The sequence below is a fragment of the Artemia franciscana genome, chromosome 15 (genome assembly GCF_032884065.1).
Source record: "Artemia franciscana chromosome 15, ASM3288406v1, whole genome shotgun sequence".
NCBI lineage: Eukaryota > Metazoa > Arthropoda > Branchiopoda > Anostraca > Artemiidae > Artemia > Artemia franciscana.
The window spans coordinates 24,703,242-24,989,748 of record NC_088877.1 but is presented as its reverse complement, the minus strand read 5'-3'; the positions used below and the strand labels follow the sequence as shown (position 1 = coordinate 24,989,748).

The following is a 286,507-nucleotide window of genomic DNA, read 5'->3' as shown; positions in this document are numbered from 1 at the left end:
TGAAAACATTTCAAATATATTTTGTTTTGAATAAAGTGCAAATTGTGTTCTGGTCTTGAGAAGGCATAGGGGTTATCAGCCCTACTCATGTTAACTTTGTCTCGTTTTGAGTTTGACTCGGCTATTTATTGTAATTTCTGTTCGTTTTGAATCTCATTTATTTTTTGATGCTGATTTGCAGTAGTTTTAAGATTGGAAGATTATTTGACTCTTTTTGATCATTCTTGGCTTAATGGAGCTCTTTACTTTTCTTTGAAAACTCATCTTTTGGATTTTTTTTTAAAATTAATTTCTGTTCGTTTTTAATTGACATAGTCTTTTTCATTCAAAAAATAATATTGTATATCTTTTTAGTTTTCTTCTATAACAATCCAAAGTCAATAACAATCTCAACAATTTTTAATCCTGACGCAAATAATATTCTTTAATTTTATAGCTTCTGAAGTTGACCTGAAAAATATTACCCTCCAATCGCTTTTGACTAATCAAAAGGGCACAAGTCCTTTCATTTTCCAATCGAATGAGCATTTTCCAAAGTATCTGTAACAAAAAACGGCCATCTCAAAATTTCTATCAGATACATTTCAGGAAAATACGAGGTTTGGGGGGGGGGTATCCGCCTTTTGTCATCCTCAGACATAATTTCCGGACCTTTCAATTACGTTGAACAAAATGGCTATTTCAAATTTTTTATTGGATGTATTTAGGGAAATGGTGACGAGGGAGGGGGATTAGTTGCCCTCCAATCCTTTCGACTATTAAAAAGGGCACTGGCCCTTTCATTTTCCAATTGAATGAGCCGTTTTCGAAGCTTCTTCGACAACAAATGGCCATCTCAAAATTTCTAACAGATACATTGTGGGAAAATCTTTAGTCTGAGAGGGCGAGGGTTCGAATCCTAGTGTACCCAATTATTTAGTTTGGGACGGGGGTCAGTGGCGTGACTACAGGATGGCTGGCCCCCAGCCCCCCATTGCCCTTCCTGGCTGAAGGGCCAAGAAACGAGATCAGCACCACCGGTAGGTGGTCTAATTCCATATTCTTTACTTTTTTCTTTTTTTTTTAGAACTTCTGATTACCAATCCATTGTGCCCCCTCAAAAGTTTATACAATCACCCTTTCTATATGTACCTTATATGCCCCGGGGGCATAACTTACAATCCTAGCCCTGAGGGCTGTGGGGGTTGTCATTTTCAAAGACATAATTTACGGGCCTTTCAATTACGTTGAGTAAAATGGCTATCACAAAATTTTGATTGGATGTGTCTGGGAAAATGGTGGTTGTGGGAGTTGGGTTAGTTGCCCTTGAATAACTTTCGCCTATTAAAGAGCACTAGCCCTTTCAATTTCTAATCAAATTAGCTCTTTTACCAGTATCTACGACAATATATAGCCATCTCAAAATTTCTATCAGATGCATTTCGGCAAAATACGAGGTGTAGGAGGGGAGGGGGTATTCAACCTCTGAATCTTAAAAAGGCACTAAAACATCTTATTTCCAATCAAATGAGCCCATTCCGGGGGCTCATTATATATATATATATATATATATATATATATATATATATATATATATATATATATATATATATATATATATATATATATAATATATATTTTATATTATATTTTTTATATTATATATTTATATTATATTCATATATATTTTTTTTGTTTCAGACTTTATTCAATATGGGCGAGAAATTAAAATTTCAAGAAAGAGTTAAATTGATAGATGGGACTACATACCGCTCGGTAGCTGAAGAATTCAACCGCACTCATCCCGAGCGAGAAAAACAATTGAAACATACCACTGTCTGCTGTTTGATCAAACGTTTCCAAGAAACAGGTTCAGTTGCTGACCGTGAGAGATGTGGTCGACGAAAGAGTGCAACTGATGAGGAAACATCAACTATGGTTTTGGCGAATATTGCTAGAAGCCTCGTGAAATCAGTAAGGAAAATAAGCCAGGAGCTTACGATTAGCAAATCATCAGTACATCGTATTCTTAAAACACAGAAATTTCACCCGTACAAAGTGCATCTTGTACAAGCTCTACATGGTGATGACACAGATAGACGATTAGAGTTTTGGGAATGGGTGCGTGATCACCTAGATTCTTCAATATTATTTAATGATGAAGCAATTTTTCATTTAAATGGGCAAGTAAACCGTCACAATATGCGCTATTGGCCAGAAGTAAATCCTAACTGGCATGAGGAGGGTCATCATCAGACCAAACCTAAGATAATGATCTGGACTGGAATATGCGAGGAGGAAATCGTTGGTCCTTATTTTTTCAATACTAGCAATGTCACAGGAGAAACTTATTTAGAGCTTTTACAGACCTTCCTGTTTGAATACCTAGAAAATATTCCTGTAATTAGACGACAAAACCTCTTATTTCAGCAAGATGGAGCTTCACCACACTTTGCTATTTGTGTGCGTGACTACCTGAATAAAAATTTTCCAGAAAGATGGATTAGGCGAAGAGGTCCCGTGGAATGGCCACCCCAATCACCAGATCTATCGCCTCTTGACTATTTCCTTTGGGGACATCTTAAATCTGTAGTTTCCCAGAATCGTCCACGCACTCTTGATGATTTGAAAGATGCGATAATAACTGAATGCCAAAAAATCACCATTGAAACCCTCATTAGAGTAAAAGATAGTTTTATAAAGAGAATCGATGCATATATTCAAGCTGAAGGTGAACAGTTTGAGCATCTATTGTGATTTTGATTAATAAAATTGATATTCATTTATATTCATATTTGTTTTTATATAGATCTACATGGTACGCGACTTCTGGGACACCCTGTTTATACCTTGTATGCCTCCAGGGCATAAGTTATAACCTTTGCCCTGACAGCAGTGGTGGGGTTGTCATCCTTAAAGACATAATTTCCGAACGTTCAATTATATTGAACAAAATGGCTATCTAAAAATTTTGATTGGATGTGTTTGGGGAAATGGTGGGCTCGGAAGGGGGATTAGTTGCCCTCCAATCCTTTTGACTATTACAAAGAGCGCTAGCACTTTCCATTTTCAATCGAATGAGCTCTTTTCGAAGTTTCTACGACAGCAAATGGCCATCTCAAAATTTCTATCACATGCATTTCGAGAAAACACGAGGTGTGTGTGTGTGCGGGGGGGGGGGGAGTTCCACCCTCCGATCACTCTGAATCTCAAAAAGGGCACTGAAACTTCTGATTACGAATCCAACGAGCCCCCTCCGAAGTTTATACGATCAGCCTTTCTACATAAACCTTAAATACCCCCAGGGCATAACTTACAACCCTTGACCTGAGGGCTATTGGAAGTTGTCATCCTCAAAGTCATAATCCCCGTATTTTTCAACTACGTTGAAGAAAATGGCTACCTTAGAATTTTGATTGAATGTGTTGGGGAAATGGTGGGCGTGGGAGAGGCGTTAGTTGCCCTCCAATCACTTTCAAATATTAAAAAGAGCACTAGCTCTTTCAATTTCCGATCGAATGAGCCCTTTTCGAAGTTTCTACGTCAACTCCTTCGATACAGAGAGCCCTGGTTCAAACGAAAAATAAATATATAATACATTGTGCCCACATCACTCTTTAGCATATAATCATGGGACAAAGCACTTTTATTACTGAGATCACAAAACTGACTTAAAAATTTTAGCAAACTTAAAAAATAGGTAAAAACTGAAAAATAGAACCAAAACCAAACACAAAAGGACAAAACTACATGAAATACTACTCAATGGCGGTGAACTGAAAAAAAAAACAACAACAAACAATTTACACTTTTTTTTAAGGCTTTAAAACAAGGAAAATGTAAACGCAATGAGGTTTTTTTTTTACCGTTTAAGGCATTAAAAATGAAGATAAAAATTGAACTTGAAATCCCGAATTTCTTCGATAGTTTTTAGTAAGGAAATAAATAATTCTTCGGCGATTCCAGAATTCTCAGAAAAGTTAACATCATAGAATATTTAAAGTGGGTTCGTCCTCCAACCAAACATTTCCTCCTAATCAATTACACAAGATCGCAAAAAGAGCAAACAAATCCAAGACCGTTTTAGGAGAGGGGGATAATCAGTATATTAAGATTTAAATTGGCTCGAGGCTTAAAGGGAAGAAATTATGGCTCTTTAAGGACAAAGTCATTTTAATAACCTTTATTTTTAGTTTTTAAGTTTACAAAGGATGGGGTGATTTTTAAGTTTTTTTTTGCAGGATTTTAATTCTGAAAGTGCAAAAGTTTCCGTTGGGTGACTCCGGAAAATTTGAGTTCTCTCATTTTGAGTAACTACAGTCTAATTATTCATTATCAATTGCGAAGGACGAAAATTGACTACAAGATTCAGTTATGGCCAAAAAAATCGAACATTTTGAAAATAGGACTTCTGCTTTACATATACAAAATGAAAAACTATCAAATCCCAAAGATTTTAGTCAAACCCGGTAATACCCCCCCCCTCTTCTTGATACGGCATTAATAGGAAGTATCAAAAAATACAATTTCCACTTTGAGTTGCTCTTTTTTTTGGGGGGGGGGCTAGGTCTGCAACATGATATTTCCTCTTATTCAGCTACCCAAAATCATAGAAAAAATTCAAACGTCTTCCAGGAGTAAGAATAAAATTAGCTGCTGTCTTAAAGAAACACGAGTTCATTAAAAGAAATTTTTTTTTCTGAATTTAAAGATGTTGTTTTATATGTCGTAGATTTAAATTGCTGATGCTCCTCTATTTGATTTCTGATTTTTTTTTTTAGATGGTCTCGTTTTTGGCTTAGAGTGCCTTTCCTTCTCAGGCTGCATCCTCAAAAAGAGAAAACAAAGTAAACTGAAAGCTGGCAAGATAAGGTAAGTAAAATGACAATTATGGTGAGCTGGTAAGCAAAATGAAGTCATGAATTAGATTTAATGTCGTTTGGTTCAACTGTCCTAGTGGTAACATTTTCTTTCAAAAGGGAAAAAAGGGTCTAGAAACAAGCACATTTGGCCAGGCTATATAGATAAATGACAGATTTAAGTGAAAGAATGAGCAAATAATTAATAGATATCAAAAGTATAGAGGAAAAGCTGTTTGTTCAATACAGCAGAAAAAAGTAAAATATAAAAATAAATGCTTAAATAATATAATAAGAACCACTTGCGCCAAAATGTATGAAAATTAATTTTAGAATAGTTAAATTAGCAACCAGAATTATAAACAAGATTAAAAAAAAAGAAAAAAATGAAAACATTCATTGAATCTCCACAGTGGCTATTGAAACACAAATTTTTTGAAAAAAACAAAAAAACAAGTAAAACTGGATTTAAAAAAAATTAAGGCCTCATTAAGATCCCTAGAATTTTTCACAACAGACGAAGGCTTTAAAATAAAAATTAAATGAAAATTAATAGCACCCAAGAAAAAAATCACAAAAAAGGAAAAAACTTATTCTTCGATTTTTTACTAATTTTAATTGAGATGACTTGAAAAAAGAATAGTTGACAATTTAAATTTTCTACAGATTAAAAATGTTTTCTAGATCGGGATCAGTTCAAATTGAAAAGTTAAAACCAAGGATTCAATTTTTATGCGACTTGACGAACAACATTAAGGATATAAAAGAAAAATCTTAAAAGAAGAATAAAACTTGATGTCTCATTTACATCTAATTTTCAAAACAGCGTTTCACTCTGCCCGAAAGTTTCCGCTTTGCGCTCTGCCACTTCAAAAAAAAAAAAAAACTAAATGATAAATTAAATACTTAGCATTGCACTTATATGTGAAATAAATATGCCGCTTAGAATTTCCAAGAATGAATAGCCGAGCACAAAATAACTTCGAATGTTCTGAAATTTCTGAGTCACTGAAGCTAAAAACCATTTTTCAGATCATATACACACCGCCATGGCACTTTTTACTGCTTTATTCCGACTTCGCATGACCTCTGTTTTCAACTTCTTTTGGCTTCTTCAGACTTTTCTTGCAAGTTGAATAAATATTGTTCAGGTCAAATGCTACTTTCACATTGTCCTGAAAATGTTAACATGCAATTAATATACACATGCAATATTAATATATATATTTTTATAATAGAATAATATTCAAGCAGTAAATGTTAATACACATTTATACTCAATTCCTTTAAAAGAAACAACTGTTCATATCCTACATTTCTTTATAGTCTTCAAAAAGCAAAATATTCCGAACCGAAGCGGAAATTTTGATCAAAATGGACAAACCCCTAGCCCCCAGCCACGGCGCCCAAGGGTAGCTGTCCCGTTTCCTCCTCCTCCTCGTTGAACGGCTCTGCCCTTATGGTAAAATATGGCTCATTTTCAATTTTTCGCTTGGTCACTATCACTTAGTCAGGTCAAAGAACTATACGGCTCATTTTTCATTTGGTCATTCTCACTTGACTTGGAAAAATCGCCTCCAACTTTGCCCTCCCCAGGATTTTGACAAAATTATGCCCCTGACACCATCTTCAAAATTGTTAAAAATTTAAAATGTGTTTAAGAATTTGACCTGCCAACCCTACAAAGAAGTCTTACGAGAGCAGTTGGATATTTTTTGTGTTACACACACACACACACACACACACACACACACACACACACACATATATATATATATATATATATATATATATATATATATATATATATATATATATATATATATATATATATATATATATATATATATATATATATATATATATATATATATATATATATATATATATATATATTGTCGTAATAAACAATGAATAATAGTAGCGTACATTGATTTTAATTTTTATAAAAGACCACCTAGCATTTATTTACTGATTAAAATTAGATTAAAACATATTTATTTAAAAACAAATATATACACCACATAAACCCATGCATAGTTCAGCGCTGCCAATTAAACAAAGCTAAAACTAAAACCGCCTTAAACTAATTTATTAAACGACATCAGCACCTTGATGAATGGAAAATCAAAGTTAATTTCTTGTCATAATGCTATAAAAAGACGAATAAATAATCATAAACGACGTTCTTTTAGATTGAGCTATTTTTTTTATCATGTCAATAGGAGGGAGGGGTACTGCAGTTCAGTTAATTATACATTTAATAAAACTGAATCTATTCAGTTAACTGACTAAAAGCACAGCGCAGATAAACAAACTTAGTGATTAACAACAAATAAAATTCTACAAGTAAGAATTCTCAAATCCGAGGAGTTGCCAACCCTTAAATCCCTATTTGACCAAAAAATCACAAAATTTCCAATAAAAAACACGTTTTTTAAAAATTATATTAAAGCCATAAAAAAAGACACTCCAGAATAATGTTTAACTGCAAACAAATCTCAGAAACTTTGGTAAAAAAAAAAAAAATACATTATAGAGGCGACTCTACGAGTTGTCAGATATTAATACCCGCTGAAATCCTGTTCAAATATGGAACGACAGCTTTAATTCTTTTTGAGTTGTTCAAGCAGGTAGGTTGACCCTGTACCACGGTTAAATGAATGAAAAAAAAGAGCTAAGAGCTCATATGGCACTTATGACGAGGCCGGAAGAGCCAAGAGCTCATATTCTAGGAGCTCTAGCAAAATTCTAAGAATCAATAGATTGATTTAAAAGGAATATAAGAGGCTTAATGCAGGTTGGGATTTAAAATAAGAGCTCTGAGTCACGAGGTCCTTCTAAACATCAAAATTCATTAAGATCCGATCAGCCAATCGCAAGTTATAAATACCTCATTTTTTCTCTCCCTTCAGCCCCCCAGATGGTCGAATCGGGAAAAGCGACTTTATCAAGTCAATTTGTGCAGCTCCCTGAAACGCCTACCAATTTTCATCGTCCTAGCACGTCCAGAGGCACCAAACTCGCCAAAGCACTCAACACCACCCCCTAACTCCCCCTAAGAGAGTGGATCCAGTACGGTTACATCAATCATGTATCTAAAACATTTGCTTATTCTACCCACCAAGTTTCACCCCGATTTCTCCACTCTAAGTGTTTTCCAAGATTTCCGGTTCACCCCTCCAACTCCCTCCAATGCCCAACAGATCTGGTCGGGATTTGAAATAAGAGCTCTGAGACGTGAGTTCCTTATAAATATCAAAGTTCATTAAGATCCGGGCACCCGTTCTTAAGTTAAAATGCCTCAATTTTTCTCATTTTTCCAAATTAACACCCCCCAGCTGCTCCAAACAGAACAGATCCGTTCCAATTATGTCAACCACGAATCTATAACTTGTGCTTATTCTTCCCATCAAGTTGCATCCCGACCGCTCCACTCTAAGCGTTTTCTAAGATTTCTGTTTCCCCCCTCCAACCCCCTATGTCCCCTGGTCCGATTCAAATTGAAAATAGAGCATCTGAGACATAAGATCCTTCTATATATCAAGTTTCATTCAGATCCGATTACCCATTCGTAAGATAAAGATAACTCAATTTTCACGTTTTCCAAGAATTCCTGTTTCCGCCTCCAACTTCCCCCAATGTCACTGGGTCTGGTCGAGATTTAAACAAAAGCTCTAAAGCACAAGATCCTTCTAAATATCAAATTTCATTCAGATCTGATCACCTGCTCGTAGGTTACAAATATTTCATTTTTTCTAATTTTTCCGAATTAATCCCACCCCCCGAACTCCACCAAAGAGAGCGGATCCGGTCCGGTTACGTCAGTCACGTATCTTGGACTTGTTTTTATTCTTCCCACCAAGTTTCATTCTGATCTGTCCACTTTAAGTGTTTTCCAAAATTTCCGGTCCCCCCTCCCCCCAATGACGCTGGATCCGGTGGGAATTTCAAACAAGAGGCCTGAGTTACGATGTCTTTCTAAATATGAAATTTCATTAAGATCCGATCACTCCTTCGTAAGTTAAAAATAACTCATTTTTTCTTATTTTTCAGAATTAATCCCCCCCCCCCCAACTCCCCTAAATAGAGCGGATCCGTTCCAGTTATGTCAATCATGTATCTAAGACTTCTGCTTATTTTTCCCACCAAGTTTCATCCTGATCCCTCCACTCTAGGCGTTTTCCAAGAATTTAGGTTCCCCCCAACTCCCCCCAATGTCACCGGATCCGTTCGGGATTTAAAATAAGAGCTCTGAGACGTAAGTTAAAAATACCTCTTTTTTCTAATTTTTCCGATTTAACCGCCCCCCCCCCCCCCCAGATGGTTGAATTGGGGAAACGACAATTTCTAATTTAATCTGGTCTGGTTCCTGATACGCCTGCCAAATATCATCGTCCTAGCTTACCTGGAAGTGCCTAAACTAGCAAAACCAGGACAGACAGACAGACCGACAGAATTTGCGATCGCTATATGTCACTTGGTAGGTATCAAGTACCATAAAAAGGAATGTTGGGACCAAGGGCGCATCTAGGATTTTTCTGTTATTTGGGGGAAGTTTTTTTCGAAGGCGGGGGGTTATACAAAAAACTTAAAAAAAAACGAATTAAAAAATTGTTTATATGCATTTTCGTTGTGTTTTTATGAGTTGGAAAAACATTCGGTGAGGGGTGGGGGGGGGCAAACCCCTAGCCCCCTCCCTGGATACAGCCTTGGCTGGAACTGAGGTGGTTGGATCCTGGGGTTTTCCTTGGTCTATTACCCTTGTTCCCTTTGGGCCTTGTTATTCCAATTATTTGCTGTTTTTTTTCCTAAGTACAAGACTGGGCAAAGGCGATCTGATGGAGGAACTTTCCATGCCTACTTAAAAAATTATATATTATATTATTAAACATTATCTTATAATGTAGAATAATTCATATTAGAATTCAAAATATTAAAATAAAAATAAAAATAATATAAAATGTATCATTCAATTACACCTTGCATAATTTATTATTATTGCTTATAATTAAATTATATATATTATTTAAAATATATAAATAATATATTTGACAGTTATGTTTAAGGAAGTTTTTTTTTTCTACTATAACCTTCTTAGATTTGTTTTTATTCCAGGTTCTTCGAGTTTTTGTTCTATTGTTTTTGAATAACCAAAACCTAAGTCATCCTAATTTAGATTAAAATAAATTAATTGTTTAATTCCTGATAGTGAAAAACTGTTTTATATTTGACGTTGGCCAAACATAGCCGAAATTACTGTCTATACCTAAGCTTGTGGGTAATGTACAACAGTGGAAACTGATGCTAGTGACCAAAAAATCACAAGCGCCATCCAGCGTCTGAAATTCTTGGCATTTTTCCAGTGTAATAATAAGGAAAAATCAGTGTAACAAGCATAATCGGCAAAGCTATCGTAGTAAGAAGTGTCTAATCTCAGTTTCTGAAAAAAGCAATGAACTAGCTCGAAAAAACGGTAATATTTTGGCACGAGTGCGAGTTGTCTTGGCAACACACTCTTGACCCATCCTCTTTAGCCTGGATTTTATTTTGAATTACAAAAAAAGGCGAAATACTAAACCAAGAGTCGTGGAAAAAGTAAATATTTTGAAAGTTATCCTCAACAAGAATATTAAGCATTCATTTCACGATTAATTAATATCTTAATAATTAATTGAATTTATTTAAACTAAAAATCGAATTTTTCCTATGACACTTACCTCAGTGAGAACAAATTTTACCAGCTTTCCTTTAGCATCCCATTTTGGAGCTCGTCCAATTTCTTTTCCGTCTTTGAACATAACCAACGTTGGCAACTGTTTACTAAATGAAGAAGTATCTATGCCATACTGTTGTGCGACTCCAGGGTATCTACCCACATCAATTTTTCCAAATTTGAGATTATCTAAGGCATATCTGAAACCAAAAAAGAAAAATAAGCAAGAATATTAATAATAATTTATTAATAAATTAAAAAAAAACAATTACTAACAATTTTTTTAATTTGAGACCGCGTGATTGGAATATGTTTTGGATGAGTACTAAGGCACCTAAATATCTATAGCAATTTAAGAATTGATTGAAGAAGCATTTTTTGGGAAAGGAGGATGAGGAATCAAAGCTAGTGTTGTCTTTTCTATGAACGAGAGAGGTCGGTCTTTGATTCCAGATTTTCATTTTTTACAGTTTTTGTTTCTTTTTTTAGGATTTTTAGGTGAATTTATGGATATTGATTATTGTAGTCCGTCTTCAGAGCTTTGTTTCTTCTTGGGTGATTAAATCATACATTTTTTTTTAATAGTTTATGTCAAATATTTCAATAATTAATCATCCAGTAATTCCATCTTGCTACCGCCTGATCTTACGTGGAAAATTATTTGTAGTAATAAAATTGGGAATTTATTTGTAGGAAGTATGAAGGGAGGCAAATTTTATAGAGAAAAAAAGTAAAAACTAAGTTTTTGAAAAGGCGGTTATGGAGAGGGTTACTATCAAAACACTAGCATTCCTTTCGTTAAGGGTGGCGATGTTGCCTCTCCGCAAGGAGGATGCCCTACTTACATACAGAATAATATCTGTTCGTTATAGTTTTTGTCATATTATCTTTTTGCACACATCTAGGCATGCATGATATGCATGTTAGGAGTAGTGAGAATGAGCGGCCTGGTCAGTTGTAAAAAAAAAAACTTCCATGTCTGGAAGTGCATATCTCGATGACCCAGGAGATCATCATAAAGTTTAGATTTACAAGGATGTATAATCAGGCGACATCCGACGGAGGCTTATATACAGCTTACAGATGAAATAACCGTCAAGGTGCAACTGCACCTCGCAAAGGGTGCAACTATTGATAATATACAAAATTGCGGTTTTAGACTGGTGGTGAATATTTGAATATTAATTCAATTATTTAATAGATACTTAATTAATTGAATATAATTGAAAATTAAATTAATTAAATAACTATTAAAACATTTCAATGCTATTAGTTAATTTGACGTTATAATCAACGATGTTTTAGATCTTTTTGGTACGGTGATATTGGTTCCGATTCAAATACGAACTGTCGGATAAGGCAACGTAATAAACATAAAACAATAGTACTTTTCGACAATAAACTCATTCAAAATTTAAGAAGGAACTCGACATTGAAGATCTTACATATTAAGAGGGAAAAATGGGGAGGGACTTCTATAATATGGATTCTATAATGGGGAATCACTATATACAGATTGCTTTATATGAAGGATTGAGGATTTTTCAGTTTTGCTATACATATATATATATATATATATATATATATATATATATATATATATATATATATATATATATATATATATATATATATATATATATATATATATAAGTTATACTCCACAGAGAAATAAATATTCCCCAATAGAGGTTGAGGGACTGGGAAATACCGAGCGACAAAATAAATACTGAACATAAATAACTCTCAACGATGAAACACAATAGAAAGTAAAGATAATGGAAAATAAGGAGGATAAATAAAGCAAAATAAGTAAAACAAACTACGAGTAAATGAAAAAAAAAGAATAACAAAACAAATGATAATAAAAGCATCAGGATGCAGGTAGATTGGATAAAATCTAGAAGACTAAAACACAGCTTTTTTCCTGTTGCAATTTCTTATGCATTCCAAATATCTTATCAGAATTTTTTATTGAATGATAACTAAGATACCTACAAGCTCAACCAATAGGTTTTTTTTTGTTTTTTTTTGCGTGTATGGAAGTTTTGCTGCATTTTGAAAAGCTATATAATGTTTGTCAAGTAAAACATTTCATTAATTTCTTAGTGCTAATGGTTATTCTCAACTGAAAAGATCAGTCAGTGATTTTTTTTTATCATCAGAGGTTGCCAAACCAAGCAGGTATAAAAAACTAATAGCTTTAGAATACTAGCGACGTCAACTGCAGCATCCTCAATGTACATTACTGTACACTTACAAGGGTTCCCTACATACAAAAGATATTTAACACACGTTCCCAACTTTTTGATATCTAATATATTTGGTGCTTGTTCTTGTCTATCTCGAGTTTCTTCAAAAAATATTTCCATGATTGTTGCCTGTTAAAATCAAGTTTATTTAGAAAATTTGACAAAATAGTTCTGACAACAAACTGTAAGTAAGGAGCGATTCGGTCCAATAGTAACCAAAAATCTAAAATAAGCAATTTTGATAACAACTGATACATCAAAAGAATTTTTTATGCTGATTCTAAATATATAAAACTCTTTAAGTTTAACGTTACCCATCAAAAGCTCCCAGCCTGAGAAAATCTGACTGATTTTCAAAAAAGGGTGAAACACCCCCACCTACACACATACATAATTCAAGTGATCTGAATGAAAATCACACCACCATATTGTAGAGGTTTCAAGCTCCTTTTCTTTTTCAATTTTTTTTTCTCCAATCAATCATCGTAGAAGAGGGCTCATCCAAAGAGAAATCAAAAGTTCCAGTGCCCTTTTGAGTGACCAAACATATTAGAGGGCAACTAGCCGCCCTCACACGCATTTATCTCCCCAAAGACATCCCATCAAAACTTTATGATAGCTATGTAATTCAGCATACTTTAAAGGTCCAAAAACTATGCCTCTGGTGATAACACGATCCCCCCCCCCACGGCCGCTGGCAAAATGGCTGCAAAAAATGCAATGTATAGTGTTTATTACTGGTAAATATGTTGAATTTTTTTTGCGGCGATGGGGGGGGGGGATTTTCTGCAGTGGGAATTTTCCATGACGACGACAGTTTCCGGGATAACTTTCCAGAAAAATTTTTACACTAAGGGGAGGGGGATTTCCTCCGACGATTCAAAAAACGTTCAAAAGTTAAATTAAAGGAAAATATAAATTGAAAGAAAGGATCAACATAAGAAATGAACAGAAATCATTCCGTATATAAATGGGGGCTGGCCCTTTCTCAAGCCTTGCTCTTTAAGCTACAATTTGAATTTTCTTATATTTTTTTTTCTTTTTTTAGAAAGACTGCTCAGTCACAAGGGCCGTTAGATCTGAACGAGAAATATTTTTAAAGAACCTTAAGACTTTAGCGTAAAGAGCAAGCTTTGAGGAAGGGACAGCCCCCCTTATATACGGAATAATTTTTGTCCGTTTTTAGTTTTAGTATTGCTCATTACTTTCAACTGAAAAAACTTATTTTCTCTATTCAACCTATAAAAAACATTTCAAGAGAACTAAACAAAACATAATAAATAAACATAAATTTTTTTGTGATTACAAATCGATTATAAACCGAAGATTGTTGATAAATATTGCTGAATAAACATGAACTGATCATTCAAATAAACTTAGTGTTCAATACACCAGGCATCAATGTCTTCAAAAATGCATCACCGCCATTATATTCTTTTTTAACGTTTCAAAATCGCGATTTTGAACATCAATCTTGTATACCTTTTGTCTCTGAGGTCACATACTAATTTCTATCATTGAAACTTTAAACATTATGCATTATATTATTGTGTTTTAGCAGTACAAAGCAAAAACCAACAGGTAGAGGGAAGGAGTACCTTTTGGAGGAGGGGGTATATTTCTCCTAGATTTTCAAATTACCTGTTTCTATTGTCATTGAAAAATAAAAGAAAGGTTGAACACCCACCCACATCTTCGGATTTTAAAAAAACATTTTGTATTTGCATTAAGAAAAGTGATCCCTCCTGCATTTTCATGAATTAGCAGCCCTGTCAACAGGGCTAACTAAACTATGAAACAATGGAGGAGAAACGTTTACTAGAGTGCCAGCCTCATGCTGATCTCTGGGAGGAGCTTATAAGAGTGGAAGGAGGTTCATAGCCTCATAACCTTTTTGACTGGATTCTTTCTTCTCTCCTAGATGATATCAGAGGTAGTTTTAGGAGTAGCAACAAAGGGGACAGTTGCCCTGGGCACAGAAATTTTAGGGGCGCAAAATTTTAGATTTGAACATAAATTTTGAGTTTTCCTTAATACAAAAGAGTTATTCAAGATAATATGAATGTTGATGATATGAAAGCAATCCCCCCAAAGTTGGTGAAAAATATTGCAATGACTTTCAGTTGTTCTCATTCAGATCTCATTCGGTTGTTCCACAAACTCCAAGATATGAAAAAAATAATTCAACACAGACACATTTCCTTAAAGAAACCGATACAGATGGGTTGGAATCAATTATGCAATACAGAGCTGAAGGTATCTTCACAAATATAAGAGTAACATATCAAATATTATTAGCGATTGCAGTGTTGGTGGCCAGTAATGCGTGGCCAGTGAGTGTTCCTTTAGTAAAATTAATATTAACGAAAATCAGATCAACTAAATGAACATACGACGCGAAGAATTAGAAGCAATCAATTGGGCTGAGGAAATTAATGATTTTACAGAGGCTAAAGTAAGAACAATCAGATTTAAATTAATTGAAAATGCTATAATAAAGGAAAATTTGGCCTAAAATTTTGTTGGAGACAGAGGGGAGGGGGCTAATCAAGATTTTTCCCCGGGCACAAGAGAGGCCAGAACCGCCACTGCATGATATAAAATGAAAATACTAAAAACCATATAAATTCAATTATCAATGGTCTTACTCTGCAGACAGTTTTGAGAAAACGGTTGAAAAATTGACACAACTTGGACTCCAAACGGTGTAGAAACAAACAAACCACATAATCTTCTTATCCTTTTCCAATTCTTCATTTAACATATTATCTCGGAAATATAAAACATCGCTTGGGCCGCTATACATTGGCTCTGGGACGAGCAAGGCTTGCACTAGAAAAAAATTGTATTAATTAATTTTTTAGAGAACTAGCCTATCATTAGTTTAATGAATATACTAATTAATATACTAATTAGTTAATCATAATTTATGAGTGTTTCATTATTAAGTATATTTAATTAATTACAAGCACACTATTTAACTTAATAATTATAATAATAACTAGCAATTGATTATTCATTAAATAGCTTTCAGTATTTTATGATTATTTGGTTCTGTTTACTAATTATCTGAAATTAACAAACTGTTATTAATAATTTATTTAGTTAGTACGAGTTGTTAACTAATTACGAGCAATTTATTTAACTTACTAACTATAACAATAATTAGCAATTAATTGCTAAATAAAAAAGTTTATAAAGCATTCTAAAATTAGTTCATCCTGTTTTTTCCTATTTGTCATAAGCTTTGGGAGTTTTTAACCAGAGATAATATTATATAACTGCAGTAGATGGCCTATGGCTACGACTTATGCATAATCAAAATTACTAGTGGGATCCATTAGAAGCAGTTGAATTCCACCAGTGCACACCATCTGACCATCAGAACAAGATATGATATGTTTAGATAAGATATAGATATGTTTGCCAATGGATGGGGACTGGGTAGGAGGGGTCATACCTTTCAACCCAATATTAGAGTAAATCTCCATGACCGATTTCTTCAGAGATGTCTTCAAATGAAGTGAGAACTTCTTTCTACTCCTTTCCTCTGTATTGACAAGGTACAGGAGCTCAGGTATTCATTTTGGCAAAAAAGTATGAGGTTGTTTGGAGGAAGTATCTGTCAGATTGATCTTGTGGGAAGGAAAATATACGGTTCACAGTTCAGTTTTTTACTAAAGCGCAGTACAGTTAAGTCTATTTTACATTTTTCATGGTTGCATGTGCAACCTAGTTTTACATGGTTGCATTATGTATCAAAAGAATCTGATTTTTTTCTGATTGTAAGGTTGCAACAATAGTTATTTGTACCCATCAGCAGTTATCAGCACCAGAAAATTAACATACTTTTAGAGAGGTTATACACGCCCCTTTGAGAACTAGGACAATTTTATACAAGCATACCATCAGATTCAACATGTCTGAGAGCTCCAAAACAGAAATTGTCAAATTAATATCTGTAAATTATAAAATTTTGTTTTTTTCAATGGATGGTTTCTGAAGGTCAGGTAAACGTTGATATTCACTGATTTGCTTTTCTCCTCAGGAGTGTTTGCATTGAAACAGTAGTCACAAATTATCAGAAAAGGGCTCATTTGAGCAAAAACAGTTATATCTCTAAACGTTAAGGAGTTTTCAAGATATATGTTAAGATGGATATATTAGTGGGCAGATTCAGACAGCAATCCAAATTATTCCTTATTTTCTGTTGGGTTGTATTTAACCGTTTGTGAGCCATTGTTTGGACATTTTTAGTGATTGTAATGATAAGTATTTTTTATTATGTATGTTTCTTTCTCATTTTATCATACTTTCATTTTACTGTTCTCTACTGGTACTGCACCATACACTACTACTACAAAAAAATCAACAACAAAAAACAACTACAAAAAAAAACTGTCTCAAAGACAGTTAAAATGAATCTGATTATTAGAATTGGCTAATGAGAGCCTGCACCACCATATATGTCTTTAAAAAAATAGCAGCAACTGGTAACTCAATTTCTAACAAAAAAGACCTCAATATTCAGTAATGCAGCTTATATTAGTAGTGAGCACTAAGTTACAGAAATATGGGCAAAAGATAAGCCAAAGACACAGCACCATGCAACTTAATAAGTTATAGATTTCTTTTGAAGATATAGATGTCCTTGGGAATCCATAAATTGCTAATGTTTCAATTTATTATGGACAAAAAATTTCATCAAACTTAATTAAATAATTGATTTGCTCTCATGGTTCAACAGGGGAACACTGTCAAAAATGTGGCACTTCCCTATGGATTTCATAATTTTGAAATAACCAGAAAAAATTTCAAGAAGTAGCAATTTTTCAGTTATGAATTGACCTGAGATGGGCCCATGGAAAAAAAAGTTTTCAATTTCCCTAGTACTTTAAAGGGAGATATTGATCTAAACAGGACACACATTAATTTAAAAGAAAAATTAAATTAGGAATGTTTCTTCTTCAAATAAGATTCAATTTTAAACACAACCAGAAAAAATTAGCAAGCACACAGAAGTACTATACTGGATAACTAAAGGCCACATGTACAACAAGAAAAAGAAGAATTTCATAGCCAACAAATACATGCCAGAACTAGTACATCCATCCCATGGGTGGTAACCTATAACTGCATATATTAAAAATTTATTATATTTTGTATGTGTGGTGATTTGGAAGATAAATGATGATTTAAATAATTAAAATTTAATTGAAAAAGAAATTGAGAGCCAAATCCTATGGCTTCAATTCCAATCATATACTTTATAGAATTAGGGTTGGGGGCCTTTGAGCAAAAAAGCCTGGAGCATTCCTGATAAGAAGTTGCCTCTTTTAAATGCTACAAAGTAACTATGCATCCAAAAAGTTTTTCACATTTTTCTTCCTCATTTTGCACTCATTATTGTAGCATTAAAAAAGAAGGAGCAGTTTTCTTTTTTGAACTCTCCTGTTGTAAAAAAAAAAAAAAAAAAATTGGGGGCTATTTTATATAGATTATCTTTTTTTTACTTTATATTTAATGTCAGTTAAATCTGCATTATAATGTGGTGCATGTTCTTTGTGTAATAAAGCACACAAAAATATGGCTTAGATTTCAGATAGCCTTTGCATGATACTACTAGAACAAAAGAGCATCAACACCTGTTAACTTAATTGCCCCAAATCAATACATAAGACGGGTGCAAAAGGGTAGAAATTTGTGACTAAACTTTTAGTCCTATAGCTATGGTCCTACTTTTAAGGCATAAGACCCTTGCCTCTTGAAATAGCTGAGATGTAGTTGGGTGCATACTTCTTTATGTTCATGTCAAAATACTCCAATTGCATCAAATGACCTTCTACCCCATTCAGTTGCAAGTAATACAGGTTTGTGTCTCCAAGACCAGACCTGTGCACACTTTATATTATATTTATTAGTTCTTATCTGCTTTTCCTGTAGATATTTTATCTTTGTCTTCACAAAGTTTTTGGCAATAAGCCATGTTTCCAGAGAAATTTACCTGGTAATGAGTACCAAAGATAACTCTTTACATCATAGCAGCACCTTTAGTTGGACTTACATTTCAGGGGAAAAGGACCGAAAGCCTCATTTGTTGAAATCTAATACTATGCACAATTGCCAAAATATTTCTCTATACTTTACTTATATTTTTGCTGTTCTGATAAGCTTTAGCATACCTTAAAAATATATTATTGCATATAGGTCAATCTATGCTACACTAATTTATAACCTACAAACACTGTTTTTAATAAGTGGAGAAGTCTGTTCTTACAGGTTGGAACTGCATATAATATAATAGTGCAGGTTGGAAATATAATTGAAAATGTTCTAGAGTAGGCCTAATCTATTTCTCATTTGCAACTATTTTGTTCAATTGGGTTTTATTTTGAAGCTTATTTTTGTTTTCATTAAAAGATTCCTTAATGAACAGCATTTGATTTGTTTATTGTTGGTGTATTAATTGTCATTGGAATGTTGCCTTACTTCCAATAACAAGAGCCAAGCCTGTTTTCCAGCTTTTCACTTGTTCTTTCTGCAGATACCTAGAATTCTATAGTAGGTAAAAGAGGTTCCACCAGAAAGAGTTAGTTAAGGCAAGCTATGATAAAACAAAAAGAAAAATGGGTTATATTGCATAGTGTTTTTTGGGAAAGACAAGTTCTGCAAGGATAAAAAGGTTGAAAACCCTTCTTCACCTAAAAAAGGAAAATCAAACAAACAGAACTCACATATGAATAACACCAAATAAAATAATCCCATCCTTGGATCTGTGTAGAACCAAAGTGCAAAATTGGCACATTTGCAGTATGAAAAGCTGTTTGATAAATATGATGTAAGACCCATTGCACCTGTCTTCCTTGCTCTCATCATGACAACAAAAAGAAGGAAGAATAAGATTTCAGACTCCCTCTGGAAAAGAAATATATATAATATAAATAAAAAAAAAAAAAAATATTATTGACCTTTGGTCAGCTTTGTTGATAAATTGGTGCAGTAGGAATAATTAGATTTTGATTTTTACTGTCAACTGAATATCAGAGTTGTCAACCCCACAAAATTTCAAAAATGGTACATCTAAAGAAGAATTTGTTCTAAAAAAAAGAAGAAAAACTCTAAGCTTAAAACCTGACACAGTCCATGTTGTTATTTATAAAATTACAGCATGTGCAAGCAGAGGCTCTATAGCTTTGCCCCAAAATACAATACCTATCAAATGTTTCATATCCAAATTTCCTATCATTTCTAAACTCCTTCATTGTATTGCCTTATCATTTATAATTGCACAAAGACATATTTTTCTATCACAAACTGCATCAAAAACAAATAAAAAGGTAGACTTAGATGAATTGGGATACATGAGTAACCTTCATCCCTTAAGAGGAACAAATTTCACAATTTCTGCTCATTTATCCCTTTTTGTGATAGAGGAAAAAACCCAAAACAATGAAAATTTAGCCTGAAAAACAAGCCTTCTAGTCCAAGGGCTGCAAAGTTCAATGGTCTGAAATTGTTTGATTAACCTCTCCTAAGAAAATCTATATATCACTCCAAGCTGCAATTTAAGGTAGGCTCTAAGTACCCTCCTATCAAAATTCAATGAATGCAGACACTACTGTGGAGCAGGAGAGATGGGGTTCAGAAGTGGTGGACAACTCTGAAAACTCACTTACTCTATCCCTTTGCTCCATAAGTTTAAGGCAGATTAGAGATGTAGATGTAAATAAACCTTTGAAAACTACCCTTCCCATGTTCCACTGGTCAGGGAACTTTCCCCATGAATTTATAGGGTATCATTAAAAAACAAATATCAGTTGGTCTTGCAGTGTCCAAAGGATCAGTAGACATGTAGCTTAACTCTGTTTAGATCAATTCCTATTCAACTTAATCTTCAGTCAAACTCAGTACCCACAAATATCAACTCTTGTTCACTTAAACTACTTTTCAATTCAATCCTATGCATATCCAAAAATAAACCCTATTTAGCTCAGCCTAATTCAACTAAGCCCTATATAACTAATGATTGGTAAAATGCACTTGTTTGCAGATATCTGTGGCTGGTGTTTTCATCAGTTTTAAACAGTACAGTTAGAAACTAAGATCTGCTTCTTACTTTTCTGCCTGATATTGCAATGCCTTAAACTAAGGTAAAACCTAACAGTTTAATAATTTTACAGGGCTTAAGCTTAAACAAAATTATAATTTTTAAGAGACAAAATTTCTAAAATTTATAATCAGAAAATATTAAATTGATAGGCTAGGCTAATTTAAATTATAAGAATACAATAAGCTTATAGCCTACTTATTTCCCAAATTTAGCATCATCAGATATATAAAAGGAAATACTTTACATATGGACACTACAAAAACATTTTACATAATTGCAATATATTTTCTTTCTTTTACTACTGTGATTTTTGATACACTCTTTTCTCTACATATCTTATAGCATAGATTTTCTATTTAGGAATACAGGGAGCAGACACAAAATTTCCTTTACACTTAGTAGTGCCAATTCACAAAAATAGAGGAAGGGATGAGGAATGATTAATAAATGGTATTTAGACCTTTAAATAATTTTGGACAAAATAGATTTATCCAGCAAAGTAGCCCAGTCGAAAATTATGGGGTGATGAGATTACTTTATAGCTCATATTAAATTAATTAAACAAAACATGAACCAAAAAATGTGTTAAATCCATAGGCTATAGTGTACTTACAGTTGATATCTGGCACTGATAATCTCCCTCTGGAAAAATGTAGGTGCAAACTGGCTGAACTGATTTACAGAATACGAAAGAGATGCTAAGAATTATATTGATAACATAGTAAGGTTTTAACACTTGTTTTAATTCAGACTTCCAATTCCAAGCCATTTTTGATGAACCTGAATTTCCAAGTTTGAAAAACTGCGTGTTTTCACGATAGTTGCCAAAGGAAGCGAAAGTTAATCACCTTTTCTTTTCAAAGACAAAGTGCCAATACTTTTTCTTAGGTGATAAAGCAAAGTTGGTTCTAAAGGAGTTCTTGGATATGCTCATCAATGATAATATTTACTAAAATCTTTTGCCAGATCTCTATCGCAACTGAACCACCATGTAATTGAAAGCCAAGCAACTGAATCCCTATAACTGAACCCCCCCATGCAAATCAACACCTGTGCAGCTGCACCTCCTTTTAATTGAACCCCTGTGCAACTGAGCCCCGTGAAAATAAACCCCCTGTGTAACTGAACCCTCGCGTAACTGAATCCTCATGCATCTGAACCTATTTTAATTGAAACCTCGTGCAGATCAACCCCGTTTAACTGAACTTCTTTGTAACTGAAACCCCATGCAACTGAAACCACGTGCAACTGAACCTCATTGCAGCTGAACCCCAGTGCAACTGAGCTCCTGTGCAACTGAACCCTTGTGTAACTGAACTCTCGTGCAACTGAACAAATGTAGTCAGCTGAGGCAATATTATTGGGAAAAACACAAGTTAGAATATTCACATATTCAACCCTGTTGGAATTGTTTGCTTTTTAAAGTCATGATGTATATGTGTGTTAAGATGACTCATAATAAAGCTGTGTTTTGTTGTCACAAAAACCGAAGACAGGATGTTACAAACCGTTAAAGCCAGGTTTATTTTTCCTTTGTTTTATGTCTGTTAATTGGGGTTTTCTTTGCACTGTTACTGTCTATGGGTCTAAGCGTTTACCCTTATTTACTTGTGCTTGTAGTTGGACTCAAGCATCTCAGCTCTCCCTTGCATCAAGTAGCTTCGTCATTGTGGTAAGCCAAGAGTCTCTGTCATTCGTGAGTGGTTCAATCAATTTGAGCCAGGACTTTTCCCATCTTCGTCCATACTTTTGAAGCCAACAATTAGATCTAGGTCAAACTTGATGTAGGCGAGCCCCGTTTTCTTCTGTTCCCTGTGTCACTTTTTCCATCCCAGAAGAGGTGTACATTTGAGGGCTTTATTGACGAAGGTGTGGTGTGGGTGGCGAAGTGTATGGCCGAACCATCGGAGTCTTCTTTGTTAAATTATAGTGGTCGAATCAAACTGCTGATAGCAGATTTTGCGGAGTTCGTCATTGCTAACTCGATCACAAAGTTTAATGCCAATGATTCTCCATATATATGGATGGTCAAACACATTGCGGGCTTGAATGTCGGATGCTTTGAGAGCATACGTCTCACAGCCGCATAGTATAACAAACCAAACAAGGGACTGATATGTCCTTATTCTTGTCTTCAAACGAACATTTTTCTGGTTCAATAGAGAATGATCTAGCTGGGTGAAGACTCCAGTTGCTGAAGCAATTATTGACTGACTTTCTGATGTGCATCCTCCTATTGAGTTTACCAGAGAGCCAAAGTACTTGGATTTAGGAATCTCGTTTATGGGCGACTGTTCTAGTAAAATCGGGGAGTCTTGATCTAATATCACAGATACCATGACTTTTGTGTTCGAGGAGCTTATCTTTAGGTCTACCAGAGAGGACTCTTAAGCTATCTTCGATAGCATGGAATGGCCTTCTGACCGAGACTCAGCTAACAGACAAATTTCGTCGGTGTATTCCAAATCGGCGATCACAAAGTTCGGACTTACTTCAACCCCTGTAAAGGTCACGATTGCTCTGGTAATAATCCAGTTGATTAAGAAATTAAATAGGACCGGAGACAATATACATCCCAGTCGGACACCAAGCTCAATTTCAAATATCGAGGAGAGCTCCCCATCGATGTTAATTGGGGCTTGCGTATGCAGGCGGTATTCTTGGATAGGTCTGACTTTCTTGCCTGGTGGTCCATCCTCTGTCATGGCTTTCCAGATTGCATCCCTTAGAACAGAACCAAAATCTACAATAAAATCTAAGAATAGAGACATTGTCGGTTTCTGGTGTTTTGTCCTGTGTTCAAAGGTTTGTCTTAAGACAAATAGTTGGCCGATTGTTCTTATGCCTGGGCGGAATCCCGCTTGATTGGGCCTTGGTTTTCACGTTGCGCTGGACACAAAAACAATTGTGTAGCACTGTGGCAAATATTTTGGCAGCACCGCATACGAGAGATATCTTGCGATGATTGCTACATTTCGTCTTTAGCCTTTTTTTGAAAACCTAAAGGATGACAGAGTCTCCACAATCCTGTGGAACCCTCTCGTCTTCCCATATACGGCAGGTTTATTTATACAGCCTGCTAAGAAGCTGCACAATGTGTGAATACTTGTAAAGTTCAGCCGGAATAGTATCAGGACTAAGAACTTTATTATTTTTCAGGTAATTGATTGTTTATCGGACTTATTTTACTGTGGGGGGGGGGGCCACGTTCACGTCCTTGTAAATAATGCTGAGTGAATTTGGCTCCTGAGGGTCATCAGGGCTGCAACTTGGATTATGTCAACATTGATTATGATCAATTACTGTGGAGTATTGGTGCTGGTTATTTAGTTCGCCAAAGAGCTACTTCGGTGATTTATTATTTCGGTATTATTTGAGAGTAGCTTACCGTTTTCAACTTTGACGGACGTACTAGTAGGCTTATGTGATTTACCCCTAATTGTTTTTAGGAGCTGGTACATCTTTCTGGAGTTGGATCTGAAGGCAGTGGCTCCCATGGCTTCAGTGATTTTCTCCCATTACTGGTTATTATCATTCTTAGCCGACTGGTGGCATTCTCTTCTCAAGGTGATTTAATAGCTCTGATTTTCTGTCTTATATCGGTTTTTTTTTTTTGCGGTCAGCCAGTTATGCTATGCATGTTGACATCCGTTTTTTGGATAATCTTTTGCCGTATCCTATTGTAGCTTCTGCAGCCTCATGAACTGTATTGTGTATGGTCAGCCATTCATTATCCAAACTTTGGGTTTGCTTGTCGGTCGTTTGCACTTTGATAGCTTCAAAGCAATTAAACATCTCTAAGTGGAATGCCTGTCGTATATCAGAATCACTGAAGTGATTGATGTCAAATCTTTGTGAAGGTTTTCTCTTGGGGTGTGCTGCTAGTCGCAACTTTAGATCTAAGTTGACTAGAAGAGGATCAGACCCATGATTCGAGCCAGTATCTGTTCCGATTTACGATCTACTGTTCGTAGCCATTGATTTCAAATAGCGGACTTTAAGGATGTAATCAATCTGGCTTTTCGCTCTACTATCTCTTGAATGTCATGTGGCTCTATGGGTGGGCTTGTGTTTGAAAAAGGTATTGGTAATGACCAAATCATTTGCCTTAGTAAAGTGAAGAAGTCTTAGCCCCCTGCTACATCTAGCTCCAAGACCAAAGTGGCCAATGGCAGACTCAGCATTGAATACTTTTCCCCCGATTCTGGCGTTAAAGTCGCCTCCAATAAAAAGGAGGCCTCGTTTCAGTACTTTCTTAAGTGTACAAGTTAGAAGTTTGTCAAAATGATCTGCTTCGCTCTCCGGTGCGTCTCTGGCTGGAGCATAAACTACAATAGCTGATATGTTGAATAGGTGGCCTTTGAATCGCACTCTTGCTCCACTATGTGAGATAGGTTCCCACTCTAGAAGTTACGTCGATGAGAGGGGGCTTAAAATAATGCCCATTCCACTATATGCAGATCCATCAAGGGATCCAGGAGAAATAAGACTCGTCTTCAGGAGTTCTAATCTCTGAGCCTTCCAAAATGCCATTAATTCGAGTTTCTGAAGGGCACATGATGTCTATGTTGTAACACAATAAATCCCCAGCGATAAACGACTGGGTCGCCAGTCAATTCATCGAACGGATGTTCCAGAACCCTACACTGAGGGATTGTCTATGTTTCCAAAGGAGTATCTCAGCTTGCCAATTTTTCGGAGAAGGTGTTGATGAAACCTTCAACGCATCATTTGTCGGGGATGCCGTAGCGTGAGCTTGCCAATTTTTCGGAGAAGGCGCCACTGAAACCTTCAAAGCATCGCATGCTGGGAATGCTGTAGTATGGGTTGGACTCTTTACATTTAATTGCATTTGAACGTGTCGTGGAAATACATTTAACCATACAGGTATCCAATTCCTGATGGTACCCCCTGCGGTTTGGCCTAGCAAGAATTGGGATAGGTAATTCTGGCTGTTTCCACCTGATTACCACGAAAAGGAGACCGCAGTAGGATTTCTCCTATGCTTAACTAGGGATGGAAGACTAGACTAACCCAATTGGGGGACCCGAGCTCCCCCTCCCTCCCAGGGAAAACATCCCCTCTCCCCCCAAAATATACTACCCCGCTGCTAGTTGGTTTCCAATCATTTTTGAATTATAAAAAAAGAGCTCGAAGTCTCAGTTTCTGATCTAATGAGCATCTTCTGAAGTTTCTATGACCATGGGATGGATGTGGGGATGAGGAAAGTGTAGTCCCCCGTCTATACGGAATCAACTCTGCTCATTTTTGAGTTTAATACTGATGTTTACTTTCATAAAGGATTTCGGAAAGGCGTGTGGTCTGCTTAAGAATCTTGTGAATCAGGTACTGTTAGACTCTCTACAGTATATAATAATTGGGGACCTAAATACTGATATTAATCGATCTTCTTTGAGAAGCGAATCGCTTTTTGAGTGTCTTCCTTCGTACCACGTTGTGCCCAAATCCCACAACTTTTCATATGTTCATCATTCTGGAAGCACAAGTGATATTGACCATATTATTTGCTCGCCTGGTATTATCTCTTCTATCGGAAACCAATTGCTCGCGAGAAAAATCGAAGTGGTTTGAAAAAAGTAATTGGAGCAAAGCCAATATACCGCACTACATCTCTACCTTGACAACCTTTCTTTCTACCATATGTGTTCCATATAATCTTCTTCAGCGCCAGGTACCTACGAATGGTAAAGCCGATATTGACTGTTATTATAACCAACTTGTGATGTGTATGAAAAGGGCAGAAGAAGCTGCCGTACCTCGACAACATATTCGTAAAAGAACACAAAAACCTATCTGGTCAATGGACCCTTGTTTAAAGTCGATAAAAAATAAAGCAAAATTATGGCTCCAGATATGGAATGAATGTGGTCGGCCAAGTCCTGGGTGTGTCGCTGATATCAAACATACAACTAAAACCAATTATAAACGTTATCTGAGGTCGGCACGTTACCGCGGTATGGATTTCCCTGTAAGTAGGGAGGATTGGCGAAAAGTGATCAATTCTGACAAGATAATGATGAAACTATGACAAGTAATTGCCTTCCACCTTCAGCTTGGTATAAACATTATTCTTCAATTTTTTCAGTGATTAATTATTCAGTGCATTCTGTATATACTCGCCTTCTTACCCCCCTCTTTAGTACAACGTTTTCGCAACGCCATATAGTTCCCATATCTTTTTCTTCCGTAATTAATGCTGTTAAAAGTTTAAAATCTGATTCAATAGATAAGGATGGTATTTCTAAGATGCATATGTCGATTGAACACCCCCCCCTTATATCTCACTTTCAGCTTCTTTTTCAAATGTGTCTATATATTTCATACGTACCTGAGAGTTTTCTGTTTGGCACTGTTTCGTCAATTTTAAAAAGGGGAAAGTCACCGACTGATTGTTCTTGCTATCGACCTATTACTGTATCTTGTAATATTAGTAAGGTTTTTGAGTATATCCTTCTACCATTTTTGACTAGTAATATCATTGAGGATGAGAACCAATTTTATTTTCGGAGTAGGGTGGGTTGTCAGCATGCGCATAAAATTCTGTCTTCTCTATTGGCTGATAATTCTTCCAAGGGAATGGTCTTTATATTTGTGCTTTGGATCTTACGAAAGCGTTTGATAGTGTGGTCCATAGTCAGCTGATTTTTTCCTTGTATAATTCTGGGGCCAATCTCTCTGTTATAATGCTTCTTAGGTTTTGGTATTCAAATTCGTTTCTTCAATTAAGATCTGCACCAGACACTATTATAAGAATGCGAAGAGGAGTTAGGTTGGGTGGTGTTCTGTCCCCTACGCTTTTTAAGATTTGTATTTCTAGTGTGCTGGCTAAGATTTCAGGTACATACCTTTCTGGTCTTGCGGATGTTTCTTATCTTGCGTATGCTGACGACTTGCTTCTGATTAGCCATTCCAAAAAGGGTCTTTCCAAAATGGTCTCTATAGTTTCTGATGCTTTCTCTGATATTGGCCTTTCAATTAATATAGATACATGTGAGTTTCTTCCCTATAACTGTACTACTGCTACTCCCCTTCACTGTAATAACTTCACTATCCCTCTTGTTGATTGTATTCGTTGGCTTGGTATCTCTATTACTAATAATCTTTCAAGCTTACGTCAGCGTACTGTTTGTGATATAAGTAAAAAGATTCAGATTGGTTATGCAAAAATTGTTGCAAATAGAGGGAAGTATAAAAGACGTGCGCTGGCTAAACTTTATTCTACTTTCTGTGATCATTCTTTCCTTTATGCTTCAGGTCTTTTCCCCCTTCTTAATAATGGTAATTTAAAAAGAATTCGGATAAATTATTTCAAATTTTGCAAATTTCTTCTGTATCTTCCACCTTGGACAAAAAACCGGACTCTTGTTAAAACATTTTCAGTTCCTGATATAACTTTAAAGTTGGAGATTCTTCACAGACAACTCTCCAGTACAGCTTCTGCGCGCCTATTCCCTCACCACCGTCTTATCCGGTTTTTTTCGTTGACTTTGTGTGTGTATTTGTTTTTCTCTTTGTGTTTTTTGAATTTCATTTTTTGTGTGTATTATTTAATTTTTTGTATTAACGTAAAAAATTTCTATTGTCATTACTTTTCATATTTTGTATGTTTTGCTTTTTTGTGTGTATTTAATTGTTTGTACTCCACATTTTAATGCTTTTATAGTGTTGTGGGTAAGAAATAAATTATTATTATTATTATAATAACAGCGTAGACCAGAAATGTTCCCAGAAATCAAAAGGAATTAAACATCAGTTTCACACTTTTGATGTGTTTTTAAAGCTTTTTTGTTCCTTCCCAGAAAAAAATAACTCTCTAAACAAGTGCCTTGAATGCAGCCCTGGAAATTGTATTTCAGTTTCTATCTCCTCTACTCTCCTCTTATCTCTTAAAGGTTCGACGAGGTTTGGGATGTTTCGGCATTAAAATGCACCCATTGAAGAATCTCCCTCCCTCCCTAACTAGGTAAAATATTTTTAGGGTCTATACAAATTTCAATGTCTTGGGTAAATTCCCTGTTGTTTTTCAATGCCAGATATTTGCATATAAGCGCTTAAACTTCTACAACGAGTTCTATGATTGTTTTGTAGTTAGGGTTCTGGTTACCAGTGTAGTTATACTACCATAGCCCATAGTGTCCAACTGTTAGAAACCACGTTTAGAAAAAGCTGACTAGTGAAAAAAATTGCCATCTGACACTGATTCAGGAATGGAAATTATTATTTCTGTTCATCTTAAAAGTGAAAGCTTATTGCGAAAACATATGATGATGATGATTTAAAAAAGCCTGAACCCCCTCAAAAATGGTGTTAGATCAAAATGAAAAGTGTACCATTGGAATCAGCACAGTTGAAAACCTCAGAGAAGGGAATTACAGTCCCCAACTTTGAACAACAAGGAAAATCACTTTTTTGCATGGGTAGCATTGACGTGTCTCCCTTTTTTTCAGAGCCAGCAGTTTATCAGGACCAGGACATCATAGAAAAATGGTTGACGATTCATTCAAGAGCTGTTTCTCCTATATACGTGCTCTTTATAAATTCTACCATCTGCAAGTGCCATTGGGCATTAACATTACACTTTTTGTGCAATTTATCGAGGGGTGGGGCTAGTGGTCTACCAGAACATCTTCGAAAGGTTTTAATAGCTCATATCAAAGATATAACTCATATCTACGTTCTTCCGATAAGTGGCAGCCATCTGCAAGTTCCAAAGGCACTAAAAACGGCACTTTTGGTGACATGTCTCAATCGAAAAATCTGGGGCTAGTGGGCTACCAAAACTTTTTTGAGTGATGTATAATGACTTATTTGAAATCTAATGCTCATATCTACGTGATTTTTATCAGCTCTACCATCCGTAAGCGTGATATAGCTCTTAAAACAGCACTTTTGGTGTCATTTCTTAAATGGAAAAAACTTGGAGGTACAAAACTACTACTACTACTACTACTAATAACTCACTGCAGCACCAAGCCGCCTGAGGCCAACACAGCTACGTACGCTCCTCCTCCAACCTAATCTATAATGAAAGAATAATGAAAGAAAGGTTGAGATGGCTAGGCCACGTTCTACGGATGAAGGATGACAGATTACCGAAGATTGTCCTTTTTGGCCAACCGTCTGGGGCTACACGGAAAGCAGAAAACGGTGTCAATGTAATAATTATGGTACAAAACCCTTAATTGGAGGCTTGTAAAAACACCTCCCATATGTTCCTCCTCCAAGCTTCTTTATTAAGCAATGCAGGTCATACAAACATCTATATATTAAATTAGAGTAATGGAGCCCGGATCGGTTAGTAGAGCGTTAGACTTCAAATCAGAGTGTCCAATGTTTGATTCCTGCTTGGATATTTTTTTCAATCATGGTTTTGTCCCTTCTATTTGATTATTTGTCAGATAATTCACTATTCTTTTGTAAATGTGATGCACTTATATATTAAACTTGGCAAGCATTTTGATTCAATAGGGAATAGAGGCCATCCAGTCCATGATTTGCAACTACATTCTTAGCGTAGTTAAAACTATGCAATTACGTGAAATTACGCCCAACTAGTGGCGTAATTTCTTTTTTTTTGGGGGGGGGGGTTGGGTTCGAAGACGATTTACCCAAAACGAGTGAAAATGACAGAGAAAACTGAACAATGAGGCATATTGTAATAAAACTAGGTAAAGATGTACTGAAAAAAACTGACCCGCTTCTGTGAATGCTTAAATTATACAGGCTTATCTTAGTTTTGAAAAGATTTTTTGGAGAAGCAAAATTTTAGATGGGGGGCGAAATTGGGGTGTGGAGAAGAAACTGAGGTATGGGTGGACAGTTGCTCCTTCTTCCTCATAGAAAATTACGTCCCTGATCCCAACACATTGCCAGTTAAGGGTTGGAGAAGTGTAGTAAATGTGGTTCTAAAACCACTCAAAGTTGTATATTAGAAAAAAGGTTACTTATTGTTGTATTCACTTATTAAAATTAACCACTTATTTTTACTATTTCATTGACAGGATAAAATTGTTTGGAATGTATAGCTTACAGAGAAATTTTTGCACTGAAAAGCCATTTGCATTTTTTCTGTGATATTTTTTAGTTGTCAGGTAACACTCCAATTTATTTTTGCTTATGGCTATTCCACACCTGTATGTCTAAAAGTTTCTGGTGCTTAGCAGGGAGGGGGGGTGTAGAGTGAAGCAAGTTAGAGATACGAAAATTTGGCTTCTGGTTTGAAATCCTCGAAAATATTCCTTAAAAAATATTTATTTCTTGACACGATAAAATCTTAGAGACTATTTCTTAGGATGCAGTTCACTTTTCAAACAGTTCGTGGTAACGAACTGTAGTAAGGAGCGACCCGGCTCAATAGTAACCAAAACTCTAAAAAATTGAATTTTGATATCAATAGCTACATCAAAAGAACCGCATTTTAATGCTGATTTTAAATATATAAGTTTCATCAAGTTTAGTCCTACCCATCAAAAGTTACGAGCCTGAGAAAATTTGCCTTATTTAAGAAAATAGGGGGAAACACCCCTATTTTGTATTTTTTGCCAGAAGACAAATCACGGGTGCGTGTTTATTTGTTTTTTTTTTTTTTTTTTCCCAGGGGTCATCGTATCGACCAAGTGGTCCTAGAATGACCGCAAGAGGGCTCATTCTAACGGAAATGAAAAGTTCTAGTGCCCTTTTTAAGTGACCAAAAAAATTGGAGGGCATCTAGACCCCCTCCCACGCTCATTTTTTCCCAAAGTCAACAAATCAAAATTTTGAGATATCCATTTTGTTCAGCATAGTCGAAAACCATAATGACTATGTCTTTGGGAATGACTTACTCCCCCACAATCCCTGGGGGAGGGGCTGCAAGTTGCAAACTTTGACCAATGTTTACATATAGTAATGGTATTGGGAAGTGAACAGACGTTTCAGGGGGATTTTATTTTGTTTGGGGATGGGACTGAGGGGAGGGGACTATGTTGGAGGATCTTTCCTTGGAGGAATCAGTCATTGGGGAAGAAAAGTTCAATGAAAAGGGCGCAAGATTTCTAGCATTACTATAAGAAAACAATGAAAAATAAACATGAAAACGTTTTTTCAAATGAAAGGACGGAGTAGCCTTGAAACTTAAAACCAACAAAAATTATTACGCATATGAGGGGTTCTAAAAATACTTTAGCATAAAGAGCGAGGTATTTAGGAGGAGATAAATACCTCGCTCTTTATGCTAAAGTATTCTTAGTAATTTCAACTATTTATTCTACGGCCTTTCTGATTCAGGGGTCATTCTTAAAGAATTGGAACAACACTTACGATTTAGTGTAAAGAGCGAGGTATTAACGAGGGTACAAACCCCCTCGTATACATAATAAAAATTTAAGATTATGAAAGTTTGTTACGTAAGTTAATTCTTAAGTTACGTATATTTTTTACTAATAAAAACATTCGTTAAAAATTAAATTTTTAGTTGCATTTTTAAGTAACCGAAAAATTGGAGGGCAACTAGACCCCCTTCTCCACCCCTTATTTCTCAAAATCGTCTGATCGAAACTAAGAGAAAGCCATTTAGCCAAAAAAAGAATGACTATACAAATTTCATTTTAATAATTTATGTGCGGAGAGCCAAAACCAAACATCCATTAATTCAAAAACGTTCAGAAATTAAATAAAAAAAAACTAATTTTTTTTAGCTGAAAGTAAGGAGCGACATTAAAACTTAAAACGAACAGAAATTACTCCGTATATGAAACGGGTTGTCCCCTCCGCAATCCCTCGCTCTTTACGCTAAAGTTTGACTCTTTACCACAATTCTATTTTTTAAAACAATTAAAAGCTATTAACCCCCCCCCCCATAGAGCGGATCCGTTCCAATAATGTTAATCACGTATCTAAGACTTCTGCTTATTTTTCCCACCAAGTTTCATCCCGATCCATCCAATCTAAGCGTTTTCCACGACCCCCCAAATACCCCCCCCCCACAATGTCACCAGATCCAGTCGGGATTGAGACCAGACCGACAGACGGACCGACAGACAGCCCGACAGAATTTGCGATTGCTGTATCCCACTTGGTTTAATACCAAGTGCCATAAAAACCACAAGTACAACTCTTTCACAGTCATGGAAAACGGTTTCCAATGACTTGCTGACAAAAATTTCAAATACTTCTTGAATGTCCCTCGTACTATTGTATTTTGTGGTACCGGGAAGGTAAATTCGAACCCAAGAGTCACAATTGAATGATGGAGACAATGAAGGTGCAAAGCTGTTTTGGTAGCCCATTAAAAATAAAAAAATTGAAACTTTTTTGTTTCGAAGTCAGGTTATATGACATAATCTACGAAATCTTATGATAGATATAGAAATTAGGCTTGGATTTTAAAAACTTTGAAAATATTCTTTAGAAAAATAAATACTTTTACAATACCAAGAGGAAATCAGTGCGTGATACCAATCTTAGAAACCAATTTTTTGGTTTGCAGTTCATTTTCATGTAGAAAGGCCTGAGTGCTAGATTGTCTCCGTAAGAGGGAAAGCAGGCACAACTTTTTCAGAGTTGTATAAAAATGATTGTATTCACTTCTTGATAAGAGTTTATCAAAGGTCAGTACTAAGCCAGATAGTCATACAATAAGGGTAGTCGAGATCTATCAGTTAGTCTGTCAGTTTTGAGTCGCTTGAAGGTAATTGGAGAGCGAAAATTTAAAGATTCAACGAATTATGACGGACCATATCAGCAGGATTTGCAAGCGAGTGGGCGGAATGAGATTTCTAATTAATGGCGTTTTTAATTAAAAGCGGACGAAGATTAATTAAGAAAAAACATACTTTTTGCGAGGGAGGTAAAGAGAGATGTTGGTATCGGGCGTATCGGTGTCAGGCGTATTGGTGTTGTTTTTTTTCAGTCATCGTTTTGTGCCTTCTATGTATTTTTTATTAAAAACGGGCAAAGATTAATTTAAAAAACAATCTTTTTCCAAGGGAAGTAAAGAGCGAAGTTGAAACTTAAAACGAACAAAAAGTATTTCTTCACAACATGTTTAGTATATATCGTAATTACTAGCGCAAGTAAACCACCTGGGGGTACTTCGCTAGGTTTGTAGGATTATAGAAAACAAACGCTTTACTGGAAACACAAAACAGTATAGGAGTTTGGGTACAGTTAAAGTAAACCATTTAAGGATACTTTAAAAGTATGAAAATAAAACATTTTAGAATTGTTGCTTTTTTTTCGTTCAATTTTGCATCACTAAGTGTTTAAGGTAGTTTTGATTGTATACTGAAATTTACAGATATTACAGCTCGCGTAAGACTATGAAAAGCGGTATGGATTGCTTTATTGCTGTGAGGCTTTTTACTTACTTTTGACTCCCAAATCAATATCCTTTTTTTTAAAGTTGGCTTTTGTATTTCCAATAAAGCGCTAGTTTTCTATAATCCTACAATACTAGGGCAATATTACCGGATGGTTTACTTGCACTAGTTTTATCCATTTATATTAGATATGCTGTTAAGTAATAATTTTGCTCTTTTTAAGTTTCAACTTCACTCTTTACTTCCCTTAGAAAGAACTTTATTTTTCAAATTAACCAGTGTCAGATATCAATTTTTTTGGCGCAGTGGGTTTGACCTTAGCTTGGTAATACGGGACCCAGAGATCGAATCATGCTGCAGTAATGCACCGCAGGGCCGACGCAGGGACCTGAGTAGTCAAGAATCGTCGTTAATCTGATACAATAAAATACAATTTTTTTCACTGTGCAGTTTTTTTTTTCAAAACGTGTTTTTTAACTTTTGGTTACTATGGGCTTTAGTTTGCTATTTACTAGGTTGCAGCTACTGCTGTAACCATGATTTTCTGATGAAAAGAATTCAGAGACCTCCCTTTAACCCCCCCCCACCCTCACAAAGATTGGATGAGATTTGGATTCCCAAATAGTAAAACCTGTACAAATACTCTTACTTTTCACCAAGTGTGGATGTGTTCAACCCATTAATCTCTAATCTAGGATTACAATCTACATAATCTTTTGTGTTTAATGTCCAAACAGAATGGGCATAGAACACCCCCTCTGTTTACTATAGATGCTGGGCCAGGCTTATAAATAGGCATAACTAATTTTTAATCCCCCCAATGTATAACTAGGCCTATTTAATGGAATGAATCTTACTACAAGCAAGTTTCGTTAAGATATGAAGAAACACGAGACGCGAAGCCCTTATGACAATTATCTATCAATTCCATTCCCATTAGAGATCAGATCTACTACTACTTTGCCCGTCTCTGTTAGCCTGTACCCGTTTCTATATTAGTCATGTCCGTTTTTAATTTAAATTTAATGTAGACGCAACGCTGCAATCATCATTCTTTCGGGGGGAGGAAGCAACCGTTTCAAAAAAAAATAATTTGGTAGCACTTAAGAAAGTAGCTCCAGGCGAGTAACTTCAACATAAAAGGTTAACTACGCGGACAGCATTGCACACCCAGACACGCTTGTGGCAGCTTTTGCTAGATCGACAGAAATGTACCTTTAGGCTTTGGGATTTATTTGACCTGTCCCTAAATAGAAAAGCTACACATTAATTAGATATGAATTGAAATTTCAAAAAACGACCACTTCTTGTGTAGGTAGGATACATAAAAGACCACAACTTTATCTACTTCTGAAGCATTAGCCACTTCAAATCTACTTTTTACAATATCAGTATGATGAACAGGAAAAACAGTATGATGAACAGGTTATCGAAAAAAGTTAACAAACAAGTATTAGTCCAATAAGAGAGGCACACTTACTCCCTTCGTTCACCCTTGCCATTGAACCAAACACTTGGAAAACTATAGGTTCTATGACTATCTTAGCTCTATGACTTTCTACCTTAGTTCTACTGCCCTAGGAATAACGCATGAACGGATAATAGATAGACATATCCATTAACAAATGAACTAGCATTATTTTTGTACAATCCTAATAAGGGGGTTTAATCCCAGAAGTGCCTCTCACTCAATTGGACTATCTGTCTAGGCTTTTTCTACAATTAGCCATGACTTTATGCCCACAACTATTCGATCTTACTCCAAATTAAATAAAAAAACAAGTTTTTTTAAATGAAAGTAAGGAGCAACATTAAAACTTAAAACGAACAGAAATTACTCCGTATATGAAAGGGGCTTTTACTCCTCAACGCCCCGCTCTTTACGCTAAAGTTTCTTAATGTTTTAAAAATAGAGTTAAGATAAAGAGTCAAACTTTAGCGTAAAGAGCGGGGCGTTGAAGTGGAAAAGCCCCTTTCATATACGGAGTAATTTCTGTTCGTTTTAAGCTTTAATGTTGCTCCTTACTTTCATTTAAAAAAACTTGTTTTTTTATTTAATTTCTGGGCGTTTTTGAATTAATGCATGTTTTGATCTTGGCTCTCCGCACATATATAATTAAAACGAAATTTTGAATATTAATGAAAAATTTTGCATAAAAATCCCCCTGAAAACGTCTGTACACTTCCCAGTAACCATTACTATATGTAAACACCGGTCAAAGTTTGTAACTCGCAGCCCCTCCCACTGGGACTGCGGGGGAGTAAGTTGTCCCTAAAGACATAGTTATTAGGTTTTTCGACTATGGTGAATAAAATAGCTATCTCAGAATTTTGATCCGGTGACTTTTGGGGAAAAATGAGCGTGGGAGGGGGCCTAGGTGCCGTCCAATTTTTTGGTCCCTTAAAAAGGGCACTAGAACTTTTAATTTCCATTAGAATGAGCCCTCCCGCAACATTCTAGGACGACTGGGTCGATACGATCACCCCTGGGGAAAAAAAAAACAAACAAAAACAAACAAATAAACATGCATCCGTGATCTGTCTTCTGGCAAAATATGCGGAATTCCACATTTTTATAGATAGGAGCTTGAAACTTCTACAGTAAGGTTCTCTGATACGCTGAATCTGATGGTATGATTTTCGTTAAGATTGTATGACTTTTATGTGGTGTTTTCTCCCTATTTTCTAAATATGAGGCAAATTTTCTCAGGCTCGTAACTTTTGATGGGTATAACTGATCTTGATGAAACTTATATATTTAAAATCAGCATTAAAATGCAATTCTTTTGATGTAACTAATAGTATCAAAATTCCATTTTGTAACTTTGTAACTATTGGTATTAAATTTCCGCTTTTTAGAGTTTCGGTTACTATTGAGCCGAGTCGCTCCTTACTACAGTTCGTTACCACGAACTGTTTGAAATTAACGGCTCTAATATAGCCGTATTCGTTTTTCACGTTTTTGCCCACAAAGAAAGGGACCTTGTTGCCATTATTTGCTAATCAAGACACTACACCACATCAAACAGTTCGTGGTAACGAACTGTAGTAAGGAGCGACCCGGCTCAATAGTAAACGAAACTCTAAAAAACGGAATTTCGATACTAAAAGATATATCAAAAGAATCGGATTTTTATGCTGATTTTAAATATATAAGTTTCATTAAATTTAGTCTTTGTCATCAAAAGTTACGAGCCTGAGAAAATTTGCCTTATTTTGGAAAATAGGGGGTAACACCCCCTAAAAGTCATAGGATCTTAACGAAAATTACACCATCGCATTCAGCGTATCAGAGAACCCTATAGAAAAAATTCCAAGGTCCAATCTACAAAAATGTGGAATTTCGTATTTTTTGCCAGAAGACAAATCACGGGTGCGTGTTTATTTGTTTTTTTGTTTTTTTTTTTTTTTTCCCCAGGGGTCATCGTATCGACCAAGTGGTCCTAGAGTTTAGCAAGAGGGCTCATTCTAACGGAAATGAACAGTTCTAGTGCCCTTTTTAAGTGACCAAAAAAATTGGAGGGCACCTAGGCCCCCTCCCACGCTCATTTTTTTCCCAAAGTCAACGGATCAAAATTTTGAGATAGCCATTTTGTTCCGCATAGTCGAAAACCATAATAACTATGTCTTTGGGGATGACTTACCCCCCACAGTCCCTGGGGGAGGGGCTGCAAGTTACAAACTTTGACCAATGTTTACATACAGTAATGGTTACTGGGAAGTGTACTGATGTTATCAGGGGGATTTTTTTGGTTTGGGTGTGGGGTTCAGGGGAGGGGGCTATATGGGAGGATCTTTCCTTGGAGGAGTATTTCATGGGGGAAGAGAAATTCAATGAAAAGGGCGCAGGACTTTCTAACATTACTATAAAAAAAAAACAATGAAAATATAAACATGAAAAAGTTTTTTCAATTGAAAGTAAGGAGAAGCATTAAAACTTATAAAACGAACAGAGATTATTACACATATGAAGGGTTCTAAAAATGTTTTAGCATAAAGAGCGAGGTATTTAGGAGGAGATAAATACTTCGCTCTTTATGCTAAAAAATTTTTAAATAATTTCAACTATTTATTCTACGGCTTTCTGATTCAGGGGTCATTCTTAAAGAATTGGGATAAAACGTAACGTAAGTTACGTAAGTTATGTAAGTTTGTTACGTAAGTTAATTCTTAAGTTACGTTTTTTTTTTACTAATAAAAACGTTCGTTAAAAATTAAAAGATCTAGTTGCCTTTTTGAGTAACCGAAAAATTGGAAGGCAACTAGACCTCCTTCCCCACCCCTTATTTCTCAAAATCGTCTGATCTAAACTAAGAGAAAGCCATTTAGCCAAAAAAAGAATTAATATGCAAATTTCATTTTAGTAATTTATGTACGGAGAGCCAAAATCAGACATGCATTAATTCAAAAACTTTCAGAAATTAAATAAAAAAAACAAGGTTTTTTAAATGAAAGTAAGGAGCGACATTAAAACTTAAAGCGAACAGAAATTACTCCGTATATGAAAGGGGCTTTTCCTCCTCGACACCCCGCTCCTTGCGCTAAAGTTTGATTCTTTCTCGCAACTCTACTTTTTAAAACAATAAAAAACTTTAGCGTAAGGAGCGGGGTGTCGAGGAGGAAAAGCCCCTTTCATATACGGAGTAATTTCTGTTCGTTTTAAGTTTTAATGTCGCTCCTTACTTTCATTTAAAAAAACTTGTTTTTTTTATTTAATCAAAACAAGGCTTAACGGAGCTATTGAATAAGTTTTAAAGGAAAAGAAAAATGAATTGCCTCAGCTGAGCTCACCAGTTAAATTACCAACAGTGAGTAATATACAGCTTTATATTGTATATTACAATTTAAAACTCTATACATTGTATATAAACACGCTTTAATATCGCTGGAAATGGGGAAAAAATAAACCATAATTTGAACTCTCACCAAGCTTGACAACGCTAATAAAAAGAAAAAAAAAACAGAAAAAAAATGAAACAAACCTCCTGTGATTTGGATTACCCTATAACAGAGCTGTCCTAGGGTTGGTGGTGCCTGGAGAAAAATGAATTACAACACCCCTTCCAACTCAAATATAAGCGTAAAAAGCAGAATCAAAGTGGAAAATTTGATCAAATTGAACAACCCCCCATCTGTGGTGCCTCCCAAGCCATGGTGCCCGGAAAATTTGCCCTGGTTTTCCTCACCCCCCCCCCTTTAACGGCTCTGATGTATAAAATATTTTCAGCAAACAAAGAAAATATGCGTGAATATAACTAAATAAGCGTTTTTAAGGTCCATCGTATTTTTTTTTCCTAAAAATACCAATGACATACCAATAATAAAAAAAATCATCCCCTGGGCCCAATTCTAATCTATATGAAATTTTGTTTTTTCTTGTGGTTGTTTCAAAATTACAAAATTGTTAGGGCAGCATCACAATTTGTCAGTGTTGCCAAATTGAACCGCTAATATAAATAAACAAAATCGATTTGTCAAATTTGACAGCACTTTTGGTCAATAAAAACTCTAACATTATTATTCTTTTGCTATCCCCAGACAACTAAACCTTTAAAGGAAAGCTACACCTTCTTAAGCTTTTTGGTGCCATATTTATTAATATGGCACCTGCTATTCCCAAAAACTACATAATTATATATGAAGGTCTTTTTCATAAGAAATTTAATTATAAATTTTTCCTAATTCCTTTCGCTTAACAAATCCAAACAATCTGCTTTCCCTTTTCACTGTCCTTGGTACTTTAAGACGTTTTCATTGGGAATTGAAATGCTAGTTTTAAGATGAAGGGGAAGGGTTTCCAAGACCAGAGTTAATTGTTGTGTATTTCTATTATTTGCTATGCTGGGGTAGCAACCATTCATTTTTTTTTTGTTCTGTTTTAACTATTTTGGCACTGTCATTATCATTTTTTCTGCCAGAAATCGGCAAGTGTCTAGGATATATATATTTTTTATTTATTTTTTTTTTACTGAAAGTGTGTTTTTTCGGGTGGATTGATCAATATGATAATACATTTTGAAAATTTGGGTTTGAATCTTGTCTTGGACCAAAAAGGCTAGCTTTCGCTTATCTGTAATCCAGAGCATAGAGTGTGCAAGGTGAAGCGGAGTTTTATAGCCTAAGGGTAGTGGGGTTTTATACTCCGGATAGAGGACTATCTAAAACTCCTCCACCAAGATTTTGTTTCTTCGAAACTACTCCAACTGTTTCTTCTGAAAGTACTCCAACTGGCTCTTTGGGTAGTACAATTTCAGAAGTTACCACATACACTTACATAATACGGTTAAAATATAATTCATGTAATTTTAGCCTATAAGAAGCTTAAGGTAAAGTAAGATAATATTAAAAACTTATTTAACAAATTGAAATTATTATGCAAGTTTTTTTTATAGACTTTTACTGCCCAATAATTCACTCCGATAACTCCAGCCCGTGTAAATACATACATCCAGTATGTAGCACATGATACTAATGTAGACGGTAATGAACCACCTGCGATCCCGCAGAAAATATTCCAGAGGGGATTTTAAGCAATCAACCGGTTCAAAGCTCAAACATATGTCAGAATACAACTTTCACTACTTTTAGTTTCCTATTGCATAGACCCAAAATCCTTTCAGTTGCCTTTTAAACTAAATCCTACCCGTTACGATCTATTTGCCAACTTCATAACTATAGTCCTCAAACAGTATCCTGGGTTCCCACTAAAGCAAATTCACGCAAAAACCGCCATTTTCCCGTCATCCATCAATTTCCCTTCGTTTTTGCTGCAAGTTCATACATCATAAGAGTTCACGGCTATGATGAAACATTTCTACCGAGCCGTTGAAAATCCCGTCCGCTATTCTGACTTAAAAGCTTCTAAGAAACATTATTTAAAAAGATAAAGTTTTTTTTTATTTCATTCCAATTCTTTTCATTTCAGATTTCAAAAGCTTCATATCTTTGACTCAAGTTTTTATATTCTCAATAAATTTTCAGCTGGCACCAATCAAAGAGACTCCAATTGTTTCGCGCCCCGTAGTAAGCCCAATAACTGAAGTACTTCAATCAGTAGCTCCTGCCATTTCAACACATGGAAATACAGCAGCCAGGGCTAGCAGTGAAGTTTCAGTTCAAGCCCAGGCTCAAGCGTCAGCCCAAGCAATAGGACAAGGTATTAGAAATTGGCAAACTCCTTCTCTCCAACAGGTATTAAAACTTCTAATAAAAGATTAGAGGGCAGTTCAATTGGCATGTTCATTTTTAGATTTTTTTTTGAATCTCTTTGGAAATCGTTTCAATCCAATTACGTACAGTTTTAATAAACCGAAAAGAACGTACTCGAATAGGGCAAAAAAGAAAAATAGAGGGTAAAAATCAAAGAAAGAAATATGGAGCTTATTATAAATACTGTTTCTGTATTTTTATTTAAATTCTTCTTTAATTTTTGTTCAGAATTTGTCATTTTAAATACCGTCATTTTAGTAAAATTGCATAATAAACTTCTTTCTACAACCTAATATTGCTTAATTCTTCCGAATCAATCAATCAATCAATCAATCAATTTATTGATACTAAAAGAAAAAACTATTACAAAAGTAAAGTGGTTACTAGGCCCAAGAAGCTTTGCTTGTAATGGACCACAGAGAACAAGAATAAAACACTATTATAAAATATATACAAAAAAAAAAAAAAAAAAAAAAAAAAAAAAAAAAAAAAAAAAAAAAAAAAAAACAAAAAAAAAAAAACACTGGAACAAGACAAGGACATTGAATAGATAGGATATTTAACAGATAGAAGATTTAGAAGGAGATTTAACATATAGCTGAAAATGATTTTAAAAGAAGAGAAGAGACATACAAATTAGGAAAGGATTAATAAAGAGAGAAAAATTATTGAATTGGAAATACCCGACGAAATAATGCCTTTGCAGAAAGAAAAAGAGGGACATCCGAAGGGATGGAGTTCCATAATAGAATTGATTGATATACTGGAGACCTCTGGCCTGCTGTAGAAGATCGTTTTGGTAAAATAAATCGTCGAGAAGAATTACGTAAAGAAGAAAAGTACCTACCTGAGCCTGTCCGTGAGAAAAACTGCTGTAGGGGCGGTGGGAGAGTACCTAGAAAAGCAGAATGCGCAAAATAAAGGGTACTTTTACCTATAATATGATCCAGCGGAGCTATTCCAGTATCATTATAAAGATCAGAGGAAGGGTAAAGCCGAGGGAGAAGAAAAGTAGCCTTCACTGCCCTATTTTGGGCTCTTTGAAGTGAGCAGAGAAGAGATTTATTAGTATTACCCCAGACAGAGCAGCAATAAGAAAGGTAAGGATAAATAAAAGCATAATAAAGAGAAACCATAATATCAAGAGGAAGAAATGAGTTAATCCGGTGCAACATTGAAGACTGGCGGAGGATTAAGGAACGGGTGTGAGTTATATGCGGTTTGAAAGAAAGAAAACAGTCAAGATACACACCAAGAAAGAATCATTTATTTATTTTTAATATTTCAAACAAACAGTCCTTGATCTTGGTTGAATAATAGTTTATAAAACTAGAAATAAAGATTTTAGGAAATTAAGAACTTAATGGGCGGGAGGAAAGAGTGAAGCTCTGAAGAGTGAAAGAACAGGGAGGAAGAACAAGAATGAACAAGAACAATTGGAGAGAAATATGCATGCCTTGTGGTGTGTTGGCCTCATTTCTCCTGATACTATGGTTAGTTTTGTATTTTTATCTTTTTTTATAGTATTTTCAAAGATAAAATAATTTGGAATTGGTATAACTGCGCATTAGATTACTCTTTAAACTATTCGCGTGACTGCTCAGACAGCAAGACTGCTAAACTTTGAAATATAATGAATTTAAAAAAAAAAAATTCGGACCTTTTCTGGGAGTTTCTTTGGTATATATAAAGAAGATATTATTAGGTTTTCCAAATGATCCATCTCTGTTTCAAGGCCTAATGAGGGTCTAAGGGCCCTGAGGGGCCCTAAGGGTCCAAGGCCCAATTACTCATCTCTCACTTTTAAGAAAAGACGAGTAAAAATGTAGTCCTTGGTGGGAAAAGAGTTTTCCCATCAAGATTTCTGGCTTAGGTTGTAAGATTGATAAGACTAGATTAATGCAAAGTATGACGAATATTATGATTATTAATGATCACATCATGATTTTGGGGTGAGTATCTCAACGTGTATGCTTTGCAATATTTACAAATTGTATAAATCTAAGACGATTGAAGATTTACCATTATCTAACAAATATTTAAAAACTTTGTAAAAAAATAGACAAAACATTGTTCTTTTACGAAAAGTAAGGTTGGTCAGTAGCAATAGATTAAAGTTGACCCGGTGCTATAAATTGTAAAACTAATAAATAAGATATAATAATAATTGTAAATTCATACTGAATAATATTATTCTGAACAAAAATAGTTAATTCTTTTTTCATTTCCTTTTAGCCAAGGCCTGCTATTCGTGTTCTTGTAACAACACCAACTCTGACTAGAAGACCTGCCACCACAATTGTTATTGGTAAGAAATTTAACTGCTACCCAATAACTTCATACCGCTGCGATGAAACAACAGAAAGAACAGTCGACACCTTTGGCAAGTTGCCATGGTATGAACGTCCTTGGTTCCATGATTGGGCCTTTTAAGATGGAAAAGATGAGACTGGCTTGGAGTGAGTATAAATTATTCTACACGTATGCGTTGCAAGGTGAATAAATTGGGTTGTTATTGCATACTACTACTACTAATAATAACTCACCCAGCCGCCTCAGGCCAACACGGATACGCACGCTCCTCTACCCCAATCTATTCCAAGCCTCCCTCTTTATGACCTCCCAGGAAGTTCCCATTTCCTTCAAATCTTTCTTTATGACATCTTCCGAACCCAACCGCGGACGATCTGCTTTCCGTTTAGCCCTAGACGGTTCGCCAAAAACGACAATCTTTGGCAATCTATCATCCTTCATCCGCAGTAGTTATTATTACATAGCGTAAGGGGATAATCGGTTACCACAATCTATTCACTAGATTGTAAAAATCTATAATGGGAATAGATGAGAAATTATCTATTCACTCTTCGCAAACATTCTATTCACTTCTTCTATATTTATACTTAATGTAATATATAATAATAATATATATACACAATGCATAAGTAATAGCGATATTATTAATATAATAACAAGTGATAAAGTGATAATTAAAAAAGATCGTCCGGTCTGGTGTCGAAATTTGAAAGTGATTTTCTTTTTGTCAAACAGTTCGTGGTAACGAACTACAGTAAGGAGTGACCCGGCTCAATAGTAACCAAAACTCTAAAATATGGCATTTTGATACGAATAGTTACACAGAAGGATTGCATTTTAACGCTGATTCCAAATATATAAGTTTCATCAAGTTTAGTTTTTCCCATCTAAAGTTACGAGCCTTTTTGTCAAATAGTTCGTGGTAACAAACTGCAGTAAGGAGCGACCCGGCTCAATAGTAACCAAAACTCTGAAAAATGGCATTTTGATACCAATAGTTACATCAGAAGGATCGCATTTTAACGCTGATTCCAAATATATAAGTTTCATCAAGTTTAGTTTTTCCCATCAAAAGTTACGAGCCTGAGAATATTTGCCTTATTATAGAAAATAGGGGAAAAAACCCCTCAAAGTCAAAGAATCTTAACGAAAATCACACGATCAGATTCAGCGTATCAGAGAATCCTGCTGTAGAAGTTTCAAGTTCCTATCTACAAAATGTAGAATTTTGTATTTTTTTCCCAGGAGAGGGATCACGGATGCGTGTTTATTTGTTTTTTATTTGTTTTTTTTTCTTTTCCCCAGGGCTGATCATATCGACCCAGTGGTCCTAGAACATCACGAGAGGGCTCATTCTAACGGAAATTAAAAGTTCTAGTTCCCTTTTTAAGTTACCAAAAAAATTGTAGGGTACCTAGACCCCCTCCCACGCTCATTTTTCCCAAAGTCACTGGATCAAAATTTTGAGATAGCCACTTTGTTCAGAATAGTCGAAAAATCTAATAATTATGTCTTTTGGGACGGCTTAATCCTCCACAGTCACCGGGGGAGGGGCTGCAAGTTACAAACTTTGACCATTGTTTACATATAGTAATGGTTATTGGGACGTGACGTTTTCAGGGGAAGCTTTTCACGTTAAAGGGGGGCCGGGGGAGGGGGTTACGTGGGAAGATCTTTTAATGGAGGAATTTATGATGACGAAAGAAAATTTCCATGAAGGGGCCGGAGGACTTTCTAGCATTATTTATAAAAATCAATGAGAAAATAAAAAAGAAATCAGGTGGAAGTAAGGAGCAGTATTAGAACCTAAAACGAACAGAATTTATTACGTATATGAGGGGATCTTCTTCTCCACAATACCTCACTCTTTACACTAAAGTGTTTTTGTAATTTCAACTATTTATTCTACGGCATTTTTGATTGAAGGGTCATTCTTAAAGAAGTGGGACCAAATTGAAGCTTTAGTGTAGAGAGCAAGGTATTGACAGGGGGGAAAACCCCCTCATATACGTAATAAAAATATACAAATATAGAATTTCGTTACGTGAGTCAATTCGTAAGTTACGTATATTTATTACTAACAAAACGTTCGTAAAAAAGAAAAAGTTCTAGTTGCCTTTTTAAGCAACCAAAAATTGGCGTTCAACTAGTCCTCCTCCCCCAGCCTTTTTTTTTATCAAAATCGTGCAATCAAAACTATGAGAAAGCCATTTAGCCAAAAAATTAATATGCCAATTTTTTTAATTATGCATATGCAGTGAGCCAAAATCAAAACATGCATTAATTCAAAAACATTCAGAAATTAAATAAAAAATAAAACGTTTTTTTAACTGCAACTCCTTACTTGCAGTTAAAAAACTTGTTTTTTATTTAATCTCTGCAGGGAAGGCAATTGATAGGTAATTGTCATAAGGGCTTCGCGTCTTGTGTTTCTTCAGATCTTGACAGAATTTGCTAGTAGTAAGATTTATTCCATTAAATAGGCCTAGTTATGCATTGGGGGGGGGATCAAAAACTAGTTGTGCCTATTTATAAGCCCGGTCCAGCATCTACAGTAAACGAGCGGGTGGGGGTATGCTACACCCATTCTGTTTGGACTATGTAGATTTTAATCTTAGTTTAGAGATTATTGAGGTGAACACATCCAATAATGGTGAAAACTAAGAGTATTTGTACAAATTTTACTTTTTGGGAGTCCATTTCTCATCCAATCTTTGTGAGGGTGGGGGTGGCTAAAGGGAGGTCTTAGAATTCTTTTCACCTGAAAATAATGGTTACAGCAGTAGCTGCAATCTGGTAAAGAGCAAACCAAAGCCCATAGTAACCAAAAGTTAAAAAACACGTTCTGAAAAAAAAATGTAGAGTGAGAAAAAATTGCCATCTGATACTGGTTAATTTAAAAAACAGTTTTTTCTAAGGGAAGTAAAGAGTGAAGTATAAATTTAAAACGAGCAAAAATTATTACTTAACAGCATATTTAATATATATGGATAAAACTAGTGCAAGTAAACCACCCGGTAATATTTTATTATTATTGTAGGATTAAATAAAAGAATATTAATTTGAGGGTCAAAAGTGAGCTCATAGCCTCACAACAATAAAGCAATCCATTACGCTTTTCATACTCTTACGCGAGCTAAAATATCTGCAAATTTCCGTATAAAATCAATGTCACCTTATACACTTAGTGATGCCAAACTAAACGAAAAAAAAAATAAGCAGCAATTCTTAAATGTTTTATTTTCATACTGTTAAAACATCCTTAAATGGTTTACTTTTAGTGTACCAAAACTTCTATATTATTTTGTGTTTTCAGTAAAGCGCTAGTTTTCTATAATCTCACAAACCTAGGGAGGTGTTTTCAGTTTGTTTACATGAACTAGTATTAACGATATATTTAAAACCAACTGTGAAGTAATAGTTTTTGTTCGTTTTAAGGTTCAACTTCGCTCTTTACTTCCCTTGGTAAAACATTGTTTTTTAAATTAATCTTTGCCCGTTTTTATTCTACCTACTTACTAATATGAACTACGTTGAAAATTCAGCCTTATATTGGATCTGGTTTCTACGGTTGGTTGCTAGGGCTCCATGGCTATATGAAAATGAGATTCTCATGTAAGTATGCAAAAAAAAACTACCCTCTGTAGCATAGACAATCTTGTTGCTAGGGAAGGTCCATGACCGGATTTGTTTGCTAAATAAACTGGCTGTGCAAATTCTGTGCTCATTCGATTATGCTAATGAGTTACGTCCGGGAGTTATAAGGACCCCACGGCTAACAAAAGTGTAGACAAAAAAAATTCTCATAAATCAAGAGGTATTGAATATCAATTTTTACCCCTCCCGCCACTTCCTTTGAACTAATTCTGTGTTTATCTCAAGGCTCAATGTGTAAGATCCAACTAAATAAGATAAGATAAGATTTTAATCATCATAAATTACATATATAGTATTACATTTTACTATTCACCGAAAGGCTCATTGGCCTGTAAAAAAGGGGGAAGCAAAACGATTCACTCGCTCATAGAATAAAAAATATAAAATAATCACTTACTCATAGAGAAGAGATAAAAAAGAAGAAAAAAAGAAAATATAAATAAAATGAAAATTATAGAAAATTAAACTAAATAGATTGAATGAACTAATTAATTAAATAGGTTAAATAGACACCAATAAAATAATAAAAAAAATGTAAGAAAAATAAATAAACAAATTGATAAGAATAACTTCTAAGAAGCCAAAGAATTTTTAGCAATTTTTTTTTAACAAACCGAATAAGTGACACCTTCTAGCTGATTCAGGCAACTTATTCCATACAAAATGACTCGCAATTGAAGGATTAAAATCTGACCCTTACATAAGGAGTAAACACAGCTTGAATATGATTTCTTGTGTTGCGAAGATTGTGATTATTTTCATCAGAAGTAAAAGATGGCAGAACACTTAGGGGCCGGAGCAGGTCACCATGAAGCTGAGAAAAAAGTAAAACTTGCACACGACAGGATATACAGTGACTTGAGATCAAGTAACGGGATAACTCCTGAATGACTAGTTTCCTGAAAGAGGTTTCTAGCTTTATTGTAAACCTTAGAAAGTGGTTATAACAGTGAAGGAAAGGTTAAAATCCTTCCCTTCAGGAAAGATTGTCATTGTTGTGTTGTTTTGATTAATCTCTAAAGTAGAAGGGTATTCACTAAGGTTGTTTAATGACTTATCCGAAAGAAAAATAAATTTTCTAGTGCCCTCTTTTAGTGACTAAAAGATTAGAGGGCTGCTAGCCTTTCTCTCCCAAAGTCGTCCAGTCAAAACTTTGAGATAGTCATTTTGTTCAGTATAGTTCAAAGGTCCAATAAGTATGGTTTTGGTGATGGGCCCTGGGGAAAATGCTATAGGTTGTATCGATATCGGAGGTATTTGTATCGTGCGTATTGGCATCGGTCCTATCAGTATCGTTTTTTTAATCATGATGTTGTACCTTCTATGAAGGTTGTAGCAGTAGCTGCAACCTATTAAAGAACAAACTACAGCCCATAGTAATCAAAAGCAGAAAAACGCGTTTTGATGGAAACTGATGAAAAATCTGACACTGATTCAGGAATGGTAACTATTATTTTGGTTAATCTTAAAAGTAAAATTTTTCCGAAAAAGCATTATGACGATTTTGAAAAAGAGCCTGAAATTCCTCGACAATAGTTTTTAATCAAAGTAAAAATTCCACTGTTGGAATCAGTATGGTCAAAAACCTCGTATCGGGTAATTAGAGTCCCCACATTGAACAATAAGGAAAATTTCTAGTTTGCATGGGTAGCACTGACGTATCTTTTTTTCCTTTCTTTTTTTCATCAGGGCTAGCTGGATTTGCGTCATAAAGAGGTGTCTAATGGCTCATTTGAACAGAAATTAAAATTGGTAGGGCCATTTTCAAATGGCCAAAAAGTTTAAAGGACAGCTAGCTCGCCTCCCTAAAAAGGCCTTTCCCCTAAAGTCTTGCGTTGAAAATTTTGAGATAAACATTTCTATAGCAAAGTTGAAAAATCCCAAAGCTATACTTTTGGTGATAAGATATTTATTTCAAAAAAATCTATATCACAAGGCCAAAAAGGGCCGAATGTCGACTTCGGAGTCGAAAAATCGCATGGCTGCACTAAACCTGGCAAAAATGCAAAAACAACAACGAAAAAGAAAAATCATACTGAACATTTATGAGTCAATAATTAAACTGTATCATGACCCTCCTATAAAATGTACCATTTATGAGTTGATAATTTAACTATATCATGATTGTTTGACCCTTCATAGTCCCTGGGAAAAGGGCTGCAAGTTGTTCAATTATGGTCCCAGAGAAATCAATAGATAAGATAGGATTACCAAAACTTGTGGTTCGGTCGGTAGAGCAGTGGATTTCAGGGTGTAAAGGGTTTAATTTCTCATCAGCCAATTTGTCAAACATGCCTTTGCTCCTTCTATATGATTATGCAGATAACCTGTATTTATTAAGGATGACTACGGTGATTCTTAACCAACACTGTTTTCCTACTGCGCAAAAAATATGACTAACTGCCAAAATTTCAGCGAATTTGAGATTAATTTCTTTTGATTGTTTCGGGATAAATAAAATGACTTCCCTTTTTTACATTTTCATTTACTATTTTAGGAAAAATAATTAGGTCAAGTTATTCTAGTTTGTCTATTCATTGTTTCTTTAGTATCCCTAAGTCTCTAAAGAAAGAGTTTCGCATATAGCCAAGTAAATGTTATTAGGAAATACTCGGCATATACCCGTAAGAGTACTACAACTCTGTAGTAGTGTGTTTCTTACTTAGTCGAGGCTAAATGAGAAAAAATTCCCACCCATCGAAGCGTTTTATGATTCACTTCACGATCTTCAACTCACCGCTGCCAACTATGATTTTGATAAATAAGTTTCGGGCCAAAAGAGGGTGTAAAAAGGGGAGAACTATTTTGAAATGTACTGGCAAGTGATGTGTTGACGTTGTTGGACATTGTATGTAAAAACACGGATAAAATCTATGTGGAATTTGAGTTGGATTTGGGTATTATATTTCGACTCTTCATCTGGTGGTGGATTTAATCCTTAAAATCAGCAGAGAGCAAACAGGTCTGATTACCGACATGGATCAGCACCTATCTGTAGAGAGATCCATGCAGGAAGGGTACGTTTTTCAGGAATATCATACCCGGACACCTGTTCGACTGGACAACGCACTGGCGAAAAGTCAGATCCGTTTTTTCTTGATATGAACTCCCTTCATCAAATGGCTGGATAATACTTGTGGTCTAAGTTTCCACGAAATGTCCACTGTTGAGAAGAATGGACCACAAGGATGGTTTCCGAAATTGTGGGCGAATTACTCTTGAAAGATTATGACTAGGTAAATAATTTGTTTTCCCGTGCATAAGCAAACGGTGACTAAGAATTCCCTGGGTCTCTATAATATTTCTTTGGTAGAAAATGAGGATATATACTGGACACCTTCAAAACAAAAGCTTATTGCCGACCTTCATTCGAAAAAAGATATTGTTGTACATCATATTTTTTTTTTCGGTAGATGCCAACCAACGGTTTTAAGGTCACAAAGATTCATAGATCCCTCCAGTTTGATTTAAAGCTGTATACGAAGACATTCATTGGCAACATTGTCAATGAACTTTCTGGAAGAAAGACGAAGGTTGAAAGGAGATCCATCAAACTAAAATTCATCCTTCGGTAATTCTGCACGAGCATGCGCCATAGGATCTGTTGTGACGTTGTAACCGACCCAAAAGAATGAGCAATTTGCTGATGTGGGGTTTATATCGTTCACCATCTTAGATTCAAATAAGGTCTTTTGCATGGGAAAAACGAGGCGTTAAATAAAAACATTGCCGCTGGCAGGGAAATTTTATAAATATAAAAGAAACTCAAGTTCGAATTTTATTACAATGTGTGTAAGTTCCAATGACTGGAGGATAGGCAAGTCCCATTGTATTGCGCAGACACTGATGTACTCCTGTTAAAAGTTAAGACAGACAATCTGTTGGACGATTTGGAAAATGATATGCTCATTAGCTCTAAAATAGACTACACCAATTCGAAAGGGTCACATTTATCCAGAGCTTGTGAAGCGCCAGACCTCAAACATGTTATTATTTCTAAAATCTGAGACGAGGAGCGACTTGATTTCCAATGGTGTGCTTGCAGGTCAGAAGGTATACTGTGTTCAAATGCACAATGAAGAAATCAAAACAGTCTGCAAGGGCGTACCTACACACTATGTGAAGGAAAATTTCAACATGAGTGTTTATAGAAACTCTAGAACACAATATAGTTCCAAGAGCTAAGGTCATGGTGATTCACTCTTTAAAATTGAAAAACTACGCAGTTATTATCACGAAGACCTAGTCCGATATCTCGGCCATATCGGTCAAGGTCTAAGTATGTGCGGACGGTGTAAAGGCACTATCACATTGATTTTACATCAATTCAGACCACCATGTATGTGTAAAACAAAGACACCATCTTGGTCGGGAAAAATTCGATAGTTGGAGGGAGGAGGGTCCCTTTTTTCCATCTCAGCAGTGTTTTTATGTAGTGTTTTCTATATGTTTTCGCAAGCCGGAATTGTTTTTGTTTCAAATTTTTTTTTAATATTATACTATTATTTTTTACCACCAAAGCCAGGTCCAGTCTTTTCTCCATCTCAGCAGGGTTTTATGCAGTGTTTTCTATTTGTTGGCGCAAGGCGGAATTGTTTTTGTTTCAGAAGTTTTTTAATATTATACTATTGTTTTTTACCATCACCGGCCAGGTCAAGCTCTCGGCTTTCGCTATGGCCACAACAACCTCCTAGGGGATCCGGCTGGACCCGACCAGCCATTGAACCCTCCGGGTGGGGGCAATTCCTAAGTGTGTTTAAGGTTTTAGCGCTTTTCAATCATGCTACTGTTTAAATCCATAGTGCTTTTAATGGTTAAGCGCTTTATCTTACAAATATGTTGTTTTTCCAGTGCTTATGTAAATACGTTGTATTTAAAAAATATTGTAGTGCATTTATTATCATTAAAAGAAACATGTATTTTGATTCTTGTGTCATTGAACATAGTGAATTAGTATTTATTTAAACAGATTCAGGCTAGGGTCGGTTATTTTGACAGCCATAAGAATAATGTGTTAATTTACAACTCCTTTCAGATCATTTCTTTGCAGACCATCACTGTCTGGCAAAACGGTATTTCTAACGAAGATAATTCAAAATCGTAATAAAATGTTTATAGAAAATCCGAAAAACATCTACTACTGCCGTAGCGTGGGGCGAGAGTCCTATGATAAAATAAAGACTATTGCACCGGAAACAAAATTAATTAGGAGACTTAATGTGTTTAATATGGTTGAACCAAACTCTTGGCTTATTATTGATGATTTAACTGATTCGATTGAAGAACGATCTCGGGAAATATTACAATTATTTACGGTCAGATCTATCAGATCGGTCAAATCTTTATTTTCAAATATTATACTGGCATGTTAATAAATTGAAAGGGAGTAGCCAATACAGGCTAGTCCCAGTTAAAGATAGAAATGGGGCCACAATCAGTGATAAGGAAAAAGTTAAAGAAAGATGGGTGGAACATTTTGAGAATGTGCAAAACCGAGATACAGTTGCAGGAAAAGATACAGATGAAAATGAAAAAGTTTGTGATACCTTTGATGTGAAGGAAGATTTGTTTAGTGAGGAAGAATTAGCGAGAGTACTAAAAGGATAAAAATAATAACGCCCCAGGTGCTGATAGTATAATTAATGAGATTCTTAAATATGGTGGCTCTGAGGTTAGGAGTAAGCTACTGAAGATTATGAACATGATTTTTGAAAAAGGGAAAGTACCCAATGATTTTAGGAAAACCTTAATTAAACCACTGTATAAGAAAGGTGACAAGAGTGAGTGTCGTAATTATCGAGGCATTTAGTCTGGTCTCTGTAGGTAGCAAATTACTGAGTAATATGATACTTTTTAAACTGAGAGATGCTGTAGACAAAGTTGTAAGGGAAGAACAATGCGGTTTTAGAAAAGGTAGAGGATGTGTCGACCAAGTTTTCACTCTTAGGTTAATAATTGACAAGTCCCTTCGTTGTCAAACACCTTTGGTCCTCAATTTTTTCGATTATGAGCAAGCTTTCGATTCTGTTGATAGAAGAGCGTTAACAAATGTCTTATCGTTATATGGTATACCAAAAAATTACATTAAAGTGATTTGTGCCATGTACGAGAATAATACTGCTGCGGATAAGGTAGGAAACGATGGTTAAACACTAGTTTTGCTTTAAATCAGGAGTTAAGCAGGGTTGTGTTCTATCCCCCATCGTATTGATGGACTTGATGGAAGGAACTTCATGGTTATATTCTATTGGTTCTCAATAAAGAAATACCCGAGGATTTACGCGTAGTCACTGATATTTTTGATGATGAAGTTACCGTATGTGTACCCTTGAACCCTTGGTATGCTTTGGTACCCTTGGTACCCTTGATATCACCCTTGAATGGTAAAAATGGTCATTAGTTGCCATCATGACACTGAAGAAACTACATGAAAACAGACATTTATTTTCCCTCCTAGGTAATTGAAAACCATTTCTTAGAAATGTTATACTAAAACATGATGTTGACAAAGGATCCATTAATCTCCTATTAGAGCTGTGTTTAAATTTAATTGAAGGCAAAGTTCAACATTCAGAAGCATTACGCAAAAGAGAAAGCAGCATCGTTCGCTTATGCGTGCACTAGCATGCAAAAATAAAGATACGGCGGTAAATGCAAAAAATATGGGCGGTAGCTTCTTTTCACTGTTACTGCCAATAATTGTAGGACTTGTAAACAGCATTCTCTAAAAAATGGCCAAACCCTACAAGCTGACACCAATAGAACTAGCCTTTTTGCCAAAAGAGCACTTTAAAGATAATCTTATTAAACTTATTGAGAATGAGACAATCGCTGACGAAGAAAAATTACCTTTGCTTCAAGGTACCCTTCAACGTGTGCAGAGGCACAAATCCTACCGCAAAAAAACCACTCAAAGTAAATGACGTTGATTGTATCCAACCTCAAGATTCACCATCACCACCAAATCCAAACCAGATTCGTCATTTTTTAAAGTTTAGCAAGTGTTGCAGAGTTATTACCTCAATCGTATCGTGAGCAATTTAAAAGACTCTTGACTTATCTTGCTGAAAGTGAACACGTACAAATTGATGGTAAGAAAGGAATGAAGTTATAATCCATGAAAATACCTGAAATCTAATTGATTTGATATCAGATTTGGCTGCAAATCATAAAAGGCTTGAATCATTTGACACTCATTTGTATAAATTTTTAACTCATCAAACGTCCCAAAAGGTATTATTGCTGGTGAACATATTTTAAATTAATTCAATGAATATAGTCTAATATCACAAGATGATTTCGATCATTTTCGGAAAATACTAGCACACCCAGGGGTGATGATGCTTTGTTATAAAACAGTGCCAAGCGAAGGCATCTTGATATTAGGCATCACCTATTAGAATCCAAAAGGGTAGTGGACACTTCACTACGTGTTAATGTTCAAAATGACTCAAGTTTTGAAATGTGATTAAGAGAATAATGATGAGCGAGTTGTTTCAGCTCCACCACCACACTTGCTCGAGTCACGGGACTTTAAGAGAAGTTAGCGACAGAGTATTTACAGAGTGAACCTTGTTACACTCTTTATTGAAATCATAGAGTTCACGGTACTCATTATCGAAGAATTAAAGCCTTTTTCCCATTGAAAATATTACAAGCACATCTTTTGACTCTAGACGAGGTTCAGAGGCGTCACAGTAATCCACAAAAGTATATTTTACTTGAAATCAGGGTTTTTAGCTGCTAGGCATGTGCCATTCCACTGTGGTGAGTGGCAATGAAGTTGCTAAAGCTAATGAAAGCGTCTTTGAACAAGATTGTTACAGGAAAATTCAAACAGATCGAGGTAGTGAATTTTTCAATCCACACGTAAAAAAAAGGTTTATTGAAATATAATACAATGCTCTATCACAGTATAGTACAATAAAGATGATATTTGCTGAACGATTGATAAGAACTATTTGAGATTTAATTCCTATATATAATACGTTAGAAAATACTACTGCTTTTATTCAAGATTTAGATATAATCATGTTGAATTATAATCAACATCCTCGTCGATCCCTCTCCAACATTATTCTTTGAAAGTTCGTTGGGGAGACCCAGATACACTTGAAATTTATCTTGAACAATATTCCAGTGAAAGGCAAATAAAAAAGAAGAAATTCAATGTTGGTAATACAGTTCGGGTCAGTCGAACTAGTAATATTTTTGAAAATTAGAACTATCTATGGCTGACTGAACTTGTTAAAGTGTCAAAAGTCTTAGGCACTATATTTGTAATCTATCGCCCACATGATATGAAAGATGAAGAAATTCTTGGCGGTTGTTATGACTATGAATTGCAAAAAGTTTAAAACAATGGAATGTATAAGATTCATAAGGTATTAAAGAGTCGAACTCACAACGGTAAGAGACAGTTGCTTGTTCGTTGGCTAGGACACAACTCTAATTTTTATTCTTACATTGCAGCCGAAAACGTTAACAATATCAAATCATGGTATGGTTATTTAGATAAAATAAGCGATTTTTGGACAAAACTTTACCCCGCCATCAGATTCAATAGAAAGTATTAAGTTGCTTTTGTTGATTGTATTCTCAAAAGTATGTATGATGTCCTGGTGAAAGATCCTATATATGACATAAAAGTTATACCAAATGATTAGCCAGTGTATGGTGAGAGAGAGGAATGAATAAAATCACTTAACTATGAGCTATACCCCCACCTCACCCTAAAATACAAAGAATTTGGTAGCATGAATGATTTGCGTCGTGCAATCAATAGAAGAATCTCTGCTCGTAAAAATGATGCATTCTCCTTTAACTATTCAATGGAACATGGTTGCATTTACATTAGTTTCCATATTAAGAATGAAATGATTAATCTCAACGATAATCTGAGAGATGTTCTTGGTTTTAAACGGAATATAATCAACGGTAAAAGTGCTGGGACTATCAGTAGAATAGAACTTGATGTTTTTGCAGACTATCCACCTGGCTTCTCACTGGAAAACTTAGTGTTTATTTATGGATCCTTTGTTGAGACAAAGAGAGTTGGTATTAACAATATCCTCCTCCTACGCGATCTTTAACGAAAAACCACTCAGGACCACATTCACAATAAAATAAAAAGTACCATCAATGTATTCCAGCAAACACTTAATATTTGGAACTCTGCCCTTTAACACTGAGAAGTGAATCAGGCGATCACTTATCAATAACAAAGATTTGTCTGTGATTAAATGTCATTTTCGCACCATTCAATAACGAGACGGCCAATAGATCACTTTTATAAAATCACTTTTATGTGTCCTGATATTGATTGCTATGTTGATACTCTTAAACCAAAGGGTCTAAGAGTAGCAGCATATTTGAGTAGCAAAAGTTAGGTTACGGTCTCGGCAATTGATTTGCTAAGTTGTTTTGCTCTCCACTCCCCCTGGCTCAAAAATACATTACTCCGGTTGCCAAGGATTTTCTGTCCTCTACACTACATGGTCAGGGGCTCTGAGAAGGATTTTAAAGAAAGCCTATCACAAAATCTTAGTTCTAAAGGGAAAAGTTTAAAAAGGTTGCGAAGCACCTAATCGCTCATCAGGCTCCAGTTAGGTCAGGAGCGAAAGACAACATTCTTGTAAAAGAATTAAAGAAACTAAGAGAAAAAATTGTTAGATAAAAAAGGATTTCATTTCCTAAGAAATGGCATATTTACGACACAAAGGGTGCAAACCCCTGGTCATCACATCATTGAATCCTTTCAATACAGAAAAGATTGATGTGTGTCTAAGATAGGATTACTATGAAGCATTCTATCCACAACAACCGCTATCTGAAAACATGAATTTTCAAATTTATTCCAGTGAAGATTCTTTCATAGATATGAATTCCAAATTTATAGATTTGCATTTGATAGTAAAAAATCTAACAATGAAAAACAAAGTACGGCCGAGGGGCTATCTTATGAAAACTAAGTACTTCACAATTTGTTTAGAAAAATAGGTGTCGACAAAAATGGAATGTATTGGATTATAAGTATAAAATAGACACTGACACTACCAATATACTTAGAGAGGTGACAACTTGTGCTGTACACTTAGTTGGGAGAATAAATCGTAAAATATTTAATATACCTCAATAGACAAATATCCAATGGATAAATACCAAAAAAAAAAAATTTCGATCTCGAAACATTTTTATTGTAAAAAAAACGGAATAGTAACAATTTCACTTCTTCTTTACATAATGAATCAAATTGGTGTCTTTCGTATATTTCAAAAATGCTTTTAATACATCTTGTAGTATTTGTATATGCATTATATTCACTTTCGCCTCAAAACATGACTGTTTTTCCAACTTGAATTTTCTCAATGATGTCACATATCTTGCAAGTATCTCATCCCATTGAAGAGTTATTCGACAGCCCCTTGTAGTTGTTACAGCTACATTGGGTACTCTCGGTTCATTTCACTGCTGCCAGTACATTCAACTTCCAACAGAGTTAAAGCATCCATTACTAAAAAAATATGCTACGAACGTAAATCAACATTCACAATGTTGACGCTCCGAACTCTTTTCCAATATTAAGGTAATTTGACAAAAACGAATCTTACGTAAGCTCTATAAAAATAAGTGTCGTTGGCACGCGAAATTATGTCATCCTCAGTAAACTTGCATAGGTAAACAATTAACCATTATGTAACAAACAGGTGTACATAATAAATCAATAATCAATAATATCTGTTGGGTGCTAGGGCCTCAAGGAAACTGGTTGCTAAGAAATGCAGTGGCCGGACCAATCTATGCCCCACTTCTACCCTCACAAGTTAAATAAGAAAATCACCAGGAAGTAAGGAGTAATATTAAAACTTAATACGAACAGAAATTATCCTGTTTATTGATGTGTTACTCTCCCCCCTCCATAAAACAATAAAATAGACCATGGCAGTGTTGCTTCTCCATTAAATTTAACTTAAAAAGTGGCATAGATTAATTAAAAAACAAAGTTTTTCAAAGGGAAGCAGAGAGCGAAGTTAAAACTTACAACGAACAAAAATTACTGTTTCACAGTCTATCTAACATTAATCGATAAAACTAGTGCAAATAAAGCAACTGGTAATATTTTTCTATCTTTGTATGATTAAAGAAAACTAGCACTTTGCTGAAAACACAAAACAATATAGAAGTTTTGGTAAAGTAAAAGCGCACCAATTAAGGGCACTTTTAGAATGTTTTTTAAGATTGTCGCTTTATTATTTTTATTTGTGTAATTTGGTATCACTTCTCAGAACGATCAATCCAATGATTGGATCTTATTTTGGTTCTTAAGAACATTTCATGATTAGTTTGTAGACAAGTCTGAAGTGAAGCCATCTTGATAGTATTAGGGCTATAGGCTAGGTTTAGAATTTGTATCATAACCTGAAATATTCTGTTCTGTAGAGAGGAATAAGCAGATATCCGGAGTTCGTATTATGGTTTATTTATTCTTTATTTCGATTAGTACAAAAGCGCGTTTCATATAATTTAAAATTGTATATCACTCACTATTGGTGTTATAGCTGGTTAGAGCTTGTGTGCTGTCCAATGACTTTGCGGCTATTAAAATAAAATTCATTTTTATACTTAAGCATTAAGATAATTTTAATTGTACACTGAAAATTACTGATGTCACAACTGGTGCAAGACTATGAAAAGCGTTATAGATTAGTGTGCTGTTGCCAAGCTACGTACTCACTTTATTCTCCTAAATAAATATTCATATTTTTATACTGGCCATTGGGTGTTATCACTGAAGTCCTAGTTTTCTATAATCATACAAACATAGGGAAATTTTTTAAGTTTGTTATTTTGCACTAGTTTTATCGATATATGTTAGACAGACTATCAAGCAATAGTTGCTGTTTCTTTAAAGTTTCAAATATGCTCTTTACTTTCCTTAGAAAAACTTTTTTCTTTAGATTAATTTAGTTTAAGACGCTTCTCAAAATTCTTCAAAGTTTCACCTTAATACCCTTGGCCTTTCCGAATACACCCAGAATTAAAACTTTTTCCTTTTCCTAATGACAAATTCTACATGTAAACAGTGAATAAATTGTACAAGTTCAAGTTCAAGTTCTATTTATTTCACTAAAATAACAATAAAAAAACAATATCCCAAAGGGCTACATCACCTGAAAATAAAACACAAATTAAAATTCTCTGCATCATCGAGGATCCAATGCCAACAAAACAACAACCCCCCTCCCCGAAAAAAATTTAACCGTAAGAAACTTTTTATACGAAACTTTTAATAAGAAACTTTTCTTCTGTCTCTTAAAGGAGCCAAGTGTTCGTGACTGCCGGATTTCAGCAGGAACCAAGTTCCAAGCACGCCCCACAGTCACGGCCGGACCGAAGTCTGAACAAACCGAGGTAGTAGCTGCATCATCACATCCTTCCAGTTTTGAACTATATACAAATTTACTTCCCCTACTAGTTTGAGTAGTCCCGAAATACAACATGGGAGATTTTCCTGGAAGTATTAACATGCCAACGAAGATAGAGATAAAACATAAATATCTTTTATCTTAAGGAGGTCAACAAGAGTATGTGTAGCCGACTGAAGAATTCTCGCCACTTTCTCATGAAGATAGTAAATGGGAGCAAGTACCGGGGGAAATATGAACATCCACACAGACGAACAGTAACATATATAAGGGTAAATAAGAGAGAAGTATATAAGACGGAAGATAGAAAAAGGAAATAAATGCTTTAATTTTCGAATGATTTTTAGTCCAAGGGAAATTTTCACTCTTATTATTTGAACATGCCACTTAAACGATAAATTTCTATCCAAAAGAACTCCCCGAAATTTCAGATATTGATTTGGGGGGCGTCTTATGGAGCCTCTTGGTATAGGAAGCTCAGTAATTGTTGTGCAAACAATTACTGGGCCAAACAAAACAAAAAAAACGGGAGAAAAATTAGTGTAACCCTGTCAAAAAAGTGATTTTCCTTGTTGTTCAAGTAGGGGGACTGTAATTTCCCATTACAGAGTTTTCGACCCTGTTTATTCCAATGGTGTATTTTTTATTTCGATCTGAGGCTATTTTCAAGGGGGGTTCAGGCTCTTTCTAGAAATCACCCTAAATTTGTTTTCGAAATAAACTTTTACTTTTATGATTAACCGAAACAATAGTTACAAAATGTGTTTTTCAACTTCTGTTCCTATGGGCTGTGGTTCGCACTTTACTAGATTGTAGCTACTGCTGGAACCATGATACCATTAGCTGTTGCTTAGATGTTGCCGATATTCTTTTTTTCATAAACAGCTATGAAAAATTGTGTTTTGATTGTTTATGGCAGCCCTTTCAACAGTTCCTTAAAGTTTCACCTCAATACGCTAAGTTTTTTTGGAAATCCAGGATCAAACATGCCAAATTTTCTTAATAGAAAACCTTATATGTTAACAATAAGCAACTTGCACAGCTTACAGCCCTTATACTGGGGGCTGCGGGAGGAGTCATAGTTATTTGACCTTAGGACTATTTTGAATAAAATGGCTATCTAAAAGTTTTAATCAGATATATTTTCATAAAAAAGGGTGGGTTATGTTACCCTCCGATCACTTCTAAATCTTAAAAAGGGCACTGGAAATTTCGATTTCCAATTGAATGAGCCTCTCCAAAGCTTATAAAACTACCCTTCCCATAAGAAACTTATATTTTAACAATGGGCAACTTACATAGCTTATGGCCCTTAGCCTGGAGGCTAGGAGAGTGTCAAGCCCAAAGGTAAGGTTATTTGAAATTCGGACTGTTTTGAACAAAAAGGCTATTTTAATATTATGATCGGATGTGTTTCGGAAAAAGCGGCGGGGGGGATTGCACTCTCACTACTTTTGACTCTTAAAAAAAACTCTAGAACGTTTAAGCACCACACCTTCCATATGAAGTTTCTCAGAGAAAAAAAAAATCAAACAGTTCGTGGTAGCGAACTGTAGCAAGGAGCGACCTTGCTCAATAGTAACCGAAACTCTAAAAAACGGGATTTCGATCCCAATAGTTACATCAAAAGAATTGCATTTTAATGCTGATTTTAACTATAAAAGTTTCATCAGTTTCATGGGTTACGTGGGAAGATGGAGAAATTTATCATGAGGGAAGAGAATTTCCTTGAAGGGGGCGCAGGATTTTCTAGCATTATTAAAAGAAAAAACAATGAGAAAATAAATAATTTTGTTTCAACTGGAAGTAATGGCCAGCGTTAAAACTTAAAACGAACAAAAAATATTATGTATATAAGGGAGTTCGTCTCCTCCACAATACCTTGCTCTTTACGCTAAAGTATTTTTGGTAATTTCAACTATTTATTCTACGACCTTTGTGATTCAGGAATCATTCTTAAAGAATTAGGACAAAATTCAAGCTCTAATGTAAAGAGTGAGGTATTGACGAGGGGGTGAACCCCATCACATACGTAATAAAATACACAAATATAGAAGTTCATTACGTAGATTAATTTGTAAGTTACGTATATTTATTACTAACAAAAAGGTTCGTAAAAAAAATTCTAGTTGCATTTTTAAGTAACCAAAAATTCGAGGGCAACTAGGCCTCTTCCTCCGCCCTTCGTTTTATCAAAATCGTCCGATCAAAACTATGAGAAAGCTATTTAGCGAAAAAAAAAACTAACGTGCAAATTTCATTTTAATTATTCATGTGTGGTGAGCCAAAATCAAAAAACGCATTGATTCAAAAACGCTCAGAAATTAAATAAAAAAAAAACGTTTTTTTTTTAACTGCAAGCAAGGAGCGACATTAAAACTAAAACGAGTAGAAATTATTCCGTATATGAAAGGGATTGTCCTTTCCTCAACGCCTCGGTCTTTACGCTCAAGTTTTCTATCGTTTTAATAAGTAGGGTTGTGAGAAACAGTCAAACTCTAGCGTAAAGAGCGAGGCGCTGAGGAGGGGATAACCCTTTTTACGGAACAACCTCTGTTCGTTTTAAGTTTTAATGTCGCTCCTTACTTGCAGTTATAAAAACTTTTTTTTTCTATTTAATACATTAAAGCCGAACACTATAGACAAAGCTATAGCATTGCCTCTGACTGTACAGGTGAGTAGAACTTTGAATTTCCCTTATAATGAACATCCAAAGGTATCAAAGAGGAATACATGTGTGGAAATTATTGTGGGGGGAATTTTATGCAGGGGGAATTTTCCGGGGAACGCCTAGTACCTTAGCTACTGAATTTCATTTATGAAGACCTGGGCTTTATTGAGCCCCAGACGACAATTTTACCTTTGCTGTCAATATAGCGTCAATGCATAACAGTAAGGCTTGTAGAAACGAAGGTTTGGCTTCTAGTATAGGGGCATTCATACATGTACATAGGCGATGAGGTAGGAAGTGTCGTCTCCCACTAAGATTAGTCCTAATGACCCTTGCTCCCTTCGGAGCATTGTAGTGTGTATAAACAAACAAAATATAGAGAGCGAAGTACGTGGAAAATTTGCCAGTCAGGATGCAAAATAAGCAAACTGCAGACATTTCAACAATTTCGGCAAAAGACATTCGAAAAGCCATGCAAGAAGGTTTTAAAATCGTATAAATAACAGGAAAAAACGGAACAACAGAAAACAGAAAACCCAAAGAGAAGAAGTAAATATAGAAATAAAACCATTGTGAATAAGAAAGAATCAAGGCAGCCGTAGCTCAAAAAGATTATTGATTAAAAAGAAAGAATAAAACAAGCTGTAGCTAGAAAAAATGCAACAAGTAAAAACTAAAATTAGAATAGCCACCCTCTCATACAAAAAGAACTTTACAAGAATATCTCCCTTAAAAGAAAAACCCCATTCCTCCCTGTCACTGACGCTCCTCAATAAGACGAATCCCCAATAAAAATGAAGTTTGATCATGCCCTTAAATGGCTTCCACCCCTGTAACTTAAAAAACGTTCCATTTATGTCTCTATCCCAATTTCGTCAATAATCATAGTTTGCAATGAAAACATTCTTGGTGTCGAAAAATTTTAGACTTGCAATATTAGACGAAAGTGAAAGGACCGCTGTTGAAACAGCCATTGTTCTACGAACTCGAACGACCTGGTGAACCAAGAGGAAGAGACTTGGTAACAAAGGCAGTGAAAGTTCAGAAAAACAATAAATACAAAACTTAGGTTAAGTTATAGTTAGTCTGAATTCGTTTCCAATTGGAAATGGGTGTTTTTAGGACTATTTTGGTTTTAATCCTCGTTACTGGCAGTTTAGCCACTTGGAAAGCAGGTGAGAAAACAGCTTCACTACAAGGGTCGGAAATTTCTATACTTTCAATTCTATAGTTTTAACTTATACTTCTAAATAGTTGGCATTACTTAAATAAAGGAACACACAAAGCACAACAATATATTTGTGTTTTATTGCCAGCCTGAGAAACCGTCCTAAAGATTTAATACTTGTAATTCATTCAACACTCATTACGCTCACCGGCCATCCCTCATCAAGCCTACGCTCTTCAGGCTCTTCATTTCTCAGCTATGAGCTTTGACCATTGTTTACATATTAAATAAAAAAGGCAAGTTTTTTAACTGCAAGTAAGGAGCGACATTAGAACTTAAAACGAACAGAACTAATTCCGTGTATGAAAGGAGTTGTCCCCTCCTCAACACCTCGCTCGTTACGCTAAAGTTTGATTCATTGTCACAACTCTACTTTTTAAAACAATTAAAAAACTTTTTTTAATTTAATTTTTTTTATTTAATATTTTTTTAAATTTAATTTCTGAACTTTTTTTAATTAATGCGTGTTTGGATTTTGGCTCACCGCACATGAATAAATAAAACGAAATTTCTATATTAATGTTTTTTTTGGCTAAATGGCTTTCTCATAGTTTCGATTGGACGATTTTGATAAGAAAAGGGTGAGGGAGGAGGCCTAGTTGCCCTCCCAATTTTTGGCTACTTAAAAATGCAACTATATATTTTTTAATTTTTTTACGAACGTTCTTGTTAGTAATAAACATACGCACCTTACGAATTAGCTTACGTAACGAACTTCTATATTTGTATTTTTATTACGTATATGAATGGGCTCACCCCCTCGTCAATACCTCTCTCTTTACACTAAAGCTTGAAATTTGTCCCAGATGTTTAAAAATGACCCCTGAATCAAAAGTCCGTAGAATAAATAGTTGAAATTACTAAAAATACTTTAGCGTAAAGAGCAATGTATTGTGGAGGAGACGAACCCCCTTGTATACATAATATTTTATGTTCGTTTTAAGTTTTAACGCTGCTCATTACCTCCAGTTGATTTTTTTTTCTCATTTTTTTTAAATAATGCTAAAAAATCCTGCACCCCTTTCATGGATATTCTCTTCCCTCGTGAAAAATTCCTCCATGGAAAGATCCTCCCACATAATCCCCTCCCCTGATCCATCCCCCCCAGGTGAAAAAGTACCGCTGAAAACGTCTGTACACTTCATAATAACCATTACTATTTGTAAACAATGGTCAAAGTTTGTAACTCGCAGCCCCTCTCCCGGGGACTGGGGTATTAAGTCGTTCCAAAGACAAGGTTTTTGGCCAAGCTGAACAGAATGGGTATCTCAAAATTTTGATCCAGTGACTTTGGGGAAAGAATGTGCGTTGGAGGGTTCCTAGGTGCCCTCCAATATTTTTTTTGTCACTTAAAAGGGCACTGGAAATTTTCATTTCCGTTAGAATGAGCCCTCTTGAGACATTATAGGGCCTTGGTCGACACGATCACCCCTGGGAAAAAATAAATCAAAAAACAAACAAACAAATAAACACGCATCCGTGATCTGTCTTCTGGAACAAAATACAAAATTACGCATTTTTGTAGATCGGAGCTTGAAACTTCTACAGTAGGTTTTTCTGATACGCTGAATCTGACGGTGTGATTTTCGTAAGGATTTTATGACTTAGGGGGTGTTTCCCCCTGTTTTTTAAAATAAGCCAAATTTTCTCAGGCTCGTAACTTTTTATGGGTAAGACTAAACTTGATGAAACCTATATATTTAACATCAGCATTAAAATGCAATTCTTTGTAACTATTGGTATTAAATTTCCGCTTTTTAGAGTTTCGGTTACTATTGAGCCGGGTAGCTCCTTACTGCAGTTCGTTACCACGAACTGTGTGATAATACTGGCTATTGGGAAGTATACAAGTATTTTTCAGAGGGATTTTTTGGGCGGGGGATTAGGTGTTTATATGGAAGCATCTTTCCATGGAAGAATGTTTTGCGGAGAAAGAAATTTTCCATGGAGGAGCTGGCTCTTGACATTATTTAAAAACGGTCAGAAATTAAAACAAAAAAAAATTTCGGTAAAATTCTATGACTTTTGGCTATCTTGGAAAGGGGTTAGGTTAGGAAAATGAAACTTTCAGGAATGAGTCTAAAGGCTAAAGTGTGTCCCCGGAAGGTATTTTAAAGTACCCACCTCCACTCGTTCTCCTTCTAGAGGGCCCTGACATTTGATGACCTTTGAAAATATGTGTGTTATAAAAGTGAAACCTTGTAAAATAGGTCTTCTGCTTGAAAAAAGTACAACAATATTGTTCTCAGCTTCACAACTTTGCTCAATCCCAATTTATGAGGTTTTAAAGATATGCAAATACATTTACTATAATTTTGAAGAAAACAACAACATTGATATGGCTCAGAATTCTACTCAAATAACAGGAATTGCATTTTCAGAACTAAAGGCAGAGAAAAGGCAACTGGTAACTGAAAATTAAGGTAAAATGTTGTTATGTCAAAATTTCAATAGGTAGTAGACCTGTCATGTAGGCAAATTTCAGGGCCCTCTAGAGGGAGAAGGAAAGGAGGCGGGTACTTCAAAATATTGTTTTGTCAAAATTTCAATAGGTATAGACCTGTGATTTAGGCCAATTTCAGGGCCCTCTAGAGGGAGAAGGATTTCAGGTGGGTACTTTCAAATACCTTCCCGGGACATACTTTAGCCTTTAGACCCATCCCTGAAAGTTTCATTTTCCTAACCTAACCCCTTTCCGAGAACTAGAATCTTAATTTTCAACTGAATATAAGAAGCAACGTTAAAACTGAAAGTGAAAAGATACTATTCAAATTTCACGGTGCCCCGGGGTCAAGAGTCATTCCTAACTAACTGGAAAAAAATGGATTTTAGCGTAAAGATCAGGGTATTGAGGAGGGAGAAACCACCTGATACGTATTAATTTCTGTTCGTGTTTGACTTTTTTATGTTGTTTCTTACTTTCAGCTGAAAAAAACTTGTTTTTACTATTTATTTACAAAAACAAATCGCAGCAAAAGTAGGAGTAATGGTATGGAGTATTAAGTTTGCTGACAGCTACCTGAAGACCTGGACATCTCCTGTATACACAAGTCAGAAATTCTGCCAAAAAGGAAAATTCTTCTAACAATAGGACAAAAATGCATATTTTTTACAGTCTTTTTAAAATACATATTTTTTTCTTAAATCAGAAAATATAAATGATCAGTCCTACGCCCAAGAGAAATTGCTTATATCCTCCCCTCCAATTAAAAATATTTTATTTTTACTTTTTCACAGATGAAATCTGGCGTGAGTCGCGGTTCTTAGAGCCTCGTCTTAAAATGTAATGCTGCTCAAAACTTCAGTAAATTCTTGCTATGTATGTAATATATAATTATATATATAACTACTCTATTTTTCACTCTATTCCTCTTCTGTTATTTGCTTTTTCTGTTTTACTTTATAGTATTTATTATTTCCAGATTACAAATGCAGAGGCATTGACGGTAACTTTCCGATTCGTGGCAAATGTCATATATATGCTAAATGCCTATTTGGGAAAGCCAAGCTCCATGCTTGTGCAAGGGATAGCATATTCCACAAAAAGCTTAGGATCTGTGTTCCTGCATTTTTTGTATCCAAGGTGTGTGGTTATTTTATATTTTTATTGTTATATATAATAACTTTGTACTTAATAAATATAACTTGTAATTAATTTAACAACTTAACAAATGTTAACAAATGTTAACAACTTAACAACTTAACAAACTTAACGTACAAATGTAGTTAACAAAAATGTTAACAAACAATTTATGTTTAAAAATATTATATTTTCCTTGTCTAATTTTATGTGAGATTAATTTGGATTTTAATTGTCTCGTCTATTTGTTGAACTTACATTCAACAAAATTTTGTGTCGGTGATGTTATTGCGGTAATAACATTTTCGGATTGCGATGCTTATGATAATAATATGAAAAAAACTTCGTTTTCTTAAAGAGTTAAAGAGGCTGCGTCCCAAAGTCGAACCTTAAAACGTACAGGAATTAGAAGAGGCAGTTGGGGGGCTGCCGCCCCCCAAACCCCCCGCTTTTAAATACCCTTTTGTACAGGTTTTTTGTTGTGGGGGGACTTCATTGTTACTAATTACTAGTTTCGGCGCAATGGTTCTCCTGTCCTTTTGTGTTTAACTTTTTTCGAAGTTATTCCATTATTCATTCATTTCAATTTTTTGTTAATTAAAAGAGGGCCTTTCCGAAGCCAAGAGCGGGGGGTTAGCAAAAAAACAAAAAACCTGTACAAAAGAGTCTTTAAAAGCGGGGGGTTTGGAAGGCGGCAGCCCCCCAACTGCCTCTTCCAATTCCTGTACGTTTTAAGGTTCGACTTTGGGACGCAGCCTCTTTAACTCTTTAAGAAAACGAAGTTTTTTTCATATTATTTCTGTACGTTTTTTTACAATCCATGGTGGATGTAATTTAATAATTCCTGTACTCCTCGTAGAGGAATTAGGAGAGGAAGTTGGGTGACTGCCGCCCCCCAGCCCCCCCGCTTTTAAATCATTGTATAAAATAGAAAAAAAATAGATTGAATGACCGAAATGTTTCTTTTGCTCATAAGAAGCTAATATTCTGTTATCTCTCAAATTATAAGCTGTCCAGGTGTTATCAAAATTTTTTTGATGTTGTGAAAAAAAACCGCCCGTAAGGGACTTGAACCCTTGACCAGAGGATTAAAAGTCCGCTCTACCGACTGAGCTAATCACTTGCATGTGTGTAAATATAACTTCTCAATAACTTTTAAAAATTTCAAATTAACATGGGCTCTTATGGAGAGAAATGCGTTAATTAAGTAGCTAATGCGTGGTTTCTGGAAAAGTTATCGGATCGAGCTGAAATTTCGCGGATAAGCTCCTGGGCCGTAGGGGACCTTAACTTGTGAATTTCAGCCCGATCGGACAACGTTAAAAGGGGGGGGGGTGGGGTTGGGGGTCGAAACTTTCGGGGGGTTAAGATTTTCCTACGAAACTTTCAAGGGCACTTACTCGGAGAATTCCGCATCGAATGAGTCTTCGTACACCCAGATCCGATGTCGGATGTGACCTGTAGGCGTCGAGAAAAAAAAGAAAATGAATTTTAAGTGGCTATGCGTGGTTTCTGGAAAACAGGGAAGGAGTTATCGGATCGAGCTGAAATTTCGCAGATAAGCTCCTGGGCCCTAGGGGACCTTAACTTGTGAATTTCACAAGTTAAAGGGGGGCTGGGGTTGACGGGTCGAAACTTTCGGCCAGATTTTCCCCATGAAGGAAAAGTTGGAGGGGGATGAAATTTTGCAGGTTTCTTAGTTGGAGCTCGGGCTACAAAATGCATCCCTCCCCATCCCTCTGCGACCACTGGAACCGAAGATCGCTTAACATTGTCGTGTGTCGCCTCTTTATAGAGGCACGAGTGTGCCTCCTTGATGTATTTAAGTTTTACGTGTATACTTGAGTGGGCCAAAGACATACGAAAAAAAATAATTTTCATTCAGTCTCTCGCGAGACTGAGACCACCATTTACTAGAGCTTTGAATTTTGAACAAAATTGGTTATTTCAAATTTTGATACATGGATACAGGGAAGGTAGCATCTAAAAAGGAAAGGAGGGGGGGCGAAATGCCCTCTAATAGCTTTTAATCCTCTCACAACCTCACCTGAAATTTTCCACCTAATAACCTCAGTTGTTCCTAAGATTTTGATGACAAGTCCTTTTGACAACCAGCACACACACAGTATTTTGTAGTTCTCGCTATTTCTTTCCAATGCTGTGGTGGTTATGTCATATTGATAGGCATAGTAATTTGATCGCTTACCTATTTTTAAGAAGGTGTCAATTTCAAAACTTTGATCAAATTTTTAAGGAAGGGGAACTAAAAAAGGCCAAGGGAGGGGGATGGTGGCTCTTTAACTGTTTTTCAACACCCGCTTCAACATTTCCTGAAAGTTTCAGCTTGATACCATCAGTTGTTATTAAAATATTGCAGACCCTCCTGTTTGATAAACAGAATGCGCTTAGTGCTTTTTTATTTAGTAAAAGGTACCCCTCAAAATTCCACCTTAATACACTTAGCCTATTCAGATACACCCAGATACCAAATATTTCCCCTTTTCCTAATCAAAAATTCTGCATGTAACCAATGGCTAAATTAGATAGTTTACAATCCTAGCCCCGGGATCATGGGGGGCATGGGATTCCTTGAAGTATAGCTAATAGACTTGTTGACTAGTATGAACGAATGAAAACTCAAATTTCGATTAGTTTTGACCAGAGGGGTCACCTAAAAAGGGTGAGGAGGGGGAGCAGGAGGCTGGTTTCATCCAATCTTTGTTTAACATACCTTGAAAATTTCAAATCAACATCCTCAGTTTCTTTAAATATTGTTTATATTCCCTTTTCACAATGAGCAAGCTCATGGTGTATTCTGGTTGTGTTCAGGTTTGTTTTGGTCATTCCTTCTCAATTTTAAATAAAAAAAAAGTTTTTTTAACTGAAAGTAAGGAGCGACATTAAAACTTAAAACGAACAGAAATTACTTCGTAAATGAAAGAGGCTGCTTCCTCATCAACGCCCCGCTCGATACGCTAAAGTTTGACTCTTTCTCTCAACTCTTCTTTTTAAACAGTAAAAATTTTTAGCCTAAAGAGCGGGGCATTGATGAGGAAGCAGCCCCTTAAATAAAAAACTTTTTTTTAAAAATAAAAAACTTATTTTTTTTTTATTTAATTTCTGAACGTTTTTGAATCAATGCATGTTTTGATTTTGGCTCTCCGCAGAGGAATAATTAAAACGAAATTTGCATATTTATTTTTTCGGCAAATGGCTTTTCTCATTTTTGATCGAATGATTTTGAGAAAAAAAGGAGCGGGAGAGGAAGCCTAATTGCCCTCCTATTTTTTGGTTACTTAAAAAGGCAACTAGAACTTTTAATTTTTTACGAATGTTTTATTAGTAAAAGATATACATAACTTATAAATTAGCTTACGCAACAAACTTTTGTATTCTCATGTTTTTATAACATATATGAGGGGTTTCAGCCCCTCGTCAGTACCTCGCTCTTTACACTAAAGCTTAAATCTTAACCCAATTCATTAAGAATGACCCCTGAATCACAAAAGCCGTAGAATAAATAGTTGAAATTACCAAAAAACACTTTAGCGTAAAGAGCGAAGTATTAGGAGGAGGTGACCCCTCATATGCGTAATAATTTCTGTTCGTTTTAAGTTTTAATGCTGCTCCTTACTTCAGTTGAAAAGACTTTTTCATATTTGTTTTTTCATTTTTTTCAATAATGCTAGAAAATCCTGCGCTCCCTTCATGGAAATTTTCTTCCCCCATGACATTCCTCGATGTAAAGTTTCCCCAACATATCCCCCTCTTCTCAACCCCCCACCCTCCCCCCAAGCAAAAAATCCCTCTAAAAACGTCTGTACACTTCGCAATATCCATTACTATATGTAAGCACTGGTCAAAGTTTGTAGCTTGTAGCCCCTCCCACGGGGACTGTGGGGGAGTAAGTCGTCCCCAAAGACATAGTTATAAGGTTTTTCGACTATGCTGAATAAAATGGCTATCTCACAATTTTGATCCGTTGACTTCGAGACTTCGAGAAAATAATTAGCGTGGGAGGGGGCCTAGGTGCCCTCCAATTTTTTGGGTCACTTAAAAAGGGCACGAGAACTTTTCATTTCCGTTAGAATGAGCCCTTTCGAAACATTCTAGGACCACTTGGTCGATACGATCACCCCTGGGAAAAACAAAAAAAAACAAAAAAACAAACAAATAAACACGCATCCGTGATCTGCCCTCTGGCAAAAAATACAAAATTCCACATTTTTGTAGATAGGAGCTTGAACCTTCTACAGTAGGGTTCTCTGATACGCTGAATTTGATGGTGTGATTTTCGTTAAGATTCTATGACTTTTAAGGGGTGTTTCCATCTATTTTCTAAAATAAGACAAATTTTCTCAGGTTCGTAACTTTTGATGGGTAAGACTAAACTTGATGGAACTTCTAAACTTGATGGAACTTCTGGAACTGATCTAAAATCAGCATTTAAATACGATTATTTTGATGTAGTTATTGGTATCAAACGATTCGTTACCACGAACTGTTTGATTTCCAAGTTTCACCTTAATAAGCCTTTATGGAAACCCAGAATCAATCATGCCTTCTTTCCCAGTAAAAATACTTAATACCAACAATGGGTAACTTGCATAGCTTATAGCTCTTGCCCTGAATTATAGGTAGGGGGTTTCAACCCCAAAGGCATAGTGAGTTGACCTTCGGAATATTTTGAATAAAATTTGAGGTTACCCTCCGATTAAAACTCTTAGAAGCAGTAGAACTTCTTCTGTTTTCCAATCAAATTTTCCAGACAAAATGGCTATCTAAGAATTTTGATCGGAAGCATTTTTTTTAAAAAAGGACGTCGGGTTGAGGTCACCCTCCAATAAATAAATTATTACGATGAAAAATTAAAGCTTTGTGGCTCTACTATAGGCAACGCTATAGCGCTGCCTCTGATGTATTTAATCGGAATTAAAACTGCTAACGCCACTGAAAGTAAACCTAACTTGTTTAGGAACACTCAAATTAAGCCTGATTTTGATTTAAAGCATTTAGGGGTTAGATCTGATCTTTTTGGAGTGCTCTACTTTTGGTTTTATCTAGAAATGTTTTTATGTAAACACTTTAGGAAAATTTATTTTGGAATTTTATAGACTGTTTTTACCAACCCAACTTCAAATTCAGCTTATCGTTGTACTTATGTTGCTTTTTACTTTGATATCACTAGCAGATATTAAACTACCGACACAAAATTCATAGTAAGTAAAAGGTGACCATGTCTTTATCTTTTATATTTACCTTTTAGGATGATGAATGCTCACCAGAACACGATTTTGGAGTATCGTGTCAAGATGGCGCTGCTGACTCAAGTAGATCAGCATTAGGGGATATGTGCGACAGAAGCTCAGGACTGTGTCTTCCGTCAACTTCCTTTACAGGCCCTGCTGTCTATGCAGGTAGGAACCATATCAGTATTGAAGAGATCAAACACTAAGTCTTTCGACCCAATACTATAAGTAATACCATTACTACTAGCGTTAAGCCACATGAGGCGAGGTCACTACAGAACCCCCTCCCCCTATCTTTCCACCCATTTATCGAGCCCCTACTTTGGCTCCACCGAAAGACTCGTTTTTTGATTATCCTTATTTCACCTTAACCAGGGGTGGTTTGGCTTTGTTCTTACCTCCTTGTAGCCTATTTAGTAAAATTATTTTATTGATATCGTTCCACCTTGATACGTTTGAGCAGTTTGTTCACCAAACTGTTCTTTGAGCCATGAACCTTCTGAGTAGGATCGAACTATTTCGTTGATGAGGAATAATATTCGACACTTCTGCATAAAACCTTACGCATTGTGTTGGTTCAGAACACACTGTCTAAAGAGGCAAAGTGCTGATGAGCACTCATCATATTTCCAACTCAGTTTCAGGCTTTAACTTCGGAGTCTCTGTTCGAAAGACTCATTTTATATTATTGTATTTCAGTCCAAGCTTAAGTGTCCTGCCTTTCTTTTACCTTCTTTTGTTCCATTTATTAAAAATATTCTGGTGATAGTGCACTTGTCCACCAGAGACATGTTCGCTAATATAACCTGACTACTACTACCATTGGCATTACTACCAACTTACTACAGCACCGAGCCGCCTGAGGCAAACAGAGCTGCGAACACTCCTGTTGAAATAGAATTAAAGCTCTTTACCCCTGATTTGAAGTTTCAATTTCCTTTAAATCCTTCCTTATGACCACTTCCCACCACACTAGGGGACGACAACTGCCCTTTTTCGGAACTTTTTCATTTATTATCTCATTCATTTCCATTAAAAATTTACGTGGCTAGGACAGTTGGTATCTACTAGAAGTTTCTTTTTTCTTCAATCAGTTTTAAAGTTTGTGGGCTTGCTTTATGGTTATACACCATTGCAAGGAAAATTTGAAGCAACTTTTAGATTATACTTTTTTATGCTAGCAAGGCTTTTCAGGTTAGGCTAGGCTGGCCTGGACTAGGTTAGCTTCTCAAAGACAAAATATTCGGCTGTGTTCAACTTCAAAATCAAGAAAAGAAAATGCCAATGGGTCACCAAACAAGTAAGGTTACAAAGTCAAATTTACCATTTTGAACGAAATTTCTCTCCTTGATCGGACCGGCCGTGGTCCTATAAAAGGACGTGATTTTGTGATTTTCTTGGTTTCACCATGATGTTGAACACGGTCGTGTCACTGAATGGTGTCTGTCACTGTAATCACTAGGCCCTCAAGTTATTCATTCACAATTCAGGATATGTTATATAATATTAAATACATTCACTATAAATCAATTTGCCTGAGTTAAATTGATTTTGTTTTCTTACAGCTCCTCAGTTCGTTGTTAGACCTGCTCCAGAATCAGTGGCGCCTCCTGTGGTTGGAATGGACATGGGAAGTGTACAGGCAATGGCACAAGCCCAAGCTCAGGCACATGCATCCTCCATGGGTATGCAGGACTGGAAGCCTTTAATGCAGCAGAATTTGAAATGGGCGCAACTACCACAAGGTAAACAAAAGTTTTTAAATTCCAACGCCATTGACCGCCACCATCTGCATAGCTGATATATTATGTCCCAAAAAATGTCTTTTAGTCTATTAAAGGCTATTTTTATCATACCCGGAAAAAAGTTGGTGGAGGCTATGGCTCGATATCTTTTACTGAGTTTCCATTATATTACATAGAAGCAGCATTTAAGAAGTAGTAAAACTTGTAAAAAACTTACCCTTGACTTAACCTTGGATTAAAGACTTACCCTTTGATTAGTTCTAGTGCCATGTACACCACTGATATATTTTGTTTAAGATAAAGTTTTGGAACTGATTCAAAAAGGGGAATCGTATGATACAATCGGAAAGAGTTGTGAAGGTATGGACGTTATTTTCTTGTGAAATCCAGAGATTGTCATGTCATCCATATAGTCTGCGAAATGCCTGGCCCGAAGTTTTTTCTAAAGTCTTTTCGAAAGTCTGGCCCGATGTCTTCTCGAAGTCTTGGCCCGATGGTTTTTCTAAGTTACCATTGTGTTGGTTAGACTAAATAACATTTAAGAAACAGTTAAAACATTTGTAAAACTTCTAAACTTGCTGATATACACCACTGATATACTCTTTAAAAAAAAGCTGGGGAGGTATGGACTTCGTATATTCCCTGCGTTATCATTATATTATTATTTAAATTAGACGGCTGGCACACGGTCCACATGGTTCGAGAAAAGTTGGGAAAGTCTAAAATTAGTAAAAGTGAGTGGCTAGCTTACAGCCTATGCCCCACACCAAGTAGTTAGGAAATGTACAAAATTTCAGGAGGGATCTTACGCTTAGAGTAACTTGTACTCCTTTCGTGGCTGTGATATTCAGCCTGTGCGAAAGGGATGATGTGAACTTGGTGTCTTTGCCGAGTTACCATTATATTGTACTCACTAAACAGTATTGTATTCACAAAACGTAAACTAGCCACAGCTGGCTGGCTTATGGTCTGTGCCATGATACTTGGAAACAAAATTTGCGGTATTCTAGTACCATAGACACCGCTGGTATATTCTGTTTGAGAATGATATTCGTATATGTGTGTGGAGTCACAAATTTTATAAGATTTTAAAAAGGGTTGGGAAATTATGGGCTCAGAAGATTACCTGAATTACCAGATATGGCATAACCAAGTGATGTTCTGGCTTGGCTTGTTATCTATGCCACACAAGAGAAAAAATGCAGATATTTTGGTAAAGTATTGTAATAAATATTCTTTTTATAAATAATTACTTTAAATAAATTTTAATCAACTAATTGCAATTTTATAATATTGCCTTTAGATAAAAATTAAGATACATTTTTATGTATATTAAAAATTATTTTATGTATGTTATAAATTTTTATGTATAAATTAATTAACGCTTATATATTGAATTACAATGTCAATCTGGGCAAATCCTAATAAAATAAATAAAAGAAAAGCTAAAATCAACAAACAAGATTTGAAAAATACTGGTTTTTGTTTAAAAGAAATTTCTTTTCAAAAACGGGAGCTCCTCACAATTAAATTCTCACCTACTCACAATTATTCTCGTAATTTCTTTACTCGTAATTCTCCTTACAAGCTATTTTTTACGCAATTCTCATATTTATTCATATTCTCTTGTTCTCTTATTTATTTATTATCTTGATTTATTCTGATGTTACCCGTTCAACCAATGCTCATTTAATTTTTTTTTTAATGTTCGTATTGAAGCAAATAAATGAAATGTCCATGAAAATAAGTAATTAAATTAATGTATATAATCTATGTAAGGAAATAAACGTTCATCACAGTAAATAATTTTGATTGTTAAAAAAAAGATATATTTGATTTATTTTCCAAAATTTAAAGAAATAAATTTTCATTTTCATTGTTTACCGTTTTAATTAAACTTCCACGACCACCTAGTGACGTATTGGGTAGCAATGGTTGGCCTCCGCGTTGGCGTTGACCAAAGGTTGATGACCCTAAGCTATAGATCCCAGCTCATTGAGAGATGATCGTAAAACTCTTGCTGCATCTTTAAGGGAACACCCAATAGTGATCCAGACTACCACTCCTCCGCAGGCCCGGAGGACTCCGTTACCAAAAGTCATAGGGAAATCGTCAGACTTCGTCGATTATTTGAGGTTGCTTGATGAGAAAACAGATTTGAGTTTTAGGTACTTTACCAGCTCAACAAATTCCAAGTATTGATCATAGGCAATTGTTCTCAGTACTTGGAATGTGCTGTATTTTACCCGGTTTAATTCATGTGAGATGCTTGAATTTCCCAGAAGACCTGCAGCTAGCGTTTTAATGCAGTGCTACTTAACATTACCTTGGTCTTGCTCAAATTGATATACAGTCCTTTTTGGGAGGCTTTTGAAGCTAGCTCCCGAATGTTACGTTGTATATCTTCTTTGACATGGGCAGCAAGGGTTATATCATTGGCAAAGTCGTCAGGAAGTTTGGTCGTACCCCGCCAAAGAATTCGCAAGATGTCAAAAAGAAGTTTGTGATAATGGCAAGTATTATCAGGAATAGAAGGTATCCATGTCTCACACCAGTTTTAAGAGCAAAACATTTGTCAAACCCTTTACAGTCAGTACTGCACACGACAGCCCTTCATACAGGGCTTTGATCCTTTGATCATACTCGAATAACTAATTAGTTTATTTTCTTTTACAGCGCCTCAGTCCACTCGGCCTGCCTCAGCAGCGCCTCCGTCCCCTGTGGTTGGAATGAATATGGGAACTGCGCAAGGAATGGTACAAGTGCAAGCTGAGGCACATGCATCCTCAATGGGTATGCAGGCCCTATTTCCAACAGCCCAAAGTAAGCGGAATTTTTAAATTTCAAATTATTTTTCAAGAAGTAGGGAAAGGGGGCGATCTTTTTAAAAAGTATGTGACGAAACACCATCGAAAATATTAATGACGTAAAGGATATTTTTCTACCGATTGAAAACCCGCCGAGAGTCAAATATGAATGTTCCGTCTCTACAATGTGAAGGATATTATTAAGTTTACAGTGTGTGGGGTATCTACTAGGGTATTCGCACTGGACGAGGGATGGGGGAATTATATTTGACTAGGAAGACCTATAGAGGGGCTATACACACCTACGGTATGTACGTAAGTATTATTTTAACAATTTTGTTTTGAGTTGGTATTGCTAAGGAATGAAGAGGCTTTGTCTTGATGAAGGGTTCGAGAAACATTGCCCTATAGTAGCTTAGAGATAGCAAGACTACCAAGAAATATATTGTTTTGAAACTTAGATATTTGAAGATTAAGATATTTATTTTATATGAATTATTTTAATGTTTATTTAGTAATAATGAAAATTGTTTTCAGGCTACACTTTAATGAATAACTGATATTAAGTACTTACCCGCTGTAGGCTGAGGAAGTATGTGTAGTTTGGAGGTTGGAAGAAGAGGGAGAGATCACGTTTGCCGTTTTATTGACCCAAATATCCTTCTTATCCTACTAACCATATCGTCCAATATCCCATGGTATATACCATATAATATCCTATTAATTATCTTACATCCTACTACATTATCTATTTATAATAAATTACATTATCCTAATATTTCTTCTAGGTTCCACTCCAACAGTTGGTGGAGGGCCTCTCTCAAGCCTAAATTGCGACGATGGAACACCAGTTACAGCAACGCCTACATTACAAGCCGCCTCATGCTTCACCAAACATAGACCGATACAAGTAATCTTAGCATAATTACTGTTTAGTATAAGGTGTACCACAGGGATGCAGTGAGCCATGTTTTTTTTTCATTATTTAATATCGCTTTTGATTGTTTTTTTTTTATCATGGGAATTTTTTCACGGGCTATGAAGTTGCGTTCCATGTGTCAAATTTCTTAGGAAGGCGACACTCAAATTTTAGCATTATCCAACTAGCTATATAGCTAGCTATATCCAACGAGTCATAAAAAATAATCCAACAGACATACAAAATAAAGCCATAGCCTTGACTGTTTTTTAGGGTAGTAAGAAAATTTCCCTTCCCCCATAATCAATGCACCCTCCCTCCAAAACAGGGAAGCCTTCCCAAGAAGTTCCAACTCGATCCTTGAGACAAAACAGAATAGGCTTTTCCAACTACATCTCAACAATTTTTGGCGCGTGTCGTGGCTTACACCGCGACTCATACATGATTCATTTGAGTGTACTTAGATCAGCCTTTCGGTAAATTTTTAAATCTTCAATGTAAAGGAATAAAAATGTATCTTCAGTCATGCATAAAGAATGTACTGACATACATTTTGATGTGAGACACATTCTGTAATGGCATTTTATATGTCTATATTCAATTTGGTCATATAAGAATTAAATATTGCTAAAATAGTACTCTTGTGCAACATGTGGAAACCCTACAACTAAATGATCTGATATACATGTAGTAGGTCGCCCCGGTTTACCATCCTGAGCCAGAGACCAAAACTCATTTAGGGATGATCGTAGAACTCTTGCTGCACCAGCTACAATAACAACTTCATTAAAAAGCTGCCTTGTGCTTTACCAAACATACACCAAGACAAGTCTGCTTAATTAATCTAGCATAATCCTCACAAGTGGTGACTTTAGTTTAAGATGTATCAAAATTAAGCCACTTTAGGAGGAGCCGAGATTCTTCGGTTTTAGGTATTTGCAAAGTTTTTGGGGCTTCGTTCCATCAATTTTTAACAAAATTGTGTTCCCGGTGTATCCGAATTCCCGTAAAAGGGCCATGTTTTAATTGCTTTTAATATTATCTAACTAGTCAAATAGCCTGGCAGACAACAGGGGGAAAAAAACCGTAGCAGTGGCGTCGATTCAAGAAAATATTGGAAGGGGCAGGCAAAATGTATTCAAATTCTAGTGGGGGGGGGGTAGTCTTTTTTGTTTCTTTAAATTGAAAATCCAAAAAAGGGTTGTATTTCTATGAAAATGTAAAAAAAAAGGTGTTTATCCAACTTAATCCTCCCAACCTGACCCGTGAGGCAACAAGGTAGATTTGCCAAATTATAAATCATCTATTTTAATAAAAAACCATCGGATACCTTTGGGAGAAAAAAAAATAACACAACCAAGTGATCTGATCTCCACTTAGTTTTTGAGGGATTACCTCATTCTCAGGTTTGCTATTTGTTGGCTCATCGACCAATTTAAATAAAGTAATATTTTTTTTGGATTTTCTTTTTTGACATTTAAAAGTTTTGCCTTTAAAAAGTGTTACCAACATGCCACCTGTTGTAACTGTTGAAAGACCATTAACCGTCGAACGTCCAGTCATTGTCGATAATATTGAAAACATTGATGTCAATTTGATTGGCACTCTCAGTAGGCTGCTACTTATTACATGGATCCAAACTTTTTTTTTCTTTGAGGGAGAGCGGGCTCTTGATGAAACTTGGTATTGTTTAGGGGTGCCGGTAGGTGGTTCACTGATCTTCTTTGGAGCACTTGAGGTTAGATAGTGATATTGTCTGTGTGAAAGTTTCATTGAATTTGAATATACATTTTCAGCGTATCATTTATTTCATGTATCAACGAATGATAACTGAGGTTTTCCGGTAAAAAAAAAATTAGATTATCCGGCAAAAACTTTAAAAAATCATATTAAAAGATTAAATTTTAAAAAGAAAAATGTTTTTTTTTGTTTTATTTAATATCGATTATTGAAAAAAACCCATCACATCCCCCCCAAATGCCAAGGCATGATACAAAGGATGGATAATAAAAAAAACGACATTAAAAAAATTAAATTGCTTTTACCTCAGGGTTAAAAAAAATAAAATAAAAATATAACAACGTCATGTGCTACCACTAACCGAATTTCCAACACAATTTATTTCTTAACGCACCTAAATCAAATTTAAAATACAAAAACAATAATACTAGTAATCATGATTTAGTACGATTTTATCAATTGTATATCTTATCAATAAAATCAGTTAAATCATATTTAGAAAACAATGATAGAAGAAAACTATTCCTAGATAAAAATTTATTCTTGTAAAAATCAAATGTACTTCACTTTCATCAGTTTCAAATCACTTATCGGTTTTCTTCTTCTCTGTTGCCTAAACAAGATTAAAGCCAACCCAGCTAACACAATTTATCAAAGACTAGGCTATAGTAGACTATTTTCTAATTATGATTGAAAAAGGCTTTTCTTGTTGATGTTTATGAGGCATATTAAAACTGTCATTTTGTCTTGAATTTCTTCCTTCCCCCCCTTTTATTTATAGAGCGTAGCAAGATAACGTTTGAAACTCAAAATAGGGGAATTTTTTTTCAAATGAAGAAACAAATCTGTAACTATGTCTAATACATTGACTACACATCATAATTACAGATTATTTTTTTTAGCCTTTTAGTAGAATGTAATCTATAATATTCTTTTTCCGTTTAAAAGAAAAGAGCTTCCCCTCGTCTAGGGATCTCCCTCTGTGAGGGCAGAAAATTGCACAATTTTAGAAAAATCTAGCCCCCCTCCTCACAGGACAAGCATCTTTGGATGCCCCTGACCTGGATACTCCTTGGACAGGACACTTTTCTTACATCTAACTTATGACTGAATTAGTTATTTATATTTTCAGTTAATATACATAAAATAATGTAAAATCACAGCACACGGCTGTGGCTCCAGAGCCAGTGGCCCGGGGAAAAATACACACTGGGTGAGCAAATTATTTGGGAGGGGGTGTTTAGCTATCAAGGTGATAATAATATACAATATACTTATATATTCAATATACTCTTTATGCCTTGAGACAATATATGCAATGTTGAGATAAGCCTTGGAATTCGATCTAGAGACGAGATGATGCGAAAGCGTGCCCATCCATGCAAGAAGAAGAAGATACGAGCTTGTAATATGCTTTAAACTGTATATGAGCATATATTGTCACGTTTAACAGCTCTAGGTATAGCAACCGTAATGAGACATTTTACTTTTCAACGCATTTTGGAGCATTAGCGTTAAGATTATTTGGCATGTCGTTAAAATTTCATTGATGTTCTGTAGGTAGGTGAATCAGGGCTTTCTTAAATATTATCTTAGAAAGTTTTGATTTCATTTGGTTCTTTTTTTACTACTGCTCAATTTGGGGTTGAAAACTGTTCAGTCTGATGCACTGCTCAATTTGTGGTTACAGCTTACGCTGGACTACACAGCTTATTCACTTTCAAAATTATGAATGTATTTACTTAAACTTCTTGGGCAGAATTTTATGTATGTCTTTTTTTTCTTTTAGGTCGTAATTGAAAGACCTACACCTGTCCTGGATCACCGTGTTATCACAAAAACAAAAGTTGTTACAGTGACGCAGACATCAGCTGTTCCCGTTCAAACAACTGTCCCTGTTACTGGATCTCAACAACATCTCGGCAACGTCTTCTTGAACCAAGAGAACGTCCAAGTTGAAGCTCATGTCGTAGAGAAACCTGAACGTTTTGATGTTCACTTGGAGGAATATCGTCCAGTTGTAAATACAGTAACTGTTGAAAGACCATTAACCGTCGAACGTCCAGTCATTGTCGATAATATTGAAAACATTGATGTCAATTTGAGTGGTACCGCAGGTTTCGCGCTTGGACCTCAACTAATGGGTAAGCCAGAAACCACAGTACAAGTGGCCGTAACTGGAGAAGAAATTGTCGGAAGACCAGACCAGGTATGACAAAAATATGTGATTCTGAAATCACAATCTTGTGATTAATTAGGAATGTTTCAGAACCCTATCAATTTTGTGTTCGCAGACCAATGAACTATTTGGAGGCTGATCCTTGACCTGTTCTGGTCAAGACACGTAAGGGTGTAGCTTTGGGGTGTAGTTCTGTGTATTTATTAGCTATGACTAATTTCTGGCCTGTGAATTTCTAACCCGTATGCCAATTATGGTCCTGAAATTTTTCGGAGTCCTAAAGATGCAAATAATAGAAATTGAAATGATTAAATATTGACTACAATAAAAATTAGCATAAATCGATAATAAAACAAATAGAGGTAACGATAAACCTCCCTACTCTGTAACCGCTGGTTTCTTGTGTACCTCGGATGTTTGTATTCCTTGTCTGATCTAGGACTCTTTCCCCTTCTTTCATTCTCGTTTCTTTTTCTCATTTTCCCCTTTTCTCTTCCTTTTCTCACTTTGTTTTGTTGTTTTTTTTTTATTTGAGAATACTTTCTAGATTTGTCATAAAAAATTGTTGTAATTCAAATGCAGACAAAGGTATAAAACAATATTTCTGAAAAAAAGGTTTATGCTGCTTGGGCTTTATTTCCAACTAGTCATGGCTTGATGGCAACTTGATTTTAATTCAAAAATCAACGGTCCAAGTCCGTTGTTCCAGCTGGAGCAAAACAAAATCATGTTTATTGATTCACAACCATCTCAACCACCTCCTCCAACTGTTGAAGCATGTCAAAACCAATTTGTAGTCGTGAGCAACTTCATGTATCTCAGCTGAATTTTGTCAAGTGATAGTTCAATCGAGAGCAAAGTTAACGCACGAATCACCAAGGCATCTTCTGCCCCAGAGAGATTCAAAAAAAACCTAATATAAATGTGTCGTCAAGATACTCTAATGTGACAATCAAGATACTCAATGGATTTGTAGATTCATTCCACCTATATAGCGCAGAAACTTAGCTAGCAACCATCACGACTCTGAAGAAGCTGGATGTAACTCGAACAAAACGTCTCCAAAAGATAGAGGGACTGATATAACCTTATCAGTAACACCGACTTCCTGACCCGTTCTCCATTATCCCTTATCCCTTATATTATATTATTCCATTATCCCTGCAAGTATGGCAGTGAGAGCTAGTATGGCAGTGAGGTGGGAAACACCTACTATTTGAACCCTATGGGCACTGGGTGGAAACGACGTCGGGGTCATTCAAGAATGAGATGGTGTGATAGTTGAAGAATGAGGTCGTTCAAGATGGTCAAATTTTATCCCTATGCAAGACGAGAATAAGATTTGAAAATGCACCCGCGGTTGCTCAAGACCGGGTACCTGGATAGTGTCTACACTCTCGAAGCTGGCATCAAGTCGGCAGGGGAATTAAATCGAGTCGAGTCATTTGATCCGATTATCAACTTATGTGGTTTGATAAGTTATTTGATTTGTATGAGATGGTAAGGTCTACAATAAACAGCTAATAAATAGCTACAATAACTAGCCAAGATATTTGAATTTTGTGTGGGATGGCAAGGTCTACAATAAAAAGCTAAGAGAAGGTTGATATAATGATTAATATAAGAGAAGGTTTAATACAATGATTATTAGTTTTATATCGTCAGCTTTTTCACTATTGTATTAATTTTATTTCTAATTATAAAACACTAATGTTTAGTAAAACTGTCCTTGTATAGTTCATTCCATAACCTTAAATGACTCTTATTTCTATATCATATTATTCTATTATTCTAGTTTATAACATATTATTCTAGTTTCTGGACTTTTGTAGTAATATTAGTAGCAGTAGTAGTATTATATTAGCAGTAGTAGTAGCAGTAGTAGTAGTATTAGCAGTAGTAGTATCAGTCAACTGAACGATAATATATTACTGGAATACATAGACGGGATATTTTTTTTTTTGATAAAATTTTTTCGTAAAATAGTTTAATGAAAATTTTCTGCACTTTCAGGGTGCATTCATGGGTCAAAGCTTTACCTCTCGCCCATTTGTACAGATGCAGCAACCAGGCGCAGAATGGTCAAGGAGACCTTCTGCAGGAGCTTCGGCACAAGCATCAGCTCAATTTACAGGACAAAGCTTTGGTGCTATACCTGCACCTATTGTGCAACAGGTAATAATTTTGAATAAGTTGGATATCATCAAACAGGTCCAAATAAATGTGTACTTGAACGTTTTTAAACATAATTTGAAAGTTATTTCAAAGTGAAATGATATGGACAACATGAAGTGTGGATTTCAATACAACTTATCTAGACCTCAATACTATTTCTCTGTACTTGTGCCCTTCCTTTTTTCTTTGAAATGAATGCACATAACGTCTCGAGACGTTAGAAAAGAAAATATCCTATATCCCATTGGTAATTGAATTGTAATTCGCAAAGCATAATCATTTTGTAGCACAGTAGTTTGATAGTTTTCAACGACAGTGGATAGTTTCGGTCATTTTTTAGTTTTGGCTAATTTCTGGCCATTTATTACTAAAATTATCAAACATTTTTTTTATTATTCCCTCCTTGTATTTTTTGATGACTCCCCCCTAAAAATGTCCTGCGTACATGCTTGCCTTCTCGTATGCTAACTCAATTTCTGAAAATGAAATTGCATCAATTTTTGCGGGAGTCAAAATGTAATTTCAAAATGTAGGGATGGGTGATTTTTTCTTTCGATCTTTATCGATGACAATACCAAAAAGGGCATTTTTCAGTGAAAATACCCAAAAAAGGTAGTGTTTAAATCCAGAAGGAACCCGTATGCCAAAAGTAAATGCTTCGAATATTGTTTTTCCGGAGTCCTAAATATTTTTTATTAGCTTATTTTTATATGGGGTCCTAAAAATTGTTTTAATTTAAATAAAGAAAAAGGTTCCAAAAATTGAATTGTAATTCACAAAGTATAATCATGTTGTAGCACGGTGGATTGATGATTTGCTTATCGAACCCCGATAATTGGGTGACAAGCTTATTGGTGACAAGATTATTGGGTGACAAGCTTGCTACTTGTCCCTGTGAAAAAAAAAAAGATCCAGCAACTGAAACACTGAATTGATGCCCTATCCACCAGCAATGACTGAAAGATTTATCCTTTATCCCTTAAAATATTTAAAATATCCTTAAAAATTAAAATATCTTATGGGAAAATTATTTGTTACTATTTTCTTCACCTAAAATTCAAATAAATTACACGAACGGGAATCTCCTTTTCTGGTGCCTACAGTTTAGACATACTTTATACATACTTAAAATAAGTTTGTGGATGCGAGGCACATTTGAAAGAAATGTAGAAAAAAGCGTTACTATATTAATCACTAATGTAGGAAAACAGTCTTCCTTTTCTCTTTCTGTCTTCTTAAAAACTACCTGAAGATGGAAATTTAATAAGGATTCCAAGATGAGGGGAGGGGGCTTGTGAAATTTTCCAGATAATAAAGGGTGAGTTTGGTTAAATTCCATCTCGTTTTTCCAGAATTTTTATACCCTTTTATGCAGATATTCAAGAAAAAAATTACTGAGATACAGGTTGATAAATTCAAAATTTTCAAATCAGTTTGTTACTTGTGCTTTTTGATGTGCAAATGGCGCAAAAAATTATTCTTTACTTTCAGATGCAGCCTATAAGACCATCTGTATCTGCGGAAGGATCAATGGGAGCATCAGCTCAGGCCATGGGACAAGGCTTTGGAAATTGGCAGCAACCTACTGTCCAGGTATATTTTGTTTTGTTTTAGTCGGTAATTTAATTGGTAGTTTCCCTCATTCATTCTGGCTATGAAACAAAACACCTATAGAAATCCAATTTCTCTTTTTGTTCCCAGAATTCCCCTTCCAGATTCCCAAAGATGACTGCAGACATTTTTTTCATCTCTTAAAAAAGAACAAGCTATTTCAGGAAGAAACATAGATGCCAGGAAGAAGAGGGGGAGGGGGAATTTTCCCAAGGATCTGAAGTAGATGAATCATTTAAAATTTAAATTAATTTAATTTTAATTAATAAAAATTAAGATTTAAATTAATTATTATTTAATATAAATAATTAATTAAAAATTCTCCTTTTCTCCTTCTGTCCTCTTAAAAACTACCTGATAGAAATTTAATAAGGATTCCCAGATGAGGGGAGGGGGCTTGTGAAATTTTCCAAATAATAAAGGGTGAGTTTTGTTAAATTCCATCTCGTTTTTCCAGAATTTTTATTCCCTTTTATGCAGATATTCAAGCAAAAAATTACTGAGATACAGGTTGATAAATTCAAAATTTTCAAATCAGTTTGTTACTTGTGCTTTTTGATGTGCAAATGGCGCAAAAAATTATTCTTTACTTTCAGATGCAGCCTATAAGACCATCTGTATCTGCGGAAGGATCAATGGGAGCATCAGCTCAGGCCATGGGACAAGGCTTTGGAAATTGGCAGCAACCTACTGTCCAGGTATAGTTTTGTTTTGTTTTAGTCGGTAATTTAATTGGTAGTTTCCCTCATTCATTCTGGCTATGAAACAAAACACCTATAGAAATCCAATTTCTCTTTTTGTTCCCAGAATTCCCCTTCCAGATTCCCAAAGATGACTGCAGACATTTTTTTCATCTCTTAAAAAAAGAACAAGCTATTTCAGGAAGAAAAATAGATTCCAGGAAGAAGAGGGGGAGGGGGAATTTTCCCAAGCATCTGAAGTAGATGAATCATTTAAGATTTAAATTAATTTAATTTTAATTAATAAAAATTAAGATTTAAATTAATTATTATTTAATATAAATAATTAATAAAAAATTGATACGAATAATAAATAAATAGTTAAATAATTAAATTAATTAATGAAAATAAATATTTAATAAGTAGGATAATTATTATTATCAAATTATTATTATTCTTTTTTTAGATGCCCGACAGACCATTTGTATCAGGTGAAGGATTTGGACAGAGTTTTGGAACTTGGCAACAGCCTTTTGTCCAACAGGTAATTTTTGTATTTTCTGGTGACTGATATTTTAACTAATTTACTGTGTCGATTAGGACTGCGATAATTCAGAACATTTTATGATAGCATTTGAAAAAATTCAATTTGAAGCCTCCTCCTCTTTCCTACAAAACCTTCTACCGATGGGTCCAGTATTATGTCTTCTCCAAAATATTCTTACCCATTCATAAATAGTAAATAGAGCTTTTTAATTTCAAAATTTTGGTTCCTATATCTTTGATATCTTTATCTTTTATCTTTGATCTATCCTATATCTTTGATCTGCTACACGCTTGTGAATAAAATTAGATAAAAACAAGTTTTTTCAACTTAAAGCAACGAGAAACATCAAAACTTCAGATCACATAGATTATCACGTATATGAAAGGGTTACTCCTGCAGAGCAACTCGCTCTTTACGCTGAATTTTGAGCGATTTTTTCAACTAAAAGTAAGGAGCAACATTAAAACTTAAAACAAACAGAAATTATTACTTATATGAGGGGTTTACTCCCGCCCCCCCCCCCAACACCTCGCTATTCACGCTAAAATTTGAATTGTGTCCCAATCCTTTAAGGACGATTCCTGAAACACTAGGTTCGTGTAACTAGAACAATAAGAAGCTTTTTTTAAGTACTAGAATACTTTAGCATAAAGACCGAGGTGTTGTGGAAGAATAACCCGTCATATACGTAATAATATTGAGCCGGGTTCCGTTTTACTATTGAGCCGATTATTACGTTTATTAGGGGGTTCGTCCCCAGTCAATACTTCGTTCCTTACACTAAATATTTTTTAGTACTTTCAAAAGAGCAATCTGTTCTAGAATTCGAAGTTTAGTGTAAAGAGCGAGGTAATGAATAGGGGGCAAACCTCATATACGCAATAACCGGTTCAATAGTAAAACAGAACCCGGGTCGATATTATTAAGTATATGAGGGGGCTACTCTCCACAACAACTTGCTCTTTACGCTAAAGTTTTTTAGAACTTAAAAAAAATCTTATTGTTCTAATTAGAAGAATGTAGTCTTTCAGAAGTCGTTCTTAAAAGATTGGGACAGAATTTCAGCGTAAGGAGTGAAGTTTTGTGGAGGAGCAACTCCCTCATATATGTAATTTCTGATTGTTTTAAGTTTTAATGATCCTTACTTTCAGTTGAAAAAGTTTTACTTTTTATTTAATTTCTGATCGTTTTCAAAAGAACACTAGGAAATCTGGCTACATCTTTATGAAAAAATCCCCCCTACCCATGAATTCATTCTAGACAATTTAATCCTAGTGAAAATTTATCCCAGATTTTTACCCTTAACATCTCCACGCGTAAAATTGAGACGCAAAAGAGAAAGCAAGACACAAGAACAATTTCGTTCTTGTGTCTTTTCAAAGAATAAGAATTTTGACAAATTCCCCCACTGTAGAATTTCCCCTGAAAAATTCACCCTTTGGAAACTTTCTTCCCCATGGAAAGTTATCCCTGAGGAAAATCCCACCAGTAGAAAATTCCCCCCCCCCGAAATATGTATACATACTTCCCAATGACAATCGGTTGTACACTTTTAGAATAATGTCTGCTTTCATTAAAAAAGAAGATAGTCAAGGTTAAATTTATAATAATGCTAAATTATATCTATATATCTATATATTATATATATATATATACATATATATATATATATATATATATATATATATATATATATATATATATAAATTATGTCTATATCTATAGATATGTTATTTGTCTATACATCTATATATATGTATATCCGTTTTTTAGATTTTCGGTTACTATTGAGCCGGGTCGCTCGTTACTTGCAGTTCGTTGCCACGAACTGTTTGAAAAATAAGTTTTCCGTTCTCGTTTGAATTTAGGCTGTGTGACATCTGATTGATCGATACGGGCTTTAGTATTTTTTTGAAAGAGGTTTTTACTATTTTACAACAATTAGTTGGATGTGAAAGAAATATACCGAAAAAAAAATGCCATCACATGAATCCTATGATGTCTGTGACCAACGAAGAGATGTGAAGGCAGATGTCTGTAAAATGACTTCTTTTCCAATTGTTCTGATACTAGATTAGACGTTCAGCGATCGATACTACTTCTACTTAAACTAAATTTGTTAACATTACAAGTTACAAAAAGTAAGGAAATAGATGTCACTGTCAACTTAAGGGCCTGAAAGTGGATTTTCGAGTGAAGCAATTATTATATTTGGCATGGGCACGTATCGAGTAGTGTATTCACTTGTCCCAACATCAATTATTAGAAGTATCCAAAAATGTATGTATTTCCTTGAAAAGTGTTTGGTACCACTTTTCCTCGAAGAAATGAGCTTTTCCGATCGAACACTTTCAAAATTTCTGTACTAAAAAACTAAAAGGCTAATAGTGGTTTACGAAACATGTGACGATATAGACTGAAATCCACAGGTGACACAATTTTTTTTCCAATTAAGAAACGAGGACGATTGATTTGAATTAGAATGCAGCTTATCCCCCATGTATGCAAAATAGTCGCCACTCCCTGTTCTAAAATAGTATAGTAATACGGCCTAAATGGTATGGTTAACCAATCGGTGCTAGACAGAAAAGGCTCTATCACTATCTTAGCTCTTTGACTATCTACCTTGGTTATACTGCCCTAGCAATGACGCATGGACGGATAATAGATAGACATATCTATTAACAAATGAATTAACAACATTTTATACAATCCTAACAAGCGGGAATGCCAACAACTATTCCATTTTAATTCAAAATACTATCAACAGTATTAATATCAACAGCATTCTATCAACAGTCGACAGAAAATACTATCAACGTCATCTAGCATGTGGCGACATTTGGCATTTTTCAAGCTATGCAATCATTTTTTTTTGTTAGGAGCTGAGATCAGACACTTATTATTAACCTAAATACCAAGTTTTTGCTGACGCTAGCTTCTAGTTCCCACTCTATTCTTTCAATGTTTTAATGATTCAGTTTCAGGATTAGGGTGTTTCCATTTCATTCCAATTCTTTCCATTTCAGATTTCAAAAAGGCTTCATATCTTTGACCCAGGTTTTTTATATTCTCAATATATTTTCAGATGGCCCCAATCAAAGAGGCTCCAATTGTTTCGCGCCCTGTAGTAAGCCCAATATCTGAAGCTCCTCAATCAGTAGCTCCTGTCATTTCAACCCCTGAAAATACAGCAACCAGGCCTAGCGGTCAAGTCTCAGCTCAAGCCCAGGCTCAAGCGTCATCCCAAGCTATGGGACAAGGTTTTGGCAATTGGCAAACTCCTTCTCTCCAACAGGTATTTTAAGATGTCAAAACTTCTAATAAAATATCAGAGGGCAGTGGAAGAGGGAGCAGAAAATTAGCATGTTTATTTTTAGAAGAAACATTTTTTGAATATCTTTGGAAGTCCTTTCAATCGTATTACATGTAGTTTTAATAAAGGGAAAAGAACGTCCTCGAATAGGATAAAAAAGGTTCAAAGAGGGTAAATAATATGAGGTACAAAGAAGGTAAAAAAGAAAAAAAAATATGCGGCTTGATGTTGCTGTAAGCTGGCAGCAACAATAATGCCAAATTTTTAATCTTTATTTTCAATTAATATGTTTACCATAATATACTTTTCATTTTGTATACTTATCATACTATTTACTCACTTAGTTATACTTATATTTACTATGCATAAAAAAATAAGGTCATTAAAAGTGTTGGCCTCATGTGGCATGATACTGTGATTAATTTTATATTTCGGTCTTTTTTTATAATGTTCTTGATGATAAAATATTTGGAATTGGTATAACTGTTCATTAGATTAACTCTTCAGACAGCGAGACTGCTAAACTATGAAATATATATGGAATTTATAAAAAAAAAAATTAGTGACCTTTTTCTAAGCGTTTCTTTGGTATATATAAAAAAACATCAGCTTTCAGAGGGTCCCATGACTCATCTCTCGCTTTTAAGAAAAGACGAGTCAAAATATAGTCCATCATGGAAAAAGAGCTGTCCCATCAAGCTTTCAGGCTTAGGTTATAAGATGGATAAGACTAGAGCAATGCAAAGTAGAACAAATATTATGTTTATTAATGAATCACATCATGATTTGGGGTGAGTATGATTTTGTGTTGATTGAGTCACCTCCGCGTGTATGGTTAGTATTGCTTATAAGTTGTATAAATTGAAGGCCATTTAATATTGACTATTATTGAGTGAATATTTACACATCGAATGAACACTTTGTCAAATAGACATAAATTGTTCTTTTACGATAATTAAGATTGGTCAATATCAATAAATTAAAGTTGACCCGGTGTTATAAGCAATAAAAATAATAATTAAATAATTAATTAATTTAATTTTAATAATAAAATAATAATTGTAAAATTATACTGAATAATATTATTCTCGAAAATAATAGTTAATTCTTTTACCATTTCCTTTTAGCCAAGGCCTGCTATTCGTGTTCCTGTAACAACACCAACTCTGACTAGAAGACCTGCCACTACAATTGTTATTGGTAAGAAATTTAACTGCTACCCAATTACTGCATATCGCTGCGATGAAACAACAGAACGAACTGTCGACACCTTTGGCAAGTTGCCATGGTATGAACGTCCTTGGTTCCGTGATTGGGCCTTTGAAGATGGAAAAGATGAGACTGGATTGGAGTGAGTATAAATTACATGTATACAAGTTGTATAAATGACTACTAATACTAATAACTCTCCGCAGCACCCAGCCACTTGAAGCCTACACAGCTATGCACGCTTCTCCTCCATCCCAATCTACTCAAAGCCTCCTTCTTTACACCCTCCCAGAAAGTTCTCATTTCCTTCAGATCTTTCTGTGACATTCTCCCAACCCAACTGCGGACTACCTGCTTTCTCTTTAGTTCTAGACACCAAAAAGGACAATCTTCGGCAATCTATCATCCTTCATCCGCAGAAGTTGTTATTACATAGCAACGGAGATAATCAATTACCACAATTATTCACTAGATTGTAAGAATCTATGACGGGTATTGAAATTTGAAAGCGATTTTCTTTTTGTTTCCTAGATCGTAAGGCACCCAGGCTCCCAATTTGTCAGCCAATCTCATGTAATGAAGATGATGAGAATCGTTTTATAACCTCGGTTCATTTTTTCGGCTAATCCATGACTAGCTTGCCAACCGTTTCTCGTAGTTGAATTCGGTCATCCGCTGCAGTGCGAGTCATTGCTGCTTCAGCTGCTTTTTGGACCAGACGAAAAGCGAAAAAGAGCAGTTGTCAAAAGTTCAAATAAAAGCCCTTAAAACCTGGTTTCAAAAAAAGGCTACTGCTAGTAGCATGTAGAATTTGAATAATGATAATGTGAAATGTTGATTCTGGATGTTCAGTTTCTAAGCTTAGAAAGTAATTAAAAATTACTCAAAATGATGATTGAATATTATGTAGAAGGCGATTAAAGATTGAATATTATCTAATGTTTATTAAACACTTTGTCACAAAAAATCGACAATCGTTTTTTAACTAGAATTGAAGTTGGCCCAATATCAGAATGTTGGGATTGGCTCGGTGTAAGCAGTAAAAATAATAGGTAATATATAGTAGTAGTAGTAGTAGTAGAAAAATTTTATTAGAAATAAACATTTCTTAATCAATATCACAACATAAGTGAAGCTTGCGTGGCTGTGCTAAATTCAAAGAGAATAAAGAGACAATATGGAGAATAAGAAAATATGGAGAATGAGACCATATACCGAAATAAAAAAAAACATAAACAGTACACTACCTTGCGTGACCCCAAGACAACAAAAAAAACACAAAATATTACATAAATATAATAATTAATTAATTTAACAATTAATTAATAACATTAATTAATTAATTAATAACAATTAATTTAAGCAATTATCACGATATTATTCACATAAGTCTACAACATGGCATAGCAATCGTTGTATCCGGGCAAAAGCAGTCAGACAAGTTTATCCATTGACTGCTAAATGCGAACTGATATAGTAAGATATAGTAATATCTTTACATTTTGCTATTTAAGTATAATTATATACAGAGTATTGTTATTTCTATTATACTTAGTTGCGTACTTCTAACACTTTCAATTTCACATTTAATTAATTTATTTTTAGTTTATAGAATGTTTAAATAAACACCTTTACAGCAACATCTCGTAGATATATAGTGGCATTTTTCTTCCCAGATTGAAAGGCATTGGAGGGCAACTAGGTCCCCTCCCACGCCAATTTTTTTCCAAAAGCCACGGATTAACGTTTTGAAAGCCGTTTTGTTGAGCATAGTCAAAATATAATAACGAGCATTAAAACCAGCATTAAAACTTAAAAAGAACAGAAATTATTACATATATGAGGAGGTTTGCCCCTGGTCAACACCTCGCTCTTTACGCCAAAGGTTTTTTGGTACTTTCAAAAGAGCTATTTATTTTAGTTAAACGACCTTTGTGATTCAGGAATCATTGTTAAAGAATTGGAACAAAATTCAAACTTCAGCGCAAAGTTGACAAGGGGACGAACCCGCTCATATACATAATTTCTGTTCGTTTTGAGTTTTAATGTTGCTCCTTACTTCAGTTGAAAAAATTTCTTTTTTTATTTAATCAACTAAAAAGATCAAATTTTGATGCTTGTTCAAAATATTTGAAATTCATCAAGTTTGATGTTACTATTCAAAATTTACGAGCCTGAGGATATTTGTCCGATTTTTGAAAAAGTGAAATGTTGCTCCTTACTTTCATAAAACTTTTTTTTTATTTAATTGATCAAAAGGACCCAATTTTGATGAATATTCAAAATATTTAAAATCTATCAAGTTTAATGTTACCCATCAAAAGTTACAAGCCTGAGAAAATTTGTTCAATTTTTGAAATAAGTGGGAAACACCTAAAACATATTGTAATCTGAGAGAAAATCACACGATTAGATTCAGCATACTAAAGAACCCTATTGTTGAGGTTTCAAACTCATATATACAAAAAAGCGGAATTTTGCATTTTTTGCCAGAAGATCATGGATGCGTTTTTTTTCTCAGGGTGATCCTTTCAAACTGTAATAATCATGTATGATTAAGTATTTGGGTTTCCCTGTCAATCTGATACTAATTTTATAGAAACTTCAAAATCGTCGATTTAATTGACCGCCTTTATCTAAATATTTATTTTAGCTTTGAAGAAACTGATGATGACACTGAGAAAAATCCCGAGGAAGCTGATCGCTCATACATGCCAAGAAGGCCATATTGGCCCCGTAGATATCCACAAGCTGTTTATCCATACACTGTTTATCCTTATGGACATCTTACCCCATACTATAGTCGATACTGGCAGCGTTATCGTTCAGACGTGCCCCGGGCTTTTGAAGCAGAAGAAGAAGAAAGAGCTATGGCTGAAGGAAAGAATGCCTTGGAAGTTGGGTTGCATATCCGTAGTGGCATGCTCACAGGTAACGCATCCTCAACAAGAGTTTTATTTAATGCCATCTAAAACTACCTGGCGGTGTTCAGGAGTCATCATAATGGTTTATTACGTCCTTGGTGGTAATCTTGTTTCCTGATAGCTGCTTTTCAACAGGCCTTTCCTGATAATTTTTCTACCAAGTACTTAGAAGATACTCGTATCTCCTCAGTCCCTAGTCGTATCCTTCACTCACTGTTTCAAAGCAAAATAGTAACAACCGAAAGAGGTTGCTGCATGAGGCTATAGGTTAGACCAAATGAGGCTAGATTGGGCTGCATGCAGGATCGATGTGAAAACCTATTGCGTACCAAAGACGTGATAACCACTGTACTGTTACGGTGGACAGATGCTCGAAACTGTTCCTCCACCCCCTAACAAGCCCATCCACACACCCCTTGATATTCTCCTTCTGCAAAGATGTCAAGCTTGAATTAATAGAAACCATCAAGATATCATCAAACCAAAATTATCCCGTCAAATAGGAATTCCGTCCAGGGGTCTGGAAATGAACTATTCTTTTGTATAAGTAATCAAGGTTTAAGCCCACATTAAACCATGTTAAAGTGCCATGCTAACGCCAGTCCAACCACCAATATTTTTTTCTTATGCATTCAACTTATGCATTCAAGATTTATGTGCATTCAACTGATGGCTTAAATTACTGTAATCTTATCAAAATTTAGAACTTTGCCATCGTTTAAGGTCTGTTGGTCTTTCAGAAGCTTGATAGACTATAATAGCAGATGCATTTAGAAATGGAATTTTATTTTTAGAGAAAGCATAGGGAAGGTATAAAACTTTATGAAAAGGATGATTTTAACCATGATTCCTTTTTCATTTGTAAATAAAATGGAAAAAATATACACAGAAAAATATTTCTTTACATTACACGTACATTTTTATTAATATGTAAGGTTAATATAATTAATGTTTAAGGTTAATATATATTTTACTTACAATTGTATACATTTTATTCATTGTCTTTATTTATTGATAATATATTAAATACTTATATTTATTTGTTATTTATATTTTTTGAATTTAATTTGTATGAACGACTTTGTTATTTTCCAAAAATTATTCGTTATTTGTTTGTTAGCTTATTTATTAATTTCAGGGTGGAATTTAATTTATATAAATCAACTTTATATATATATATATATATATATATATATATATATATATATATATATATATATATATATATATATATATATATATTTTCATTTATATAAGTTCATTAAGTTTATATAAGTTCATTAAGTTTATTTAAGTTCATTTGTATAAATAATATAGATAATAAAAAAAAGTAAAAATTAATTAAATAAAGAAAAAATATGAAATAAAAATGAATGAAAGTATAGTACTATTTTGTAAAATATAGTACTATTTTGTTAAATTTGTAAAATAAATTTGCAAAAATATTTCAACTAAATTAATATTACATAAGCCTATTAGTTCTACAAATTTGGCATTTAAGGCTGCTGAAAAGCCGATTAGATTTGGATTCGATTTGTTTTGTAAAGCTTTCTTTGGGAGAAAGGTTTCAGTTTTTAAAATGTTGTTGTTCCACAAGAAAAGTTCTTTGGTTTTGTTTGGAATTGCTTCTCTAGAAACAATTGCCAGCATAATGAAATCTGTTTTTTTTTTAAACGTAAAAAAAAGTCTAAATCTATATCTAGATCTGAAGGTAAGGTAAAGTATTTACTATGTACTGAAGGGAAGGTAAGACTGAAGGTAAAGTATTTATGTAAGAGAAATGTAAGGTTGAAGAAAAGAGGATAATTTTCTGTTTCAGGAAACGTCAAGAAAACCGAAAATGGCTATGAAATCCCATCCGCCTCCCTCAACTTCCACTCTGATCTAAATGGCAAAACAGAGACAGCACGAGTTGACGCAGCCCTTATTAGGCATATTGCTAAATTCATATCAGATTCCAGCACAACCTTCCAAGTTCCAATCCTAGTAGTCACATCGAAAGACGAGGGCAAAATGATGGATTTCAGAAACGCAGAAATTGTTACAGCTAATTCCCCAGAAACACCAGTAAAAGTTGCAGAAGAAATTGACGAAAAGGGCGAATCCACAGCTATAACACTTCCTCTAGAAACGATTGCCAGCATTATGAAATCAACGGTAATCTTTGTTTTCCTTTAATGGCGCGGCTGGCTTTTTATTCTGGCCCTGGTCTTCATACCAACTCAATTCGATCTTCTGTTCAGTTTAGTATATGACAATTGACTAAGTTAAAATAGTATCCCAAAAAAGTTTCTAGCAAGCCGTTTACATACAAGTAATAACCAAAAAGCTATATAACCATAAAAAAAAAGGAAAATAAGTGCTTCATATTCAATTCTGTTCAAATTATGACAAAATTAAGTTAAAAATAGCCCCCCCCCCCAAAAAAAAAGTAAAAAAAAATCTGGCAGCAGACTGGCTGTATAAAATTATGAAACAGCTAAATAACTATAAATAAAGCAAAGAAAGAGGCGAAAGTACAAAAACTTTAAAAAACTTAAAATTACCTCTACCTAGCAGATGTCTTTTAACTTGCTTCTAAGAGATTCTAGGTTATTAGCCGACTGAATGCTCTCCGGACTAGATTTCCATGCACCAGACTCAAATTAAAAACTATTATATTCATTATTTTTCTTTTAATTCTGTTCATTATATAGATAGATAATATAATATAAAATAGATAATATAAAGATAGTAATATAAAGTAAAATAAAAATTATAACAAAATAATAAAATAAATATAATATTTATAAATATAAGTATAAAAAATAAATCAAAATAAAATAATATAAAAGGTAATATTGAGTCGATAATTCTGTTTAATCCTTTTTATTTTTTTTCTGTAATTTCAATTAAGTATAAAAGTCAAGACCATCTATATTAATTAGTAAGTTTACGTGTAAATCAACCCTTATAACCCTTATAACTATGGTTCAACTTCATTTACTTCAAAACCGCCCAACTCAATTCCCATTCGGTTCAAACTCGAATAGCTCAACCCCCCCCCCCCCATTCGGTTCAAAACCAAATAAATAGACTCCAATTCAGTTCAATTTCGTTCAACTATCAATCATTATTTCCATCAGCTGTTTGTTGTTGTGTATATTGCCACTGGCTTTTAAATACACGTGGTTTTGATGCGTGGTTTTTCAATACCATTCAACATGGTGTTTATAGAATATATAAACTTATAGAAAGTTAGAATATATGATATTTATAGAACCTAAATTTAAAGAGCCTAAACTTTCTTTGTATGGAACTTGTACTATATTTTCACACTCTAAAGTCTAGAGGACTTTTTGATATTTGTCTTTTGCATTGAATATTAGTTTAAATAACTTGGATGTGTTAGTAAATAATTGTATTGTATTTCAGTTGAATGCTTAGACTGTATTCCAACCTCTTGGTTCTCATTCAGAAATGTCTGAAACTTCTAAAAAAAATTGGGTTTATTTCCGAATTTTTTAATGATATTCACAACCTAAACTCTTTTTTTTTTCTTCTTGGATTACCGCCGAAGTTATTTTGGAAAGAGAGGGGAGGTAAAAACCTGCTATTGGCACCAAATCTTGCTGGGCCTATAAGGAGGGATATCTCTCGATTTAATCCCATTAAAACTCTCTTAGCCAAAAATTGAGGTCGTGAAGGAATTAATCAGAAAGATATTACTATAAATAGGAGTGGGGTTAGAATTTCCATGCTCGGAAGGGGCGACGATTTGTAGGGAGATTTTTAAAAATTATCTTTGTAAGTTATCAATATGATTTCGACGATTTATTTTTATGATTCTCTGTCTTAGGTTTTATAATTCGTCTTAACTACCAGAGCTAAGAAAATAGCATAGCGACTCAAATACTTTTTTATAAATTTGGCCGTCTACTGGGGTTTTTGGTTACTAAAAATTATCAACAACACAAGACTTTAAAAAGAAGTAACTGATCAATATGTAATAAGTGAAGGGAAACTTGGACTGAGAAGTGAACTTTACTCTTAAAAGTAAAATAATAAGAATAATAAATATGTATAATGAAAAGAGAAATCACCAGTGCAACAGCACAAACACATGTTGAACAGCTCTAAACAACTAGGAAAAACGCCTTTAATTGTACGCCTTTAAGCACGCAACAATATCATCACTAGCCACTGATTTGAGCGACGTTTTGAATCAAAAATTTTCTTTTGTGGGTCGGGAGACCTCCTTTAGGGGATTACAGATTTAATAAAATTTCTTTATGGGACGGGGTGAATTTTCAAAATCACTCGCGTTCGCGTTTTTCGCTGATATCTGTTTAATGAATTACAATATTTTCAAAGTACTTTCTTGGGAGCTCTTCAGATTAATCATGAGGGCTCGCTACCTCCACTATGTACAGGTATGACAACAGTTGGATACTAAAGCGCTTGCTTAGGCTTAAAGGTACTAATCTTATTGCATCAGTATGTTTATCGCTAATTTTTTAAGGTTTTTTTTTTATAGACTTTGAAGTGCTAGCTTTACTGCATTAGTATGTTTTTTGCAGGCTGTTTTTAATTCTCCACATATAATCATATCAATGCAAACCATATTACAACCATATTACAAACAGTCAAAAGCTTGTTTCACTACTATTTCTTGAACTTTCAGGACTCAGTTCGTCAAAATATAATAGACAGCATCGACGCAGGAAAATTTGAAGGAGAAACTCGTGAAGCAGCTGGTTCACAAGAGGAGCGGACCTACAACCTCACTCTAAGATCTGAGAACAGGTCCGGTTTGAGCCGCTGCAAATACTATGCCAAGTGCTGGAAAGGGCGACCATTCCTTAAGAGGTGCATAAGAGGTCACTTCTTTTCTCGTCTCCACGGAAAATGTATGCCACGTGTCCATGTTAGAGAATGGTGAGTAATTTTGGGGATATTTTTTACGATTAAATGCCAGTTTACTTTATACTGAAGTTCGCAAAAATACTCATACCCCTAATATAGCCTCTCTATATAATATAGATATAATATAATATAATATCTATATTATCTCTATATATGTCTCTATGTATGTCTCTATATAACATATATATATATATATATATATATATATATATATATATATATATATATATATATACATATATATATATATATTATATTATATTATATCTATTATATAGATATATAGATATATATATAGAGACATATCTATTATATAGAGACATATCTATTATATAGAGACATATATTGATTATATTATGTAATTCAAATAAGAAAGCAGGAAGGTTGCACCTCTTGTAATGGAGGGTTTTGCTTCTTGCAAATTTAAAATCTATTTGTCGTAGTAATTTTTTATTTATTGACACTAAAGGAAACATCTTGAAAAATCTAAAGGCACTGATCTTGAACTTTTTAAAGCAATGGTCCCTAAATTTATTTCATCCCGACATCTAGGTGAAGCGGCTATATCAGAACCAAATTTGGCCACAAGTGGGTGTCTTAAATATGCTCTTGTTTAGCAATTATTTTCCGTTTATATGTTTATTGTATTGTCTCTACCCTGTAGCTCAATGGCACATTCACACAAATTTAGGAAGGATGGGAGACAAGGATTTCTTTCAATTAAAATTTTTTAATTAAGTTTAATTAATTTAAGAGATACAATTTTTTTTTTCAAAATCTAACAATCTTTGAGAAGAAGTAAAATCTTTTTTTTAATTATACTATAAAATTATGCTTAATATTATACTAAGATTAATAGATAGATAGATAGATAATTTTATTCACCCACTCGATACAAAACCACAAATGGCACGAATGGAGTATAAAGAAGAAGAAAAAAAAAAACAAAAAAAAACACTTAACTGCAAAAACAAAAACAAACGTTACGATACACCGCCAATAAATAAAAACATTATTACAAAAACTCACTAAGGACGAATTGCAATTGCCAGACTACTAGGCCCAAGCGACCCCAAAAATTCAGAACGACGTTTCGTCACAGCAGCAATCGGATCTGTGATACCGAACCTTGCAGACATCTTGGAATTTTTAACCCACGGTGGGGTATTTAAAAGAAATTTTGCATATTTGTAAAAAAGTGATCGAAGGTTTCTTTTATCGCTAACACTAAATATATGCCAAAACGGTGATAAAGCCAGAAAGTGTGGGATCACCAGTGCATTATATAGCCTAGCTCGAATTTGTCGATTATATTTCGCTTTAGTTGAAGATAGCGCCCCGTAAGCCTTACGTGCCTTTTCTGCGAAATTACTTATTTGGCGAGCACGTGTAGATGCCATGTTATGACCTATAGGCATTCCTAAGTACATTATGGAGTCAGACAGTGGAACCTCTTGAGCACCAAATTTGACAGCAAGATCTATACAATCTGCATTTCTCCTATTGAAAGCAACAATCTCGCTTTTACTTGCATTAAAAGATAGGCCTATCTCTCTATAAGCATCATCTAGAATCTGAAAATTTTCTTCAATACGAGACAAACATCTACTTAAATTAAAAATATCATCTGCGTAATTAAGTAATGTTACATCCGAACCTCGGAAAATGCAGCTCATTTGCACTAACTTTTGGGCCTCGAGAACACTATTATTATACAACCGGGGTGACGAAATTGCACCCTGCCTAATGCCCTTTCTAACCGGAATAGCATTTGGTAATACAATCGGCCCGTTAGGAGACGGGACTTTAACTTGGACTCGAAGCTTCTTATACATATCCCGAAAAGGCAAAATAACCGATCGGTCCACACCACGTATATGAGCAGACACTAATAACTGGGGATGTATCCCAGAATCAAAAGCACGTCTAACATCGTGACTCGCTAGAATAAGGGATTCATTCAGTTCATCAGCTTCTATTAATATATTAGCAAGAATATAATGGACGTGCTCGCGACCAACACCTTTTTTAAATCCGAACTGATTATCGGGGGTAGAACATTGAAAAGCAATATGATCTATAACTAGCAATTCCATAAGCTTACATAAAACCGGCGAAACAGTTATAGGGCGGTAAGATACGCATTCAGACGGATTTTTCCCTTTTTTCAAAATAGGTGTAATTACTCCAGTACCAAAAACATCGGGAACGAGACCAGAATTAAAGATAATTTGGAATAGAAGCTCTAAATGACTCAGGAGACCAGCAGTACCATGTACAAGATGCAACCCACACAACTTGTCGACACCTTTCGATTGTTTCTTTTTTAATTTTGAAATTGCACGAATCAGATTAGGAACAGTTACTATGTAGCCAACACCAGAACTAGGCAATTCCATGAACTTATCAAGTTCGACTTCATATTTATCTTCAAGATCTTGTTCGGGTGGAGAGAACTCAGAAGTAAAGTGGGACACCCAATCTTGCTCAGAGATCACAGGTTCGACACTATTCTGATCACCATTACGTTTAAGAAATCTCCACACAGCATTTGGATCATTACTTATCAATTGACTATGTTGATCGATCACTTCACATTTATGCTTAGACAAAATCTTAGCAAATCTGCGTTTGCTGAACAGCCGAACTTCATTTACAACACCTGATTTCGGACGACCACACTCGTTCCAGAGCCTAAGCCAAAATTTTGCACGACCACATGCTTCACTTAGAGCAGGGTTTTCGGACCACTTTGGAATTTCCGTTCCCACTCGGACTTTACGAATGGGGACCGCAGCGGCCTCGGCAGATAACAGTGCGTGAGATATTTCACTACAGTAGATGTTTAGTAGCAGCTGTTTCTCTTCATCTTGAATACATACACTCTGCTGTAGTAATTGGAACGGCACTTTAATCTTTGTGAGAATCTCATCCAATACGTAATGATAAGTAGCCAGGTCAATTTTACTCCAATTAGTTTTGATTTTCCACTTCTTTTCATTAGTTGGGGGGTTAGGAGAGGCAGGAATTACTCGAAAAGTGTTTATAATTGGAAAGTGATCAGACGCGCTTACGCTCAGATCTACGTGCGAATTGCCGCAAGCTGGAGATTGGATGGAACTTAACATGAAGTCGAGAGATGAAGTCGAGCCTGAGTTATGGATATAAGTAAAACACAGATCATTGTTAGCAAGACGAAGACCGTCACAGGAAGATAGGAGGATCTGTGCTCGAGCGTTAGACTCATCAGTCAAGTCACAGTTCACGTCACCAGCGACTATACATTCAAGGCCCTGGCTAGAACAGCTGCCCACCGAACTCGATAGCTTACTGCAGGCTTCACTAAATTTTTTTTCTGATTTACTGTCTCTGTAGTCTGTTGGCATGTACACAGAGTGGATAACAGTTTTGTGCACCTTAACAGCAACAAAAAAGTCTGAAGATTTATACAGAATGGGATTTAACCTGCTGCTAACAAGAATGGCGATTCCACCGGACGGCCTTCCCCTGCCCGATGACTTTGCAGGAGTAGCAAATACTTTGACGCCATCGTTTAGCTCAAGCAGACTAACGGCTTGATTCGAGAGGAAGTGTTCCTGCACACAGAGTACATCGTTATAACATAACAATCCTTCTAACAGTGGCATTTTATCAACCACTCCACCATTTAAGTTCCATGAAACAACCCGTATAGAATCACCGATCATTGTTTAGAAATTAGCTTCTGAGCTACTGGACATTGGAAGCTGTAGCACGGGTGTCGAGAAGAACCACACAGAGCGCATTTGGGGGCATTTTGGCATGGATTGTCCCGAGAGCTGGAATGATCTCCACCGCACTTTGAACATTTCGGGGGATCTACACAAGATTTTGCTGCATGTCCGTAGGACTGACAGTTGTAGCACTGCATCGGTAAGAATTTAAATTCTGTAATGGGTAGTCGCTCGTAACCAAAAATGGGCGGAGAGTTCATTGCGTTAAAGAGATGAGCTTTGCTTTCAAACTGTAATTTGAATGACCGAGTACTACCAATTTGTACGGCCTTAACACAGTTCGGTACAACTGAGCGCAGTTCATCATCTGAAGTTTCAGTGGGAACGTGGCGGATTATTCCGAAGAAAGCGGGAGTTTTTACTTTAACACTTATAGTTGAGTCACTTTTACCCACTGCCTCAGCCAGGGACTCGGCAGCATTCTTGTTGTTCAAGACTACTCTCCATTCAGATTTCCTAGGTTTCAGCTCCACAATGTTCGAACTAGTATCACCACATACTCTGTCCAAATAGGATTTCCGAGCGCTAGGGTTCGAAAGATCTTTCGGGGGATTCTTCAAAACAACCGCATATGACAGTTTCGACATGATCGTGTTGGTTTCTGCCGCAGGCATAGCAGAGACAGAAGGAGAGGGATTAGAATCCACGTAACTATCGAACTTAGCACACAATTCGTTTACTTTCCGGGTTGTATACTAAAAAAGAAAACCCTTGAAACCCAAAAATATAACTTTTTTATTCCTGACACGTTCTCTATATTTGTCTCTAGTCCCCACTCTTTGTTTCAACTATTGATAGTTAAACTAGAGTAAACTATAGCAGTTTTAATATGTTTTACTATTTAGTGTTTCTAGTTTCTACTCTACTTTAGTGCAGGAAATTTGTGGAATAGGCTTTAATTCCTATTTCAGTTTTTTCTTCTGGGAGAAAAATTAGCAAAGGCAACTATAGATTTCGGATGCCGGAATTTTCGCCTTAAGCACTCATTTGGTGTGATTTGTTCTTTTCCTTGTGAGCTATAGCAAAAATTAATATTAATTATTATTAATTTATCATATTGAGAGTAAATATATGTAATTAATATAATAATCTATTAATAATAAATCACAATTAATTAAATTTATTTAAATAGACCTGTTAAAATTGGGTTGAAACTAATAGTAATTGCAGTTAAAAAAAAAAAATAACAAATAGAATTTTCCTTCTTTTGACTAGTAGCAAAAATTAATTATTAATTTCTTAAGCGCTATCAAACACAACTTTTAGAGATTCCCTTCTATTGATTGGTGCTTCCAACCCCAAAAATGTCCATTGTGGTTCCAAGCACTATTTATAAAAGATTAATTTATTAAGTGCCCAAACTTTATCAGTAATAAAGTTTTTTTTAACTGAAAGTAAGGAGCGACACTAAAACTTAAAACGAACAGAAATTATTCCGTATATGAAAGGATGCTCCCTCGTCAAAGCCCCGCTCTTTACGGTAAAATTGTTTACTGTTTTAAAAAAATAGATTTGAGAGAAAGAGTCAAACTTTTGTGTAAAGAGAGTGTGAGGAGGGAACAGCCCCTCTCATATAAGGAATAATTTCTAGTTTTAATGTCGCTCCTTACTTTAAGTTAAAAGAACTTGTTTTTTCATTTAATTTCTGAACGTTTCTAAATTACTGCATGTTTTGATATTGACTCTCCGCACATAGACAATTAAAACATTTTTTTTTGGCTAAATTGCTTTCCCTTAGTTTTGATCGGACGATTTTGAGAAAAATAGAGTGGGGAAGGAAGCATAGTTGTCCTCCAATATTTTGGTGGCTTAAAAACGCAACTAGAACTTTTAATTTTTTACGAACTTTTTTACTAGTAAAAAACATACGTAACTTACGAATTAACTCACGTAACGAACTTCTATATTCGTATATTTTTATTACGTATATGAGGGCGTTTGTCCCCTGGTTAGTATCTCACTCTTTACACTAAAGCTTAAATCTTAAAACTTAGGATGAACCCTGAATCACAAAGGCCGTAGAATAAATAGTTGAAACTACTCAAAATAATTTAGCGTAAAGAGTGAGGTATTTAGGAGGAAATGAACCCCTCATATACGTAATAATTTCTGTTTGTTTAATGATTTAATACTGCTCCTTACTTTCAGTTGAAAAAAAATTCATTTATTTTCCCATTATTTTTTGTTTTAAATAATGATAGAAAATCCTGCGGCCCCTTCATGGAAATTCTCTTCTCCCATGAAAAATTCCTCCATGGAAAGATCCTCCCATGTAAACCCCTACCCTCAACCCCTCGCCCCCCAACCAAAACAATCACCCTGAAAATGTCTGTGCATTTCCCAATAACCATTACTATATGTAAACACTGGTCAAAGTTTTTAACTTGCAACCCCTCCTCCGGGGACTGTGAGGGAGTAAGTCGTCCCAAAAAAGTCATGAACAAAATGGCTATCTAAAAGATTTTATCCATTGACTTTGGGAAAAAATGAGCGTGGGAGGGGGCCTAGCTGCCCTCCAGTTTTTAGTCACTTAAAAAGGGCACTAGAACTTTCAATTTCCGTTGTAATGAGCCCTCACGACATTCTAGGACCACTGGGTTGATGCAATCACCCCTGGGAAGAAAAAAAAAAAAAAAATAAACACGCATCTGTGATCGGTCTTCTGGCAAAAATTACGAAATTCCACATTTTTATAGATATGAGCTTGAAACTTCTACAGTAGGGTTCTCTGATACGTTGAATGCGATGATGTGATTTTCGTTAACATTATGACTTTTAGGGGGTGTTTGCCCCTATTTTAGAAAGTAGGGCAAATTTTCTCGGGCTCGTAACTTTTTATGGGTAGGACTAAATTTCATCAAATATATCTAAAATCAGCATAAAAATTCAATTCTTTTGATGTATCATTAGTATCGAAATTTCTTTTTTTACGAAATAATTTTTTACGAGTTTTGTTTACTATTGAGCCGGGTCGCTCCTTACTGCAGTTCGTTACCACGAACTGTTTGATTTTTTTCAACCAATCGGAATTAAGCAATGAATCCCATTGATTTATGTAGATTATGTACAGTCATTTATCACGAGGCTTTATTCTCATTTCAGTTGGGACGAGTGAAGATACATTTGAGGTGTACCGACAGTTGGAGTTTGGTGAATAGCGTGCCAATAAACTGCCTTAGGCTATTTTGTCTTGTTTTTTCATTAAATACATTTAAATCAATTTAAAACTTTTTATATATGAATTGAATTTGCATGCCAGCAGAGAATACAAGCGAGGTTGTCACATGATGGCTGAAAAGTAGTTTTCTCGAAGATTTTTCCATATTTTTTAACCTCTCGTACTTGGTCAAATTTAGCATAAGCCAAAATACAAATCCACAAAAATGAGTACCAAATGTCCAGATAAGAGATAAGGGTAGACACGAAACAGTCCTTATTAACCAACGAAATCAGAATGAGAAGATTAGGAATGAGGAAACGAAGGGTGACATCCCCACTTCATATGGCCCTGGGCCTATTCCAGATTCCTCCTGGAGTACAATCCTAGATCTCATCAGAGTGGTTTCAATTTGCGGGGGAGCAGAGGTCTATCCCCCTAGATTTCGATAAATACTCTTTTTGGGGGATATTTTCATTGTAAAGTATCTTTTTGTATTTTCTTTGAAAAGATTGAAATGACAAATTTGCTCCCCCTTCAGATATTTAAAAGCGCATTTTCACTCCTAAATATCTGTGGATTGACACCATTGGCTCATTGAAGATCATATGACTGAGCTCCATAAATTTAAATCTGCCCCCGTGCAATTGACTTTGTTGTCGTGAAAAATATGCAAATCGGCATTTAGATCAGCCGATTTGAATCATACGTGTATACGGAGGATTCGGTTTTCCCAAATGCTTGGTTATACGGTTCTCTTTCCAAATCAATCCCTAGGGGAATTTCATCGGCCAAGATTTCAGAGTATTATTACAAGATTCAGTAAAGAACATAAAATGATGTGGTTTTAGGCTGAAAGTTTAGTTTGAGGGGTCCCCAAGGTAAACTTTTGAGGGTAACTCCCTTTTTTCCCTGTGTGCAAGAAAGATTCAAAATTGGCTAGAGTCAAATGTCAAGCTGTGTATTTTTAATTTAGAATGTCGAGTTTTTGTTTCTGAATGTGGACGAATATGAATAAATTTGCTGAGTAACAGATTTACCTTCATTGAGTATATACTGCATACAAATAGGTGTAACATTGTTTAAGTTAGGGGTAAGAAAATGCTTTCCTAGCCTTCCACGAAATAAACATGCCCCGAACCAATGAGTTTGGGTAACTTATAAGAGTGGAAACTGGCACTGATGCCGACAAATTATCAATGCTATCTAGCGGCTGGCGTCACTTGGCATTTTGTCAAAGGTTTGTAATCATTTTTTGTCAGGAACTGCAATCAGACAATTATTACTATCCTAATTTTGCCAACTATACTATTTAAATTAATTATTTTAATTATTACACTTAAACAAATGGCAAGCGTCGCTAGAACTAAATGATGTTGATAGTTTTTGTCGATACTAGTGCCAGCTCCCACTCTTATAAGCTACCCATACCCTTTGCCCTGAACTATGTATCCAACTTAAAAGCACAATTTCTTTTAGGGTTGAAATAAGTTGATAACGGATCAAAGAATTAAGTAAGCTCAGAATAAAGGATTTGTTCAAAGCAACGCCTTAATTAGTTAGACTTGCATTGGCACGAATGAATTTTTATTCCAGTAGTTGAACAAACAAAAGGATTTTCGCTAAAATGAATCATCTATAAACTAACAGAAGAAAACAGAATTTTACACATATGATGGAAAAGAATTTTTATCATCGGACTAAATTGGGACAAAATAATTCGTTTGAACGCTTAATTCGCAAAATGAAACTTTGAAAAATGATTATAAAAATCTCTGTTATACCATATAGAGCTTATATCGAATAAGAAATAACGGTAATTCAGATTTAAGCTTAAATCAAACACAGGACGTAATGCATTTTGTAAAATTCAAATGATACGTCCTCCGCTCTTTCTTCAATACCATAAATAATTTGGAAAATTTGATTTTGATGTTTTTAAGAGAAATTAATTTAATCAACAATGATCAGCATTAGCTCGGTATGAATGATAACAGCGATGACGGCTTGAAGCAGCAATAAGGTTGTCAGAAGAGATGGAAAATTATAATGACCATGGCTTATGGTTCGTTTGGAGAAACTCGAAACCGTATCCCGTATAGGTACTCTGGTCAAAACCCTTCTGGATAAATAAGGAAATGTTATCCGTTTGCAAATGTGTTAAGTTTATTGATCTCTTGTATTTATGCTATAAAATCGAGTTATTTCTAGTTACTCCATGAAGAAAATATATCCCTAAAACACTCGAACCTGTAAACCCTGTAGGAAACTTATAGACGCATTTTTCAGAAAAATAAGCGGTATACGTTACATTTTTCGTTTGGCAAGTGCTATATACAAGTGCGTATTCAGGATTTTTTTCGAAGGGGGGGGGGGCAAGATACAATAAAAAAATCAAAACTTTGTTTATATACATGTTTGTTACATTTTTACGTATCCAACAAAAGTTTGGGGGGGGTCAAACCCCTCCCCCTGGATACGGCCATGACTGGAGCAAATAAATAAATGCGGTCAAAATGAAGTACCAATCGGAAGCAAAGTAAATAAATGCCAAATTTTTACCATGGTAAATATAGATAATTTGGATTTCGTAATTTAGTCATATGATGTGACCCCGTAACCACTGTAGCAAAGTATTTTGAGCACAGTAGCGTATTTTCTTACGAAATGCTATGTAGTTTATGGTTTTGGGCATTACGGAACACTTAGTGACATTAAATTATAGGATACATTAAATTATTTAGTGTAAATATTTGATTCTTGGACAATATTTACTTTAATTTAATAAAATTTATATAGCAAGCCAAAGAAAAAAGGAAGATATTTGTACCACTCAGTTCTATCACCTCTTAATATCTATTAAAATGGTAGTTGTAAATCGTACCCTTGTCCAAAATGTAGTCGGATCTGTGCTACCAATGCTACCATAAAGCGAGTTTTATGGCAGACTAAAGTGGTTGAATTCGTATCCAGAATGCAATTACGTCTTGGGAAGAATTCTTTGCCCAGCTTTACGGAAGTCTCAAGTGGTTGTATTCATGTCAGGAAGACGGTGGCGTCCTGGGTAGGAATTTTTTAAGTTCATGACAGTCCGAAGTGGTTTCATTAGTGTTTGGAATGCAGTCGCATCCTGGGTGAGATTTTTATCCCGGTTTATGGCAGTCCGAAGTTGGTGCATTCGTCTCGGGAATGCGGTCACGTCCTGGGTAGGATTTTTTTACCCAGTTTTATGGCAGCCAAAATCGTTGTATTAGTCTTTAGAATACGTCGCGTCCTGGGCAGGATTTTTTAACCATATAAGGCTCAGATTTTTAAAGTAACTGAAAGTCTTAGTCAAGTTTACTCGTTTTTATGCTGATGCCGAACGTTGTGCTTGACGCTAAATAGTAAGTTTAACTTCATTAAATGTATTTACACAACATATATAATTATCTTTCAGTTGGATATCCCGAAAAATTTACTGCCCTTCGCTGCTTTCGTGCAGGGGCGTAGAGTTTTTAGAGCAGGCCAACAATGTCGGTTTTTGACCCTCCCCCCTACCATCACTACTACAGTAGAAGTAAACGCAAAAATACAGTTTGTCGCCCACTCACAAGCTATGCCTGTGGATGGCGCCCCCTATCCACCCCATTCCTATCCTTAGCTACGTCACTCCTTCTGTGAGCTAACTATACTCCTATAAATAGATAAAAGCTACTCTTTAAAGCAAAACGGTTTGTTTTTAGGTGCTGCACTATATAATGTTTATTAAAAAAATAATCCATATAAATTGAATGCTTGGGCTAGGAAAATGTCTTAATCCCTAAAAACTGCGCCGCAATTATCACAAGAGGTTTCTCCAAGGCATAAACAGCAGATAATTCCAAATGGAAAGAAGAATATTGCCAAGAGAAGAGCACAGCAGCCGTAGTGAGTTGTGGTAACCGAGTGCTAAAAAAGAACAATCCTATATAAGACAAAACAAATCTCTTACACATTTCTTTTTACAAATCTAATATAAAAATGTGTACATAATACTATTAACACATTCATATAGTATCTATAGCACAAATTGGAGGAAATCAGATTTTCCAAATAGACAGCGAACTTACTTACCCCCTGTATGATATTCGGGGGGATAGTTTTCAGATGGAGATAAAGGGCGAAGTTCAGACTTAAAACGAACAAAAATGTTTACTTCGCAGTTTATATAATATATAGCTGGAAAATTGGTTCAAATAAAATGACTCCCTATTTTCGTAGAATTCTGAGAAACTAAAAAACCAACAAAAAAAAAAAAACAAGATAGGAGCAGAAAAGTCCTTAATTAGACAGCAGAAATAAAATAATTTATTCTAAAAATCTATAAATGTATAAACACATGGAGCTTTTTAGGTGATAAATATCCTGTGTTTGTTAAATGTCTAATTTTTATTATTGGAATATATCTGTTTGTATATTCATCTCTATATTCTATTTCCTCTTTTCTCTATTAAAGTAAGGGATGTTTTTTTTCAGAGTAAGTTATCCTTTTATGAATCTTCCACCTTTTTTACAGGCCAAGCAGACTTAGGGAGGACTATATTGCATTATGAATGAATATTATCTTATCTATTGTCTAAATCCTTACAAAATAGCTCATTTCAGGGAGGCACGCTAGGAGATATGTTTGGATTTTTTTTTATTGTCAGAAAATGAAATTATTGGATTATTGTAAATATACTTGATCTCCAAGGGGGAATGGGAACCTTCTAATAAAATCTGCAAGTTTTTTTTAATGAAAATTATACACTGTTCGAAGTTGTTCTTTAAGTTCGAAGTTATTTTTTTTAGTTGGTTCGAGGGACACGCACAAAATATTCAGTTACAGTTACATTTATTTTCAGTTACATTTTTCACTTGAAGCTTGTAAAAGTGACCGATTCTACAGCTTGTGTACAGTTCCATTATGCTTGTGCTAATATTTTAAAAGTCATCTAAAGGTCTAATTATTCTAACCATATTAGGACATAATCTACTATAAGTTTTAAATTGGCTCATATGCTATAGCCAATTGGCTTTGAATTAGCTCATATATAAATTCACTTATCATTCTTAAACATATTAGGACAAAATATACAAGTCTTAAATTGGCTCATATGCTATAGCCAAATGGCTTTGCATTAGCTCATATATCAATTCACTTATCATTCTTAAACATATTAGGACACAATCGACTATAAGTCTTAAATTGGCTCATATGCTATAGCCAATTGGCTTTGAATCAGCTCATATATCAATTCACTTATCATTCTTAAACATATTAGGACAAAATGTACAAGTCTTAAATTGGCTCATATGCTATAGCCAATTGGCTTTGAATTAGCTCATATATCAATTCACTTATCATTCTTAAACATATTCGGACAAAATATACAAGTCTTAAATTGGCTCATATGCTATAGCCAAATGGCTTTGAATTACCTCATATATCAATTCACTTATCATTCTTAAACAAATTAGGACACAATCTACTATAAGTCTTAAATTGGCTCATATGCTATAGCCAATTGGCTTTGAATTAGCTCATATATCAATTCACTTATCATTCTTAAACATATTAGGACAAAATATACAAGTCTTAAATTGGCTCATATGCTATAGCCAATTGGCTTTGAATTAGCTCATATATCAATTCACTTATCATTCTTAAACATATTAGGACAAAGTCAACTATAAGTCTTAAATTGGCTCATATGCTATAGCCAATTGGCTTTGAATTAGCTCATATATTAATTCACTTATCATTCTTAAGCATATTAGAACAAAATATACAAGTCTTAAATTGGCTCATATGCTATAGCCAATTGGCTTTGAATTAGCTCATATATCAATTCACTTATCATTCTTAAACATATTAGGACAAAGTCTACTATAAGTCTTAAATTGACTCATATGCTACAGCCAATTGCTTTTGAATTAGCTCATATATCAATTCACTTGTCATTCTTAAACATATTAGGACAAAATATACAAGTCTTAAATTGGCTCATATGCTATAGCCAATTGGCTTTGAATTAGCTCATATATCAATTCACTTATCATTCTTAAACATATTAGGACAAAGTCTACTATAAGTCTTAAATTGGCTTATATGCTATAGCCAATTGGCTTTGAATTAGCTCATATATCAATTCACTTATCATTCTTAAACATATTAGGACAAAATATACAAGTCTTAAATTGACTCATATGCTATAGCCAATTGGCTTTGAATTAGCTCATATATAAATTCACTTATCATTCTTAAACATATTAGGACAAAATATACAAGTCTTAAATTGGCTCATATGCTATAGCCAAATGGCTTTGCATTAGCTCATATATCAATTCACTTATCATTCTTAAACATATTAGGACACAATCGACTATAAGTCTTAAATTGGCTCATATGCTATAGCCAATTGGCTTTGAATCAGCTCATATATCAATTCACTTATCATTCTTAAACATATTAGGACAAAATATACAAGTCTTAAATTGGCTCATATGCTATAGCCAATTGGCTTTGAATCAGCTCATATATCAATTCACTTATCATTCTTAAACATATTAGGACAAAATATACAAGTCTTAAATTGGCTCATATGCTATAGCCAATTGGCTTTGAATTAGCTCATATATCAATTCACTTATCATTCTTAAACATATTAGGACAAAGTCTACTATAAGTCTTAAATTGACTCATATGCTACAGCCAATTGCTTTTGAATTAGCTCATATATCAATTCACTTATCATTCTTAAACATATTAGGACAAAATATACAAGTCTTAAATTGGCTCATATGCTATAGCCAATTGGCTTTGAATTAGCTCATATATCAATTCACTTATCATTCTTAAACATATTAGGACAAAGTCTACTATAAGTCTTAAATTGACTAATATGCTATAGCCAATTGCCTTTGAATTAGCTCATATATCAATTCACTTATCATTCTTAAACATATTAGGACAAAGTCTACTATAAGTCTTAAATTGGCTTATATGCTATAGCCAATTGGCTTTGAATTAGCTCATATATCAATTCACTTATCATTCTTAGACATATTAGGACACAATCTACTATAAGTCTTAAATTGGCTCATATGCTATAGCCAATTGGCTTTGAATTAGCTCATATATCAATTCACTTATCATTCTTAAACATATTAGGACAAAATATACAAGTCTTAAATTGGCTCATATGCTATAGCCAATTGGCTTTGAATTAACTCATATATCAATTCACTTATCATTCTTAAACATATTAGGACACAATATACAAGTCTTAAATTGACTGATATGTTAAAGCCAGTTGGCTTTAAATTGGCTTATATATTAATTCACTTATCATTATTAACCGCATTAGAATAAATTCAATTGGGCTTAAATTGGCCCATATACAATTGTTACTTGTCAGAAAGACTTTATAAATAAAAAGTATCAAAACCAGAATTCAGACACTATATCACGTAATGGTGAAAAGTATTTTAAAGTAACGTTTTAAATGGGCTAATCTCTGAGATGAAGTGAAAAATGTCTTAATTCCTGCATCTGATTTTTAATGGTAAATAACGATATTCTCACCGGCCAAAAATTGCTAGTAATGTTGTAAATTGGTGAAAAATATTATATATAGCCTTTATGCACTTAAAAAGGTATTTTTGGTGTAATTATTTGTTATTTGCTGTAAAAATGGCACCTCTTAAGTAGGGGCATAATTTTCGTCAAAATTTTGGAGGAGGGGATAAATTTGGGGCCAGTTTTCCTAAGACAAGCGAAAATTACCGAGTGAAAAATGAAAATGAGCCATGTAGTACCATAAAAGCAAAAGTATACTAAAGTTGAAAATCAGTTTCTATAAACACTTGAGTTATTCAGATCTGTCTTAGTTTTGACAAGGTTTTTGAAGACGCTAAATTTCAGCTGCCCCATACCAAATTACACCTTGGGTTTTAATATGAGTTTTGTCCATCTGGACCCAAATTCATCTCTTTTAACCAACATACCTATCTGATTTCACGGAATATTGAAGCGGGACATATCCAGGGATCCTTCAGACGTGAAAAGTGAACAAGCGAAAGATCAAAGATATAGAAAAGTGCCCATAAAAAATATAGAATATTTAGAACATAATATTTGTTCCATGGATCGGACCCTAGTCTTGTACTAATTACTAGTCAATTTGCGGCTCTCTGGGGGAGTCTAGGGCTGCCAGGAGACAATAGTATTTGAAAGAGGAGGGGGCTCTGAAGTTATGAATATCAATCCGCATTATTGAAAAAATAATGGTACCGTTTTTTATTCTTGCAGGACGAAAGCCTGTACCCCCAAAAATAATATTTTGAAAAATTGTAAAAAAGGGTAGTTCAAGTCTTTTTGAAGGAGGGGGAAACCTTTCACTGGCCACTGAGTTCCTGGCTGTTTACTACTATTAGATGTTAACAGTACCTGGATGTTAACAGTATTATGATGAATATGTATTATCTATCAACTCTCTTTAAACGAACAACTGTGTATGCATTTATACAGAAAGTTTTTGATGAAAACAGTTCCATATATTTTTTTTTGTCTTATGAAAATTAGAACCTGAAATTTCTTGGACTGGAAAAACAATATAGATAGGTCAAGAGCTTGAAAAAATTAGTTTATAGCCTTAATTCTGGGGAAAAAATTCATATAAGTGACTTCATATTCATATACATTTCATGAGAAGAAATTAAATCATTTTCGTCTCAGAGACGGTCGTATCATTTTAGTATTTATGACGCATGCACAATTACACAAAATGACAAACAATTTTGAAGAGCTACAGAAACAGACATGGAACCAGAAACACCAAAAATCATATTGCCTTGCAAAGAAAAACATTGCATAACGAAATCTTCTGTTAGAAGACAAAGCAAAATTACAGTGGACTGAAGGAACAGGTTAGTTTAGCATAGGTGAGTCTGTGAAGGATAAACAGGATGGAAGAATTGAATTCACGCCAGGATTACTTAATTCAATTGCAATTGCTTTGGTTAGAAGAGAAGCAGCAGTGAGAAAGACAACGAGTTCCAGGAGAAAACAATTTATATAAAACAGACTATTCTTTAATGAATTAATAGAAAGGAGGAATTGAATTAACACCAGAATTTCTTAAACCAATTGAAATTGTTGACTTGGCACATTACAACTTAAAACTAAAGAATAAAGGGATCGTTATGCTAATGTGTAATTAAAGAATCAAACATATTTGAGCCTGCCACGTGCCGAGTACGGGGTCCGGGCAAAGCCTGGGCTCCCGGTATCGCAAGCATTATGACGTTAATACTAATTTGCCATGACTGGGAATAAGCTAAGTTGAAGAGGCGATGTTAAATAACGAGAAGATCGATCAACTGAACATATTTACTTTCCTAGGTAGCATCAAACAGTTCGTGGTAACGAACTGTAAGTAAGGAGGGGTGCGGTTCAATAGTAACCAAAACCGTAAGAAAAAGAGTCATGATAATAATATCAAACAGTAATTATCACGAAAGGGCTCATTTGAACGGAAATCAAAAGTTCTAGCGCCATTTTTAAGTGACCAAAGAATTTTAGGGCAACAAGGCCACTCCCAAACTCATTTTTTTCCAAAAGTCATCGGAACAAATTTTGAGATAGCCATTTTGTTCGACATGGTCAAAAAATCTATTACAGTCTTTGTAATTCAGGGGTCATTCCTAAACAATTGGAACAAAATTCCAACTTAAGCCTAAAGACTGAGGTATTAACGAGGGGGTGAACCCGCTCATATACGCAATAATTTCTGGTCGTTTTAAGTTTTAATGTTGCTCCTTACTTTCAGTTGAAAAAACTTGTCGTTTTTATTTAATAGATCAAACAGATCAAATTTTGATGCTTATCCAAAATATTTAAAATTTATCAAGTTTAATGTTACCCATCAAAAGTTACGAGCCCCTGAAAATTTGTCCGATTTTTGAAAAAGTGGAAAAAACCTGTGAATGAAATTCACACCATCGTATTTTGCATACCAGCGAACACTAGTGTTGAAGTTTATACTGTTGAGGCTCTATATGTAAAAAAGTGGAGTTTCACTTTTTTTGCCAGAAGAAAGATCACAGATGCGTGGTCGTTTTTTTTTCAGGATTATCCTATCAAACTGGCAACGCTACAAAATTTGGAGAGGAGTCATTTGATCAAAAATAAAAAGTTGTAGTGCCCTCTTTCAATTGACCGAAAGTATTGGAGGGCAGCAACCCTCCTCCCACGTCCTCTTTTTCCCCAAAGGCACTCGAGCAAAATTTTGAGTTCTGCATAATCGAAAGACATAATAACTAAATCGTTGAGGGTGACTTGACCTCCCACAGTCCCGAGGAGAAGGGTTGCAAGCTATGAACTTTGTCCATTGTTTATATATATTGGTTATTGGGATCTACACAGATATTTTTCGGCAGGAGGGATTTCTATGGCTGGGGGATGGGGGCTATATGAGAGTCTTTGTCCGTAGAGGAATTTTTCGTGGGGAGAGGAAATTTTCGTGGGGAAGGGAATTTTTCATGGAGGAGGAGCCAGATTTCCCGGCATTACTTAAAAAAACAATTAAAAATTAAATAAAAAAGCAAGTTCTTTGAACAGAAAGTAAGGAGCAACATAAAGGCTTAAAACGAACAGAAATGATAACGTATATGAGGGGGCTGCCCCCGCCTAAATACCTCTCTCTTTAAGCTTTGTTAGACCTTATAATAAAAGTTTATAATTCTAATTAAACGGCCCTTGTGTTTCAGGAGTCATTCTTAGATAATTGTAACAAAATGTCAAACTTTAGCGCAAAACCATTAATATATGTAACAAATACTGTTCGTTTTAAGTTTTAATGATGCGCTTTACTTTCAGTTGAACAAACTTTTTTTTATTTAATTTTATTAGTAAAGACGGTGGATGCAGTGAAAATTTAAAAATTTGAATAAACAAGGCTCAGGGTGTTTTTTAAAATTGAAAAAAGTTAGGAAGAATAGTAAAATAAGTCTGCGAATTAAGATTAGAATATTGGAAGCAAAAGTGAAGTATTGTTCTTAAGCGTGGGCGTTCCGAAAGACGGAGGAGAATTCACTTGATCTTCTTCAGATAAATTGCCGACAAATTGTTTTGGGTACTCGAGTGACTGACCGTACCTCAAAAAAGGTACGTAGGTATTTTTTCTCTGTAGAAAAATGTGGTTGAACTCGATTTTCTGGGGCTATAACGAGAGAAAGGTTAAAGTGGCTGGGGCCTATTCTGAGGATGAAGTATGACAGATTGCCAAAAATCTTCCTTTTTGGCCATCCATGTAGGTTCAAACAAAAAGCAGATCATCCCTGAATGGGGTAGGAGGGCGTCGTACGGAAAAATTTCACGGAAATAGGAACTTTCTGGGAGGTAATAAATAGGGAGGCTATGAACGGATTGGGAGGAGCGTGCGTAGCTGTGTTGGCGTCAGACAGCTTGGTGCTACAGTGAGTTGTTAGTAGTAGTAGTAGTATAATGACATAGTAGGCTCCTAATCTTCCTTAATTCTTGAAATATGACAAAAAACTGTCATATTTATTCCAAGGCATGGGATGTTATTTTTTTGTGTTTAGTTGTTTTTGCTCAATTGGGGTTACGTCTCAATCCTGCAATTCCTTTTTCTTCGAACATTGAACTGATTCGTTTCACTGAATTCAGGTAATTTATTTTTAATTTAATTTTTCTCATTTGGTGTTATTGTCTTACAAGCAAACCCTCAGCACCTAGACTTTGGTAGACTGCTGATTATTATCAATTTTTCTAATATTATTAGAGGTTTGTAGTAAAATTATGAAAATTAAAAATAAGTAAAAAAACCATACCAGACAAGCTGCGTTTGAAGCATTGTTGTTAATAATAGTGACATCTATCTTAGGATTCCGCGCTTGTTGTGGCTGTTGTATCAGCTGAATTGGCACCATTGGAATTGTTTGCGGCTGGCCAGTATTCTGTAAATTGGTTGTTCTTGGGGGCACTTGAGACAGATATGTTTCTGCAGAGGATGGTTTTAAATTTTGCAAGGGGTGGTTTTGGGTGCTTCTCTCTACATATGGAGAGAGCGGCGAAGTTGCTAGTGAAGAATGCGAGTCTACAATTAAAAATAAAATGTTTAAAACGGCTAAATTTCTTTTTAATAAGACAGTGAAAAATGAAAAACTTTTTTTTTTATTAAAAGTAACAACAAAAGTTTGATCATTTGGGGTTCACATCCGAAAGCCTTTACCGACGGAGAAAAAAGACAAAAATATTGTCTAAACTAAATACATAAAAAAAAATTGCACACCAAAAGTAATTGGTGTGTATGATCAAATATATGATAATATATACAGTTTATGTTTATAGACAGTACAGCAAAAGTGGACAAGTTACAGATAACACAAACATGCATCGAAAGTATGATAATAAAAGGGGAATCCTTAAGTTTTGATCATAATTAGATAGCACCGATGATCATATCAAAGAGTTTGTTTAAAATAATACAAAGCAATAGTAGAACACAAGTTAGAGTCAAACAAAAACATGCATCAAAAGTGTAATGACGAAGGGACTAAATTCTTACGTTCTGGTGATAATCAGCCGCTACAAATGCTAATTTCAAATGCTTTGCGTCCAAATTGCGGCTATAAAGCATTTTATTTGGAATCACATTTTAATTCAATCATGGTTGCAGTAGTACCACTGCCCATTGTGAGATAAATTTTAAAAACGTATTTTCTCAATGAAAAATATTTTCCAATAAATGCTGACAGATATAATAAGTATCATTTAGATAAAGGAGAATAGTAAATAAGTTGTAAGTGTTAAAGAAAAAGCTTATGAAAATTTCAAATTATGAGCGTGAAAACTGTGCACTGGAGACTTATAATCTTTCACTTTGAACAACGACGAAGTTCTAAATTTAAATGGATGCTGCTAATGTGTTTCTATTTTTTCCTTTGAATTTTTTCCCTCATGAGTAAAGCCATTGAACCAATGGTCGTAGAGTGTTCGAAGAGGGCTCACTTGAAAGTAAAATACAAAATTAAGCGCCCTTCTTAAATAGAAAAAATATTATTTAGCACCATAAATATAAATGTTTGCCCAAAGAAAAAGGTTCAAAGAAGGATAATTTAGATTTAGCCAGTCAATACGTGATGGTCATAAACCATTACCTGAAGGTGTGTATCTCCTATTTTTCTTTCCCAGAGGTGATCATACTGAATAAAATGTCATAGGTAATGACGAGGGGAATCATTGCCTTGCAGTTAATATCTTTAGTACCTGTTTTTAAGTCACAAAAAGTCGCAATAAAGTCCCATTTTCTGCGACAAAACCAAAGTTAGTCATACCGATTAAAAGTTACGAGCCTGATAATATTTGCCTTAATTTTGGAAAAAGGGAGAAAAGTCATAGAGTCCTTATAAAAATCACACCATCAGATCCAGCATATCAGAGAACCCTTTCATAGAGGTTTCAAGCTCCTATCTGTAAAAATGGTGAACGTTTCCCAGAAGCAAGATCACGGACACATGTTTATTTTTTTTTTTGTTTTTTTCTTCCCAGGGGTGATCGTATCGACCCAGAGGTCTTGAAGTATCGGGAGAGAGCTTATTCAAACGGAAATTAAAAGTTCTAGTGCCCTTTTTAAGTGACCACAAACATTGGAGGACAGCTAAGCCCCCTCCTACGCTCATTTTTTACCAAAATCACAGTACCAAAATTTCGAGATAGCCATTTTATTCAAAATAGTCAAAAAATCTAGTACTTATGTCTTTGAGGATGACTTAATCCCCCACCGCCCCAGGGAAAGGGCTTTAAGTTGTGAACTATGCCCATTGTTTACATATAGTTGGTTATCGGGAAGTATACAGTCGATTTCGGGGGATTTTTTATGGTATGGGGGTCAGGTGGAGAAGGTTACGTGGTAGGATCTTTCCATAGGGGGAGGGAATTGTCCATGAAGGGAGGTGCGAAATTTTCTAGCATTATTTAAAAATCATCAGAAATTAAATTAAAAAACAGGTTTTTTCAACTGAAGGTAAGGAGCAACATTAAAACCTAAAACGAACAGAAATTATTACGTATATGAGTGAGTTTACCCCATCGTCAACACCTCGCTCTTTACGCTAAAGGTTTTTTTTTAGTAGTTTCAAAATAGCTATTTATTCTAATTGAACCTTTGTGATTCAAGGGTCATTCTTAAAAAACTGGAACAAAATTCAAACTTTAGCGTTAAAGAGCGTCCTATTTCTGTTCGTTTTAAGTTTTAATGTTGCTCCTTAATTTCAGTTGGAAAAACTTTTTTTTTTAATCCGGGCGAAACCCAATCGGATTGCAGGTGTTTGTCTCACTAGAACGTTTGACGCAGACCTTGTCTTCCTAGGATGTTGTTCTGATATGATCTTTTTGAAAAGTTTATTGCGTATATTTAAGAAAGATAGAAACAAACAAAAATTAATTTTAAGTAAAGATGAAAATCAAAAATGAACAAAAATTATTACTTTTTAGTTTATGCAACTTGCATATACAAAATAACTGACTTGTATATTTCCCGTTATTTGTGAAGTTCTGAAAAACTAATGCTTAATCCTAAGAAACCGAGCTTGCATGAGTATTTTAAGGAACTTACATTATATACTGACCGTAGTACATATCATGACTGGCAGAAGACCATCAAGAGAATTAAAAATTAGACTGCAGGGCTTGTTTATTTTCTTCGGGCTTGTTAAGAACCTTTTTACTTCTAATAGAAAATCCTGTTTTTTGGGTAGGCCCTGTGGTTTCAATACAGTTCTTATAGAACTTAACATATAAAAATATGCATATATATATATATATATATATATATATATATATATATATATATATATATATATATATATATATATATATATATATATATACAAATATAGCACAATATGCGCACATACAAATATAGGGCAAACATCATGGGCGACTTTATTATTGTAAGTCCCTTTTTTTCTTGTGCATCTGGGTGCCGTTGATCCGAGAACTAAAGGATATATATATGTTAATATGAGCCGAAAAATTGGTCCATTTTTGCTCAAAATTTGGAGATCATGTCCCATTTTTATTTCTTTATATTAGGTTTGTCGAGGTTGAAGGACTTACGGATCAAAGTTTCAACCTGATCAGGAACAATAAGTTTTTGGGTCACTTCAGGGCCCCTTAACTCTCTTCTAGCAAAAGCTTGTTCACCATGGCGCAAGCAGTGCTACTACTAATACTACCACTAACGACTAACCGCGATACCAATTCGCCTGAGACCAACACAGCTACGCACGGTCCTCCTTCATCCCAATATATTTAAAGCCTCCCTTTCAACACCCTCCCATGAAGTTCCTATTTCCTTTGAATCTTTCTTTACGACGTCCTCCCACCAAAGACTAGGACGACCTGCTTTCCCTTTAGCCCTAGACGGTTAATCGAAAAGGATCATCTTCGGCAATCTGTCATCCTTCATCCGCACAACGTGTCCTATCCATCTCAATCTTTCTTTCATTATAGCCCTAGAAAGCGTGATTGAACCACATTTTTTGTGTAGCCTACTTTTTGAAATACGGCAGTCAGCCGGGTACACAAAACAATCCGTAGGCAATTTCTCTGGAAAATATCTAGCAAATCTTCATCCGCTTTTTGTAGCACCCATGCTTCAGAGCCATTTTTGACCGCTGCAATCACTGTAGCTTCCTATATTCTAATCTTGGTTTGAAGACCAATCTTCCTACTCTTCCAAACTTTTTTTAACTGTTAAAAAAGACCCTGAGCCTTGGCTATTCTAATTTTAACATATTCACTCCTCCCGCCGTCTTTACTAATAATACTACCAAGGTAAGTGAAGCTACCCACCTGATCAATCTTTCCGTTACCCAGCGTCACCTTTTCATTTTCACTTATTCGTAGCCTTAGTGACTTAGAATTCTTTAAATTAGTTTTCATACCTATTCTAGCACCCTGAACTTGAGAAACCTCTAAAAGTTCATTCATTTTGACCACAATTTCATCTAGGATACTTAAATCATCAGCATAATCCAGGAAAGTTTTTGCTTTCCATTTCATTCCATGGTCTCTCATTGACTTTCATGTGCTCCTTAAGACAAAGTCCATAAAAATGATCCATATAAAGGGGGATAGAACACAACTTTGCTTAACTCCTGATTTAATACAAAAGGAGCTGCTAACCTCATTTCCTACTTTAACAGCAGCTGCGTTATTCTCGTACATATCACTAATCACTTTAATAAAGATAGTATATAAGTCAACTATCTTTAATAAAAATTAAATAAAAAAAAACAAGTTTTTTAACAGAAAGTAAGAAGCGACATTAAAACTCAAAAGGAACAGAAATTACTTCGTATATGGAAGGGACTGCTTCCTCATCAATGCCCCACTCTTTACGCTAAAGTTTAACTCTTTCTCTTAACTCTACTTTTTAAAACAGTAAAAACTTTAGCGTAAAGAGCGGGGGCTGATGAGGAAGCAGCCCCTTTCATATACGAAGTAATTTCTGTTCGTTTTAAGTTTTAATGTCGCTCCTTACTTTCCGTTTAAAAAACCTGTTTTTTTTTATTTAATTTCTGAACGTTTTTGAATCAATGCATGTTTTGATTTTGGCTCTCCACAGATGAATAATTAAAATGAAATTTGCATATTTATTTTTTTGGCTAAATGCCTTTCTCATAGTTTTTATCGAATGATTTTGAGAAAAAAGGAGCGGGGGAGGAGGCTTAGTTGCCCTCTGATTTTTTGGGTTACTTAAAAAGGCAACTAGAACTTTTAATTTTTTACGAATGTTTTTATTAGTAAAAGATATACGTAACTTACAAATTAGCTTACGTAACGAACTTCTGTATTCTCATGTTTTTATTACGTATATGAGTGGGTTCACCCCCTCGTCAGTACCTCGCTCTTTACACTAAAGCTTAAATTATGTCCCAATTTCTTAAGAATGACCTCTAAATCACAAAGGCCGAAGAATAAATAGTTGAAGTTACTAAAAATACTTTAGCGTAAAGGGCGGGTATTAGGAGTTAAGCATAGTAGAAAAACATAATAACTATGTCTTTGGGGACGACTTACTCGCTCAGAGTCCCCGGGGGAGGGGCTACAAGTTACAAACTTTGACCAGTGTTTACATACAGTAATGGCTATTGGGAAGTGTACAGAAGTTTTCAGGGGAATTTTTTTCCTGGTTAAAGAGGGGGTTGAGGGGAGGGGGTCACGTGGAAGGATCTTTCCATGGGGGAATTTGTCATGGGAGGAGAGAATTTCCATGAAGAAGGCGCAGGATTTTCTAATATTATTTAAAATAAAAGACAATGAAAAGATAAATATGAAAAAGTTTTTTTAACTGAAAGTAAGGAGCCGCATTAAAACAAAACGAACGGAAATTATTACGCATATGAGGGGCTCATCTCCTCCTAAATACCTGTTCTTTACGCTAAAGTATTTTTAGTAATCTCAACTATTTCTTCTACGGCCTTTGTGATTCAGGGGTCATTCTTAAAGAATTGGGACAAAATTTAAGCTTTAATGTAAAGAGCAAGGTTTTAAAGAAGGGGCAAACCCCCTCATCTACGTAGTAAAAATATAGGAATATATAAGTTCGTTACGGAAGTTAATTCGGAAGCTACCTATATTTTTTATTAATAAAAACGTTCGTAAAAATTCAAAGTTCTAGTCGCCTTTTTAAGTAACCAAAAGATTGAAGAGCAACCTCCTTCCCCACTCCTTTTTTCTCAAAACCGTCCGATCAAAACTAAGAAAAAGCCATTTAGCAAAAAAAAAATATACAAATTTCGTTCTAAGTATTCATGTGCGGAGAGCCAAAACCAAGACATGCATTAATTCAAAAACGTTCATAAATTAAATAAAGAAAAAAAAGTTTTTTTAATGGAAAGTAAGGGGCGACATTAAACCTTAAAACGAACAGAAATTACTCCGTTTATGAAAGGGGCTGTTCCCTCCTCAACGCAACGCTCTTTACGCTAAATTTTTTCATTGTTTTAAAAAGTAGATTCGAGAGAAAGAGTAAACTTAATTGCAAAGAGCGGGGCGTTGAGGAGGGAACAGCCCCTTTCATATACGAAGTAATTTCTGTTCGTTTTAAGTTTTAATGTGGCTCCTTACTTTCAGTTACAAAAACAATGTTTTTTAATTTAATTCACTTATAAAGATAGTAATATAATATAATGTATATATATATATATATATATATATATATATATATATATATATATATATATATATATATATATATATATATATATATATATATATATATATATATATATAGGCTCTATTTGTTCTTCAAACGTCTTTTCTCCCTATTCCCATGAAATTCAAATCTGCTTCTGGCAGCCATGGCCAATCATAGGGTTGGTAGGCAAAGTTACAAACCTAGGCAAAGTTAATTACGGCATACCCTCTCAACTCAAACATAATTGAAACAGCCCTAGTCATGTCGCCCGTCAGCCACACTACCCAAGCAGCTCACTTCAGTCACCCCTCCCCCTTCTTAGAAGGGACTTTCTGGCAGCATCGTTTCAGCTAACTAATTTTTCATCCAGTTAGTTTGCAACTGAAATGTAACAGTACGATTGAGGCGTTGAAGTATTAGTCACTTGTGAAGAAGAGGGTGGTAAATAAAATTAGTTTAAAAGGACTTGAATTGGACGAAGAGGTCTAACCTTTGCTATAACGGTGCTTATTCACAATGATTATGGAAAAGAACACCAAATACTTACAATACGCTGGGGGTGCATCTCTGTGTTCCATTTTGTTCTAGTTAGTCGATATCCCAATGCGGCCTAAAAATGGAAAAAAAACCTGACATTGTAACACGCTAAAACAAGACAAAGGTAAAAACGCTAAAAAGGTAAAAGTCATTTTTTAATCTTTTTTTCTTAAAAATCTCTAAAAATCTATTTTGAGGGGTGTAAGTTTATCAGCTTTCCAATTTTTCGATGATAATACCAAAAAAGGCATTATTCAATGAAAATACACTCAAAAAAGGAATTTTTCTTCTTGAAGGAGAGTGGGGTAATTAAGGAGAAACACTTGACCTCTGACCTTCCTCCATTGGTACCCCTACTTACAAAAATCCTAGGCTTCAACATTCTAGCGCCTCAAATAGAAAATGTAATTTTCACTGCTTGAACTTACAACATGAGATTCAAAAAGCCCCATATAACAACGTCCCAATTCGTAAGAATCGATTTAATCAGCTCAATAAGAACTGTATTTTTGAGATTTGGTTTGATTTTTTTCTTCTTTTCAGATGCGCAAGAAACGTTGCGAAAAAGAAATAAAATATTTCCAAATTTTAAATCCTACTACTAAGCAAGCTCAAATTGTTCCAGACAAAATATTCTCCAACTAATATATTTCTAGCATAGTAAATGCATAAATTTGAAACTAAAAGTCTAATGATGTAACTACTAAGTCCTTACGGTGCAAGCTACCGGAGTGAGCTTGTCGCAAAATCCCAGGGTTCACAGGTAACACAAGCTTTAAATTACAACCAGCACTGTATTTTTTCTTTTTTAATCTGCTGTTTGTTTTTTGTGCTTTTTTAATTTGTCTTCCAAGAAACTCTCCTGCAACTTCTACTTCAAATCCCACTGTAATTTTTTTTTCACCAGAAGAGAGCTTTGGTATGCAGGGATTCTGGTTGATTTTCTTTTTTAGATTTACCCAAAGCGACTGCTTTAACTTCCTTCAAATTAAAGAATATCCTTGCCCTTTGATCTGTTCACAAATTTGTTCATGACTCACCCTTATTTGTACAGTACTTAGGTCATCCCTTTTTGTATCTATCAAGCTATATACCACCGATGTAGATAAATATGATCGATCATAGCCCAGTAGCCCCTGGTAGCGAAGGTGAAGAGCTGCAAGCAGAGGTCTCTTAGCCGTCATCAGCAATCATATTTGTGAGATTCACAATGTTGCACATATTTACAAAATATTGTGACAGCAGATCCGTTTGATTATCTTTGTTTTATTCAGTTGGAAATGGGGCTAAGTACTGTATAATTGTGCAATTAACAAAAGCCTTGATGTGTAACAGTACAGCAAAATCAATCATGCTGTTAACACTAACTCACAAAGAACGAAATAAGACACCGGGCTTTTTGGATTTACGCCCTTGTATAATTCATTCTTCTTCTTTCTTTCAACGACCACATAGCCACTCAGATTCAATCATGGCCATAGGGCGAAATTTTTGGCTCAAATTTCAATACAAAATGGTAATCTATCTATTTAGTCAAAAACCGAAAAGAATTATAAAAATCTTTTAGTTCGAAAATTACATGAAATTTAAGCAAAATCAAATGGGAAAAAGTATATCGTATTTTTTCACATGAAACCTAAGAGCGACGTAAAAAGCTTTAAAATAGAAGAAAATTGAAATATAACAGGGATGGCCAACCCCATGTCATCTAATTTAGCTGGAAAGCTAAATTTTACTTTCCACTACATTGGAATCCTTTAGCAATGAAAAAATTGTAAGTGCTTTAAGTACCTACTGCATCCCTTAATTTCATATTTTCTGAATCACTGGAAACAGTAAACATGTAAATTTGTTTTCAAAGTGGAACTCTGAGAAACGGAAGTTTAAGAGAAACATGTATATCAAACTAATCTACTTTTTATGCTTATTCAAAAAATGTAAAAATTTATCGACCGTAAGCTTGTACATAAGAAAATTATTGCTGTAAGACGGTTTTAAAGGGGAGCGTAAAATCTGAAAAAAAAATGCGGCGATCATAAATACAACATTTAAATTCATCAGGTCCAAGATCCCCTGAGTGGAGGTTTTATACTTGTATCTGAAAAAAAAAACAACAACAACTGAATTTTGTATTTATTCCGAGAAAGATTATCAGTTATCGCGTCTATTGGTTAGCTTATTGGTTAAATCTTACATTATTTACGATTTAGTTACCTTTTCATTTGTTTTTACTTTTTTCACCTTCGAAGATTGGATCCAATAGTGAATTTAGATTAACTTAAAAATTAGCAAGTTTTCATAACCTTCCACTCCCCTCACTTTTGCTTTTAAATTGAAGTGGCGGTTTTTAAGCATAATTATCAATCGACCAAAGTAAATAAACGCAAATAAGTCAATCCAGAATCCAAAAATTATGAAAGAAAAGTAAAATTTTATGATAGAGAGCTAAGGGATCAGATCCCTTCTCATTTGCAGAAAAATTTTCATATTAAATGAAAAAAATAAATAAAGTAAAGAGTACCATTGAAACTTAAGACGAACTTGAAATTGTTTTAATATAAAAGCTTTATTAAATGTTTTGTTTAATTGTTTTATATTCTTATTTGCTTCATTTTGATTACTGAATAATTGATTTTGATTTGATTTTTTATTCAATACTTTTGATTGTAAAATAAAGAAATAAAAAAAATAAATATATAAGATTAAAAAATATATATAATGAAAGTATTCAATACTTTTAATCATTTTGAAGTTATAGCTTTTTTTGGGGGGAAAGGTAAAAACATCTTTCAAACTTAAATCGAGCTAAAGTCGCCTTAAATATCAGGGAGGCTCCCGACACCATTGATTCTTTGTGATAAATATTTAACGCACTTTCCCGAACACTTTCTAGTATGCAATAATTACAGGTGGCCGGAAATTATAAATGTTTTTAAAGTATTTTCAGAAAATTTGAACTGATCAATTTATTGGTTAAGGCTCAATGTCCAATTCAATGATTCATTTATTTTCGAGCTTTTGTAAAAGAAGAAGTAGGAAATTGAAAATATGTTGTTTTTCAGTATGGTGAGATTTGAATTTAATTATAAAGAACAGTAATCAAAAAAGTCGTTCCCACGTCCCTTTTTATTTCTAGTGCATCTACTATTTGTTTTAATGCTAAAAATTTTCAATTATAATTTTGTAATTTTAACATAAAATTTAACAATTATAACCTTTAATTTTAAAAACTTATGTTTAAATTGAATATATGTAAAATACGGAACACTTCATCGGATTAAAAAGAGCATTCAAAACAATCTTGATATTTCCCAAGTTAAATCCTCTTTTTACCAGAAACGAACTTGTGAACTAGAACGCTCAATATTAAAAATGTGCTTACTTCTTAATTAATTATTAAGACTCCTTAATCCCTTGATAGCCTTGAACCTGAATTGGCTTCCCATGAGTTACTAACTGTTGTTTCAATTCGCATTTGGTTCGTACCTGTGTTTGATTCATTGCTGTATGCAAATGTGTTTCGTTTCAATTCCGGAATCTGCCAATGTAGTTTTTTTTAATATATTTTCGGTTATTATTAGATGGCGCTTCGAGAAACGGTTTATTTAAAAATCCAAAAACGCATCATTACATTTTCAGTTTGATTGTTTAAAACAAGTTCTAGGTACGAAATGTTCCATATTTAATTGATTATAACAAAACAAAGAATGTAAAAAAGTAATGTAAATAAAAGCATGTATTTTGGCTCTTTATGTTTCATGGCTCCTCATGTCAAGATAATTGAACATAGGTCTATGCTATTTGTTGTTTGTAAAGGCTAGGCTACAGTAGCCTATTAGTGTGCACTAGGGGCTACCATATAGCCCAAATTGTATATTTTCCATTTTCTTTGCTGATTCTTGATTTTGTCAGTGTCAATTCAATTTGCAGTATTAAGTTGAAACAAGGGTGATGTATAGGAAATATTTTTCAATATGGGCCATATATTTTCACATTCAGGGTGATTTGGGGGTAAGCATTAGTAGAAGTGTCCACAAAGTGTATTATTTACTGTTTCCAGCATGTGATGATATAACAGTTCAGTAAATTTGCAGTTTTCAACATAATTTAGCTAGAATAAAAAAGAATAGGCTTAGGCCTATAGGCTATCAATTGATGCCATTTTTATGTTCTTTTGTAATTCAGTAATTGCTGTTCATATTCTACTTTTATAAATTTATTATAATGTCTTCTTGCTTTGAGGGGGGCATTGTCATGTCCTTCTTTTCACAATTATGCTAGGCCAGGGGACTAAACCATCAAAGGTGGGTCTAAAGCCCAATCTAGGACCCATGGAGGCTTTTATAAAATTTTGTCCTATCTCTAAATGTAAGACTTCATGAGAGCCAGCTATTCTACCTTCTTAAGGTCTTAAACTTAACATGTCTTAAACTTCAATACAAAATTACAAGTTCTGCCTTAGGTAATGTACAGAATTGTAAATTCTAAATGATAGGCCATCTTAGAAAGAAGTTGATATCACATATATAATTATGTTGATAACAAGAAGATCAATAAAGTGAATTGCTTTGCTTACCTTAGCAGTATTACTAGTAAAGATAGTAGATGGTCAAGATGTTCAAAGTAAGATAGCCAAGTCCTGTAGTGTTTTGTAACAGTTAAAAAAAAGTTTGAAAGAATAGTAAGATAAGTCAACAATTCAAGATTTTTGGAAGCTACAGTGATGACAGTGGTCAAGCATGGTTCTGGAATGGGGTCACTCTGAAACACAAGGATGATTTATTAGATAGAGTTCTCAGAGGGATTGTGTATGGATTCTAATACAAGGGACTCTCTATGTGTACTCACTTGAGCTGAATGAAAGAATTCCAGACAGTAAGATGTACAAAAAATGATCTCACTTTCTTGGTTTAGGTTAGAGAGAAAGGTTTGGATGGTTAGAGAGAAAAGTAAGTGTGTCCAAAGAGCACAATCTGTAGATATAGAATAATAGGTTTCCAAAGGTTTTGCTTTTCATTCAAACAAAAGCAGGCTGTTCCTAAATGGAGGGGAGGAAATTTTAGGAAAGGATTTAAGGGAAAGTGAAATTTTCTGGGGTGGCTTTGTGCTGTACTGAGTTGTTAGCAGTTCTAATAGCCAATTACAATTAATGGATTATTTTTTCCAAGCTCTTATCAAAACCTATTGCAGGCTGGGATAAATTTTTCCTAAGAAATAGGAGTAGAAGGTAAGACTAGTAGACTGGGCTCAGTTATGAAAAGAGTAGATGATTGCTCTGTTTTAAGCAGTAGGATATAGCCTGGGTCCTATACAAAATGGCTTTAACTTTATAGAACCTAATAACAAATTGTCTATGATTGCAAAGGGATGGCTAATCCTGGCAATTAAAGTTTAGGTAGTTAATTATCAATATACCATTTCATTTCTCATGCAATGATACTTTAAAATATGATAATTTTTGACATTACAGTTATATCCCAGCCCCTCTCTCTAACTTACTGAGACATAGACCTAGTCCAATGACAAATTTTTTTTGTCCTTTTAAATTGGCTATCTTTGGCATTTTGATGCAAATTTTGACTAAAAATAAGCATAAAAAAATGATGCAAGTCAGCAAAGATCTGTGTTTAGCCTAGGCTACATAAAGTCCCATCAGAGATGAGGAGAGGGCTGAGATAGATTTGTGAGGGTGGCAACTAGTATATCTCAAATGAGTGTTAAAAGGTGCATTGGGTATCATTTTCATTCATTACATGACAAATTAATTTGGACCATCAAAAATTTAGTCCCATTTTTGGTTTAGATTTATGCACAAAGTTCCATTTTTACAACACATAGTTTGAGGAAATTTATGAAAGGAGGTCTACTCCCCTTTGATAGGGAAAGCATGGAGTTAGAAACATTCAAAAATCTTCTCAGGTTTTAATTTAAACATTGGATCCATTCCTTAAAGTTTCATTCACTTCAATCAACTTTATTACTGTCCAAGATGGCAAATAGCTTTTGCATTGAAACATAATTTTTAGTGTAATAATTCTCAAAAAATTATATATGTATGAACCTAGGGCTACAAGACTGATATTTTAAGGAATCAAATCACCCCTAGTAAGGAGCTTTTGATTATTCTTTATGAGGCTATTTTCAAGCTCCTTTCTCCATTCCTTCCCTATTTCCGATTTTTTTTTTAAATTTGCATGGTAGACGTGTCTACATCTGTCTTAACTTTGAAAAAAAAAATGGTAGTTTTGGTTTGTTTTTACTTGTGGCTTGTGTCTGTCAATCTAGGTTCAAAACACAATCCCAGTGACTTTAGTAAGATGGCAAGCCTTACTGATATTTTCTTTAAATTTAAGAAATATTTTTTGAGTTCTATAAAAGGTTATAAATCAGGAATAACAAAGGTATGAGGCTCAAATGTATCCCTTAGACCCATTGGATTGTTGATTTATTTCTGAAAGTTTCATTAATGGCACACACTTTGTTGAGATTAGTCAGAGCAGCTGATCCAATTCATAAAAAACTAAGGCGGGAGGGAATACAAATTAAGCAAAATCATTTTTTTCTTTTTTTTAAGTGGGAATAGCAAACCAATGCCTTTTTTAAGGAAAATACCTGAAAAAAATATTTCTCTAAATCAAGGGCAACCTTGTTTCCCAATTGACACCACTGTGTCTGAGATTAATGATCTCTAGCGTGAGAAGAGGTGGAGATAGGTTTAAAGATCTTACCAGGGTATAATTGAGGTTCTGGATCCAACCCTGAAAGTATTATTTGCATAACACTTTCCATGATAGAATGAAAACCCATCACATTCAACTTTATCCAGGAAATTACTTTCTAGAGAAACTTTCAATGAAATATCTACACATAAGAAAGGCAATATACCTCTCAGTGGTGTACCTTGTTGTTGTTGTTGTTTAGTTGACATTTGAACAAATCAACTATTCATATACATGTGGTTCTGTATTAAATCTTGGGCTCTAAGCAGAGTCACATCACTTTGAATATCAGAGAAATATATATTTGGCACAGTCCACATCAACACTTAAAATGTCTTGGGGTTGTACAGATTGTTCTTGCTTAAATCACTTACATTATTCTGCATATCACATCCTGCTATGGTCACATAACATGTCTAGAAATATATAAAATGAAATTTAACAACAGCTAACACACACACACACACACAAATATATATATATATATATATATATATATATATATATATATATATATATATATATATATATATATATATATATATGTGTATGTATATATATATAATATAAATCAAATAGATCATACAAAGATTATAGAATATTGTGTAGATTACAATTTCTTATATACTTAGTCAATAAGGATATAGCCTTTCTATGGGCCCACTTAGAAGACTTTGCATGACCTAGGAATGCTCTCATTGTGAATTCACCAAAATACTTTAAATACCCTACTTTTTTTTTATTTCAATACAATAAAACTTCTAAATACATTTCTTTGTACATCATATTTCCTACACTTCATTAGGATATGTCTAACATCATCATACTCATTACAAATATCACAGTAAAGAGAGCTAACTCTATCCCATTTATGCAAAATTGAATGGGTTTTGGCATGACCTGTCCTCCATCTGAAAATAATAGCAGCAACATATCTAATACCATGTACCAGTCCATCAGGTGATGGCCCAATAATCATAAAGCTCTGAAATTGGGTTTGCACAATTTCTAATGTACTCATTAGTCTCTGTATCACATAATACATAATACATTTGTGTGGGGTTTACAATTATACTCTGCCTATTTATGGCTATTAGAATTATAGAATTATAATATCATCAGCAGATTCATTTCCAGCAATTCCAAATTTGCTGTGAGCCATACCACAAGTATATTATCCTCCATACACTCTAATGACTTAACAATTTGATGAATACTAACTTATGAAACTTAGAGATGAAAGGATATAATAAATGAAAAATAAAATTAAATAGGTTAGAAAACAAGAATTTTGTCAGCCAGTGGCAAAATATGAAGATGAAAAACAAGCAAATATTTTGACAAGGACCTCTTTCAAGTCATCCTCATTGCTCATAAAAGAAAATCTAACCTTTTGAAATGAACCTAACAAGAGCAGAATAGTATCTATTTGCTATATGCTATTGTTATTTGAGTATCTATCCTTAGTTTTCAGAATATTTTCACTGAACAAAATCTTTAGTTTTCAGAATATTTTTCAAGTGCTAACAAGTGGTTCACTGATGACATCTATTCTACAGAGGTTGAAAGGTAGATGACAATATTGTGTACCTGAGAGTTGCAAATTTACAAATGTTGCAGTTGGTCAATTAAGCTTTCAAGTGGGGACATTTGAGCTGACTCTTAAAATTTGTATTCACCTATTGCAATGGGAAATTTATTTGTGAAGCATTTTTATGTCTCCCAGTCTATCGCCGAGTAAATATACATTGCAAGATATTTACACACTAAATATAGGTTGTACACTGACAATACTGCCACCTTGATTTAGTTTTATTTTATGTCTGCATTAAAAATTTTTTGTGGATCAATACGTTTTTTCATTTTTTATCATAGTTGGCTAGGAAAAAAGGAATTTTTATTTCCTTGAAAGACATAGGCTACAGCACAAATGTCAAACATTAGAAGCAAACTCTTCACATAATTGGCAAATGAATTAATATTAGATTTATTATGGCTTTGTTCTTACCAGATATTCAATTTGTAAATTTCAATGCAGATATTGCACTGAGTTGTAATAATAGTGACATTGGGCAGAATTTAATCACACTGTGAGTTTTTATATGTAACAAGTGTAAATGTAACATAAGTTCCAACTTCCAAACCTTTTAACTTTCTTTTAATGTGCATTAACCTCAATGTCATGCGTTTTTAAATGCAGTTAGTCTTTTATTTGGCTAAGTAGGCCGACCTGGTGCTAGAAATGCAGAAATTGTGCACAAATAGGCTACACCAAATAATTCAAAGTGTTACCCTACTACTTTATAATAATAGTAATAATTTATTTATTACCTGCAAAAACACTGTGCAAACACTAAACAATGCAGAGAACAATAGCCCAGTTTCTTTCCCTGGTCAGCAACTCCTCAGTTCTGTTCTCACCTGACACCAAGGGGTATTGATGATTGATGAAATTTATATTTACAGAACTAGATTTGTATTTATTTCAAAGTCTTTTTGCTTACGCTCCAGCCCATTTCACTTGGAATAAATAGGTAAAAAAAGATAGTTTAAATGAACCTGCAGTATATATAGGAATTCTGTTAAATCTTTAAAGGGTATGAAAAAAAGAGATTTATTCTGATTTTTGATTGGTTACATTGAAAAAAAAACACACATACATACACACATATATATATATACATATATATATATATATATATATATATATATATATATATATATATATATATATATATATATATATATATGACTTCTTTTTCTTCCAAGAGTTATCATTCATAAGACTTGTAAATTTTTGGTTTTTTGGATTCTTGTCTTATTTGATTGTGTGTAAGTCATATTAGTCATATTTGAGTGTAAGTCATATTTGTTATTTTAATTTTAATTTTACTCAGGACAACCATTGATGGCTGTTTGTAAAGCAAGATTTGTCAGTTCTCTCACCAAAGCTGGCTCTAGAATACCACTGCAATTTTCAAGATGTCAGAGTGGATATTTTGTTCTGTAAGTAAATAAATAAGACATAAACAATTAATCATGTGCAGTAAGCAAACAAGTGTTCAGTAAACAGTAAAAAGAGCAAACTAAAAAAAATTCATAAACCTCTGTCTATGCTTCTTGGGAAAAATACTAAATTTATCTTAGACAGGCTAGTCACCAAACTGGCTTGCCTTTAAAAAAAATCAAGCATATTCAGTGTGTCATTTCTATTTATAGAGATGTAAAATATCTTCTCAGATTCTTTGAAATGTCGGATTCATTACTGCAACCTTCATTAAAATCAATCCTTCGCCTGTTTGGGGGGGGGGGGGTGGTGGCTTCCATTTTAATTTTCTTAGAAAATATCTTATGCCAATAACTTTTGATGGGCAACATCTTTAAACTTAATGAATCACACTTTTAGACTTTGCAAGTTTTACTGATTTTGAATTGGCATAGAAAGTATATTCAAAGAATGTATTTTTATTAATTTGTAGTGTTTTAGAGTTTTGGTTTCTGATTGATTAATCGCTGTTCATTTCATAAGGGGTTTGACGTAATTTTTGGTTTTATACTCTTTGTTTATCTTTTTTTTTATTCTATGCTTTTTTAAATCCCTGATGTGTATTTGGCAATCTTTTTTTGCAAAGATTTGTTAGTATTTAAGGGATTATTGATTTATAGATTAAATTTATGGTACCTTTCACTATATTTGACATTTTGACAGTAATTCAACATTATAATTAAATGAAAGGGTTTGAGAGGAATTGGCGTTATTTCTAAACAAAGTGCTAGAAAAGCTTTTGTTAGATTCTCTTTTTAGCGACTTTAAGTGCAATTCTTTTTTCATTCATTTGTTACTTAAAATTTTATGCTATCATGATATGCATCTCATTAAAATAACTCAGCTATATCCTGTAATGTAACTTTAATTAACTGTTCAAAATGTGAAGAATTCTAGGAGAAGTGAGTGTCAACTTTAAGTGTTACCAAATTATTTTTTCTATTTTAGAAATATAGTTTGGATTGTTGTCAAAATTGACAGTTGATTTCCATATATAAGTCAATAAGAAAATAATATTATTTACAATGAAAATAAAAATTTGAGACCACACTGTCTATACATGACAAAACGAAAAAAGCCAGTGTCGTTTCAGAAATTATTTATGACAAGCTTACTCAGTCTGTACTTATTTTTTTTTATAAAAAAAATTAAATAAAATACACTGACTGTTATTATCTTCGTTTTCTCTTCTTCACGATCTTTTTTTGTTTTTTAATGCAAGTGTTGTTGGATCAAGCAAAGTTACGAATTTTCATGTTTTGGTCTTCTAGGGAGGAGGGTGGTACTTTCTGCTCTCTTCTGTGGGTGAGCTGAAACTAAAATGTATTGGGCTTTGATTATGCATTGCGTTGGCAGCTATGCTAATCAAACTGGGATTCTGTGTTGGATTTGAAGTGTAATTAATACCTAAATTCATAACGAAAAGCAATTTTATTCCTTGTCCCTTTATCCTTGGATTGCTGATGGAATCTATTTGAGTTCCATGGTTGCTCCTGATGTTTGTCTTTTATTTTTCTAATTTACCTTCTGTTCTTGCAGCACCAGGGAGGGTTCTCTTAAGTCCATCTAATTCTTGCCCTTTCTTTTGTTTCTCCTTGCACAAGAGTGAAACATCAGGTACTGTTTCTAGAATGTCTGTCATTTGCTATGGCGATTCTTATAGTCTATCTAATTTACGTCTATAAATAATGTCTGCTTTATTTGGTTGTATTTTGTGTATTATTAAGTGAGATAAGATTTCTTCCATTAAAGCTTCTTACAAGTGCCCAGATATATCAGAATATATCTTTATAAAAAGATTAAATTAAAACTGGATCAACAATCAGACTAATATCAGTAAGCAAAGCAAGTGAACTTGAATAAAATGCTTAAGCAAAAATGGAGCTATAGGGCAACAGGTAATTATGGATTTACAGGAGAATTTCACTATAAATGCCGTCTATTTGCTGGACAAATTGTTGTCAATTTGTTGTGATAGTTGGGTAAAGGCCTAGAATTGGGGCTGTTGAGTAGGAAATAACTTGGAAAAACCATATTTACTTCATACGTGAAGAATAATTGTAGTTAATGTATTTTGACTGCAATTCCACCATATTTTTTCCCAACCCTCCCTAATGTGCAAAAATATATAGCTTAAATTCTGTATTTCCCATGTGTTTTTCCGTTTCTTAATTTCGTCAGCGTTGATTCAGTTTACGGGTTGCTAGGTTGAAGCAAGAGTGACTTGTGAAAAAATTATGAAAAATATATCACTTAGGCTATATATTTGTGCGTTATGGGGGTGGTGGATAAAACATAGTGGAAATCGTGGTTAAAATGTGTTGACTACAATTATTCTGCATATTATGGTGAAGGAATTTTTTTTTAACATGTTTCCTTCTCAATAGCCCTAATTACAGTCTTCTATCGATAGTTGTTTTTCATACCAACTTATTTTTTATTAGTTTGTACAAACTGTTTGTGATTTTTACAAACTGTTTTTAAGAAACTTGTCATTTTTTCAAACTGTTATTGTGAAGATTCATGTGTCTTATGGAATGAATTTTGTTTTGTATTTTCGTGTGTTACCCTTAGTTTTCACATCCTGTGATTTACAGAAAAGTCCCTTTCAAATGAAGCACTCATTTTCTGGAAAAGAGATACACAAACTCTTTAAAAATTGCAGGCATAATGTGGAAAAATTGCAACTACCCTTACCTTATCTTACAGCAGACGAGTTTCAACCCATTTTTTTTTTGCTATTGAGCTTTTATTATCGCTACGATCCGTAGACAGAAAAGAAATGGTGATGTACTGATTTACCATGAGCAACAAATGATTTATGTGATATCTCCTCCTTATTTGGCCGACTGTTAATTAATTTGCATACTGTTATGAACTAATTATCGTAGACTAAAGTCATTAATTACAATCACAAATTTATGTTTGGTAATTTGTCGTTCATCTGTAAACTTGTATATTACGCCATATAAACCATTGAAATGTCAGTTATTCATTTGATTAATGCGTACGTTTCCTCGAATGCATCAGAAAATGTCAACCTAACAGATTTGTGCTGTTTTATCCTCATATTGCAGTGGGTGGGAATTAGTGCCAAGACAAACCAGGGTTCACTTTCCTGATGAGACGTTTTGCTTCCCTCGGATTGGGTTGTCCCTCAGGTTTATTGTTGCTACGAAATATATCTTCCATTCGTTTCAGTTCACATGCTTTGTGCCTGTGTCAACATAGTCACAATTATCAAGTATCACTAGTGGGCAGGGGCATTACTAGCCAAAATGTTTGAGAGAGGGGAGTGATTAATTTTACCGACTCTACTGATCATTTATACCAAGTGTTATCACCACTAATTAACATAATGTTCATTTCTAATACGAAACTTTGAATCACAATCCAGCCTAAAGAATCATATAATTTGAGGAAGAATAGCTGCTTAGTTCTTTTTCCCATAAGAAGCATATGAACAGCTACATGGTGACCTAGTGAAGAATGGAGCAATATATTAGGAGAAAAGTGATAACATGCTTTATATACAAAAAGATCTCAGAAGTGACAAATTGGCAGATTTAAATTAAAATACACAGATTAAACAAAAAAAGAAAGAAAATATAACTATATACCTTCAGTTAAAAATTCAAACGACTTGGTTTGGAAGACAACCAAACTTCCTTTAATTTGTCGAATTTCAGCTGTCCGTAACGTCAGTCTTGCAGCACATCATGATAAGGTGATCCGAACGGTCATTGTCTATCGTTGTGCGTAACCGTGTCATGACCAGTTTTAGTTTGCTAAAACTTCTTTCAAGAGCTCCTTAGCATAGAACAATTTCCAGTCATCCAGCAGGTTGGCTCCAGAATTAGCGATTACCTCTAAATAACAAGCAGGTGGACGTGTAGGACGTTATTTAAGTTGAACTTGTCATTGACCTCGAATCAACTTTTTCCGCTACTGCTTTTCCTGCCTCAATTTGCCTCCCTTCCTGATCCGGGTTTTCGAGGAGAGAATCTAAGATATCGCGTGTCGCCTTGATTTTTTCGTTAGAAGTCATCAGATTGAGGCATTCAGCCTACAAATTTTCTACTAATGCTTCTGCTAGTGCTTCTGATACCTCAATTTGCCTCCCTTTCTGATCTGGGTCTTCGAGGAGAGAATCTAAGATATCACATGTCGCCCTGATTTTTTCGTTAGAAGTCATCAGATTGTGGCGTTCAACCTACAAATTTTCCGCGAGAACCTTCGTCCTGAACGTGACCTGGCGCATGAACCTAAGCGTCAGAATAAAGTCAAAGCAGGCTCTGCAGTGGTATAGAACTTTGGCTTTTTCTTTTATTATTTTGTCCTCATTTTGTTCTTTTAGCTCTTCCAGAACTTCCACAGTAGCGTCTAAGCGGGTCCACAATGCCGTCAAACTCTCCGATTTGGACGTCCATCTTATCATTGGCAAATTCTTTAGCTTCAGTACTGATTCATCCATCTCTAGTGCTCGTTTGTAAGCCGTAAAAAAGATGTACAGTTCTTGTAAGATCTCAAGCATTTTCCAGACTATGGACCGTTGCTGCATGCATGTTCCACGATGAGGTTCTCTCTATTAGCCATGCATCGAATGTAGCGTACTTGTCTTCCAAGTTTGGTTGATATGTGTTCTTGGACACCCTGTCGGACACCAGACATATTACTTGCGTAATCATAACTCTAAAAAATGAATGCCTCTTTGCTTACGCTTTCCTTTTCTAAAGTTTATAGAATCTTGTCGGCAATTTCTTTACCTTTTTTTATTCAACTGGTACCATAGCTAAAAGTCTTTTTTGGATTGTGCCATCGCAGTCAATGTACTTGACACAAATCACAAGCCTTTCTTCGTGCGCAGAGTCTGAAGTGATATCTGCGATAATTGAATATGCACCACTATTGTTCACATCAGTTACAATTGTATACTTAATTTCGTTACCAAGCACCTCAATGAATGGGTTTTGAAAAACACCGCTAAGGTAGTTCACCGTATTCCATTTCATCCTTCTTTCATTGAACCAGTTGCTGAAATGTGGATCGCACCGGGCAACGAGGCATCTGTTGTTTTCCTAATGGTTTTACTATATCCAAAAGAACCTTGGTCCATCATCGGTTTTCGATAAATTCCTTTTCTTGCTGTCTTTTCAAGGCCTTAGTCTTTTCATCCAACATATTTTCAATGCCCTGCTTGAGTTTGCTATAAATTGCGATATCAATTATTGCAGACTGATGAGCAGCACTTTTAAAATGTTCTTTCATCTTACCAGGGTGTTCCGTCCCTCGGCTCATCATGCTGTTCCAGGAGCACACTCCATTTTTAACCCACGCATCTTCTATCTTTTCGCGTTTTGGTTCAGTAGGAAACAGCATGCTTGCGAAGCAGTACACACAGTCCTTTCTGACGCTATGCTCTGGGTACCTGTATTTTTTGTACCAACCAGCGTTCATTCTCTTTTGGTGTTTGTTGCTCGTCGATGTGTTTTTCTGGTCCTGAAAAGCGGCAAGATACGGCTGGGTAGGGCCTATGTTAAGTAAAGAACGTTTCTGGTGCTCTTTAAGTGGGAATGGTCACTGTCCGGGGTCGTGATCGACACAACAATCAGGAGGCAGATTTTCAAAAATTATGCTCTTTTGCGTTTGAAATTTGAGTATAGCTGCTGACATCACTTCAAGTTCTTTTAGGTTTTCACCTACACGTTCACACATACTGATAATATCAATTGCCAGAGTCTTATTTTATTTCTCCTAATTTCGTAACTTATACTAGTTTTGGATGGAGCTGTACATCATAGGTATTTTCTGCTTTGCTTGTTAATTTGACACAGTGAAGAATTTAGAATTGGAATCTTTGATCTTTGATTAAATTTTTCGAGCAAGACTTTGGACCTATTTTATATTTAGACTGAAAGAGCAAGGCTATCTATGAATAAATTCTACACGATAATCTTTACTATGTTCCATGTTCTTCATTTAACCGAATAAATCATGTGCTGCCATCTGTAAAATCAGGGCATGCGTTGGTAAAACCGTTGCATTAACCGACCAAGATTGAGATTTTGGTAGACGTCATGTCATTGTTTTTATGTTCTTTATTTAACCGAATAAAGAATAGTGGCAGCGTCCGAAAAATCACTGTACGAGTTGGTATAACCGCTAGATTTACCGACCGAGGTTATGGTACAACCGAAACCGAGTCGGTAACCGAGGCTACCGACCGAAGTATGGTACACATCATATCAGTATTTTCATGTCCTTTGTTTAACCGAACGGAAAATTTTGGCACCGTCCGTAAATTTACGACACAAGTCGGTAAAACCGCTACATTTACCAACCTAGATTGCGATTTCATTAGATGTTTATATTCGTATTTTCATGTTCTTTAACCCAATTGAAAACTGTGGCATCAACCGTAGAATCTCTGCACGAGTCGGTAAAACTGCTGCATTTATAGACCGAGATAGATATTCCGGTATATGTCATGTCAGTATCTTCATGCTCTTTATTTAATTAAATGAAAAATTGTGGCACCATCCGTAAAATCATGGCTGGATCCGGTAATACTGCTAGGTTTACCAACCATGCTCAAGATTTCTGTAGATGACATGTTAGTATTTTCCTGGTTTTTGTGTAAAGGAACAAAAAAATTTGGCAGCATCGGAAAATCGTGATGTTTCGCGCTACGATTTTGCCGACTCATTTTTTTTTTGCCGAGTGGTTGAAAGTATTTGTAGGGGGCCCTTCCCCCTCATACGTTATGACCCTGCCGTTGGGGGGTGTATGATGAAGAATTGTTAATAAAAATACTGCAAAACTTATCACTTATAAGAATTTTTCCTTAATTTTGACGTCATGCTTGAATTTTAGAAGTGCAATATCGAAAACGCAAAAAATTGATTTGGAAAGCCTATATCAACACTAGTTTGTACCTATTTTGTACAAAGATCAACTAATTTGTACACTAATAGCCTATATCAACACACACATATATCAAGAAAAACACTAATTTGTACGATAATGCGCTGATTTGCACACTGATTTGTACACTAATAGTATTGCCGGCTATTGCCATGTCTTTGCACCTTTTGCCATGTTGATCTTAAAACTGCTATTTACGCTTTCTTTTTTTTGTAATTAAAAAAATTGTCCTCAAATCTTCCCTCTTATCGTTATATCATATAAGTTACGGTAGAAAACTCAACAAAGCTCAACTTGCCCAATTATGCACGGGATAAATTTTGTCTGCTCTAGCCATGCGTAATGTTCCTTTTATTGGTTAGAGTGACTATATTGTCGCGTGGGAATAACTCTCCTCAGAAATTTACCCTGAAGTGTTAAAAATAGAAGATGCTATTACATTATTAAGGTATGCGTTCCCTCTGAACCTAGTGATTTCGTAACAAGCCTGCAGCTGTATCTTGGACCACAATGACAAGATGCTCAGTTTCATTAGTCTCAGATCTATCCATTCATCAAGCCAGACTTATAATATTATTCAAAATTTATCTCAGAGAAGGATCTAAACTTATTAAGAAACAGGAAATTTGTTGTTTTTCGACTATTTTTAACGAACTTTCAACTTATTTCTTTTCTAAAAAATCTGTACACCAAGCTCTTAAAATATGAATTGGTAGATGTATAGAGCTGAATCTCAGCTATTGCGTGATAGGAAAATTTTCATCTTCTGTTCACATAGTGAAACGTTACAAGAGCAGACAAATGACATACCAAAAAAACCATTCAAGGAAGAGTCAACTTCCATATACTTCAGATGTCGTTTGGTTTGGCTGTGGATATTATCAGCCCCTGAGCATCTCGTGATAAATTTTGGACTATAGGATGCTATCAAAGTAAGTGTTATGTTGCAAAGCTTATGATTCTATTCCTTTTCTAAAGGACTCTTTACGTTCTGGATGATTCAGTATCAGCCGTCTGAGTAATCATAGCTACTACGTTGCCATTTCATTTCCTGTTCCTCCTAGCACACATTCATTACTAATGAAATAATATATGTCTTCGTTCTTGATTAGACCAGAATCATAATAAATATGTTCACTTTTCTCTTATAAACGTTAGATGAAAAATCACCTCTTGATAAAGCAACAGCATTTTCAAAGTCAAAGCAAACAACTGCTACTGTTAACAACTCATTGCAGCACCAATCTGGCTGAGACCGGCACATTTGTGCTGGTTCTTTCTTCTCCTAAATTGCAATCCTCATTGACCCACAAGCAATCTCAAGCTAATTACCTCCAACTCATTATATATGCATTTCTGCGAATATTCTACTTCAATGGGGAGGCAATCCGTACTAAAAAGCATAGCTATGAAGAGGTTACTCAGCCAAAAAAAGCATAATAAAGTTATAATCTGGTATGTCATTTAGTAAAACGGTATGAGAGCAGAAAAATAGCATACTGAACTTTCAAAGAAGACAAAACCTTAAGAAAAAAAACTTGCGACGCGGGAATAATACTCCTCAGGAACTTATCCTGAACCAATAAAATAGAAGATATTTTCCCATTATTTAAAAATAGGGGTTCCAATTATTATGGCTAGTTATAGGCCTATGTCGATTCTCCTAATCATTTCTTAAACTCTGGAAGAGTGACGAGTCAGAGGATTTCCTTTTATGGTCCAAATTTGAGCTCCGCGGTGGAAAATTCTCTTTTTTCGCCTCGTCATTTGCGTTTCAATCTTGCATGATGTTATTGGTGGAATTCAGATAGTTTCTAAGGCCGAACTGTCTAAACATGACGTGAGAAAAAACGTCAAAAAATTGACGAGGAAGTATTTTATCCCAGGGAGAGGCTCTTTGAATCAATGACATATCTGGTAGCTGTATCCTTTTTATTCTTTGTAAATTACTTTATATATTCATTATTTATATTATATATTAATTATAATAATTTAAGTATATTAACTATATCATTAATTTAGTATTAACGTATATTATATTTTATATATTAATTATCTTATATTTTGCGAATCCCTTCTGGTTTCTATTCAGTTTATTTTTTCTCTCTTTGTCTTGTATAGTTTGCTGGTTGACGTGAGCGATGATCGGTTTTTAACGAACCGATACATGACATCGAAGTTTGTAGTTTATACTGGAACTTTCTTATGTGGTCTTAGGATTTTCAGTTAAAAATTTTCCATTTACATGATTATTTACTAAAATCGAATGCCATTGGTAACAAACTTTATTTAAAAAAGATATTTATATACAGGTTGCCAGAGCTGCCAAATGATACTGAAGAAACGAACCCTGTTCTCTGCAAAAATGGTCCAGTTGACTATGAAAAGGTTTCGGCATCCCACTGCTTCAATGCAGTGTCGAAATTGGCTATTGAAAACGAATCTACTGTAATAAAGCTAGAGCAACCAATGAACGGTGAGTACATTATCACTTTTGCCTCAATTTAACTGTTCAAAGTTAGGAAAATACATTGTTTTCTAAAACGGAAATAATACATAGCTAAAAGTCTGGTCAAACTATATGTTTTCTGCTTAAAAAAATATGATCCTAAAAAGCTTGTAAAAAAATAACGAGAAATGAATAATAAATCTAATTTAGATACTTGTAAAAAAGAAAAAAATATTGCGAAAGCAAATATATGTAATCGGTTTTTGGAATCACACTTTTAACCAAATAAAACAGCTTACTTTTCTTTAAGGGAATAAGAATAATTTTATGTGGATTACTTCTGCTGGAGCAATGCTCTGTGCGACTACTGATTGCTATAAACACCAACAACAAGTAGAACAATCGCAAATTTTTTGTAAAACAGTGGAACAACCTTTAATGAATATTTCGTCCCTATATCCAAGGGCCGTCCTCAGCAAAAGAACAAATAAAAATATAAGAGAATACGGTCGAAATTGGATATAGGGTCCAAATATTCATTTAAGGTTAAAGTTCTACTGGCTTACGAAAAAAATCCCTGCTGTTCTGCTTGTTGCTTGTGTTTATGACGCACAGGAAGCACAGGATGATTGGCCCCCAACCCCCCATTGCACTTCCTGGCTGAAGGGCCATGAAACGGAGATTAGCACCGCCTGTTTGGACCTTAAGGGTCTAGTGCCGTCTTACTTACTTTTTTACTTTACTTTTATGACGGGAAGGCAGTGTGGTCTTCATCGGTATTTGCTACTGATTGCTAGGTGCTTTTTTAGTTAAAATTCCTGCTTGAAACTTTTCACGTGAAACTATTCAGTAAAGGTGATTTTGCGACGAATTATCTTCATTGGCTCAGCCCTGAAGACAGGGCTAATTCCACTTTCATTAGCTTACTTTAGTCATAAACTATAATTATACATAGAGGGTAGAATGCGCTCAAATTTTGGATGGGGTCTGGTACATTAGAAAAGGACCAAAAATTTGAAAAGAAAAGATAATGATGATGATGGTGTAAAGAGAAGATGATTATTGATGTAATGGTAGTGTAAATCGTATAATAGTCAATGCGTCTAATGTGTTTTTTTAGTTAGAAAAAGTTTGGAAGAGATATTAATATCCGTCGTCGCACAAAGGTTAGAACATCTGAAGCCATGGCAATGATAGTGGTCAAGTAGGGCTCTGAACCTGGAGTGCTTTGAAAGGTTGAGGAAGACATGTTAGATTTTGCCCAGAGGAACTGTCTAAGTACAGTTCTAGGCAATCGTTTGACTGACCGTTTATTAAACAATAAGCTTTGTGAAAATTGTGCATTAATCCCAATTTCTACGGCTATAGGGAAAGTTACATTTCTAGGTCACTTTCTGTAGGTTCATCCCAAATTCTAGGGGTGTTCGGAAAGCTACGATGGCTAGGTTATGTTTTACAGAAGAAGGATGACAGATTGTGAAACTTTGGGTTTTTCAGCCATCCATCTGAGGTGAAACGAAAAGCAGGCTGCTGCCAATGGTGTGGAAAAGGGTCATAAAACAGATTTAAAGGAAATATGGTACTTTATCGGAGGGAATAAAGAGTGAAGCTTTGAATACGTTGGGGCGGATGAGGAGCGTTCGCAGCCGTATTGATGTCAGGTGGCTTGGTGCTGCAAATAGTTGTTTGTAGGAGTAGTAATATTCATTCTTATGGTTATAAAATTATTTTCACAATTTTTTGTTTCTAGCTTGAAAAGTTTAGCTAAACATTCATTGGAAGGATGGATAAATAAAAGCACAAGCCTATTTTATGTAGCCAGATATACAAGCAGTTATCTTATATCCGCAATAGCCTAGAAATATAACAATCTTTCCATCATTTGGTGCCTTGCCTGACAGAAGGTTTTTAGGCTATAAGAAAAGTCGAATATTTCCAGAAAAGATCAAGGCCAATAAATGAAGTGTCAGGTTGTTTCGGACAGAAAAATTGCTTGAAATCCATCATTTGCGTTTTAAGAATATGTCGTTTAATTATTGTTTCCAAGTTAACGAAAATGTAGAGGTTGGAGAAGGAGCAAGTATGTTTTATTATGGAGACACAGAAAAATATTTACCAAAATTTGGCGTTGGGGGGTGGGTGACATTTGTTTTTTTAATTTACGTTATCAAATGTACCAAAAAGGGGAGGAGAGGGACAGTCGATCCCCCACTCCTCCACAGTTGTCTCCTCTGTAATGTATTTGAAAATTCATTTAAAAGAAAATAGAAAAATCCCTGGCTCTTCCTAAAATATATTTTTTTCTTTATTTATTCAGTGTCAAAAAAGAGTAAAATTTCAAACTGATTCGGAAGGCCTAATTTTTAATGCGTTGTTTTAAAATCGCTGCTAGTGAACTCTATTCGAAACATGTACCATTTACATTAAAGTTGTCAGTGACCATATAATTGTAGATGGCGGACCAGTATCAAAGCTTGAAAATTGGTTTATTTTCTTGGCTATGGTAGCTAGAAAGACGATATATCACATGCAGTTGAAAATCCTAAATTTACGAATAAGGATTTTCAACTGTTAGTAACATACGAATATTTTGAACAAGTAAACTGTTTAAGGCCTTGAAGGTACAAATGTATATTCCCTACTCAAGCTCCTGTTTCCAACTATTTCCGCAAGTAAGAAAAAGAAAATTAGCTTTTTTTTACCAGAAACGTTCAAGTATCATAAGAATTAAATAAAGTATGGTAGATAAATTAATAATATCTTTTTTTTTTAAGTTATCACAAGCTCTGAAGGAGCCGAATCTATTTGATCAAATGAGCAATAATTGTATGTACTTCTTTATGTACGTATATATGTGTATAGACATTTTTCTTTCCGAAACATCACTATTTTTTTCTGAAAATTGGAATATTAACATATTTCACTGTGTAAAAAGATCTAGATTGGGCATGACTTTGGGTTTCTTACAATAAACACCAGATTATCACAATAATCATTGGACTATTACTAAACCTGTGTGGTAAGTTTTTCTTTATGAACTGGACATTTAATTATATTTGATAATGCTATGGAACTCTGGTTAACTGATTTTGTGGCTTATTTGGACAATGCTATTTTGAATTCTGGTAAGCTATTTTTTGCGTAACTTGATCCTGAATCTGGATTAACAGAAAAATCAGTTATCTGCCTTGTTCTAAATCTCCTGCAGTTTAACCTTTTTAATGAAATCGAAGATGATATTGTTGTGAATAATGCGGTTGAGTTTTTTCAACCTCAAGGCATTATTGAAGCTAAAAAGAGGTTAACCTTCCATTCAACAATCTTAAGGATATGCTCGGGGAAATGAACAACTATCAAAGACACAAGTTCTCGTTATCGTTATCCATTCAACTACAGACGTTCCGGCCATACCTGCTGTTGCTTATTCCTGTCTATCTGCTAAAGTTAATTGGATAGAAATAACGGTTCTTGAGTATTATATGGTACACGCTCGAGAATTTGGATTTACAGATCAGACAATAACGGGTTAATACCTGTCAGTATTGGAAAAAAGTTAGTCTAGGCTCAGTTGAAATCTACGTTATATATATATTTTCATTAAAATCGAGATGGTATTTTGGTTGGGTTAGGTATTTAATATAATGCGTTCTGTGCGAACCCCCTACCATAATTCTTTGTTGTAGTTTTCATAATTTTGTTGCTAAAGTATTGTATTTTCATCATATTTTTGTTTATTTCATTAGGATTAACGTAACTTAACTTCTCGAGTGTGTACCATATAATACACAAGCACCGAAAAAAACTCTCCGAGTAATCAACAAAAAAGTCACCGCATATGATCTGCATTATCCTGTTTTACCCAATCAGCCTGTCCAATGCATTTCAAATCAAACTGCTGTGATTATTTTAAACATTCCACAGGACGAAGATAATCACTGAAAGACTTTATAGAGAAAATCACAAGTCATGAATGCATTGCGGAATTGCGGCTCTCGGATGATAGATAGATAGATAGATTTATTCACACGAAAAGCCCAATTGGGCCATGGTAACATAAACAAAACAAGTGTAAAAAAATACAGCAACAAACACAGACTGAAAAGACATTAAACTAATTATTTAAGAAAACATCACGATACCTCACATCTACCCGGACGAACTTTCCAATATTATTTATAGTTAAGTAACACTTACTTCTCAAAATTTCCGAAATCCAATATCTCCCCCCAACCTCCTTACCAAATATTTCCAAGCGCAAATCCCTCAACTCCCTACAATACCCTAAAAATGCTGCAAAGACTCATCCATCTCTCCACACACAGGGCAACTGTAAGGACCATTCCTCAATCTATTTCTTCCTAAATATTTCCTACGTTCTCCAAGAGGCACAAAATTTCCCCTTACATACATTACCCATTTCAAATCATCCGGAGCCAATCCGATTTTTAGATAAATTACTTGACATAACAAGCTAATTGTCAAAGTTGATAAGGTGGCCGTAAGTGATCTTCGTCAATCTGCTAGATCGCTGTTTATGAAGCAAAAGTCATTGAGACTAAATTCTTTGGGGTTGCCAAAGGACTTAGGAATGATTTTGACCCAACGCTTCTCAAGGTTTGTCCTAGAGTTCATGATAGTATGCGTATTGGAAATTCCCGTAGCCTCAAAATTGCTTTTGAAGACCAGCAAACCTTTCTTCAGCTATCAAATATGGGCTAAAATTTGAATGCGAAATTATACGCATATTTCGAGTTTAAAAATGTTCCCCGTTGTTACCAGAAATGCCAATCGTCGAATCATAATCAAGCTAAGGATTTTAAGTGTGCCAACTGCAGTAGGAATAATGTGTTATCTAGTTGCCGCTGTCCGAAATTACTAGAAATTTGTAAACTTCAGGCTGCAAATTAATCCAATAACAGATAAGAACATTTCTTTATGCTCATTCAATATAAATAGGACTAAAGACAAAGATCTTAGCATTAATAAAAAATTTGCAAAATATGACATTTTGATTTTGCAAGAGTATCTTATAGTTGCTTGCAGTTATGATTCTTTGTCTCCCGGTAAATACCATATTGTTTTTAGTACTGCGGCAAGACGCACACGTGGAGAACCATCTGGAGGGCTGACGGTTATTCTCGATCAAAGGCTACGATCCTGAGAAAACTTGCCGGATTTTCGAAAAAGGGGGGAAACACCCCCCAAAAAAAAAAATCTTAAATGAAAGATTCAGAATATCAGAGAATCCTACTGTAAAGATTCCCAGAACTAATGGAGGAAGAACCGCAAGTTATGAAGTTTGCCCATTGTTTACATATAGTATTTGTTATAGGGACCGATAGTTTTCAGGGGAGGGGAGCTTTTTTGGGGATAAATTTTCTACAGCGGGAATTGCCTAATGAGATGGAAGTTTCCGGGATTGAACTTTCCAGCGGAAATTTTACAAAGGAGTATTTGCCAGAATTTGTGCACGAAATTCATTTTATTTGTCTTACTTTCTTGTTGGTGACCCCATTTTACATGTGGAGATGCTTTGAGGGAATTTTCAGCAGATTTGAATTCTCTGGGGGGGGGGGTAACGTGGATAGAAAGGGGTTTCCCGTGGGAGAATTCTTGATGGGTGAAATTTCACCAGTAGAAATTCCCCATTGGGGAATTTTCTGCGGAAGAAAAATTTCATTGGGAAGGGGGGGGGGGGCTAGCGGAGATTTCTGGAAACATTTTCCGCACAGCGGGGATTCCCTACGGGGGATTTCGCAGCGAGGATGGCATTTTTTTGGGGTAATTTTCCGGTCGAAGAATTTTACGTGGAGGAACTTTTCATGGAGGAATTTTATATGCAGGGCTTTCCACAGGGGGGGGGGGGGGATTTTCTTGGATTGTTTGAAAAACTACTAGAAATTACATTAAAGAAAAATTGAGTTTTCTGATGAAAGTATTGGGCAATATTAAAACCTAAAACAAACAAAAATTATTCCGTATATGAGGGCGGCTGCCCTCTCCTGAATCCCCGCTCTTTACGCTAAAGTTCAACCATTTTTTTCAAGTCTCTAAGAACAATTCCTGAAACACAAGGGCTGTGTAGTAGAATTAGAACCTTTTTCAAAAGTTCTTTAAAAACCTTAGCGTTAAGAGATAGGAATTAAGAGGGTGCAGCCCCCCTCATGAACGGAATAATTTTTGTTTCTTTTAATTTTTAATGTTGTTCCTTAGTTTCAGTAGATTTTTTTTTCATATATATTTAATTGAATGTGTTGGACAGACTTGCGGAGTAGTAACTGTAAGCAACTGAATCAATAAAAGGCTGTCAATAGGGGAGACACTCCACAGAAAGTCTAAAGGATATATAATTCCTATGTGCTACCTCAGCTTTTAGAGATAAAAAAGCTTCTAAATGAATTATTCTGCTACAAAGATTCAACATAAACGACCATTTTCAACTTAACAGCGATTGATTTGTCTTTCCTTGCTCTTTTCGCAAACGAAATAAATATGAGGTATAACGTGTATAACATTACCAATGTAAGTAGGACTTGCTTATCGAATTTTTTCGCACAAACTATGAAACAGACGAGTTCACAACTTTTTTTTTAGTTTGAATTGTTAAAATAAATACTGTTATAATTGTTATACTACTATGTATTGTTACTCTGTGATGAATTGTTAAACTAATTGTTATAATTGTTAAACCCAATGTCTACCCCCTAAAAGCTACTATCTGAAATAGATATGTGTGAATTCTGAAATAACTTTGCTGAAAACGAGAAACATTTTAAACAGTATATTACGTTTACGTTTTTTTACGTTACGTTTATATTACGTTTTTTAAACTAAAACAGTTTAAAAATATGCTAGTTAATCTTACGGAAAATTTTTTTCTGGATACATATGTTTTCTGTGACAATTAATTCAATTTTCTTGTTTTAATGTAATTCTACTTTTCATCAATTTCGTCTCCTTGTAAGACAAATCCTTTCAAACGTCTACTGAGTTTTACCGAGAAGATTGCTTCGTTCAGATGTGTTACATCGGGCCTTCTAACTCTTATGAGTCTCGCTGTTTCTACCATTCATTATTTGTATAATTTACAACATTTGGGTTCTTTATACATTTATTAAACACGTTTCAACAGAAACAAGAGAACAAAAAAAATTAATGGAAACTATTTCATCCCACAGAATTTCGCTCTGGAGATTTACTCCTGTCAACAACGTCATCACATGTTTGGTGGAACTTTTGGAAATATTCTTTTTTAAAGCCTTTGGTTCCGTCTGGCCCTCTTGGCTGCCTAATTACAATTACTCTGGGGCCAGTATATGGATCTTCTTTTTTGTAGTTTGCACCTCTTCTGCACGGTGGCACATACACATTGGTAACTGTGACTTCGTCTGGGCTGCCGACGATTGATTTTTCCATTAAACTATCTTTTTCTGTGACAGCGTCTATTTGTACATGGTTTTCTGCATTTGAAATATTCGCTCCGGCACTTTTTATGCCACTGGAAGGAGGATCTTTTTCTGAGCTAGGCTTTGGACCACGCCTCCACCAACTATCTGATGATGAGCCTTGGACAGAATTTTCCCGCGTTTGTGCTGACTTATTTCTTCTGCGTTTTTTTGAATTTGAGGTTCTGCCACTCTCATCTTGTTCACCACTAGAGAAAGGCTCTTTTCTTGGGTTCAGCTTTGTACCACGCCGCAACCAATTATCTGAAGGTGCTTCTTGATCCTGACTCACTTTGTTCTCACTCATGGGCTCTGTTTTATTCTGGCTTAAATGTAAACCTTCTCCTTGGACCTTATTTTTGTTGGAATTCTCGTAAAAATTATGGCCTTTGGTATGGTTCAATTTCTTTTTATTCAAGTTTCCACCGTTATTTTTCTTGGATTCATCAGAATTCTTGTTTTCTGGTGTTTTACTCTGTTCTTCCTGGGTCATTTCGTTTTTGAGACGTCCTATGTCCGAAATCACCTTGTTCATTTTTTCCTCTTGCGAATTGCGAAACGTTGATAATAGCCTCAGAATATTATCAATTCTAATGTTGAAACTCAGATCAGTCCCAGCAGTCAGTTTCGGGATATTATCTACCTTTTTAGAATTGATCAGCATTTGCTCGGATTGAAACAAGTTTTTTGTTGCTATACATTCTACTTGTTGCATCTTTTTCACTTCTATCTTCAAGTTGTCTATGGTTGAGTTCAATTTGGCCACTTGAAAATAAAAGCTGGATAAGATTCCATCTAAATCACGTTTTCCAACTCGGCTTTGGTATCTTCTCAGTTTTTCCGTAAGTGAGTTCGTCTGTCGTATAGAATCCATTATTTCCTTCCGTAATCTGAATCTTTTCTTCACTTCCGGGGATCTATAAAACATGGATAAAATTTTTGCAATTGTGACTATCTCGTCGTCTAGTTTTTCGAAAGGATCAAGCTGTTTACTACCAACCATCTTTTCAATTTTTGACAAAATTATGGCCTTTTCGTCCATCTGACCAGAACTGCCATTTTCCAAGTCCACCTTTTTAGCGTCAGGTCTCAGTTTAGAAATTCTAGTAAATTTAAAGATATTCACCTTCTTCACTACTGCTCTCTTCTCTCCTGCAGGACACTCTACATCTTTTTCCTTCTCAAAATTTTCATTTGTGCTTATAACTTTAGTTAACATGATAGATTCTTTGCTTTGCATTAACTTGATACGGATTAACTAATAAGAAAACCATTGAAAACAGTCGTTTATATGCAAGAAGTGACGTCATTTATGACGTGTGGCATGTAGCTATGATGACGTCATTCAGTATAATTTTTCATTTTATCTATCAATTTAGAAAATTTATTTGCGATGACGTCATGAAAAATGAATTGCAAAAGGGACCGTGGCCTTTTTTAAAATGGCATTATCGTTAAGAATAACAAGGTCAAAAGACTTTGATATTTCATGTTATATCATCTCAAGATAAAATAAAGTTTCAGCATCTCAAGCTGTGACTATGATGTCCCAAGCGGCGTCGACAAAGTTGTAGTAGCAAAAGGGCGTTGCCATAATATTTTCACGTATTTAAAGGACTGCTCAACGAATATACAATGGCAAGTATATTACTCCAGTCTACTCAATTGATGAGTAAATTTCAAGCCTAAAGAATAGCAAGCAGAAATTAAAAATGATTTTCGGGGGCTTAGATGGGATTAAATATCAGTCAGCGTCAAAGCATCAGTGGGTAAATATAATTTACTGTAGTCCACCCCATTCTTACCTCTCATCTTTGCCGGCAGCTTTTTTATGTTACTACTTACTTCCAGCTGAAAAAAAAAAATGTTTTTTTCTTTAAATTTAATTCTTCAAGGAATGCGAAGGGGCGACGCTAGATTTATTTTGGAGCTTATTTGATAGTAAAACTATGAGTCTTGTCCAAGTTCATTGTAACTCTTTGTAAAAGGAGAATTTTCGCCTTCTGGAATAGAATTATGCTTATTAGAGGCACTTTCTTACCGCCTGAACAAGAACTGTTACTTAACGATTTTTCCAACGATTTCATCTCTGTCGTTCAGAAGAAAAGTGTTGCTAAGTTGCTAACATTATTAGAGAATTTTTCTAACAGATCGAGTCATCGCTGTAGAATTTGAAGTTTTAAATGCAGCACCAGTAACTGTTTAACAAAAGTTTTTTTTAATTAATAAAAACTGTTAACTAACATTGTAGAGAATTTCAAGCGTAATATTTAAAAACTAGATAACGCTGCAAAGTAGCATGTCTTGTTTCTGTGCTTTTAACATTGATACAGGATTTAAGACTGTTATATTTCTTAACAAAATTAGAGACAAGACTTTATCCTGTGAATGGGAGATAAGAACTTTTCCAGCTAATCTGATTTGATCTATGTATTTGCCATTTTTTTGCTGCCCTCAGTTCCTCCTGGCTCCATAAATATTCACTGAAAATTTTAACCCTTATTCGAAAACTTTTGTTTTTTTTTAATTTCTCGCCTAATTACTTCGTAACTGTTGTTGTTTGCAAACAGTTTTTGTTAGCTAGCAATTCCGTTTCTGCCGTCCCAACAAAAATTAAAACAGCGGAAAACGCTTAGATGTGCCCTTTTAGACAAATAGCGATAGGAAATGTCGAATGAACGATAGACGTATCGATGCTTGTTAAACAGTCAGTAATGTACAAATTATTGCTTATATAATTTTACATTAACTGTTCCAATCGACTTAATAATTACCCCTATAAAAAGAGATGAGTTGTGAATATTTTCTAGGGTGTTTCAAATAGAGAAAATAGACTGATGTAACAAACTTTTCTGTTTGTGTTAAAACTATGCTCAAGTTGTTCATATAGCCTAAGGTTTACCTTATAAATTGACATCAACAGAGGTTTTATATTTAAGTATGTGATTTTTATCTGCTTTTTGCCAATGTGGATTTTGCCAGTGTAGATTATCTGACTTTTGTATGGAATCCTATGAGGGACATTTATTACAACAAAAAAAGCAGTAATCTGCATGTGAAAAACTATGAAATAGCCTGCATTTCTTATGCGTAGCTGTGTCTTATGAAGGGCCATTTGTATTTTCTGTAATGTAGGTGGCTCTATAATTGTTTCTTCTGGAATATTTTCTATGACTATGGTATAATTGCAAAATATTATTTTTTTTCTTTCATAGGTAAAACGTTGACTGTGCACCACTGTAGTTAATTTTCTTCTTCTTCTAATGGTAAATCTACATTATCAAAATATATCTTCTCCACTTTGGATTTGGGTTGCTAATCCAAAGGTGAGACTGATATGATTTCACGAACAGTAATATGTTTTAGTGACATGCAGCAGCATTTTCTTGACAAGCAATGCGTTTACTATGTCATCAACGATTGTTGGGTGCATAGAAATGAGTCTACCCAAACGACCAAACGCGACTGAATGAAGCAACGACAAATTAACAGAAATATAATTAAGTCAGAACGCGACTGAATGAAGCAACGACAAATTGAAGAAATATAATTAAGTCAGAAAGTAATTTCAGCTATTTTTTGCAGTTAAACAATTTGTGTTAAGAGACAGTTATATCTTCATACGAAACATATATTCAAATATCTTAACTCTATCAAATATCCCACCTTTGCCTTGGACCACAGAATTTCAAGTCAACCTATAGCTTTAACACCAGTCTAATACGAAGAACATCTTTTGAGCAGGACCTCGGAGAAACAATAGACAACGAGCTAAAATTTACCAGCCACTACGAATCTATCGTGAGCAAAGCTTTGAAAGTAGATGGACATATTCATAGAAACTTCACCCTAAACGATCCTCAGCTTTTTTCAACTCTATTCAAGTCTCTTGCTCAGCCTATCATTGAATATGACCACACGACAATCAGATCTTACCTTCAAAAAGACATTGATGCAACTGAGAAGATTCAGTGAAAGGCAACAAAATCTGCACCAAAACTAAGAGGCCTCTCCTACTGTAAATGATTGGAAAGCGGTCACTTCCTTCCATCTCTTATAGACTCATCCGAGGTGACCTTATTGGAACTTTCAAGCTATGACACAAGTACTATAATAACATTAGACCACAGGAAATACTCTTCTTCAATACAAACAATCTGCGAGAACACAAATTTAAGCTAAAACAAAACGCTTTCAACAAAGAAGTTGGAAGGTGGGCCTTCTCGAACCAAGTTGTCAAGGAATGGAACAACCTCCTCTAGTAGTAGTTATGGCTGACTCTACCATTCAAACTCCATCAAACTTGTATTGACAAGTTTTTTGGTGAAAGTAAATTTTTATAGAGGCGAAAGCCTTTTTAATGCAGTATATTATTATTGTTATTATAATGCCTGATTTATACTCAAATTCGCTCGTACAAGCTCTACTCGTAACACTGAAGCATGTAGCAAAGCCCTTGATATGTGAATGAGAATCTAGCGTGAGGAATCTTGTAAATTATTCACGTTGACAGCTTAATTCAAAACTTGCTCTTTTTCTCGTTTAATAAGCAGGGAATTCTAGCGCATGAGCCCAATGGATATTCCCTTTGGGGCAAGAACCTTTCCTGCAGGCATAGAAGACATTTAATATTTCAGGAAAACTATATGGGCTCAGTATGCCATCCTGAGCTGGTAGAAGTTGTTCCATAAAGATGGCTTAATAATAATAATTCTTTTAATAATAACTTTTAGTAATGATGATACAAACTTCTTTTTTTATTTGTAGTCGAAAATTTGAAAGCACTGCCAGAAATTTTTGATTCCTTAGAAAAAGACGGTGCGCAGTTAGAGACGGCATGGAATGTATCGAGGACGACGAGAATTGTTAACGCTTCTCAAATGGACTCTGAAGTATTTCAAAAGATTCAGTCGAAGGTCAGAAAAGCTAAAGGCTCAAAATTTCAAAGCCGACCATTGCATGCGACATGCAAGGTAATCTTTTTTCTTTTTTTTCTTAGTACATGGAAAGCATGAAAAATTTATCAGAGCAAATAGTATTTTCAAACGAGAGACTTTTAATTGTTCAAGTTTTGTGAGAAAGAACAATTGGCGAAGAAGAAAAATACACTTCGTAAAAAGATGAAAGAAGTCTCACAGAAGACCAGTGTCTGACTTGAAGGATAGAAATTTGAGTTTGCCAGAATTTTTCATCTTTGAAATAGAGGCTTTCGGGTACTTGCTCATTTAGGCCCTTTTGCCCAAAAAATATTGGGATGTATTTTGCCATATCCATGTGAAGCATTTCATTAGCGATACTTTTCTTCGTCGACAATTTCTATCTGTTTAATCTGTTCAATTTCTATCAATTCTATCTGTTCTAGTGTTCATGGAGATATGGCATCAACACCAGTTTGTGAGTTTACCCTTGTGATAGTATTGATCAGTAAGGGTATTATCGAGTGGAGTGAGCTATAGTGTGTCAAATAGAAAACAATTAAGTCTGATTTTTGGCCCTAAAGAAAGAGCATATATGTGCGAAAAAAAACACGCAACATGGTAAGGTTTCAGGTAAAATTTGAAAACATTGCCAGAAAGGATTTATTCTTTAGGAAAAGACGGTGCGCAATGAGAAACGGCAAGAAACGTTTCGAGGACGACAAGAATTGAACGCCGCTGAAATAACCAAGTTTGACCTTAGAAATTAATAGTCCTCAATAAAAATTTGTAATTTTGTGTCCTTTTGATTTTACAAGTGGGAGGGGGTATTTCCAGCAATGCCCATGGCTCTATCATTGTTTCGTAAAATAGTCATATTTCTAGCTTTACTAGTTTTGCTTACTGTTCACGAGGCACAAAGAAAGACAAATACGGAAGAAGAGAATCTAATCATATGTGTGCAAATATAGAACTACCCACATATTTTCCGCAAAACTCTAATTTTACTAGCACTTTAATACGGCTGCTATAGATAACGTTTACCATCGTTGCCACAGTCACCGTAGTGCTGTCAAGTTGAATTATGAAGGTTTCAAGACTGCTTATAACTTTAGTACCACAAGTAATCTAGCTGCAAGGTTGCCACCAACAACGAGGAATAAACACTCAACACAAATAAATAATGAAAATGCTGGAGAAAGATTGACTAATTAATAGCAAAAACATGTGTTAATTCTTTGCTTCTTATTAGTTTCCAGTTTCTGAGTTGTATTGACCCTAGAAATGCGGCATTGATTTGCCGCATCTTATTGTGGAGTCGCTGCGAATTTCTAAGCTGCATTGATCCTAGGAATAGGTTATTGATTTATTACTACTACTTACAACTCACTGCAGCACCAAGCCGCCTGAGGTCAGCACAGCTGCGCAAGCTCCTCCTCCATTCCAATCTATTCAGAGCCTCCCTCTTTACACCCTCCCAAGAAGTTCCTATTTCCTTTAAATCTTTCTTAATGACATCCTGTGAGGCCAGACAAGGACGACCTGCTTTCTGTTTAGCCCCAGGCGGTTGGCCGAAAAGGAAAATCTTTGGCAATCTGTCATCCTTCATCCGCAGAACGTGCCTTAACAATCTCGACCTTTCTTTCATTATAGCCCTAGAAAGCGGGATTGAACCATACTTTTCGTACAGCCTAATGTTTGAAATACGATCAGTCAGACGGGTACCCAGAACAATCCGTAGGCAATTTCTCTGGAAAACATGTAGTAAATCTTAGTCCGCTTTTCGGGGAGCACATGATTCAAAGCCATATTTGACCACTGTCATCACCGTACCTTACAATATTCTAATCTTGGTTTGCAGACTTATCTTCCTATTCTTCCAAACTTTTTTTTGGTTGGGAAAAAAAACCTGAGCCTTGGCTATTCTACTTTTAACATCTTCACTGCTCCCGCCGTCTTTATTAATAATGCTACGAAGGTCAGCGAAGCTGCCCACCTGATCAACCTTTTCGTTACCCAGCGTCACCTTTTCATCTAAGTTCATTAAAATGATCCATATAAAGGGGGATAGAACACAACCCTACTTAACTCCTGATTTTATACAGAACCAGATTATTGAGTTGCTGCATCTTATTAGGGAGGCGCTGCGAATTTCTAGGGTGCATTCATCTTAGGAATGCGGCATTAATTTGCCGCATCTTTTTATGAAGCTGCTGTGAATTTCTTATCTGTATGATCCTTGGAATGAGAAATTGATTTGCCGCATCTTATTATGGAGCTGCTGCGAAATTCTAAGCTGCATTGATGCTACGCATGCGTTATTAATTTGCCGCATCTTATTCTGAAGCTGCTGTAAATTTCTGAGCTGTGTTGATTCTAGAAACGCGGCATTGATTCGCTGCATCTTATTATGAAACCGATGCCAATTTTTTATGCTACTACGAATGGGACATTGATTTGCCGCATCTTATTATAGAGCCGATGCAAATTTCTAAGCTGCTTTGATGCTGGGAATGCGGTATTGATTTGCTGCGTCTCATTAAGAAGCTGTATCTAGGAATGCGGCTTCCTATTAGTTCCAAACTTCTAAGCTGAATCGATCCTAGGAATGCTGCATTGGAAGGGAGAAGTGCATGCGGCATTGATCCTAGAAAGACTCTTCTTCGTAAAAATTCTCCTAATTACAATTTGGCACATTCTGATAAAAGGCGCCTAATTCGAGAATTAATCAACGAAGGTGGCAACACTGTATGAGAGTGATTTTACTTTCGGACAGCCTCTTGATTTTCTAGCCTTATTGATTCTCAATAATATGTGATAGTTCATCTTTCTTATTTAATTTGTATTATCCATAGCCCCAGGCCAACTAGTAATTTGAGTTTAATAGAAGTATAAAATAATTATTGTTTCGAAGAAATTAGTTCAGAGTAAAAAGAAACATCCCCCCAAACTTTCAAACGATCTTGTGGGCAGTCAAACCAGTCAAAACATCTAAAACAATATCAACTGTACCTTCTTGCCATTAGTAGTTTACATCTAGATTATTATTATTTCTTTTCATAAATTCTGTGATTTTCCTCTGCCGTCATGATAACCTTCACCGTCTGTCCTAGGGGGGGGGGGCAGAAACTTTAAGGAAAACAAGGAAAGTAATATAAGAATTTTTTTTTTAGTTATCTTTCTTCCATTGTTTGCGGGGGTTGTATGTTTTGAAAAATACCTTTTTTTTTACATCTTTATCTAAAAATTGGAATAAACAAAAATGTAAACCCCCTCTCCCCTGCATTTAAAAATAGATGTATCTTTTTTTTATAAAGAATTGAAAAAACAAACTTGCCCTCTTCCCCTTTTATTTTCGTGAATCCCTTGTTTGTTGAAGATAATTTTAAGTTTTGGAATTACGAAATCTTTTAGGGATTTCTGCTCCGAATCATGGTAGTGACAAATCTAAATTAAATACCGTGTCCTTTTTATCGATTGAAACTCGAGTCGTGCCCGTATCATAAATCCAATATAATGTATTATAAACTTACAAATCTACGCATCGTGGTTGCCGCGGTTAATTTAACTTTGTAAAAGGCGAAACTCGGTCAATAGCAACTCAAAATTAATTACTTTGAAGCCAAATCAGATCGAAACCAAAAGTACACCACTGGAATCGTCATAGTCAGGAATTTTATAAATGAAACTTGGATTGAAAAACCTCTTGGCTTGAAAAACAAGGAAAATAACTTTTTTTGTATAAGAAGCAGTTACGTGTCCTCCATTTTCCCTTCTTCACTGCTAGTGAGGCACTGGAATATCATAGAGAGCTGCTAAAGGGTTAATTTTAAAGGATGTGCTACATTTACTCGGTTTTGTAATTAAAAAACACCATATTTAAAATAAAATCCATTTTGTTACAAAAAAAAACTGCATCTTCCCCTACAAGATGAAGAATGGCGTTATCTCGTAGGTTACAACCATAAATGACGATATAGTAAAATACTCTGTAGGGTGCCTTGAGTAACGATGATAACGTAGTTCAGGATTACATATCCTACAGGACAGATGAACTTCACTATTATTGTGTTTCTTTGTATAGTCAATGAGACTTTTTTGTTCATATTATGAAACTCGCATGTTTATAATTATAATAATAATAATTTTATTTTTGCCCGCTCATACAAAAAAAAGAGAAAAGCGGGGTAATACAAAAGAAGAAAAGGAAAAACAAGAACATTCAGCATCAAAGAACAACATTAAGTAATAACTTCTTCATTCGCACTCGTAGATCGGATGTAGAGGCAAAAACTCGAACTATGTTCGCAACGCCTTTTTTTCTGTACTTGTTCCAGTAGACGACACAACGACAATTGGGTCCACCCTATTTTGAGATCTTACAACGAATATGTTTCTCTCGTAGAGCGGGTATCGAAACAAAACTTGAGGCATTTGCATTAAAGAGATCGGAGTTTTAGTCTGTCAGTTTGCGTGAACCAGTCCCATAGCGGAGATACATAAAGCAGGTGAGGGAGAGCAGCCGCTGCGTAAAGCTTTGCAAAAATCTTCCTGTTTAAGCTAAATTTTTGAGAGACAAGCTTCCCGTAACTTGAACGAATACTCTTGGCAATTTTCTCGTTTATTCATAAACGAGAACTTCTGACATCATGACCGTACGTTATTCCCAGGCTCTTCATGGTATTTCCAGGAAAAATTTCCATTTGTTCGACCGTAACATATGTACGGCCATTGCTTTGCTGCTTGCTTGCCAAGGGACAAAATTCCACAAACTCCGTCTTTAGTGCGTTGACCCTTTGACCGATACTTTTGTGAATATGTTTGCTTATTTGATTGAATATTGCACACTAAAGTTTCAAATGAATCATTCTTTCTTTAACAGCCAAATAATTAATCTATAGTTTTATGGTCATAACGCCCATCGTCTTCACAACGATGACATGAACCATGCTCTATTATTGTTTTATTAGTTGATGAGTTTTGACAACTCATTGATGAGTTTTGATCTACTTGCTGCTTTTAAACTTCTTTGCTACGAAATAATCAGCAAAACCCCACGAATTGCAGCCAAATTTTGTAGAAATGATAAGCTTTTCAAGGCAGTCGATCTTTTAACAATTGGCTATTCGGTTTCTTCCTAAGAATGCTTTCTTCTATGCATTGGAAAATTTCAGCGCATGCAAATTTTTCTTTTTCTTTTGCAAAAGTACTATTAAAAATCGTACTAAACCCGCTAGTTCTATATGAGTCTGATAATCTATGCATATGAAATATCACATTGCCCAGTTTTATGAGTAGTTGCAGAAATTGCTTTAGAATCTTATTAAAATACTAGCTGTTGGGGTGGCGCTTCGTGCCACCCAACACCTAGTTGGTGGGGGCGCTCCCCCCCCCCAATCCCCCCGCGCACGTAAGTCGTTACGTGCCATATTAGTTACGCGCCATTGTAGTTGTGTCCCTGTGTCCCACCTGTGAATATAGATTGATATATATATATATATATATATATATATATATATATATATATATATATATATATATATATAAAAATAAGTTGTCTGTGTGTGTGTACACTAGCTGTTATATATAAAAATAAGTTGTCTGTGTGTGTACACTAGCTGTTGGGGGGCGCTTCGCCCCCCCCCCAATCCCCCCGCGCTTGTAAGTCGTTACGTGCCATATTAGTTACGCGCCATTGTAGTTGTGTCCCTGTGTCCCACCTGTGAATATAGATCGATATATATATATATATATATATATATATATATATATATATATATATATATATATATATATATATATATATATATCTATATATATAAAAATAAGTTGTCTGTGTGTGTGTGGGTCTGTCGGGTGACGTCATGTTTGTGTGTCGAATGACGTCATGTTTTCGACTGACGAAATTACAGACCGGGACATCGGGACACAAATGACGACCGGGACACCGGCACATAGGGAATATAAATGACGACCGGGACACTCAAAGAGAAAGTGACCGGGACACAAGGAATGTTCGAATAGCAATCACCATCAACAAAGCACCGGGACACAAATGACGACCGGGACACAGGGAGTATAAATGACGACCAGGACATAAGTAAAAAAAAACTAAAAAAACTAAAAAAAGGTAAAAACTACAAAAAAAACTAAAAAGAAAAAAAAAACTAAAAACTAAAAAAAAAACTAAAAAAGCAAAAAAACTAAAAAAAAAAGGTAAAAACTACAAAAAAACTAAAAAGAAAAAAAAACTAAAAACTAAAAAAGCTAAAAAACTAAAAAAAAACTAAAAAAGAAAAAAAAGAAAAAAAAAGAAAAAAATGAAAAATTAAGGAGAAAAACAAACTAAAAAAAATAAAAATAAAAAAAGTAAAAACCAAAAAAAAAACTAAAAAGAAAAAAAGGGGAAAAATACAAAAACTTATTTCATCATATACCATTTCAAAAACGAATGTATATACAGACCGGGACACCGGGATACAAATGACGACCGGGACACAGGGAATATAAATGACGACCGGGACACAGGGACACAACTACAACGGGGACGCCGGGGGGCACAGGGGGATACATAAATGACGACGGGGACACAGGGAATGTTCGATTAGCAATCACCATCAACAAAGCTCAAGGGCAATCATTAGAATCATGAGGTATAACTAAAAAAACTAAAAAAAGGTAAAAAACTAAAACCTAAAAAAAGACCAATTCAAAAACGAATGTATATACAGACCGGGGCACAAATGACGACCGGGACACATGGAATATAAATGACGACCGGGACACAGTGACACAACTACAACGGGGACGCCGGGAGGCACAGGGGGATATATAAATGACGACGGCGACACAGGGAATCGTCGATTAGCAATCACCATCAACAATGCTCAAGGGCGATCATTAGAATCATGAGGTATAGATCTGAATACAGATTGTTTTCCCATGGACCATTATATGTGGCATGTTCAAGAGTCGGTAAACCTGACAATCTATTTATATTCACAGACAATGGGACAGCAAAGAATGTTGTATATTCGCAAGTTTTACGTAGTTAAAAACATATATATATATATATATATATATATATATATATATATATATATATATATATATATATATACATTCACAGGTGGGACATAGGGACACAACTACAATGGCGCGTAACGACTTACGCGCGCGGGGGGGCTTGGGGGGGGGGACGCGAAGCGCCTCCACCAACTAGGTGTTGGGGTGGCGCGAAGCGCCACCCCAACAGCTAGTATATATATATATATATATATATATATATATATATATATATATATATATATATATATATATATATATATATATATATATGTATATATATATATATATATATATATATATGTATATATATATATATATATATATGTATATATATATATATATATATATATGTATATATATATATATACATATATATATATATATATATATATATATATATATATATATATATATATATATATATATATATATATATATATATATATATATATATATATATATATATATATATATATATATATATATATATATATATATATATATGTTTTTAACTCATTGTCTGTGCATATAAAAAGATTGTCAGGTTTACCGACTCTTGAACATGCAACATATATTTCCATGGGAAAAACAATCTGTATTGAGATCTATACCTCATTATTATAATGATTGCCCTTGAACTTTGTTAATGGTGATTGCTAATCGAACATTCCCTGTGTCCCGGTCGTCATTTACATATCCCCCCTGTGCCCCCCGGCGTCCCCGTTGTAGTTGTGTCCCTGTGTCCCGGTCGTTATTTATATTCCCTGTGTCCCGGTCGTCATTTGTGTCCCGGTGTCCCGGTCTGTAATTTCGTCAGTCGACAAACATGACGTCAGTCGACAAACAACTTCATGACGACATACAGCTCAATCCTTATAATGACGTCAGTCGACAAACATGACGTCAGTCGACACACAAACATGACGTCAGTCAACAGACAAACAACTTATTTTTATATAGATAGATAGATAGATAGATGAAGAGTTTACAATAATAGAAAAGTGAATGTGTAAGTATTTTTAAATTTCTGAATACTTTCTAAAATTAAAATAGAATATTTAAAGTTGTCATCTATCTGATGAATAAAAAGTATCGGAACCGTCAGAATTCCAACCTACGTGGGGGAACCCCTTTGGATTTCAAGTCCAACGCCTGAACCACTCGGCCACAGTTGTTTAGTTTCGATATCTATTGAAGAGGCTTAAAATTGATTTTTAGCTACTGATAACGCACAGATACAAAAAAAATTAAATGTAGTAAGATTTACGATAATATGCAAAGTAATAACCCATGTGGACCATATCTGAACATATTATAATGTTAAACAATGATAATACATCTTAAATTAACAGTTACTACAGTAAAGCGGCTATAAGACTCTCCTCCGGAGAAGAAGGATCGAAGTTTAAGTTGCTCTGTAGTAACGATGTGTCTCAGAATCTGTTGCATCTGTTGTATGATGTGTATCTAAAAGACCCAATGCTGTTTCACCTTTCTGATTTTTAATGTAAGTTCGTACGTAAGTTTGATCTACAAGATAATTAACAACACTTCCGTAACCTTTTGAAGTAGCTTTATATCACACATTATTACGAAGAGCATTACAGAGTATTAACGAGTCTGTACGAAGCGCTTAAGTCGGCTTAGAACCAGACAGCAAAAAAAGTCCTTAGAACCTCCTGAGGAGGTCCTTAGGACCTCCTAAGGAGGTCCTCCTTAGAACCTCCTGTATGAATGTAGGCTTTGTGCAATCTTAACCCCATCTATGTCGCAACATGGTTTTCCACTTTTGATGATGCTCTTCTATCAACAAGTATCAAAATCCTGCACGAGCAATCTCCTGTGTGTTACCACCAATTCATTATATATTCATGTCTTCAAACATTATACTGCTATGGGAAGACAGCCCATAAAAGACACCTTAGCCAGGAAGAGGTTTTCAGCTCAAAAAAGTCTAGCAAATTTATACCTTTCTGTACTTTTTATATCCAGCCTATCCTCATCAGGGTTAAGAGAAAATATCAGCGAATACCTGGGTGTATCATAAATCCAGATATTCTAATCTCTCCAAACGAGCAATAGTTGTATATGTTTGTATGTTTGCATTTTTTCTTGAAAATAGCTCCAAATATTTTTTATTTATTTTCTTTTGAATTGGTGTTCTGGGATTTTTTTTTGCCCTAAAAAATATCTATATAGGTCACGAGTTGGAGAAAATTCGTTTAGAGCTTTAATTTTGGAAAAAAGATCGGCGTGAGTGACGTCATACTTATGCGCACATTTCAAAAGAATAAGTTTCATAACCCCCTCCCTCGGAGTGATCGTACGGTTTTTAGTATCTATGACGCAGGCAACATTATAATATGAATATAGCTAAATATAAAATCCAAATGTAATGAATCCATTCACAAAAGACGTTTTAAGCAGCTTCATAATGTGTAAAGGACAAATGAATAATCTAGACCATCAAATGTGACAAAACAAATCCGAGCAGCTAAGGTAAAGGGTAGTGAAAAAAAATTGAAGTAGAGATAAACGAAAATGAAGAACAAAGAAATATAGCGTTGGAATACTTGCGACAGCGACAATTACAACTAGATCTACGTCGCATGGGTAACGTGAGGTGTTGTGGCAACGTTTGTTCGGCTTCACCGAGCTAAGTGTTGCGAGAGCAACACTTTGATTTTGTTTCCTCGCTTCGATTAAACGCCGAAGTTGTTAATCTGTAAAAATCTTAAAATAAACAAGTCCCTTACATGTCTTACCACTGGAACCAAATTGGTCTTACCATCAAATACACCGGAAACAAATAATAGGTACACTGACTAGCAAAAATTGCGAACCCCTCATTGCCCAAGATGATTATGAGCTAACAGCCGACTGTTGCTTAAAACTCCCCTATATGTCTCACAATTGGTATCCGCTTATTTTTGGTTTCAGTGTGTACCTTACTACTGAATTTGTCAACCCCTTTGAACTTTCAAACTGGTACATCTCATGAAGCAATTTTTCTACCGAAAAATGGATGACATATACTTTGATCAGCTCATCAAGAGCTATCGACTGCCATCGAAAAAAAATCTATCTGCCTTAGTTCAAAAGTTGACTTTTTTGCCGTAGGCCAAGTTTCTAACGTCATCACTTAGAAAGGAGCAAAGGAAAAACTCTAATTTCTTTAGCAATGAAAGAACCTTTAAAGTTTAAGAGGCACACCTGATACCATTTCTGTATCGGCCTATTTTTGGTTTCAGCGTGTACCTTAATACTGAAGTTGTCAACTCCTTTAAACTTTCAAACTGGTATATCTAATGAAGGAATTTTTCTACCAAAAAATGGATGACATATACTTTGATCAGCTCATCAAGATCTTTCGACTGCCGTAGAAAAAAATCTATCTGTCTTAGCTCAAAAGTTGACTTTTTTGCCGTAGGCCAAGTTTCTAACGTCATCACTTAGAAAGGACTAAAGGATAAACTATAATTTCCTTAGCAATGAGATTTTAAAGTTTAAGGGCACATCCGATACCATTTCTCTACCGCAGTCCCAAGTGCGAAAAACTGAATGATAAACTGAGCTGAAATCACGGACAGAAATGAGTAAAAATAATAGATGGAAGCACTTTTGGTCCCCACTTTTTTATTTCTGTAACATGTTTCTATTTATCACTCAAATAAGGTATATTGGCTGTGGGGCCGGGTAACTGCCGCATATATTTAGTCTATCTTCAATTTGAAACTGATGCCGGCCTGCTTGCCTGCTAGAACAGAGCTTTCCACTCGAAAGCAGACACATGGTTTGATGAAACGAAAGCTTGACTGCATAACTTCAGATAGTTCTCTCTGACATAGGCTATAAAACTCCAAGTCACTTCACACACTATAGGCTCTGGCTCGAGGACAAGCAAAAAATTATCCTTTTTGGCTCCAGGCAAAAGTTCAACGAAGCTTTCCAAAATGCAAAGTCATATTCATCAATCCGGCCTAAGGTCCACAGTTTCCGTAAAAACCACAGAGGTTAGACCCTTACCACTTTCTAGGAATAAGCTGAAATCGAGATGCTAGGAACAAAAAAAAACAAAAAAAAAAACGACAAAACCAAAGTGTTGCTCTCGCAACACAATGAGTCAAAATCGAAAGTGAAGATCAAAGAAATATCTGGTTATAAGATAAGCGACAGTGAAGATAAAACGAATCAGTAACTAAGGTGAAGGACAAAGAAATATGCGGTAGATGTGGAAACGATGAGCAGGACGAATTAAAATTGAAAGTGAAGAAAAAAAAGAAGAACCAGAAGATAACGCCGTGGAACGCTCGTTTCCAGCATCATGTATATGCACGACAACGCTAAGCTTGATAGAAAATGTCCCAGAAGATCCATGGGTATCTGAGTAGTGAGAGGTCAGTGGTATGGCCATAAGTGATTCGACCACAGATCCTCCTATGAATCTGTTTCGTGCAGTTTTGTATATTTACTGCATTACTAGAGAAACTTCACTTCCATTGCCTTCAACACGAAATTTCCCATCATAAAAATCGATTGTGGAGTCGTTGATGTAAGAATGCCAAGAAGTAGCTCATCAGAATTTTCCTCCGGTCAATTTACCCTAATTTGAGATACCTTACGGCACCTCAGGAGAAAATCTCCCAATCTATCCTCCACAATGGTTCTCAAGGGGTTTACCAGTAATTCAGGGGAAAATTTAAAAGTCGAGGAATTTTTTTTTCTGGGGCGGGGTCAAACCCAGTAACCTCCTCTTGATTACATCCCTGTTGCTCATACATTTTCCCTTCTTCAGCTGTTGCGTACAAAAAAATCCAAGCAGTAATTTTCTTAGCTACAGTGTTGCCATTCCTAGTGATTTGTTACTATTATTAAGTTTTTTTTTCTTGCCAACTAATTTTGTTTTGCCCACTGATTTGTTTTATTTTATTCTGGATTTTTCATAAAATCGCAAATAATTCCCTGCTTTGGTCAGCTGTTTTCAATGGGAGAACCAGCAGTTAAGTCAACCCAACCGGACTTTGAATTGAACCTCAGAAGTACAATAATAGGACGGATACTGTTATATGAGTATCAATGTCGTTATATGAAGTGATGTGAATTTGTGCCGTTTGTCCATTTGTAAATTTTTCTGGAATTTTCAATTGAACACTTTGCCATGTTGAACTGAGTAATTTGAAACCAAATATAAGGTTCTGAGGATATACCTGTTATATAAACAGACATATATCGTGTACACGTTACCGGGAATGTCCGAAATCTGGTTTATGTCGACGTTAACCGGTGAATGTTCGAAATTCCTTTTTCTCTGTTTGAATTCAATCAGCTTGGTGAGTCTATGCTATGTTGGTAAAAGTTAAAGTTAGGTTGGGTTAGATTATGCTAGTTTAGGTTAGGTTAGATTATGTTAAATTTGGTTCTAAATATCAGAAATGGGTGGGAACCTAAGCTAACCTAACCAAATCTAATCTATTCTAAACTAAGCTGTCATCATCAAACCTTGCACTATATTGAAAAAAAACTGGCAACACTGGTTAAATTCAATGAAGAAAAAGGTATTTTGGACATTCACAGGTGAATGCCGACTTTCACGAATTTGCGGACATTCACGGTAACATAAATATGCAGTGATATAAATGTGTCCCGTTTCTTCATTCGTGTTTTTTTGTCTAAAGTTTTCTATCGAACCCGTTGCAACCTTTAACTGAGCAATATTTGGTTGAAATCAAATTTAAAAGTTTAGAGAATATATTTGAAATATCTCGATTAAAAATAACTAATTAAATAATTCTAGGATGTAATCAAGTAAACATCGCAACGTGTTCGATTGAAAATGTCAGGCAAAAATATACGTATGGCGAAACGACACAAATTAACATCATCGCATATAACGTCGCTGTTACTCCTAAGGCTGTATCTGTTCTTTTCACTCTTCTGAAATAATCACCAGACACCATTCACTAAGCTGTTCTCAAAGGGCTAAGCTGATCAACGCGTGGTTGAACTGATTTCACTGCTGGTCCTCCCTTTGAAAACAGCTGATCAAAGTGTTTTTTTTTATCTTCTTTGCGATTTTAAGAAAAAAAATCAAGAATAAAATAAAAGGCAAATTTAAAATTATTGGATGATTTCAACAATTTCAAATTGTTAGGAAACAGGATTAACAAGGATTAGAAAACGGGTCCTGTCTTAACTTTGGCAGAAATCCGTCTTCCTTAATCTTAGTTTGAATCTACTGTCACCTGTGTCTATTCTAGGGTTTGAAAACGCATTTCTAATCATTAAAAAAAAACTTTGAAATTAAGATAAATTTTATTCTGATATTGAATAGGTATGAGGCTCAAAACCCTACCTCTGGTCTTCGTGAGGGCTTCTTTCTTTCTGAAAAGTGGGTACTTGTCAATTATGTCGACAAGATATATCCAAGATGTGGTGAAAATGTAAAACTTATTATGGAATTATGGAGAACAGGCCGCCCAGAATGCATTATATTAAATACCTAACCCAACCACCTCTACATATTAAGTTTTCAATTAAAAATGTACCTATATTGTCGTCTATCTCAGTGAGACTAAGCTAATTATCTCCGAATGCAGACAGAGAACCCGGTTTTACTCAGATCAAACAGATAAAACTTCTTGAGTGCGATCAACTTAATTGACAAGTATCGAAAGTCCCACTTTCGTAATACAAAATTAATCCAATTTTATCAAAGGTCGGTTCCATGTGACGGTGAAGGAGGTGGGTGTAGATGCTTCAGAATGGCTTCTCAGGACATTATTTAGGCTCTTACTCTATTCCAAAAGGATAAAATACATGAAAAAAACCGCCATTTAGACTATTTACCACTTTTTTGGTTATTTTAAGAAAGCGTTTTCCTTCTAAATGAGCGAAAATTGCAACAGTGTTAAATTCATTATTATGAATAAAACTTCGTTAGATGTTGTTTCATACGTGCCTTTGATCTCGCCCAAGTTTTCCTGCTTCGTTCGAACTTCAACACTTTCCATCCATTTTCTCCCATGGTTGGCTTCTTTTTTTATTATCAAACAGTTCGTGGTAACGAACCGCAATCCCTCGCTCTTTACGCTAAAGTTTGACTCTGCCACAATTCTACTTTTTAAAACAATTAAAAGCTTTAGCGTAAAGAGCGAGGGATTGCGGAGGGGACAACCCGTTTTATATACGGAGTAATTTCTGTTCGTTTTAAGTTTTAATGTCGCTCCTTACTTTCAGCTAAAAAAATTAGTTTTTTTTTTTTTTATTTAATCAAACAGTTCGTGGTAAGAAACTGTAGTAAGGAGCGATCCGGCTCAATAGTAACCAAAACTCTAAAAAATTGAATTTTGGTATCAATAGCTACATCAAAAGAATCGCATTTTAATGCTGATTTTAAATATACAAGTTTCATCAAGTTTAGTCTTAGCCATCAAAAGTTACGAGCCTGAGAAAATTTGCCTTATTTAGGAAAATAGGGGGAAACACACCCTAAAAGTCATAGGATCCTAACGAAAATGACACCATCAGATTCAGTGTATCAGAGAACCCTACTGTAGAAGTTTCAAGCTCCTATCTACAAAAACGTGGAATTTTGCATTTTTTGCCAGAAGACAAATCACGGGTGCGTGTTTATTTGTTTGTTTGTTTTGTTTTTTTGTTTTTTTTTTGTTTTTTTCCCCAGGGGTCATCGTATCGACCAAGTGGTCCGAGAATGTCGCAAAAGGGCTCATTCTAACGGAAATGAAAATTTCTAGTGTCCTTTTTAAGTGACCAAAAAAATTGGAGGGCATCTAGGCCCCCTCCCACGCTCATTTTTTCCCAAAGTCAACGGATCAAAATTTTGAGATAGCCATTTTGTTTAGCATAGTCGAAAATTTTAATAACTATGTATTTGGGGATGACTTACTCCCCCGCATTCCCTGGGGGAGGGGCTGCAAGTTACAAACTTCAACCAGTGTTTACATATAATAATGGTTATTGGGAAGTGTACAGACATTTTCACGGGGATTTTTTCGGTTTTGGGGGTAGGGTTTAGGGAGGGGGCTATGTGGGAGGATCTTTCCGTGGAGAAATATGCCATGGGGGAAAAAAATTCAATGAAAAGGGCGCAAGACGAATCTGGTCGCGTTAGAAAAAAACGTCAAATTAAGAGCTTAATATACAATGCTGGGTGTTCGGAGCCTCTCTATTATAGAGTATAATTTGAAAAAAACACAACTATACGAGCGATATTACATATATACCACAACCATAACTCAACTAACGAAAGAACTGCTAAGAGATAACACAACTATAAAGCGAAAACAGGTGAAAACTAACGGGAAAATAAACGAACTAAGAGGTGGAAGGGGCCCAGAGAAAAAATATAATCCTTTTTCAATTTTGAGCCTAACTTCCGCAAAGGAGAAATAATGTCAGAAGCCCCGAAATACCGAATTATTTTCTTTTCAAACAGTTCGTGGTAAGGAACTGTAGTAAGGGGCGACCCAGCTCAATAGTAAACGGAACTCTAAAAAACGGAATTTTGATGCTAAAAGATACATCAAAAGAATCGAATTTTTACGCTGATTCTAAATATATAAGTTTCAATTAATTTAGTCTTTTTCATCAAAAGTTACGAGCCTGAGAAAATTTGCCCTATTTTTAAAAAAGGGGGAAACATCCCCTAAAAGTCATAGAATCTTAACGAAAATCACCCTATCGCATTCGGTATATCAGAGAACTCTATAGCAAAAATTTCAAGCTCCTATCTAAAAAAATTTGGAATTTTGTATTTTTTGCCAGAAGACAAATCACGGGTGCGTGTTTATTTGTTTGTTTTTTTTCCCAGGGGTCATCTTATCGACCAAGTGGTCCTAGAATATCACGAGAGGGCTCATTGTAACGGAAATGAAAAGTTCTAGTGCCCTTTTTAAGTGACCAAAAAAATTGGAGGGCAAATAGGCCCCCTCCCACGCTCATTTTTTTCCAAAAGTCAACAGATTAAAATTTTAAGATAGCCATTTTGTTCAGCATAGTCGAAAACCATAATAACTATGTCTTTGGGAATGACTTACTCCCCCACAATCCCTGAGGGAGGGCTGCAAGTTACAAACTTTGACCAGTGTTTACATATAGTAATGGTTATTGGGAAGTGTACAGACGTTTTCATGGGGATTTTTTGGTTTGGGGGGTGGGGTTGATGGGAGAGGGCTTTGTGGGAGGATCTTTCCTTTGAGGAATATGTCATGGGGGAAGAAAAATTCAATGAAAAGGGCGCAGGATTTTCTAGCATTACTATAAAAAAAACAATGAAAAAATAAACATGAAAACGTTTTTTTCAAATGAAAGTAAGGAATAGCATTGAAATTTAAAACGAACAGAGTTTATTACGCATATGAGGGATTCTAAAAATACTTTAGCATAAAGAGCGAGGTATTTAGGAGGAGATAAATACCTCGCTCTTTATGCTAAAATATTTTTAGTGATTTCAACTATTTATTCTACGGCCTTTTTTAATTCAGGCGTCATTCTTAAAGAATTGGGACAAAACTTACGATTTAGTGTAAAGAGCGAGGTATTAACGAGGGTACAAACCCCCTCGTACACATAATAAAAATATAAGAATATAAAAGTTTGTTACGTAAATTAATTCTTAAGTTACGTATATATTTTTTACTAATAAAAACGTTCGTTGAAAATTAAAAGTTCTAGTAGCCTTTTTAAGCAACCGAAAAACTGGAGGGCAGCTAGGCTTCCTTCCCCACCCCTTATTTCTCAAAATCGTCTGATCAAAACTAAGAGAAAGCCATTTAGCCAAAAAAAATTAATATACTAATTTCATTTCGATAATTTATGTGCGGAGAGCCAAAATCAAACATGCATTAATTCAAAAACGTTCAGAAATTAAATAAAAAAACTAGTTTTTTTTTAACTGAAAGTAAGGAGCGACATTAAAACTTAAAACGAACAGAAATTACTCCGTATATGAAATGGGTTGTCCCCTCCGCAATCCCTCGCTCTTTACGCTAAAGTTTGACTCTTTGCCACAATTCTACTTTTTAAAGCAATTAAAAACTTTAGCGTAAAGAGCGAGGGACTGCGGAGGGGACAACCCATTTCATATACGGAGTAATTTCTGTTCGTTTTAAGTTTTAATGTCGCTCCTTACTTTCAGTAAAAAAAAAAACAGTTTTTTTTTTTTAATTATTATACAGCCACGATGGTGATAAGCCAAAACTAATTGGCGTCGGTCTGGGGATCTTGTACAGTGATTTATTGTGCGCTTTGGATTTACAATTGTTAGTTTTACTGCTTCCTGATATCATTCTACAATTGTGCCTTAGATTCCTTCCTCTCCCCTAGATGGTGAAAAATACTTATTTGGTTATTTTCGTTGAAACATATCTTTTTTGGTGTTGTTATTGAAAAAAAAAAGAAAAAAACAGAATTACCCACGTTTTCAAGAACTCCCCCGCCCAAAAAACAAGCGCCATAAAAACTCACTCTTTGTTGTTTCTTTTAATTTGGGCGTGTGTTTCTCAATAAATAATTGACATTGACAACCAATCTCTCATCTCTACCATCTATTTCTAGAAAACAGATCATTGTAAATCAGTGTGTGTAGTTCGAGTGTTGAAATCCTTAATCGAACCAATTAATTCATCATATGGTTCTTGGTTTCATTTGTATTACAAGAGCAGCTTGGCGCAGCGGAAGCGCGCTGGGCCCATAACCCAGAGGTCGGTGGATCGAAACCACTAGCTGCTAAATTTTTTTTCTAGTGAAAATTAATTTTAGAGAATAAATTTCGTAGGTTGTTGAAATCTAGAGCGAAAAGCTTGCTCCATTTCAAAAGTATAAATGTTCTGTAATTTTGTTAGAAGTTGGTTTACATTGCTTGCTTTTGTAAAGGGAAATTGGCAACTTTTTTTTTTCAGTTTATAAAAATACCAATAAAAGGCTTTTTCAATGTAAATACCAAATTACTTTTTAAATTTAGGGGGGATACCCCATTCTATTGACACGACTGATCAAAGATTAAGCTTCTGGTTCGAAAACCTTCTTAGATGTCATAATTTTGTATAATATCTCATATGCTCTTATATATGTTTCATCTTTTCCATATTGGTCTATTTATCTTTAATTAAATTGAATGTTCCTACATCGTGTCTTTACTTTACAGTTTTTATAGATAATTAAGATACCTAATTAATTATTGTTAATTAGCATATTTTACTATTACACTATCCATGATTTTTTCCTTTTTTTATAATGGCTTAAGTGTATATTTATAAGGCTTGATAAAAGTTTTTATTTTTAGAATCTGTTGAATGAAGACTTAGCCGCCCCTGAGAAGGCACTGTTGAAGAAATATGTCCGAGAAGGTAAAATGAACGGTTTAGAATTATCAGAAAAAGGACTATCAGCTGTCAAACAAAACATGGCAAAGTTGGAGGAGGCCAAATCTGCATATAGAAATCGAGTTAAGGTAAGTGGAATTCGTATTTTACAGATTTGCTATGGGAGTGGTCGCCAAAGTTATTATCCAAAGAGCCAAATATGAACATTACAGTAAAATTTAAGGAAATAGGAGCCAAATTTGCTTGTTCAGTAAACTTTTTTTGCACTTAATAAGTAGGAGCCTAAATAAAACAAAATTTCATATGTATTGAAACTTTATTAATGCGAACAATATGCTTGCATCTCCTTGTAAAGTTTGAGTCTGTAAGGTTTGTATATTGTGGTTTTTAATTTTGGCATGTTTCCAAGCTTATCATCAATAAGATAACTTCTCAGTTTACTTTTGATAATGTTCATGCTTCAAAAGGACTTGTCCGCATATGCATGCACAACCGAAAAGGGAAAGAACAGCAAACGCAAGCTATTTCAGCTGATCGTAAGATTCAGGAATGCTATTCAAAGCGTTGAAACTGCTCATGTCTTCCTTCTCCAGGTCATTCATAGGTCATCCAGGTGATTCACTTGTGTTGTTAACTAAGATTGCATTTGTTTCTTCTCCAATTTTTCCAATTCAAACAAAGACGTTCGAATTTAGAGTGTCTTATCTCCTTGTTTTTTTTTGTTTTTGTTTTTTAAATCCAGCAACTGTATTCCAAAGCTACTAATGTTTCCAAGCTACCAATGTCAATTTCAGTCGGTTATCGCAGCATTAAGAGAACTTTTGACAAATGCTAAAGTTGCCCTGCTGTTTTTAAATTCCTGAAAGGGAAACCGAGAAGCGCTTCCCTCATATTTGAAATTATTGTTTTAAAATGGTGTTTATTGATAGAGGAATTATTTTCTTTGCAATGCTTCAGCAAGCTCGGAAAGTGATATAATGTTTTCCTTTCAAAATCCCGAGCAAAAATGGATGTTTTTTCGAATGTTAATGCCTCTTCTAACATCGAAAAAAAATGAGTTTTCTTTCCCTTGTAGTTTACGATTAAGCTGATTTTGATGAGACGTATCATATACTATGACATAAAAGTTTTGGGTCCACTTATCGTCTCTCAGATCTGAATAGTGAATGCCCTTATCAAGGAGAAATGCATTAATTTCTGAAAAAAGGGGCACGAAACGTTTTAAAACGTGCCCTCTTGATAACCAACATACTTAGTTATGAAGCAGAAGTTCAGCTTACTCACTCCATCTGTTCAAATAAAATCTTAGAATTGGCGATGACTAAGAGCTTTAGCTAAAATGGACTTGATAATGGTAATCATTAATTGCATGTTCAATTCTGTTGATAAAAGAGCTTTAGCAAAGGTCTTATCCTTGTATGGTATACCAGGCAAATACATTAAAGTGACTAGTGCTATGTACGAGAATAATACTGCTGCAGTCAAGGTAGGAAATGAGGTTAGCAGCTGGTTTTGTATTAATTCAGAAGTTGAGCAGGTTTGTGTTCTATCCCCCTTTATATGGACCATTTTGATGGACTTTGTCTTAAGGAGCACAGGAAAGGCAATGGGAGACCACGGAATCAAATGAGGAGGAAAAACTCTCCTGGACTTTGATTATGGTGACGATTTAAGCATCCTAGATGAAAGTGTGAGCAAAATGAATGAACTTTTAGAGGTTTTGCGAGTTCAGGGTGCTAGAATAGGTTGGAAAATTTATGTTAAGAAGACTAAATCACTAAGGCTAGGAAAAAGTGAAGATGAAAAGGTGACGTTGTGTAACGAAAAGATTGATCAGACGGGCAGCTTTACTTACCTTGGTAATATCATTAGTAAAGACGGTGGGAGCAGTGAAGATGTTAAAAATAGAATAGCCAAGGCTCAGTGTCTTTTTTTTTTCACAATTAAAAGAAGTTTGGAAGAATAGGAAGATAAATCTGCAAACCAAGGTTAGAATGTTGGAAGGTACAGTGATGACAATTGTCAAATATGGCTCTGAACCAAGGGCGGTCCAAAAAGCGGGATGAAAATTTACTAGATGTTTTTCCAAAGAAATTGCCTATGGATTATTCTGGGTACCCGGCTGACTGATCGTATTTCAAACGGTAGGCTGTACGAAAAGTCTGGTTCAATCCTGCTTTCTAGGGCTATAATGAAAGAAAGTTTGAGATGGTTAGGGCACGTTCTACGGATGAAGGATGCCAGATTGCCGAAGATTGTCCTTTTCGTCCAACCGTCAAGGGCTAAACGGAAAGCGAGTCGCCCTCATCTGGGTAGAAAGATGCCATAAAGAAAGAAAGATTTAAAGGAAATGGGAACTTCTTGGGATGGTGTCAAGAGGGAGGCTTTGAATAGATTGGGATGGAGGGGGAGCATGTGTAGCTGTGTTGGCCTCAGGCGGTTTGGTGCTGCGGTGAGTTGTTAATAGTAGTAGTACTTCTGGAAATGTTTATGCACAAAGCACCACTTGATGAACGATACAATGGTTAACAAGTATCTCGTGATTAACTTTCCTTTCAAAATAGCAACAAATCTTTTTCTTACGCCGGTCATACTTTTGGCCCCGTCTGTTGAAGTGAACTCAATTTTATCGAGGGAAAATGATGCTTATTTATATACTCAAATACAGCACATGTGATATTTTCTCACAATACTGACCTTTGAGTGGTAATAATCCGAAAAGTTCTTATTAAGGGCCTGAATGAGACATAAATCTTACAAAAAGTGCAACTTGTGGTGTATCATTTATGTCACAAGACTTGTCAGCTGCTATTTATAAAGCCTAAACCAATTTCAGATCTTGAATATGATGTGTGTTTATACTGGAATAAATCTTAATTGCTGTATCTTTAATGGTTTTGGAAGACAATGGTAACTCGAATTCTTTTCAGAATATCTGCTTAGTTCTTGAAATCTTTTAACTTAAACAAAAATTAGACATGTTCTCGATTTATAGAAGAATTTTAATTTGTCGAAATAAGATGTAATTTCTTTCTTACCATTTTTATTAAAATGAAAATCTTATTGCGCCTTACGTGGATATTTGTGCCAGAACCGCACTTAAGGGATCAAACAGCCACACGCGGCTCCGGAGCCGCGTTTTACCGGCAACTGTGCTAAGGTATTCTAAGTCGGTATAGACTGTCTACCAGGGTGCTTTTATTCCTAAGCTTGTTATTCTTGGTATTTTTTGAATTTTGAAATTTCGATAGAATTGCAGTCGTTTAATAAAAATGTTTTTGAGGTACGTGAATGAAACTTGCAACCAAGACCGTATCCAGTGGGGTTGAACACCCCCCCCCCCCCTGTCTGAATTGTTTGTCTGACTCGTAAAAACGCAACAAAAATGGATATAAACAATTTTTTTTTTGTTCTTTTGCATAACCCCCTTCCCCCGAAAAAATATTTTGTAAACTCCTCCCCCCCAAAAAAAAATCTTGGATACCGCCCTGCTTGCAACGTTGGGGAAATTACTCCCCCCACCCTAAATTAAAGAAAAAACTACTTTCGACGAAAGTGAAATAATACAAAATTAAATTTTCTCCCTCTTGTGTACTCTCCCTCCCAGCCACCTTAATATTATTCATAAATCAACTGCTTGTCGATCACTTTCAAATTTTATCACTACAGGCACTTCTGATGAAAGTACAATAATACAATATCAAAATTCTTCCCTGTTTTACACTCCTCCTCCCACCTCTCTTAATATTTCTCAAAAGTTTTTAGCTAACTGAAATTATAAACCCTTGAAGGTTGATAACCTTGAGCATAAGTAGGAATTTTAAAATGCTAAGTGTGGTTTGCTGCTATATTTGGATGAAGTATCAGACTGGTTATTAATCATAAATTATGCACAGCAGGGAGTATAAAACAAACACTAGTATATACGACTTGATTGAGCAGCTGTTAGAACTTATGCCTGTGCCCGTGGTAGCTTGGATTCGAATTTTGGCTAAGAAAATATTTTCCCTAGAGATTACTTAAGACTTTTTTAGTCTCAAAGAAGCCTAAAAAGTCTAAAGTAATAAATATATGTGTATTTTTTAATTCAATTTCAAAACGAAATAAAAGGTATAAAACTGTTTTTGTATTATATAGCTTGATTTATTTTTTTAAACTGGATTTTCCTCAATTCGCCAACTCTTTCTATTTATGCTTTTATTTCTCCGATCAATTTATATCTATAATATGTAAAGTCGTTTCTGTTTCGTACTCCTCGTTTTCACTTATATTGATAGATTCTTGAAAAAAAAAATATTTCTGATATTTTTCGTCCATTTTAAAAAGGAGTTTGAGAAAAAATATTTATAATTTTTATCTGAATCAGCTTATAGCTGTCTTTTGCTTACTTAAGTAGTATTAGAAAGATCAGAGAATATATGAATTGACATTATGACAGTATATAAGAAATAAGACCAGAATAATTAGAAATAGCGTTGCTTGGGTAAGGTTATGGAAGGGTCTGGACAAGGAAGCTTATTTCACACTCTGATAGAAATTTATTTTACTATTTTTCGGCTTTTTTTTTAAATATGCATCTCAGGAATCTTTAAAACTGAGTGGGATACTTGAAAATAGATTGAGTTAAACAGTCCAGCGTACTCAGTATAAGAAGTGGAATATTTCGATTAAAAAAGGTAAAATAGTGTTTATATAATTACCACTAGGGGAGACTGTGACCTAGAAGTCTTTGGTTGTTTCCTCTTATTTTGAAGTTGTATTACCTTTTATGTCTTGTCCAGGTAGCATAGAGTTGATGTTATACTTACTTACTTTTTTGGGGCCGAGAAAGCGAAAATCAATGTGTTCAGAAATAATCTTTAGTTTCTCTGAGTCTAGATTGCAACTGAAAAGTTTCAGCCTCTCATCATTGATAAAGAAATGATGAAAGACATCCCATCCGATTTACTGAAAGCAATGGCGTTTTATCATAGTAATTTGACATCAGTATCATATCAGAGCTATGACGCTATATCATAGCAATAATCATTTAATAATCTTTAGTTTTCTTAAATCTAGGTTTCAACTGAAAAGTTTCAGCATCTCATCGGCGATAAAGAAATGATGAAAGATTTTCCATCTGACTTACTGAGAGCAATGGCGATGGATAAGTAAGTAGGATACATGTATTCAGGTTTGTCTTTATTGTGATGCCATGATGACGCAGAATTTTTACGAAAAATAAAAGAATGGGAGATATTAAAGTATTTGTAAACTCAAATCAAAAGGGATCGCTGTCGATTTTCTTAGCATCACAAGGGTACTTTAAAAAAGATATAATCGAAAAAAAATACATAAGTGAATTCTGTATTGTATTGTATCAGATTAACGATGCTTCTTGACTACTAAGGTCCCTGCGTCGGCCCTGCAGTGCATTGCTGCAGCATAATTCGATCTCTGGGTCCCGTATTACCAAGCTAAGGTCAAACCCACTGCGCCACTACAGGGCTAAGTGAATTCTGTCTTTATTATTATTTAAGAATTAACGACGCTTCTTGACTACTAAGGTCCCTGCGTCGGCCCTGCAGTGCATTCCTGCAGCGTGATTCGATCTCTGGGTCCCGTATTACCAAGCTAAGGTCAAATCCACTGCACCACCACAGGACAGAATATGTCCGGTGTAGATATCATGCCCACAAACACAAGAGGTATTCAAAAAATACGCGGATTTTTTTTTCTGTTACAAATTCTTGACAAGATCTATATCAACATTGTTGCACTTTCAAAGGTGGCGCTGTCATTCTTTTAGACTTTTTTCGAAAAAATTTGGAGACTCCTTTATTCACTGTGTTTTTACTGTGTGTGGTGATTCATTAAAATGGACGATTTTCAACTGTTTCGAGTTTTGGCAATAAGAAACAGTCCGATGGGAAAGATGGATGTTGCACAATTCCCACCAAGATTCTCTCGAAGTTTTTTTTTATAATGCATGAAGACTGCGCCGGGGCGTTGTCATGAAATGAGGAGTCCATGAATACGCATTCCTATAAGGCCTTTTAGCTGATTCTGCTCTCAATTTTTCATGAAATTCTGCATTATGGGCTTATGTGACAGTTTTCAACCTTCATCTGCAGTACATCTCCTTAAGAGTTCTAGAAAACGGTTGCCATTATCTTGTTGACAGAAATTCTGCATATTCTTTGAATGCCGCTTGTAAGAATGCCGTGTAAACTAAATATATAAAACAGAATTATTAAAAACTTCCGCTGGTGGGGGAAGAAAGGCAGGATTTCACGCAAGGGATCATAATTTTTTGGGATAGGATTTATCTTAGTGTTGGGGGTGGTGGAATTTTCTGGGAGGAGAATGGCCCGTGGGGGAAACATTCTCTGGGAAAATTTTCAAATACTTGTAAATTTAAAAGCGCGATCGCTATTAACACGCGAGGAAAATTTTTCGCTGAGAAGGAATTGTGGGGGATTTTTCGGGAGTAATCTTCTGCGGTGGAATTTTCCTTTTAGGGAGCTTTCTGCAAGGGGGAATATTCCTATGGGAGTGATCTTCGAATTTCCTTTTTTTAAGGTCGCAGCAATGCACGACGGGTAAGCAAGTACTAGATAAAGATGTAAAAAATAAAACATAAATTATATCACTAATTAAGTGGTTCAAAGCTGCTCACACTCAGGAAAAGTAACAAAGGTTTGGATTTTCTATTTTTTTTTCTGAGGTTTGCTCGAGCTTGGGGACCGAATATTTTGCTTTTCTAGAGATTTCTCTGGGGAATTTCTCCTATGGTGCTTTTTAAAAGCATCGGTACCTGGATGCTGTAAGGCAACAGGAAGCTAGAAGTTGTAACCGACAAGATTGACATATCTTCAAATTTTAATGCGAGCAAAAGTTGTCGTTTTTGTGACACTTCTAACCAGGCGTGTGCGTAAAGTTTTTTTTCTAAGGACAAGGCGGCAAAAATACAAAATATATTATTTTAAAATTTCTACAAAAAAATTCCCTGAAATCCGGAGACACTTAGGATTCCGGGGAGGGGCCTCGCCCTGAGGTCTCCCTTATCGGACATTCTTGATTCCAATCTTAGCAAATTTCAATTTTCTGATTCTGTGTATATAAAAAATACCAATACTTCTGAAACCATAGATACTTCAATACAATACATCAAAGTATCGATACTAGACATCGCCCGCTACCTCCACTACATCTGCCATTGTACTCATTTTCCATATGAAACCAAATCACTTTTAACCTATGTAGCCTATTTATTCCTTTATATTCCTTTTAGACAAACCCATCTTTCCACAATAACCAAACAAATTTCAAGAATTTAAACATTATAAAATAATAACCATTAGCTATTTTTCTACCCAACAAAAGAAGTTAAAATACCTATATTTTGAATGGAATTTGAACTTGGAAGTTAATTTTTCGAACGTGAAACATTACTAAAGTGTTTGCAACCCTAATTATCAAACAGTTCGTGGTAACGAACTGTAGTAAGGAGCGACCCGGCTCAATAGTAAACGAAACTCTAAAAAAACGGAATTTTGATGCTAAAATATACATCAAAAGAATCAGATTTTCATGCTGATTTTAAAAATATAAGTTTCATCAAATTTAGTCTTTGTCATCAAAAGTTACGAGCCTGAAAAAATTTGCCTTATTTTAGAAAATAGGGGGAAACACCCCCTAAAAGTCACAGAATCTTAACGAAAATCACACCATCAGATTCAGCGTACTTTCAACGTTTTTCAACCATCGCATTCGGCGTATCAGAGAACCCTATAGCGAAATTTACAAGCTTCTATCTACAAAAATGTGGAATTTCGTATTTTTTGCCAGAAGACGAATCACGGGTGCGTGTTTATTTGTTTGTTTTTTTTTTTTTTTTTTTTTTTTCTTTTCCCCAGGGGTCATCGTATCGACCAAGTGGTCCTAGAATGCCGCAAGATGGCTCATTCTAACGGAAATGAAAAGTTCTACTGCCCTTTTTAAGTGACCAAAAAAATTGGAGGGCACCTAGGCCCCCTCCCACGCTCATTTTTTCTCCAAAGTCAACAGATCAAAATTTTGAGATAGCCATTTGGTTCAGCATAGTCAAAAACCATAATAACTATGTCTTTGGGAATGACTTACTCCCCCAGAGTCCCTGGGGGAGGGGCTGCAAGTTACAAACTTCGACCAGTGTTTACATATAATAATGGTTATTGGGAAGTGTACAGTAGGTTTCAGGGGATTTTTTTTTGGTTTTGGGGCTGGGGTTGAGGGGAGGGGGCTATGTGGGAGGATCTTTCCTTGGAGAAATATGTCATGGGGGAGCATAAATTCAATGAAAAGGGCGCAGGATTTTCTATAATTGCTATAAAAAAAACAATGAAAAACTAACATGGAAATTTTTTTCAATTGAAAGTAAAGAGTAGCATTGAAACTTAAAACGGACAGAGATTATTACGCATATGAGGGGTTCTAAAAATACTTTAGCATAAAGAGCGAGGTATTTAGGAGGAGATATATACCTCGCTCTTTATGCTATAGTATTTTTAGTAATTTCAACTATTTATTCTACGGCCTTTCTGATTCAGGGGTCATTCTTAAAGAATTAGGACAAAACTTACGATTTAGTGTAAAGAACGAGGTATTAACGAGGGTACAAGCCCTCTCATATACATAATAAAAATTAATGAATATAAAAGTTTGTTACCTAAGTTAATTCTTAAGTTACGTATATTTTTTACTAATAAAAAAATTCGTTAAAAATTAAAATTTATAGTTGCCTTTTTATGTAACCGAAAAATTGCATGGCAACTAGGCCTCCTTCCCCATCCCTTATTTCTCAAAATCGTCTGATCAAAACTAAGAGAAAGCCATTTAGCCAAAAAAGGAATTGATATGCAAATTTCATTTTAATAATTTATGTGTGGAGAGCCAAAATCAAACATGCATTAATCCAAAAACGTTCAGAAATTAAATAAAAAAAACTAGTTTTTTAAATTGAAAGTAAGGAGTAACATTAAAACTTAAAACGAACAGAAATTACTCCGTATATGAAATGGGTTGTCCCCTCCGCAATCCCTCGCTCTTTACGCTAAAGTTTGACTCTTTGCCACAATTCTGCTTTTTAAAACAATTAAAAGCTTTAGCGTAAAGAGCGAGGGATTGCGGAGGGGACAACCCATTTCATATACGGAGTAATTTCTGTTCGTTTTAAGTTTTAATGTTGCTCCTTACTTTCAATTTAAAAAACTAGTTATTTTTATATAATATTTCTAAAGGAGCAGTTAATTTAACTGTTGGAAAAATGTCGTTCGGTTGAAAACGATCTAAAGCTTATTGTTAGACAAAAAAATTGCCCGCCAACATTCTTTCAATCTTTTTTAACGCTTTCAATTTTTCACTCAGATCTGTCATTTATTAATAAAATACAAGGTCTAAAATCCCGAACTCCAAAATAATATATCTTATACATTGCCGAAACGCCAAAAATCAGTAAAAATAAAGGAAATAGTAGATTTTTCACAAAAAAGATTTACACTGTAAGATCGAAATATATGCGATTTCTTTTTCTAAAAAATAAAAGTTTCTGTCAAATGAAAGTAAAGAGTCTCATCCTTTTAGTTCTATGACTATCTGCCTTAGTTCTGCCCTTGGAATGACGCATGGATGGATGATAGATAGACTTATTTATCTGGCTTATGCCAGATTTTCCTCTCAATCACTCGGACTATCTATCTTGACTTTTTCTACAATTAGTCACGGCTTGATGCTCACAACTACTTGATTTTAACTCACAATCAATGGTCGCTAAAGCTTAAAATGAAGAAGAAAGATTTTATGGATAAGCGATGCTGGTAACCCCACTACCCCCGCTGTCGTTTCTATGAAGTTTAATCGCAGAGAAACAGAGGAAATTGGTAAAAAAAAGAAGAAAATTCTATTCTTTTCACTGACTTAAAATTTTATACAAAAGTACCAATCAGTCAGGGTTGCCACGTGGTGACAAAAATCACTAGGTTTTAGTGATTTTCTGGCTGATTTAGGGATTTTCTTCAATAGTCTAGTGGTTTATTTGCAAATTTAGTGATTCTTTTGTTTAGACAGTTTAAAAGATCACCAGAAATAGTGACAAATCACGAGGGGTGGCAACTGTAATTAGATTTGTATGTTCTTTCTACTGGCTCAAGATTTGGCGTTGCAACAGCGGGTAAATATGGCAACGGGTAAAGCAAGGTGGGCATATACAGTTTCCATTTTCGACAAACGCTTAAGGAGGAATGGGAGTGACTCCCAAAAATACGTCACAAAACTAAACCGCTAGAATTAAAGCTTATTATTTGACACGGAAGCATACGATAAGTGTTTGAATGGTCGAAAGCCTTTCAAAATAGATAAGGGGATAAAATAGCGTTTAAGATAAATCATAGTGTATGCCTTATCCTAAACTAATTAAAGAGTAATGTGTTTCCCATTCATCATTGCCTTATTATACAGAACAGATGATTTTATAAAATTGTAGAAGGGCTGTTTTTCCCCTAGATTTTTAAAAATGCCTTTTTGGAGGATATTTTTCATTCAGAAGGTGTTTTTTGATAGTTTCGTTAAAAAGGTCGAAAAAACACCAATTTGACCCCTCTCCCTCCCCTAAAATTTTCATGAATTGACGCCATTTGTTGGCCTTACCCTCACCATTGCATTTCATCAAGATTTTAAGATTGCCAATACAAATATATCGGTCGAAAAATCTAGAAAATACCTCTCTAGGAATTATGATTCGTGTAGGTTCCAGGGTAATAGAACTTCATTATGGAAACAGTCCGTTTAAAACAGAAGCTCCATTAATGCATTTTAGCAGGAAATTAGACATGCTATAATGTCTTGAAATCGTAATCATACAAGGAATTTTGGTCTGTATGTTCAGAGACCAAATAGTTGGGTCTTTGGATCTGAGCCCTTGATGAACCCAAATGGAAGCAAAAATGAACAGAAAATACAACGAATAATAAAGGCAGGATTAAAAAGTAAAGAAATTACTACAAATTTAGTCTGTGCTCATATATAGAGTTCATTAAAACCCAACAAAATTTTTTAAGACCTTTACCAAGTTTTTTAGATATTGAACGTGTAAGCTGTTGATCTCTTTTAAATTGCATATCCTATGATAAGATGAGATGAGATGTAGATAAGATGTAGACATTTCCTGTTGGACTTAAGTTTTCTTAAAGTAGTCTGATCATATATTTTTTTTAATCCTTTTGAAGGTTTCAGATGATGCAAGGTTCAGTTCCAACCTTTGCTAATATCTGAGCCACACGTGTAGCCACCTGTCGACAATGACAAATTAAGCCTGGTTACGGCCTTAGTAATTTATCACGGTGAGTAGCCCTCTGTTCAAGTTTGTAACGTAGTAGCTGTTATTGACTGAACAGGGCGATGATATAAGGCAGATCCGTGAAAATGAGAAAACCTGAAAGCTTGGAATGGCTGTTTTCCCATCTTTGTTGAATCCGGTAAAATATAGAAAAAGAGTCTAATAGTTGAAAAACTTAACGAAAAATTAATTATGCCTACAATTTTCAGATCAAGTTCTTGCCATTGCAGTTGTCCAGTTTTGTCGAACTAGCATAGTGCTAATATTAGCGAAAATAAATCATTTAAAATTTTATAGTTTTAGTTGACTGATTCAAAGACGAAAGTTGACATTATTTTTTTTTTCTAAGGAACAAGCCTAGTCAAGGACCATGGTGTGTAACTCTGGAAGGGCATATCCTACCCAGATTTTTAGAATACTGCCCAGATAAAGAACAGAGATGGAACGCTTGGTTAGCCAATCGCTCAAGAGCATCATCAGGATCTGTTCAACAGGGTAACAACAATGCTGAAGTAGGAAACATTCGAGCTAGAAGGTATTTCCCTTTCAAACATTAAAGCTAGATTTGGCCAAAATTTAAATTTCGTTTAGCTGCCAAATTTTTCGTCGCCAGATGAAAAAAGGATGTTATGGCGATGAATAGCTTGGTTCGCTTCTCTCTCGCATCAGAGTTGAATTTTTTTTTTCCAAGTGAAATTCTGCATAAAGGCTTATAAATAAATAAGTTTGGCTTTAACAATAATTCAAGCTTGCTTGCCACTAAAAATGTCGGAACACTAAAAAGTGTTCTTTTTTTACGTATGCAAAGGGGTTTCTTTACTTCATGGCTCTTTTTGAAAGACTACTGAGAATATTCTTCCTGTCAGACATACTAGCTATAATTCGCGTAGCGGTGTCGCCTAGACGTTAGTGTTCTCCAAAATTTACCACTTTGTCACATTTTTATTTAATATTGAGAGTACTAGGGGGACCAAGTTTCGCTCTGTGAACTGAATTTTTGACATACAAACTGTGTCTGGTGCATCCCCCCCCTCCCGCGCAGAATTCCACAAGTGAAAATACACTGATTCACACAAGAAAAACCACTTTGTTTATTTTTTTCTAGATTTTGTTGTATTGACATTCTTTTTTTGTCGAGTCAACTCGTGAATTGGTGCTCCTGAGCTGTACAAAGAAAAACAAACTTATACTACTAAAAATCTAGCACATATTTTTGTTTAATATCTTGCTAAGATCGTTCTCAAACTTTATTTGACCTGTTTTGTCAACCGCAAGGGTCGAATGACCTAAAAGGCGGCTAAATAATTGGACAGTCACTGCATGCAAGTTTGATACAAATAGGATATCAAATAAAGTGAAAAATCAACTGAGGCCGGAAAGTTTAAGAAAAGTAATGACATAATTGATATTCACTCACCCTTGTCCAATTGGTAACCTTTATTTTGACATTTTTTCCGGTTGTTGGATTTCTAGTTATAGTTAACAGACGATTTAAGAAGAATATATTAAAAACGATGGGAGGGGCAAGGCCCTATCCTGGTTTTGTGTGTTTGTCTGGGGGGAGGAGGGGTACCCCCGCCAAAATTTTCATAAAACTGGAAAGAATGGGGGGCACAATAATGATCAGTCTTGAAGTACAGGACGACTAATGTCGAAAATAGTCAATGTGTGCCACACCTAGGCATGGCGAATACTATCAAACGCTTTGAACGAGTCCAACGCAAAAGTATGCAAGTCAAACCCACGAGACTGTACACGCAGCAAAGAAACCAGGACACGGTGGGCATGTTGACATCCAACGCGAGATTTAAGACCGCATTTATTCGATATTTTTACAGTACACAGTGTAATCGACGTAAGTAAAATATTTTCAAAAATTTGGCTAATATTATATGTATCGCCATCTATCTAACTGTGAGCACTTATAATTATCCAAAATCTGTATTATTTTGAATGCACCAGAAGTAAGTTCTGGGTGACAGAAAGAACTCTCATGATAAATGGAAATAATTAATGTTTCATAGGTAAAAAACAAACCACGGTATATCAAAACTAAATGTTAATCTAATGAAATTGCTATATACACCCCTAATTAGCTATCCTAATTCGTAATTTAAAGTCGTTTTTAATACTAGAAAAAATTTTAAGAATATAAAAAGATCAGTCGGTTTAACATGGCTAAACCGGTTAGCTGCTACCAGCGGTAGCTTCAACCTAATCAAAGACGAACGCGGCCCATAGTATTCAGAACAAAATACCCTGAAACGCTTATAAACAGTTTCCGCTTGAAACATAAAGTACATCATTAGAATTGCCTTGGTCGAAAATCCTTTATGCAGGAATCTTATAACAAGGAAAGTCATTTTTCTGCGAGCGAAGTTTCTTTTTCTCTGTTTTTCCCCACCACAGCTAGTAGTAAAAAGGAGTTACACACAGTACACCATGTTTCCTTTATAAGTATTCACCTGGTATTCCTTATGATTCTTGCTGTTGCCTCTCTTCTTCCGACGCATATCGTTGCTTGTCATTTTCGTTTACGAGTTAATAATAATAATAATAATTTATTTATCACCCACTTCACAAAACAGAGGTTCAGTGGAGTAAAATACAAAAGAAAAACAGCAAAAGTAATACAAAAGAAACGAATTTAATCACATACAGAAAAAAGAAGGTTAAAGCGATGAAAACATCCTAGCCTATAAAGCGCTTCAATAGCTAGCTTCGCAGATAATTTTTCGAAAGCACCAGTAATATCTGTCGCACAATACTTTTTAACCAGTTTTGTATTCCGGTAAGAACGAGGTAGATATAAAAGAAATTTACAGTACCGGTAATAATTTATGCGATACGTTTTAGATCACAAGTCAACAGAAGTGGCCTAATACCAGAGCAGAAGAGCACAGAAAGATCACAAAAATTTGAGTAAAGCCGAGTTAGCGCTCTTCTCCTATAGTGTCCACGATTTGCTACAATCTTAGAGTAACCGAGCCTCAGCTTATCACTAATATCTTTGACAGCACGAGACCGGAGAGCATTCATAGAATCGCAAACTGTTATGCCAAGCCAACGAAACGATTTAACACGAGGAATACTAAAACCACCGCAGTATAGTGATTCTGAATAATTATTACCGTTGAAAACAAGAAACTCGCACTTGTCAATATTTAGGTACAGGCCGATATCGCGGAAAGCAGAAGTAACTGACTTACTGAACGGGCAAGACCAGACTCAGTTTGACTAATCAGAAGAAGGTCATCCGTATAAGCCAGATATGAGATATCAGATGGTCCTAGTAGGCACGTAGTCGATATTTTTGATAATACATTTTCAGTACAAGCATTAAAAATATACGGCGAAAGAACTCCCCCTTGTCTTACACCGCAACGAACAGGGATATGACCAAAATAATAATTATCTAATGACTTAAGGCGAAGGTAAGAATGGGAGTACCAAAAACGAAGCACGTGGATTACTGACGGATTTACTCCTCTCTGGCATAATGCTGTTCATGCTTGAGTATGACACACTGTCAAATGCTTTAGACAAGTCTAGGGTTGCTAAATGGAGTACGCGACGAGTGCGATGGGCATCTTTTAATAAAGAAGTCAAAGCACGGTGAGCATGCTGACAGCCTAGCCAAGATCTAAAACCAAATTGATTATCATCATTTAGAGCAAGCTTAGTGATATAAGGTAGTAGGAGGTGTTCAAAAAGCTTGCTAAGAGTACAAGCTACCGTTATGGGCCTATAAGAACTACAAGAAACCGGATCTTTTCCTTTTTTTAGTAGTGACGTAACGCTACCACATAAGAACGAGTCGAGCACACACGAACTACTCAAACACATTTGAAAAAACAGTTGGAGATGAGATACCAGTTCAAAAGAATTCGGAACAAGATTCAAAACACTAATCCCATCAATATCCAAAGATTTTGATTTTAAACCCTTAATACCTTTAGCAATAGTCCACTTTTCAACTGGAATCACATGTCTCTGACATAAACGTGACGGCAAACTTTTTTCAAGCAAACATGAGAAATGCTTATGCCCTGCATAATTAACTTTCGAAAATGTTTTTGAATAATTTTCGATCCAAGATGGACGAGATATAATATCACTAGAACTTGCATCCGGAAACTTGGCAGAATTTATCACTTTTCGCCACTCACTATTACTTTTCGGAAACGTTTCACCGGAGTAACGAACGACACGAAGATGGCGTTTATATTCGAGTTTTGTCTTTTGTTTTAGATCAAACACAGTACCCCGAGAAGGTCGACCACAGGCAGACCAGATTCTTAACCAGAATTTGGCCTTATTCTTGATTTTTTTCAGCAAAGGATCACACTTCCAAATTAGTTTTTGGGTATTCCGCCTGACACGGATCAGCGGGATGGCTACATCTTCAGCTTGCTTCATACATAAGATAATGTCACGATAATAGCGATTCAAATCAGCACGAGCATTGTCAATAACAGGGTACGCATTTGTGCAAAGAAGATGGAAAGGGACACGTACGGTGGACAGTAGAGCTCCAAGTGTAGCAACGTAAAGAGGCATGTTCGCACTAGTCCAATCACGTTTTTCAAACCACTTATGCGACATTGAGGGTTGGTTCGAGTATATGTCAAAATTAACCATAATATCAAAATACAGAGGTAAATGATCATAATCTCTCTCATCTTCATCAACATGTACTGCTGAAGTTTGTAATGAATGATAGCAGATACAGTGGTCTAAATTTGAGACAGAACCACTACAGTGGATATATGTAAAACTGAGGTCTTTCGTTAGGACCTTAAATACTGAGGGTAGACACTGAAAAAGCGCTTCCTTTCGTGTCGAGGAAACGGTGATGTCACAGTTTAAGTCGCCTATAAGTACCCACTTGTATCCCAGACGCTCAATACCAGTGTGACTCTAACCACAGATTTCGTTTCGTTTGATTTGTTGTGACGATTCTTGTCGCATGTCTCCGAAACACACATCTCCTTGTGTTTCTTATTTGTTATCGATTACCCCAGACACTTTCTCGTGTCTTTTTATTTGGCTATTCGGATTCTTTCATCATCTTGTAAAATTTTGCGTGACATCGTTTTAATTTCGATTTGTTTTCTAACCACTGATTTCGTTGTGATTATTTTCGTTGGCGATTCAATGTGATTCTGGCTGTGCTTATTCCGTGTCTTTTGCATTACCATTTCAGTTTCATTTGACACTTCGTTAGATTTTGCATATGCCATAAAACCAAAATCTATTTCACTGACTCGCTTTCGTACGCCAGCCCCTGTATCCACTGACTTGCTTTAGCTACGCAAAAAAAAGACTAGCCCTTGTTTTTTCCCTGGACCGTGCCTTCTGATTGGATATTCAAATGTCTCCTCCAGGACCGTATTTAGAGAATATTCCCCTGTCCCCCACCTGAGGATGCGATTGGTTGCCTGGGAGGGCCTAGCAGTAAGATATATCTTAGTCCGTCCAAGTATTTTCTGTGTCCACTGGTGTTCGGGACCATAGAGTTGTTTGAACCCCCATTTTTTGTATAAGAAAGAAAGTCTTTAATCCAACGTACCACTACTGACTGCTACTCCAAATAAATTATACAATTTGTGATTATTTTACAGCTATAGAAAAATCAGAGAGAAATGGAACCCTCCAATATTGTTCTTGCTGATAAAACAGAGATAAAAAGGTCCACGCAATTTGCAGACAAAAGGTCCCAATGGTTATCTAAAAAATCCTTAGTATTGAGTGAAATGGCTTCGATTTGGGTAATTTGGATATTTTAGAAAGTATGTGCGGCGGGACATGCATGGTTGCCACTGAAATAAAATAACAGCATGATTAAAGCAAAAGCTTGAACATGATCTTTCTGGCATCTCTGAATAGTAAAGAATGAACTCTAGCCCGTTGTAAATGAAATATTAAAATTAAAACAATTTTCAATAGAAACTGAATGACAGTATGAATAATGATGCATCACTCCAATTTTTTGACAAGGTAATATAACCTTGTTATATGTTCAAGGAACTTGAACATAAACAAGGGTTTATGTTCAAGGACCTTGCTACATCTACATACTTTTTTAAATAACAAACCATAACATTTAAATAAAATAAAATTTTGACAATAAACTACATCTTTATATACAAGATGATGAATAACGTCATACTTTAAAGGGCAGAAAATGTAAAAATGCAACAAAAGACTGGAGATATGATGTCATATTAAGAGCAGTGGCATCAATTCAGTCCACTCTCTTTAAGCGAGCAATTGTTAATGTATTTTTTTTTCTTGCGAATGGCACCATTTTTTTTTTTTTTTAATTGTCACACTAAGATTTTCTGACCTGAAAAAAATGGTCTAAATTGGTCACGAATTTGAGAAAAAACCATGTTGTGACCAAGATGGGCCAAGGATTGCACAAAGCCTAAATTTATACTGGAGGTCCCAGGGACTTCTTGCTGTCCAGTTCTAAGCAGACTTAAGCGCTTCGTACAGACTTGAAAAGATTTATTAGTCCCTGATCTGTCCTGATTGGGACCCATTGCTTTTCCTGAGGCCGTAATAGTTTCAGTGATTTAAATAATATGAAAATTGTAGCTTGGAATGTTAAAATTACCGTATGCACATTTTGACTGACGAAATGAGACATTTTGAACTGGGATTTTTTTAATTTTCATAAACTCATAGCCCAGGGGGTAGGAAGTGTGAACTTAGGTGATATAGAACTCATTTGCTCAGGCAGGAAGGAAGGGGTGCAAAGGCAGGGAGCAGGGCTCTTGATGAAAAATGAAGCAAGGTATCAGTCATAGTAGTGTATGTCCCTGTAGAGCCGAGTGATGGAGATAGTATTAAATCAGATAAATGTCACTTACAGCTACAGCTACAGGAACAAATAGACAGAAGCCGTGGAAGAAACGTGCTTCTCCCCAGATTCATATCCTAACTTGAACATATCCGACAGAAAATTAGTTTTCTTCTCTCAGTGTTTCCATAGTTATATCAATCCATTAACGAGCTAGATATAGTAATCATTAACCTCATTTACGTTGCTTGTTAATAACATTCCAAGTGTGTGAAGTTCGATTCCTATAGACTGACCATATTTCAAACAGTAGGCTATTTGAAAAATGGGATTCCATCCCGATTTATAAAGATATAATGAGGGAAAGGTTGAGATGGATAGGGCACAATTTGCGGAAAAGGGTGACTGATTGCATAAGATTGTCCTTTTTGACCACTCATTGAGTGCCAAGCGAAAAGCAGTTGTCGTCCCCCAATGGGCTAGGAAGAGGTCATAGGAAAGGATCGAAAAGAAAATTGGAACTTCCCAGCAAAGTGTAAAGAGGGAAGCTTTGAACGGATTAGGATGTAGGACAAACTTGCGCAGCCGTTTTTGGCATCAGATGGCCTGTTGTTGCAGTGAATTCTTGTTAGTATTAGTAGTAGTAGTAGCAGTAGTAGTAGTAGCAGCATTAGTAGTCGTAGTAATAGTTGCAGTAGTGGTAGTAATAGCAGCATTAGTAGTCGTGGTAGTAGTTGTAGTAGTAGTAGCAGCATTAGTGGTCGCAGTAGTAGTAGTAGTAGCAGTATTTGTAATATTTTTCTTGTCCATTCTAGTCCTTTTGGCAAAAACTATAGGATATACTTTCTCACTAAGTCAATACAAGAAGTTGACCTTTTCCGGCCTTTGGCTAATTTTTGTTATATAAGGTCCTTCTTGGTCTGAAGGCTTATGGCTACAAGTTGCAAACTGATCAGACACAACAGAGCCCATTCCCAGGCCTACTAATACCCTCCCCCTCTAGACTAGGAGGGGGATACTCCAAAATAGGCATCAATAGGTTCTGTTTTTGGCATCAGGTGGCCTGGTGTTTCAATGAATTCTTGTTAGTAGTAATAGTAGTAGTAGTAGCTGTTTAAGTAGCAAGTATTAGTAGTAGTAGTAGTAGTAGTAGTAGTAGTAGTAGCAGTAGCAGTATTTTTCTTCTCCATTCTAGTCCTCTTGGCCAAAAACTATAGAATATACTTTCTCACTCAGTTAGTACAAGAAGTTGGACTTTTCCCTGCCCTTAACTAATTTGTTTTTTATATATTGGGTCCTTCTTGGTCTGAAGGCTTATGGCTACAAATTCCAAACTGATCGGAGACCAAATAGTCCATTCGTATGCCTACTAATACCCTACCCCTCCAGACAAGGAGGGGGATGCTACAAAAGAAGGATCAAAGTTTGCTCTATGTATTCTGGATAACCTACAAACAAGTCAAGCCACGTCCTTGCTAAAAACATATAAATTTGGGAGATTCGAAAACATATAAGAAACCTGTAAACTTGGGGAGAACTGGGATATCCGAACTATAGTCCTACATAGTTACGTCGATGATGATGTGCAAAAACTCTTTTGAGCCCTATTTCAGTGCAAATTTTAATAGCTCCCAACAGTTTTAACATACTGAGGAGTTTTACTTCGAGACCAAACCTACCGTGGAGATCGAGGAAATGTTGACTGCAGGTGCGGGCAAATTGTGTGCCATTGTGTAGGAGGCACTAGAATTCTTATGATGTTGATGGCCCGGGAGGTAAGTGTGCCTGCTCTTACCTCCTATGGGGAGTATGGGGATAACCTGGAACAGATTATGAGTAGTTGCCAAACTTTGGAGAATTTAAGGAATTTTTTTTGGGGGGGCGGGGGTATGCATCATTACTCCCATGTATCTTGGAGACCTCTTCTAGGGAACTAATTATTGCGGTTGAAGGTTTTATAAACTATGTTTCAGAGGCATGAAAGTTATGTTTTCAAAGTGTTGAATGCTACTGTCCGATTTATTCAGTTTATACATACTCCCTCCTTGAATATATTTGAAATATTCGCAATATCATGCAAGTTCTCAGCCATTCTAACCTAATGCATGACTTAGGACGTAAAAGACGGGGGGATTTGAATCATACTCTTACACAATTTCATCGAGAATGGGGTGCAAAAACTCTTTTGACCTCTGTTTCATTGCGAGTTTTACCAGCTTCCCACCGATTTAATGAACTCCCTACTTAAATGCATCCTGAGGTTTTCCTCATATCATATGTATTTACAAACTGTCCTTACTCTTGACCTTGAAAGTAAAGGACTGGGAGATTCGAACCATAGTCCTACATAGTTACATCGACGATGAGGTGCAAAAGTTCTTTTGTACTTTTTTAATACTTACTTTTCCCTTTTTTAATTGTTAATGATTTCGTTTTCCTTTATTTTTACCCTTTTTAGAATATATTAAACAGACATTTTAGAATATTTTGACCCTTCAGTTTATGGTTATTTTTAATATTCTATTTCCTTATGTGTTGTTTTTTGGGATGTAGTTATGCTGGCTTTTTTTTTTTTTTTTTTTTTTTTTTTTTTTTTTTTTTTTTTTAGCGAACAAACTTTTTTCTATTCTGCAGCACAAGCAGGCAAAAAACAAAATATGCAATTTGCGCTCACGGGTAAAAATGGATACGATATCATCAGAATAGTATTTTTTTTTTCGGGGGGGAGGGGGGCTATTTGATTTAAAAACTGTGCGAGTCTTCTTTTTTATTCTCTTTCTTCTTTTTTCTACCTTTTTGTCTTCTTCCCCAATTGTTAATTATTTATTAATTTATTATTATTTACCTATTTAATTTTGCAATTTATTTAATTTCGTAAATTATTTAATTATTATTTTTATATTCAATAATTATGTAAATTAATTGATTGTTTAAGTTTTTTAATTCAATTTTTTAAATTATTTACTTGATTGTATATTTCAGGTTGGATCAAGCTAAACATCTTGGATTCCAAAACTACGTAGAGATGTCTCTAGATTCCAAAATGGCCGAATCAATTGATTCAATTTTATCAAGGTTTAAAATGATTAATGAGAAAGGTATGTGTTCTCCAAAATATTTGGACTATAATTAAATTAAAAAACTATAATTAAGTAATAAACTATTAAATTAAATTAGTATAATTTAATAATAAACCATTATTAAATTTAAAATTTCGCAAGATCAAACTTACTAGGTATCTCTTTATTTATTCTTTTAGCATAGAGCTAAATTTAATCATGTTGTATTACAACCAAGAAAAAAATATAAAATAAAATAGCCGAGAAAACGAGGGTAATGTCAGCCTATGGACAGAAGGGAAGCAAAAACGACAAAAGATGATATTTCGGCAAGTGTGGCCTTAGAATGTATTTGAACATTTTGACTCATAAGGCTTGACATATTTTTATATTTGTGCATTATAAACTGATCAAATTATGCAGTTATGCCCCTTTACGATATTATAAGTATCAAGGTGTTGGAAACACAAATTACACCCGTGAGAAAAGTACAATTGTGCATATTATGCTGGGACGCACAATAGTGATCGACAGAATCCGCGCAAAGCTCCTATTAAATATTCCAACAGTGGAAGTAGAGAGTGTTTAATGCGGAATGTCCAAAATTGTCGGCTTCGCAAAAAACTGATTCGTAAAGTGCTCATTCATAGATCAGATTGCTCAAGTATCAGTGAAATGTTTTCTGTCAGCTATTATAGTTTTTTTTCTTTCTCACATGCTCCGTTATTCCCCTTCAACTTTTATTAAATTAACGGGTAAGAAACAAATTATTATTATTATTATAACTTTTAATTTTGTGAATTTTTGTTCTGGGCTCAAGTCTGTTTTTTGCATTGTTTCTGTTTTGCATCGTTCTTTTTTTTTTTTGCTGAAAATCTGACTCAACACCCTATCGAGGCCTACGATTTCAGAGTTTTTTTTTTTCAAAAAAAAGAAAGGTAATTTACTTCAGAAGATCCCCCTGGCCATCATGGCTGCCGCTTCAGACACAACCTAGTAAAGACGAAATCTAGCCCAGAGTAACTGGAAATCTAAAGGGCATTTGGAAAAAAGGGGACAATTGAGGAAGAATCTCCATTTGAAGTGGAATCCAGGAATGGTAACTGTTGGTAAATGGTAACTGTTATTCTGGCTAATCCTATTGATAAAAATTTTTATTAAAAAAATATAAGTATTAACTTAATAAACCTAAGAAACTTAATATAAGCATGAAATTAAAAGAACTTTAAATAAGTAGGAACTTAAAAATCACCCCTAAGGACCTAATTTAGATAGTACCCCTCATTCTCAAAAGGTGTCCATTGATCCAATAAAATTGTTTTGCTAAATGTCAAGAAGCCAGCTAACCCTGGCTATTATCGTTCTTAAGGTCATTGGCTTGAGTGTAAACTATATTAGTGATGAGCCATGTGGCATCAGTCTGCTATTTTATTATATTTTTTTTTCACCTGGCCACTTCGCATAGAAGGACGTATAGAAGAGGCCGTAGAAACTTGGGAGGGAGCTTGTTCGATTGGAAATTGAAAGTTGTGGTGCCCTTTTCGAAGTTAAAAGTGAATGGAAGACAAACCAGCCCACTCTTATACTCTCTTCTTGCTACCCTGCAATCAATGTATGGAAATTGTTTCTCTATTTCTTCTTACAGGTCTATCTTATTTCTGAGAATTAGGGGGTAACCATACTTTTTCAAATGGACATTAAAAGAATAAATTTATGCAATTGTATAAATCATACCAAGGTTAAGTTGTTTATCTCTACTTACCCAAAAATAATAAAGGTATTGTAAGTCTGGGGAGCTTACGACTAAGCAAATAATCACGTAGCATCTTGTCCTGAACCTGAGTTTCAAAAAACCAAATGTCCTGAGTTTCAGAAACCTGAAGCAAAAGGTATGCTTTTCAGACCCAAGTATCTGGATTTTCGCACCTTTTTAGTATGCGTTTTAATACAAAAACCTTGTGTATAAGGGCGTTTTTTGAATCACGCTTAGCAAGAATCACCTACATGGGGATGTGTACACATCTCTAGTTTAGTAGTGTTTTTTCTGAACCAAATACAACTGTTTCAGACTATTCGAAGATGGAAATTGTGGGGCCTAGGAAGGTACTTCCCCCATAATCTATGTTTAAAGATGTTAACATATCCCTCCCCGCTGCCGAACCGTGTTTCTTTACCATGATTTTTTTTTCTTATGTATACTCTTCTTTGGACAGTGAAACAGATATGAAATACATTCTCGCCACCTGAAAAATCGGGATATTATTTGGGAATTTCGTACTCCTCCCTTTCCGCTTTTAATTTTTAGCACTGTCTACGTATTAATATTCGTATTTTTGAAGAAGGCTTTCAGTTATTAGGACATTTCGTATTTATGCATCTTTTAGATGTTAATTATTTAATTTAAGAATTAACGACGCTTCTTGACTACTAAGGTCCCTGCGTCGGCCCTGCAGTGCATTCATGCAGCGTGAAAAAATGTTGTGCTTTGAGGGTTTGAAACTGAGTGCTCCAGATTGGAAAGCCTCGTCGTTTCCCCTACACCAGCACAAGGGTGCATCTTTTAGATGTGTTTTTAAATAAGGCAGTTTTAAATTCTGTTAATTCTTAATCTTAATCTATATATTCGTATATTAGAATATAATCTTAATTCTGTTAATTCGTATATTCTTAATCTATATATTTCATTATGAATGTTTTTCTTAGTTTATATACCTTTTGAAGCTTATGGTTTATTTTTTAGCTAAGCCGGCAATGGACAAGGAAATCGAGGAATTACAGAATTTTGCTGCAGAAAAGGGGCACAGCGAGCAGCTTCAACTATGGGATATTCCTTATTGGAGGAGGCTTAAAAAGAGGGCGCAATACAGGTTTCTATTTATACCTTTATGTTCTTTCTAGAAAAAAAATGATACAGTTTAGTTACTTTTGCTATGTTAATTTAATCTTTATAAATGTTCAATTCGCTTTGCATAACGGTCCTAGGATTGGTTTGTGGCAAGAAGGCTGATATTTTCCCCACTGGGTAGAAAGGACAAATTTAGATCTACCCAGGGTCCAGTAGTGGTTCTCTCCTCTCTTGCGCCCAGTACAAAATCTTGGTCCCCCCCCCTCCCCCCTCATCGTTCTCCTCAAAATTTATTTATTAACAAAATTCGAATACAAATATCATAAGTTAAAATTAATTAAATTCTGTCTGCTTAAATTTATCTGCAAGGAATGGTGATAAAGATAGGGGGAAAATGAAAATTTCGCATTGAATTTGCTTATAATTACTGCCAACTTCGCCCTCAACTTTATTTTAATATAAATATATTTTTTTAAACATAAAATGACTATAACCGTTAGATTGTTTATTTTACGTTTGGTGCCCCTAAAATGTTTGCACCCGGGCAAGTGCCCCTTTCCCCCCTCCCGTAAAACCGCCTCTGTCAGGGTCAGGTTTACCAATTTGACATTGTGCCGAAAACTATCTTGGGATGCCAGCATTTCTTGATATATTAGTAAATATAAAAAGCAAAGTACATAAAACAATTGCCAAGTTGTGCCCCCTGGAATCATCATAGGTCGATTTATCCCTGAGAACTGCAATTTTTCTTTTGGTTGTTTTGAAATTATGAAGCTTATTGAGCAGTACCATATTTTTGTCAGGGTTGCCTCGTTGAACCGCGACAATAAACAAAACTATCTAGCCAAATTTGTCAGCGCTTTTTCTGCAAAAACTCAAACATTAATAATCTGCTGATTATCAAGGATTTCTACAGATTCATCACCTTCACAGGGAGGCTATTCTTTCTTAAGTTGTTAGGGGTCATAAATTTTCAACTCGTTTTTTTGGTGATTTTTTACCCAGGTTTCTTTTTTTAAGTTTTGAGGCCGCTGCCACCGAAACTGCATATGAAGGTCTTATTCAATGAACATTGAATTTATGTTTTTTAGTTTATAATAAACAATTTTACTTTATATATTTTTTAAATGTAGAATTTTAGAAATATATCGAATCGTGTAAGAATCAAATTTCTTTTTAACCCTTTTTGATACTTTAAATATCCAGTATAAATTGGCATTCTAGCCCACTGACCATTAGCCCATATATCAGGCATATAGGCCACTGATAGTGGACCTCAAACATGTGTGACCTTAGGAGCCATTTAATGTTGATAATGTTATTTTGCTTGTTTTTTTTTCCGTTACTGTTTTGTTTTTAGTCGCTCTCCCTTAGGAACATGCTAGAACAAAGAGAAACATTTTTAGATTGCTCATTTATGCTCGTTTTTATGTTTTTTCGTGCTTTTGACCATTCGCCTTCAGTCCTGCCCCCTCCCTCAAGGGTCTCATATAGCCCTGGGCTATATAAAATAATAATGTAAAAAATAATGAAACTCTTATTTTACAAAACGAATTTTAACTTCTTTAACATAGTATTTCTTTTGTTCAGTATTCAGTAATCTCACTCAGAATAAACTGAGCGTTCCCGAGTCCAAACAGAGTAACCGGTTTTACAAAAGATCAGTCAGTGGAAACAACAACAAACAAAAATATTATCATGGCTATATATGATTCCATTGGGCAGGGGGGGGATGCATTGTCGGGGTAACGATATTATGCCACATACTACGCCACATTTTTCCTGACATTAGATATCCACGACAGGATGCTAAATTCACAAACCAGCCATTGGGGTTATATTCTATCACTAGAAACTTTTTCCAGTATTTTCTTCAAGATTTTGTTATATACTAATTGCGGTTGACAGTGGGTATTCCTTTTATATTATGCGGAACGTTTTCTAAAAAGATTTTCAAAATATTGTTGCATTTGTCATTTGTGCTAATCTGCAAAACTTGGATTAAGATAAGGCGTAGCCTGGTGTTTGAGGTATGCCGTCTTGTACTCACATGAGAGGCGTGTCGTACTCTTTGGCTGGGTAATTATGTTGATTTTGTGAAATATAGGCTACACCCCCCGTCTTCTGGGGAGATTATTTGATGTCATCTATACTTAGGTTTTGAGTTGAGGTGACGAGAATAACGGGTTGCAACTTCGGTCACGCTGGTAACATATACCTTGTAACTCGTAGACAAGAATATTAAAAAAATAAGCTGCTAGAAGGTCATTTAGTCCCCGTCCCCTCCACTAAAGTTTCCGTTGTGGAAAGCTGGACATTTACGTATTTTCTCATAAAAAAAAAGAATTGACTAAAGAGATAAAGGGGAATGAATATAGCTTAAATAAAATGAATAATATTAAAGTAAGTATATATAATATTAATATATATTATACAATATTAATTAATAGTTATATTAATATAATGTAATATTAGAATAAGTAAATATAGATAATTTAAAATAAGTAAATAACAAAATAAGTAAATGTTTAAAAAATTAACCGATCTAAGTATAAACACCAGGATGTATTATTCGCCCTTCATCTCCTTTTCTCTCTCTCCTCGGCTTCTCTCTTTTTTCTCCTTGTGCGTTGCTTACTATGTTTGTCTATCAATTTATGTGGCTTTAATGATATGTTTAATTCCAGTTGTGACGAAGGGGAGGTTCGAGAATACTTTCCTCTCCCTAAAGTTATTCAAGGAGTTCTTTCATTAACTGAAGAAATGTTTGGAATTACTATTCATGAAGATAAAAACGCATCTTCTTGGCATTCTGATGTGAAACTTTACAAAGTTCGTGATGAAAATGGTGAAGATCTTGGTCACTTTTATCTTGATCCATATTTAAGGTAATAAGTTTTTTTCTCGAGTTATTACCGGCGTGTCATTACCAGGGAAGGAGAATGGATGAATTTGGCAGAAAAAAAGCATATATGAACTTGGTAAATCTTTCGGAGAGTTAATTAATTCGCTTGGTGAAAGATAGATGTGCTATTCAATTCGTAATTAAATACTGTTTTCGGTTATAATGATCGATACCGTTGCAATGAATCCCAGCCCTTTCCATCCCCTAATGCCTAGAGTATTGACCTGATACAACTATAGGCTAAACACTAAGTTTATTGGTTTGGTTTTCATTCTTTTTTGTACCTCTTTCTCAACAATAGCTGGTTCATAATGCTTTTTTGAAATATTTAAGCAAAAATCCTCTCATTTAAGCAAAACTTAAGCAAAATCCTCTCATTTTGAAATGGGGGGGGGGTTCAAAAGCTACACAAAAACATCCCATTTTGAACAATTAGTGTGCAGAAATTGCAGGTCATGGAAAAGTTTTTATTGTATTTTCAAATTTATCTAAAGGTCCTCTTATACTTGCTTTTAGTTATCCTGGGAATAAGGCGTTTCTACCTTACCCGGTACTATGGATCTGTGGGACTATTGAACCGGATATAGTATCCGAGGTATCTGATTTCAACAGGTTGGACCTTTTTTTTTTTTTTTTTTTTTTTTTTTTTTTTTGGTCTTCTTGAATTTTTTCTCCCTTAGGCAATAAGACAAAAATATACTGAGTTGCTAAGATAATACTACTGCTGCTACTACAGCAACATTGCAGCACCAAACTGCCTGAGGCCACCACAGCCACGCATGCTCCTCCTCCATCCCAATCTTCCTGTGCAATAACTGTGTCGTTTACGATGATATAATTTCCTCGAGGGACTCCGCTCATCAAGGTCACCCTGCAGCGCTGTTAGCAGTCACGTTTGGGCTAGGAAAGCTAGCAAAGGTCCACCATGATGCCACTATGAGGCCATACAAGCAAGGATTTCCCTGTCGAGGGTAGGGATGGAGGAAGGAACCTATGACGGAGCGGAGACCCTAATCCATCTCACAGCACTGGAACTGCTTCAACCTTTTATACCCCGCCTATCTTCGTCAGGACTTTCATCAAGGTATAGATAATAAGATAAAAAATCATAATTTTGCTAGTGATTACGATTTTATCGTAAATATGATGACATATACACATGGAATATTACAGTAATAATAGGCTTATTGCTTTAAAGGCCCTGTGGCCATGATGCTAAAAAAATGAAAAATTCAGTTGTAGAATAATTCACACTGTGTAAACAGAACCATCACACAAAGCACATAAATCTGTTTCTGTGCTCCATTGCCAAATAAGATATTTATTTCAAGAAATTGTCTATCACATGCCCAAATGGACTCGATTCGTAATTACGAGCCAAATTAAAACTAAAACCATAATAGGCCATTAAAATGAAAAGAAGAGAGAAGCAATCTGACATCAAAAAATAAAAAAAGTTTAAACCAAAAGTTTATAAAAAAAGGACTAAAGAATTCATTAACTCCTATCAACACGAAATAAACTATCGATTCATTGATAAAACCTTCATTTGACCTGATTGTAGCTTTTTATATGGATATCCCACTTTAAATTAAGAGAAATTGTGACACTGAGTAGATTCGAGGAGGATGGTGAAATTTCAGGTGGGACAGGTTAAAAAAGAGGGGCAAGGAATCATTTCAAGCTCAGTTAAAGGGTAACTTATTGGGGCTATCGTTGATCTAGGAAGTTTGACTCGGATCTCTTAATCTAAGGCATTATGTAAAATATTGATGATACTGCTCAACAACGTAGAGATGGACGGATTAAATTAATTTTTATGGCCAGTTTCTACGGCCAGTCGTTTATCGTCAAATTTCCATCTATCAGGAAATTCCTTAGGGGTGCTATTATTCTTAATTAAAAAACTTAAAAGAGCGGGTCTTTGAGAGTACCTTGGGGTACTTCATTATGTACATAGAGGGGCTTTGAATTTGGTGTTTGGGCGAAAAAGGGGCAAAACATTTTACTTTAGTTCTCGATAAAAAGTCTACACCGGGGTGTTTTTCTCTTTTATGCCTATCATTTATGTCTATCGTCCAAATGGCTCTTTTGCTAGCGTATATAATATACATTTGAATGAAATGCCTCGAATTTAATTTACAAAAGATAATATATATATTTCGTAATTTTTAGTTTTATAAAATTTACAGGCCAGGAGCAAAATTGCTTTCAAGAAGTCAAAAGGGCTGGGTGATACCCGAGCGACCCTTTTCTGCCCTGAATCGTATGAAGCCCTCGGCGACACTGGTTTTCAACTTTCCTCCTCCCCTCCATGGACTACCCTCTCTGTTGACGTTTGAGGAAGTACAAGCCATTTTCAAAAATGTAAGAATCCTTTTTTTCATATTTTTCTTGTCGGTCTCTGATGTCTACTTCCAGAAAAAAATGTTATGTCTTCTTTCTTCATTTTTAATTCTGATGTCTACTTTCAGATAGGCTTCCTTGAAAAGTTTTCTTATGGCAAAAGATACAAAATCTTAGAAGATTGATTAGGCAAAAAGAGCTTAATGTTAGTTACCTTTGCAGCAAGTCTTTGAAAATAAAAGTCTTTAAAGAAAAAAAGGTTCTCTTAGAGTTCTCAAAAACGAAAATCGGGCGAAAAAACAAACTGTGAAATAGCAATAACAAAATGCAAGCTCGGGAATTTTTTTTAGCATCGTCAACTTAGCTGAAGATAAGCTTAACTTAGTCAACTTAGTCAACTAAGTTGACTAAGAAAAAGACCATGTCAATAAGTCAACTTAGCTAAGAAAGTCAATTGTTCCACACACGGTCGTTGCTCTTAGCGCTGGTAGAAACCAACAGGAAGCTATCTGGTCTAGGAAAGGTGTCAGTGGTCTGACCTCTAAGCACAACCAGAGTAGACCAAGCTCAAAATGGGTATCAGGAGAAATCTGAAGAATATAAATACGATAGTAAGCAATGTTTCATTCAAATAATGAATATACAAACGTCGTTGCTCTTAGCGCTGGTAGAAACCAATAGGAAAGTATTTAATTTGAAAAATAGGTGAGTGGTGTGATCAGTAAGCTCAGCTCAGCCAAGCCCAGTTGTTATGATTCTTGATAATAACTGTCGTGGCTTCTCTGTCACTCTTTATAGCATAGGAACAAAGCACTCTGCTATGTTGCCAATTTTTGAATATTGCGATAATTTTCAACAGCCACCATGCAGTTTTCTAGAGAAATTTTCTAATAATACTGGTTTTTTTTTGTTTTTGTTTTTTTTTTTTTGCTCGTGAAACTGGAATTGTTTGTAAAACTGTTAACTAAAAAGTTCGGCTAAGAGACTGAGAAATGGATTAAAGGAAAAAATAGTTATACAAACTTTGGGGGGGAGGGTATTTAGGGTAGGGCTGTGTGTTTTAGTCAGTGTTTCAATAGCTTCAGATCGATTGGCTATATCAGAATTTTCACTCGCTGGAATTTGACCCTTTTTGTCCAAAATTGTTGTCTTATGGCAGAAAATTGCACTTCGTTGTGCCGCTTGTGACTTAAAAATTTATACAACTGTTGATTCCCGTTCAAAAGAGCCCTCTTGGGATAATTACTATTTCCGATTTGATACGATTGCCTCTGAGGGAAAAGAGGAGAAAAAAGGCAAACACAATGATAACGTTACACATGTTAAAATGTGCTTTTCCTTGGTTTTCAAAAATGGTGAACTATAGACCTCTAGTAGAGGGTTTTCGACCATGAAAAATAGATTGGCTATCTCAGAATATAATGTTTATTTTTTGGTCTTATTTTTAGCCAAAATTTGTTTTCTGCGGCAGAAAACGGCACTTTATTGTATTGCAAATATTTTCGTCACTAAAGAAAAGCACTAAATATTTCAGTCTCTGTGCAAGTGAGTCGTCTTTCAGTATTCTACGACCACTGTCACTGGCACGATCGGCCCTATTTAAAATAAAGAAAGAAAAGTACACATCGCTGTTCCCCGTGCAAAAATGTGACTTTCCTTCGTTTTCAATATTCCTCTGGTCAAAGGTTTTTGACAATGGTTATTTCAGTTGTATATTTTTCATATCAATTTAATGTCCTGTCTTAGCTGTTTCGGGCTCTTTCAAAATAAAAAAAAAATCATGATTAAAAATCACTTTTCAGTTGATTATAAGATACTATTTCCGATTTGGTGGCATTTAGGAAATATTCTTCACTAGACATTTACCCATTTAATAAACCCGTTTTGATTTTCGTTTACATCTGGTTTAATTTTGGTTACTATGGGGTTCAGTTTGCTATTTATTAGGTTGGAATGTTTAGGACTTTCACAAGACAACAGTTAGCATTTTTTAGAAAGTATTTCTTGCTTTTTTTTCTTTCTTTTGGTCTTTGTTTTCATCATCTCTCTGTTTTATTTTCTTCTTTGTTTTAGATGTTTAATCTAATTCTTCCTTTTTTTATTGTTGGCGAAGCCTTCCCGGACTGAAAGCCAAAATATATAGGCGTTAGTATTATATATTGTGTCATTATCTGAATTAACAATGTTTTTTCAACTGAAAGTAAGGAGCAACATCAAAACTTAAAACGAAATTATTACGTATATGAAAGGAGTTTCCCCTTCCACTGGACCTTGCTCTTCACTCTAAAGTTTTGATTTTTTGTCCTAATTCTTTAAGAACCATTCCTGAAATACAATGACGGTTTAATTAGAACAATAAGCTTTGTTCTAAAATTCTATAAAAAAAAATTAGCATAAGGAGCGAGGTCTTAAGGAGGAGGCAACCCCTTCATATGCTTAATAATTTCTGTTCGTTTTAAGGTTTGAGGTTACTCCTTAGTTTCAGTTGAAAAACTTGTTTTTTTATTTAATTACTTACAGATTGTATTTGTTAATGGGAAACATACGAAACAAGTTTTTCAAAGAAAAGTAAAGAACCTCATTAAACAAAAATGAGCAGAAATCTAGTCTAATAATCCTCAAAGTAAAAACTATGGAGTCTACTAGAAACAAAAACAAAAATATATATAAAAAAAAGCTTCTATGAAAAAGACCATGTCAATAAAAAATGAACAGAAATTAATTGAAACAAAATTTCTACGAAACAAGTTTGTTAAGAATAGTAAAGAGCCTCGTTAAGCCAAAAATGAGTAGAAATAAATTCAAATAATTTTCCAAATCAATAAATGAATTAAACCAAAAAATGAACAGAAATTACCATAAATAACCGATTCAAACTCAAAACAAGCAAAAATTAACATGAGTAGGGCTGAGCCCTCAAGACCAGAACATAATTTGCAATTTATTGAAAACAAAATACATTTTAAATGTTTTCACGTTTTTGACTTTAACAAATAAAGAAGTATTAAGGCAATGAGGAATAAATATCAGAATATGTTTATCAAACTTACAATACACGGTTATTCGTTTTTGTTTTAGTAAAGTGCAAACTATGTTCTAGTCTTGAAAAGACTCGGGTGTTATCAGCCATACTCATCTTCATTTTGATCGTTTTGAGTTTGCCTAGACTATCGTTTGTAATTTCTGTTAGTTTTTGCTTCAATAGTTTACAAACTCGTAGAATTTGACAACGCTCTCGTTCGTAAAAACCTAAACATTAAGAATTTGTTGATTCTTAAAGCCAACTTTCAAAGGATAGCTAAACCTTCTTAAATTAATTGGTGCCATATGTTTTAGCTTAATTTTGATGATTGTTCGCCTACATTTTTCTTCTTCTTCAATTTTTTTTTCAATTTTGAGCCCACTACTGCCAAAAATTGCAGAAGTACACATGGAAGTCTTTGCAACAAAAATGGATTTGAGTTTTTTTTCTAAGCTTTTTAGGTACTTCTGGTGTCTGAATTCCTCTTTTTTCCCGTTTCTTAGCACTTTTCAACGAAACTAAAAAAAAAACTCGAATAGAATTCTCAAATTTGGAAAGCCTTATTTTCCACGGGGAGTATTTTCCCCGGGGGGTATTTTCTGCGGGGTGTATTTTCCACGGAGGGGGTATTTTTCTTTTTTCTGCGGGAGGATTTTTTTTGGAGGGGGGTAAACGCCGGCCACCTTCTCTACCACCAACCGACTTCCTCATATAACGAATTCTTTGATCTTCTGGAGGAGGAGCTTGAGAAGTTGTTTTGAATCTCCTGTGTTTTCTTGTGGGTAATCTAAACGTTGACCTGATTGAAATAAATGCAAAGAGCATCCGACTACTGAATATTTTCATATCATTTGGATTACTTTCATCAATCAACATAACAACGGGGGTCACGGATACATCCGCGACAGGTATTGACAATATATTCTCTAATGTCGACTTTCTTCCCCCCGTGTTGTTGATAGTGACACTTTTGACCATTTTGGTGTGTTTCTAGACATGCTGTTCCTCTAGGAAATAGTCGTAGGTTAAAGAATATGTAAATGAAACAATGCTCTTGTGTTAAAAGAATGTTTTATCTCAAATGAATTGGGATAATATTTTATCAATTGCATCTAATAATATATTTTATCAATTGCATCTAATAATAAAGAGAGGTTTAATTTGTTTTACTAGATTATCCAACTTGAATTAGAAAAGCATTGTCAAAAGAAAAAAGGACGGAGTAAGACAATCCCAAAGAAGCTATGGGTCACTGCATACTTTCTAAAAATGATGCGTATTAGAGACCAACTTTACAAAAAAAAAATCAATCATAAATGTGATTTAAACTATAGAATATATAATAATTATCGCAATGCTCTGAATCGATTATTAAGGAAAGCAAAAAAAAGAGAATTTTACTCGAGGAAGTATAGGGATGTCCGGCAAAAACATGGCGCATGATTAAAGAAGTACTTCTCAGCGGTAGGAAAGCGTTTTGCTGAAGGAATCTTTCCGATGTTTCGTGATCCAAGCATTTTTGACTACCTTTTTTGGTCATTTTGGATCGGAGGTTTCAAAGTATTTAGCACCTGTATCGTTAAGTGATATGAAACAGGTCATCTACAAAATGAAAAGTGGTGCCTCTGGTAATGTCATATCGTTAAGAGTGGTCAAAAGTATTCTGTCACTAATCTAGTAGCCACTTTCGTCCCTAATTAATTCTGCATTGAAAGGGTTTTTTTCCGTCTTGTTTTAAAGTAGCTCGTGACTCCTGTTCATAAGGGTGGCGAGACAAATAATTTAGGAATTATAGGCCGATTTCTGTTCTTCCTGTACTATCACATGTTTTAGAGAGGTGCTTTGCTGCTCGTCTTTTTGCATATTTATAGCGTTGTAATGTGTTAAATCCTACCCAATTCAACATGGTTGCACAACAGAAAAAGCGGTTGCCTATCTAAGCAGCTTAGTCAATCAAGCGCTGGATGAAGGTTACAAGGGTTACTTATGTTCAAGCATAATAATAATAATTTATCTTTATGTTTCTCAGGCATGTTTCAGGTTAGATCGTATTGCCACAAATATAATACTCGAACAAGGAAGGTGCTGCTACTCCAATTGCCATCACTACAGAGTCTAAGTTCTCCTTTATTTATAGAAGAATAAATGTATGGACTAACAATAATATGATAATTAATTATATAAAGTGGTTTAAAGAATTTACGAACAAAGTCTAGGAAAAAATGTATCCTATTAATGAGTTCTAAGGTATTATTCGTCATTTTTTCTCTTCTTCTTTTTTGTTGTTTGAGGTGTATGAAGGAGTATTGTGGATTATTTGGATAGTTTTTTCTTCTTTTCTATATATATATATATATATATATATATATATATATATATATATATATATATATATATATATATATATATATATATATATATATATATATATATATATATATATTATATATGGCACATACGCAGGAAATACTTTTCTTCTTTTCTATATATATATATATATATATATATATATATATATATATATATATATATATATATATATATATATATATATATATACATATTATATATGGCACATACGCAGGAAATACCCCCCGAAATTCTGTGAAATGTTTAATTTCCCCATGGTTTTTTGGGATTTCTGGCAAAAGTAGGATATTTATTAAGAATCTAGATAAATATGTGAAGCCTTTTTTGGAGGATTTTACAGCATGCAATTATCCGGTCAAGTCACTGCCCAATTATTAACCCATTATCTGTCTAACTTTTTACCCTCTTTGAAGTAATTAGCAATTAGAGAGTTTGCTTTCCACAGCAAAATAGTATTATCCTTGATATTAGGGCGTTTATCCCCCCTTTTCAGGATAAAGTACAGCTTTTAATGGATCAGTTTAGGAAACTATCATCTTTCATTAAAATCTGCGTTTTTGCAATAGAAGAACTACCCCCCACGGCACCCATATTTCACTGTTAACCCCAAAATTTCCCTTTCAGTGGGATATAATAGATTAATCCACTGGTTCTAAATCGCTATGAACATAATCTGAGCCTAAAATGTACTTTTGAGGCTTCAGTTCAGTCTTCTTCCCACCATCCCCTACAATATTACAGATTAAAGTTAATCTGTATTTTCCGATATACGTGCTTTTTGCATTACTAAATAAAAATTACTAAATAAACGCCCCTAGGACAACTTACCTTTGCAAGTTCATGGGCAGGCTAGAAGATTTAGTTGAATAACTTTGTTTTTCATGCATTATATATATATATATATATATATATATATATATATATATATATATATATATATATATATATATATATGCATGTTTTAAAGTTCTATTTTTGTTAAATTCAACTAACTAACTAAAACTCAAAAGGAAAAATATTCTCGCTGTAGCCTTGAAAGATGTCAAAAACTTGAATTCCTAGTTTGAACTCATTTTATAATTGCCTTAGTTCAGTCGTTTTTATTTTCAGGTTGGTTTTGTAATGCAACTTCTTTTGACTAAATCGCCCTATCATGAGATCAACCCTATTAATAACGCCCCCTGGGAGGCAGTTGAAGCTCCAGGGGAATTTTTCCAACTACTTTCCATGGATGCTACCATTATTGAGAGAATCTCCAGCCATTTTGAGAGTGGATATTCTATTCCAGCTGACATAGTTAACAAATTGGTGAATTCTCAAAGACATATGTCTGCGTTTGACCTGTGCAATGAAATGTATTTGGCACATTTTGATTTAGAATGTTACTCTTCGTAAGTATTAGTTTGAAATTTGAAGTGTTTAGCATAAAAAGTCGACCGTTGTTGATAAACAGAGAAAGAGAAATAAAGATGTGTTTCCTTTTGCGACTCTCTGGAGCAGTGTTTCCTAATACAAAATAGAATTTGTTCTTTCGGTTGAATTATTTTCCGGACATTGTAGTGAATCTCATAGTCGTCATCAATAGCATTAATGGAGGGGACTCCTCCCCCCCCCCCAATTGATTTGTGCTTTGATTGCGAAAATCACCTTTTTGGGGCATTTGTATGGAAAAATGAATCTGTTATATTTTCGTTGATTTTTTTTTTTTAAATCTCCCCCCTCAAATATTAAAAAATATGCTTGCACAACCCCCCCCCCCTCCCCTTCGCCCTAATTTTTCTTGAATTGACACCTCTAGTCGTATTAGCTACTGTGGATTCTTTCTATGGGTGTATTTGAGTACTCAGAAAATTGGACCTATAACATTTAGGTCAGGGCCATAACCCTCTAGATAAAAAGGAAGTGTAGAAATGGTTTGAAAATATGTTAATTAAAAGTAATAAGGACATAAAAACATAAAATTTTGCCTCTGGACCCATTTTAGGTGTTTTCACACCTGACCGACACGATTTTCTAAGATTTTTGGGAGACTATTTTAAGATTATGAAATTTTTAGGGTAATGTAACATTTGTGTCAGTGTTTTCACATTGGACTTTGAAAATAATCAGGCAAACTTTTTTTTTTTTTTAATTTGCCAACGCTTCTCGTCGGTAATGATTCAAACAAATTCAAACTACAGTTTCAAACTATGATTACCATCTTGAATAATTCAAACTGCGTTTAATCGTGAAAACAAAAAAGTAAAACAAACAAGCTAACCCTGCGTTCAATAAGGTCTATTTCAATTAATTTTTGTCATTTTTAGTTTCAATAAGACAATAAACTCTGTTGAAGATGAGAAATATTTGAAACGCTGTTTGTGTGTACAAATTTTAAAATTAGGAACCTGTTGATTCCTAAATTCAAATACACCTTCAAAAGAAGGCTTCCCTTTATTATGCTATTTGGTTGCACATGTTTTTTGGGCAAGTTCTTCACTCATGTTCTTTTTTTTTAATTCGGCTCCCGCTATTGCCAAAAACTTGATATGCAGTTTTGTTGTCAAAACTTTAATTTTCGATTGTTTTAGGTATTTAAATTTGTTTTGGTATTTAAGGTTGTTTGGGTATTTGAGGTTGTTTGGGTATTTAAGGATGTTTAGGTATTTAAGGTTGTTGAGGTATTTAAGGTTGCTTGGGTATTTGAGGTTGTTTTCGGTATTTAAGCCTGTTTAGGTATTTAAGGTTGTTGTGGTATTTAAGGCTGTTTGAGCATTTAAAGCTGTTTAGATATCTAAGGTTGCTAAATTTCTTAGGTTGTTTAGGTATTTAAGGCTGTTTGGGTATTTAAGGCTGTGTAGGTATTTAAGGTTGTTTAGGTATTTAAGATTGTTTAGGTATCTAAGGTTTTTTAGGTATTTAAGATTGTTTAGGTATCTAAGGCTGTTTGGATATTTAAGGTTCTTTATTATGTATTTAAGGTTGTTGAGGTTATTTAATGTTGTTAAATATCTAAGGTTGTTTGGGTATTTAAGGCTGTTTAGGTATTTGAGGTTGTTAAGTATCTAAGGTTGTTTCCGTATTTAAGGCTGTTCGGGTACTTAAGGCTTTTTTGTTATTTAAAGCCGTTTAGATATTTAAGATTGTTTGTATATTTTAGGTTGTCTGGGTATTCAAATTTGTTTGAGTAATAAAGGTTGTTTAGATATTTTAGGTTTTTTAGATATCTGGGGTTGTTAGCATATTTAAGATGGCTGGATTATTTCAGGTTGTTCAGATATTTAAGGTTGTATGGGTATTTGAGGTTTTTTGGGTATTTAAGAATGTTTAGGTATTTAAGGCTGTTTAGGTATCTAAGGTTGTTTGGGTATTTGAAGTTGCTTGGGTCATAAAGACTGTTTAGGTATTTGAGATTGTTTAGGTATTTAAGGTTGTTGAGGTATCTAAGGTTGTTTGCATATTTAAGGTTGTTTAGGTATTTAAGGTTGTCCTTAGGCATGTAAGATTGTTTTAGGTATTTAGTTTAAGATTTTACGTTTTACCAGTTCTCAACTTGAAGAAGTACGGACTGGAATAATAATAATAATAAAAATGTATATTCGTTTGTTACAGCAATCAAATCACATTTAACATAATTTTTTTCGGATCTTAGAGTGTCAAGAGCATCAAACTAAAAACATTTTTTGCCTACTGCACCCATCTTAGGTCTATTCTCAACTGAAAACTGCTATTTTTTAAGATTTCTATTCTCGTTGTTTGAAAATTATGAAGTTTTTAGAACAGTACACCATTTTCATCCGTCTTGCCACGCTGCACTGCGAAATAAATAAGCTAAACTAATTAGTTGCATTTGACTATGGTTGTTTTCCGTAAGATTCAACAATTAACAATCTGTTAATTCTCAAAGACAATTATTCTTTCAAAGGAAACCTGCTGCTCCCGAAACTGTTTGGTGCTATATGTTCAAGGCCGTATTCAGGGGAGGGGTTAGCGGGTTTGAGCCCCCCTCGAAATGTTTGCCCGTCTCATAAAAACGCAAACAAACACATTGTAACCGCAATAGCCGATTCAAACCGATTTCATTTTCACTGTCCTTGATACTCCAACCGAAATGGTTTCACATACGGCTCTGTGTCCAGCCTAAGTTTTTTTGAAATTGTATTTTGTCCCTAAATTAAATTTTAGAATTAAATTGAGGAAATATACAGTACTCTGAATTTCTTCTTCCGTACTCTTCAACCTTTTTTCATCCCCGCCTTCTACTTACTTTCTTGTAGGGAAATACTGCATTTATTATATTATTTCACTTGTCAGTCACTTATTTCACTTGTCCTTATGCACTTGTCATTTACTTGTCAGTCACCTGCCAGCTCAATTAACTCAATAGAGTAAATAGAAGAAAGGGGTGACAAGGAAAATGCATAACCCAATAATGCTGTTACACGGATTGTTAAGATTATACTGGCAGGAATCATTCGTGAGTTCAGTGGTTTAGAAAATGTGTCGCAAGTGGGGTTTTGGCTAAATGGACATAAAAATAAATCTTTCTTATAACATCACTTAAATTTTTTTCATTTTAATATTAGATATTCAATTGATGAATAATCATTCACTTTTTTTAATATTTTCAATTGTCTAAATTCATTTTAATAATTCACTTCTGTTCATTTTGGGGCATTAATCTTTACTTTTAAAGGCTATAGAAAAAACAAGTCAGCAGCTGTTCAAAATAGCAAATAAAATCCAAAAATGAATAAATAAGTAAAAGGCATAAATAATAGAATAAAATGAATGAAAAGATAAGCAATAAACAAATAACAAAAATAATAATTAAATATAAAAGAATTGTAAATGAGCATACTCGCTAAAGTCTAAGGTATACCATCCTTGGTCTTCAGTATTAATCAGTATACAGTATTTATTGTTATTTTTCTTTCTTTTTGTTTCTTTTTTCTTCCTATTTTTTATGACGTTTGCAAATAAGTAAAAGTAATAAATAAAAATATTTTGGGGTATTTTTCTTCAACGACATAAATTTTCTGGAACATCCCTCAAAACTTTTCAAATATTTTCTTCTTTTTTTCAGGAAAAAATACTGGCTTGACATAACCAAGAAACTCTGGGCGGAGTACATGTCATTCCCGCTAGACGGCGAAGACAGCCATCCCTGTTCGTTTGTTGACATATTTTCTGAAAATTGGGCCGCTTCTTACTATTGCCATCTGTGGGCTCGTATGATCGGTGCAGATATCTTTGCTGCTTTTCAAGAAGCCGGTTTGAATAATTCAGCACAATTTAAAGACGTTGGTCAAAGGTATTTATTCTGTTAAATTTATAACAATTTATTCTGAGTGTCATACAGCACATATAGATTGGAACTATAAGCTTTCTCTCTCTCTCTCCATCTCCTGCTCTGTTAGCTCTCTGTCTTCCACTTCAAACCATTGCAATACAGGATATTAAGTGGCAGTTACAAGCAAACGTGCCGTTTTAAATTACACAGCCTGAGTTTAAGAAATACATTACTGCCATCTTTACTCTGGGTGTAGTTACCGTGACTAGACATTAATTTAGTCTGAACCGGCAGTAGTGATATCCGTTTCATGGCCTTCGGCCTGGAAGTGGTGTTTCCGCTTGCATAAATGGTGCTTAAATATATGTAATCAGAGAAGTAAGTACTTACTGGATTCCTGAAATTAATTACGGCAATTAGCTGCAGTAACTAAGAAATTATCACTCATGGTGCCAGGCCACTAAAAAATAAGAGTCTGATGTATCACTAGTTAACCTCGTAATTAGGTTTCTTCCCTAGAATTGTGTCGGTTGATATTAAATGAAAGATTGAATTTAACGAGTTTTCAGGTATAGCCTCTCTAGGGATACTGCACCAAATCGAGGTGCAGTGTCTTACAAAGCTGTTGCTGTACGAAAGATGTGGTTCAATTCCTCTTTTTAGGGCTATAAAATAGAGAGGATGAGACGGCTGGGACTCGTTCTGCATTTAATGAAAATTCTGCTATTTTGCTAGCAACTACTTTGCACCATAAAGTAATAGAAAAAGGATAAAACTCACAAAACTGAATGAAGTCCAATGAAACAGAATAAAAGATAAACTTCAAAAAAAGAAACATTAATTTTAGCTCTTCTACGTTGGCTTTTTTATTGTTTCTGGGAGTCTTATCTACTTTTTTATTCTTTTGAACTGACGATGACATGAGAGACACATTTCGTCTCTCGCGTTTCTCTGTAATTTGCCTCATGAACAATCTTCCCACGTATAAGAAGGATTATCCCTCCTCCAAGACCATTCTTAAGGGCCCGGGAAAAATTGGAAAATAGTAGCCTAAAAACTCACTGCTTGATAATTTTGACTTCCCTTCTCAGAAAGAATGCTCAGATCTTTCCTCCTCCATGCGGGTCGTACCTGTATGCATCTTGCTGAAACGCAAGTACAGTTATTTCATCCTAATATTATGCAGTGAAACTTTATACCAAAGTTTCATAAATGTTTTATTTATTTTGTTTAGATTGAGAAATACCTTCTTAGCCAACTCTGGGATGCAAGATTCAAATGAGCTCTTTCGTCAGTTCAGAGGCCGCGACTTTAATCCTGATGCTTTACTTACTGTTTGTGGCTTGAAGAAAACCAAGAAGCACTAGGTATATATAATTTTGGAACTGTGGTATACAATAAAAATTTTAATCTTTTTCCTTTATTGGTTTCAAGATAGGATACAGTGTAGCACGGAACTAAAATCTTAAAATTATAACAAAAACCAAATTTACCCCAAAAAGGGTGCAATCTTGATAAAAATTTTGCCATCAGATTTGAGGTGTCTTGAGAACCCTAGAGTATCTTTGGCTATTTCAAAAGGAGCTAACAAGCTTCTGAAAGGCTGGATGGATGTGGTGCTATCATTCAACGCTTTAAAAACTTACATGTCGTAAACAGTAAACTAGATTTTCCTCAGAAGGTAGCATATTTTTGCCAAATTTTAAATATGTAACACTCGACAAAAAAAAAATTCGTTTGGCGGGGCAATCAAGTAGTGTGTTAATTATATTGCTTGAAGCTAAATCTCTTAGTAACTAACACCACGAACCTCGATTTAGAAACCTCGCAATTTTGAAGATAATATCAACCTTGAACAAACCTCTACAAATTGACCCAATGGATTCTCGTGAGACTCTAAGGAGGACCATTTCTTTAGATTGGGATCTTTTGGAGGAAAGCAGAAAATAGAATTCTGAATCCCACAGCATTCGCGACTTTTCGAAATCAACGAATAGAGGAGCCAATTCCAAGCATTTCAAGCTGGTAAGTAGATAGTAAGTAGTAAGTAAGTAGATAGTAAGTATAGCTGGTAGATGTAAGAACATATAAGTTCTGTGTCAGTTTTGGAATATATTTTTTTGCAGTTGTGTTTTTTTTTGCAGTTCCTTTTTCATTTTTATCTTTTTGTATAGTTCTCTTTTTACTCTTTCGTATGCCTTTGTCAAGCATAATAAACTACCTATCTATCACAACTCCACTGATGAAACTGATTGTACGCGTAATGATGCTTCTTGACAACTAAAGTTCCTGTATCGACCCTGCAGTGCGTTGCTACAGCTAGGTCCGAACTCTAGGTCCCGTTTCACCAATTTGAGATCAAACCCACGGCACCACCACAGAACGAAGAAACTGACTGTTATCAGATTGTCATTATTCAAAATTTTCGCCAAAACATCATCGCATTTGGTAATCAAATGTTTAAAGTTGGCAATTCACGTTATGGGAATTTTCAGTCTTATTCAAAACTGATAATTCAAATTGTTATGCAAACAGGCATATAGCCATCACCTTCATTTCCTTTCTATGGTATTTGCTTTATTACTCCTAATAAACTATGAAAACATGAAGTTAAATGGAGACAGACGTTCCGTTTTGTAGAACATCTCTCACTAGGATTAGAAGGCAAAACAGCATTCATGAGGGAAGAGACAAAAAAAGTTGCCGTTATTCTAAAAGATTGGTTACTATGCCCACAGTTCCATTTTAGATATTTAGTAAAAATAAAGCAATAACACAAATAACAAAAGGTAAAACAACGGGGAAACATTTTAGGACACTGAACATTTTTTTCTAAATGAATATTTCAGTCTATATTTAAGAACTACCATCAGCAAAGCACAGATAAATACAATAACAAAATGCGTCACCGTTAAAATACAAAATTAAAAAACTACCATCATCACTTCAAGGAAGTTGAAGATTTAAATTTTATTGTGTCATTTTATATTTATCTGATGTCAAAATACTCATTTCGTAAAAATTTTTACTGTCTTAAAATCATTGCTCGTTGTTTTACCTTTTGTTATTTGTATTATGGAAACGGAGTTTAGTCGTCAATATTATTAAAGTAATAGGACCAAGACTTGAGATTGTAACTTGTCCAAATCTGTGGAATCTTTTTAACAAGTTGTCTGAAAAATGCAGTAAATATTAAGGTTGAATATACACAAATCCAGTATTATTTTGTGTTTTGAGTACAGCGCTAGTTTTGCATGAATCTACAACTAAAGGTAAAGAAGCTGTAAAAGATTTTCGGACGGCACGCATGAAAAGTAAATTGAAACAGCATATACCCTCTTGTGAAGATTGAAGAAAAATTGTTTCGCTTCCCCAAATAAAAATTATATGCTCCCGTCCCCCAGGAAATCTGTCCCCAATACTACAACATGATCATGACATGACACAAAACAGGGGGGACTTGTCAAGATTAGAACATGGATGCTTTCAATTAGAAAGAGAAAAGATACAAGCTCTCCTATTTAACAAAATTCTTTATCCATCTGCAAGCACAAAATGATGTTTCCTTGCATGTAGTTTTAACATTTCACGTTTTTAGACTGTCAAAATAGTCAATACATCTTTCTATCCTAGGCTCACTTTGCTACCTTTTTCATACACATACAATGGGAATGATTAAAAAGCAAAGAAAAAGACTCTCCTTTTGGAGAGGTCTTTAATGTTAATAAATACTAAAACAGTAAAACTGCGTGAAATACGACGAAATTGTGATTTTGCGATAGATTGTGTGATGAAATTGTGATTTTGCGACGAAATTGTGACTGCGACGAATTCTTTAACGAAAATGTGACTGCGACAAATTCTTTGACGAAATTGTGATTTTTGTGACGAAACTGTGAGTTTGCGATGAATTGTGTGACGAAATCATGTGATTCTACAGCAGATTTACTGATTTATTTTTCTCCGTGATTTCAGTGCAATATTACAGGGGTACCAACAACTGACTTCATCCTTCCTTTCCTAAAGCTATATACTTTTGAAGGGTATCTTTCATTCCATCCAGGCAAGCATAACGAGTCTTTTTTTTAGGGACGTTGGAGTTTAAAAAAAGTGCAGAAACAGCCAAAAAATAAATCATCAATTTAGGATAATAGAAATGTTGTTGAAACTCATTATTTTGAAGGGGAAGAGGCCGAGGTTTCTCTTTCTGCTCAATAGACGTCTTTCCCGAGCTTCTTGAGGAACACAATTTGATCTAAGCCGGTAGATAAACTGGACGTGCTGATCTGAAAGACATTATGTCGCACGCCGTAAATTCACAATTAATTGTGAAATATACAAACCTTTTTTTTTTACTTTTATTAGCTTAAAATTTCACACAAAAGAAATCAGGTTGTGTTCTTTTTCCTGCCTCAAAATATATAAGCTCGTTTTATGCAAGGTCTCGCTTAACGACCAATTAGGTTTTAAAAAAAAGCTTTAAAGATTTGACTCCAGTATCTACGAATCATGTGACTGGCTTACTAAAACATGACACAAAAATAAACCAACGAAATTAACACACACTTTTAAACACGGACGCAGTAACTGAATACAGTAATTTTTCTTCTCTTTTATCCAACATACCACAAGAACAATTTTTTAACAACATCTCCATTCGCAACTATTTCTGTGAGTTAACAAAGATTATATAACACATTTTCGAGTATCCTGAAAACCAACAAGATAAAAGAAAACAGGATGGTTCAATTGGTAGAACTCGCTTAATTGACGACAAGGAGCTATACATCTAATTTTATTGACAAAATAATACGACACCTTATTATTTTATCCGAAACATTGGTCATCGAATAGGCTGGTTCATCGAATTTTATGAACAATATTACACGACATTTTTTGAATTATCGTATCCAAAACATTGGTCACCGAATGGGATGGTTCATCGAATTTTATTAACAATATCATACAACACATTCTGAGTTAATTGTGTTGCGAGAGCAACACTTTGGTTTTGTCGTGTTTTTTTTTTTTTTTTGTTCCTAGCACCCCGATTTCAGCTTATTCCTAGAAAGTGGTAAGGGTCTAACCTCTGCGGTTTTTACGGAAAGTGTGGACCTTAGGCCGGATTGATGAATATGACTTTACATTTTGGAAAGCTTCGTAGAACTCTTGCCTGGGGCCAAAAAGGATGGTTTTTGCTTGTCCTTGAGCCAGAGCCTATATTGTGTGAAATGAAGAGGAGTTGTATAGCCTATGTCAGAGAGGACTATCTGAAGTTATGCAGCCAAGCTTTCGTTTCATCAAACCATGTTTCTGCTTTCGAGTGGAAAGCTCCGTTCTAGCAGGCAAGCAGGCAGGCACCAGTTTCAAATTGAAGATGGACTAAAATCTATAAGTGTTAAATATATGCGACAGTTACCCTGCCCCACAGCCAATATATCTTCTTTGAGTGATAAATAGAAAAATTTAGAGAAGCAAAAAAGCGGCATTTTCCCACGGGTCCGAAAGTGCTGCCATCTATTGTTTCTACCCATTTCTGTTCGTGATTTCAGCTGAGTTTATCATTCGGTTTTTCGCACTTGGGATTGCGGTAGAGAAATGGTATCAGATGTGCCTCTTAAACCTTAAAAGTTCTCTCATTGCTAAAGAAATTAGAGTTTATCCTTTGCTCCTTTCTAAGTGATGATGTTAGAAAGTTGGTAAGGTAAAGGTAAAGGTAAAGGACCCGGCATTAGACTTTACAGTCCCTACCGGCGGTGCTGATCTCCGTTTCTCGGCCTTTCAGCCAGGAAATGCAATGGAGGGTTGGGGGCCAGCCATCCTGTGCTTTCGCACACCCTTCCTGTTTACCTTCCCCAGATTTCTCCAGGTACCCATTTAGAGCTGGGTCGACTCTGGCTAAGCTTACAGAGTCACGCCACTGACCCCCGTCCCAACTGAAGAATTGGGTACACTGAGATTCGAACCCGCGTCCTCTCAGACACAGGATCCTAAATCCAGTGCACCAATCAACTCGGCCAGGAAAGTTGGCCTACGGCAAAAAAGTCAACTTTTGAACTAAGACAGATAGATTTTTTTTTTTTTCGACGACAGTCGATAGCTGTCGATGAACTGATCAAAGTATATGTCATCCATTTTTTGGTAGAAAAATTCATTCATGAGATATACCAGTTTGAAAGTTTAAAGGAGTTGACAACTTCAGTAGTAAGGTACACACTGAAACCAAAAATAGGCCGATACCAATTGTGAGACATATAGGAGAGTTTTAAGCAACAGTCGGCTGTTAGCTCATAATCATCTTCGGCAATGAGGGGTTCGCAACTCTTACTAGTTGGTGTACCTATTTTTTGTTTCCGTTGTATTTGATGGTAAGACCAATTTGGTTCCAGTGGTAAGACATGTAGGGGACTTGTAAGTAATAATCGGCTGTAAGGCTACAATCGTCTTTACCAATGAGGAGTTTGCAACTTTTGCGAGTTGGTGTACCTAGTATGTATTTTAGCATCCTTACAGATTAACAACTTCAGCGTTTAGTCGCAGCGAGGAAACAAAACCAAAGTGTTGCTCTCGCAACACTTTACTCGGCGAAGCCGAGCAAAGGTTGCCGCAACACCTCACGTTGCCCATGCAACGTAGATCTAGTTTATCCAAAACATTGGTCACCGAATGGGATGGCTCATCGAATTTTATTAACAATATCATACGACACATTCTGAATTACTTTATCCGAAACATTGGTCTTCGAATGGGGTGGTTCATTGGATTTTATACACAATGTCATACGACACCTTTTGAAATATCGTATCCGAAACATCGATCACAGAATGGGATGGTTCGTCGAATTTTATTAACAATATCGTACGACACCTTTTGAATTACCGCATCCGAAACATTGGTCATCGACTTGGGTGGTTCATCGGATTTTATAGACTATATTACACGACACCTTTTGAATTACCGTATCCGAAACATTGGTCATCGAATTGGGTAGTTTATCAAATTTTATAGACAATATCACATGCCACTTATTGAATTACCGTATCCGAAACATTGGTCATCGAATTGGGTAGTTCATCAAATTTTATAGACAATATCACATGCCACTTATTGAATTACCATAGCCGAAAAATTGGCCATCGAATGGGATGGTTCATCGAATTTTATCAACAATATCGTACAACACCTTTTGAATTACCGCATCCGAAACATTGGTCATCGACTTGGGTGGTTCATCGGATTTTATAGACTATATTACTCGACACCTTTTGAATTACCGCATCCGAAACATTGGTCATCGACTTGGGTGGTTCATCGGATTTTATAGACTATATTACACGAGACCAAAGGGCTGCCTCGACCCTTTCAGGGTACCTGCAAGACTGGGAAACTTGCGGTCAATTTTTCCACTTGAGGAGTGGCGCCCCTTGAGGAAATTATAGCCTAGTAAACAACACAGCACTCGTACGGGATTCTGATTATTGGATATGAATTGGGGTAGGAAGCATGAAATTAGGTGATATAGAATTTGTTTATTCAGGCGGGAAGGATGGGGTAAATAGACAGGGAGTAGGGCTCATGATGAATAAGGAAGCTGTGAAGTCTTGTTTAGGCTGGGAAGGTATTAATAATGCAATACTAATTGCTCATTTTATGACTAAAAAGTTCAGGGTATCAGTTATAGTAGTATATGCCCCCGTTGAACCAACTGATGGAGATACTAGTGACTCAGATGAATTTTACTTACAGTTACATGAACAAATAGAATGGGTACCAGGTAGAAATATGGTGTTTTTGCTAGGATATTTTAATGCCCAGGTTGGTAGAAATAGGGATAGATGGTATCCTAGCCTAGGTAAATTTGGTGTAGGAAAAGAAAACATTAAGGCTATAGGCTTTTGCAATTTTATAGGTATAACAACCTAGTTATAACCAATACGGTGTTTGGTCACAAAATGGCCCATAAGTTGACATGGTATTCCCGTGATGGTAAGACAGCAAACCTTATTGATTATGTTATTGTAAACAGAAGACTAGCAGGATCAATACAAGATACTAGGGTGTATAGGAGTGCTGTTATTGATGTTAAAAGTAAAGATCACCATCTAGTATTGTCTAAGGTTAATTTAAAGCTAAAATTTTGGAAGGGTAACTACCAGGAACAGTTGAATACTAAACTTGAGAGTTTAAAATTTGACAATGTGGAAGATGGATTGAATAATTTCAGAAAAACTATTTGTGAAGTTGCTGATGGTGTCTTAGGGAAGAGTGCTAAGACTGTAACTAGGAATATTAGTGAAAAAGCTTTAGGTTTAATAGAGAGTAGAAGGGGTTTGTATAAGAATTATCTGAGTAATAGGTCGTATGAAAACAAAAGGAATGTAAAGAAAGTGGAGAAAGCAGTAAAATATGAACTAATGAGATGTGAAGTGGAGGCTATGGATAAAATTGCTGAGGATCTGGAAGATGCGGCTAGACGGCATAATAGTAAAATATTATACTGGCATGTTAATAAATTGAAAGAGAGTAGCCAATCCGGACTAGTCCCAGTTAAAGATATAAATGGGGCCACAATTAGTGATAAGGAAAAAGTTAAAGAAAGATGGGTGGAACATTTTGAGAATGTGCTAAACTGAGATACAGTTGCAGAAAAAGATATAGATGAAAATGAAAAAGTTTGTGATACCTTGGATGTGAAGGTAGATTTGTTTAGTGAGGAAGGATTAGCGACAGTACTAAAAGGATTAAAAAATAATAAGGCTCCAGGTGCTGATAGTATGATTAATGAGTTTCTTAAATATGGTGGCTCTGAGGTTAGGAATAAGCTACTGAAGATTATGAACATGATTTTTGAAAAAGGGGAAGTACCCAATGATTTTAGGAAAAGCTTAATTAAACCACTGTATAAGAAAGGTGACAAGAGTGAGTGTCCGTAATTATCGAGGCATTAGTCTGGTCTCTGTAGGAAGCAAATTACTGAGTAATATGATACTTTTTAAACTGAGAGATGCTGTAGACAAAGTTTTAAGGGAAGAACAATGCGGTTTTAGAAAAGGTAGAGGATGTGTCGACCAAGTTTTCACTCTTAGGTTAATAATTGACCTTTAATAAGTCCCTTCGTTGTCAAACACCTTTGGTCCTCAGTTTTATCGATTATGAGCAAGCTTTCGATTCTGTTGATAGAAGAGCGTTAACAAAGGTCTTATCGTTATATGGTATACCAGAAAAATACATTAAAGTGATTTGTGCAGCTGCGAGAATAATACTGCTGTGGTTAAGGTAGGGAATCAGGTTAGCAACTGTTTTTGTATTAAATCAGGAGTTAAGCAGGGTTGTGTTCTATCCCCTTTTATATGGATCATTTTGATGGACTTCGTCTTAAGGAGCACAGGAAAGGCAATTGGAGACCACGGAATCAAATGGGGAGGAAAAACGCTCCTGGACTTAGATTATGCTGATTATTGAAGCATATTAGATGAAAGTGTGAGCAAAATGAATGAATTTTTAGAAGGTTTTGCGAGTTCAGGGTGCTAAAATAGGCTTGAAAATTAATGTTAAGAAGACTAAGTGATAAAGGCTAGGAATAAGTGAAGATGAACAGGTGACATTAGGTAACGAAAAGATTGATCGGGTTGGGAGCTTCAGTTACCTTGGTAGTATTATTGGTAAAGATGGTGGGAGCAGTGAAGATGTTAAAAGTAGAATAGCTAAGGCTCAGGGTGTTTTTTCACAGTTAAAAAAAAGTTTGAAAGAATAGAAAGATAAGTCTGCAAACCAAGATTAGAATATTGGAAGCTACAGTGATGACAGTGGTCAAATATGGCTCTGAAGCATGGGCGCTCCGAAAAGCAGATGAAAATTTACTAGATGTTTTCCAGAGAAATTGCCTACGGATTGTTCTGGGTACCCGGCTGACTGACCGTATTTCAAACAGTAGGTTGTACGAAAAATATAGTTCAATCCCGCTTTCTAGGGCTATAATGAAAGAAAAATTGAGATGGTTAGGCCACGTTCTATGGATGAAGGATGACAGATTACCGAATATTGTCCTTTTTGGCCAACTGTCTGGGGCTACACGGAAAGCAGGTTGTCCTTGTCTGGGTTGGGAGGATGTCATAAATAAAGATTTAAAGGAAATGGGAACTTCCTGGGAGGGTTTAAAGAGGGAGGCATTAAATAGATTAGGTTGAAGGAGGAGCGTGTGTAGCTGTGTTGGCCTCAGGCGGCTTGGTGCTGCAGTGAGTTATTATTATTAGTAGTAGTAGTAGAAACATTGGTCATCGAATTGGGTAGTTCATCAAATTTTATAGACAATATCAGATGCTACTTATTGAATTACCGCAGCCGAAACATTGGTCATCGACTTGGGTGGTTCATCGGATTTTATAGACTATATTAGACAACACCTTTTGAATTACCGTATCCGAAATATTGGTCATCGACTTGGGTGGTTCACCGGATTTTATAGACTATATTACACGACACCTTTTGAATTACCGTATCCGAAACATTGGTCATCGACTTGGGTGGTTCATCGGATTTTATAGACTATATTGCACAACACCTTTTGAATTACCATATCTGAAACATTGGTCATCGAATTGGGTAGTTCATCAAATTTTACAGACAATATCACATGCCACTTATTGAATTACCGTAGCCGAAACATTGGTCATCGAATGGGATGGTTCATCGGATTTTATAGACTATCACATAGTCAGAGCGCCAGATTCTGTATCGTGCACCCACCCATGCCGGAAGGTACAAAAATGCTGAGGACGGATCCTAGGGTAGTCAACCATGCTGAAAACGAATATCGTAGGGCGCATGTTTGCCGTTGGGGCGTTTCTGAGATATAGGCCAAAAACGCCAAATTTAGCCTATAACTAAGTGTGACGATTCAGGATTTTTTTGCGACTTATTGGGATGAGGAATCTGGCGTAATATTATATGAATCGAAAGAAGAGATCTAGATATACAAGAATATGATTTTTAAATTGAAATAAAACAATATTTTTTTCTCTATTTACTGCAGTTTCAAAATAAGTGCTGTAAGATTCAATAAATATCTCAAAGAAAAGCTAAAAGCTCGAAATTTCTTCAAGGTAACAAATTTTTTTTTTCATATTCGAAAAGAAACTGCATTCAATTCCATACAATTTGAGCTAAAACATATAAACTATTTTTATTTTTAAAACGTCTGCGATTTTTTTTTTGTAGTGTCACTGAAATGATCACTAGCCGTATCGTGAAAAGGGACATAGGCTAATATTTTTTTTTCTTCAAAGGGTAGGAATACTTTAAACTTCCAAACTGTTTAAAATTTTTAACTTTTACTTAAAAATAAAAATAGGTTTAAAAAATGTTGACTAAAAAAAGTAATTTTTTTTTTTTTTATAGAATGGACGAATATGTTTTCTGGTGTACTAAGGCGTCTGCAATTACCTTTTTGGGACCTGATTTGCCAGTAATACGACTGAGCTATTTACTACATAAAAGAATTCTGCTTCACAGATAGATTCAGTCGGCGCATTGGAGTTGTCTTACTCGGCCTGCCGGTAAAATTGGGTAATAGTAACTGATTAGGGACCTGTTGTAATTAAAAGTAAAAGGTATCAAATAAAATTTTCACAAATATTCCTCATTTTCTTCTTCCGAGAATTCAGATGGGGCAAGGTCAGACTCCCTGCATGCCCTCCTCGTTCCGCGGCAGGAGCATAAGCTACAGCATCCTTTCATTTTTGAGCAGCTACAGTCTTTCCTGCATCTTCCACTTTTGCATCTGCAGTAAGATTTCAGGCTTGATGCTTCTTTACAGTTTGAGACGACCGCATCTACTCTCCCTTCAGCCATCTTCCATCCAAGGAGAAGTGGATCTGGAATGCTCGGCCGAGCCTGTACTGACGACAAGATTATCCATGTAGCGAATATGGCTCTTCGTATGCATGGCTCGAAGGTGTTGTCAGAAGGTGGAAGTCTTTTCACATCTTGTTTCTGGCAACGAATGTAAGCCCTTACACTGGCCAGTGAATTGAATCCGGCCTGTTTACCGTATTGTTTACAATGACCAGGAATTTTGATAGGTCGTAAAATTCTCTAAACGCGTCGACTAAAAGCTTCCCTTCTGCATCCTTGACCTGCTCCGTCACAGACACCATTTTTGAGGCAAAAGTTGGAGACACCGCGGTGTTTAAGAAAGAAGCTTTCCCGACGCCGAAGAAAAAATTCGTTGTGTCACAACCTTGCAGACAGTGCACGAACGGTAACATAATCTGCTCCTCTTTGGACAAGTGGACTCCATCCGCCGGCTCGTGTACTGGGATAATGTAAGTCGGGAACTTCAAGAAAAGTTCGCTCAGTCCTTCAGCTTGAAGCTCTTCAAAAAAAATTAAAACAGGCTACTGCCACGTCTGTGTCGTTGGCATGCACAACGATGCTACGATGCTACAAGCGTAACGGCTAGCGTACTTGACATGTGTCATAAGGTGTTGGTCAGCCTCTTCGTGGCTGGAGGTCAAGCATTCCTCCTAGTAACAATGTTCTGGTAAAGTTGGACAGCAGCCACGCTTGACCAGAGACACTTTGAATCTCTCCTTGAACCCACCTGAGAGAAAAATGTTGAGTGCGTTCGGAAGCTGATCACTCGTTTGCTCACGGCTTTCTCCTTTTCTTCGCCGTAGCTCAACTGAGCAGTAATGATTCTCTTCAAGGCTGTTACTTCAGAGTTCAGGAGATCGGTTTCAGGGACACCATTCACTTTCTGAGTTTTTTTTTCTCTGAAGGGAAAGTTCGGAGTACAACCTTTTTCACATCGTCTTTCCTGTTGCACAGAAAGTCCTCAACCACCTCTTTTCCTTTTGTGGCTACGCAAGTAATATCAGAAAAAATCTTCTCATCGTGCACGACTTCTGACGTCACAACATTCACTAGGTCAAAGTCCACACTGCTGAACGGATTGCCACATGTAGTGAATCCTTTCATGAGTCTTCTGTGTACATCAGGAAAGGTTTGTGGTAAACTTCGCATGCCATATAGGTACTGTATGAGACATCTTGTATACTGAGGATGGTCAGCCACCACCAAGTATGGCAACATCCGAGCAGTTGCTGTCAAATGAGACTCCCAGTCACAGTCTCGTTCAGCATGATTGAATTATTTCCAATTGAAGTATTTCCAAGACCTACCGCCAGAAAACAAACGTGGGTGACGCATTTCGATGGGTATCGAAGGCATTCCTTATGGGAGCCAAAGTGATTAAGGTATCGTTTGCCTTCTGAAGTGCAATTCGCGCGTTAGCACCGTTTGCCAATGAAGTCCTGAATAACTCAATGGCACTACCCAGCTGGTCCAGACGGGACAAGTCTTCTTGTGCTTCGGAGTAATACTCTTGCAAGGACTCCCAATAGAGGGCTAGCAAGACCTCGTACAGTATGCAGTAGGTATTGATATCTTGGTAGTAGCCTTTCCCTTGAAATACCTTTTCGCATGTACCAGGTAGCAGCGGCTTTGCCTGCACTATAATCTCTTTGAGTCTGGAGCTATCCATTATCTTACCAACTGCCTTGAGTTAGTTCAGCAGGAGGTGGAAGCCTCCCATCCGTAGGATTACGTTTTTGAAGTCATCCAGGTATTTACTTTTCACTCCCTGTGCTAGCTGATAAATAAAGAGATCTTGCGTGACCACCGTATCGTCACATCCGACAGCTTTACTTATCGCCGTGAACGTTTGCAGAGATTTTTCGACTGTTGCATGGTTGTTTGGTGCTTCATGAAGGAAAAGCAAGATATTAGATTAAATATTGACAAATCAATTTCAAATCACAGACGTTCCATTTGAAAAGCATTTCCAATAGAACTGGAAGTTCCAATACTAAATCTGATTGATCAATGTAAAATGCCTTTTTATCAGTCCTTATAAATCTAAATTACTCAGTATCACCTAGTTTCTTTTGATATTTAATTTTGTAAATTACTTTCATTAAGTCTCTTACTTCTACAAAAAAAAAAATACACTCATTTTTCCAGCCAACTTTACAACACCAAAAGTGCTTTTAAAAATTCAATTTCTTTAAAAATTGTTTTTTTGATCTTCTAAATTTGTGTCATATTCTTCATTATCATCCATCAGCAAATCAGTATTTGCGTCAGAATCACATGTTGAATCAACCTGAAGTAGCTGTTTTTTTTATCTTGGCCTACCTGACTTACTTTTCTTTTTCATCTTCTGCTTATCAATTTCTTCTGCTTAGCTTATCAATCAACTCCCCGCTAGGTAGCAGGTTACTAAACAAAATTCATATTATCGGGTACACTCGCTAAAGAAGTTGCAGACACCCCAGATATAATAATTTAAACTTTTTTTTCTTAGCTCAATGTGTTCGGAATTAAACGGGCTTTCTTTTTTAATATAAAAAAAAATACTTTATCTTGAAAAAATTTCGAGTTTTTAGCTTTTCTGTTAGAAATTTGTTGACAAAAATCTGACTTTTTTTAAAACTGCAGTAAAAAGTATACTATTTTTTATTTATTTTTAAAAACAAAAATCATATTCGTGTAGCCCCAAGCCTCTTCTTTCTATTGATGTAAGGGTACACTGGCTTCGACCAATCTTATCTGTAAAAAAAATAAGAATCATCGAACTCCATTATAGGCCAAATTTGGTGTTTTTGGCCTATATTTCAGAAACGCCCCAACGGCGAACATGCGCCCTACAATATTCGTTTTCAGCATGGTCGACTACCATAGGATTCACCCTTAATATTTTTGTACCTTCCGGCATGGGTACTAATCGAGAAAAGCGAGATACAGAATCTGGCGCTCTGACTAACATGCCACTTATTGAATTACCACAGCCGAAACATTGATCAACGAAAGGAGTGGTTCATCGAATTTTATTGACAAAATCACATATCACCCTTTGAATTACCGAATCAGAAACACTGGTCATCGATTTTTCTTGACAATATCACACGACCCCTTTTGAGTTATATGATCCGAAACATTGGTCATCAAATGGGGTGGTTCGTCGAATTCTATTAACAATTTCACACAACACCTTTTGAATTACCGAATCAGAATAATTGGTCATCGAATTTTATAGACATTATCAAAATACACCTTTTGAATTACCGATTCCGAAAAATGGGTCACTGAATTTTATTGACAATATCACACAACCGCTTTTGAGTTATCGTATCCGAAACATGGGTCATCGAATGGGGTGGTTCATCGAATTTTATTAACAATATCATACAACACCTTTTGGATTACCGAATCCGCAACATTGGCCATCGAATTTTATTGAGGATATCACAAGACCTCTCTTGAAATGTATCCGAAACAATGGTCATCGAACCGGGTGATTCATCGAATTTTATAGACATTATCACACGACACCTTTTCAATTACCGAATCCGCAACATTGGTCATCAAATTTCATTGACAATATCACACAACCCCTTTTGAGTTATCGTGTCCGAAACATTGGTCATCGAATGGGGTGGTTCATCAAGTTCTATTAACGATATCACAAGACACCTTTTGAACTACCGAATCCGAAACATTGGTAATCGAATTTTATTAACAATATCACATAGCAACTTTTAAATTACGGAACACAAAACATTGGTCACCGAATGGGGCGGTTCATCGAATTTTATTAACAATATCACATGACATCTTTCGAAATACCGGATCCGAAACATAGGTCATCGAATTATATTGATAATACCACACGACAACTTTTGTATTATAAAATCCGAGACATTGGTCATCGAATTTAATTAGCAATATCACACGACACCTTTTGAATTACCAAATCCGAAACATTGGTCATCAAGTTTTATTGAAATATCACACAACACCTTTTGAATTAGCGTATCCGAAATATTGGACATCAAATGGGATGGTTCATCAAACTTTATTAACAATTTCATACACCTTTTGAATTACCGAGTCGGAAACATTGGTCATAGAATGTTATTGATAATACCGCACGACACCTTTTGAATTAGCGCATCCGAAACATTGGTCATCGAATGGTATGGTTATTCGAATTCTATTAACAATATTATATGACATCTTTTTAATTATCGAATCGGAAACATTGGCCTATAATATAAGTCTTGATCCGATGTAACTGAGCCATAGTAATGCATGACCAAATAACGCTTAACCCTCTAGAAGTGAGGGAATCACTAAAATGCAACCAAAAATTAGCTTTGAGAAACATGTATTAAGTCATTTTTGAGTATATATCATTAGGATGGAGAGAGGGAACGGCGTCATGTCGCAACCTTGAAGTCCTATCCAGTGGGTTCATGTAACAGTTATCTGGAAAATGTAGAGAGCAAACAATGGGATGTTTTAGCATAGAATCTGACTTGCACTTTTTCAAAGCATCTTCAGTTAGATTCAATGCACTTAGCCATGCGTTGAGTTTTTCAATCTCCTTCGGAACGCGGTGAGATTTTACATAATTCGGGGTTTCGCCGCTGTAGTGATAAATACAGGACGGCACGATGCATTTATTTTTGACCAATTTCATCTTCCTAAAAAAAAAAGAAGAAAAAACAATCAGTGATGGTTCTGGCCTCTCTTAGGCCCGGGGCAAAATGTTAATTAGAACCTCTCCCCCTCTGTCTCCCATAGAATTTTCAGGACAAATTTTTAACTAAATGTTCCGAATTACTTTTAATTTATTATTTAAATTATTCAATTATTTAACAAGTATCAATTATTTTAATTTCATTATTATTATTTAATTATTTTTAACTTGATAATTTATTTTTATATAATTAATTCATTTATAATTTATTAATTATTTTCATATATTAATTGCGCTATCTACTTTATATTAATAAAATAAAATTTCAAAAATTATAAAATGATTATAACTGTTCTAAAATTTCTCTAAAAATTTCTGCGCCCGGGTCAAGTGCCGCCTCTGTCCCTCCCCTAAAACCGCCTTTGAGACCAATTGAAAAAAGGTAATGACCTTCGTCATCAATTATAACATTTGTTTCTTAATAAGGTCCCTAAATATAGAATCTACATCATAAATATTTCTAAAAATAAAGAACACCAAAATTTAAATATCTACATTATAAATGTCACCCTCCAAGAAACAAATCGACTTATCTCAAACCTGTGTCTAATACTACTACTGCTGCTAACAACTCACCGCAGCACCGAGCCGCCTGAAGCCAACACAGCTAAGGACGCTCCTTCTCCATCCCAATCTATTCAAAGCCTCCCTTTTAATAATTTATGTGCGGAGAGCCAAAATCAAACATGCATTAATTCAAAAACGTTCAGAAATTAAATTAAAAAAAAACAAAACTAGTTTATCTAACTGCAAGTAAGGAGCGACATTAAAACTTAAAACGAGCAGAAATTACTCCGTAAATGAAAGGGGCTATTCCCTTCCCAACGCCCCGCTCTTTACGCTAAAGTTTTTTTTACTGATTAATAAAGTAGAATTGAGAGAAAGAGTCAAATTTTAGCATAAAGAGCGGGTCGTTGAGAAGGGAACAGTCCCTTTCATACACGGAGTAATTTCTGTTCGGTTTAAGTTTTAATGTCGCTCCTTAGTTTCAGTTAAAAAAAACTAGTTTTTTTTTATTTAATTTTTTACAGAGTGTTGGTGATTGGGAAGTATACAGACGTTTTCAGGGGGATTTTTTCTGACGGGGGGGGGGATCGAGGGAGAGGGTTACGCAGGAGGACCTTTCCATGGAGGAATTTTTCATGGGGAAAGGGAATTTTCCATGGAGGGGTAGCCGGATATCCCAGAATTATCCCAGAAATTAAATAAAAAAAAGTTTTTCAACTGAAAGTAAGGAGCAACATTAAAACGTATAACGAACAGAAATTGTTACGTATATGGAGGAATGACCTTTCGCCCATACCTCGCTCTTTACGCAAAAGTTTTTTTTAGCACTGTCAAAAGAGCCATTTGTTCTAATTAAACGGCCTTTGTGATCCAGTGGTCTTTCTTATCATTCTTAAAGAATTGGAACTAAAATGAAACTGAAACTGGAGCTCAGAACTTGAGTCCTGGTTGAACTTCGCTGAAGTAAGGATGCTGGGACTGGTTTGAAAAACTTTTCATTTTAGTTTTATTGATTTTATCCTGTTGTAAATTGTTTCTTCTTATGTATTTTTGTATTGCTGAGGACGGCCCTCGGACATAGGGCCGAAATATTCATTCTAATTTGTTTCCCACTGACTTGAGAAATTCCCTATTGTTCTTCTTGTTTTTGGTGTTTGATCTAGCAATAAATAAAGGTGAAGAGGTGATATTGGGTAATGAGAAGATCAACCAAGTAGATAGCCGCACTTACATGGGTAGGATTATTAGATAAAGATAGTGGATGCAGTCAGGATGCAAAAAGTAGAATAGCCATGGCCGACGGTGTTTTCTCACAGTTGAAAAAAGTCTGGAAGAATAGAAAGATAAATCTGCAAACCAAGATTAGAATATTGGAAGCTATGGTAATGACAGTGGTTAAGTACGGTTCAGGAACATGGGCCTTTCGCAAGGTAGAGAAATATTTGTTAATTGTTTTCCATAGGAATTGTCTATGGATAGCTTCAGGTACCCATTTGACTAACCTATGTCAATTAATATGCCGTGTGAATTATATAGTTTTGTCCCACTTTCTAGGGCTATAATGAAAGAAAGTATGAGATGTCTTGGGCACGTTTTACGGATGAAGGAAGACAGGTTGTCAAAGACTGCCCTTTGTGGTCACCCATCTAGGTGGCCAAACGAAAAGCAGGTCGTCCGCAAATGATGTGGAAAGTAGCCATAAGGAAGAATTTAAAGGAAGTTGTAACTTTTTGGAGGGAACAAAGAGTGATGCTTTGAATAAATTGGAATGGAGGAGGTGCTTATCCAGCTGTGTTGGTCTCAGGCAGCTTGGCGAAGCAGTGAGTGGTTAGTTGTAGTAAATGTAGCATTAGTAATTTATAATCAGAAAGACGCTTTAGCCACATGCTACATCTGCAGAAAATAGAATTGAAGATTTAACCTTTAAAAACAAAATTCCTTGTGGCATATAATATTGATCCCCAGCGTCATTCAATTAAAGGTACGGTGCAGGAAATTTTTCATCAACTTTCTAGAAATGACCTTTGGTTCAACCAAAGGTTGAACCTTTCAGTTCAACAACAGAAGTTCGCAAAATAAGATTAGTTCTATCCATATTGGAATCCATAGGTCAGTGAAACTTAAATACAAATCTGGAACAATTACAGACTCTATGGGCCGAACTTGGGTTATAAAACAGAGTGCTTTATTGGTTTCTGGAACCAAATATAGATTTTAATTCCTTCAAGCTGGTCTACAAACCTCGTGTAAACACAAAAATCTCAAAAGAAAAATGAAAGAGACATTACATTGAAATATCCTTCAATATTTCTTGGTAATTTTTTGTATATTTACCCAAAGTTCATTATAGAGGAAACTAAATTTTTAAATTTCCAACTAATTTTATTGGCAGAAAAACCTCTTAAGATCAGTTTTTGACTAAACCTTTGGCATCTATTTTTAAAATCTGCGCAATTACTGCAAATTATTGCATACCTTTTCCTCCTCTTGCAATAGTTTGCAGTATTTTCAAAGCAGCTATTACTATTATATTTTAGCTTACTAGTTACTGTTATAGCATTTATTTTATTGTAGTTACTGCTAGCCTGTTGACCGTTCCTGAAATTTAAGATTAATATAAGAGTTACAAGTTAAACTCCTTGAACCGATAAGTTTATTCAATGAAGGTGATTCCCACCAACTGCTTCGGAGAATCACAAAGAGATGATTCCACCGACAGTCTGGATTACAAACTCATTTTGTGTTCTAAACTCACATAGAATCTACGTCCCATTCCTCTAATTTTAAGTAAAACTCGATTAGCACAGGACCTTTTACATCTAAGGAGTCGGAAGTTCGTACCATTTTGCGAGTATGGAAGTGACAGAGATTCACTTATTTTGGAATCACCCTTGTTAAAGCCAAACCTAAATTTCGATATTTGTGTATTTCAAAGGCCTCTTTGCATTGCTGGGCTACACCATTGTCATGTGAAACAAAGCTCTGTGTTATATGTCAGGCGACACAAATAAAAATGTGAGACGGTTGAGTTCAGGTCTCAACTGACATGTTTACTTTTTTCATTGGCTATAATTTGTTTGCGTTTCTTCATTCTCTGACGTTTTCTCGTTTGGGTATAAAAAAGAAAGAACCTGATGGTATATGCGTAGAGACAAAATAGTTTTTCCTTTTACCCGAAAGTCTAAAGTCGATCCATCACCCTTTTCAGTATTTTATGATGCCTGCTGATTGTTCGCATTGTCTTTAATGAGACAAAATATTTTAGCAAAACTTGTCAGAAAAGTTTCTTGGTTTGTGATAGTCAAGTTTTCTTAGAAACGTTGCTTTTTGATCCTTCGATGTTGTATCTTTCTAAATGCGAAGTTAAGTTCCTCAAATGTAAGATTGTTAACTCACCCACAAGGAACGTGAGCTAGACTGTCATGAGACAGTTTAGTTTTATCCTACAGGTATTCAAAGCCATTCCTATAGTAATACTTCGCAGTATCAATATATGATCACGAAGCATCACAAACATTACCGTTTTGCATATTTGGTTTTGCAGTTTGTGGAACAGACTGAGGTGAGTGGCTATATGAGTGCGATAACGCCTGAAGCCTTTTAAGATACAACATATGCTGTAGTTCCTAAAAGTACCATGAGTTTTGACTCCCTGGTGGCTAAACGCAAACAGGTCCTTTAGCTTTTAGCAGTGGCTGATAGTGCTTTAAAGCCAAAGTTTGGCGGTTGCTGTTGGAACATACCGACAAAGCAGCTTCACCGTCAGATCAATCAAATGCTTAAGAAGGTCAAATGACAGAATCACTTATGGATGACTTGGGTACCGGCCTTGGAATTGTAAACAGTGGAAAAGTAACTTACTTTGCGATCTGCTGAAACCGCGTCTACGATCTGAAGACTTGTCTTGGCAGTTGACAAGTCCCTCATCTTACTTCATGGGAAGATTTTTTGGTTGTAAGGAGCTCGAGTCTGTGGGAATAAAGACAAGAGGCTTGTCTCTCTTTTATATTATTGATGCCTTGTAGAGGAGCCGAAGATTGTTGGCCAGGGAGAGAAAGGGAGAGATTGAGAGAAGGACGACAGGCCATAGGAAAAGGGTAAACTTAATGAATATGGCTGTCGATGATATCTCTTTTTTGCAGTGCGATCATGGTTCACAGCCAAGCACGAACTTTGGAGAAGACCTTATGAGGGTCCTCGTAAAGAATCTCTGTGTGTCAAGTGGTCGAGGGTACTGCTCAGGCTGACTTTAAGAGTGTTAAGATTCAGACAAGTCTTGACATTGGGCAATGTTACCTTGGCATGGGTCAAGTTTTAACAGAACGGACTGTCATTTTTTTTTTTAATTTCCTTGGAAGTCAGGTGAGAGTTTGATCCATGGCTTGATTGGTTCATTTGGCAAAGACGCGAGAAGGTGAGAAAGCAAGTAGCGTACACCACCATGACTTTTTGGCGTAATGCCTGAATCATGCATCAAAAGGGTTTTGGATTTGTATTCGGAACTAAATTTAACTTATATTTATAAACCTTGTATGAGGCGATGATTATAGATAGCTAAAACATCAAATAAGTTTTAGGTACGACTCTAGTGAAAAATTAATCATTTTGGTATAAGTGTAGCACTTGATTCCTGCTTGAGCCATGGCCTAACCAGTGAAAAGGGGCTTATTACTGCTTAAATCTCCGAGGACTCCTATGGTATGACTGTCCATGCTGTTGTCACATCAAGAGTTGATTTTATTGTACTGAGAGGTGACTTTAATCACGAACCCGTTAAAAGAAAACTATGTAGTGGGGGTGTATCACAAGGAAACTGTGAGAGATGTGGAAACTGTGAAGAGAGCCAGTGTCAGTTGGACCATCCAACTGTTACTATTGAGAGTCTTTTGCCGACTGTCAATACGAGCTAATGGTTTCGCCCACGCTAAAGGGGGAAGACTTTCCATTGGGCTAGCATTTGCAAACCTCTAAACTGGCGGTTGGTTACTATGTTTAGTAAAGAACAGTAGATTCGGTGCCTTTGGTAGCGAGGGTTGACGAGTGTATGGATCGTTTTGGAGTTCCCAAAGGGAATCACCACGGTCAAATGACTTTTGAGACGAGTCTCAGATAACTTTGAGTCCTTGACTCGGAAATGGTTTTAGCATTGTTAGAGCGCTTGAACCAGGAATTTGGGCTCTCGCAAGGCTACGGCACGGTCTCTATTTTTATGAAAAACTTTAAATTCTTCCATAGCAAATTACTTAGCACGGCTAGATCGATTTTATTCGAATTGTACATAGTATTCTCTTATAGCTCTCAGTTTTCTTTACTTGATTTTCATGTACTCCTTCCGTTACTATTACTGCTTAAACCAACATGCTATTGTTGCAACAGAAATATAAAAATTGTTAATTGTTTCATAGAGCTCTCTAAATCGATTGTGGTCTTCAGATGTATCGGACTCACTGGTATAGTTTTGATAAACAAGAATACCGTCGTCTTTGCATTTCTTTTTCCCTATTCTAAATTATCAGTTTTACTTACTGCTGTAAATCAGGGGATAATCTTACATATTGGGAAAGTTTACCATTTTTTGATACGTTAGTTAGTATTTTTTGCAATAAGATGTTTTCCAACAAAAAAAAAAAAAACAACATATAACGAATAATTTTCGACATCGATCCTCTTAAAGGGTATATAATTTTTAAAGGACCTCCTTGGAGCAACTTAAAGCTCCATGTCAATAATTCGTATATTAAAACATTTTTTGTCCTTCTCATCCTCCGAATCCGATGAAAAGTTTTCATACCCTTTAAAAAAAAAAAAAAAAAAAAAAAAAAAAAAAAAAAAAAAAAAAAAAAAAAAAAAAACCGTCGAATGAAACAAGCTGTGGATGTAAAAAAAAAATTACATATTTGAGTTATAAAAAATGATATAAGATCAGTAAGATTTTAGCTGGTAGATTTGTAAAAAACGCGTCATTCATTTTTGGAGCTTCACCTTCCAAAACAATTCTCGTTCCAAAGAGAGCTAGTTTGCTTCTAACTTTTCATAATTTTGTATTTGAACACACAAACGTTTTTTGAAACACTCTTTTAAAGCACCAAAGGCAATGGGCCTATTTTTTTCACCATCAAAATTCACCTTTAAATATTTCACCATTTCACTGTGTTTTCACCATTAAAATTCACCTTTCCATCGTAATTTCACCATTCAGGATATTTTTCACAAATCAAAATCATATTTTAAGGTACCAAGGTTCCCAACTATTGCAAGCATTTTAAATATATAGGTTTCATCAAGTTCAGTTATACCCATCAAAAGTTACGAGCCTGAGAAAATTTGCCTCATTTTAGAAAATAGGGGGAAACACCCCCTAAAAGTCATTCGAAAAGTCTTAACGAAAATCACACCATCAGATTCAGCGTACTTCAACTTTTTCCTCCTCAACGACCCGCTTTTTACGCTAAAGTTCGACTCTTTCTCTTAATTCTATTTTTAAAACAGTAAGAAACTTTAGCGTAAAGAGCGGGGCGTTGAGGAGGAAAAGCCCCTTTCATATACGGAGTAATTTCTGCTCGTTTTAAGTTTCAATGTTGCTCCTTACTTTCATTTAAAAAAAACTTGTTTTTTTATTTAATTTCTGGACGTTTTTGAATTAATGCATGTTTTTATACATTAATGTTATACATACATAATACATAATTAATGTTATACATAATACATTAATGTTTGAATCTTGGCTCTCCGCACATAAATAATTAAAACGAAATTTGCATATTAATTATTGCAATTAATCGGAAGATCTTGAGAAGAAAGGAGCGAGGGAGGAGGTCTAGTTGCCCTCCGATTTTTTGATTACTGAAAAAAGCTACTAGAACTTTTAATTTTTTACAAACGTTTTCATTGGTAAAAAATATACGTAACTTACGAATTAACTTACGTAACGAACTTCTATATTCGTATGTTTTTATTGCGTATATGAGGGGGGTTCAACCCTCGTCGATACCTCGCTCTTTACATTAAAGCTTAAATTTTGTCCCAATTCCTTAAGAATGACCTCTGAATCACAAAGGCCGTAGAATAAATAGTTGGAATTACTAAAAATACTTTAGCGTAAAGAGTGAGGTATAACAAGGAAGTAAACCCCTCACATGTAATTTTTATTCGTTTTAAGTTTTAATGCTGCTCCTTATTTTCAGTAAAAAAAAAAAACTTTTCATATTTATTTTTTCATTGTTTTTTCAAATAGTGCTAGAAAATCCTGCGCCCCCTTCATTGAAATCCTCTTCCCCCATGATAAGTTTCTCCATGGAAATATCCTCCAACGTAACCCCCCCCCTCAACTCTTCCCCCCTAAACCAAAAAAATCCCCCTGAAAACGTCTGTACACTTCCCAGTAACTATTACTATATGTAAACACAGGTCAAAGTTTGGAACTTGCAGCCCCTCCCACGGGGACTACGGGGGAGTAATCCGTCCCTAAAGACATAGTTATTAGGTTTTTTGACTTTGGTGAATAGAATGGCTATCTCAGAATTTTGATCCGGTGACTTTTGGGAAAAAACGAGCGTGTGAGGGGGCCTAGGTACCCTCCAATTTTTTGGTCACTTAAAAAGGGCACTAGAACTTTTAGTTTCTGTTAGAATGAGCCCTCTCGCGATATTCTAGGACCACTCAGTTGATTCGATCACCCCTGAAAAAAAAACAACAAAACAACAAATAAACACACATCTGTGATCTGTCTTCTGGCAAAAAAAAAATGCGAAATTCCACATTTTTGTAGATAGAAGCTTGAAACTTCTACAATAAGGTTCTCTGATACGCTGAATCTGATGGTGTGATTTTCGTTAAGATTGTATGACTTTTAGGGGGTGTTTCCCCCTATTTTCTAAAATGAGGCAAATTTTCTCAGGCTCGTAACTTTTGATGGGTATAAATGATCTTGATGAAACTTATATATTTAAAATCAGCATTTAAATGCGATTCTTTGATGTAACTAGATGTACCGGTTCACTTTGATGAACCGGTACTACAGTTCATTACCACGAACTGTTTGATTAATTCCCTCTACATTACGAAAAACCGTCATTTTTTCGACATTGGATTAAGTTCAATTACAGTAAAATACATTTTTTTTTTCCATTATAGTCCAGGGATCGAGTCCCGTTTCCCTAATGGTTACAGATATTCCTACTTTGAACCACTTCAGAATATTTTGATCTTAAAACCCCATCCCTTAATTTTGCTATGAAAAAAGTTGAACACCCTGTGATGTTTATTCATTTTTTTTTCATAGCAGGTTTCTAGCTAATATAGGGGACGTCAATTAACAAAAATCTAGGAAGCAGGGTGCAAAACAAACGTTTTAAACCAACAGGGAGTAGTATGCCTATATTAGGTATATCCTTTAGTGTTGTGGTTTTGATCCCGTTTGGGGTTGGCAAATTTACAACACTGCTCATTTGTCTTAAAGAAGATGTTTAAAAATGGGTAACTAAAATAATATTGGAGCCCCATTATAGCACATAGGAAAGTGACCTTGACTTGTTAAACTTACCAACAATGTCCAACAACGAAATTTGGAAGAAGAATACTAGTAAAGGACAAGGACGGCTATGTTCTTCCACTTTTCACACCAATCAGTAGACTTTTCAGCCACCAGAACAATCTATAACCCTTCAGGTGCCGTGCGAAAAAATTCGCAAACTCTTTCATGCTCTACTTCATTAGCGCATTTAACAAGTGACTTTCTTGCGTGTTTTTCTTTTTTTAATTGTAAAAGTAACATAGTTTAACATTTATTTTTTAGTGCTACAATAGTTACTTAAATAAACAAACATGAACACTGGAGGAAACGGTATTTTTCAAAATCAAGGATCGGGGGGGGGATCTAGGGTTTGAATATCCCCAACCTCAAGTTGCTGTGTCAGGCTAGCCTACTTGACACTGAGATAAGAAAAGGAGACAAATCCTTACTTGGTAGTATGTGTTTTTGGATTAACCTGTATATCACTTTCAGAATCTAGCATCTCGTCACTCTTGTCCAGTACGTTAGGATTTTGAATCTAAAATACAAAGATTCAAATGATAAACGCTTAAACAGAATAAATAAAAATAAAATACACCGTATAAACCAATAACAAAACGTAAACACGACGTAAAACAAATAAGATAGTCATAAGATAATACAAAATAAAAGATAAGTAGCCTACAGCAACGCACACATTTTTATAATTTTTAACAATTGAAAATAAATACTTTAAACACGGCCGTCGATGGAAACAGAACTATGTACATCGTTTCCTACAGAAAAACCATAAAATAGAAGACCCTTGGAAGTAACTTTAAGGGGGTTTGATGCCAAAATTTCATTTTGGGAGTCTCAGCGTCGGCTGACAGTCTCAAAGACAAAGGGTACATTACAAATTTTTTTCAGCACAGGTAGCTTCTGAAGCAATTTTGGTAAAATTTGATAGGTGTTTTTAGATGTGTCAATAATGTGAAAAGTTAACAAGAGGATAGTTTAAATCAAAGGAAACCTGAAGTCTCTAACTAATTGCTAAGTAAACCTCTGTCTAAAAAATGTACGCACACCAGAAATAATGTTTGCTGTTTCAGAAAAGAATTCAATAACGACAGTTAGCACAACAGGAAACTTCAAAAGCTGTCAAACTATTCAATGAGGCTTCTTTTGAGCTGATTTTTAACGCTTTCCAAGCAGGGATACTAGAACATTTTTAGGGACTGTCCTTTCCTGAACTTTAAAAAGAAAATCTTGTATTGTTCAATCAAAAAAAACTAAATTTACGCTTTCTAATGAAGCAAGTTTCATTAAAACTGAATAAATCTATCTCTGGCACAAAACTGGAGAATTTAAATGGTTTTTCTGCGATTTCCGGGAAATTGGGTGCCTGCTTTTAGTTTTCTTTCATTTATTCGGATCCCTTATCCAAGCAATACTTATCTTATCCAAGTTATGGCTAAACCGACCAATCAATCCTGAATAGTTTGGACACACAAACTAAAAAAGCTTGTAATGGACGAGATAGGGTGATTCTTCAAGGTATTAAACGACCTTAAGGAAACGAAAAAAGTTGCTGAAAATAAAACACAAATGAAAAAAACATTCAAAAATTAGATCAAACATGATCTAATCCATTTTTTCTTTTCATTTATCTTTTTCTTTATTTCTTCTTTCTTCGTTTTTTGTGTATTTCTTCACAAGCAGAATAATAAGATCAACGAATGATTATGATAGCTACCTCTTGAATGGTTTCAAGCTTACAGCACTACGATATCAAACGCTGTTACTTACAGGAAATGACTATTTATAAACAAGTGAGATTGCCAAATTCTTTATACTGTACTAGCTCCCGCCGTAACCGTAGCTGTTCCCCATTTACTGTTTTTGGAGATAAAAAGTTCATACACCGTTTAGGGAGGGAAATTCTTGTTCCATTTAAAATTTTCTTGCAGTTTGCTCGGAAAATCGTCGATATATTATTCTTCGACTGCTATTTTTGTCTACTAGGATATTCTGATATTCTTTTAACATGCCACTTTAAATTCCCCAACGAAATTTTACTTTAACATTTGATTAAGAGAGACGCAGCTTTATCGTTTACGTTATCGCAAGTTTTACTTTAACATTTCTTTTTATATTAATACTTTTACTTTCAGTTACACCTTGACCCCTATCCCTAAAATTTCAAATTTTTGGTTTTTGAACTGTTGTAATCCCTTGTCAAAATATATATATAAAGAGTTTTACAATTACCAGTTTTTTGCTCTTTAAGCAATCTAATGTGAACTTTTCCATGCATGAAAATTTTCAATTACATACATACAAAAAAAAATACGTACATACATAAATACACAATTATTGCTCACTCATGAAGATAGTATTAAATAACAATCGATACCAAATATTCATAAGCAATATTAAATATAAAATATTTTATAATATTCGAATTTCCTTTGTTTTAGACGGAAGCTGAAAAAATGGTTTTTCTTTTTGGCAAAATTTTGTTTAAATACAAAATGCTACCTGTTTTATGCGAGGCTAAAGATGTTCCAGTTACTATTTTTTAAATGAATATTTGAAACTCCTTCTTTCAAGGATGTTCTCCTTGGAGTTTCCTTTTCAATCAGACCAGTTGGAATACACATTTTTGGAAGAATTTTGTTTAAATGTCAAGTTCTCCAAATCCTAAGCTCTCATATCCTATTCTGTTTAAGTTTCAGGTCAATTTTAACGCACGAAACCAGTTTGTAATTTGGCCCATTGACGGTGTCGTCACTTGTTCTTGATTGACGAGGTTTATCGTCCTGGAACAAATTATAACTTTTATTTTCCTAATTAATGGTTAAAATCTATTGGCAGACAGCCAACAATGGGGCAACACACATTTTTTCCATGGTTTTTTCATATTCCGCTCACTTTCCTTTGGTTTCCTTATAATTACTTACTTTATCGTCCCAAATTTCCAGGGGGCCATGGCCCCCTACCCCCCTGCTGGTGCCTATACTTTGAATCGTGGTTGCAGCAATAGCTCAGCCAGGGGGGGGGACTTATTCCCACCCCAGCTATCTTGAAAAACAAGAAAAATCGTTTAAATTTTCCTCTAATGAACTCTAAGAAAGTTAGACCTGATTTTGTACATAAGGACCTTTTGCGTGTCTTTAGTCTGTCATAGTATGTGAATGGTATTCTTTTTTACCTTAATCAGTCAAGATCAGACAGATCTATAGGTAAAAACAAGCATAGAGGAAGGCGTACACCACAATGATTCATTCATATAGATGGAGATGGGGAAATAAAACACGCATACTTTGTGAATATTATACAAAATTATGGGATATTCATAAAAATCAAGAGGCTTCAGATGCATCCGCACATAAAGCCCAAAGGGGCATAGGTAGATTCTCCAGCACTTGAGGGCAGCGTCATTTTCCCCCCATTCCCTGGCAACAATATCAGTGGGTTTATCTTTCATGTAGCATACAGTATGTCCCCAATACACCCTAATAGATGTTGCACTTAGTGACAAGTGTAGCCCCTGTTCCATATTAGATAAACCTGTAAAAGCCCCCCCTCCCCTTAGCGTGCGTACATGTATGGTCATTCTCCCTGATATACAAAACTGAAAAAATGTTGGCAGGGATATTAAATGAATTTTTGGGGGGAGAAGAGGGTCTTTGGCACACTGAATTCTATCACACTGAATGGAGAATATAGAGAATATTCCTTATCTTGGCTCTCCTTCCCAAGATGGGCCCAACTTACCACAAAAAAAATTATGGCCTAAGATGCAGCTTTTTATTTTTACTGCCTCCAATAAGAACAAGATCCACCCACATTAATCAAGCCACAGAGTAAATAGAGAACATATCTTCTTTTTAACATATGTGCATTCAATTGGTAATAGAACATAGGCAAAAGTCAGCAAAAGTTTCGCCTTTTAGAATATCTTAAAAATACAAGAAAATAACTCTTCTTTGGTTAGATGGCAGATTAGCAATTGGACTTGAATATTCCAAATCGTAGCACAGCACAGGACAAACCATGGGATAAGTTGAGAAAAAGATTCTACTACTTCGGATATTTCGTGGGCCAAGTTAAGACAACTTTCAGAAATGCATATAAAATAGCCTGAACTAGAGGCCTTGAACATCCTACGCCGGCTGGTGCATAAGACGACAACAGTGCGACTCCAAGATGACCTCTCTTTTGCTTTAGACCAAAGATCTATTAGAAACAATCTGGACAGTGCAGCATCTTTCTCAAGGCGTCGGCCAAGTGTTACCCTTTGTCGTCTACGTCTTCTAATGTCCAACCCATCAGAAGACCCAGCAACGAGTGTTGTCGGGAGGAGTCCAGCACCACACATTATGAGAAGGGCGGCCCTCACCCAGCCACACCCTTTGACCCAAATAATACCATCGGTTATTTATGATTCTACTCTGAGGGTGTTTAAAAACTCATAACTCTGTCCCTTCCCTTAATGTTAAACACTGACCCTTCAATAACTTGGAAAATGTTGTTTTAACAAGGTAAAAAAAGTTAAAGGATACGGCATTGGACTGAACAGTCCCTACCAGCAGTGCTGATTTTCTGTTTCATGGCCCTTCAGCCAAGAAGTACAAAGGAGAGTTGTGGGTCAGTCGTCCTGTCGTTTCTCACACCCTTCCTGTTTAAATTCCTCAGATTTCTCTTGGTACCCACTTAGAGCTGGTTCGACTCTGCCTGAGCTTACACAGTCATGACACTGACCCCGTTTTAAGCCAAACAACCAGTGACACCAGACTCGAACCTCTGTTTTCATGGACAAGAGATTTCACGTTTCGCGTTCTAACCACTCGGAGTGCATGAGTGTAGTAAGAATATAATTACATCCAAGAAGACATAGGAAAATGTTTAAAACTAGTAAATACATTCTTTCTCTGCTTGTAATCCCTGAATAGAAAAAAAAAATCATATTTGGCTTTAAATCCAGCTCAAATCCTTACTAAGGCCCATGGTCTACGGATTACGAACTCTAAATAAGTCCAGAAAAAAATAATTTTTGAATTCAAAATAAAAATTGTTCCCGCCGAATACTTCAAACCTTACATTTAGGAAAGCATAAAACACCAAAGCTTGAACTTGGGTGAGGTTGTATAATATAACCTCATGAAGATGATGAGGGCGATGAGAGTTCAATGGTTTTGTTGAATGCTTTGACAGCTTAATGCTGCAATGATCTATAGTACCCACAGATGATGGATTTCTTCTAACTACACAACCACGGTAAGAGAAAATCACCACCAAAAATTGCGAAAAAAAACATTGCGAAAGGGATTTTTTAAAAACATCGCAAAATTCCTCCTATTCTTCAAGATTGGAAAGGCGAGGAGGTAGAATTGAATATATAGATCTATTCTTAAAAATCATATTTAGCTAGCAGAATTACTTTTTGACTTCACAAAAATCGCCTTTTACCCAATCTTTAGTATCAGTGAAATTATGAAAAGTTTATTAGTCTGAATTACGATATAGTGGGTTAAACGCTGAGAGAAAGAGAGAGGAAGGTGGCTAGTATATTTTTCAAGATGGCAGGACAGTAGAACAAAAGCTTTATTCAGTATTTTACATATTCTGACTCTATTCTAAATTTATTCAGTATTGTACATATCCTGATGCGTCTCATTCTCACAACAAAACATAAAACCTGAAACCTTAGAAAGCTGATTTAACTTTTTTTTCAAATCTTACCACTTTGTCAACATCATAAACGGTTTCATTCAGAGGCCAATCGATAACTTGAGACTGATCATTCACAAATCGAACTCCATTTTCTAGAAATGTTTCACTTTCATCATCAATCAAACACTCAACTTTAACAGGGAATTCATTTTCTTTGTCTTTTAAGCACTTCACTTGATGATTGGTTAGATCTATTTCTGAGAAAAAAACGGTTGGGCAATTCCAACACAAAAATTGAGCTGCTTTGGGCTTGGGGTTTTTGGGCCAAATACACTTAACTTGAACCGGGATTTCACCTTCATCATCTTTTAAGCAACCATTCCAAGCAAGATGATTATTAAGATGTTCTTCGGAGAAGAAATCACAGAGACAATTTTGGCACAGATACTGAGGTGTTTTTGGCTTTTTAATGTATTGAACTGGTTTAGGCTTGGAAGTTTTAGACTTCTGAACTTCCAAACTTTCATCATCTATAAAAGACTCATGTTTGACAGTTAATTCTTCTTCGTTTAAACAACTATTCGAAGCTTCGTGATCATTTAGACTTTCTTCGGAGTTGAATATAGAAGGGCAATGCCGGCATATATATTGAACTGGCTTGGTCTTTTTAGCTTTTGTTTTTAGTTGCGGGGCATCCCTTTTCCTTGCTTTCAGGTGGGGTGGTGAAACTGACACTTCTTTCCTCACAATTCGTGTTCTTAACTCCCTTTTTGCAGGTATTACTAAAAAATAAGAAACAATATAGAGTTTATCAAGACGCTAACAAACACCTTTTAGGTCGTGAAATTTTCGTCAAGCTTTTAATACAACCTTAGGAAGGAACTAAATTTGGAAGGAGCATGAGAGTTGTTTAATCCTTATAAATTTCGTCCATAATTTTTTATTTCAGAAATTTGAATACAATTTTTAAGCTTAGGTGAAAAAAGGCGAATGTTAAATTTTGTATAATTCCTTGGGTGCGAATATAATAAGCAATGAGGAATAACTGTCAAACAAAGAGTCTAAGAAATGATAAATGACAAGAATTAAGCAGGCACTTTGTATTTCAAATTACTTTTTTCATATCATTTTTTTTTACTGGGGCTGGGGGGAGGAGATAGTTTAAAATTTCTTCAAAGTGTTTTGACAGGATTCTCGCTCTCAATGTGGGTAAAATTCTAGTTAATTGACTTCTTACTATATCGGAAAGGGTTTAGGTTAGGAAAATGAAACTTTCAGGGATGAATATACAGACTAAAGTATGTCCCGGGAAGGTGTTTTGAAGTAACTACCTCAACTCCTTCTCACTCTAGAGGGCACTGACCTTTGATGACCTTGTGAAAAGTGAAACCTTGCTAAATAGATCTTCTGCTTAATTGAAGTACAACAAAATTGTTTTCAGCTTCATAACTTTGCGCAATTCCATTTTATAAAGTTTTAAAGATATGCAAATACATTTCCTAAATTTTGAAAAAAAAACAGCATTTATATGGCTCAAAATTCTACTCAAATAACAGGAATTGCATTTTCAGAACTAAAGGTTTCAGAAAAAGCAACTAGTAACTGAAAATTAAGGTAAAATGTTGCTTTGTCAAAATTTCAATAGGTATAGACCTGTCATGCAAGCAAATTTCAGGGCCCTCTAGAGGGAGAAGGAGTAGAGGTGGGTACTTTGAAATACCTTCCCGGGACATACTTTAGCCTGTAGACCCATCCCTGAAAGTTTCATTTTCCTAACCTAAACCCTTTCCGAGATAGCAAGAAGTCAATTAACTAGAATTTTACCTCAATTTGTACTTGTTCCATTATACTCACACAGCAAAGCAAGAGGGTAATTGACGCCATGCCCTATTGTCCTAAGCTAAGGTTCTGAATCCTAGAAATATTAAGTAAGATTTTTCAACCTATGATAAACCTTCAACTATAGCTACATTTTATTTTACCCCATCCCACCCTGTGTGCAGATAGAAAGGATTTCAGCTTTAGAGTCGAGTTTTTTTTTCCATTTTTAATTCATACATCTTGCTAAGTTTGAAAATAGTAATTTTTTTCTATTTGATACAGATTTATCTGTGATTTCTTTAACACATAGTCACTGCAAAAATGATAATACTTCTTGATATTAATATGAGTATAATAAAATAAAAATAACAATTTAGGACTCAAATTTAACAGAAAATTGACTACAGCAGCTTTTCTCCCCTCTAAGGAAACTATTTTTCGTGGGGTTTAGGAGAATTTGGTCCTTCTTCCAAATACCAGTTCATTTTTGACCAACATGTTCAAGAACTGGTGAAAAAGGGAAATTGTGCTTTATGGACGTGGGCGGCTAAACGGCGATTAAGTTTTCCGGTTTATCAACTGAAAATGGCATATTTTACATACATTCAACACCTCCTAGAATTTCCGTGTTCCTTATGGGGCCCAGGAGTTAATAATATCGATGATTTAGAGGGAATCCATAACCGAGTTCTAAGGATTATTCTTGTGGAAAAAATGTTGACTACAACTCGACTCTAAAATCACTTAATTCATTAAGCTCTCGCGAGTGCTGATTTTAGTCGAAGACAGTTGTATTCCGCATACTGAAGCCAGTTGCTGAAACTGAAACTGTTACTGGAAGTTCATTTACTGAAACTGAAGCCAGTTTTGTTCAGCAACTCGGCAACTTAGCAATTGTTTTGTTAATTTTTTTTCTATACAAGTGTTTATAAAAAGTGCCACTTGTGCAGTTACTTATGCGTATATAATAGCTATTTTAATAAAATGACTGTGGTTTGGATTAATCTGATAAGCCCACTCCCTCCCCCAAGAAGAAAAAAACTGGTTTGGATAAATAGGCTTCATTGTGTTTTGACATCGTCTCTGCCCAGGTTTCACTTGCCATTTTTAACAAAACAAAAGGTACAAAATGTGCATCTTAGTGTAATTTTCTGTTCCACTTTGGGAGAAAGGAAGGAATGGGTACCCTATTCCTGGGTAGAAACTTGATCTTGCGTAATTTCAACTGTCGTTTTTTTTATAGCAAAATTGTATTCTTCTCATCACATAATTTTCTTATATTCTTCGTTTTAGGAATTTCCTATTGTAAACAAATATTTTTTTGCTTCATGAATAATGTAGTTGCAAATTGGTATTTTCAAATCTAAAAATGATCTTTTCATGTGTAAGAATATTGACACATACATTACCATATAATTAACTAACATACAAAAGAACTGAGACAAAACTTCGACTAAACGTCCCATTTGCTTCAAGCTTGTCTCTTATTGGAGCAATGACATGGAACGAAAAAGATTACTCATCTTTCTGAGGTAGAAGAGTAGGACCCAATCAAAATGAGAGATGTGAGACAACTTGAAAAACAATCCCGAAAGACAGAGTTCATCGACTGTCTCACTAAATATATCATAAGAATAAATTCAAGACAGCAGCTCGGCAACACAGCAGCTTAGTAGTTTGTACAGTTTTAAAAATATCCACCTCAGTAAGAGCTTTTGTCTTGTTCTACCCTTCTGGCCGTATTGTGCCTCTAGAAAGATGCCATGTAAATTTCAGGAGCCAAACCAGGGTGCTGCACAACAGGTTTCATTCAGGGTTTATACAGAGAGATAATGAGGCCATTGTTTCTTCGCAACACTCAAACAAAAACTTCGATAATTAGAGATTCTAAAATGAATTTCAAGTTCTAAAATGAAATTCCTTGCAGTTCAATCGAGCATGCAATTTAATCTATGATTCGTGGGTTTCCTTTAGATGTTCTTCTAGATCATAAGAGGCAGCAAAACTTAAGTTAAAAAAACACTTAGCTGACAAAGTGGAAATGATCATTGAATTCACTCTTTCCGTCAAAAAATTCGAGGGATTGAGAGGAACCAGCCCTTAGGTTTAAAGTACATGACACTTAATGTGTAGGTGCAACTTCCATTTGAATACGTTTCATTTATTCCTACCACAAAAATAAGGAAGGCTGAGAAAAAGAAATTAGGTACAAAAAGGGATGCACAAACTGAAAAATTTAGTCAGCATTGACAGACCGCATTTTTTTCACACGTGAGATTTAGAAAAGGCATATCCTTCGGGGTTCATTTTGGTCAACCCGTCAGTGGGAGCTTATTCTTTTACCAGAGCACAATTATAACCTGGAGGTGGACAGGGAAACATAACACGGGATTTATGAGGAGTTGGGTCATATTAATGATATAGTTTAGTTAGATAGGAATGGGAAGGGGGTGGAAATCTGACCTGCAAACATACCGGGGAGCTTGATCTTAGATAGTGGCCATGATGTGTTCCTCTTGTAGGCTAGAGATATGAGTCGTTCCCAACAACAAGCATCCAGTTAAGTCTTTTCAGGAACAATGGCCATTTTCAAACCAAGATATTGCCTTTTCCAACTGCGATCCGAAGAGTGTTTCCTAACCTATTGACCGTTAATAGGTGTTTTCCTCAAACATATGCCCCGTGGCTCATTACTCTTTTCTCATCCTCAGTATCTATAACTGGGCTGGCACCCATCAATAATTAATTCATGCCCCCGCCCCCAAAGAAAAAAAAACAGTATCCCATACCTTTTTATCCCAGTCATTCCTGTAGTACTTCTATTGATTGCCATCATTATTTGTAAAATATTTTGCCAAGACCAATTTTATTTAATTGACTTTTAGTTGCTTCCACCGATGAAGGTTAAGAGGTCACTTGAATTAATCACTCAGGATGCCTGCTGCCGTCTTATGCAGCGAAGCCCTATTTCTTCGCAACACTCAAACAAAAACTTCGATAATTAGAGATAAACTCCAACAGCCCCAACATTGAAACCACTTTTCACGGTAGGTCTTCGTCAGACAGGAAAAGACCCAGTCCAGTAGTCTTGATGACGCAAGTCAGGAAGATATTAAGTATCAAGGAAACGTGACTGCGGTAAAGGGTGATAATTTCTGTTGCTTTTTATCTCTTTAGGTGATTTGAGGTTTAGCGGTTCTTTGGAGAGCTGCCTTACGAAAGATTGTTGCATGTTGATCAGTCAATAGTTGAACAAAAATAAAACTCTAATGAGATAAACAAACCCAGGTTCATAGTACGATCAGGTTAACTTCACAGAAGCAAATCAGAATCTTTTAATCAGTGTGATTGCCCTTTACCAAACCTTTCCTTGTCCTTGTATACAGTTTATACATTTAGTTAGTTTACCTTACCTAAGACCTTAGATATGCCTTTGCCTCTAGAGGCAACCATGGCATCAAGAAGGATTGGCCAATCTTCCAGCAAAATTGTTGCTGCCAGTATATCCTCCTACTGAGACTCGATTGAGGTGTTTATGGTTCGTAGATCTATGTGGTAAGTTCGGTGCATGGTGTTTGTTGGTCTCCCTCTGTGGCGTTGCTTTAATACTACAAGTCGCTTCAATACTATGAAACCATCCATAAACATGAGTTTAACTATACACATTCTACATCTTATCACATTTCTCTTTACACACCTCTGGGTACATAAAACTCTGAGGCTTGGTGGTTTCTGGCAGAGAGTATTATCCTGACTCCAAATTTGATATACTGAGGAATGCTTCCTCCAGGCTTAACTTCCGTTCGGTTACACCTATCTTAACCTATCTTACTCTTTCCCAGAAGGCACCAACTGTAAGCACTTTACATTAATTTCAGAATTGGGTGTCGAGAAGAGTGCCCACATCTCAAACAGTAGGCTGTACGAAAAATATGGTTAAATCTCACTTTCTGAGGCTAAAATGAGAGGAAAATTGAGATGGCTAGCGCCTGCGGATGAGGGATGACAGATGACCAACCGTCTAGGACCAAACAAAAAGCAGCTGATCCTCGGTTGGGGTGGGAGGATGTCGTAAGGGAAATGGGAACTAAGGGAAACAGGTCGGAATATAGGAGGAGCGTGTGTAGCTGTTTTTGCCTCAAGCGGCTTGGTACTACGCTGAGTTGTTAGTAGTAGTAGCAGGGTGTCATAACACTAAAGCTAAACAAACTGAATTCCAACAGCGTATTTTGCGAAAAGATTTGCGATGAATGAGTCAGACCTTCAAATGGAAGATATAAAGCTCTTTGTTTAAATCTACATTAAAGATAATCACCCATAAACGGAACTAATTTTTAATCTGTGATCCACTTGAAGGGATAGGAAAGTATTTATTTAATATTCTTCTTGAATAGCTTACATGTTGCAATATAAGGTGTGTCCATGGAGCAATCACGGTCTAATGATTCATATTTATTTCATTTCTTACAGATCTTCGTGCTACTTTGCGTTTCTCTTCTGTTACATATTTATTAAGGTAACACATTAAGTTCTTATCACCTTTGTATAGAGCTGAAACTTTTTGCAACAATTTGTATTGATAAAGATTAACTTTAGTAATAATAATACCAACAAAAAAAACTGTCCAACAAGTTTAACAATGTGGAGTAAAAAGAAATGAATTACACAAAAAACATGCAAAAAAAATAACTATAGAAAAAATTTAACAGGAAAATTGCGAGGATAAAAGTCAATTAAGAGCAATACTTGAGAGCTTAATATGTAGCTTTTCCAACTTAAGTGTTGTTTCAGGTATATTATACTTATTAATTAGAATCCGGCCACGTGTCCAAGGAGAAATGAAGAGAAGAAACTTACATTAGCACAAATAGTTACTCCTGATTCTTTTTATATCCCTTTTTCTCCGAATGTGGAAAATTCCTGCCGTGTAAAGGTAAAAAAAAAGGGTAAAGGATACGGGATTAGACTTTACAGTCCGTACCGGCGGTGCTGATCTCCGTTTCTTGGCCCTTCAGCCAGGAAGTGCAATGGGGGGTTGGGGGCCAGCCATCCTGTGCTTTCGCACAGCCATGCCGTGTAAAGGACTGAATGATCACAATAGGTAGAGTGGAGTTACGCGAGCAACCGGTTTTTATATTTCCTTAATTTTCGCATATTCAAATTGCATTTTTTTTTTTAGATATCTGAAACAGTGCGCTGACAAAACTAGAAAGATTATTAGTAAGGGTCATGCCCAACCACCTCAAAGAATCAACAGAAGGAATAGAGAAAGTATCACAATTAAGAGGAGACGAAATAGATGAAGCACGAGAAAGAAACTCACACTTCTCTACGTTTAATGAAAGGACAATCCCAAAAAAAAAACTTTAGAAACAGAAGATACCATTTTGGAGAGACCAGTCCTAATCCGACTAACCAGGAGTAAATCGCCAGCATACGCAAGATAAGAAACTTCTTAGACATTATGACATCTTTGACCTCTGACGTCTTTACTTTAAAAGGAAAATGTAGCTGAAATGGAAACAGCGCAAAAATAAAAAAGAGATGAAGAAACAAAGAAGTACATACCTTTTGTCTCAAAACTGTTAGAAGATACTTTTAAATTTTCTTTCTGTTTAAGTTCTGTCTCTGAACCAGTAGAGTCGAATATTCCGATTTTATCATCTGCAGTAGTTGTCCCAATGGTAATCTCAAGCTCGTTCAATAAACTTTGCAGATATTCTATTGATGCTCTTTCATTATAAATCACTCCAGAATATATGAGCAGCATCATATTTACAAGGTCTTCGTACCTATAACAAAATAAAGTATGCTAAACCAAGAACAAACAACCATACTCATACAGAACAGACAGATTATCAGTTAGGTTGGAATGGCTAGGACACGTTCTGCGGATTCTGGATGGCAGATTGACAAAGATTGTCCTTTCGGTCAACCGTCTAAAGGCTAAACGAAAAGCAGGTCTTCATTGGTAGGGGTGAGAAGACATCGTAAGGAAAGATTTAAGGAAAAATGAGAACTTCCTGGGAGGGTGTAAAGAGGGAGGCTTTGAATAGATTGAAATGGAAGAAGAGCGTGCGTAGCTGTGTCGACCGAAGACGACTTGGTGCTGCGGTAAATTTTAGCATAGCGGTAGTTACTTACTAAGCTTTTGCGGTATGTGGAATTCTTGGTAGAAGCTCTTAATAGGGGGATTGCCAACATTTTAATGTAAGTTCCCAATATAAAAATAGAAAGAAATAATGCACGTTTAATGCTATCACATAGTTAGTCCTCATTGAGACTGGGTAGGATAGGGGGGGTTGTCAGAATGCAGCCAGGTTCTAGACATCAGGGAAATTTCTGATTGGTCAATGAACTGAGCCAGACTATTGCTATAGAAGAAAGTATCTTTATGCCTTCATCTAGACTATCGTTCTCTTAGACTCAACTCTCTCTTTGTCACTTTTATTCGACGAAAAAAGGTCAAGATCTCAAAGAACTCAAGAGAGTATTTGGTGGTAAACTCAATTTTATTGATAAAGAAAAAGTTTTTCAGAGGTCAGTTTATTCACGAGTTCAAAGTGAACACACCTGTTATAAATCGGGTATTTTATAAACACTATTAAATCAGCAAGCTTTTTAAGTGAAACAATCTATCTTTTCGCAATAATTGGCGAAGAATTAGAGTGACCTACACAAGAAGAACATTACTTAGTATAATGGCGTTTGAGCACTGCGGCGGACAGATAATCCTATGAGAGTGACCTCTTCGATTTTCCGACTATTTTCCTGTTTATGAATCTGAATTTTGGACTTTGTGTTCAGGTTTGTCATTACTAGATTTAAATTACGATGAAACTTGTTTATTTTGTGGTGCTAAGCTTTGTGCAGTTAAATTTTCATGAAGGGATGGATAATGAAATTATCACCCAACATGTAGCTCGATTATTTGATGAAAAGCCTATTACGATAGCTCAAACTGACCTCTGGTCTCAAGTGTTAGTGGGCAAACGTGTCCCTTGTTGGCAAGGCGATCTAGCTAATTACCATCACATAAAGGCGTTCAGAAGTGCGAGTCAAATAGTTTTGTTCTGCCGACTTATGTGATTATTTTGCCTATTGAGGTTCCTGTCATTCCAGCCCCTACATATTCAAGCCTCGCATCAAGAGTTCTAAACATTGACTCCGAAATCCAGCAAATACATAAGAAAAACGTGTCTTATGATCTGAAATTCCCTCTCGTTCTCCGTCCACCCATTGATAATCATGCCACTATTGTCATTTTTAAAGCTCCTTCTCAACTGAATAATCATGCAGAATGCCATGATGTGATTAATGCACTAATTGTCATGGCAGTCATGTATCATTTTCTCCCAAAACTGCCGAATCTTTCTTGATACTGCGGCTAAACGCTCTGGCAAGAAAATGTCTCTTAAAATCGAGTTTCATATATGGACGTTCAACATTAAGGGGACGAAGGATAAGGACGACTGTTATTAAACAGAAGCTGCCACCAATATCCCCTGTGTGTTAGCGTTCAAATAATTGCTTCATTGCAATCCGTCTTGGTAACCTAGTTCTCATCAATATATATCTCCTTTGCAATCAAAGATCTTTTTCCTCGCTAAAAAAGTCTATAAAAGCGTTTGTGTCGATAAAGACCCTTCTTATTGGCGTTGAAAACAATAGACTAGATAACATTTTGTTTGGCAATAAGAACTGTAATACAAGGTGATACTCTACCTCAGCACAGACTGAATTATTCTTGGATTTACTACCTAACGGCTATCTAATTTTGGATAAAGATGCATCCCATTCATAAATATAAATTATAGTGGTTTTATTGTCGGATCCAATCGCTGTGTTGTTTCTTTCAGTTTCTGCGTTAGTGAGGTTCATATCGATCAAAACAAGCACGATTATGACCACTTGCCCCATTCAACCACTGTCGCCAAAAATAAAACTCGGACCAAACTGGCCTAATGCCCTATTTACCAAAATCAGATAACCAAAAGAGATTGGAATAAAGCAGATTGCCATGTATTTATCCACACTTGTTTTTCCTTCAGTCTACAATCACAGTTCCATTTAATTTATCCGTGTACCAGTGTTATATCCCCACAAGCACGAGTTCAGCTTCATGTAGATTACGCCCAGATTGTGTCCTACTACTACTACTACTACAACAACTACTACTACTAACAACTCACCAAAGCACCAAGCAGCCTGAAGCCAACACAGCTACGCATGCTCCTCCTCCATCTAGACTTATTCAAAGCCTACCTCTTTGCACCCTCCCAGAAAGTTCTCATTTCCTTTAAATCTTTCTTTATGACATCCTCCCACCCCAAACGAGGATGACCTGCCTTCCGTTTAGCCCTAGACGGTTGACCGAAAGTAACAGTCTTTGATAATCTGTCATCTTTCATCTGCAGAACGTACCCAAGCCATCTCAACCTTATACTCCAAGCTCAGGAGAGTTTTTCCTCCACATTTGATTCAGTTGTCTCTTATTGACTCTCCTGTGCTCCTTAGGATAAAGTCCATCAAAAGGATCCATATAAAGGGAGATGGAATACAAACCTGCTTAACTCCTGATTTAATACAAAACCAGCTGCTAGCATCATTTCCTACCTTAGCCGCAGCAGTGTTATTCTCATATATAGCACTAATCGTTTTAATGTATCCCTTTGGGGCTTTCTTAGTATGTGCTGTAAAGTGAATACATTTTTAAAATAAAATTTATCTTATCTTATTTGTTTGGTACACCATACAAAGATAATACCTTTGCTAAAGCTCTTCTACCAACAGAATCGAACACTTGCTCATAATCTATAAAACTGAGGAGAAAACTGGTGTTTGAAAACTCAGGCACTTCTCAAATATTAACCTAAGAGTGAAAATTTGGTCAACACATTCTCTACCTTTTCTAAAACCGTACTTTTCTTTTTAAAAATTTTATCTACAGCATGTTTCAGTCTAAAAAGTATCATATTACTAAGTAATTTGCTTCCTACAGAGATCAGACTAATGCCTCAATAATTACCACACTCAAGCTTATCACCTTTCTTATACAGTGCTTTAATTAAGGTTTCCCTAAAATCGTTAGGTACTTTCCCTTTTTCAAAATCATATTAAAAATCTTAGGTAACTTAATTTTAACCTCAGAGCCACCATATCTAAGAAACTCTGCCTGTGAAAAGCTGAAAAAGTGACTGTCCTGCTTTGCTGTTTTAAGGTTAAGACTAGAAATTTCCTATGGAAATTGGACCCGGGTTAAAAACTATAAAAACTGTGGCTTAGAATTTAGATAGCATGTGGCCACCCCTTAAGGGGCAGCCTGTACGATTTTAAACAAAGAATAATTTGTAAAATAAGGTATAATAGCGCTGAATTTCCGAAGTTTCTAGCCGTTGGAAACACGTGATTAATGACGCGAAATCTGATTTACCTTCTTTGATTAATTATAATAATTAGAGTTTAAATATTACAATTTATGCAGTTCACTCTAAGTTTTGCTAACCTTTGTTCTTATGTTTTACTTTAGAGGATTTCGCAAGGCCATACGCCTCCTGTTTCTGTTCAACATGTTATTTGTTGCGTTAATAAACCGTATGATATTAATAGCATTAATGTTTTTCATCGTCATACTGATTCTAAAGATTTGGTTCGTCATTTGTAGTTATTATTTCAAATTTGTATGTGTATGTCTTTAGTTCCTGATCCTTTTTTTGTGTGGGAGGGTCACTTTGTTTCTTAAGCATAGGAAAGATGCGACTAATTGCGCATCATATAGGCCTATAAGGTAGCTTTTTTGTTGAGTAAAGTTTTTGAATTCGTCCTGCTTCCTGAAATTGTTCCAATAGTAGATTATATGTCAAGTCAATTTGGGTTTAGACAATAGCCTATATAACCTTTCAACATACATTTTACTTCTTCATTACTTCAAGCACAAAAAGATGGATTTGAATTGCTTTTATGTGCATTATATTTTTCAAAAGCTTTTTGAATCATTTGTCATAGCCAATTGTGGTATTCTCTTACCCCGCTTGGAGTGAATCCATCTGCTATATTTGTCCTTCATTTTCGGCATGCAAATTCAAATGTCATACTCTGGTCAGGAAATACCTTTTTCGGTAATATCCCATTTGTTCAGGAAACAGAGGAGAGGGGGCTGTCACCATACCTTTTTAATGCTTATTTATATCCTGTGCTATCTCCCATCTTTCCATCATGTTTTTGGCCAATTAATTTATCTTGCATTGCATTTGCAGACAATATTTTTACGTATCAGCCATTCAAAATTTAGCCTAATTTTTAATAATGGTGATATGCAAGATATTAGATTCTTGTATTTCCATTAAATAAAAAAAAAAGTTTTTTTAAATGAAAGTAAGGAGCGACATTAAAACTTAAAACGAACAGAAAAAGGGGCTTTTCCTCCTCGACACCCCACTCCTTACGCTAAAGTTTTTTATTGTTTTAAAAAGTAGAGTTGCGAGAAAGAATCAAACTTTAGCGCAAGGAGCGGGGTGTTGAGGAGGAAAAGCCCCTTTCATATACGGAGTAATTTCTGTTCGTTTTAAGTTTTAATGTCACTCCTTACTTTCATTTAAAAAAACTTGTTTTTTTTATTTAATTTCTGAAAGTTTTTGAATTAATGCATATCTGATTTTGGCTCTCCGTACATAAATTATTAAAATGAAATTTGCATATTAATTCTTTTTATGGCTAAATGGCTTTCTCTTAGTTTTGATCAGACGATTTTGAGAAATAAGGGGTGGGGAAGGAGGCCTAGTTGCCCTCCAATTTTTCGGTTACTTAAAAAGGCAACTAGATTTTTTAATTTTTAACGAACGTTTTTATTAGTAAAAAAAATACGTAGCTTAAGAATTAACTTACGTAAAAAACTTTTATATTCTTATATTTTCGATTATATATATGAGGGGGTTGGTCCCCTCGTTAATACCTCGCTCTTCACACTAAATCTTGTTTTATCCCAATTCTTTAAGAATGACCCCAGAATCAGAAAGGCCGTAGAATAAATAGTTGAAATTACTTAAAAATTTTTTAGCATAAAGAGCGAAGTATTTATCTCCTCCTAAATACCTCGCTCTTTATGCTAAAGTATTTTTAGAACCCCTCATATGCGTAATAATCTCTGTTTGTTTTAAGTTTTAATGCTTCTCCTTACTTTCAATTGAAAAAAACTTTTTCATGTTTATATTTTCATTGTTTTTTTTTTATAGTAATGCAACAAAGTCCTGCGCCCTTTTCATTGAAGTTCTCTTCCCCCATGAAATATTCCTCCAAGGAAAGATCCTCCCATATAGCCCCCTCCCCTGAACACCACACCCAAACCAAAAAAATCCCCCTGATAACGTCGGTACACTTCCCAGTAACCATTACTGTATGTAAACATTGGTCAAAGTTTGTAACTTGCAGCCCCTTCCCCAGGGACTGTGGGGGGTAAGTCATCCCCAAAGACATAGTTATTATGGTTTTCGACTATGCGGAACACAATGGCTATCTCAAAATTTTGATCCGTTGACTTTGAGAAAAAAATGAGCGTGGGAGGGGGCCTAGGTGCCCTCCAATTTTTTTGGTCACTTAAAAAGGGCACTAGAACTTTTTATTTCCGTTAGAATGAACCCTCTTGCAACACTCTAGGACCACTTGGTCGATACGATGACCCCTGGGGAAAAAAAACAAATAAACACGCACCCGTGATTTGTCTTCTGGCAAAAAATACGAAATTCCACATTTTTGTAGATTGGATCTTGAAATTTTTTCTATAGGGTTCTCTGATACGCTGAATGCGATGGTGTGATTTTCGTTAAGATCCTATGACTTTTTGGGGGTGTTACCCCCTATTTTCCAAAATAAGGCAAATTTTCTCAGGCTCGTAACTTTTGATGACAAAGACTAAATTTGATGAAACTTATATATTTAAAATCAGCATAAAAATCCGATTCTTTTGATATATCTTTTAGCATCGAAATTCCGTTTTTTAGTTTCGTTTACTATTGAGCCGGGTCGCTCCTTACTACAGTTCATTACCACGAACTGTTTGACTACTGTAAATACATTTTACCTCTGCCTGGTCGGTACAGGAACCGCAAGATTATTCTTATGGTTCCTATTGACTAATGCTACTCTATGTATACACATTACAGATGGGGTTACAAATAAATTATTATTATTAGAGAGATAAGAAAGAAATAGAGAGAGAGAGAGAGAGAGAGAGAGAGAGAGAGAGAGAGAGAGAGAGAGAGAGAGAGAGAGAGAGAGAGGGAGAGAGAGAGAGAGAGAGATAAAGATGAAAAGAAGAAAAAAGAAAGAGATAGAGTTATCACAAAAACAAATTTAATAAGAATTCCATGGTTTTCCAAGATAGCATCATGAAAAAGGTGGTTAAAAACTCACTCCTTTAAAAGCCCCCCCCCCAAAAAAAAAGGACTTACTCATAGTCAGGTAGATGTATTAAAGCTAATCCATCATCCTCGTGTTCAAGGAAAACAGATCCTAAAATCTTGCTGACAGCTGACAAATATACTTTGTGTGACTTAACTCTGCGACCATCTCGACACACCAATTCAACATCAGTGAAGCTGTCTGTTTTCCACATGTCGAAATAGCAGAGAACCTTTTCATCAAATTGTCTGTAAAACAAATTTTCAATTGCAAAATTTTGTAGTTTCAGAGAATCTATCATTTCCTATACAAACTGAGTTTTACAACTGGAATCAGCAGTGATCAAGCATTATATAGCCAATCACTTAAAATCCATCTTAACCTATCTTAATCCACCTATCTACCCTAACCTTAAAAATGCTGATATTTATTTATCATATGAATAAGGTAAGTCATATGAATACATATCTTATATAATTATTACCTATTTTATGAATAAAGATCCGTCCTAGCTGAGTGGTTAGCATACTAGACTTGAAATCCTTTGTCAGTGAGGAACAGGGGTTTGAGTCCTGGTGTTGCTGGTTATTTGGTTTGGGGGTCAGTCATTTTATTATGTAAGCTCAGCAAGAATAGAGCCATCTGGAGATACCTGGGGAAGGTAAACAGGAATAGTGTATAAAAGCACAGGAGGACAAAAATGTGTTCTGTTGTCCAACACTAAATTAATTTCTAACCAAGGTTACCAAAACATACTTTAGCACGTTGTCCATTCCCAAGCATATCAGCAAGTATAAAAGAATAATCAGTGATTGTTTTACTGAATGATCTAAGTTTTAAGCTGTATAAAATATTGTTTTTGGGCCTATGTTTTGAGGGAAGGAAACCTACTCTCAAACTAACTTTTGTGCAATATGATCCTTCAATATTGTCAACTAATTATTCTTTGCACAATATGGTCCTCTGAAATTTATAGATACAAGTATCAAGCTGTTTAAAATATTTTTAGCAGTTATTGGGCACTATTTTATGGCAAACTGATGTTACTTTATTGCTATTTTTGTTTTTTGTCTCTTAAAGTCTCCCTGAACCAAAAATTTTTGGAACATAATTATCATGCTGACAGGGAAAAAAATTTTTTTATCAGATTCAAATTCTCTGTCGACCAGGGTAATTCGCTCTCTGTCGACCAAGGGATGCTTCCCTCCAAGCAATTTCAGTGTTTAAAAAAGCGCTATAGCTTTTTTATTTGTTATCAAAGATTTTGCTTAAAAGTTTTTAGAGAGAGAAAGATGGGTTTATTAATATAAATAACAAAACAAAACAAGCAAATGGCCCGAAGCAAAGCTTGTTTGGGCTTACAACCCCAATACACATACAAATAAAACAATACGAAAAAGAAGAAAAAATAAAAAGAAAAGAAAAGGAAAAGAAAAAAGAAAGAAAGAAGAAGAAGAAAAATCAATTACCCTGCATTTCAATCGAAACGGATTTACACTTCAAAAAAGATAAAACAAAAAGAAACTAAAACCACTTTACCAGTATCGCCAAAATCAAAACCAACATCTTGACTCCACTTGAGGTCCTTACAACCAAATCTTCCATATAAATCAGCTCGAAAAAAAAAACAATACACATGGGACATTTTGCTCTTATTTAAGCCAATGTTATTGTGTTGATTCCAATTAATGTGTTTCTTAGTGGCAGCCTGGATTGTAAACTAAAATTCGAAAATTGGTATTCCACTGACTATATAGACTAGCAAAAGATACTCCAATGAAGTAACATATTTAAATTTTAATGAATTAATCTTGAATTCAGTTACCCAATTTCACCTGTCTTGATTTTACTTTGGACTGTTTCTTCAGAGGGGTAGCCTGGTTTTTGTACTGATTATAATTAGATTTGCTTATTTTCAGTACTACTACCAATCCTCTAGGGTCATTCCATGTCGAGTCAACCAGGCCATGTAACCCACCTCTTTAGATCTTGATGAAACTTGGCACAATTGTTGCATTTGCTATCCTATTGATAAATACCAAATTTTATTTCTCTATCTATTATAGTTTTTTTCTACAAATTCTTTAATTTTCTTAATTTAACATGATTTTAAGCCTTGGATTTCGTCTCTTGCAATGTAACTTGTAGCTTAAAAAATTAATATCTTGAAAACTATTTGAGATATATTTAAAATAAAGAAAAAATACATTCACTAAGCTATCTCAACTCCAAAAAATAATAAAAATATTATAATCAGAAATTTTTTTTATTTGTAAACCATTGTCAGGATTTACTAAAATTGCAATATCTCAGGTCTCAGACCTGGTAGAGTGTTCATATTTTTTTTGCATACTCCTAGATACCTAGGCTAACAGATAAACAAAAAAAAATATATGGCTTTTTCACATGTTTAGTTAATATTCCAAAAAGTAGAATATTATTAAGAAATTATAAATTTGCGGTTTACTTACATTTAATAAATGTGAAATAAAATAAAAACTGAAGTCTAAGAATCAATATCTTTACAGCAATTATTAGTTCTGCTTGTTATATTTTTTCCACTTCATCCAACACTCTTCTGTTTTTCTGATACACTCTTTTTTGAAGTAGTACATTCTGCCAGTGCTACTTGATTGTGGTGCATCAACTGTACTGATAATGTGCTCCAAAGGTATTATGCACAAATCTCCTCTTTGAGGCCAGTAAAAGCTGGCAGCAGGTCCTGGAGGGTGAAGAAAAAGAATTTCAGCATCTTCTTCGTCATGAAACATAGTTTTAACGAGTCCAAAGTACCACTTTCCATCGTAGTTTGCAGCCACATAATCGTTTAAAGAGGGTTGAATGCAGACCCAATCCGTAGCAGAATCAAAAGAGAACATTAGAGTAGGATTAGGACTATCAGTAGTCCTCCTTATTTCAATTTCATTTGTATTTAATGGTTTGAAATAATGGAAACTTCTAGTACCGGGAATAGTCTTGGTGGTTAAAAATCGTGACGCTAACTCCAATCTGAAAGCTTCAGCATTTTTTTTTTGTCAATAAAGTGAAAGTTTATTTTTTCAATGTCGACTTTACAGAAGTCATAAACTGCAGTTGCTGTCTTGATTTGATTTTCATCTGAAAGTTGAAGGCTGGCTTTTCTCAAAATTCTCTTAACAGTTCCTCCCAAGCCATCACATATTGATTTCCAGTGGCTTGTTGCAAAGAATGAATGTTCAGCTTTCCTTCCAAATTCTTCATGTTGGTTTGTTAGGTTTTTGAAACTATTTCTATTTTTGTATTGACCAGCACAGCCGTCACTGAAATAATGAACTTGGTTTATTTCGGGATGATTTTCTTTCAGCCATTTTGAAATTTCTTTTTGTACGTAATTCACAAAACAAGTGTCATGTTGTAAGTTATCACTTATGAAACAATGGTTGGAAATTAAAACTTTATGATCCTTTTTCAAGTAGAGTCAAGCTGGATGAATTGTGCATCCACCTCTGTTCTAGTGATAACTTTGAATTTCATTTTGAATGGTGTAAGAATAATTTTCACTGAAATCCATAACTACAATTGCTGTATTCAAAGGCGGATCTTTTTGCAATTTTTTTGAAAGTTTTAGACTGGGATTTTGTAATATATGAATGTGGGATTAGGTTTTCTACAGATTTGCTCAGTAAAGAAATAAAACCTTCAACGCTGATTGATTGCTTAACTATTTCTGTCCTGTCAGTATTAACCCATTGGCTTATGATTATTTCTTCTTCTAAATCATAATCTTCGCTCAATTTTGCAGTTAAGTATTCAATCAGGGCATCATCAGATGGACAGTTGTCACAATGGCGTAGCATACACTCACTGTTTTCAACATTACAAACCAACATCTTGGTCAAATCTTTATAACTTTCTTCAATTTTTACAGCATCTAGTAACAATTTCACATTCTGGTGTATGCTGCATACACATACCGTATGGGTTCCTGCTGACCCAGCAAGGAAACACCACTTTGGTCTTATACTGCAAAATTTCGAGAATCCTATTTTCAAGTCGGGGCATTCCCTTTTAAAAAAAGAGTAAAGCTCTCTCAAATTACTGAGAATAAGTCTTTTTTGCCTATAAATATTTTTTTTTTAATGCTCACTTTATCTTTTGCTCCAGGTAAAACTCTTGAATTCTCATCACTTTGGTAAAAGTCTGTGACAAGTTTAACTGTGTTTTCGGAGAGTGTGTTACCTTTTTTAGGGTCAGGGGATAGCTAGGATACCTTTCTCTCGTTTAAGTTTTCTTGCTTGTTTTACCATATATTCGGTCACCTGAAATTCTGTAGCAACTTTTTTCCGGCTCCAAGATTCTGGCACCAAAGTGAGAATCTGGACTTTTTGGGATCTCCCAACAGACATAAGTTTTTCTTTTAAAAGGCTCACGAGCCTATCAAAATCTTCTGCTTTTTCGATAAAATTTCTTTCGTCTTCTTTTTGATCTTCTGATATTTCAATGTCATAATCTAGAGCTTTGGAGATTTTTTTCTTTACTTCTATTGTTACTTTTTCAACTTTTCTTTTGCAATACAATCCCTTACTATGTGATGGCAAATTATGAAGTTTAATTGGAGTTAAACCCAAATCATCTAAGGCTGCATTTGCTTGTGAAAGGGAGACATTTCTAGATTCAAACGAATCCAATTCAATCATTAGTTCGTTATCAGATTCATTTTCAGTGATTTTAGTTTTTTCTTGACCCTCTAGTCTTTTGTGATAGTCTGGATAGGAGTTTGAATACACCTTTAGTTGTTTTTGTTTTATGTGCATGCTAAAATGTACATAGATATAGAAAAAAGAGTTCAAATATAGCAACAAATAGGCTTCAACAGAAAACCCAAGTCAACAATTAAGGACAGAAATAGTGGAACAGAAAACAAAATTAAGTAACTGCCTGAATTTTATCAACAGAATTCAGCAGAGATAAAACTGTAGATAACATACAGGTGGTTTGAAGAACTTTCAAGTTCCTTCTCTCTGAGTGTTCCCCTTTCATATACAGCTGAGCATTGAATTGCTGAGAAACTGTTATGGATGCCACTGCACTTGTCATAATCTTCTTCAGTCATTGTTTCAAGGCTTTCATGAATTACATTTGGCTTCATGTCCAAAGGAAAAACTGCACACTAATCAATAAAGACTTCAAAGAACAACTCTAACTAACATGACCTAGAAAAAAAAATAAAAAGAGACTGTAATATTAATCTACTTTTAAACATCCACACGACACTACCAAAGGTTATTCAAATGCCTCCTCCATCCCTCCACACCTCTTTACAGAGGCTACATCTTTTATCCTCTGCAGTACCTCAATGACCATAATTTAATAGCAAAAAAATTATATGAAACAAAATTCCAAAAGGCATCCTGGATAGGATAGTCTGCTTGAGGACATGCAATTACATAAAAAAAAATCCATGGGTGCAAAATGCATGAAGTCTTTGCAATATAAATAACAAGCAAAAGCATAGTCTACTATTTCAGAAATAGAAAAAAAACAATAGTATGCATTACCCCATTGAACTTGGAAGCCTCAAGAAAGTCTGCCTATACATCTGCAGAGACATGCTACTCTTAACTCTAAATAGTCCTTTCTTAGGGGGAGAATTAATCTGCAATCAGGAAAATAAAGGGCCAATAAGGTTGCAGTGCCTTTGTCACCCACAGAAGATAAACCTGTTTTTAAACAATCTTGAGAGGGCTTTGCTGATTTTACCATATTTTTCTTGGTTAAATTTTTCTACAACATTCCAGAAGCATGACCCCTGCACCCATTGTTGGTCATTGTGACTAATTGCAATTGAATAACAATTTTATATATTGTTGAATATATATATCTATGATAAGTTATAATATTAAATATTTATATAAATTATTATATATTTAACTTGTGGATCACAATTATTAGGCTATAAATTAATTTAAATACAATATTATATGTTAATTTGCCACCTAATGTGCAGGCCATTGTGGGAAGTCCTAGTTATATGTTAATTATCATATAAAATATTATATACTGCTGAACACTTTTTGGACAGCACAAACAATTTCACAATTGGAAGAAATGTTCTCAGTCTAACAATCTAAACTTTTCCTCTTTATGTACTGATTGTGTTCTTACTTAACCAGAAATTATAGTTGAAATGAAACAAAAAAGAATATAATTAAAGCCTTGCGTCTTTTAAGAGAGGTTCTAATAAAAAAGATTTTTGCTATATTTAGATAGATAAATACATAAACATCTTTTTATATAGAAAAGAATGAATTGTAGAATATTGAATCTGATGAATAGAAAGCAAATTCTTAAATTTAGTAGGTTTCAATAAGTGAAGTCTTTGTAATATAAATATCAAGCAAAAGCATAGTCTACTATTTCAGAAACAGAAAAAAAAACAATAGTATGCATTATCCCATTGAACTTTGGAGCTTCAAGAAAGTCTGCCTATGCATTTGCCTATTCTGTAGTGGTAATTGCCAACTGAATGCCAAAAAAATTATAAAAATAATTGAATTAAGCTTACTGAATGTGCGCAATGTTTTAATGTTTTCGGCACAAGTTCTTATTTCTCTTAGTTGTCAAGTAAGACACTTAAGAATCAATGTAGCCCTGTTGTTTTACTCTCACTGATTTCATCTTACCAAATACTGATGTTTTCATTACTTCATCTTTTTTGCTGTTCATCAACTATGGACATATTCAAAGAAAGTTAATTAGAAGACTAACAGTTCTGCAAATTAAGCTTTTAAACCTTATATCCAAATTCAATCACTTATGCAGTGAGAAAAACATTTAAGGGGGTGTGTTGAAAGACATTTAGGACAGCCTAATCCAGATAAGAATAGAGTAAGTATTAATAAGGGATCTAGTTCCTTATTAGTCATCAAGATGGAATTACAAAATTACTTTTGTTTTAATACATTTTATCATGGATATGCTACAAGAAATTACCTTAAATCACATCTTGGAGTGAAATAAGGACTTTTGATCCTGTTGAATCACTCCTTGTGATGACAGCTGCATATGTGGTTGATTAAATTCTGGTGCATCCCAGTCAAATCTCCATGGTTTGTCACTCCACTCAGCATCCAGACGGCGTTTAAATACATCTGTTGATCAGCAGAAACAATGTTCTCCTTGAGGTTGTTCCAGAGGTTCACAATCCGGTTCGAGAAGAAGCTGCATCTTGGTCCAGTCTTTGCATGAATTTTGCGGATTTGCTTTGGGTGTCCTCGTGTTATGTGGGAGGGGTCAATCTCCAGGAGCTCATTTTCTTGATTGGTAGAGAGGAGTTTATGTGCCTGGATCATATCCCAACGTTTCCGCCTGTAGACTAAAGAGGGGAGGTTAAGTTCCTTCAGCCGTTCATTGTAGGCTTGTTTTCCATACCGGCAATCAGCTTAGTGGCCCTATGTTGGATTTGCTCAAGCACTACCTTATCCTTTTTGAATTGAGGGGTGGCCAGGATGGTCCCCACCTCCAAACACAGTCTTACCAGTCCTTTGTAGAGCTTGGTGATTACATGTCTACTTCTGCTGGTAATGCTGTGTTTAATGATACCTAGGGCTCTGCTAGCATTGGCCGAGATCTTCTGTGAGGGGGAGTTGAATTTCAACTGGGAGTCTACAATAACTCCAAGGTCTCTCTCCTCCTGAACATGCTCCTGTATGTGGTGACATCCAGGGTTTTGGGTCATTAGGTATTGTTGCGGGGGGGTGTCCAAAGTGTATGACCTTGCATTTTTCAGCATTGAATTCCAGCAACCATCTTTTGACCCAGGAGCACACGTGGTTAAGATCATTTTGGAGGGATTGGCAGGCAGAAGGGGTATTGGCAGGACCTTTGAGTTTTGTATCATCCGCATAGAGAGTGGTTTTGTTACTGGTGATAAGGGTCAGCTCATTTACATATATATTGAACAGGGTAGGGCCCAGGACACTGCCTGGGGGACCCCACTGGTGACATTGACTTCATCAGAGAGTGCGTGGCTATTTGGTCCATTGGTCACTTTCACTTGCTGCATTCTATCCCTAAGAAAATCCTCAATCCAACTGATCACTTTTGGACTAAGAGACAGGGTGCATAGCCTGTGAATGAGGTAGTGGTGACAAACCTTGTTGAAAGCTTTGGCTAGATCCAGCAGGATGATATCCACTGGTACTCTTTTTTCTATTAGGTCAGTTACAAGACTGTAAGACTCAAGAAGGTTTGTATCCACTGATCTCTTAGAACGAAACCCATGCTGGCTGCTGCTGATGAGTGAGTTAGCCTCAAGATGGTTAATGATGCGTTTGTTCACTATTCTCTCCATGACCGTGCATGCCACACAGGTAATGCTGATAGTCTATAGTTTGCTGCTGGAGTTTTGCTGCCCTTCTTATGAATTGGGATGACTATTGCCTTCTTCCAATCCCTTGGAAGCTTCCCCTGTGTTAGCAACAAGTTAAATAATTTTACCAGGGACATTGAAATAGCAGGGCTTAGTTCCTTCAGCAGTCATGGGCTCAGACCATCATGTCCAGTTGATTTGTTGGCATCAAGCTCCTTAAGCTGTTTGGTTACTTCTTCAACTGTGATTGGTGAGTGTAACATTGGGAAGGCAGTGTGAGCCTGTTCTGCTGGTGGGAGGGCTGACTGGAGGTCATCCTTAGAAAACACTGAGGCAAACTGCTTATTCAGAAGGTTAGCTTTTTTGGAGGCGCAGGAAGAGACTGAGCTGTTATTCTCCAGGTCTGGTACTGAGTGTCTGCCTGGTTTACATAGGGAGATATGTTTCCAGAATAACTTAGGGTTTTCCTTGACATTTTTAGCCAGATGTTCTTTGTAGTTTACAGTGAGTTTCAGCGTTTCTTTTCTGAGGAGATTTCTGGCAATTTCGTACTTCTTGTATACTGTTGTTGTTTTTTGTTTCACCAATTTCTCCCAAAGTTTTTTCTTCCTATTGCATAGTTTCTTGATTTTTGGGGTGAGGAAAGGTAGAGTTTTTGGTTTCTTTTTCCATGTCATGCTGGTATGTTTGGCTAGGCTCTCTAGTAGGGTATTTTTAGGATTAGCCATGAAGCTTCCATGTCATCTGAGATCAGATTTCCATATTGGCAACTATCAGCTCTTCCACCATTATCTTGTAATTAGTAAAGGATTGCTTAGTATATTTTGATGGTTTGGAGTTGAGTTGTATAGATGAGAGGACTGGCATGTGGTCACTTGAGCCAATCAGACTGAGAGTCTGTGTCTCGATCACCTTTTCTGGATCATTGGTTATGACTAGGTTGAGTGTTGAAGGATTTTGTCCCAGATACATTCTTGTGTGCACAGTTACTGTTTGGTACAGAAAATTATCAGCAAGTACTTGAATTAGTGGGTTTTGCTCAAGGCTTGACCTGGTCACACCCTGGCCATCTATCCAGAGCATGCTTGGGAGGTTGAAGTCCCCTGTCATGAGCAAAGTTGCCTTTGGGAAGTTGCATAGTATGAATTGCGTCATTTCAGCAATTGCTCTTTGAGAGGACAGCTGGCATGGACTACTGGGGCTCCTGTAAATTGAGCTTAGGACAAACATTTCGTTAGGTAGGGACAGGGATACCCAAGTGGCTTCAACCCAAGGTAAGTAAGAATTCAGGACATAAATTTCTCTTACCTGGAATTCCTTGGAAGCCAAAACAGCAACTCCTCTTCTGTAGTTTGGATCAGACAGATTGCTGAGGATGTTGTATCCAGTGGGGCAGATGGAGTCTTCTGTCAGTTGAAATCTGGAATTTTTAGGGCTAATTTCTGTCAGAGTTGCAAAATATATCTGACTTAATTTGAGCACTGTTGCCAGTTCTGGCATATTAATGGTGATAACATCAACGTTACCCATCATAATGAAATACTGAAGACCTGGTAAGTAAGCCAAGAGGTACAGTTCATTCTAGCAGGTGGCAAAGCACAAAGATCCAGAGGTCTGCAATATTTATCTAGACAACTCAGGAGGCAGAAAGTGTGCAAATTTTAAAAACTGGTTAAAGAGACATCACCTTGCAGGCAGTTGGTGAGTGTGGGACTGAATTACTATAGAGAACAATCTAAGCATTTTGTTCTGATATATTTATATATATATATATATATATATATATATATATATATATATATATATATATATATATATATATATATATATATATATATATATATATATGGTAAAATTCTAGTTAATTGACTTCTTGCTATCTCAGAAAGGATTTAGGTTAGGAAAATGAAACTTTTGGGAATGAATCTACAGACTAAAGTATGTCCTGGGAAGGTATTTTGAAGCAACTACCTCCACTCCTTCTCCCTCCAGAGGGCCCTGACCTTTGATAACCTTAAAAAATATGTGTGTTATAAAAGTGAAACATTGCAAAATAGATCTTCTGCTTAATTGAAGTACAACAAAAAAAATTTTCAGCTTCATAACTTTGCTCAATTCCATTTTATAAAGTTCTAAAGATATGCAAATACATTTCCTAAATTTTGAAGAAAAAAAACATTGATATGGCACAAAATTCTACTCAAATAACAGGAATTGCATTTTCAGAACTAAAGGCAGAGAAAAGGCAACTAGTAACTGAAAATTAAGGTAAAATGTTATTTTGTCAAAATTTCAATAGGTAATAGACCTGTCATGTAGGCAAATTTCAGGGCCCTCTAGAGGGAGAAGGAGTGGAGGTGGGTACTTTAAAATACCTTCCTGGGACATACTTTAGCCTGCTGACCCATCCCTGAAAGTTTCATTTTTGTAACCTAAACCCTTTCCAAGATAGCAAGAAGTCAATTAACTAGAATTTTACCATATATATATATATATATATATATATATATATATATATATATATATATATATATATATATATATATATATATATATATATATATATATATATATATATATATATATATGTATATATATATATATATATATATATATATATATATATATATATATATATATATCCAAAACACTCTAGGTGACTACTTGAAGCCCTCTTTGGTCCAGAAAATTTTATTTGTCAGTCTTTATGATGTTGTCAGCAGAATGTCTATTGATGCACAAAGGTCAAGATCTTAAAAGGAAGTCCAGTAAAATTCTAGTTAATTGACTTCTTGCTACTTCAGAAAGGGTTAGGTTGTGAAATGAAAGTTTCAGGGATGAATATACAGACTAAAGTATGTCCTGGGAAGGTATTTTGAAGCAACTACCTCCACTCCTTCTCCCTCTAGAGGGCCCTGACGTTTGATGACCTTTAAAAATATGTGTGTTATAAAAGTGAAACCTTGCAAAACAGATTTTCTGCTTAATTGAAGTACAACAAAATTGTTTTCAGCTTCATAACTTTGCTCAATTCCATTCTATGAGGTTTTAAAGATATGCAAATTCATTTCCTAAATTTTGAAAAAAAAACATTGATATGGCTCAAAATTCTACTCAAATAACAGGAATTACATTTTCGGAACTAAAGGCAGAGAAAAAGAAACTAGTAACTCAAAATTAAGGTAAAATGTTATTTTGTCAAAATTTCAATAGGTATAGACCTGTCATGTAGGCAAATTTCAGGGCCCTCTAGAGGGAGAAGGATCTGAGGTGGGTACTTTAAAATACCTTCCCGGGACATACTTTAGCCTGTAGACCCATCCCTGAAAGTTTCATTATCCTAACCTAAACCCTTTCCAAGATTTCAAGAAGTCAATTAACTAGAATTTTACTGGAAGTCCAGATCTGAGGCTAGTTTGCCACTATTCATAGCACTTATTTTCAGGTGGCGGGTTGCTAGCCCAACAGACCCAAGACCTGGATTCTGACTAGAGGTAGATTAAGCTAGATACTCAGATTCCTGGGGTAGGCTCCACCCACTGCAAAAGGTTGCAGCCACCCTGATTAGAGTGTTTAGTTAGGGGAAAATCTATATCCAGAAGCACCTGGTCATCCAACAAAAAACTACATCATTCCAGATAAAATCCACACTGATCCTGAAACTGAACCTACTAAAAATTCAAATGGAAGTTTAGCTTAGTCTGGTCTGGAGTTGGTCTTTTTTTGACAAAGTAGATTATTTCATAGTTATGATGCATGATAAATAACTCATATATTGCGTAAAGCCTAGTGATCTAGGTGGAAGTGTGGAAGAAAAGTGTATCACTGTTGAAATGGGTGTATATAAGTGGATTTCTTCTATGCAAGTTTGGTAAGTAGCCTAGGCTTGTTAGGTTGAAGCTAGCTGATATGGCAGACTGTAGACTGAAGAGAAAAAGAAGTATAGCCTACCATTAGACTCCATTCAATGTTTTTTTCCAAGCAACCTACTGCTAGTTTGAACTGCTAGTTTGAAACTGCTAGTTTGAAATCAGAAATGATTCAAACTACTTCTATTTCTTCTTCGAATAGAATATACCAGTTGTCCAGTCTTTTCAGCATCTGCATAAAATCTTAAAAAGTGTTCTTATAATGCTAAGTGGGGTAATTTAATCAATAAGTTATGATTAAAGATTGTCTCTTCGGGTCATTTATATACTGAAAACTGACTTTAAATATGCAGTTAAAATTTTAGAATTTTCAACTCATCATTAATTCGCTTGTCATTATTATTGAGAGGCAGGGGTGCCGACAAAAAATGTTCCCATGGGAAGGGGCAGATAGTGCCCAAAGTTACACTTAAAAAGAATTTAGTGGTGATGTTGAAAATTTTGACTGCTTGCGCACTTGGCAAAGTACCTGGGCAAAATTTTGGCATCGTGCCACCAAAATTTATTCGGTAGCACGCCAAAACTTTATCGGTATATACCTTCGGACTTTACCTGAATCATTTTGCGGCTATTCATGTTGAAGAATTTCTCACAAGTTATCTTATTAACAATTTTGAAATACCGTTGATAACAGTCAATAAATATCACTAACAAAAATGGCATGGAAATATATTTCATTATTCACCCAATTATATTTTTACTGAAAAACCAAGAAGTAAATATTTTTAAAAAGTATTGAAAGTTTAGTTTAGTGTAAAAGCTGTTTTCTTCAAAGGCCATGGCAAGCTAGTAAATATCAAAGATAAAAATAAATTTATTCACCCAGTGCGGTGCAATAATAGATTGAAAGTTTTTAAGCCGAACTGGTTAGACATGTCAATAAACAACAAAGAGAGATAGAACTCCACAAAAAAAACCTCAAACGAGACTGCGGCCAGTAGAGAGGAAAGACTAAAATAACGCAGATATTTCGCCTATATCTAAACTAGGCGTCCTCAGCACAAGATGAAAAGAGAAAACACTAAACTAAAAACAAATAAAACCACCGCCAATAATAATAAATACAATTGTCGCTAATTATCCACGTAGGAAAAGAAGCTATTAGAGTTACTAAAATGAGAACATCAAAGCAACTCAAATAGCATTGCTTTGATCTTCTCATTGAAGTAACTCTAATAGCTTCTTTTCCCTACGTGGATCAGTATAGATTGATTGCTTGACTGGTCCAGTGCAGATAAATATTCTCTCTTCTGTCATGATGGTACCTTCAGTGGATAGTATTTTCTGTGCCAAAACAACTTAATGGCCAAAACAAAATACCAGTAATAAAAATGGCATGGAAAAATCTATTTCATTTATTCATCCAATTATATTTTTACTGAAAAACCAAAAAGTGAATATTTTTAAAAAGCATTAAAAGTTTAGTTTAGTGTAAAAGTTGTGTTCATCCAAGGCCATGACAAGCTCGTAAATATCAAAGATAGAAATAAATTTGTTCACCCTGTGCGGTGCAATAACAGATTGCTTGACTGGTCCAGTGCAGATAAATATTCTCTCTTCTGTCATGATGGTACCTTCTTTGGATAGTATTTTCTGTGCCAGAACACCTTCATGGCATCTGAGGAAAATGCTGTTTAAAAAGCCTTCAGAGCTTCAACCCAGTGAGGGTGATGGGTTCTTTTACATCATGAGCAACTAATTTTCTGAAGAGGTTGATTTGAAGTCTTTTGGTTCAGTGCTCTTATTTTGAACATTGATATTAACATTCTGCAACGTTATTATATCCAAAATCATTTTTTTTTTAAACTTGATGTTCAAGAAAAATTTGGAGCAATTAAACTTGGGACAGAAGTCAATATGGGACTTTTCAGTTGTTTAACATGAAACAGAATTGTTATACTTTTCTTTTGATCCTTTTCTTGAGCTCTTTATTGTTTATGTGAAAAATTTTTCGTACCTCCAGAATATTGTTAAATATTTTAAGCATTGAGACTGAAGATGGATATTGTATTGTTTCGGGCTACAAGAGTCTGGGATGAGAGCCTTTGTATCAGTTCGTATCCTAGTATTTTCACCATTTTAAAGAAGAAACACACCTGACGCATGCCAGGAAAATTACCACGAGTTTCCTGGCAGCTTTTTTGGGTTGTAACTGATGTTCCCAAGTCCATGTGAAGGGGTAATGGTTGTTCGACAGGCTAATAGCCTGTCACCATAAAAACGTAACTATTGTGGAATTAGTAATGAATCGCCTTTGAAATCGAACTGATCTATTGATGAAGAATACTGTGAGCAACAATCTCTGAATATAATAGAACTTTCCAAATCAAACTATTCAGCTTGAGACTTTTAAACCACTAGCACAGCCTGAAATCATGAGTAACATCATAAAGACCCTTGAAAATTACCATAGTAGCATTACTACCATATCGAACACATCCCTGAATTGAAACTGTCAAAATGCAAAGCTGCCATCTGCTGTTTTCTGAAAAGAACAGGCGAAAACTGTTGGAGTGGCCCTTGTGATCGCTAAGAGAGCTAGGAAATCTCGCTTAGATTGGGAAACTGTTATTAACCACATCGTGTGAGTAAGATTTGTTACTATTATAACAAGATGACTATCACTGTGGTGTATACCTCTGCTAACAAAGTAAATGAATCAGACGAGAATTCTTTTTAAAAGCAGTTTGACGACGTTGCTCATAAAGTCCACCGATACAATACTGTGGTCATTTGTGAGGATTTAAATGCAAAGGTTGGAAGTGATGCCCAATACACACCCAAAGTGATTGGGACATGGACTTGGTGGTCTGAGCGAAAACGGTATGCGTCTCATGTATTTTGCACTACCCATTATTTATTTAGTTAATTCATTTATCAATCAATTAATTATTCACTAAGAATAATTAATTAGTTTAATTAATTAGTTGTTGGAAGTAAGTGGCTCCTGCACAATGTAGTTTATAAACTTACTTGAAATTCTCCTAATGGCAAGACCAAGAATTAAAAAGACCCCATACTTACAGCACAGACTGTTCCTCAGACCATTAGCTTGTGAAGCTGAAGGTTGCAATGAAAACCTACAATAATGTTTTGAAAGTTTTATAACAAGGCTCTGAAGGGAAATATGAACTAGCACTGAAAAATAAATTTGCTGATTTTTTGACTTGAAGATTGCAACGGACAGAGCAGTTAGGGACTTTGTGATGCAGTGTATTAAAGACGTTGCCATCAAATTGGTTGAATATAAGAAGCATAGGAAAGAAGAATGAACTAGCGATGGCACTTGGAAGTTTGTACAGAAAAAGCGGACGAACAGTACTCGTTTACTTATCTCTGCGATAACCATAATTCTGATGTTTTGAAAGAACAATATAAGAGTGTGGATAAAGAAATAAGGAAGTTTTTCGGGGGGGGGGACAAGAGAGTATATATTGAGAACCTAGCTATAAAAACTTAACAAGCTACAGGTTATAGAGACAGAAGAACCGTATACATGTTAAGTAATAGGATAGCATTCACCCAAACAGAAGGCCTATTGTTTGTGAAATACATAAAAGGTCAGCTTTTGATCAGTTAAGAAGAAGTGATAGAATGTAGGAGACAATACTTTGCTGGTGCTCTCAGCCAAGATATCCCCCAAGAACCCTTGACATTCCAAATACACCACTCTTTAATCTCAAGTTCGGTTTGAAGCCTGAAAATTCCTTCAGGTTTGAAAACCTGAAGGAGACATCTACTTCAAATTACCTTGCTAGTTTTCTTGACACTATTCTTAAAAACCTTGAAAACGAAGATACATGGTTGAATCTCTTATTAATTGACCTCCAGAAAGCGTTGAAATTAGCTGATCACAATACTCTCGTAAATAATTTGCTGACAGATCTTCAAGGGAGTCCCTTTTTAGTTGAAATTGTTATCTTTTTTTGACAAATCGCTCTCAAGTGCTTAAATATAAAAATATTTATTCCGACCCCCTTCCTATCTTCTCTGGAGTCCCCCTAGGAACCCTGATTGGTCCCATTTTTTACCTTATAATGATTAATAACCTCATGAATGACCACACAAATTAATGGAAGTATGTGGATCGGTCTGCACTTAAGGTTCGTCAACGAAAATCAAAAGCTCAATTATGAGACTACTGGATGATGTCACACAGGAAGCTTCTTTGTCGAAAATGAAATTTAAGGCTAATAAATCGTCAGTTATGACATTTGAATTTTTAAAACCACCCTCTTCTTTCATAAGTCCCATTCCTCCCGAAATCTCTTTCACACATATTGAACTACTTAGGCTGACTTAAAGTGGGATGCCTGTGTTCAAAACATCCTCAAAAAAGCTTCACCTGTTAAAACTTATTAAGAAATTTTCTTACCTCCCAAAGGGTTTTCTCCAACTGTATTGTTCTTTATACGGCCAATAATGGAGTATGCTTATCTGGTGTGATATTTCGGTCTTTTTTTCAGAGTATATTTATAATAGCGAAAATGTCCAAAAACAAGCATTTAGAACCATAAACGGCGAAGGGAAGGTTCCATATCATTATCTACTAGGTAGGTACAGACTCACTAAGTTGGCCGTGAGTAGGAATCTCCTGTGCCTCTGTTTCACTACCAAGACCCTCTCTGTTCCTGATTATGTTCCACCATCCCCGAGCCCTACCTTCCCGGCTGCAGCAGACCATCCCGTATGAAGACCCAAAGTGTCCGTAAATTGACTCCCGTCCCTGCTAAGCATGAAAGATATTACAAGAGTTTTGTTGAATTGTATAACAGCCAAGAAAACTAGTCATTAATTCTGCGTTGTTTTTTTCTTTTTTTGTTGTTTTTTTCTTAAATAAGTTTTGACTCATTTCATTTATGTGTTTCGTACCATGGATTATGTTTGATGTGAAGTTTAAATTCACCTGACGTGAACATCAGTGATGACAAAACTTTTCATTACGATATACGTGTACCAGTGCTATTTATGACACGAAATTCAAATTCGGCAACCATACCGTGAAAGAAATTTTTAAATTAAATTCTATTCTATTCAATACATGTTCAGGTACAATTCTTTACAATGAAGTTGACATTGCTCTTAAGTGTTTAAAGAAGAGGAAAGCAGCTGGCCACCACGAAATCCCATCTGAACTACTTAAATACTTTTTAAGCTACTGATAGAGTTATGGAGTACTGAGACTCTTCCATCTAAATAGAAAAAATCCATTATCGTCAAATTTCCCAAGAATGGAAAGAAGTCAGTATGTAATAACTGGAAACGAATGAAATGCTATACGATTGGAAGTAAGTTAAATGATATGAAGTAATTTTAGAGGACAGTTATAGAACGATTTCGTACAACTTGGCTTCCTAAATCAGGGATCCCATTTAGTGGAGATACAAGCGTCTCGTCTCTCCAAGATGAATAAATCCTCAGATTATTTTTCAACGAATCAAGAAATTCTAAACAAAAAGGCTAGAGACAAGGTTCTCCTTGACTTTTAACCTCTTGAAAACCTAAGCAGTGTGTCTAGTTGTTAGGTCTATTTCTTTCATGTTACATATTTCTGTTTACATATTTCTTTTTACATATTAAATATTTCTATTTCTAATATATTTCATTTTACATATTATATATTTCTAACTACATTTTTTATTTCACAAGTTTTCTACTTTCTTACATATTTTAATGAAAAATGCAAAATCAGGAAAATAAAACGTTTGCAAACCAGCTTAGATGCTAATTCCCGAAAACCTTTGGAAGTCTCACTCATCAAGCTATTCATCAAACTCAATTCCCTGTCTTTAAAATATTAAGGGAAGCTATTTTCAAAAAGTAACTGTTCACATTATGCTAGACAATAGCCAAGTATTTTCTAAGCTATGGAAAGTAAATGAAACTAATATTTAAAAAACGTTTTTAATAGCGAACCAAAACAAATCCAAAAATGGCTTATAAACACATAAAAAAGACACAATACCTGCTCTAATTATCACATTGAAACTTCACCGGGAAAACATAGCACACATAAGAAAACAAAAAGGGTAGTTTAAACTATAGCTAAACATATTCCTGCTTCATACTGTTCTCACAGTTGTTTGTCCAAACTGTATTCAAATGAGGTTTCAACAATGCTAAGAGAAACTGTAGTATAAAGAGAGGGGGGGGGGTCCTCTTCAAATTTAATCTAGTCTCCGGTCACTTGAAGTCTTAAAATCGTTTTTTTCTTTCATACGAAAAAGCACATTTTTTAAAATATGATGACAAAAGTAGATGCAGTGAAAAAGAGGTTTAATATTATAGTAATGAATAAAACGAAAACCTAATTGGATGAATTGTTCACTCTCTCTCTTTTTTTGAAATCCTTAACGCCGCGCTTTACCAGTATGGCTCACTAAATAGAACTAATAAGTATTTTTTTTACCTATCGGGGTAGTTTCAACATTTGGATGTCTATTCTCTCTTCTTTACTCAGGACAAAAACACAGTAGCAAGTCCACACATCGGTAAAAACAGTCCTTCAGTCTCTAACAAAAAGCCATACAAATTTGATTTAGCACTAGTTGTAATGGATGAAATACATGAAGTTAGTATAGCATCTATAACAGTATCGTCAACTGAGCGGAGGGGGGGGGGGGAAGAACTTGTCATCATGACCTTGAAAAGCACCTTGTGTTGGTATGTTTGTTGAAGAATTTCTTTTTTAAAGGATTTTGATTAATAAAAAGAAGCAAAAATGCCCCCCCCCCCGCATGATTTTGAATATCACATCTTTCTCTCCAACATTTTTGTGAATTGAGGTCCCTGGTCTGTAATAGGGGAAGGTTCATTTTGCTTTACAGGAATGACATCTAATTTATTTGATGGTTAAAACGGTCCAAAAATGGCTTAATTATTCTTACGTTTTCTTTAAGAAACTAACGGTCCACATTGATGTAAAGACAGACAGAAAAACGCTCGCCTAACATTTTGTCCAGGTTAAGAAACTGTTTTAATAGGGTCTTTTCGATTGCTTGTTAACAAAACCTAAGTAGTTTTCGGACTTAATCACAGAGAAACAGGAAGTTTGCTTATAGAAACATTGAGACTCGCAGGTTTTTCTTTTTTTTTTACTAGCTTAGAATTTCATAAAAAACTCAGATTTTGCGTTCTTTTCATTGCATAAAAATTTGCTTCAGAAAATACTCAGCTTAAGAGAACCAATGGTGTTGAAAACATACGGGACTATTTGTCTCCCCAGAAATAAGGAACAATGTGGTTGGCTGAAGAAAATAAAATCACAAAAATCAGTCAGTGGAATAAAAGCACTCTTTTTGACACGGAAGTAAAAGACAGTTATCTATCTTTTTTCTTTAATTTAATATTAATGAAATTGAATGCCATCTTGTGCTGCAGCCACGGTAAGGCATTATGTGACAGTTTTTGTAGTACTTAGACCTTTAGTCTACTCTCTCCCTGATATTTGCTCCATCCCCTTTTCGTAATCATATTTTCTCGTATTTTCATTTTGAAAATAGGGAAGGAAAAATGCCCCCTCCCCTCTTATATTTTGAAAAGTTTATTTTTGGTATCCTTATAAAAAAAATCAAAATATCCCCCCTGCATTTTGCAAATGGGCGTCTTTCAAACATACTTTTCTGACGATATGGTATCATATTGTGTAGTGATATTAATGATGATAAGCATAGTTTTCTTTGCATATATAAGGAGCTACACTCTTTAAGGTAATTTCTTATTAGACAATATAATTGTGCTATTCCTGGACATCTTGAAACTCAATGAATTCTCATGTAATTTAAAAAAAATACGAGCGTTAGCTGATAAGGCCTTGATTCAACGACAAAAATCATCTTAGTGCTTTTACACTTGCATTTCGAAGGCATTTAATTTTGTTTTCGTTTTCACCCTTTTCCTTTGAATAAATTTGCTTATACTATCAGCAATAAAATGCATTATTACTTACACAAAGAAAGGGGAGGGAGAGTACCCCTAAGATTCGTCCAAAAGGTCCCCCGAGAAAACTAAAATGATGGCCTAGAGCCCCCCCCTCACTTTTTCTCGAAAATTCCTCGGCTTTTTTAAGATTTTTTTTGTCTATTTGTTTTGTAACATTTTAATTCTTTTTCTTTTTCGAGGAGGGGAGGGGGGGTGAAAATAACAATAACCTTACTAGAATTTTGAAATTAACATCTAATTTAGCATGAAGTCGGCATTATCCATCAATTTTTTAATTACAGGAATCAAAAACGCTAAGAAAAGAATACACAAAACTCGCTATTTGTTACATAAATATACGAACAAGTTTTGAAACGTAAATGACATACAGACACAATAATAATAAATACCATTATATCTACATACAGTACAAAAAATGTCATAAAGCCAGAATAATAGCATACGTTTTCAACATCATCAACTATAAAAAAAGATCCCTCATATCTAACTATAACTATATCAATGCCTTAGGAAAAAAGTGGAACATCAAAACACTAACCATAACTTGGGCATGTCCTACAACATAATGAATAAAGGTTAATATATTATGTTTTGTAAACTATAGGATAATGCTAAAATAATGATTTGCCCATCTTCTCAATAAAAAACAAAAAGTCTGCGAGGGCTTCTGAGCCCCGAAGACGTTAAATCAAAGAAGGGCAAAATCCTTTCAAAGAAAGAAGCTTCTATTTCCCAAGCTTGTTTAATAGAAAATTTTCTTACGAATTGACAGAATTGGAATAAGATAAAGGAGCGGGTGTCCCTATCTTCCAAACAGGCAAATTTACAGGGACGTTATTGGGGAGGGACGAACTTGAAGAATGTCAAAACATGTAAATTACATGAAACTTAAAAGACATTACAAGCATAGCTGAAAAATTTCAAGAGGCTGCAGAAGATATGGGCTCAAAGTCTCTTCCCTACACACATTTCTTTTTGGTGTCAACTTTTCATTTTTGTGGCGAAGAGAGTCATCACCAAACATTTGATAAAATACAACATAGGATTGATGGAATGTACAATAAAATAGTTGGATTGGATGATATTCGTAGCTGACTTTGTATTTCACTAGAAGACACTATTGATTTGACTTGCCCCAAGTTCAATAAGCTTCTTGCAACAGATTTTTAATTTTTTGTCGTTCAATAGGCAATTACAATAATGATTTGCGTCAAAAAGCACTCACTGGAATGCATTGCAATTAATTTGTTGATTGTGCTTCAGAGATCAATAGGCTGCAACTCGTCTTTTTACAGATAGGAAATTCTTGGAACACTTATCATCAGTCAGTATGAGCTAACAATGCTTTTGGTTAGGTGCAAACAGAGGTGGATTTAAAGCTTTGATCCTGTTTTTGCAAAATTTTCGGGAAAATCCCAAAAATTTGGGGATAGTGGAGGCACTGAACAGAATGCAACTGGCGAGCCAAAATTAATGAAAGAGAGAGGCGATACTGAACTCTCAGCTACCATTCTTGGTAGACATCTGAAAATTTATAAGTGGCCATGGAATTCCTGTGCAATTTTAAAATGACTTTTCTGTGAATAGTTTACGCGGTGGTGGAGTGCACCAGCACATTGACGATAAACCATGTCAGTTTAGGTTTTGTTAAGAAATAATCACTCAGTGATAATTTTGTGTGCCTCCTAGATTTGTGCACCCCTAGGCCCAGGCCTATTGGTAAATCTGGGCCTGGCTGCAAATGTTCTAAGAGTTTGCAAGACATTTATTCTTTAAAAAAATTACCTTGATGTTAAAATTACGTTCAGTTGAGTACAATAATTAAACTTTATCAATAAGTTAAGACATTTATTGCAATCAGTTAATAGGTTATGTTGAACGCAGTGTTGAACTGGCAAGTGATAAAACTATCAACGTCTCAGATATAACACTGTTCCCCTGAACGTGGACATAATCGGAACAGTTCAAAGGTGGGGAGAGGGGCAGCCACCCGGGTGTCATGGTGCGTGGAGGTACCATGGCTGGGGTTTGCCCACTTTGATTAAATATTTGATCGAGAGGGGGCTGCTATAATTAATTTTTCCCCAGGCACCAGCAACCCTTTTGACACAATAAGAACAATCGTAATTGTTTACCAGTAGCAAGAAAGCGGAAAAATTTAACTAGTAACAAGGTGGGCGAGGAAGCTAAGATAACACTATATAATGGATAAAAAAAGTTTAAGTAATTCAAGTAATCAGGACGTTTCTGGAGGTGGTAGTAACGATCTTGGGAATATTCCAGAAAATTCTGATAGAGGACAGACTTCCTAACGAAAATTATTGGTGGCAAACCGGAATATTGATAGATCTATGATTATATGCCATGATTCTAGAGGGCTAGGTTTTATTAATATGTGACCTAATTCAATAGATATATACAGAATAATATGTGTCATTGGGTATGAGGTGAATTCGAAAAATAGGCATGTACGCTATATCTATATATATATAAAAATTGTGAAGAGACCTAGAAGTTTAGGGAGAGGAGGCTTGGCCCATAGCTACCCTCTTGATCATGTATCTGAAAAAATGCGCCGAAAATCAAACGACGATGGTGCAGTGAAATGATTATTTTTTTGAGCAATTAATTTGAATTATTTATTCAAATATTATTTGAAATATTTACTGAATGGTTATGATTTTTTTGTCGCTCGTTTTGCAATATATTTTCAAAATGTGATTACCCACTTTTGAGTGATTAAAAAATCAAATTACTAGGCCTAATTCTAAGAAATGAAAGTAAAATATTTGCCATAAGAACATGAACATTTTACAGTAAAGTCAACTTCAACATTTAATCAATTTTTTTTAAGTAGTGATATTAAATCAACGTTTCAATAGCCGATGACGTAACAAATTTTTTGAGTAGTATAAGAAATGAAAACTATAAATTACAAATGTCTGGGTTGTACTGAGCATCCATTAGCAAGTCAAAAATATGTAACGAATTACATAAAAGGGGGAAGTTACTAAAGATTTTGAAATGCAATTTTTAGGCATTTTCAGTAAAAAAAAAAATCAGTTTTGAAAATGCCTTTTTTGTCGTTATTAAAATAATCGAAAAAACCTTGATCCCACTACATTTTTGTAAATTGGTACTAAGCGCTGTAATAGAATCCCCGCTTAAAACTTCAGTCTTATTAAGCCAATTAAAAGTGACGAAAATTAATCTTATTTTTTTTCAGGGATAGAGAAGATAATACTAAAAAGACATAAAAATATTTTAAACCTAGCTAACAATACAAGTTGTATAACAATAATCTATGAAATTGATTTCTTCTCAAGGGCTGCTATTAATACTAGGGAAAACTCAGATTCGTTAAAGTCCATTATCTTCGACAATTTTCTTGTAGATACAGCAAACTAGGCCAACTCATCGGGATATCTTCACAGGGATAGGAATAGATTTGGACTCTGTCACAGGGATAGGAGTAAAATCCAGTAACAAAATATGACATTCTTAAAAAAACTAATTGAAAGCAACACAGTTTTCTAAACCGCACAACAAACAATATATACATAAACTTGATTAAATAACTTAAAAAAGGTAAATTTGTGCATTATAACTGTCTAAGTTTTTCGTTTAAATTCTTATTGACCATCCATTACTGACCATCTAAAACAGATCGCTTGATTATCCAACAAATAGTATAAACAGTAAGCTTAGACATGCGAACTTAAGCAATTAGTCAACTTAAGTGAAACAGCAGCAAGATTAAGCAGCACTTTATTAAATCTTCACAATCTTAAACTCTAAGCTTCAGGCTATGACTTCACCGCACGAAATAGTTCTCGCAATTTTGTAACGGACAATAGAAACAGTAAACTTAGGCAAGTAGCTTAAACAATAAGTCATAATAACTTAAACAATAAGTGACTTAAGCAAAAGTAACCTTAAACAATATAGCCTTCTTGTTTAATAGTATTAAACACTTTGTCCTTTAGTATTCGTTTAAAACAGCTCACTCAGTTTCACAGACTTAATTGTAAATTCAGGCCAAAATACGATATGAACAAAGCCTCATTTTTTTGGCAATACATTGAGAATTTCCGTAATGATTTATAGCATGGCTTTTGTTCTTAACGTCATTCACTTTAATTCATAGCGTTCTTTTGGCGACTTTCTAAGACTTTGGCAACTTTCTAAAGGCTTTAATCGTTTCACGAACCCAACGATCAAACATGGCGACACGAGTATAAACACCAGGTAGGCCGTTTCTGCCACATCCAATGCCGAAACTAACAACACCTACTTGGTACCATTGTCCTTCTTTTTCACAAACCAGTGGTCCGCCACCATCGCCCTAAAAAAATATAGAGATTATTTATAATTTATTACTACTACTACTAACACTCACCGCAGCACCAAGGCATCTGGGGCCTAGAAATCAACGCACGCTTCTCCACCCAATCTATTTAAATCCTCCCTCTTTACACCCTCCCAGGAGGTTTCCATTTCCCTTAAATGTTTCCCGTTTCCCTTAAAGTTATAATTTTGAGAGGTCTAAAACCAAAATAAGACAGCAGTGGCTTGTACAAAAAGCCATTATTAGAAAAAACAGAAACACATGGGTAACCCACACATTCTTTATGCTCATTTTCTTTCGAGTTAGTAACCATAGATAGAATTTCGAGTTTTGAAAAAAAAAATATCACTACAAGGTTTTTTCTTTTCTTTGCCGAGGTTTGATAGCTTGTCAATAAAGAGTTAACAAAGTATTTAAGTTGACTAGTCCCCAAGAAGGTGAGCTGATGTAAGCCGGGGGTATTCACACCCGTATTTTTGAATCACAATTTTGAAGGACTTTAAGATCTTCTTTTTTATTCTTAGTATCTTTCATAAAATTTGTCTCTTTTTGCGTTTTTCAATTATAAGCCCTTCCCCCAAAACACCAGATCCATCCAAGTTAAGTTTATGGGCACGTAGGTGTTTGAGATACAGGCTTTCAAAGGTGAGTGACTAAATTGAATCAGTTGAAAACCTTTCTTTTGCTGATCAAACCGCTCATGGCCATTTATGGAATACATGGAGTAACCTCTGTCAATAGAACCCGAAACTCTTTAGAACGGAAATTCGATTACAATATAGACATCAAAGGATTTGATTTAAATCCTGACTTGAACTACACAAAATTCCTTAATCCTGATTGTGACCACCAAGATCCATTAGCACAAAACAATGTGTGTGATAGAAGAAAAAAGGTAGTTAAGATCACCAAAGGAGGAGGGGCAGTATTGGTGAATGGCAAACCATCACGTTCAACATATCTAACAATCCGAAACTGGAAGTTCCAAGCCTTCTAAAAGAGTAGGCTGGTCACGGCTACGTCTTTTTTTGTTTTTTTTTTCTGTTTGTCATCAGGAGATGGTCGTATTCCACCTATGGTCACAGAATACCGGGAGAGGGATGAGTCGAACAAAACTTCAAAGTATTGGGGGCTCTACTGAAGCAATAAAAGAGAGCATGACATAGCAAAGGGCTTATCTCTTCCATTTGGGCCACAAATTTTCGACACTGGTCTGGTGTCAAGCAAGAATTCTGATGTTTCCAATTGGTTTAGTACTGTCGCAAAGCTATTTACAAAGCCTCAAATCTTCTTAGGTGATGCAGCCACACGGTGGCTAAACATCCCCAAACGTAAATAGAGTCCACATACACCAAACTTATGGCATATAGAAAATTTTTGAAGCATTGATAACGGTTATGGAGTACCGCATTTGCTTACCAACTTCAGATGAAATTTGTTTGGACCATTCTTTTTCAGGTATAAGGGTTGCCTAAAGCCTCTAAAACATGAATTTTTAAGCCCTAAATTTCCAAATTTTTGCGTGATTG

At 35.2% G+C, this 286,507-nt stretch overlaps 7 protein-coding genes and 1 non-coding gene across 13 annotated transcripts in view; 3 read left to right on the top strand and 5 right to left on the bottom strand.

Moving 5' to 3' along the window:
- Positions 1 to 3,607: 3,607 nt before the first annotated feature.
- Positions 3,608 to 21,726, bottom strand: LOC136036240 (thioredoxin-related transmembrane protein 2 homolog). The gene is made up of 5 exons (XM_065718341.1): positions 21,530 to 21,726; positions 19,541 to 19,721; positions 15,455 to 15,638; positions 10,559 to 10,754; positions 3,608 to 6,013 (listed from the first exon to the last, which is right to left on the bottom strand). The coding sequence occupies exons 1-5, from the start codon at positions 21,683 to 21,685 to the stop codon at positions 5,906 to 5,908; spliced, it is 825 nt and encodes a 274-aa protein (XP_065574413.1). The 5' UTR covers positions 21,686 to 21,726; the 3' UTR covers positions 3,608 to 5,905.
- A 41,867-nt stretch (positions 21,727 to 63,593) lies between these two features.
- On the top strand, positions 63,594 to 107,287 carry LOC136036239 (uncharacterized). 2 transcript variants are annotated; one of them, XM_065718339.1, is made up of 17 exons: positions 63,594 to 63,685; positions 67,161 to 67,321; positions 72,585 to 72,735; positions 74,133 to 74,312; positions 76,989 to 77,135; positions 77,908 to 78,029; positions 81,568 to 81,987; positions 83,971 to 84,132; positions 85,624 to 85,725; positions 86,340 to 86,441; positions 86,890 to 86,967; positions 90,059 to 90,268; positions 91,414 to 91,637; positions 94,149 to 94,426; positions 96,239 to 96,576; positions 99,083 to 99,336; positions 106,200 to 107,287. In XM_065718339.1, the coding sequence occupies exons 1-17, from the start codon at positions 63,619 to 63,621 to the stop codon at positions 106,210 to 106,212; spliced, it is 3,009 nt and encodes a 1,002-aa protein (XP_065574411.1). In that variant the 5' UTR covers positions 63,594 to 63,618; the 3' UTR covers positions 106,213 to 107,287. The 2 variants fall into 2 exon arrangements, with proteins under 2 accessions (XP_065574411.1, XP_065574412.1); XM_065718340.1 differs by lacking the exon at positions 90,059 to 90,268.
- Positions 107,288 to 109,983: 2,696 nt separating this feature from the next.
- LOC136036238 (membrane protein BRI3-like) lies at positions 109,984 to 128,528 on the bottom strand. The gene is made up of 4 exons (XM_065718337.1): positions 128,407 to 128,528; positions 125,035 to 125,097; positions 118,111 to 118,376; positions 109,984 to 110,184 (listed from the first exon to the last, which is right to left on the bottom strand). The coding sequence occupies exons 2-4, from the start codon at positions 125,063 to 125,065 to the stop codon at positions 110,050 to 110,052; spliced, it is 432 nt and encodes a 143-aa protein (XP_065574409.1). The 5' UTR covers positions 125,066 to 125,097; positions 128,407 to 128,528; the 3' UTR covers positions 109,984 to 110,049.
- A 45-nt stretch (positions 128,529 to 128,573) lies between these two features.
- Positions 128,574 to 216,328, top strand: LOC136036235 (uncharacterized). The gene is made up of 14 exons (XM_065718332.1): positions 128,574 to 128,688; positions 134,641 to 134,749; positions 144,026 to 144,189; positions 156,375 to 156,580; positions 174,894 to 175,061; positions 179,992 to 180,083; positions 186,636 to 186,821; positions 196,077 to 196,192; positions 198,894 to 199,020; positions 201,686 to 201,886; positions 204,096 to 204,270; positions 210,752 to 211,032; positions 214,707 to 214,934; positions 216,148 to 216,328. Exons 2-14 carry the CDS (start codon positions 134,652 to 134,654, stop codon positions 216,278 to 216,280), a joined length of 2,175 nt encoding a protein of 724 aa, XP_065574404.1. The 5' UTR covers positions 128,574 to 128,688; positions 134,641 to 134,651; the 3' UTR covers positions 216,281 to 216,328.
- Trnam-cau (transfer RNA methionine (anticodon CAU)) lies at positions 174,269 to 174,340 on the top strand. The gene has a single exon. It is a non-coding gene; the product is annotated as a tRNA-Met (tRNA).
- Positions 214,925 to 272,839, bottom strand: LOC136036236 (uncharacterized). Of its 4 annotated transcripts, XM_065718334.1 has the most exons (8): positions 272,712 to 272,766; positions 270,069 to 270,180; positions 265,378 to 265,602; positions 260,461 to 260,658; positions 253,583 to 253,806; positions 246,263 to 246,975; positions 240,985 to 241,073; positions 231,125 to 231,460 (listed from the first exon to the last, which is right to left on the bottom strand). In XM_065718334.1, the coding sequence occupies exons 3-8, from the start codon at positions 265,536 to 265,538 to the stop codon at positions 231,145 to 231,147; spliced, it is 1,701 nt and encodes a 566-aa protein (XP_065574406.1). In that variant the 5' UTR covers positions 265,539 to 265,602; positions 270,069 to 270,180; positions 272,712 to 272,766; the 3' UTR covers positions 231,125 to 231,144. The 4 variants fall into 4 exon arrangements, with proteins under 4 accessions (XP_065574407.1, XP_065574406.1, XP_065574405.1 ...); XM_065718335.1 differs by lacking the exons at positions 231,125 to 231,460; positions 270,069 to 270,180 and adding an exon at positions 214,925 to 215,310 and having other exon boundaries at positions 272,712 to 272,829; XM_065718333.1 differs by lacking the exon at positions 270,069 to 270,180 and having other exon boundaries at positions 272,712 to 272,839.
- On the bottom strand, positions 268,335 to 268,742 carry LOC136036563 (uncharacterized). Its single transcript, XM_065718865.1, has one exon. The coding sequence runs from the start codon at positions 268,740 to 268,742 to the stop codon at positions 268,335 to 268,337; it is 408 nt and encodes a 135-aa protein (XP_065574937.1).
- Positions 272,840 to 278,579: 5,740 nt separating the features above from the next.
- LOC136036232 (phenoloxidase-activating factor 2-like) overlaps positions 278,580 to 286,507 on the bottom strand; it is a 123,437-nt gene continuing 115,509 nt past the window's right edge. For both annotated transcript variants that reach the window (XM_065718329.1, XM_065718330.1), the window contains exon 7: positions 278,580 to 284,975. In XM_065718329.1, the coding sequence (XP_065574401.1) occupies positions 284,796 to 284,975 (180 nt within the window). In that variant the 3' untranslated portion in view covers positions 278,580 to 284,795. The remainder of the gene's footprint in view (positions 284,976 to 286,507) is intronic.

Coding starts and splice junctions, on each gene's coding strand:
- LOC136036236 (XM_065718333.1), bottom strand. CDS start 265,538: ATGAAGCCAAATGTAATTCATGAAAGCCTTGAAACAATGACTGAAGAA. Junction 253,807..260,460: donor ATACATCTACCTGACTATGA/GTAAGTCCTTTT, acceptor ATTTTGTTATAG/GTACGAAGACCTTGTAAATA. Junction 231,461..240,984: donor CCAAAAACACATACTACCAA/GTAAGGATTTGT, acceptor TTTTTTTTTTAG/GAAGATGAAATTGGTCAAAA.
- LOC136036239 (XM_065718339.1), top strand. CDS start 63,619: ATGGGTGTTTTTAGGACTATTTTGGTTTTAATCCTCGTTACTGGCAGT. Junction 67,322..72,584: donor CTGCATTTTTTGTATCCAAG/GTGTGTGGTTAT, acceptor TTTACCTTTTAG/GATGATGAATGCTCACCAGA. Junction 77,136..77,907: donor CCTATTTCCAACAGCCCAAA/GTAAGCGGAATT, acceptor TATTTCTTCTAG/GTTCCACTCCAACAGTTGGT.
- LOC136036563 (XM_065718865.1), bottom strand. CDS start 268,742: ATGGAGAGAATAGTGAACAAACGCATCATTAACCATCTTGAGGCTAAC.
- LOC136036235 (XM_065718332.1), top strand. CDS start 134,652: ATGGCTGTTTGTAAAGCAAGATTTGTCAGTTCTCTCACCAAAGCTGGC. Junction 186,822..196,076: donor GGAAACATTCGAGCTAGAAG/GTATTTCCCTTT, acceptor TGTATATTTCAG/GTTGGATCAAGCTAAACATC. Junction 214,935..216,147: donor TTTAAAGACGTTGGTCAAAG/GTATTTATTCTG, acceptor TATTTTGTTTAG/ATTGAGAAATACCTTCTTAG.
- LOC136036238 (XM_065718337.1), bottom strand. CDS start 125,065: ATGGAACACAGAGATGCACCCCCAGCGTATT. Junction 118,377..125,034: donor AGATGCACCCCCAGCGTATT/GTAAGTATTTGG, acceptor TTTTAATTGTAG/ACTCGCATTCTTCACTAGCA. Junction 110,185..118,110: donor CTTCAAACGCAGCTTGTCTG/GTATGGTTTTTT, acceptor GTTCTTTTTTAG/CACTCGGTTACCACAACTCA.
- LOC136036240 (XM_065718341.1), bottom strand. CDS start 21,685: ATGGCTTGGAATTGGAAGTCTGAATTAAAACAAGTGTTAAAACCTTAC. Junction 19,722..21,529: donor ATCAGTGCCAGATATCAACT/GTAAGTACACTA, acceptor TTTCTTTTCCAG/AGGGAGTCTGAAATCTTATT. Junction 10,755..15,454: donor TTCTCAAAACTGTCTGCAGA/GTAAGACCATTG, acceptor TTTTGGTTTCAG/ATATGCCTTAGATAATCTCA.